The sequence below is a fragment of the Mercenaria mercenaria genome, chromosome 3 (genome assembly GCF_021730395.1).
Source record: "Mercenaria mercenaria strain notata chromosome 3, MADL_Memer_1, whole genome shotgun sequence".
Lineage (NCBI taxonomy): Eukaryota > Metazoa > Mollusca > Bivalvia > Venerida > Veneridae > Mercenaria > Mercenaria mercenaria.
Genome location: NC_069363.1, coordinates 92559448 through 92847805, shown reverse-complemented (window position 1 = coordinate 92847805; position 288358 = coordinate 92559448). Strand labels below are relative to the sequence as shown.

General features: G+C 34.8%; 11 protein-coding genes across 35 annotated transcripts in view; 6 read left to right on the top strand and 5 right to left on the bottom strand.

The window, feature by feature from the left end:
* Positions 1 to 59530: 59530 nt before the first annotated feature.
* LOC123523349 (uncharacterized) lies at positions 59531 to 64421 on the top strand. Its single transcript, XM_045301035.2, has 2 exons — positions 59531 to 59790; positions 62959 to 64421. Exon 2 carries the CDS (start codon positions 63001 to 63003, stop codon positions 63976 to 63978), a length of 978 nt encoding a protein of 325 aa, XP_045156970.2. The 5' UTR covers positions 59531 to 59790; positions 62959 to 63000; the 3' UTR covers positions 63979 to 64421.
* A 2475-nt stretch (positions 64422 to 66896) lies between these two features.
* LOC123525595 (uncharacterized) lies at positions 66897 to 79500 on the bottom strand. Its single transcript, XM_045304744.2, has 3 exons — positions 78750 to 79500; positions 77423 to 77646; positions 66897 to 71165 (listed from the first exon to the last, which is right to left on the bottom strand). Exons 1-3 carry the CDS (start codon positions 79498 to 79500, stop codon positions 70422 to 70424), a joined length of 1719 nt encoding a protein of 572 aa, XP_045160679.2. The 3' UTR covers positions 66897 to 70421.
* Positions 72825 to 74841, top strand: LOC123523528 (gastrula zinc finger protein XlCGF66.1-like). 2 transcript variants are annotated; one of them, XM_045301193.2, is made up of 3 exons: positions 72825 to 72933; positions 73495 to 73656; positions 74186 to 74841. In XM_045301193.2, exons 2-3 carry the CDS (start codon positions 73499 to 73501, stop codon positions 74448 to 74450), a joined length of 423 nt encoding a protein of 140 aa, XP_045157128.2. In that variant the 5' UTR covers positions 72825 to 72933; positions 73495 to 73498; the 3' UTR covers positions 74451 to 74841. The 2 variants fall into 2 exon arrangements, with proteins under 2 accessions (XP_045157128.2, XP_045157127.2); XM_045301192.2 differs by lacking the exon at positions 72825 to 72933 and adding an exon at positions 73008 to 73152.
* Positions 79501 to 101691: 22191 nt separating the features above from the next.
* Positions 101692 to 102885, top strand: LOC128556069 (uncharacterized). The gene has a single exon (XM_053539982.1). The coding sequence runs from the start codon at positions 101830 to 101832 to the stop codon at positions 102640 to 102642; it is 813 nt and encodes a 270-aa protein (XP_053395957.1). The 5' UTR covers positions 101692 to 101829; the 3' UTR covers positions 102643 to 102885.
* A 20652-nt stretch (positions 102886 to 123537) lies between these two features.
* Positions 123538 to 137672, bottom strand: LOC123524027 (DNA excision repair protein ERCC-8-like). The gene is made up of 5 exons (XM_045301896.2): positions 137368 to 137672; positions 129519 to 129744; positions 126121 to 126338; positions 125321 to 125427; positions 123538 to 124613 (listed from the first exon to the last, which is right to left on the bottom strand). The coding sequence occupies exons 1-5, from the start codon at positions 137538 to 137540 to the stop codon at positions 124099 to 124101; spliced, it is 1239 nt and encodes a 412-aa protein (XP_045157831.2). The 5' UTR covers positions 137541 to 137672; the 3' UTR covers positions 123538 to 124098.
* On the bottom strand, positions 131922 to 134680 carry LOC128555784 (uncharacterized). The gene is made up of 3 exons (XM_053539325.1): positions 133797 to 134680; positions 133160 to 133334; positions 131922 to 132171 (listed from the first exon to the last, which is right to left on the bottom strand). The coding sequence occupies exons 1-3, from the start codon at positions 133830 to 133832 to the stop codon at positions 132077 to 132079; spliced, it is 306 nt and encodes a 101-aa protein (XP_053395300.1). The 5' UTR covers positions 133833 to 134680; the 3' UTR covers positions 131922 to 132076.
* Positions 137673 to 137846: 174 nt separating the features above from the next.
* LOC123524028 (RNA 3'-terminal phosphate cyclase-like protein) lies at positions 137847 to 150718 on the top strand. Its single transcript, XM_053539324.1, has 9 exons — positions 137847 to 138055; positions 143025 to 143096; positions 143898 to 144073; positions 144823 to 144897; positions 145651 to 145775; positions 146173 to 146298; positions 146993 to 147152; positions 148654 to 148757; positions 149898 to 150718. The coding sequence occupies exons 1-9, from the start codon at positions 137926 to 137928 to the stop codon at positions 150058 to 150060; spliced, it is 1131 nt and encodes a 376-aa protein (XP_053395299.1). The 5' UTR covers positions 137847 to 137925; the 3' UTR covers positions 150061 to 150718.
* Positions 150719 to 153107: 2389 nt separating this feature from the next.
* LOC123523351 (GATA zinc finger domain-containing protein 14-like) lies at positions 153108 to 155492 on the bottom strand. Its single transcript, XM_045301036.2, has one exon. It carries the CDS (start codon positions 155490 to 155492, stop codon positions 153108 to 153110), a length of 2385 nt encoding a protein of 794 aa, XP_045156971.2.
* Positions 155493 to 167936: 12444 nt separating this feature from the next.
* On the bottom strand, positions 167937 to 247720 carry LOC123524031 (5'-AMP-activated protein kinase catalytic subunit alpha-2-like). 18 transcript variants are annotated; one of them, XM_053539302.1, is made up of 23 exons: positions 247572 to 247720; positions 239128 to 239269; positions 236350 to 236443; positions 235787 to 235931; positions 233894 to 233981; positions 232465 to 232534; positions 230060 to 230108; positions 229734 to 229839; positions 228856 to 228961; positions 227220 to 227334; positions 226133 to 226147; positions 219464 to 219531; positions 218209 to 218250; positions 208444 to 208500; positions 204567 to 204632; positions 195486 to 195525; positions 193737 to 193826; positions 193197 to 193267; positions 192583 to 192648; positions 191619 to 191754; positions 190655 to 190675; positions 180306 to 180341; positions 167937 to 168782 (listed from the first exon to the last, which is right to left on the bottom strand). In XM_053539302.1, the coding sequence occupies exons 1-23, from the start codon at positions 247657 to 247659 to the stop codon at positions 168688 to 168690; spliced, it is 1806 nt and encodes a 601-aa protein (XP_053395277.1). In that variant the 5' UTR covers positions 247660 to 247720; the 3' UTR covers positions 167937 to 168687. The 18 variants fall into 18 exon arrangements, with proteins under 18 accessions (XP_053395277.1, XP_053395278.1, XP_053395281.1 ...); XM_053539303.1 differs by lacking the exon at positions 190655 to 190675 and adding an exon at positions 184710 to 184721; XM_053539306.1 differs by lacking the exon at positions 180306 to 180341.
* Positions 247721 to 247773: 53 nt separating this feature from the next.
* On the top strand, positions 247774 to 269961 carry LOC123524032 (metalloendopeptidase OMA1, mitochondrial-like). 5 transcript variants are annotated; one of them, XM_053539321.1, is made up of 9 exons: positions 247774 to 247893; positions 253874 to 254277; positions 255511 to 255730; positions 256450 to 256623; positions 257022 to 257129; positions 258952 to 259080; positions 262079 to 262153; positions 264963 to 265112; positions 267522 to 269961. In XM_053539321.1, the coding sequence occupies exons 2-9, from the start codon at positions 253901 to 253903 to the stop codon at positions 267741 to 267743; spliced, it is 1455 nt and encodes a 484-aa protein (XP_053395296.1). In that variant the 5' UTR covers positions 247774 to 247893; positions 253874 to 253900; the 3' UTR covers positions 267744 to 269961. The 5 variants fall into 5 exon arrangements, with proteins under 5 accessions (XP_053395296.1, XP_053395295.1, XP_053395297.1 ...); XM_053539320.1 differs by having other exon boundaries at positions 247797 to 247929; XM_053539322.1 differs by having other exon boundaries at positions 247802 to 247889.
* Positions 269962 to 279906: 9945 nt separating this feature from the next.
* Positions 279907 to 288358, top strand: part of LOC123524033 (uncharacterized) — a 13411-nt gene continuing 4959 nt past the window's right edge. The window contains exon 1 of one of the 3 annotated variants that reach the window (XM_045301904.2): positions 279907 to 280045. The gene's annotated coding sequence lies outside the window, so the exon portion shown is untranslated. Of the gene's footprint in view, positions 280046 to 282494; positions 282665 to 285564; positions 285772 to 288358 lie in introns of those variants that run through there. The other 2 variants (XM_045301903.2, XM_045301902.2) reach the window with 2 other exon arrangements.

Here is a 288358-nt window from a genome sequence, read left to right as displayed (position 1 = left end):
ACTTGAAAATACAATGAACAATTAAATCATACAATTTGCTGTGACAGTACATATTTTTTATTCGACAATAATTTGCAAGATACAACTTTGATAGCAAAGATAAATGAAGTAAAAACGTCACTTGCCTAAATTACACAAGAAGGAAAAATTGTTGATTGATTTATCGGTTGCCGTAAAATAGACATTTCTTCGCGATTGCTTCGGAATTATGTTATCTATGCGACAGAGTATATGTATAACCAGAATATATTTTGGCTCTGTTACAAATTACTCGTCTCATACATACACAAATCACGTTTGTTGAAAAAATCAGTGACACCCTTTTAGTGCTTTTCTATTTAATGTTACAACACTGTATAACAATATTATTGTATGATCAATAAGCAAAAAAACTTTTATCATCAGCAAGCGAGTGTCGAGTGTCTGTATCGGATCTTCGTTTTCTCCTTTATAAACAAACTGGCAATCATTCTTTGACAACAGAGTGCGTAAGCACTACTGATTATTGAGATCTGTCGCCGGATTAGATAACAGATTTAGCTTAGATGAAAACTGTGAAATGCCGTGGCAAGAGATAAGCTAAATTATGAACTAAAATAGGGGCTTAAGACGACGAAAAGATAACAGCAAAGCTGATACAAAGTATTTTACGTCCCAAAACATCTTACCCGGGATCATATTTTAGCTCAAGTAACTGTTCTTCAGAAAATGATACTTTTATTTTTTCTTTCAGGCTGAGCACATCGATGCATTTAACTACACATATATCTAAAATAGGTAGTAGCTACTTGAAGCTTCTATTTTCACTTCCACTGCCTAATTAATGGTATAAAAGCAATGAACAGTAACTGATGTTGTTGTCCAGTGTGTAATATATCAATTTAAAAACTGAATGGGTCTTAATGTACTTGTTGGATATTTGGAGCAACCCGTCTACAATATTTTCCGTTACAGCGTCTTTTTGTTGTGGGCCTACTTTGCGATGCATGCCTCTATGGCTGTGTTTGGGGTGCTCTGTGCTTCCGGGAAATCTACCATAACCTTTTATCCTTTATAAAAAATGATACATTTGTATTTGCTTCTTAAGAAGGAGAAACATTCTCTTTTATAACAGAAACATAATTTATGTTAATAATAATCATGTTAGAGAAATATCAAAACAAGAAAAGTGAGAATAATTCTATTGTTATATGTTCAGGCCACCTACCGCCAACTATACTGACAAATCTGCATTGGTTTATTTGAAATTGTTTACGGCTGACTCGGAGCCTTAAGAAATACATGCACCACTACGTCATCTCCTAGAGTATTAATATCTGATTTTATATCATTTTAAGAATGTTTTCATATGTATTTGGTATAGCTATTACAACAGCAGTCCAGTTAATTGGCAATATTTCTTATATGGCGTACGATTCAGTGTGCTTTAAGGGAAATGAATTTAACAAAACCTACCAGTCGTAGCTACATATAATATATTTATCTGATGCCGTCAAGGGAGGTTAATAGCCGTTAATATCCATTATTCTATCTCAGCTTTAGAGATACTTTATATACCTCTGTTGATCATTTGCATCAAAACCGAGATTGCTTACAGAAATGATTCCTTCAAATATCTAATAAAGAAAGGTTTTATATACAACCTCATTTCAAAAACGTACTTGCATATACTTCCTTCCATGTCTGTATTAGTTAAAGTTAAACTGACCGCAATAAGTTAAATGATCAGTTACTGGAATGCTCAATACTGGTACTTATTAAATGATTCATTCGTAGACGTTTACTTACGAAGAAAAGGGTTATCACCTCGTCGCTGTACATTACTTCAGCATATATTGTGAGATACGCAGAGTTTTGATAAAAAAGTCCATTACAGTCTAAGACAGAAAACAGAAAATGTCGGAATTAGAAATTAGTTGTTGGTTGTTATCAACAAAGTGTTCCGCAGGTACAGGTGACAAAGGCCACCCTTCAAGTAGCGAAAAAAAAAGAAACCATTTTATTTCATCGCAATTAGTAAGAATTTTAAATCGCTTTGTATATGTTAAAAAAATAAAAAAGAATTCTAAATCGAAAACGTAGCTTTAAACTCTCAGGGGTGAAGGAGAAGTGGGTAATCGAGTGTTACCGCTTGGCATTCTATCTTACAATTAAGAGGGAAGGCATATCAAAATTAATGCTTTATATTACAGCTTGCATCTTTTTGGAGATTTATTGTATTACAGTACTACAGACAAATCGGCGTTTGATCGATTAATAATCCAATAAATAGTCTAAATGTCACACAAAGAGAATTGTGACATACCATTGGGATCATTATTAAGGAGAAATGTATAATGTTAAATTAGGTTTGGAATCTCTCCGGAAAATTGTCGAGAAAACAAAATTGACTTTTGTTAGCATGGCCAGGATTTTTAACCTCTTCCAAATTAGATATGATATTGGCTGTTTGTTATAGGATGAGATTTGAGCATACTCTCTAATTTTATATTTGATAATATTAGATAAAATTGAGCAATTAATGTAAATTAATTAAATTATTTTTAGCTATTAACTACTTAAAATGTAAGGAATAAAATCTGGAAAGTAGATCCCTCGGAAGCACCGAAAACAAAGCAAACAGTGAAAATTGCAGACTCGGTTTGATTGAGTCTGTTCATGAGCAGTAATGGAAAATGCAACACTGCCCACGCCCCCTAGCACCGGCTTAAGCAGTATTCAATCTTCAAATCTAAATGAGTTGAAATCAATGATCCCGAAGGACCAGAAAATATAACAACACTGAGATGAAGTCGGGACGACTTTTTACGGCCGCCACACTGCACTTAACACCCGCTGTTGTGAAGTAAATAAAATCTGGAAAGTTGATCCCTCGGAAGCACCGAAAACAAAGCAAACAGTGAAAATTGCAGACTCGGTTTGATTGAGTCTGTTCATGAGCAGTAATGGAAAATGCAACACTGCCCACGCCCCCTAGCACCGGCTTGAGCAGTATTCAATCTTCAAATCTAAATGAGTTGAAATCAATGATCCCGAAGGACCAGAAAATATAACAAAAACCTGTAAACAAGATAAAGACGTTTGAAATTAATTGTAAAATATTTTTTATTACAACCTTTATAAAATATTGTACTTTTGTCTTTTCATATACAAATACGTACCTAAATATTTCAAGTAGTCATTTTTTTATATAATTTTTCACACTCAAGTTAAATGCTCGTATTGATTTCTGTTTATATTTTAGTGGTTGATTTTATAAGCACATGTCCTGTTGTAAAATATATTTGCTCAAACTGACATACGTTTTTTTATTTTATCAATTTCCGTGGAACAATATACATTTATGAAAAAGAAACAATTTTTCAATTGTGCTTTTGAAACATTATTTCATAAAGAAAAATTAAAAATTCATATGCGTAAATATGTCAAGGTGCGATTTTGTATTTTTCACAACTAGAAGCCTTCGATAAGGTTCGTCTGTTTTCTATTTATATTTTGGATTTTAACTGCTTTATTATCATTTTATGCCCTATTATTGTGGTATTCATAATTACTTTACGCTCTTCTGTTTAGGGTGAGCTATTAATACAGACGCAAAGTCCGGCGACCATCGACCATAAGCCAACATCAACAGTTGATTATAAACATATTCTTCTCTGCAAATGGTTGGAATTACACTTGTTCTGTAGCATCCTGGCATACCTCAGTAAAATGTGTTCAAATAGTTCCGTTGCTAAAACTACATCAACAAACTGACTATCATACTGTGACAGTAGCATACATAATCATGATTGATTAAAATTAAATAGTACTTCAGGCTTTTATGAAAACTAATTATTATTATTATTATTATTATTATTATTATCATTATTATTATATTATACCAGATTTATATAGCGCATTTTTCATGATAAACACTTTCAAAGGCGCTTTACATATAACATAAAGTAATATGACTGGCTATTGATTATTTCTGAAGAAAACGAATCATCATTTTGTCTTATCTTGCAGAGATAATATTTTAATCTTAAAGTAAAATTATTGTCAATATTGCTGGTAATTTGACAGTGAAAACCATTTCATATTAATAGATTCGTGTCAGTCTCTCGAAAAATCATTAACACAGAAGTTCTACTTCTTTAATAACTTTTATTATTTATTACAAATTTATTTACATATTAAACTGCCTGGATTTATAAATATTTACTTTAAAACAGCATGCACTATGCCAATGGCTAATAACAGAAAAAATAATAAGAAGAATGACAATGATAATAACATTTAATAAAAGGCTGAATTTTGAAAGTAATGATCAGAGGAACGCAGAATAGTTCTAATTTTAAATAAAAAGAACATTTTACAATGTAAAAGACACCATTAAATAAAGTAACCCCTGCTTTATACGGTGAAGATTCTAAAACATATACAGTAAAGTTTATACAAAGTACAAGCAAAAGAGTTGCATAACAAAATATATTGTACTTTTTATGAATAATAGAGAAAAAAATGGTTATTACTAATAGGCTCATATATAAAATACATAGAACTAATTTCTTAGACTAAACAACAGCTGGAAATTTTCCACTATTGAATATGCATTCTGTCAAAAAGATTTAATGAACTGCATGAGAGAAACAACCAAAAGAGATAAAACAAAAACAGAATTGGTTATTACATGGTCTACGATCCAATGTGTATCAAGGGAATTCTATTTATCATGAAGACAGTTCATGCTAGCCATTGTTGCAAGTTTATTTATCAGGAAAGGAGCATAACCATTATTTTATCATGGTTCTAGACGTATGTTTCATGCCTCTGTTGACCATTTAAACCAAAAATAGAAGGGTCTATCCAAAACTCTAATGAAAAAGGTTTACCTATCTGCTTCGTAAAATATATGTTTTGCAGGGTTTAATAAAAGTCTTTGAATTAAAACACATTTTTATACGATTGCGTAACGTCATGTCATTTATATCAGAAAAAACTGGAACAATACCTCGTAGCTGATATTGGCAGCATAAATGTATCTCTAGTATTATGTGGTAAACAGCCAGTTTTACTTTCTTTCTTAGGTTCATTTTGAGAATTGATAAGTTTTTATGTAATAAATCAAAATAATAACATAAAATAAGCTGCAATGTAAGGACTTTAACTTGTATTTGGTGAATTGTAAAAACTTAAGCATTCTAGTCTATACATTTATTTGGTCGTATAATTGAAAATACATAAATCTATAACAATGAAAAGTTTCATTAAAATCTGCGTTGTGGGACCTTTTCTGTACGCGATAATTCACCAATTGTGAGATTTTCTTAAAGAAAATTGACCGGATGAACTTTTTATTTTCAAACTGGTCTAACAGAAAAATCAAGCACACGACCCTGTCTATTTCTTGACTGAATTTCGTTCGGATAAAAAAGTGTTTTGAAAAAAAAAATGTTTTAGTACAATTTTACATAACAGAACAATATTTGTTTCAAACGTGCATAACTACTTTAAACATCTATTCAAAGGGAAAGACCATTACATTTACTAAAGTCTATGTCCATTATTTGTTTGTTTTGTCCTCGTAGTCTACGTATGTTTTTCTTTATCTTTGTGTGCGTGTATATTTTCACTATGTACACATACATGCATTCATTCCTATAGGATTTCAACATGAGGAGGCTGCGTACTTTTAGCGAGGCTTTTTCTATTTCATCTTAGCCCATGTTTCAAGTTCTTTATTGAACGTTTTAGAATGTTTCCTACTGATTAAAACATTCTTTTGCAGAAAAACATACATGTACAAAATGTATGTTTGCGAATTTTTGGCATATTCCGAGCAATGCAGTTTTGATTTGTACTACAAAATATTTGATTATTTTCGAAAATAACCTTAATTATTTGAACGTAATTTCCTTCTTGGTAACGTGAAATATGGCGACAAGCAATCGTCAACAGTGGAGAAAGACCTCAGGTTCTGCTTAGTACATTATTCCAGGCAGTTGCGTGTACCTATATAGAGACCTTGGCAATCACAAGCCAGCTGGTGGCTTGTTTTGAATAAATTCTAAATTCCATTCGTTTCGAACTCACAGTGTTACAGAATTCGAAGTCGAGGTCGGTGTAAGTGATTATTTGTCAACAGTCTGGTTTACCAATGAAAGTGTCGATGTCACAAATTGATAATAAAGATTTGAGTTTTTTTATAAGACCCAGATTGTTTTAACTGTAAAACGAGATACTGCTCCTATCGTGACAAGATATTATAAATAATCATTAATATCATGCTCAGACATTCAGGCTTCCAACACACGGGTCGGTGGTTCATTTGATAGATGAATTTAAAAATACTTTGTTTTAAAAAAGAAATAAAAAATGTTACTTGGACTTCCATTTTCTCGGAACAATTTATAAACCTTTTGGAAGAGAGGCAACGAAATAAAGATTACTATCATTAATACTACCGATCTTCTGTCGAATTAGGAAAGTCAGGGGACTTTAATTATGTCTTCTAGACATAACAACCCTAGGAACATCAACCTGTTATTACATAAAAGAAAATAATTTATTTCTTGGATATTGATCCAGTATTGGCTGGCGGCGGAAGACAAGCATTTGTTAAATGTCAGTGTCAATTTAAAGTAACAGGAGGTAAACATTTGAAGCAAAATGGACAACTCCTACATTGACAATTTTCCATTGAGTTGTCACTTCACCAATTATAGTCTATAGATAAGTCTCCATAGGTAAATAAATTCAACAGAATACAGTGTAAGTTTAGTCAACCTTCAACACTTTGAAAGAGGCTTTAATGAAATTCCTTTTTGTCTTTTTTTAAATGGAAGTCCAGCCAAGAGATAAAACTTATCAATCAATTCTGAGTGAAAGAGAATTATATGCTTTATTATTATAAGCTTACCAAAATTATACCAAAATTATCCTGAAAACAGTTATTAAAGATTTTAAAATGGAAACAAACCCGTACAGCATTTTACCATCAATATGTTCATTCATGAATGCACTCAAATCAGACGATAATTGTTAAACTGTAGGTTGTATATTGCTGTATATTTCAGAAGTCACTCGAGTATATATTGCCACCATACCGGGATCTTACGATTTGTTTAACTTATTAAAATTACAATTGATACAGCGATTCTTTGTGTAAACCTATTTAGTAAATATCATTTCACAATTAAAACTAAAAAATAGAAGAGTCAAATTAAAAATTTTAAACAACATTACATGAGTTACTTAATATTGCCTACCGGTTTCGTTTATTACTCATCAGGGCAAATAATTCGACTTTTCAGTTTTTTAGTGAAATGATATTTACTATATATGTACATATCAAAAAACAAATATTGTATTATTTGCCCTGATTAGTAATAAACGAAACCGGTAGGCAAATATTAAGTAACTCATGTAATGTTGTTTATTTTATATATATATTAGCTTATGGAAATACAATCATTGATTCTTTAATCAAGTAAACAATACAAAACTGAAATTTGCTTATAGATGTTGACACAAATTATAAGCGTTTCTCTGTTTCAGTATCTCTTAAAGACAAATCATTAGTAACGCAATTTGTGTCGAAAGAGTTATGCAATATCTATGTCTCATTTGCATTGTGCCATTTGTCAAACAGAGACATGGTATTTCACAAATTAAAACTTGAAAAGGCAGCATCAGAAACACATATCTGGTTTATACAAAAACATATTTTTCTGCAGAATTCTAATTTATAATATACACATTTTGTTCCAACTATTCAGATATTAGTATAATTATTTTACGCTAGTTTTTGTGTCTTTGCTGGATTTTAAGTTGAACCGTAACAATAAGACCCTAAAGTGCCCTACTGCGCATAGTGTCAAGCACAAGCGGGTACCTAGGTACATGTAGATTCAACGATGTTTCATCAGACAGCTTGATATCCTTTGTATATGAAGTCAGTCATTCTAATCATCGACTCCGGCAGCCCCTTTATATTTCATTAAAAGGAAAATAATAAAAAAAAATAAAAAAGAATTCAGAATTTCAATTTTTTGAAATCAATGCGTCATACCACCTATTCGGCAATCATGACAAATTTGATTTCCCCTTTTGGCACAGGACTGCTTTTATTGGAGCTATCGCGTCCAATTGAATTTTGGCATGCAGAAATAAGTCTATAAATGGAGTACTTTTCTCTAATTGTAAATCTCTTTTATCATCAATCAACAAAAAGTCTGTTTTACATTAAGTGAATTTACATGCTTTTTCATTTCGTTTTCCAGTATTCCTTGATTCTGTTTCAACTGCTATCGCCTATCAGTAGAGACTCTGGCGACGTGGGGAGTGTGAATGCTTTCTGCATCATGTGTGAGAATCAGATGGTATTATTCAATTACACTGACATCATAAATAATTAATTACAATTTGAGTGTTGCTTGATAGGTTGATAAAACTAACTTCCAAACTATTGCCTTTTTATTATGACTTCGGCACATTGCTCAGTCAAGTTTTCAATACTTCATTTCCACATCACATCTTTTACGATTTCCTATATATGGATAATTTTCCTTAATTGAAATTGCTTTAAATACTGTTTTGAGGTAAGTTTTTTTTTATACCGTTACATTTTCCTTATTGCTAAATTTTCAAAAAAAGTTTTCGACTCACAACTGTCAACTTATTACAATCTGTGGAGAATTGTAAAATCTAATGGTATTAAGACATTGTTTTCTTTCTGAATGAACAATTAAGTTCTTAACAAAACAGTTTGTTTTGTTTTGCATATCCGTTAATAAATGACATTCCTTACGTATATACACTTGCTACAGTTGTATACCTACAGTTTAATTTCTGTTCTTTTGACTTCTTGTCTAACTGCAATTAAAGTATTGCTCTAAAGTATATGAGAACTCGGGGGTTAATTTGTTTCGGTCCATTAAGAATTCTGGAGATGTTATCAAAAAGCTGTTAAACAAACACTACAAATATTCGACTATAAGTACTTATGATTTTTCTGTTCTTCATACTAACTTACCACAATTTACCATATAATCTTATTCCGCCCGCTTAGCCAAATAGGGAGAAAGCAGGTCTACGGATTGCAGGTCGTGAGTTCGATCCCCGAGCGAGACGTGTGTTCTCCGTGACGATTTGATGACATACATAGTGTCTGAAATCATTAGTCCTCCGCCTCTAATACATGTGGAATGTTTGCAGTTACTTGCGGAGAACAGGTACAGAATCAATCCAGAAACACTGGTTAGGCTAACTTACTGCCGTTATATAACTGAAATACTGTTGAAAAATGACGTTAAACCCAAAACAAACAAACAGACATAATATTATTAAAGAAAAACTGGTTGTTTTAATTGAGAAAACATTTGCAAAGAGAAAACGTTAATTATTTGATATGTAATGAAACTAACATTGAATTTAACAAATACATCATAGGTGTTGTGAACAGGTTTGTGAAAAGTAAAGAATTTAATATTCAGAGTCAATAAAACCTGCATTCGACAATAAAAAAAAATCTAAATTTCCTTTAAAATTCTTCTGGTAAATTAATAAAATCCTATTATTTGAAAGATTTGGGTTTTTTGCACCTGCAACAAAACAGGCAATACGATATTCTACTATACTCTAAAATATGTGAAATTGACATATGAAATTTATTACTGTAATCTTAATGGAATGAATAAACAGGAGTGCGTACGCATGTTTCTATTTGTGCAAATTAAGAAATAGAATCTGTAAAAAGATCCATTGGAAGCCGCATTACGCTCTTTTAGAGAAATTCAAAATTGCTGATAATACGATTTCCTTATTATTTTAATAGTGCTTCGCAACTTAAACTATAAGTAAAATCATAATAAATTATTGAAAACCCTTCACTTGATCTATATCTCATTAAGGAAATTCACAAAAGGGATTCACAAACCATTAGACATTTGATAAAACTGCTCCAAGATGCTCCAAGATGTAGATAGACAGTTTTCTTTGCAATTTTTAAGCAAATTCATATGAGTTTACAACCTTTTCTTTTTTTCATCTGAACAAGATACTTTAAGTGTTACCCTATGATCCTGGACATGAAGAAAACGACACAATATCACAGATCTTTTAAGTCATGTTTTATGGTCAATTTCATCTACGTGTGTACATGCATAAGAAAGTATATAAAAATGATGAAAATAGCTTCTTTTCGCATTACTTTTTACAGATCAACCATATAAGTGGAATTGCCATTGTGTTGCCACTGTGTAATTGCTCAAATTCTACGGCAAGGAGGATTATGTTTCACGCCTTACAATATCACAACCTACCTCAAAGCAAACTCTACGTCAGGAACCGAAATTTACAACGAGGAAGATAAACATGCTCTCCTATACATTGTTTGCACTCTTATTTTTTACTCACTGGGGATAATGATTGAAATAGTGTCGTATATAAAAAGAGAAAAACAAGACATTGAACAGAAAAAAATGTTTGATGACATTTTAACATCATTTAGAGGTAAAACAGAAGCAGTGCATTATAGGCAATTAAAAGTATAAGAAACTACAGAACGGTTAGCCGAAATAGAAAGGGCTAGTGTAAAAAGTTTCAATCACTTTGATGCAGGAAAAGTGATTTGTGGCAAGAAAAAGCAATTATACAAATTTGCAAATCTAAGCTTTTACAGGCACCTGTAGTTGTAGTAAACAGCATGACAAGTGTAACGATCAATAATGAACCAGAGCATGATACAGACAACTTGGATCCTTTCCTTGATAGACGATTGTCTGAAGTTGTGGCAGAAATGATGGCTAATGATTGCATTGAAAACCGTAGTGAAATTGTGGCAAACAGTTTACAGAAGATAAAGACAACAAAAACGAATTCTTTGACTGCAACAGAGAATTTGAAAATAAAGTCCTATGCCAAGAATCTTTTCTAAGCAAGGCATTATCTAATCTTTATGATAAAAAATCCGGGTAACTGAGAAAAATATGGCTGCCGGCAGTACCGATGCTACTCTACCAAATGATAAACTCCAACCAGAATATCCCCAAGACGATTCCGTCTATCATTGCATCAAATGTAACACAGGTAGTAAAATAGAGACAAGCTTTGGAGTCACTGTGTCCAAGGAAAATCTTAACATAACAACTGGAGAACAGTAAAACAAAGAAACGGATTTTGGTCAGGGAAATAAACAAAGAGATATGAAATTCAAATGGTCTGTAACTACTGTTTGAAACAAGTGAAAGAAAAGTCTTTCAGACGACAATTGTTTATGCAACAAAGAACTATATCGTCTGAAAGTCACGTGAAAATAGTTTAAGTAGGTATAATATCAGCTTATTCACTGTTATATCTGTTTTCTAATTAGTTAAGAGACTATATATAAAAAATACTACATATTCAAGATACATTACGTTGTCACCGAGATCGAAATTACTTTGGAATAAAAGAGAGTTTAACTGCCAGGGGGAATCTAAATGAAGGGGATTAAAAGTCTCTAAATATCAGTGTCAAAATACCAACACGGTTGACTTTGTCTTTTCTAATTGTTTGTTGTTTTATAACTTTGAGTAAAGTTTGACTGCATTTTTTATGGTACAAATCACATGTTGTCTTTTGTCTTTCTTAAAGCTAACAAATATCAGTCAACAAGCACCGTACTTGTGCAAGGCGTCTATCTTTCCCACGAAAATCGATAAAAGATTTATTCACTTTGTCTTTAAAAGGGTTTTAACAATTGTTTAAACTGAAATGTTCCTTCCTTTGCCCTCGAATACTTTTTATTTCAATAAAATATGTGAAAAGATCCGTTTGAAGCATAGAACCGCAACCAAATAGCAGACTCGGTTTGATTGAGTCTGTTCATGAGAGGTACTGACATGTGCAGAATCTCTCACGCCCCATAACACCCGGGCTTAAGTGGAATTCTATCAAGTCTAAAAAGAGTGCAAATCTGTGTTGATATTTTACTCTTTATTTCGAATTTTCGGACACTTGTCCTTTTTCAAGAATATGGAAATATTTTTCTGACTAAGTAATATCCATGTAACATTTATATCACAGGAAATGAATAATGTTGACGTCCTGTCACTAAGACAACGTCACGTCATATCCTGTGTAAGACGTGACGTCGTTTCCCGCAAAAAGGGCAATGTGTCAACATCATACATAACCAGAGAGCAAAACACAATACTAAGTGCAGCAAGATATACAAAATAATAATAATAATAAATAAATAAATAATAAATAATAATAATAATAATAAAAAATATATATATATAATAAATAAAATCAGCAAGATAACTGTCCAATTCATTTTAAACCCCTAAAATTTAAAATATACAGGATGTCTATACGCAGTCAGTATGGAAACACTAGAAATGCATGCATTGTCATTTAAGTGAAAGGACCCTCCGTAGTTTTTAGAATTACACAAGTTAAGTTAAAGAATCCAAGGGTCACTACTGATGACTATAAACGACTTTACTGAATGCATTTTAAATATTAAGTTTTACGTTACATCCCTGGGGTGTCTTCGTGCCTAGCCTCTTTATCCATTCCTCTTCTACCATCTGTCTGTAAATGCGTCCTTCGTTAAACACCTTTTGAAGTACTGCAACCTTTACATCTTCTGCTGTATGACCCTCGAAATGCCTCATAATTGGTTTATCTGCTTGCTGACGAACATCTCTAAGATGTTCTTCTGTGCGTTCTTTCAGGGATCTTTCTGTCTCTCCTACATAAACTGTCATGTCACACCGTGAGCAGACCAGAGCATATATACTGACGAGATAAAGAAACGCCTCATTGAAATTTGGCGTTATTTTTTTCCTAACGCTTTTAATTGTTGTGAAATGTAGTAAATCTACATGTACTCTGACCGACAAACACAGTGAACAAAAACTCGCGCGATTTCATTCAGCCATTTGTTCACTTCATGTACCTGGTCATGATTTCCTCGTGCAGTCCGTGCATGTAAACCATGTGGTTTGATTGAACGATTTTTGCACATGTACATGTGTAATACGACACATAACCATATTTTCAGCTATTCTCTGAAAAAAAAACATTAGTTTTCGTAATGCCGAGGCTGAATTCTGAAGAGAAGGCTCAGGTTTTGGCTATGCTTGAATGTGGGCGAACGCAGGAACAAGTTGCTAGACGTTTTAACGTCTCTCGTTCGACAATTGTGCGTCTTATTCGACGTGTTAGAGACACGGGAACGTCTATCGATAGACCACGTTCAGGTAGACCGCGTGTAACGTCAATACGACAGGATAATTATATACGTCAACGTCATTTACGCGACAGATTTGTGACGGCGCAATCTACGTCACGTATAGTTGTAGGTAACCGTGGACGTCCAATTAGTCGACATACAGTGAGAAATCGACTCAGAGAACGCGGAATTACCTGTCGTAGGCCCTACCGCGGTCTAATTCTAACGCTACGCCACCGTCACCAACGTCTTATTTGGGCCCACAACCATCGCGGCCAGTGTTGGCAGAACGTAGTGTTCAGTGACGAGTCGCGTTTCAACTTGTGGAACGCCGACGGACGTATCCGTGTCTATAGACGACGCCATGAACGCTACGCAAACAATTGCGTTTTGGAGCACAATCGTTACGGTGGAGGTGGAGTAATGGTGTGGGCAGCAATCAACCATAGGTTTAAGTCCCAACTGGTCGTTTTCCAAGGTAATCTCACAGCCAGACGTTACATCGACCAGATATTACATCATGTAGTTGTCCCTTTATTCCGTCAACGTCAAGGATTAGTCTATCAGCACGACAACGCGCGACCTCACATTGCACGCGTCACCAGGGACTTTCTACAGGCTAGAAACATTAATGTTTTACCTTGGCCGGCGTGTTCACCGGACTGCAATCCGATTGAACACGCGTGGGATTATCTCGGACGGCGGTTACGCCAACGTCAACCCCAGCCAGCAAACTGGTTGCAGCGCTGCACCAGGAGTGGGCCAGAATCCCACGGTATCTGTTACGCAACTGGTGCGGCTCTATGAGGCGTCGCCTTGCTGCTGTGGTTGCTAGCAGAGGTGGCCACACGCGCTACTGATTTTTCTAATGCAATTTCTCCGACCGGGCTATTAAAATTCAAGATTTAAGCTTAATGCGACATTGAAATGATTTCTTATTGACCATAAATTCTTGTAAAGCATCTAATTTGCGAATGGAATTGTTCTTTTCTATTTTGAATCACGGTTAACGAAAAATTGTATACCGAGTTTGAATGAGGCGTTTCTTTATCTCGTCAGTATATTAAGTTTCTGTCAGTACATTTTGGAACTGAGGCTGTATTGTAGCTGCTGTTTTTGTCAGTGGACCAGACTTCTCCCATGTGGAGAGACAAACATATTCTACATTTACATAGGTTAACTGACTGCTTTAAAGCCTTGTTTGTTTTCCCGTGAACTAGGATGTCACATATCCTCTAGATCAAACCAATCATAATGTTCTGTTTGTTTTTCTGATCTTTCAGACGTCTGTTCAAATACACCAATCTGCTTATCTTTCTGTACTACCTGCAGTAAGAGCAAGATTACCAGAAACACAGAACTGAACTTAAACAACAACTTCGCAGAAGAGGATATAGTGGTAAAGAAGTAGAACGGCAACTGACAAAAGTAGATACTTTAGACAGAGAAGACCTATTACAAAAGCAGACTAAAAAAGGAAAAGACAAACGTGTACCACTAGTATTAACATATACCAAGCAGCTCCCTAATATCCACTCAATTGTTAGGAAACATATGAACATTTTATATAGATCTGAGAAGATGATGGAAGTGTTCCAATCTCCACCCATTATTGCCTACAGAAGAGACAAAAATATATGTGACATCCTAGTGCACGGGAAAACAAACAAGGCTTTAAAGCAGTCAGTTAACCTATGTAAATGTAGAATATGTTTGTCTCTCCACATGGGAGAAGTCTGGTCCACTGACAAAAACGGCAGCTACAATACAGCCTCAGTTCCAAAATGTACTGACAGAAACTTAATATATGCTCTGGTCTGCTCACGGTGTGACATGACAGTTTATGTAGGAGAGACAGAAAGATCCCTGAAAGAACGCACAGAAGAACATCTTAGAGATGTTCGTCAACAAGCAGATAAACCAATTATGAGGCATTTCGAGGGTCATACAGCAGAAGATGTAAAGGTTGCAGTACTTCAAAAGGTGTTTAACGAAGGACGCATTTACAGACAGATGGTAGAAGAGAAATGGATAAAGAGGCTAGGCACGAAGACACCCCAGGGATGTAACGTAAAACTTAATATTTAAAATGCACTCAGTAAAGTCGTTTATAGTCATCAGTAGTGACCCTTGGATTCTTTAACTTAACTTGTGTAATTCTAAAAACTACGGAGGGTCCTTTCACTTAAATGACAATGCATGCATTTCTAGTGTTTCCATACTGACTGCGTATAGACATCCTGTATATTTTAAATTTTAGGGGTTTAAAATGAATTGGACAGTTATCTTGCTGATTTTATTTATTATATATATATATATTTTTTTTTATTATTATTATTATTTATTTATTTATTATTATTATTATTATTATGTATATCTTGCTGCACTTAGTATTGTGTTTTGCTCTCTGGTTATGTATGATGTTGACACCTTGCCCTTTTTGCGGGAAACGACGTCACGTCTTACACAGGATATGACGTGACGTTGTCTTAGTGATAGGACGTCAACATTATTCATTTCCTGTGATATAAATGTTACATGGATATTACTTAGTCAGAAAAATATTTCCATATTCTTGAAAAAGGACAAGTGTCCGAAAATTCGAAATAAAGAGTAAAATATCAACACAGATATGTACTATACTTCCCTTCGGAAGATTTACAGACATATTGTAAAAAAGAGTGTACTCTATGATCACAAATGACCAGAAAATATAACAACACACATACGGGGAAACTTTTTACAGCCGCTACACGGCACATAACGATTGTTTTTGTGATAGTTAATAAAATCTGTAAAAAGATCCTTCGGAAATCATATTCTTTTGAAAGTTTTACAATCTACATTTTAAGCAAACATAATACATGCGTATATAACGATAAGAATTGGTGACTAAGTGTACTTTAAAACAGAAAACGATGTTACCTTAAAAAAATAGCTAGAATGCTTGGTACCTCCTGGAAGTCAAGGGTTAATGTTCTTTTTATATAGTTTTTTTGTAATCTGGTTCCCTGTCCTATCATGATTCCCGTTCAAAATTGTGGAGGAGTATATCTGATTTGAAAGACTCGTTTTTATTGGTCGCTTTTCAATAAGCTTTTCACCTTCTATGTTTTGTTGTCACATGAATGTGTTTCATCGCCGGCTTTATATTGATGATGAAAGGAAAATTTGAAAGCCATGTACTTCCTGCTTTTTGGAAATAGTTAGGATTCTAACTAGTTTTCAAAGAAAAATCCTGTTATAAAACAGTCTCGCCGAGACTAGCCGGCAAAATGAGAGCCAATAACTTCGGATTTGAAATCTTAAGACAAACTAAGTAGGATTTTTTAAAGACTGTATCATTTTGATCAGTACACGTATTTTTTCTGATATCCCCTCATAAAACTCTGCTTAACTAGTTGGGCTTATCAGAGCTGTAATTGTGTATTTCAAAGACTGCTAGGCGAATTGAATCACGTAAAAATGTATAAATGCAGATCATCTCAGGCCATTAGTGTAACAATATTTCTGTTCTAGACAGAGAAACGGAAATGTTTAAGGCAACATCGGTACAAAGTGTGAATCTCTCGCACACATGAAATGTTAATAACGAAATTAAGGTTTAAACAGGGTTCTACTGAGTTTTCGGATAATCTCAAAACTATTTTCAATTTCCGTATTACAGGTTAATATAAGACTGGTACAATTTAGTATTTTCAATCTCGACCATTATATGATATTTTTACCGCAGCATTCGATCCAGACTGACTGTGTCGTCACATAAGAAAGACGTCATAAACAATTCCTAATATTCTGTCTCATTAGTGGAACGTAGACTTTAACATAAGCATGGTTAAAAACATAACAGTGCGTGTATTGAGTCATGTTTTATTAATATAGTGAATATATTGTAGTTATACACTGACATTTTAACGTATCTAGAGAAGTAACAGACCATAAAATGCAACTTCAAAATGCATTCCATTGGGAATTTTATACACAATAAATGTAAGAATGTTTATAAGATTAGACGGATTAATCGTGATAAATTATTGCCAGGGATATATGGAAACCTATTATCTTTTAGAATTCAGATCTGAAAGCACGAATACGTAAATAACACTAGGGATGTAGAATCATTTTACGAAAACATGCTGGTTCCACCATATTGATTGCATAAAATAATATCGGAGCAGAATCGGGGTGTTTTTCTAGCTAGTTAAACTAAAAATTCGGCATATGTTCAAGAAATCTTATGACTACATCTGGCTAAAATATTTATACACTTTCGATTACATTAGATTCCGTATCTAAATCAGAAATATTATACGTCATTAAATTATAATATAACAAAAAAACTCACGTGGTGGTCGTTGCTAGTATTTTGTATCACAGAGATACAGAGTTTATTCAATTTATAAAACCGCCTCGGCAGCTTAGTGGAAGAGCGGCCGCCTTTAGTGTGAAAAGCCTTGAGTTCGTTCCCTGGCCACGTCATTTCACGGATATTGTCCGAGAAAATGATATAATTTATATAATTTCCACGAATGAGACTGCTTCTGTGCATAAGTGGACGTGACACTTACATTATATCCCCCCCCCCCCCCCCCCCCCCCCCCCCCCCCCCCCCCCCCCCCCCCCCAGCACACCCCCGATGAATGCGAATGGATTTTAAGTAACGTTGTGCGTCCTGCTGTTCATCTGTCCGTCCGTTCGAAATTGAAAAAGCTCCAAAATTCAAATAATTATTAACTAACAAATGACGTTTGCTCACTTTTAATATTATCCCCCCTGTAAAAGCAGAGTTTGTCCCCTAGATTTGGTAGCTAATAAGGATTTATGGCTGTATCCACATAGATATATCTAGCAAAGTAATCACTACAGGGTGGTGGTGCATGTCTTTCATCAGGATTTCTTTATATATTGCAGAGTTTTTGCCCTTTAATTGTATTAGAATTCATAAATTCCCAGAAAACAAAACAATCCATTGAATTTGCTTGTTTTTTTTTTATTATTTCTATGCTCAAACAACCTAAATAAAATCCTACATTTTTCTTTCAGAAATACACCTTTGACAAAATTTTTTGTTCATTTTGTTTCGTACTTCACAAGATTATTTTACTTCTAAATTGTACGGATCAAGTTTTAAAAATTACTAAATCGATTCATTACTTTGACTTCATTCTTTCCAATGCATAAGACAAAAACAGAACTGATTGGATAGAAATTCTATTTAAGACTTTGACAACGATATTCGTCAAGCACTTTAAATAAGTCCCTTTTGCTAAACAAAATAATGGCTTTTACCCAGAAATAAGACAAATAAAGACGGAAATAATCTACTGATGAATCGACAAGTTGCTACGCAAAAAGAAACTGCTAGAGAAATCATAGAATGTTAGATATTTAGAGAACCTGTATTTTATATAAAGAATTATTACAAACATATACTTATTATTAAACTCCGTTACAATGGAAACTATTTTCTGTATTTTCGTCGGTGCGTGAAATCATTTGTTAGGTCTTGTATCGTCCAGCTTTGATACGATATTTTCAAGTTTATTTCGATTAAATGACGTTGTTTGTATTAAAGTTAAAAATAAAAGCGCGCAAATAATTATTAAATTTACATTCAAAATATGCACTTGTTCTATCGCAGAGCAGTATTGCGCTGAAGATACGTTTTCTTTGATACTATCAGAATTACCTTTAAGTAGTGGCCAATCTAATCATAACTTACTCTGTGGTATGACTGACTTTAAGAATTCATTATACATATTAGATAAGCATTATTCATCCAGTTTTTCGGTCAGTGATAAGTCACACATAAAAGAATTTCGGAATGTCCCTTTAAAATAATTTCAGCGTTTAGTCACAAGAAAAACTGACAGGTCATGATATCTCGCCCAGGTTAACTACCCTCTGGCCACATAATGATTGTTGTTTTGTCCAGTTACTAATTGTTTGACAAGCTGACTAAATAGGAATCATGACATGTTTATTGAAATAACAGAGTTTATGTTAGAGACTATATTAATGAATTATAAAGATAGACATTGATGTTTTAGCAAATAGAAAATATTAAATAGTAGTTATTATAGAGAACAGTTGATGTTGTTGCTGTAGTTTAGTACCGTGAACCTGAGGCCCTGTTACACCACAACTCAATAGCTCAATAACTAATTTCAATTGTTGCATTTATACATGCCCACTCATTCAGGCAATTCTATATCGAATTAGCAAGTTTGTTTGTGTTTTCTTTCTTTTTCTTTCTGTTCTGTTTCCTCATTTTTTTTTTTTCTTTTTTTTTTTTTTTTTTTTTGCTGTTGTTGTTGTTTTACTTGTACTAGTAATGATACACATTTGTATCTGAAAACGTTAAAAAATCCAAATGATTTATGTTTATCTTTTGCTTAAGAAAATATTGTTGCTAGTCTAAAAGTTATGTACGCAACTGTGTTTAATTGGATCCGTTCTCTCGGAACAACTAGTTTTTAAAGCAGGAACAATGTCAGAATTAATCTATCAATAAACAATATAGCTGTTCTGTCATAACAGGATAGAAATGAACTGTAATTTGTACATTCCAGCGAAACATATTACCATTAGGAAAGGCAACCAAATATTACAGGAAGGAAGGCCCGAACATTTCTCGATAATGATCCAGATTTGGCTAATGGAAATATAAATATGTATCATATATCTTTCTTGGTCTTTTTTGTAGCAAAGTGCCAGTCTGAAAGAAGTTGTCTTACAATATTTGCTTTTTGCAATGAAATTTCACTAAAGGACTTACTCCTACACCGGCCATAAGCATATAATTTAATCACGTCACAAATATGCAGCTATAAAAGACATTTGGTAACTTGTTGCAAATTGACATGTAATATAGATGTAACATACGAGATAGAACTCACTGCGTTGTTATCCACTGATGGTTTCCAGAAAGGAATAAAATTTGATATACTGATATTATGGCCATTTATGTGATAAATGTAGTATATATTTGACCGTTGGCGCTCAAAATGAAATAGCAAAAATAAGAAGAAATAAAACCGAACAAACTATGACATACGTTAGCTTTTCTTCACTATTCCGAAATAATAAAACATTAAACTTTGCTATTTACATCGATATTCATATGCAATTTTAATTTGTGTTGTATGTTTATTTTATCACGAAGTGTAGCATTTTCTACAAGAACATGTCATTTTACAGTTGATATCCAACCGGGAAAAGTGTATTAAGCTTAGTGATTTTATCAGTTTGCGACCATGGCACTGCTTAGATAATTTTCTGGCAGATTAATATCTAGGACATTAAACAGATTGACAATAACTATAAGTGTATTCTTATGAACATTTGTTCGCAACAGAGCTCAGTGTGTGCACATTCCATAAATCTGAGAATACAGCACCTTCGCCTAAACCAGCCATGCCGGTAACCTACACAATACGATTAATAAAAAATGTTTCAACCCGCATATATAGGAGACCTGAACATGGCTAACATTTCAACGGGTTCGAAATCCACATACACTATACTATTAAGTGGCTATCAATGTTGAGAACCTTTGTCTCAATTACTTGTTTCATTTACTTCCTGTAATAGCCACAGATGACCGCCAAACAGAAGGTACATGTATTTTGCAACCTTTTTCTAAATAATCCCTTAAAGGGAGGTAATTCATCTGAAGTACAGAAGATGGCCGTAACAGTATATATGCACTTATTTTATGAAGGATGAATACAGTTTGACAATTCTATTCAAACACAGAAAATGCTGTTTGTAAAAATGTGTAATTAATGCATGCGGTCGGGGATTAATTGTATTTGCACTGGCAGCATAAAGTCACCTGCAAATTATATTGGGAAAACATTTTTTTCCAAAACATTGACGTTGGTCACATCTAGGATCGAGACGGAGTACTACTCGCTGTTCTAGTGACATCACAGTTTGACATATTCCATACATCATTACACATTAATAAGTATAACATAGGTCCAAGCAGAGGTCAATTTACTCCGGTCGCGAATTCATGTTGCATAATAATAATAAATAAAAAAATGCCTTATCAACTTGTAAAATATATTGCAAATGGTTTTGTTTTTCAAAACTATATGACAATTAGAATGTTTTGGGTTGGTTTATCATTTATATCATTATTTCAAAAATTGTCTTATGTTGCTTTACCTTATCATACATAGTTTGCATTTGCATTTTTCTTTCGGTATTTATTTTAATTGTATACAGTATGTGGAGTCTGGAGGATTCTACAATTATTGATCTAATACAACATTATAATACAGTATTAATAACACGAAGGCTGGGGAACTTTCTTGAAAAAAATAATTAGTCCCCTGTAATTAATAACGAAAACAACCATGAATCTATTGTTCAAGAGATTTTATGTGAACTTGGGAGAGAAGGGTTGATATTTGCTTTCATTTTGGTGAGAAAATTTGCCTTTAAAATGTACAAATCTGACTCCTTATATTTTTAAGAATGTATTATTCAATGAATGACCTGAGAGACACCTATTTTCATCAACAGTTTTATAGACATACTTACGCTTACATTCGATATCCTCTGTAAAATCAATGTTTTCAGAGCACAAAATGTCCTTTTCCTGACAGAAAACTCAAACACGAACACGTTCTAGAAATACGTCACTGACAAAATGAATGGAAGAATGATTATGTTTCTCAGCAGATAAATGTTTGTATTAGAGACACAATAAAATCATGATGCAGGCTCAAGAGACGACATGTCAATAATAAATCTAGATCATTTTGCCAAAAGAATTGAAAAGGTTTTCAATGCTTTTTAATGTTGAAATTTAATGCCTTTTCCTTTCGTCTAAAAGTTTTGAAAGTTCAACCTTCAGGGAGCATCTACTCTTGATAAAATTAAATGATCACGTCAAATACATTAGTCTGTCACTGTTCTGTATCAGACAGTAAAGCATTTAGCTGGAACAGCTGTGACAAGTGATAATGTATTTCAACAAATTTACAGAGACAAATATCAAACAGAAAAAGTCAAGTTTGAAGACAGTATTCCCCACTCCATTTTAAAAAGCAAATCATAAAACACAGTGGGCAGATCTATATATATATACATAGAGATAGATAGATAGATAGATAGATAGATAAGAATACAAAGACAACGTAATGACGACAAAAAAGGTACGTTAGATCACAGTGAGGTATCACCTCCGATCTGTCATAACAAAAACACCACTGTATTACTTACATGATTGCCGATGTGGGGTTTTGGCGTTTTACTTAGTTTAGTGAGAAAACCCCAACAGCGCATTGCATTTTATTTATCGAATTTAATAAATTCGATATGAAAAGAAACTCATGCCAGACCCCCTATATCATTACTAAAAGGGATTAGTGAGATGTACACAATAATATACCAATTACGATTTTTGCAAGTAGAGTAGCTAAAAACATTGAAGAACATCAAACAAACAATAAGAAGGACAACATATAGATTTTTAACGACCAAGTTTATAATATGAATTACAAAAAATCGAAATACAATAGCTACAACTTTATTATATAATTTAGCAACATTTTACTCGAATCTTCTTTTTCTGTTTTGAAAGGCAAGATTGAAAATGCCCTATGTGTTTAGTGTAACCAATATAACGTAATGTAGCACTCATGTTTTCTCAGAACAGCTCTTGTAAAAGATCCTAGCTCAATTACTCTTAAACGTTTATCTACAATATGAAATATTTGGTGTCACATTATTTTTTCGAATGGCCATTTAATCATGTCTGTTTCAGTGATACTTTTACCGTTTTAGATACAACATAAAGATTTTTGTTTTATTCTGAAGCATTTGATATTTTTTATACATATGTTTTGGCACATGCACTTAAACTTTTCCAGTAAAACTAATTAATATATAAAAAGTGGCTCCGTATTTCTGTCAAAGAACGTATTGAAATAATTTATATTACCTCATCTTTTGAGAGGTTTATCAAAATGATATCGATGATGTGTCTAAAGCTGATTATTAAATAAACAGTCTGTATTTTGTATTTGCCAATAGACGGACCATAACTAAATTATTTCCTTGATGTTTACGTAGATGCTGCATTTCTTTCCTTTTTAAATTCAAGAAGCCAATTGATTTTGGTTACTATGACGATATGTTTTTAATTGTAGATTGCTGCATATACTGATCAAATACTTTAAAGCTACTCGCCCACAGTTTGGGTGAAATATTTCAACATGTTCATTTCCGCCGCGTTTGAAATGGAATGTGTATATAACGCTGAAAATGATGAACAAGTGTTAGATTTTGGTAAAATGGCATGTAGAATATTGATTGGTTATATATTAGGAAACCTTGCAGAAATATTCTGTCAATAACTTTGTACCACTGGTCATTTCCACAGAAACTCTACCCACATTTTATGATTGTTTTTGAGAGAAAATAATTATGTTTCCTCAAAATGTGTGAACGAGTTGTGTTTTACCAAAATCGGCGTATGATTACGACAAGCAAAAACTTCAGTAACACCAAATGATGAAATCATATTATTTTATTAATTTAAGGTTCTCGGGTACATTTAAAAATAGACAAACATGCTCCTGAATAGTTCGTATTTATTACAAGAAGGAACGCCATTCAATATAAGGTGAATGGAAGTTCGTTGGTATATTTATCAGTGAAAACAAGTAATCGGGGGGAAGACAAAACGAGACAACAAAATAATAAAAGACTGGGTTTTGTTGGTTCGCCTAAATGATAAATCCGTATTAATAGTAACTGTTGCATCATACTTTCGTTGTGTCATTCTATTGATTTGACGGGGTAAAGAACGACACGGCATTTATTTGCAAAAGGCATCAGTAATATTTAGAATATTATGAGAAACATTTATGTTTTAAATCATACTCAGAAAATGAGTCGGTGTTGTAACATCTTAGCAAACGAATCTCCTGCTACCCTGACAGGACTGTATCCTGTCCCGCGTTCCGTATAATATCTAATATAAAAAGGTTTGTATCTTCTGCGCGATTCAAAACACGCTGGTTAGTCAACAAATTGGAAAAGTAAGTACTGTTAAAATCGCCACGAAACTAACAATAAACACAATACTCTTCAACTGTGATACCGGTACTCGAGTGATACCCTAGTCAACATAAAGTATTACCAATGTCCTTGTTGCCCTAGCCCATAAATTCTGTGTTTTCAGATTGTAAAATGAAATTCTCTTAGCGGACCGATGTAAACCTGAACAACAAAATTCCGCTCCGCTTCGAAAAACTTTATATAGTAGCCATACCATCAATGCGTTAGGTTTGTTTCTCAGACGTAAAAATATTTAAGAAATAATATATCTCATTTAGTGATTTGTCGCTGAATAACTCATTGTTTGGAGTTCAGATGCGAAGGAATTACATCACGAGGGCGCAGCGTAATAATACGCTTCTGAACGACAAACAATGATTTTATTCAAGAGCAAAATTTCGATTCTAACACGTTACCAAGGACATTTAAGTACAGCATTGACGGCATTCATTAAATATTTGCCCGTTTTCAATCGGTTTCTTTTGCAGCGCGCTGCTATGCCGTTTGACGCTATGACGTAATAATTGTGACGTCAGAACAGTGAACTGTTGAATAATAATTCACTGCTTTCAGCCTTCTTTGTTTAATAATGACCTTCTTGATGCGGAGTTGCTTTTAAATGGTAACTTTAATGCACGTACTGGTAATTTGAGTGATTACATGCAAAGTATTGAAAATATACCAGAGCTTGATGAATATAAAGACATTATTGATGGTGATATTGGTAAGGAGAGATTTTCTCGCGACTTTAAAACAAATAAATTTGGTCATGATCTTATACAATTTTGTAAAGTGTTTACATGTTTTATCGTAAACGGACGATTTGGTAATTCCAATGGCGGAGACGGCTTTACTTTTATAAACCAGATTGGTAGTAGCACTATAGATTATTTCATTGTATCTAGAAATTTGATAGACTTTATAGAGCACTTTAAAATCTGTTCTAACTCTGACAGTAGCCATTTACCTTTATCAATTGTTGTTAAGACTTTTAGTTGTGTGACAAGAAATGACACAAATCATGTTGATCAGGTATTTTATGATTTGAAACATGATAATTGTGATGAGTATTTAATGTGTCTGACTGAAAATATACTTTCTGGGCATTTTAGTACACTTGATAGGCTGATAGATGATAATGATACAGATATCAATTTAGTGGTAAAGGAATTCGAAAATGCTATATGTAGTAGCTGTGTTAGTTTTCAAAAAACTAGAAAAAGGTGTACTTCTAAATTTCAAAATGTGTGGTTCGATAAAAAATGTAGACAAGCTAAACATATTGCAAAGAGGCTCTTAAATGAGTTCAGGCGAAACAGATGTGATGTTAACTTGAACAATTATATGCAGAGTAAAAGTAACTATAAAAATTATGTAGAAAGAAACGTTTGCTGTATGAGAAAAATATTTTTCTAGGTTGGAATCGTCTGTAAATAACTCACGTAATTTTTGGCATGAAATGAAGTCTATTTTGAATAAGCCAAAAGCAGAACCAACCATTCCATTAGATAAGTGGTATGATCATTTTAGTGCCTTATTTTCAAGTGATGATGCCAAAAATTGTACTGATGAAACATTTTGTGAAAATTTATATGATAATATTGACGATATCGAGAATATGATATTCAACTCTGAAATTACAGAGGATGAAGTACTGCGTAGTATTAAAGAGTTGAAACTGAATAAAGCAACTAGTGGTACAGTTAGTCCGCATCAAATAGTATATGGTGTCAATGCACTGCTACCTTATATCTTAAAGCTTTTTAATAGACTTTTTTCAACAAAAGGTGAGTTTCCGGCCAACTGGGCAAAATTCGTTATAATTCCTGTTCATAAGAAGGGTAGTCTAAGTAACCCTAATAATATTAGGGGAATAGCGCTTTTAGATACACTTAGCAAATTGTACATATCTATATTACTAAAAGATTAACATTTTATGTTGAAGCATACACTAAGCTTTCTGGATCGCAGGCAGGTCTCAGAGCTGGGTACTCTACTGTCGACAATGCTTTTGTTTTATATTCCATAGTAAACAAATACTTAAATTTTAAAGGACGGCCTATGTATGTAGCTTTTGTGGATTTCCAGAAAGCTTTTGATTCTGTGGATAGATGTATATTATATGATGTTTTAAAACGTAAAGGTATCAAGGGAAACCTGTATAAGTCTATACAAGAAATTTACACTATAGTCAAAGCGTGTGTAAGGTCCATTGATGGTTTGTCAAATATATTTGACTGTCCGACTGGATTACGCCAAGGTTGTAGCCTTAGCCCTTTTTATTTGCAATGTTTACTGATGAATTGCATAATATGCTCCGTGAAAATGATGTAAGAGGAATCCAGTTATTTCCTGATATTGTTGAAGTGTTCTTGTTAATGTTTGCTGATGACATCGCTTTAATGGCCGATACAATTGTTGGTCTGCAACATCAGTTAAATTATTTACATCAATTTTGTAATAAAAGTAAACTTGTTGTAAATATCACTAAGACATAAGTTCTAGTATTCAAGCGTGGCGGTCAGTTAGCTCGGAAAGAAAAATGGATGTATAATGGAAGCCAGCTAGAAATTGTTAATGGTTTTACTTATGTTGGTATTTACTTCATTAATAGATTGTCATTGTTCAGTATGGCCGAGGCAATGTCTGTCAAAGCAAAGAAGGTGCTTTTATACATATTAAATTCATTCCAACATACATTTTGTTTACCATATAATGCATTTTTAAAGTATTTGATTCAAAGATTTCAGCAATTATGTTGTATGGATCTGAAATTTGGGGTCTTAAAATGCCAAAATGTATTGAAACAGTTCAGTTATTCGCTTGTAAACGTTTTTTAAATGTGCATACCAATGCTTGTAATGATGTAATTCTTGGTGATTTGGGTAGATACCCTATGAGAATTTATTCATCAAAACGGTGTATCAAATATTGGATTAGGCTGTTAAGTCTTCCAAGAGAAAGATTTACGAGGTTGTGTTATGAAATGTTAGTTTATTATGATAGGCTTGGGTATAAGAATTGGTTGACTTATGTAAGAAATAATTTGTATTCAAATGGTTTTGGATATGTATGCGAATCACAGCAAGTTGATTATCCAAAGTTATTTTTGGTACAATATGTCCAGTGCTTGAAAGATCAGTATATTCAAACATGGTGCGCTAGGTGCTCTGACAGTAGTAATTTGCATCATTATTCACAGTTTAAGACTCATTACACTGTTGAGAAATATGTAACTTTAATAGATATAAATAAATGCCCATTCTGTGAAACTGTTTTAGAAGATGAATATCATTTCATTATGGTATGTCCTTTATATTCTGGTGTCCGTTCAAAATATATCCCAGTGTATTATTTTCAATATCCCTCTATTGATAAATATTATAATTTAATGTCAACCGAAAACGATATTAATACGTAACTTAGCTATGTACATTTATTATTCCTTTAAGGAAAGAAATGCTTACCTTGAAATATTTGCTTAAATTATAACAAGTAATTCAAATATACCATGAAGTAGAGTTTGAGAAAGTCATATGTACATGTACTGTTTACTATAACCACATGCACATCGAATGAATTATATGTTGTATATGTTTGTGTATGGGCCGATGGCCTTATTATGCAATAAATATTGAATTGAATTGAGTTAAATAGGAAAATGAATCGGATGGTGTTAGAATATACCTTTGTACAGCTGCGGCCCTGATGCTGTCCTACATTAATTATTCATTTTGGAACTACGATCTTTGATATATCTGACAAATCAATTTGTGAAAGCTCTTGAATACGTCTATAAAATGAGAAATAAGTAAAGATATGTCAGTGGTATTGCGCGTCTGTAAAACACGTCCATTTCTATTGGAGTTAAACCTCCATGCCGCCTTTATCAGTATTTAAGATGGACCAATATCTAGCCGAAGTAGTCCAACTCATTTTGGTTATATTAAGCTTCAACGTTCTAACACTTCATCGTTCATACTAAACATTCTGGTAGCTTAATATAAAATACATCATTTGAGCATAATCATAACATGAGACTAAGGTAATTATCTCCTAAAAAGATAGACTTTATAAATGAGGTGACGGCCGATAAATGTCTCACCGTACTTAAAACACAGTGTTGCATAACTAGAAGTTCCGCTAAAGCTGGTAAAAGATGTGTTGCGCGTTTCATTATGAACATACTCAATAAAAGCGAGACTGTAATTTTGCTTCGTTTCATTCTTTGCTTCAAAAGGATCTTCCTACAGAATTTATTATTTCATTATGTAGAAATGTTAATTAATTTAATTACTGCCTCCAAAAACCCGTCTTTTTCGCTCCTGGAAACACGTCAAAGTATGAAGAAGTGTCCTTAGTCTTGTCTTATACTACTTCATCAATTATCAATCATTAATTACGGTCAAGATGTTCATGTTCAATAAAATCTGTAAAACGATCCTTTGGAAGCATAGAATGCAACCAAGCAGAATAATAGCCCACTGTTGTCATTATCTTTAGAGACGGAAATGACAACTCTAATTACAACTGGTTGATGCATTTCATGACGTAAATATCCCTGTATCAGACAAAACATCTACAGTTTATATTTCCCTAAAACATCAGACAGTTCGTTTTATAGTTATTTTACACAAGTGATTTTGTTGCTTTAACAACTATGGAAAAAGACAGTCGTAATTAAAATTATAATTGTATTACATCGGACAGTTGTGAGAAAATATGCATGAATTTTATTGCTATAGTAACCATAATTTCAAATGTAGAAAAAGAAAATGCATTTTCTCCATAATGCCCTTTAATTACAAATAGGTTTAGTGCAAACAAATTACTTTCAATGTGATTGCAGGATCTGTTTTTTTCATTTGTTAAAATTTGTTTTTATAGGAACTATTTTCATGTTGTAACTAAATATAAAGGACCAGCATATTTCCAGACTGACGGACAAATAAAATTAATATACATGTGAACAATGTAAAATGATACACATATTTCAAGTTGTTTTTTATCATTGTAAAAGTTTTCATTTAAACCTTTGTTACATTTTTAAGTTATAGCAAGATCTATCTAGATGTTCGTCAAATGGCGACGATGAATAACTTGCACATGTCCGTAATGTTATCTATCGATGCATTTAGTATTTCAAGAGCTTTTAATTTGTAAACACCTTTAGTCATAGTATTTCAATACTGCAAGACGACATATTCACCGTGTCGTTTTTTATCCAGTTTTCACATGATCCAGTTTATCTTAGAACTGGCGAACAGGCTGTGACAAGGCACCGACATTGGACCAACAATAACAGCATTAATTTTGCTTTTTAGAATAGTTAGAAAAAAAATGATATTATTTCTATTTCAATCAATGCCATCATCGTTTTCAAATATTTTCCTGTTTGTCTGAATCCAAATAAATCTCTAAATCCCATTAAATCACTAAATCAGATTAAATTGTTTACAATAATACTTTTTAAACGAAATTTTTTGTGAACATCACGGCATTGTTTATGTACAGCTCCAGTTCCATAAAGGGCAATCTACTGTAGATGCAATACCGTATTTGTTTTAACTGTTTGAATTAAAGTACAATATGAGCAAAAGTCAAAGATTGTGTATTTCTTATTTAGATAAGATGAAATCCTTTGACAACATGTATCTTAACGTCTTTCGGTTAAAGTTTTTAAAACTGGAATTCAAGGCAAAATCGTATTATTGGAGATCTGTACAAAAAGTAGTATTGTAGTTATTTTATTTTTATCCTGTATGCTGTTGCTGGTTACGCCAGTGGGTGGGGGATACATTTTAAATATTATTTTCTCTGTTCGTGGAAAACCTAGAATTGTACTTACAAGACAGTGTTGACTCAAAGATATGGTTTGATCATATAGTTTTAATTGCTATCGTTTGAAAATGATATGGCCATCGTAGCCAAATCTCTCAATAAACTGCAGGAAAATTTAAATATTCTGTATTCATATTGCGATTCCTGGATACAAGTAAAACAAAAATAACGTGGATGACTTTTACCCGACGAACATTCAATTTGAAACTGTGATGGCAATTCCACTGAAACTTAAACTTTAATTATCACGGTTGTGTATTCAACTACACAGGAAGCTTAATGCTTAGTCAAGAACATCTAACTGGCAAGGCTTTGAAAGGCAATGAACAAACAATGTTACAACTATAAACAGTACAGTGGAACTTCCGAAAACCGGACCTTCTGAAAACCGGAAACCTTTGAAAACCGCACGAAACTCAAGCTCCCGTTTTTTCTGTTCTTATTTCTATATATTTTTAACCTCTGAAAACCGGAACTGCCGAATTCTGAAAACCGGACGATTTTTGAAAGACCGTTTATATTTTAACACTAAAATTGACTTCCGAAAACCGAACAGCAAAATATTTGCCAGATTAAAAGTGTCACCTGTTAATCCAAAATACGCCCGTGGCAAGTTGTCAACATGTTTATCTTTTAGCAGCAGTCGTTTATTTGACATGCTTTATAATCACAATGATCATTTGATGCAAAAGTAAGAAAGTAACCGACGATTACTTTCATTTGTATTCAATTTATGAAAACGTGATGAATTAAATATCTTACGTCTGAAAAACTTTCTGATGTTTGAATGAAAGAAAGACTGGTGTTTTAATTGATTTAGTTACATCATTTAAACTATTATATGCATTTATATGCATTATCAACATTAATTAGATACTGACTAACCCGGGACTCAAGAGATGGTAAAAGTAAGTGGAAAATGTTTGCCTAAATGTTATTATTATAGATATGTTTTTTTTTTATTTGTTATGTATTTATTATCCTTAATGTTTGTAATTAATTAATTAATCAATCAATTAATTACTTTATATAAACTTGTAAAATTATAAAGGATAATAATCTCCGTCATCCTACATAAGAAAACATAACTCTTGTGTACCACGTCCACTTTGCCTACAAATTTCCAAACTTCTGATTTCCGGAAACTTCCAAATACCGTTTTCGGAAGTTACACTGTATTATTCAAAACCTAACAGATTGTTCATACCCTTTTTGATATGCATCAGAATTTTTGGGTACCAAATCCAAACAAATAAACAGAATAAAGAAACTTGCTCTAAAACACTTTGTCACACGTACGGACACAAAGACACACGAGCGCAAGCAATCACACGCGCAGAAACTTAAACGAAACAACAGCTCAGAAACAGTAAAGGATGAAAAGGCAATTAACAACAGCGTCACAAAAGCTATCGTTTGCTGAAAATTTGGAACTTACCACAGCATGTTAGTATGTGCTTTTTTCATTCTTATTATGTCAAATTATTCCATATTTTGACTAAAAAGCTAAAACCAGTAGTAGATAAAGAGACGATTGTGACACTGAATAAGGAAAAAAGTAGGAAACACCATGACATGTGCGTATATCTGAACATTGTCTTTTTAATTTGAGCTGCTTAGACTACGAGGTGCGGTCGGAAAATATCCGGACCTTTCATGCTCCTGTCTTTCCACATGCAGCTACCTACACATATTATACATGAGCAAAAACTAGATTTTATCACCCATAAATTTGTCAGTCTATTTTGAATGAGAATTGTGTACACACGGTGTTTTGAGCATTTACACAAGGTAGGTGTTAGGGCTACCATGGAATCTAAGCTGGAGGAACCGATATCTGTTATTAAATTCCTGCTTTTAGAGGGTGAAAACCTTGTTTTTCTTAAGCCAGTATATCCCGTTCAACCTTTTATAGCTGGGTTTCACAGTTTATGGAGGGCAGTATAAGCATGAGGGACAAGCCTAGACCAGGGAGGCCCGCTAAGTTGTGACCCCTACAGATGTGGCGAATTGTGAACACATATCGCGGATTGACATTGCAGGAGGTAGCTTATCAGATTAAAATCGGTAAAGCATCTAAATGCCGAATTAGGTATGAGCAAGGTAAGTGCTAGGTTAGTGTCAAAACAGCTAACAGAAGACCAAAAGAAATCCAGGTAAACATAGCAAAAGAACATACATTTTGGGCATTTTAACCGTTATGAAAATAAGTTTTTTAACTGTATATTCACTTAGAATGAGAATCTGAACCTGAAACAAAAGAGCCCAGTCAAAGCAGTGGAAATAAATGTAACCCATCTCCCTATGCCGGCAAGATTATGCTGGTTGGGATTCACGTGGAATGATGCTGGCTCATTTCGTGCCAAATGATCAAACTGTGGCTGCAAGATACTTTTCAGAAGTAATTTTAAAATTTTGAAAAAACTGAAAAAGTTGCGTCCTAGGCAAGCCAAGAAAAATGTCCTTCTTTTGCTTAAAGTTATAATACTGGCCAGCTAAGATTACGTAGCGAAAGTTATAGGAAGGTCATTTTTCTACAGCAACGCATAAAACAACCGTTCACGAAGAAATTGGCTGGATAAATTTACTTATGAAATTGATAGATTCCACCGATGGAGACGGATATAAAAAATGTTACTTTCGGTTTCAGTGACACAACCGCCATCATTCGGATACGTCCGTGACTACACTAAAGGAAGTGGCTAGTCGTACGGTCCCGTATGAATAGTGAAATAAACCGCAGGTGGTTATTCGTACGGCAGTTTTGTATTACATTGTACTGAAGATATTCAACTGATATGTTTTCAACTGATTTCTTTACTTTTTTTTTAATTTTCAGTCGCACATAAACAGGAAATAATTTCGAAAATAGAAAAAGGCTAATTTTATGTCTGCATGTAATATTGTTGTCATCGTATGACACATATGCAATAAGTGTGAAAAATAAAAATGTCATCTATAGAAGTTCACATCATCGTTTGATTATCATGTAATATGCTTACTTTTTCTTTCATATTTCGGTTGATAAGACTGGAACTTATTGACAATAATAAGTCCTCTCTCTCTCTCTCTCTTTCTCTCTCTCTCTCTCTCTCTCTCTCTCTCTCTCTCTCTCTCCCACTGAAAACTAGAGACGCTGCTAAATACCTGAGCGTCACACTAAGTAAATACATGTACACAATGTATCTCATTTGGTCAGAATATGTTGATAACATCACATCAAAAGCAAAGAATTCACTTAGATTCATCAGAAGGGGAATAAACAAAAAGCAAAAACAAAAAAAAAAACAGCTTACAACACAATGTCCGCCCACACCTTAAACACTGCTCCTCTATAAAAATGAGACTAACATTTACCTGTCTTCACTTGGTACCAGCAGTGTCCACAAGATTGGAGGACGGCTATCGTTGTCCCTGTATACAGGGCCCACGAAGCAAAGCCAGCAATCACAAACCTATTCTCTTACTTGCAATTGCTTAATTCCAACTGATGGGGCATGTTTTAGTATCAAATATTATTAATCATCTAGATAATAAGATTTGCTTAATTCCTTCCAACATGGCTTCCGCTCAAAGCACAGTTGTGAATCTCAATTTTTATTAAATTTTAGTCAAGAATTTTTGATTACCTTGAAGCTAGTAAATAGACAGACCTAATAGTAATGGACTTTATCAAATCGTTTGACAAAGTCGATCACAATCGTCCGGTCTACAAGCTATTTCAATCAGGTATATATAAAAAACATCCATGTGGGTTAAATATTTCCTTTAAATACAATACGAACAGCCTTCAATCAGATATGCCACATTTGGTATCAAGGGTACCGCAAGGGTATGTCCTTAGGCCTTGCCTTTTCTTAACATGTGCGTCACCTGCCAGGCTCACTTAAAAGCAGCGTAAGACTCGTTGTTGATGATACAGTAGTTTATCTCGCTATAAATATCATGCATGATTGTGAGACTCACTCTCTAGCAGTACCTCCATAAATTAGAGCTTTGGAAAAAGACCCGGTCAAAGGAGTTGAATTTCGATAATGCGAAGTGATTAGGGTATATAAAATGAAATTAAAAAAATATTGCTTTTCGCTATAAGCTACATATCCATGAATTAAAAACTATAAAAATGCTTAATATTTAAGCGAACCAGCAGTGTTAGATCACAAAAAAGACAAACAAGACCCTAAAGTACATGAAAAGAAATGATCAAACAAATGATAAATGTACAAACTTAAGAAACTCCGTATAAAACATGTTCAACCAAAATTGGAATATTGCTCAACTGTTTGGCATTCAACAGCCTCTAACATATGGAATTGAAAGATTACGAAAGGCTGTCGTCAGATATATTCAAATCAAGTATGTCTGTAGATGAGGCATCACAGAAATGTTAACTGTACTGGCAAACGTTAGAAACACGGAGAAATTTCACATCATTACATCCCTGATTCATTTATATAAAATCCGTCATTCCATTATTTTTTTTGTAGATCACCAGTACCGGCTAGACTCTCAGGACCTTCACTTTTATATTCCCTTCTCTCGCACCCATTATCACAAGAACTCATTTTTTCCGCAAGAACTATTAGACTCTGAAACAACCTACCACATCATGTTAAATTTTGTGCTACTCTTAATGAGTTCAGGAGTGGACTAGATTGTTCAAACCTGAAATATCTGTTTTATCATCTTTTAACCTGTAACATGTAATATAATAGTGCTGATTTTAATATTGCACACTAATTTGTGTTTTCAATGAAGGCTTAATCATCGGTGTCGACCAGACAATCGCCTCCCAGTCACAGTCAGTCATTGACAATGGGGACTATCTAGTTCTGGCTAACGTAACTTAACTGACACTGTTTTTATTTTCTGATGGTCGCATTCATTTAGTTATGGCGAAACCCCATTTTTTTTAACTAACCAGTATCAAACCGCAACATCTCGCACAGTCTCTCGTGAGAAACTCATGATGTCATGCAACAGTTCAGAGCACTTGGTTATTCTTGAAAATCAGTATCACAATTTTACCTATTTATGAATTTAATATAATCACATAAAATCTATAAAACAACATACAATTTCTCAGAAAATGTCAATAAATAACGATTCTCTACAGCCTATTGGTTTTTCAATATGAAGAGTACCCTGATCAGGTGACAACTGCTATGACGGACAAAATATTGCAGACAGGGGTACCAATTTGAAACTTGTGTTCGAATTATGTTGCATGGATTATTTATGCCAGATCAAAAGGAAAATTGATTAGAAATATTGTATAGTAAAAGGTGAGTCCATTGCATAAAATTATAGCATGACAGACTTCTGGAACGAAGGTGTTAGGTGTCAGTACGGGATTCATTTTAGCTCAGAGATCCGTAACAGCATATTATATAAACATCTTTGAGCTGAACTTTTAGCTAGGGACTACTGTGCAGATGTAGACAAATTGATTGTGAGCTACGCTAAATGATTTTAAGAAACAAAACAACAACATGACTAGCACATTCGTATCGCATTTTCTGGTAAACTGCCTTTCCTTTTATTTAACAACTGGCTTAATTTTATAACATTAATTCATTGTTTGTAGAAATGGCATCGAAAAGCAAAATATTTGTAATTTCTGCATTTATCCGCCGTCTTTACACAAAATCCTATCACGGCCCATCAGCCATTGTTGTTTTCGACGTATTTAAATTTTTGTCACGTGACACTGTCTTCGTTGGTTTACGGAATTCGGCGAAACCTGGCGAGTGAATTAGTGACCAGCTGGTCATTAAATATTTCATGGTTTTATATCCATTCGTATCTCAACAATATTTGGCCATCCAAGTCTAACTAACGGGCGAATGTGTTCATTAGACTGTCTTCTACAAATCTACAAAGTTATTTGCTTTATTTTAACGGTGATTTTTAACAGTATTATAACTTTAACATTGCTCCCTCTAATACTGTCTCACCTGCAGTAGAACTTATCAACTCCTTCAAATGGAACTTGTTGTCAGACCCTCCGTATATTCCAGAACTTTCACCCCCTGCGACTTTGTTTCCAGAACTGAAAAAGGCTGATAGGAAACAAATATGAGATCAGTGCTGCTTTAAGCTGTAAATCGGTGCCTCAGCAGTAGGTTTACGTCATGGTTTGCAGAGCTCCCACGAAGATGCGAAAAGTGTATAGGCGTAGGTTGGGGAATACTTTGAGAAAGAATAAATGCAATTTTTGAAAAATATTGAACGGTTTTTAAGAAAGAACAAAAAGTCCAAACATTTTCCGACCCCCCCCCCCCCCCCCCGCCACCCACCCCTTGTACCCACAATACTTTTCATGTATCTGAAACCAGCGTTATCTCTGCTTTCCAATTTCAAATTCAAACGCTTCAAGGATTTTGTATGATAATAACAAAATGACAGTTATGTTAAATATTCGATTAAAATAACAGATATTTCGACCTAATCCATCTCTTCTCTATTTTAAACAAACTGACAATCAACCTACGACAGTGGCGCACATGATTTTGATTGATCGTAGCGCTCTTCGTAAAATTAGAAGGTATTGTCATAATTATTATGTTTGGCATGAAATACACATAGTCCACTTCTCGTTTTAAGCTTAAAATGTTAAACAATATCTCATATAAAATACCACTGATTTACCTATAATTTCGAAAATGAGATATGATTTAAAGATAATACAAAAGGAATTACCTTTTCCATACACGCAGGCACCTGACGAAAACCATAAAATCTGCTACATCTGGTACAGTCATGATGGTTAGTACATAATTGATATGTACAGAAAAAATAAAGAAATAAAATAAGAGGTAAAGAAGGATTCACGGTGGCTTTGTCAGATAATGTTACAGGCATTCTCGTTAAGGTTTAGGTATATATTAAAAAAAAACACAAAAATATTTGATTAACGAACAACATCTTTACCAACAATCTACCAAAAAAATGCCCCTCTTTAAAAATGAATATAATTTGTAAAAAAATAAAAACGATTGCTGAAATCAATGTTTAACGTAGTTATGTGAAATTTTAGCACTGGGACATTTGTAACACAACAGCAGTGCCTCGTTAATATATCCACATGTTATTCATGGTCACTTCAGACAATTACCACTAATTACAGTCTAGATCTACAATGGGTTGATTGAAAAGAGTGGTCAATAGTTTATCTTCTCATTATATCCACAGTACCTTATTGTTCTGATAAGTATTGTCCACTTCTGTTAGTTGAAAACTCACTCCCTTCGGTTTGCACAATATTAACAATATTATTTTTCCAATTATTTTGTAGGACCTTTAAGGTTCGATTGTTAATTGACCAGCACAGAGGTTTCGAACTACTTACTTCAAGGGGATGACTATGTCTTAGGGCCATCATATGACAATTTATAATTAAGTTAATTGTTTCATTGTTTCATAACTGAATATTAAGGTGTATCCAAATTAAGAAGGCCACTCAACAGATCCCTCAATGCTGACCATAAAGAAAGTAGAAAAATGGTCATCTGATATGTCAAAGCATTACGACTGAACAGGCTATCTAAGTACCTGTCAATCTTGCCAAGTGGCATTTAGCACTGGGACATTTGTAACACAACAGCAGTGCCTCGTGAATATATCCACTTGTTATTTATGGTCACTTCAGACCATTACCACTAATTACAGTCTACATCTACAATGGGTTGATTGAAAAGAGTGGTCAATAGTTTATCTTCTCATTATATCCACAGTACCTTATTGTTCTGATAAGTATTGTCCACTTCTGTTAGTTGAAAACTCATTCCCTTCGGTTTGCCAACAATATTATCTTTCCAATTATTTTGTAGGACCTTTAAGGTTCGATTGTTAATTGACCAGCACAGAGGTCTCGAACTACTTACTTCAAGGGGATGACTATGTCTTAGGGCCATCATGTGACAATTTATAATTAGGTTAATTGTTTCATTGTTTCATAACTGAATATTACGGTGTATCCAGATTTGGAAGGCCACTCAAGAGATCCCTCAATGCTGACCATAGAGAAAGTAGAAAAATGGTCATCTGATATGTCAAAGCATTACGATCGAACAGGCTATCTAAGTACCTGTCAATCTTGCCAAGTGGCATTGGACACTAATAAAAGAGGAGAGCACGAGGGGAGAAGGCACTTCCACTTCAATTCTATTCGAGCTATCTACCTAACCAACTAACTAATTTACTTTAAAGACTTGGGATTTTATATCGCGCACTAATTTTAGTTTGGCGAAGATTTTTTCAGTTCAGTGTTAATTGAATTATTGTTGAACTTATAATTGTGGACACTTATTCATTCTAATTTCAATAAACAATTTATCAAATACTGGTATTGTTAAGGACGGAAAAAATAAACTTGTAGACTGTAAAAAGTTGTTGCTTAATCAATCGAAGTGTTACACATTATAGCAAATGCATTGAAACGAAGATATTTAACAGTTCTTTGAAAATGGTGAGTTTTTAAAGGCGCTGAACTGTCGGGAAGTGTTGCCCCTTTATGCAGGCCTTTTCCGGAATTCAGTGCATATATCAATAAACTGACAGATGCTGTGTAGATTAATATACATGTTTAAATTTTATATGCTGTTCAATTTTCATGTGAAACACCATTTTCTTTCTATGATCTGGTGTTGATTGAATATTTTTCTCAAAATGTAAGGCTAAGCCTGAAAGGGAGATATAATAGTTACAGAAGCAACCGAGTTTGTTGGCATTGTATAAATATAAGCGGTTACATTAAACATTGTACGAGTAACTTTTAATTTAATCATACCATTTGCTTTGACATTACTTACATTTTATTTGACAGTTTTTTGGCAATATACAATATGGATAGAAAAGACAAATAAAATAAGAAGTCACTTGCCTAAATTTCATAAGAAGAGAAAGTTGTTGATTTATCAGTTGCTGTCAAATGGACAGGTTTTCGCGATTGCCTCGGAATTATGGTATCTATGTAATACAGTATAATTACCAGACTATGCTTTACTCTGTTACAAATTACTCGTCTCATACACAAATCACGATTGTTGATAAAATCTTTGACACCATTTTTGGTGCTTTTCCATTTAATGTTACAAGATTATATTACAGTATTATTACATGATCAATAAGCAAAAAAGATTTCATCATCAGAAAGCGAATGTCGAGAGTCTGTATCGGATCTTCGCTTCTTCCGTTTTAATAAACTGGCAATCATTCTGTGACATTAATGCGCGTAATGTGCAATATGTCACAGAATTAGATAATAGATTTAGCTCAGATGAAAACTGTGAAATGCAAAGGCAAGAAATAAGCTGAATTTTGAACTCATGTAGGAGCTTAAGGTGACGAAGATATTCAAGCATTAACAGCAAAGATGATATAAGGTATTTAACATTCTAAATATCCTTCACAGGATCATTGTTTCAGCTCAAATAACTCTTCTTCAGAAAATGATACATTCATTATTCTTTCAGGCTGTGCACGTTGATGCATTCAACAACACATATATCTAAAATAGGAAGTGGCTACTTGCAGTTTGTATTTTTACTTCCACTGCCTAATTAATAGTATTAAAGCAAATAACAGTACCTAATGTTGTTGTCCAGTGTGTAATATTCCAATTTACAAACTGAATGGGACTGATGAAAAATGAAATATTTGTATTTACTTCTGAAGGAGAAACGTTTGTTTTGTTTTTTACCAGACAAATATATTTATGTAATAATGAATCATGTTAGAGAAATATCAAAAACAAGAAAAGTGAGAATAATTCGACTGTTATATGTTCGGGTTAGGAGACTACATAAGCTGTCTAACGCCGACGTTACTTTCAAATCTGCAAGCTAGGGCGTGGGGAGACTGAAAAAAGCTACCTACCGCCGACTTTACTGTCAAATATGCATTTGTTTTCTTGAACATTGTTCAAGGTTGATTCGGAGCCTTCAAAAATTGTGAAGAAATAAACGAACCACTGCATCCTGTGCTAGAGTATTTACATATGTTTTATATCATTTTAAGGGTGTTATATGTATTGGTATATATATATTAGCATTTTTGTTTTTACTTTGCTTTACAACATCAGTCCAATAAATCTCGGGAACTATCAATAAATCGGCATTGTTTTTTATATAGCCTACGATTCAGTGTGCATCAAGGGAAATGAATTTAACAAAACCTGCAAGTCATTGCTAATTTATTTATCTGATACCGTCAAGGGAGATTACTAGCCGTTAATCACCATTATTCTATCTCGGTTATAGACATACTTTATATACCTCTGTTGGTCATTTAAACTAAGATTGCTTACAGAGAGGATTCCTTCAACTATCTAATAAAATGTTTTATATATTACCTCATCCCAAAACAAGTACTTGCATATGTCTGTATTGGTTGAATTGAACGCGAAAATTCAAATGATCAGTTAACTGGTATTCGTAGATGTTTACTTACAAAGAAAAGGTTTATGACCTCGGCACTTTATATTACTTGTTATATACGCCTAGTTTTACATGAAAGAAATGTCGTTGACGGTATGAGAAAGACAAAAAATTTCAGAAAAGTCGGAATTAGAAATTAGTTATTGGTGAGTCAGTATCAACAACGTGTTCCACAGGTATAGGTGACTAAGGTCACCCTTCATGTAGCAAAATAAGAAACCATTTTATGACATCGAATGCTAAAAATAATTCCAAATAGACATTACAGTACAAGCATGCTAGTTGCAAAAAAAAAATATATACAGGTATGAGGAATTTGAACTCGTTTTAGTATATAGCTAATGGCTATGGGCATAATTAATATGTTACAATGTTTTTCAGTCAAATTGTTTTAGAAAATCAGGTCATCATCTCCAGTCAGTAAACTTAATTTGAATTCATAAAAAAAGAAAAGAATGATCGCGAGTGTAACCATTTGGCATTCTATCTTACAATTTAGAAGCTAAAAGCAATCATTTAGAGAAGTTATATCAAATGTTTTATATTACCTTTTGCATCTTTCGGAAGATTTGTTGTATTAGTACAGACAAACCGGCATCTAATCGATTGATAATCCAATGAAAAGTCTAAATGTCAAACAAAGAGACATGAGACATACCACAAAGACCATTATTAAGGAGAAATGTATAATGTTAAATTAGGTTTGGAATCTCTCCGGGAAATTGTTGTGAAAATTAAATTGACTTTTGTCAGCATAACCCGAATTCTTAACCTCTACCAAATTGGATATCATATTGGCTGTTTCCTATAGGATTAGATATGAACATACTCTATAATAAATGAAGTTCTGTTCTGTTCTGTTCTGTTCTGTTCTATAATAATTATCTTATAATTTATTTGATTAGATACAAATAAGCAATTAATCTAAATCAATTAAATTATTTTTAGCTTTTTACTGTCATTAACTAGTTAAAATGTACGGAAAACATGTAAGCAAGATAAAGATGTTTGAAATTAATTGTAAACTACTTTTTATTACAACCTTAAAATATTGTACTTTTACCTGTCCATATACTAAGACGTACCTAAATATTTTGAGTAATCATTTTTTATATAATTTTAGACAAGTTAAATGCTCGTGTTGGTTTTTGTTTATATATTTTAGTGGTTGATTTCAGTGCATGTCTTCTTGTTGTACGAAAAAAAAGCTCAAACTGACATACGTTTTTAGTTTTCCATTTCCGTGGAACAATATACATTTAAGGAAAAGAAACAATCGCCAGAAAAATATCGGTAACACAACCGACCGTTTGCCGAAGCAGGAAAGACAGTGAACATTTATTACATATTTCGATTGTGCTTTTGAAATACTATTTCATAAAGAAAAAGTCAAATTGCATCCGCGCAAATATGTCAAGATGCAATTTTGTATTTCACAACAAAAAGCCGTCTTTAAAGAAGCTCGTCTGTTTTCCATCTATGTTTTGGATTTTAACTGCTATATTATCATTACATGAACTAATATAGTTGTATTTATATAATTACTTTAAGCTCTGTTTAGAGTGAGCTATTAGTACAGACGGAAAGTCCGGCGACCGTCGACCATCAGCCAGCATCAACAGTTGTTTTAAACATATTCTTCTCTGAAAATGGTTTGAATTGCCCTTGTTTTGTAGCATCCTGGCATATACTTCTGTTAAGTGTGTTCAAATGGTTTCGCTCGACCCTATTGTGGCGGCTGTAAAACGTCTCTCAGTACTTGGATTTAGTGTTGTTATATTTTCTGGTCCTTTGGGATCATGGATTACATTCAATAGATGTGTAATAGAGTTCAGCTTAAGCTGGTGCAAGGGGGACGTGAGGGGTGTTGCACTTTCCATTACCTCTCATGACCAGACTTAATCAAACCGAACCTACTATTATTTTGCTCGGTTCAATTTTATGCTTCATGCTTCTAAAGGATCTTCTTACAGATTTTATTAATTATCACAACATTAATATGTGCCATGTGGCGGCTGTAAAACGTCTCCCCGTACTTGGATTCAGTGTTGTTATATTTTCTGGTCCTTTGGGATCATGGAGTTCATTCAACAGATGTGGGGTAGAGTTCCGCTTAAGCTGGTGTTACGGGGCATGAGGGGTGTTGCACTTCCCATTACTTCACATGAAGTCACGAGTATGTTATTATTTTGCTTGGTTGCATTCTATGCTTCCAAAGGATCTTCTTACAGATTATATTGAAAACATACGTTTAAGTAAAATTCTACATAACAGAACATTATTGGTTTCAAACATACATAACTACTTTAAACATCTATTCAAAAGGAAAGACTGTTACATACATTAAATTTTTATGTCTCTTTCAGTCCATTACTTGTTTGTTTCGTCCTCGTAATCTACATATGTTATACTTTGTCTATGTGGGTGTGTATATTTGTATGAAGTACACATGCATGCATTCATTACTACCTGGTTTCAGCGTTGATCTTTGTCCCTGTCCCTACATCTTTATTAAACGTTTAAGAATGTTTCTTACTGATACAATTATATTGTACTCTTTTCCTGAAAAATATAACTTTACGTTTTCAAATTTATTACCTATTGCGACGAATGCAGTTTAGGTGTGTAATTCAAAATATTTGATTATTTTCAAAAATAGCCTTACATACATGAATATGATTTGCTTTCTTGGTAACGTGAAATATGACGGCAAACAATTGTCAACAGTGGGAAAGATCTCAGGTATTGCTTGGTACATTATTTCAGGTAATTGCGGGCACCAAGACAGAGACCTTGACGATCGGGTTCTTGATAGCTTCCTATTATGAATGAAGTCTATATCCCATGTGTTTTCATGTTCTATTATTCTTCTTGGTTGCATTCTTTGCTTCCAAAGGATCTTTTTACAGATTTGTTTTAACTGACAGTATCATAGAAAAAAAAAATAATAATCATTCTGCTATATAGGCGCTTGATATTGATTCGTCATCTATTAGGAAGCTGAACTTCGTTAGAAATGGTATGTCATGGTTATTTTTATTGCTCCCGTCTGGTGGGACATAAATTAGATTAGTATAGATAACCGATTCTTAAATAAAGACTTGCTTGAAGAATTTATGTTCATCAGTCCGGTTATCAAAGAAAGGCTCGATATCATAACATGATAATAAAGATTGGATTGCTTCCATTGCAAAACAAGCTACTACCCCTATTGCGACAAGATATGACATACACTTATTAATGACATACAGGCTTCCAACACACGGTTCAAAGGTTCATTTAAAGGTTGGCTGAATATACCGCATTGAAGCTGAATGGGATTTTGGCAATGCCTCCTGCACGATGAAAAGCTCCTAATGACAAGTTCAAAATCAAGGTCACAATGACAATGCTTAAGTTCTTCATATTCAACTTCAGTGAATGTAAAAGTATAAACTCAAAATACATATTAATTAAAGCATTTTCAAGAACGCATAGCTGCTAAACAAATTGTCATACCTGAACAAAGTTTAACTTGACATAAAACATCATATTATATGCATACACAGTCTAAAAGGATTACTGTTATCTTTTAGATAACAAACCGATCCTAATAAAATCGAGGAATATCAAATATGTCTGTGAGACATTTCTTCATAAAGAATAGTAATTATACATTGGAAAAAAACATATTTATTTCTGAGGTATTGAGCCATTACTGGCTGATAAAATTACAAATGTAATTTATCATTCTTTTTTTGTAAATGTCCGTCTGTGGCATGCTTATGTTGCTGCAGCTATAGAAACGAACCCAACTTACCTTTACAAGACCTAAAATTAACATCTGTTTTCAATTTTTTTTTTTTTTTTTTTTTTTGATTTCAACTACCATTGTAAGCATTATAATTTAGGCAGTGGAACTTAAAATACAAAGTTCAAGTAGGTACTACATCTTTTAGATATATGTGTAGTTAACTACGTCAAAGTACATAGACTGAAAACAATATCGAAATATCATTTTCAGCAAAAAAGTTACTGGAGCTAAAAAAAAATGATCCGGGGTAAAATATTTGAAAAAAAAACTCTTGTAAGACCTAACAGTAGGCCTAGGTGACTATTGAACTATCTATTACCAAACCATGCACTTTTTACCTCTAGGCAGGAAAAAAGCATGCAAATTTACTACAAGGATAAGCAATCTGAATAGAAAACTATTTAACGATCAAATCAGTTTATGCTCTAGGGAAAATGTGACATTTTCTGTGGTGAAATTTGTCAACAAACAGACGGTTGTTTTGAAAAAGTCAAAAAACCCAGAATTTCACAAGGTAAAATATGTTGAAAATGCTACTGCTTGAAAGAGAACAATCTCTACTACCCAAAGTATGCGTCAAAGTATGGGAAAAATATCTAGAAATACGAGAAAATAAAAGAAATCAATTTCAGAACTGTTAGATGTATGACTGTGTTATCCTGCATAGCATTTAACATAGATATGTTACTTTTCCATTGCATTTATATAACATGGACAGGATTAAGATTGTCAAACGGTGTTCACTCAATAATTTCACTATATAAACAAATTGTTTCCCTTGTGTAAAAAGGGCATAGGGCAAGTCTCTATATAATTACTGTCTAAATACCAACTGTTCAGCGGAGTTGTGAAACACTGCATAAATTCATTGTTTTCAATCTAAATTTTTACACCTTCTGGTGTATCTTAAAAACACGTTGCGGAAAATGTTCCAATAGTCAGAATTGAAATTTTACTTTGACGTACTTCCATTTTCTCGGAACAATATTAAAGCTTTTTTGGAAATGAGGCGACGAAATAAAGATTGCCTATCAATAACAATATCGGTCTCCTGTCCAGTTAGGAAAGTAAGGAGACTGTAATTATGTCTTTGAGACATTACAGCACTAGTAACATCAACCTATTATTACGTAAAGCTTCTTGGATATTGATCTAGTACTGGCTGGCGGCGGAAAATATACATTTGTTAAATGTCATTGTCAATGCAAAAGCTTTTTGCTACAAATGCTAGGTAATTACATATTGATGCATAATTATACCCCCACCAAACATGTTTGAGGGGGATATATATGAGTCATTTTTGTCGCGTCCCGTCGCGTCCCGAAATCTATTATCTCGGTTATTACCAAATGGATTTGATTCAAACTTAAAATACATGTTCCACCTTATCACCCACATCATTTGATACAAGGTGCATAACTCTTGACACCAAGTTTTCATGAATTATGTCCCCTTTTACTTAGAATTTAAGGTTAATTTTGTTGTATTTTCACTATATCTCAGTTATTACTAAATAGATTTGATTCAAACTTAAAATAGTTCTTCCACCTCATCACCCAGATGATGTGACATAAGGTGCTTAACTCTGACATAAATTTTTTATGAATTATATCCCCTTTTACTTTAAATTTAAGGTTGATTTTGATGTATTTTCACTATATCTCAATTATTACAAAATGAATTTGATTCAAACTTAAAATAGATGCTCCACCTCATCACCCACATCATGTGACACAAGGTGCATAACTCTGACACCAATTTTTTATGAATTATGCCCCTTTTTACTTAAAATTTACAGTTAATTTTGATGTATTTTCACTATATCTCAGTTACCACAGAATGGATTTGATTCAAACTTAAAATAGATTTTCCACCTCATCACCCACATCATGTGCCCACATCATGTGACACAAGGTGCATAACTCTGACACCAAGTTTTCATGAATTATGTCCCATTTTACTTTAAATTTAAGGTTGATTTTGATGTATTTTCACTATATCTCAATTATTACAAAATGAATTTGATTCAAACTTAAAATAGATGCTCCACCTCATCACCCACATCATGTGACACAAGGTGCATAACTCTGACACCAATTTTTCATGAATTATGCCCCTTTTTACTTAGAATCTAAGGTTGATTTTGATGTATTTTTTTCACTGTATCTCAGTTACTACTGAATGGATTTGATTCAAACTTAAAATAGATTTTCCATCTCATCACCCACATCATGTGCCCACATCATGTGACACAAGGTGCATAACTCTGACACCAAGTTTTCATGAATTATGTCCCCTTTTACTTTAAATTTAAGGTTGATTTTGATGTATTTTCACTATATCTCAATTATTACAAAATGAATTTGATTCAAACTTAAAATAGATGCTCCACCTCATCACCCACATCATGTGACACAAGGTGCTTAACTCTGACACCAATTCTTCATGAAATATGCCCCTTTTTACTTAGAATTTAAGGTTAATTTTGATGTATTTTTACTATATCTCAGTTACTACAGAATGGATTTGATTCAGACTTAAAATAGATGCTCCACCTCATCACTCACATCATGTGACACAAGGTGCATAACTCTGACACCATTTTTTTATGAATTATGCCCCTTTTTACTTAGAATTTAAGGTTGATTTTGATGTATTTTTTTCACTGTATCTCAGTTACTACTGAATGGATTTGATTCAAACTTAAAATAGATTTTCCACCTCATCACCCACATCATGTGCCCACATCATGTGACACAAGGTGCATAACTCTGACACCAAGTTTTCATGAATTATGTCCCCTTTTACTTAGAATTTAAGGTTAATTTTGTTGTATATCACTATATCTCAGTTATTACTAAATAGATTTGATTCAAACTTAAAATAGTTCTTCCACCTCATCACCCAGATGATGTGACATAAGGTGCTCAACTCTGACATAAATTTTTTATGAATTATGTCCCCTTTTACTTTAAATTTAAGGTTGATTTTGATGTATTTTCACTATATCTCAATTATTACAAAATGAATTTGATTCAAACTTAAAATAGATGCTCCACCTCATCACCCACATCATGTGACACAAGGTGTATAACTCTGACACCAATTTTTCATGAATTATGCCCCTTTTTACTTAGAATTTAAGGTTAATTTTGATGTATTTTCACTATATCTCAGTTACAACAGAATGGATTTGATTCAGACTTAAAATAGATGTTCCACCTCATCACTCACATCATGTGACACAAGGTGCATAACTCTGACACTAATTTTTCTTGAACTGTGTCCCCTTTTATCTAGAATTTAAGGTTAATTTTGATGTATTTTCACTATATCTCATTCTGATTGGCTTAGAGCCAAAGGGAAGTAACCTCTTTTTAACTTTTGTACTGAGTTTCTTCCCCTTAAATTCCAGCAATTTGTCTATTTTTAGAAATCCTATTTTTAGATTTTCAATATTTTAGGTATTTTTCTAACTTTTTTTATTATAAGTCCTATGTAAAAAGTAAATACATTTTTCTGTGGTAACATTGGTCGGTAAGACACTTTTTTGTATTCACTTTTAGTGTATCTCTAATATTAGATATTTAATATATTTACTAGTTTGTATTATACTAGTATTACTTATATGTGGAAGCCCAGGATGAAGTACTCCAAAGTATTTTTAAGATTTCTTATGGTTGCCATTCTTCTGTGACAAGACCGTATGGTGGGGGTATGAGTCACTCCTGTGACAGTTCTAGTTTTTTTGCACAGTATATAAAATAACAGGTAAACACTAAAAGAATTTATGTTGACTAACCATATCTCACGCACATACTCGGCAAAGCCGAAACTGCTAGCATTTTACTTGGTTGGGCAGTATTATTCTACAGGACCTTTTTGTAAGTTTCATAAAAACATGTCAAAACATTGGTAGGAAAGAATGTAAAGAAACTTGTTATATACAGTCCTTTTTCTCAGAGCACTTTTTATGCTTTTGAATCTACCAAAATGTATTCAACTGATCATTACAGTCTCTAAAGAGCTCGCCATTTCTTGTAATGTTTTTGTTATGCTTTCTACTCTGATTTGGTTTGCTGTGGATAATTAATAGCTTTTGATGTACAAAAATGTATCATAGTATAGTATTAATTATGTCACTATGCAATGAATGTTTTGTTTTTGTTGAGCATTTACATCGCACCGACACAGTTATAATTCATGAGACGACTGTCTAGCTTTTCGTGGTGGAGGATTACCCCATGTTCCTTTCGGGAATCATATCAGAAACGAACAGCTGGACTGGTTCCTCAAACGAGAGGATTCTACACAACCTAGCTGGACTGGTTCCTCAAACGAAAGTATTCTACACTTAACTGGACTGGTTCCTCAATCGAGAGGATTCTACACCTAGCTGGACTGGTTCCTCAAACGAGAGGATTCTACACCTAGCTGGACTGGTTCCTCAAACGAGAGGATTCTACACCCAGCTGGACTGGTTCCTCAAACGAGAGGATTCTACACATAGCTTGACTGGTTCCTCAAACGAGAGGATTCCAAAACCTAGCTGGACTGGTTCCTCAAACGAGAGGACTCCACACTTAACTGGACTGGTTCCTCAAACGAGATGATTCTACACTTAGCTGGACTGGTTCCTCAAAAGAGAGGATTCTATACCTCAGGCGAGGTTTTCATCCGATAGTGGGGAGAGGCTAGTGATTCAGGGAGAGGCTAGAGATTCAAGTTTTAATAAAATACGTATAATAATTATAGATATGGTACCTACTCAAAACTGAATTGACGAATAAACTGGAGCCAATATTAAAGCCAATATTAAAGCAGTGAAAGAAATACAATATAGGCCATTTTCCCAAAATTGATCAGGCAGACAAAATATGACCACATTTGTTTAACATTGTTCGTTATGACGAATACTTAACAATTATTGTATAAATCGTCCCGAGGCCGTGCCTAAAGGTTGAGTTGCGTCAAATCTAAAAATTAATCAATTTCAACCAATAAAGTTTACGACTGAAACGAATCGTTACTGCAAATATCTAAGTTTGGGCTTTTAAGCTAAAGGTACTTCCTGTCAATGAGGATAACTTTGTTTAAACAAAAGTTGATATAATATGTGTATCTGATAAAACATAAAGAAGTTATAAAAATGATAATAACATATTTTTGACAGTCTATGCAGAATAATGTCATATTCATTTTTTCATTTAATTATTTCAAAAGTGTTTCGGAGGTTTTAACTCATTTTGAAGAATTTCTCTGACTCCTAATGAGTGCTTCGCTGTAAATAGATAACACAAGCAGACGCTGTCATCAAATGTAAATTTAATAAATTAAACAAATCGTAAGATCCTGCTATTGTTGCAGTTAATATACGCGAGTAACTTTATAAACAACAATATACAAACAACAAACAACGATTTCATAACTGTTGACAGACATGACTTTAAAATGTGATTTTCTATTGGGATTATATCCACACAATAAACTATGAGTGAAAAAGTATTGATGGTAAAATGCTGTACGGGTTTGTTTACATTTTTAAATCTTTAATTATTATGCTATGGTTATTCTTTAGATATCATTTTTTCTGGGTTTTTTAATTTGAGATGAAGAAAACTATATATATGTTAAGCAAATATCTTTTAACACTGAACAAAACGTTGACTTTGATTTTTTAGGTATCATATCAATATGATAGTTCTAGGAAATGCAAGCATTGATTCTTTAACCAAGAAAAATGCATAACGGAAATTTGCTGATAGATGATGACACAAATTGTAAGCTTTTCTCTGTTTCAGAATCTGTTAAAGACAAATCGTTAGTTATGCAATTTGTGTTGAAACAGTTATGCAATATTTATGTTTCATTTGCATAGTGACATTTGTCGAACGGCGGCATGGTATTTCATAAATTTGCAACTTTAAAGGCAGCATCATAGAAACACAGAACAACTTTATGCAACAACATATTTTTGTGCTGAATTCTAAGTTAGAATATACACATCCTTCTTCCATAAGATATAGGCCACTGTTTTCATCCAAGGGGATTTCACAAAGTGACTTAGGCATTAAATAGACTGTAAGCAAACACTAGCTGATGTTTATATAGAACTTACAAACTATTTACACTATCATTACAATATGTTAGGACTTACAGGTCTTTCAAATAAAGCCCCACTGCAGTTGTTGTCATCAGTTTCTGTTCAGGTATGATATTTTGAGGATAATAATTTTACGCTAGTTTGTTTGTTTTTGTTAGGTTTTAAGTCGAACCATAAACATAAGGACATTTGGTGACTTTCTATCTATTATAGATGAGGAAGACTCTCAGGTACCCTTCTGCACATAATGTCAAGCGCAAACGTTACCTGGATAGATTCACCGATGTTTCACCAGACAGTTTGATATCCTATGTATGTGAGAGGTTTATTTAACACAAGCTGTGTTCAACATTACAATGCTGAGAGGAACATGATTCGAAGTCAGCCACTTTAACCATTCGGGGGCTCCTTTACATCTCATTAAAAGGATAAAAACACACATGAAAAATTAATAAATCCAGAATTTCAATCCAATCTAACTAGACCCACTTAACAGATAAGTGCGTCATACATGACACAAAAACTGAATGTATGATATATCATTATAAGAAATGGCCCTGTCACATGCCCCAAAATTGAGAAATGACCATGAAAATGTGATTCTTTCAGTAATTCAGCATTTCAGACACATAAAAATAGCAATTTTATATAGGCGTAACCAATCCGTTTTCTTACAATTTTTCATCAGAAAAACCTACCCCCTTTCTTCATGGCATTTAGAGGCAAAATGCCCACTGACACCTAATATACTAAATACAGAATTGTAAGGTCAACCATTCAGCCAGGCACTAGTAAAATATTCAAAATTTCACAGACAACATTATATTGCTTGATTCTGACACAAATTTTATGATTGTAAACATAACATTTTTATCCAGTTAGCTTACGTCTCATTAAATCTTACGGGTTTCCCTACACTTTTTTCAACCAATCCAAAGCTGGCTTGTAATAACAATCTCTGACCTAAAGAGAATATAAAATTTCAATACACATGCCTTTTAGTTATTATAATTTTAAAGTAAACACTAAAGTAACAAATGTGTTCTTTTCCCTCTCATCCAAAATGCAAGCCTCCTGTATCATTCTATGTATAGTAAGTCACAGTGTCTCATGTCAACTGTACTGAAAATATGAAATAAAATTGCATTTTCGTATTCAAATGAACAACAGGAAGTCAATGTTGATGCAACATGTATAAAAATCCCACCTGTATTGAGTGCATGTAGTCCCCTTTAAAAAAACACTACTTACATCTAATATTTAGCATAAATGCTGCGGCAGGGTACTGTTTTCATACCCCACCCATCACTAAAAACAGTGATTTTTTCATTGTCAACACATTTTTTCATCCTAGGGGATTACTGAAAGTGACTCAGGCATTTTATAGACTGTAAGCAAGCACTAGCTGATGTTTATATAGAGCTTACAAACTATTTACACTATCATTACAATATTTTAGGACTTACAGGTCTATTAAATAAAACCCCACTGCAGTAGTTATCATCAGTTTCTGGCCATAGGGCCATAGATGAAAGCTGCTATTACTAATAAAGACACCATTACATGTAAAACGACTACAACTTTCAATAAGGGGAAGCATAATCTTGCAAAGAAAATCAAATTTAACCTTAAGAAGTACTTTACTCTCAAATAAATAGCTGTTAAGCATCCGTAGTGTGTCATTTTTAGCTTAAATTCAGACAATTTCAGATCATGGATAGCCTAAATACATCTTTTAGAACACATTTTTACAATTAAGACTGTCTGTCAAACTACTTGTACATGAAAATAACCTTTCCAAGCCCAAAATACCTTAATGAAACAGTTTAAAGTTGAAATATTAGAATTATAAACAATTAAAGGCAGAAAATTCACTTCTAATATGTACCAATATTTCAATTCTGATAACTCCTAGATCAATTTAGGCATTGTTCTGAAAAAGTCACTATTACCAGCACTTAAAGTAAATTATAAAACATGAACATAATGCTGTAAAGCTATTTAGATATGTCTGAATCTATCCAGACATCATTTTGTAAGAATGAGAAATAATTTTCCAGCTCTATCCAACAAAACAGCACACCATAGACTATCATTTGATCCTCAGAATGCCTACATAGTGTGACTGTAGCATGAACACTTAAAAGCTATATTTTGCAATATGGATTCCAACTGAACCACACAAACAACACCTTTTACAGGATAAGTGATTCTGGGGTAGTGTTTTTTCTCTTGAGACTGTATCACAAACTTTTTATGCTTCTTCAAGTACTTTTTTGACATACATTTTTGAGCAGGGAGCTTAAAGGTATCTAAATATTCAAATTTTAATGTAATTCTTGCTTCCAATTCAACTTCTGAGTACTAACCGAATCAGTGAAAAACGTCTGCAATGAATTAAACATTATCAGTAGTCACATTAAAGGACAAATAAAACAGACAAAAATTGCATCCCGCAGACTGTCATTGCTTCAAGGAAAAGAGAAAAAGTTTCCATATATGATGCAGAAGGTTGTAGGAGCAAATTTTAAGTTATACCTGTCTAAAAGAATCTATTTCTGTGTCCTACCTTTACTGTTCTTTAACAATAACCACTCTGGCACTGTCAGTAAATAGGTTTCCTCCATTCTTGTCATAAAATCTTCATGGAACAATAACCGGTCAAGTCTGTATGGAGACCTAAATAAAAGAATTATGGAAAAACCTGATATATTCATCTTACACTCCACCCCTCCTAATGTCCTACACACAAAGAAAATTCTGCCTCAAAGCAGACACCAAATACTGCAAGTATCACCTTAGTCACATGCAATCACCTGTTTAAAATAATACCTTTGCCATCATAAGGCACCCCTGGTGCTGATTCTGAAATTATCTACTTACTGGACTAAATTCCTGTAATTTTATTGCTGAACAACCTAATAGGCTTTCATTATCCTAAAACAATCAAACAGAATGTACAATAACAAAATCTTCCTCCAGAACCAGTTCTTTCAGTTAAGTCACAAGTGTAGAAAATTGTCTTTAGGTCAGACACTGCTATTACTTTTTCCATAGACTTCCGTTATAAGAAATGGCCCTGTCACATGCCCCAAAATTGAGAAATGACCATAAAAATGTGATTCTTTCAGTAATTCAGCATTTCAGACACATAAAAATAGCAATTTTATAAAGGCGTAACCAATTCGTTTTCTTACAATTTTTCATCAGAAAAACCTACCCCCTTTCTTCGTGGCATTTAGAGGCAAAATGCCCACTGACACCTAATATTCTAAATACAGAATTGTAAAGTCAACCATTCAGCCAGGCACTAGTAAAATATTCAAAATTTCACAGACAACATTATATTGCTTGATTCTGACACAAATTTTATGATTGTAAACATAACATTTTTATCCAATCAGCTTACGTCTCATTGTATCTTACGGGTTTCCCTACACATTTTTCAACCAATCCAATGCTGGCTTGTAATAACAATCTCTGATCTTCTGTGCTTTTAATTTTTCTAAAGTAGCATTATTTTACAAATTTCTATTGATGGATAGTTTTCCTTAGTTGAAATTTTAAAAATACTCCTTTAAGGTAAGTTTTTATACCGTTATATATTCCTTAAAGCTAAATTTTTAAAAGAAGGTTTTCGACTCGCATACCGTCACCTCAGTGCAAAACGTGGATAACTCCATTGACTTAAAGAAGGACTTATTCACGTTTTGTGCTACGATGCCGATACATTATCTCAATATAAACTGTCATATACTAGCCAAAAGGGTATTAAGACAGTCCATAATGGTTTACCTGCAATGTCGTTATAACTGTTAAATTCTATCTCTAATATTCTTCAACTGAGGAAGAGGCGTGGCTATAAGCCGTATTCTAACTAAGTTAGAGAACATGTCTTAGGTCCCGCCTAAATATAGAATACTGTAGGGAACTGTTGAACTTTCAGAAACCGTTTTCTATTTCAGTTAGAGTACGCTTGTCACGTAATAGTACCAACGCTTAAAATGGAATGTTAACTTGTTAGTCAAAATTAGTAGCCGAATGCGTTGTTCATATTGGCGGACCATGATACAAAACAGAAAGCTTAGGGGCCACTCGAATAATGAGGTTATTCTCGTAAACCGCTACTCTTTCTATTACTTATTATTATAGTACTTTAATAAAATATTTTTATTTCGTTTAGCATAATCCTTAACATATTCACTTACTAAAGCAACTTTTCAAAAAAAGCATCTAACACACATTCACCGCAGCAATAATTTAAATCTAAACATTCATTTATTTGCATTGTTTCTTTGTGAATGTATGCATATATATTTCTGTTTCAGTCCTGGCAAAAATATTTTGAATTATCTAATGATAATGACTGAATTAAAGACACGATAAGTTTTCTATTCAAAACGTCCACGTGAATGTCTCTATATAGAATTTCATTGACATGGAGCTTTAGAAAAAGTTTTCTTTGCACTAAAATGAAAGAAATTATATATAAAAAATTTCATTGGCCGAAATTAACACGAGAATTTTTTATCAAAATTACATTTTACAGAAAGAAACATACGCACTCTAACTCATACAAGCACCGAGAGAGTACACACGATGTAAGGAAATATATAATAAAGAGATGCAGGGCAAATAAATTGTGTGAATTCCACACATTAATATCAGCAAAGATAACGTGCTTTGATGTATATTTATATATATTATATGATATTATACTAGATTTACAAAATTTAGTAGTTTACGTATCTAATCAGCAACCAGAGGTTTTCAAATTTATGTCAGAACAAAGAAGTATAAAATACATTTATTTTTATAGCTCTTTGGTCAGAATTATGTGTATATGATGCCAGGTTACACATCACCCCTAAAACGTGATTCTAATTAATAGTTGATTTAGCTTGCAAATATGGCGTTTGTATATGGCAGTCTACAGTTTTAACTATAAGCAGGTCACTAAGAGATCATTTATTTGCATTCTAATGAACTGAGTTATTGAGTCGCTTTGTTAACTGCGAAACATAAAAGGTTTATTGTCCGTTAGTATTGACCTGGCACTCATTAATCTTCGCCAATATTTTCGGGAGTTTTCTTTATTCTACGCTATATTTGTGTCCTTGAAATAATTATCTACATTAAACAAAATAACCAAATTAGTTAACCAATGGCACAGTGGTGTAGTGGTAAGCTCTCTGACTTGGAATTCAGTTCTAACTTTTTTATATAATTCCGTGTGTTTGTATTGGTATCTATATTACATTATTTTATGAAACATTCATTTTGTCGTTAAAGACAGTTCTTTGAATTGTCCGTTGAATAAATGAATACTTGTCCGGTCCTGAAGATTTTAGACGACACTTTGTAGAACGGTTTACTGACATGTACGAAGAAGAATGTTAATGGATACTAGAGTATTTCGTTGATAAATCATGATAAGTGTGACAATTGTGTGAATTTTACAGATAATATTTTTTTTAAAATTAGTCACACGGAGGACTCGAACACAAAGTCCTGAGATTAGTGGCATTACGCTTTGTCTGTACAGCTATATATGCACATGATACATGGTGGTATATAATTGGTTTTTCAATAGTTATATCGTTGTTTAGGTTCGGACACCGAAAATTACTTTACGGAAACATACGGAATATTCATGAGTGCCAGGTCAATTCTTACGGGCAATACAACGCACAAAATTCATTTTCGAAAATATACAAAATTACTACATACAGTTTATGATTTAAAAGATTCACTGACAAACAGCCAATAAAAATAGTTAAAAACATAATTTATAAAACCACATCAAGCAAATGATAATAATTTTAAATGGAATTGAATAAATTCATACACATGATACATACTAGTATCTTCTTTTCGAAAGACATACATGTGCGGTGTCGATTTATTCAATTTAAAAAAAAACTGCATCCGTCCTTTTCGGAATAAGCACGATTACGAAGTTGCATTTGAAATCAATAAATTAAGTTTGGAATTTAATATTCATAGCGTCCATAAAACATGATAGTTTTCGACAATCTAATAATCTGAATTTTCTTTAAAAAATACATTCTTCTGTAAATTAATAGAATCCTATAACTTGAAAAACAATTTCTGGTTCTTCAGTGAAACATTTTAATTCGATACAATAAAGGTATGTAAAATTGACGTATGAAATTTATTGATGTAATTTTAAGCGAATGAATAAACGAGAGTACTTACGCATGTTTCTCTTTGTGCGTCGGCGATATATGACCATTTTGTGCCGATTCGCCGTAAAACCCAACTCACTCACTCACTCACTCTCTTTGTGCAAATTAAGAAGGCGCATTACGCTCTTGCAGAGAAAATTCAAAATTGCTGAAAACACGAGTTTCTATATTTTTAAATGCTCTTCACATTTCAAACCATAAGTGAAAGCATAGGTTATTATTGCAATATATTCACTTGCTTTTTATGTCATTATAGAAATTCTTTTCTCAAAATGGATTCACAAGAAATTAGAAATTTGATCAAAACTGCTCCAATGTGTAGTTATACAGTTTGCTCTGATATTGTCTTTGAAAATTCATATGAGTTTACCACATTTCTTATTTTTCATCCGAGATAGATGTTTAAAGCAATACCCTATGATCCATAACACAGGTCTTTCAAGTCATGTTTTATCGTCAATTTCATTTAGGTGTGTACATAACAAACGTGTATTGCTTGTTTTGATAGTACAACATATATATGGAATGGCCATTGTGTTGCCGGAGTTACGGCTCCAGTTCTTCGTCAACAAAGATTAAGTTTCGTATCCTACAATATTTTTACAGACCGAAAAACAAACTCTATGACAAGAACCGATAATTACAACAAGGAAGATAAGCACGCCCTCCTGTACATTGCGTGTACTCTCCTCTATTATTCTCTAGGGATAATGATTGGCATAGTGCCGTACATTAAAAGAGAATAATAAGACATCGAACAGCAAATATTGTTTGATGACTTTCTAACATCATTTAAAGGTATAACAGAAGCAAGCGGTTATAGAACGGTTAGCCGAAATAGAAAGGGCTAGTGAAAATGGTTTCGATGACTTTGATGCAGGAAAAGTTATTTGTGGCAAGAAAAAGCATTTATACTAATTTGCAAATTTAAAGTTTATACAGGCACCTGTAGTTGAAGTAAAGAGCATGACAAGTGTAGCGACAAGTAATAAACTTATGCGTCATAAAGTCAATTTGAATCCGTTCCTTGATAGAAGATTGTCTGAAGTATCAGAATTAACAGCTGATGATTGCATTGAAAACCGTACTGAAACTGTGGCAGATAATTTGAACGTTAAAGGAAATAACAATGTTAAAAGTGCATTCCTTGACTACAACAGAGAGCTTGAAAATAAAGACCTTTGCAAAGATTCCTCACTAAGCAAAATAGAATCCATTCTTTATAGTGACAAACGTGTGAATGAAAAAGATACAACTACCGGCTGTAACGATGCTACACTGCCACATGATAAACTCCAACCAGAATATTCCCATGGCTATTCCGTCTATCATTGCATCAAAACTAACACAGGTAGTATTATAGAGACAAGCTTTGGAGTCACTGTATCCCAGGAATATCTTAACATAACAACTGGAGAACTGTTAAGACAAAGAAACGAAGTTTGGCAAGGGAAATAAACAAAGAGATATGCAATTTTACAGAAGTTCAGCTCAAATGTATAAGGAACAATTATTGCAATTATACATACATGTAGGAAATCATTTATTTCGGTGGTATTGAGCCAGTATTTGCTGAAGACAATTACGAATACAATTGTTTTATCACTGTCAGTGCAATTGTCCTGTGTTTTATGTTGTCCTTCAGCCTGGGAAACAATCCCAAATTATCTTTACAAAATCTAAAAGTCACGTCTGTTTTCAATTTTTGCTTTAGATTCAACTACCATTACCATCTTCAACATAATTGTTATTTGATGAAATATACATAGGCAACTTGCAAAACATAACATACATCAACTGATTCCATCAACATTTTAAGCGTAATGCTGTGTTATAAACCGTCGTGAAAAATGTTCAAAAACAATTTTGAAATTTTACTTAGACTTCCACTTTTTCGGAACAATTTTAAAACCTCTTGGAAAAGGTGCGACGAAATAAAGATTTCCTATCAATAAAGCTACCGATCTTCTGTCGAATTAGGAAAGTCAGGGGACTTTAATTATGTCTAGGAGACATTACAGCACCAGGAACATCAACCTGTTATTACATAAAGGACAGTAATTTATTTCTTGAACATTGATTCAATACTGGCTGGCGGCGGAAAATATGCATTGTGAATTATAAAGCTTTTTGGTAAATAGATAAAACTAAAAAGTTGTATATTGAAGCGTTAGGGTTTTATTCAGCACAACGTATAAATAATATATTAAGACGTAAAGATATTTGTGTCGACTTTGACATAAATTTGACATTGTTATTGAAATTATTCTACCGAAGGATATAATACTTAAAATGAGACTGAGGATTATGCACATTTTATTTAATCTCATAAATAGATTCAGTCAAGCAAAAACTGCTTGTACTGTGCTTGGTGTAGTTCACATATCCGTACACATAACTCTGATTTTGTTTTGAAAAAAATATATTTCCCTTTTTTCACCTTGAAAATGGCTAAAAATTGACAGCCACTTTTACCACTTGATCTCCGCGGCCCGTTTATATTTAACCTGACGTATAAAAATCAATCTCAAAGGGAAAGAATCTAGAATTTCAAACCAATCCACCGACCCTTATTTCAAAAATGATTGCGTCATATACTACCTATCTAGCTGATTTCCCCTTTAGGTACAGGACTATTTTTGATAGAGCCAAAGCGTCCGTCCAGTTTTATTTTAGGATGGAGAAATAAGTCTATAAATGGAGTACTTTTCTCTTATTGTAAATCTCTTTTATCATCAATCAACAAAAAACTGCTTATTAAGTTAAGTGAATAAGTTTTTTCATTTAATTTCCCTTTTTCAGCTGCTATCGCCTATCAAGAGAGTCTCTGGCAACGTGGGGAGTGTGAATGCTTTCTGCATCATGTGTGAGTACTAGATGGTATTATTCCATTACCCTGCCATCATAAATAATTAATTGCAATTTGAGTGCTGCTTGATAGTTTTATAAAACAAACATTCCAACTATCGCCTTTTTATTGGGACTTCGGAACTTTGCTCAGTAAAGTTTTCAGTATTACATTTCCATATTTTTGATTTTTCTAAAATGATATTCTTTTTACAAATTCCTATTGATGGATAATTTTCCTTAGTTGATATTGCTTAAAATACTCTTTTGAGGTAAGTTTTTTTCTATTGTTATATATTCCTTATTGCTAAACTTTAAAAGAGTTTTCGACTCACAAATGTCAAGTTATTATTATCTGTCTTGAAATTGTTTTTATTTTTCTTTCTAAATGAACAATTAAGTTTTAAACAAAACAGTGTTTTGTTTGTTTAGCATTTTCGTTAACAAATGGCATTCCTTAAATATATACACTTACTACAGTAACATATCAAAAGGCACTGAACACTTTCTCCGCAGTAACAAATTCAATTTAAACATGATATTGCAATGTTTCTTCATGAATGTATGTACTTACACTTTTGTTTCAAGCCTGGCAAAAATGTACTAAATTTTCTGTGGTTGCCGCGTAATGATAATGAATGATTTAATTCACGACATGTCTGTGTGAATGTTTCTATGTATAAAACTATGTTCACACGAAGATTACCAAAAAAGCTTGATTTGCACGAACACAAAATAAATACATAAACATTTCATATAATTCTGACAACTTTTTTTTTTAATCTTCACTTGATAAAATGTTAACTGGATTTTTCAGATCGAAATAACATTTTTTTTTCATTTAAATGTGCAAATATAATCTCTTAAGGCACGTAAATGTAGTTATGAAAGTAGTAATAAATAAAACAGTTCTATATAAGTTCTATAGAAAAAAGATTGTTATCAAAGTGCACTTGAACTATCAAAATCACCAAGTAAATAATTTGTTAAACGCACCAAGAGCATACACACGTAGAATGGAGATATCAACATTAAACATATACATTATTACAAAAAGATGTGAATTCCACAAATTAGTAGCATCAGCAGAAATATTATTTATAGGTTAACAATGTTATGTTATGTTATGTTATGTTATGTTATGTCATGTCATTCATAGATTTGTTTTGAAAATTGTTGAGAAGATTAAAACCTATTTTTGATTCAGTGTGATATTAGGATAGACTGGTTCAAGAGCAAATTGCATGGTTAAAATATGAAATGAAAAACAGATTGAAAAAAAATGATTAATAATTTTGAACTGACTACTTATCCTTACATGATAAATCAATGTGTATGCATCTGCTTGTTAAGTTATTTGTGGAATGTAGAAAATAAATTTTAAAAACTGAACTATTGAGTGATATTATATTCATTCTAACTTTTCGACATTATTCATCCTCTGTCCGCCGCGCGCAACCTTTTCTTTAAAAAATTTAAGTGGCGGAAAAAAAATGTGCCCAGTGGAAACCCTGAATTGTCATGTCATATCATATCATATCATATCATATTATCACATCATATCATATGATATCATTTTATATTTTATTTACCAGAACAACTTATCTTAATATCCTATTAGCAGCCAGAAATTTTCAAATTCATTTCTCATTTATTTGTATATTATAAAAGTTACAGTACCTTCAAATGAATCTATTCACTAGATCATTTAGTTGGCAATGACGGTAGTTATAAATGGTTACCTACAGTTTATTTGTTATATTAAAGGTAAATTATATGTCACGTATTATACATTTAATGAAATGAGTTATTGCTTTTACTTCGTCTGGTTTTGTTGCAAACCTTATAGGTATACGTCCCCCGAATTTCATATTTGAAAAAAAAAAATGAACATGTACTACACATAATAGTTGATATGAACATAAAATTAAGAGATTTTATTTGCAATATACAGTAGATTAAAGACAGTATACACACAATTCATGTGCTATAAAATAAATGTGTTTCAACAAAAACATCGGAGCATCTTTAACAAACGGCTGATACCCTTTACATTTCGTTTTGAAATTTTAAAACACAATAAATTTATATAGGTAATAATGTTACATAAATTTATTGAAAATTGTCAACATTTGATGCAAATATCTAGACATAAAATAGTGAAAGATGGACAGTAGCTATCTGAAATTTCAAGATGTTAATCAAAAATTAAATAAAAAAGAAAATTCAGAGAATATTTGCCTGCCTTTCGCAGAGTGAAAACAAGGTACATTATTTTCACAAGTGGCGAATGCAGGACCTGGCGTGCACGAATGATTGTTAGGTATATCTTACATGAAAAACAAAAACAAACATGTCTATTACTTGTTTAACTAAATCTCTCTCCTTTTGTACTTTCTATACCGTATTTTACACTGAAAATACCAGATATATTTCACGTTAATATTCTAGTAATTCACTGAAGAACATATAATTAATAACAGAATTAACAATGATGCAATCAAATGATAATAATAACACATGGAATTGAATATATTCAGTTATTTTATTTATTTTGTTGGATTTAACGTCACACAAACACAATTATAGGTCATATGGCGACTTTCCAGCTTTGGTGGTGTAGGAAGACCCCAGGTGGACATCTTCACATGAATAATTTAACGTTCCGAGTGAAGCTCGAACCAACATCGGTGATGGACAAGTGATATTTGAAGTCGACGACCTTAACCACCCGACCACGGAGGACTCACTAGATATTCGGACTCTTGATATATGCTACTGTCAACTTTTGGAAATACATGTGCGGTGTCGAATTATTTCATTTCATAAAAGAAAATAAACACGATAATTAAGTTTTATTTTCTTTAATTTACATAGTTTATTTAAAATTGGTTTAATAGTCAGCGTCCATAAAACCTGATAGCATTCGACAATCTAATCATCTAAATTTTATAATTAAATTATTTTCATATATTTGAAAGAAGTTATTTTCTTACATCTGTAAGAAAACAGTCAATATCATATTTTACTTCAATATGTTTAATCTCTAAGGTATGTGAAATTGATGCATAAACTTTATGGCAAATATTTTAATGGAACCTTCAAATGATCTAGATCTGTTAAAGGACATTATCAAAAGGGACTTCATAAAACATTAGAAATTTGATCATAAATACTCCAAAATAGAGACAGAAATAGTTTTCATTGCTTTGACACTGTGAAAGCAAATTGATATAAGTTTACAATATTTTCTTATTTTTCATCTGAACTAGATGTTTCGAGCAATACTCTATGACCCTAAACATGAACAAAACGCCACAATAACAGATGCTTTTCTAGTCATGTTTAATGGTATATTCCATCAATGTGTGTACATGCATAACAAACGTATAATTAATGATGAAAATAGTTTCTATTTATTGCTTCGCTTGTTATTACAGCACAGCCATATAAATGGAATTCCATTTTGTGTTGCCTGAGTAATGGCTCCAATTCTACGGCAAGGAGAATTATGTTTCACGTCCTACAATATCTCTACAGACCGAAACACAAACTCTAAAGCAGGAACTGATAATTACAGCGAAGAAGATAAACATGCTCTCCTATACATTGTTTGCACTCTTCTCTTTTACTCACTTGGGATAATGATTGGCATAGTGTCGTACATAAAAAGAGAAAAACAAGACATAGAACAGGAAAAAATGTTTGATGACTTTTTAACATCATTTAGAGGTGAAACAGAAGCAGTGCATTACAGGCAATTTAAAGTACAAGAAACTATAGAACGGTTAGCCGAAATAGAAAGGGCTGATGAAAAAAGTTTCGATGACTTTAATGCAGGAAAAGTGATTTGTGGTAGGAAAAAGCATTTATACAAATTTGCAAATGTAAGCTTTATACAGGCACCTGTAGTTAAAGTAAACAGCATGACAAGTGTAGCGACCGGTAATGAACAAGAGCGTGATGCAGAAAATTTTGACCCGTTTTTTGATAGAAGACTGTCTGAAGTTGTGGCAGAAATGATAGCTGATAAATACATTGAAAACCGCAGTAAAACTATGACAAATAATTTGAACGTTAAAGAAAATAAAGACAATAAAAATAAATCCATTGACTGCGACAGAGCAATTGAAAATAAAGACTTATGCAAAGAATCACTAAGAAAAGCAGAATCTGATCTTTATTATGACAAAATGGTGCTTGAGAAAGATACATCTTCCTGCTGTAACGAAGCTACACTGCCACATGACAAACTCCAACCAGAATATCCCCAAGACGATTCCGTTTATCACAGCATCAAAACTAACACAGGCAGAATTATAGAGACAACATTCGGAGTCAATGTATATCAGGAAAATCTTAACATAACACCTGGAGAACAGTTAAACAAAGAAGCGAATTTTGGTAAGGGAAATAAACAAAGAGATTTGACATTCAAATGGTCTGTAACTAGTGTTTAAGACAAATAAAAGAAAAATATGTCAGACCACAGAAAGTTATAAAACAATGGTTTGCACCGTCCGAATGTCACATGAAAATGTTTAAGTGGGTATATATAAGCTTATTTACTGTCACATATGTTGGCAATATATGCAACAGAAAATGTGTTCAAGTTAAGTTTTCACCGAGAACGAAATTACGTGACAAAAAAGAGTTTAGTTGTCAGGGAAAATCTAACTGAACGTTAAGGAGAGTTAAGAGTCTGTAAATAGCAATGCGAAAATAACAGCATGGTTGTTGTTTTTCTATATCGGTTGTTTTATAAATCTGACTGCGCAGATACATTTTATGGTACAAATCATACAATGTTTTGTGTTTCTTTTTCAAAATTAACAGCTATCAATAAGCAAGCACCGTGCAAGAGCAAGGTGTCACCTTGATATATATCTATAGTATTGTCTTTCAAAGGGTCTTAGCAAAGCAATGGGTAACCTAAAAAATGTCCCTTGTACATTGACCTCGAATACTTTAAGTTTTAAATTATTTTCTTCTGAATCTTCCACCACAAAGATGTCAATCTGCATTTCAAGCGCGCAAAGTACATACATGTTTAAAGATGAATACTGGTGACTTAGTATACTTTACAACATAGACTATGTAAGCTTTTAAAAAGACTATAATGCGGCTCTTCCTGAAACACAAGGTTTATGTTAGCCAACGTTTAACAGCAAAGTCGTGCAACTGAGATCCTTTTTTTTTTGGTTATTACCATGCCATTGAGATCTTTGAAAGATTCATTCCTACTGGTCAATTTTCAATAAGACAGTCGCCTTTTATGTTTTATGTCACACGATTGCCTTTCGCGGCCTGTGATTTTCCACTACTTTTTCTATTCTTTTCTATTCTATTTCATATTGATAACGAAAGGAAAAGTTGGAAGCCATGCTCTTCCTGGTTTTGGAAATTTTCGAAGTTTAAGCTAGTTTTCGTAATAAAAGCCTATCGTAATACCGTCTAGCAAATGAGAGCTGGTAACTTTCAATTTGAAATCTATAGACAAATTAAGACGGATTTGCCAGACGATCTAGCTTTTTCTTTGTTCACTATCTTGTTCGGGTATCTTCTTCTTAAACACTGTGTAACTAGCCGGGCTTATCAAAGGCGGATTAATGTATTTCAAAGACTTCCGGGCGGATTAATACCAATGCAGATCATTTCAAGCCATTAGTGTAAGTACTTTTATATCTAGACAAAAAAGTGATCAGTATCTGACAAACAGCCCAGATTGAGATGTAAAGGGCGCCATCGGTACAAAGTGAATCTCTCACCAATCAATTTTCAATAATGCAATTAAGGTTTAGTCCGAATTCGGGGTTCTAATGAGTTTTCGGATATCTTAAAACTAGAGTACAGCTTCACACGTTAATAGGACTGGTACAATTTAGTATATTCATTCTTGACCAATTTTATACTAATTTGAACCACATATAACATATGACGCCATAAATTGTACAGACAAACAGTAAATTTAGCGCTAAAAAGACGCGAAACAATCATTTCATAAATTACATCAAGTATTCTGCTAGTCTTTTCCTGCTTAAAATGGTTAGAATATCTAACATGGCATTTTACTTTTTCTAAATATTCTGTCGGTGAAAAAAACACGATTGTAGATTGTAATATTAGCATGGTCGAAAACATACTAGTGTGTGCAGTGTGTTATGTTTCATTAATATAATGAATACACTGACATTTTAACGTATCTAGAGAAATAACGGTCTATAAAATGCAATACCAAGCGAAACCTTCAAATCTCATTCCATTGGGAATTGTATCCACACAATTAATCGTGTAAAACTATCGTCGGGAATATAGTGAAACATACTTTTTGCATATACTATTATGTGCATACAACAAGAATTATTTTAACTGAAATTTGCAATAATTCAAATGTGAATTGAATATGTAAATAACCATGGGGGTGTAGAATTGTTTTACGCAAGCATACTGGTTTCACTCAAGTTTGCATAAAATGATTTAGGAGAACCGGTTTTCTCTAACTTCTGAAGCTAGAAATACGTTAAAGAAATCTTTTAACTACATGTTGCTGAATGATGTATTACTATACTTTGGGTTACGTTAAAAATTCTGTATCTAAATTAGGAAAACAAACGTCCCTCAAATATAATATCTTACCAAAAAACTCACATGGCGGTCTTTTCTATTTCTTTTTTTTTTTTTTTGTATTATGGAATCCATTCAATTTTTAAAACCGCCTCGGCATCCATATGGTAGAGCGCTCGTTACGAGTGCGAGAGGCCGTGAATTCGCACACTGTCTGTATCGTTAGAGGTTAGAAACGCTTCATCGATATATCACTTTGCTTCGGAAATTTTCCTAGAAAATGATATTATGTTTCCACTACTGAGATGGCTTCTTTGGATCTGTGGAAAAGCAAGATATATTTCATGTTGTATGACTGAAATAAACCCTTTAATTGTTGTATTTTATTCCCAAGCTCAAACGACATAAACGAACTAAAATTCCAATGTATTTCTCTCAGAAATATACCTTTGACAACAAACATGTTGTTCATTTTGTTTCATATTCAACACAGTAATTTCTGATTATTTTTAGTTTTGATGGATTGATATACTTCTAAATCGTACATATTAAGGGTTAAAACTGAATAAAACGATTCATCGTTTTCAATCCTTTCTATCAGATAATTTAGTTTTCGCTGATTGCAGAAAAGGAAAAAAAGAATTGATCGAACATAAATTCTATTTTAGACTTTATTCATCACGTTTTTTAATTAAGTCCTTTTTGTGGAACAATCTTACAGTTTTAAACAGAAATAAAGACAAATAAAGACAAAAAATATGCATCTTTGCAATGACAAATTGCTATGCAAAAAGAAATCGCAAGGGAAATCAAAGAATGTCAGATATTTAGAGAACCAGTACTTCATATAAAGAATTATAACGTAACAATGCAGAGAAAAACCTTATTTAAAGTCAGCCGTTTTGACCAATCCACCCCGTAGGCCCATTTACATTTTATTAAACGGATAAAAGTCCAAAGAAAGAAAAAGAATTCAGAATTTCAAATCAATTTAACTAGCCTCATTTAACAAATGAATGCCTCATACTACCTATTCATCAATCATGCCAAGTTTGGTTACCCCTTTAGGCACAGGACTATTTTAGTGGAGCTATCGTCCAATTGAACTTTCGCATGTTTCGCAGGCAAAATATAAATGTATACAGTGTGTTTATTTTAAACCTAATGCATAGTACTGTAAATACACATAAACGTCTCAACGTCTCAAACTTTTATGTTTAAATAAACTATATGAAGTAAGTTAGTGAAATTTGGGGGTTTAAGTATACATACACTTGCTACAGTAACATTTAGCACAACATTTATCTTCCTGAATGTATGAGTGTGCATATAGATTTCTGTTTCAATCCTACCAAAAAGGTCAGAATTATCTGCGATGGCCACATTAGGATAATGAATGTTTTAAAGCGCGTATGTTTTCAGTCAAAACGTCCGTATGAATGTCGTTATATACAAAACTAAACTCGTATGAAACTTCCGTGAAGGCTTGATTTGCACTTAAACGAAAGAAATTACATAAACATTTCATATAATTCTAACATTTTCTTTTCTAAATCTTCACTGGCCAAAATAAACAGTATGGAAATATATACATTATTCAAAGAAGAGATGCTAGCCAAATGAATTTTGATGAATTCCACACATTAGTATTATCATCAATCTGTGTTGAAGTATGATTTATAGTTTAACTATATATGCTTTACTATATTATACTAGATATACCAGATACCAGATTGATAGGTTTAAATATCAAGTCAGCAACAAGAGATCTCACTTACATGTGTGTGTATATCTAAATCCATTAAGTAGATCGTGTAGTTGGCAAATATGGGGTTTGATGGTTATCTGTGTCGTCTGCAGTTTATTGGACGGTTGCTTATTACAATTTCTGTTTCAGTTATAATCTCACGATTAGTATCAAAATATTTGAGCCGCGCCATGAGAAAACCAACATAGTGGCTTTGCGACCAGCATGGATCCAGACCAGCCTGCGCATCCGTGCAGTCTGGTCAGGATCCATGCTGTTCGCTTTCAAAGCCTATTGCAATTAGAGAAACTGTAAGCGAACATCATGGGTCCTATCCAGACTGCGCGGATGCGCAGCTGGTCTGGATCCATGTTGGCCGCAAAGCCACTATGTTGGTTTTCTCATGGCGCGGCTCATTTAACCTTTAACCTGCTGCCGGCATGTCATTCTGCCTTTGCGGCCAGTGCAGACAAAGATCAGCCTGAACATGGTCTACACTGTTCGCTTTACAGTCAGCAATTTTTCAGTACAAACCTCTTCGAATAATAAATAGTACTGCCCAAATTGAACAATGGACAATCATTTTTAGAAATTTAGCAGGTTGAATGTTAAAAGGAAATTTGCGTTCAGAATGGACACATTATATAGAACGGTCTATAAAGTGTCGTATATATCTTAGTTTCGTGTCAAAAGTAGAGCTGACCAGTTATTTCACGTAAGTTATTTTGATTCAATAGTGGATATGATAAAATAAACACGGATTATATCTATATTATAACTGACAAAATACAACGGACTAGGAGCGCAGATACGATAGCTGAAAGTGCATGTGCATACAAATATAGAACAAGGCAGTCTGAAAGACCGCTAAATCCACCGCCAGTGTTACGGATAGTGAAACGGTAAACCTTTAACCTTTAGTTGTGACCTTGACCTTGAACTGACATGGCTGACTCATGAATTTTGCACAATGTCTTGATAAGATGATCATTTGACCAAAGTTTCATGAAAATCCTTCAAGGGGTTTAGGAGATACAGAGCTCAATTCTTTGACCTTGAGTTGTGACCTTGACCTTGAGGTGACATGACTGACTCATGAGTTCTTGATGAGGTGATTATTTGACCCAAGTTTGATGAAAATCCTTCAAGGAGTTTAGGAGATACAGAATGGACACAAAATGGAAGGCTCAAACATTTGACCCTAAGTTGTGACCTTGACCTTGAGCCAGCATGGCTGACTTCTAAGTTCTGCACATTGTTTTGATGAGGTGATCATTTGACCCAAGTTTGACGAAAATCCTTCAAGGGGTTTAAGAGATATAGAGCGGACACGGAATGGATGGCTAATACCTTTGACCTTGAGCCGGCATGGCAGACTCAGGAGTTCTGCATATCGCAATAATGAGGTGATCATTTGACCCAAGTTTCATATGAATCCTTCAAGTGGATTAGGAGATACAGAGCAGACAAAAATGGAAGGCTCAAACATTTGACCCTCAGCTGTGACCTTGACCTTGGGCCGGCATGACTGACTCATAAGTTCTGCACATCGCCTTGATGAGATGATCATTTGACCCAAATTTGATGAAAATCCTTCAAGAAGTGTAGGAGATATAGAGCGGACACAATATGGAAGGCTAAAGCCTTTGACTCTATGCTGTGACCTTGACCTTGTGCCGGCATGGCTGTTTCATGGGTTCTGCACATCGTCTTGATAAGGTGATCATTTGACCAAAGTTTTATAAAATTCCTTCAAGGGGTTTAGGAGATAAAGAGCAGACACAAAATGGATGGCTCAAACCTTTGACCTTGAGTTGTGACCTTGACCTTGAGCCGACAAGGCTGATTTATGGGTTCTGCACATTGTCTTGATGAGGCGATCATTTGAGCCAAGTTTGATAAAATTCCTTCAAGGGGTTAAGGAGAAATAGAGCGGACACAAAATTGAAGGCTCAAACTTTTGACCTTGAGTTGTGACCTTGACCTTGAGCTGACAAGGCTGACTTATGAGTTCTGCACATTGTCTTGATGAGGTGATCATTTGACCCAAGTTTCATGAAAATCCTTCAAGGGGTGTAGGAGATATGGAGCGGACACGAAATTGTTACGGACGGAAAGACGGACGGAGACCATTTCTATACCCCCCCCCCCCCCTCACCCCCACTTGTGGCGGGGGATTAACGACTACTTAACATATCATGTTTAAAAATGCAACATTTCTTGGCTTGAAGTGATTCAACTTTGTTCATAGTTGATTTTTATTACGTATTGTCGCACTGGTAACTGCATTTGATTATAATATTGAGTTAAATACTGTTCAAAATAAGACACGGGTGGACACAAGATCATTTTGTGTACTGCCATACTGTATAGAATGTTCGTCTTCAGTTAATTCCAGGAATATTCAACACGCAGAATTGTGACAATGTATTTTGAATTGTCTGTTCCTTGAGCACAGGATATCAGCTGGATATTTCAGTCCTTGCTATTTTTACCATAGGTCAGTGTTGTAATTGGCGTATTTCGGGTAGGCCGATGCGCATGTTACTTGTTTCCACAAAAGTGTGCTCCGAAAAGGCGCCATGAAGACAATTACTTCAAAACAATAAAAATCAGAAACAGCGGCATAAGCACGAAGCTGGGGCTGCATCTAGTTTCAGCACCGTATGATTTTATGTCGCCAACATATCTTTTGTATTCATCCAGGCAGACGTCGAAACCATCATATTCATTCCGAACTGCTTTAAGTTGTTGGGTTGACGTCAGATTTCCAATTTTAACAAATTCGTCCAGTGACAGAGTTATTTTTGGACAATTAGCAAATCTGCTAGGGTCAAGGACTATTCTTAGGCACCGATTTTTATGATATACAGTAATAAGCGATTTGGTTATATTCGTGTATTTGTCTCGTGACCAGATATATCTAGCCGTTAATGTAATATTCTGTGCCAAGGGAACCGGAAGTTGACCATTTTCCAACCATTCTGCGCGCGACAGTAAATATTTCCGTTCACAATACGGTGTTGCTGTAAATACAAACTGGAGATAGAACTTCACGTGTGAATATGTTTTATATTGCATTGTGGGGTTCAGGTTGTATCTGACATTGACACTGCACCGCCGACATTTTCGAAATCCCAGTTTTGATTGAAACGTGGATAAAGCATCCAACACTTCTCTTATGTCTACACGGTTCCACTGCTGGTGGTTCAACGGATGCTTTGGGACAAGTTCAAAGTTGAAAGCATAGTTCATTTCACCTTTCTGTACAATGGAAACGCATTTACCCTCTGAAGCGACATCGAACATTTGGCAACGTATTTCTCTGCAAGTATCCTGTAATGTGTAATAGAAAACTAATCCAAATATATTTAGGTTACCAAATACATATGCGTAATTGTTCAACGAATTTGTTTTTCAAAAAGGCTATGTTTTCTTGTGTGTAACAGAACATGTCAATATTTGTTTTACTTTGATAAGAAAAGGGGCCAGTTACGCATTTGGCTCGGGTAGGTCTTTTAAATAAAATAGATGGATGTACTTTAAAGGCATATGTATTCAACTGGTTATTTGTGATGTTTATATAACTAAGGATTCCTGCGTACGAGTAATTATTGTGTAAAATAAATATGTGCTTGAATCGATTTTCCTAGCTCCGTGTAGACGGCCGGGTCTAAAATCTTGCCTGAGGCAACGGAAGTCAGGCGAAATGGAAACGGTCATCCATCCATCCAGATTCAACTCAAATTTGCGGGAAAAGTGAACGGTTAAGAGATACTTTTCTTCCTAACATTATTGTCGTCTGGTAACATTCTTTTAAAAAAATACATGCGTTTTAGGTCAGTCATTTGCAGATAATACGGTACAGGTCGCGTAAGGTGTGCATTTATGGCCATTTTTGCCTCAAAATTTAGTGTCCTGAAACCGGCATTTTACTCATTTTTATCACAGAAGCAATTGAATCGGCAGATTGAAAATTGGACACAATGAAGTGCTAAGTATATGCAATACATCCGTCTAACACTTGCCTTGAAATTATCAAAATTGGATTTTTATGATTGTTTTCGCACTGGTATTAGCGTAGATATGTGGAATTTTCAAATCTACTGTCCCTTGCCCCCTTGTATACCAAACGACGTTATATGTTTTTATGCTCCCCGAAGGGGAGTCATATAGTCGCCGCTTCGTCCGTCCGTCTGTCCCGCATTCTTGTCCGGAGAATTTCTCAGCAACCCCTGGTTGGAATTCAACGAACCTTCATAGATAGCGTCACTATTGAGAGGAGATGCGCATATTACCTTCATGTTCCGGTCGGATGATTTTTCATTGAGTTATTACCCTTTGCTCATTCAACAGTAGTATACTATATTACAATTCTTGTCTAAAGTATTTCTCAGCAACCACTGGTTTGAACAATCTGACTAAAGTACATCTCCTATTACGCTACGCTTAGGATCTGAAGACGAGCTATTGATAGCCTCGTTCTGACGACCCTTCCGCTAGCCAATCAAAAGGTAACTTACAACATTCTGCAAGCTTAAAAAAGCCTTGTTTTTTTTATATCTACAATTCTTATGTCGCAAGATGTCAGATAGCCGGTTAGCTCAGTCGGTAGGGCACTTGCGCTGTAAGCGAAGGTCCCGGGCTCGAGCCTTGGACTGACTGCAATTTTTTCTTACTCTTTGACATTCGAACAAGTCGTCTGATTGGTTCAAATAAAAATAGATTTACGAAAATAAAATTAGCAATATTAGAAATCCAAAATATACAGAAGACGAATGTGAATGTATCATTTTCAGATCTTCCTTTAGAAGATCAAGTACTTTAGTCAGATTGTGGTTTGAATACCTGATAGGAAGCTTTATTATCAAAAGGAAATGTGCATATTATCTTTATGCCCCGGTCAGATGATTTTTTTCACCCAGTTATTGCCCTTTTATTATTCGATAATTGTGTACTGTAGTACAATTAATGTCCGGAGTATTTCTCAGCAACCACTAGTTGGAATTTCAGTGCGGGGAATCACGTGATTCTATTTGATGTTAAGCACGAGAAAATGGCGTCGAATCCTTCTCGATTCAGCGGAAATTAGCCGTTAAATCAGGTATTATTATTTTATTATTGCATATTTCAACTTGCGACCTAGCCCACAACCTGGCCATTCGGACGCGGTTTCCGATGCTGTATGGAACAACTATCAAAAGCTCCTGGATTATTAGAACACTTCGACCAAAATTTTGATCGGCCAGAAGTGGGCGATGGTGTTTTACATGAACGTAACACTTTTTTACCGAAATCTCCTCTGTATGACTGCCAAGTGGAGGTAAAAGACCTTAGAAATTGTTTATGTTGTTTGATATTAGCCCACGGGACCGTTACACTTTGCAATTTTAACAATTTCCTCTTTTTCGGACGGTTTTTGTCTAGTGGTGTTATTCACGAACGATAATTGGAGGTGATGTTATTCACGAACAGAATAATTAAATGACTATTTCATGTATTACTTAATACTTTGACCTACTATTACCTATTTTTATGTATTCTTTACACAAGCTAAAAGTAACGTTATGCAATGAGCTTAAACACTGTATACCGAGTGTTAGTGGTAATATGAAAAAGTATCAAGTACGTATAGTATATTGCGAACATTATTTTTTTTTCTCAGAAAAATGGAGAAGTCCGAAGACGGATTGATGTGCCGTTACTGTGGCCGCCAATTTAAAAGTAAATCGGGCCTTTCAAACCATGAAAACAGACACAATGACCAAGCTCCTTACAGATGCTGTGGCCACAAAATCTACAGCAGAGCAAATTTAATGAGACACAGGTATGCTTTAAATCTTATCCATCAGGTTTTATCAATTTTGCACAGCTGATTATGTAATGCCAAAACTGTAAACAAACAGTACCGGTTTAAAGAGCAATGGTCATGAAAAGTACCACACTTTCGTTGTACGCTCATGTGGTTCGATCCCTGCTATGGACAAAGTGTCTCAATGTGACAAAGTGGCAGTTTGTTAAAGACGATTGGAATCTAGTACTGGTACTTCCCGGGATCGATGGTCAGGTAAACTTTCCGACTCATATAACTGAAATAGTTGGAAACGGCCGTAAAACTCGAAAACAAAATGTAAACATTATACACAGATTGTCTAATTCATAAGAAAAAAACATTTTTGTCATTTATTATGATAGATATGAAAGAACCCGAGTATATTTTACAACATTACTAAAGATCCAAGGGAGTCTATAGTATATAGATCAACTTTATTGGTTTAGCAGCATTCTTTAAATTCACTGTCTTTTAAAGATTAAATGAAGTAGAAACGTCCTGATACATGTACTTGTTTTTTCAGATGCGCTGTGCATAATGAAGTAAAACAGTTCGCATGTAAGAAATGCGATAAAACATTTGCCATGGAGTCTGACATGAAAAGGCACGAACGGTCCCATGAGCAGCCTGCATTCAAACGCAAAATTTGTGGAGTAGAGACAAAGTACCTGCATAGATTTCAAGACCACGTGGCTGCACATGACAGTGTAAGAAAGTATAGCTGTAAATGTGGGAAAACGTACAAGTACAGGTCTAATTTACAAAGACATAAGGCATCATGCAAGTGAACTAGTATTTCGGGACGTCCTGTGAAATGACATGTTCTACATAAAACATTGTATTTTAAGTTCAATTTTTCCGATTTGCTAGATGTAGTGATTTTAATTTACATTGTCATAATACACTGAATTTATAACAGACATAGGTACTGTCTTCTTTAATAACAAAATGCTCAAGGTAAGCTATTATTACCTCTGTTTGTCCGGTGTCGCCATATTCGTCCTCAATCAACTTTGCCAGGTTAATACTCTATAGGCAAAAGTTTTAACCTTTGATTATTTGTCTTAATTATCTATAGATCAAATCTGAAACTAGGTCATGTGGGGTCTGAAACCAGATCACAAGAGCACATTTAAGAAAACTGTAGTCGCATTTTGTGTTTGAAACTCGGGAAATTGTTAGTCTATGTCAAGTTTGAATTTAGTAAAAGTTTAAAAACTCATGTTCCAATCGGATAACCCTTTCATTAACTTATTGCCCTTTGCTTATTCTACAGTAGTATACTATAGTACAATTCTTGCCTGGTGTATTTCTCAGCAATCACTAATTTGAATTTAGTGAAACTTAATACGGAGCTTTACTGACGAGAGGAGATGCGCATGTTATCTTCCTGTTCCGGCCGGATGAATTTCCACCGAGTTACTGTCCTTTGATTATTCAACAGTAGTATACTGTAGTACAGGTATTGTCCGGTATCCGGAGTATTTCTCTACCACCACTTGTCGGAATTAAGCGAATCTTGATAGGAAGCTACTTTAATATTAAAAGGAGAAGAGAACAGATTTGTGATGTTATGAAAGTAATATCATGATGGTAAAAGTCAAAATTCTAGCAAATTTGATTGGTTGAGAAATTTAAACCCCGTAAAATGTTGCATTAGAAACGTCTAAAGCAAGTTGGTATCAAAATCAATTTCTTCTCATATGTACTTTTATTCGTATAGTTGCATTATAATTGAAGGGGAGATCTAACAATAGGCCGTTATTGTTCAAGAATTCCAAAAAAAAGTATAAACGCATGTTTGCTATATTTTTACTGTTTTAGGAATATCTGGTATTTGGTGATTTATGATGAGTCAAAGAAGACGGTCTTCGGCCGGCATACTAGAAATCCAAAACCCGACAAGTGCTACATAAGCGCCCAGCATGGAACTAAGTTATTTCGCGCTATGAAAAAAAATTGTCTCCATTTCATTCAATAAGGTGCATCCGAAGCTCATTCTTTTATCACCTCCTCTATAATACTTATATTATATTATATTAAATACTTCAAGGATAAATACTTATGCATACAGGGAATACCTTAATTAAAATTTATGCAACTACCAGTGCGAAAATGTAACTTTGAGAAAAGTCGGCGTATAGTACAGCAAATGCATTGTATATAAAACACTTAAGGTGGCAGGGGAGTGCAGATTTGCGAATTCCACACTGACGTGTGGGTACCAGTGTTGAAATATCCATCGAAATCTCGTTTTTGCTTATTTTTCTTTGAAACTACTATGGATCATTGCAGATACTATAGACTACATAAAGACGACTCTCCGGTCCTATGCACCTGTCGCTTTCCATGCCAGATGTAGTGAAAATTGGCCAAATCACCCAAATTTTATAGACCAAAATTAGCCTAACTGGGCCTCACGTTGAACTCTGCCATTCATCCATTTTAAATTTTTAAATCCAATTTCGTAGCATATATGTATAGTGCGAACATAGATGCATACCCAGGTTGTGTGGAATGTGTCTCCCAACCACCACTTTATTTCCCTAATTTTCACTTGAAAAAAAAGTGGATGGATGACAGCCGAGCGTCTGGCCGACGTTTTGTTCTGATGTTTATGTTTTAGCCTCAACCGGAAGTACGGAGCTAGGAATTTTAAAACACCCGCCATGTAGAATCATTAACCGTTCCTCATTCCCCAGATATATTAAAGAATTAATAATGATAAATAACCAGTAAGATAGATATGCCTTTATATCTACCCTGTCCTGTTTATACAGAAAATCGACCGGGGCCAAACTTCGAAACTGCTCCCCTGCCACCTTTATCGTGTTTAAACAAAGAAATCGAGTATAATATCGTTTTCAGCAGACTACTTTGGGGCAAAACTGACCCAACAGGTAAGACGTGTTCAGTATTATTTTCAAAAAACTGGTGTAAATAAGACTGACGTAAACATTGGTAATGAGAATAATGTCTCATAGCCGTTAACCTTTTCACAAATGAGCCCTCATGGACTGACGACCGTTCCCATTTTAGCTGACTTTCGACACCTGGTTAGGATTTAGAGCCGACAGTCTGATCCGTAGGAAATGCGATTCAAACATTTTTTTTTCACAAAAGTACCCATTTTTAGTTCTATAGTCCTGAATAGCAATTGAAGGTAAATGCCTATATAATACTTTACAATTCAGAAACGGGTGACTCTATAGTGCGACACTTATATTAAACAATTCTGTGTTCCATATATGAAATGTTCTATTGAATGACAGTATGAAATCAAAGACTATTAAAAAACATCCCTGGCCATGCAGAAAGGCTAAATCATGGTATATAATTTAATGTGGAAACTAGCATTTTAGTCGCACCATGAGAAAACCAGTATGGATCCAGACAACCTGCACATCCACGCAGTCTGGTCAGGATACATGCTATTCGCTTTCATAGCCTATTGCAATCAGAGAAACCGTTAGCAAACAGCATGGATCCTGACCAGATTGCGCGAATGTTCAGGCTGGTCTGTATCCGTGCTGGTCGCAAATGCACTATGTTGGTTTTCTCATGGTGCGGCTTATTTCAACAACAGCTTACATGCAGGATTCTGAGGTCCAACATAACAACGAAAAATAAATTTCACATGACCTCTTTATTAAGATCAGTATCAACTAAATAAAGCTGTTTTTGACATTTTCATTGACTTGGTGTCACAATTCAAGCTACTTTAGGTTTTGGACCATGCACACACGTACAAAATACTTACAAACAGTTCGTCATAGAAAGTATGACCGGTACACTGATGTTCTTTTTCTTCCTCTTCCGGTGATATCTTGCCCATGCGCAGGAGCGACAAGTCTAGTAATAGGATAATACTTTGTATGACCTTATCAGGATTTTCTGTGTCACATACGGCAGCTTTTTGTCTATTGCATAAGTAACAATAAACATTGGCATATTGCCACTTACCGTGGAAAACGGACAGTGCGCCTAAAAAATAAACTTTAGTATTATTATTATAGCTAAAATAACATAATAATGAATAACTATACGTAAAATATGCCCAGACAAACCTCCCATAGTTATCCAAAATAAAAATTCTTTAATTTGTAAGTCTGTTATATACTCAGTCTATTGAAATATATAAAAATAGGTAATCTATGAGACATTAAGCTGTAGATGAGAATGGGAAGAAAGTTTGAAATTGTCAAACTGGATTTCCATGGACTTTGATCGCATACTCATCAAATATCAATTGATCGATGATATTTTATACTTTTAAAGACCTAGATCTACTACCTTTTACAATTTTTACAATAAAGCTATGTTGCCTAAAGCATCGTCATGCTTCTGACTAAAACGTTTAAGCTGTGCAAAACGAACTTTTATATACATTATTATCTGAAATGTATGTCTTAGCTGGAAGTAAATACGGTTCTTTCTTTTATATTCATTTATAAACTTCATAAAATTCAAGTGGGAACTGAAATGTATTTCCATATTGACAATCAAATTTCATATGTGTGTGTGACGTCATTTATGATGTCAGTTTCATGCATTCCATTACGTTAAATGTTCTAGAGTGTACATGAGTCTAGTAATAAAAGATAATTAGAGCTCTAGATTTGCTTCGAGAAATATGCACACGTTCTTGCGCAGAATAATATTGCGCTCAGGACTAAAGTCCCGCAGTATCGCCTTGACTTTTCCCGTTTACTTTATAAGTTGCCGAGTTTAATGAAAAATGAGTGCATCTCTGAAAATTGGAAAACTTCCTCCATAGACCTAGAATCTACTGACGCATTATCAAACTGATAACACTGGATATATTTCACAGCTATAAAGTCGCCATGCATGTTCTATTCTAGACTGTTAACCTACTGAATGGTAGTTCTAATAGACAGGTTTTACTGCAATTTACTCACAAAGTGAAAAATTGAGCACTCTACGTCTGTCTAAATTAGGCATAAGGGAGGCCCTCCCTAATTATGTGCTGTCCAAACAATACTGAAAGTGGAGTAAGAAGCATCCTGAACATAAAGCCGCATGTGACTCAATATTATATGTAAATCATTCATAATAAACATACTTACTGTTGTCCTTCAAACATAGTTCATTTAGTTCCTTGTCTATACCATCAGACGAGAGTTTCTGTGACGTCAAATCCGGGCAACTTGAAATCAGTAATCCTTCATAAGCACATACCACGTGTTTCCAGCTCGTTATACTTGGTCTGTCAAACGTAATTGTGCATGATGTCATCAGTTTTTCGTTCATGTATGACGCATTTAGCGAATGGTGAGTGTCAGATCTAGACAAAAATACGTCCCTGACACATTTTTCATCTACACCTACTGCCCACATAATTGGGTCTTCTTCACCGTGGCAAAGAGCACAGTGTCTGTTTTTGTAAACAATTTTGCCATTTTTAGAAGAAACGAATACGCCATCTTCAATACTTTCTGGAGTGCTCGTTTCACATTTATCTCTGGTACTATGGTTGGTGAAACTTTTGGGACAGTGTGCTCGTACAAAGTATGGACTAAGCTGTGTGTTTCTTCTGTCAATGGACGATCTTTCCAATCCAGCCAGTAAACAGACTTGAGCTGTTACATTTTCGATTCGGTTTGAACTATTGCCGTCACAGCACGTTCCTTTTTCCTGACAAAAATCCTCGCATTCACAGGGACGGCAACACGAATTTGCCAGAAGGGTGATATTGTCTTCGCTACATGACTGTTCGCCTCTACATATTTTTTTCACTAAATGATTGATGTTATTTGAAACGAAACAATTCACAGTTGCAATACATAAATAAATTGTGACACACGTAGCCGTCTTCATCCTTATTTCAGTCGAAGTATTTTACCAAAGTTGGTAGTTTTATTTGCACCGCTCCGAGATTAAAATCTGTATACGCTGCAATGTAAAGAAATCTTTGTCTGCTAAATTAGTCACTCAGTCATACTGTAAAAACGATGCATAATTATACTAAATTAAAATACTGTAATGACGCATTTCTTTGTACTCGCAGTACTATGTTTTTCACAATGGACTGCTTTCAATGGGACTCAGTACTTTATTTTCCACGTGGAGTGCAATATTTTTTATAATACTGGACAGTTTATTTGATACTGGACTGCACAAGGGAAACGAATAGTATACACAATCAATTTACTCGTATATTCCAGTATTTAGCAATAGTTGGATTCCATAAAAATACATTACTGTAACCCACTGAAAGCAATCCAATATTATAACACAGTACTGATAAAAATCAAAGGACTGAAAGTAGCGGAAGATTGATTTCTCTTAACAACACAGACTGTACAAAAATTTGACGATAAGCATTTAACATTTATCCGTTTTGGCGGCAAAATGGTTTGTATAGTTTGAAATTCTGGACCATGCAGAGCACAACAGATTTATGTGAACTTCATGGTATTAGCTACAGTAGTGCTTTTATTGTTATGATTAACAAGGCATGTCAAAAATGATTTTTGTTCAATTTATTGATTCAGTAATTCTAAACAGATGCAGACTTATTTTTGTATCGTTTTCATACTTTGATTCATGTACATGTAAAATATAGAGTGTCCAGCTAATACATGCTTTTCAATCATGGCCTATGCACTAAGTGCCGGACTGAGCTATTTGATTGTTCATTTCTGTCCACCTTTCATTATCAACTATATATTTTCTTAAAATGAAGTCTCTTCTGAAACTACAAATGAAAACTTTCTGCAGACATGCACTCGAAGTTCAGTTCGCCGCAGACAGTTCACAGTTCATTCACCGTAGACTGTTCACAGCTCATTCACCGCAGACAGTTCGCGAATCGTTCATCGCAGAATATTCGCAGCTCATTCACCGCAGACCGTTAGCAGCTCATTCACCGCAGTCATATACGCAGCTCATCAGCATTTCATTGAAAATTAATAAAGTTAATGGCCAACTTATTCACTTTTTTAACAATATTCACCAACATTCAGATCATTCACCCCAGACATTTTTTCCGTAAGTTAAATCCGATTCAAATTCAGCACTACAAGTGCGTTCATTTGTGGACAAAGCCAGGCTTGAATCTGACAAATTGTTCTCCCAATAATCTCTGGCATGTCCGAAAGAATTCTTTAGTTTCTTTTAACTACCTCATTTCAGAAATCGTTTTGCAATAGTACTATTGTAAGGCATCTTTAAACAACTTGAAATATTTAATCTGAAATCTCTCCTAAAGTCGCGCAATATTTCTGCTGCATAACTGGCGCTTATAACTCGATACAAATCTAATAACCTTAAATTATTGCTCAATTATGTTGCTTATATTGCTTCCTGTGCTTCATGATCTATTTACAGACAGTATTAAGTAAAATTGATGCAAGGCATCAAATCGCCGGAGAAAGTTCTATATTTACAATAAGGTTAAAAAAAGATTTATTAGCAAGTGATTAGGAAATTGATTACTGTGGTTATTAATCTGAAAATGTTGTAAACCATTTAATAGGCATTCTCTCTTGAGTTGTAGTGGATGGATTACCTGTTTCAAATCACGTGATTAGACATTATACGAGTATAGGGATAAGTTCGTTATACATTTCCATTTCTTAAAACATTTATTTTTAGAAAAAATAAAAATCTTATGCAATGTTCAGCTCTATCTTTTGAAGCCTTCATAACTGCCTTATTTTCTTTATTTACAATATCATTTTCATGTCACGTATTTATAAACTTTCTTACAGTTGCAGATCCCAAGGTATCAATATAGTCCGGTTTCTAACGTGACTAATGTTAAGATTTTGCGCACGCAAAGTGCACCGTACATGTGCTGTCATTTGCAATATGCTTGGAAACCGTTTAATGGGAACGAGATAAAATAAATGTTACATAGAAGAAAATCTAAATTTCATCATATTTGACTTGCTGGTGTGTTTAACTCAAATATAAGTATTGTAAAACGTGTAATATAATTATCTTTGTTCTGGAAAATAGCAAAATATTTATATTTACTCAAAACAGACGAATCTTCTGAAAATCTATATGTTTTAATCAATTTGTGCGATTACGTTAAGAATCTAAATACATGTTCATGCAAAGACGCAAGTAAATGTAATTAAAGTAAACATCATATATGAAAATTGTATCAGCCGTTTTATACAGAGCGATAGCAAAACCAGCCATCGTTGAGGTATTGTCACATGATATCGTTGAGACATGACTTACGTTGAAACGTACTTCTCCCGGAGACTTTTTTTGTACATGTAACTTTAAACTAAATAGAATCTTAAGGAAGATCCTTTGGAAGCATAGAATACAACCAAACAAAAATAATAATATTTGAGTATGTTTCTAAGTGGTAATGAAAAGTGAAACGTACCTCCGCATCTCACCTCTGCCCCCAGCAATGGCTTAATTAATTATCATCCATAATCATAAAATGGGCTGCAAAAATCTATCCATCCAGGATGTTTTGTTGTTGTTTTTTTTTGTTGTTGTTGTTTTTTTTTTTTTTTTTTTTTTTTTTTTTTTTTTTTTTTTTTTTTTTTGTAAAATTCTTACCAGTGGTTTCAAAAACAGGTGTCGAGTTCAGACTAAGTACGATGGACGGCAGACTATCCACCTAAACTTGCGGCTCACACTGAGCCCTTGGTTCAGATGAGCACAAATATGATAAATTGTAAAGCCAAAATGAAAATCATACTCACGTGCAAGTGATGGCCTCACCGCGGAAATATAAATAGTTCTCGTTTCCCTATTACTATACTTGACGGTGGCTTTTGGTTACAGCAGCTGTGGAATGCAGCCTAAGAATCAGTGTCTACTCTTATATATCTTAAGTCGTCATATTCCACAGAGGTTTGTAAAAATGTATCGTGTAATTATACTGTCTTTTAAACGTTACCTGAGAACATAGTTATCAGATTCGTACTATGTAATCGGTCTGTAACATCGTCTGGGCACATGACTCGTCTTAGTAGTATTCAAGCTTCCAAAGACGTTTGAAAGAACTGCAGCAAGTGGTTGTTGAGAAAAAGCACACTCAAAATATCTCTTGGAAATGCAGCTTCCTATGTAGTTTTGCTGAATATCAGACAAGGGTTGCTGAAGAAAACATACTGACAAGGATGCCTATAGTTCACTTATGTTGAATATTCAAATGGTAATAATTCAATGAGTAAAAATCGGAATGGAACGTAATTATGATATGACACTTGCTCTTAAGAGTGAATCTACCTATCAACTTTCGCTGAATTCGAGACAGAGGTTGCTGAGAAACAATCCGGACAAAGATGGCACTAAGCTTTACTAATGTTCTAATATTGAATAATCAAAGGGCAATGACTTAGTTAAAATTCACCGGACCAGAACATGAAGATGATTATATGTGCCTCTCCTGTGGGGGGGAGTGAAGCTTTCTATGATTTTTTGCTGATTTCCAGCCTGTAGTTGCTGAGAAATGCTCCCGACAAGAAATGGTGCTGTTTAAAACAGTTTATTAATGTTAAATAATCATAGGACAAAAGCTCAGTGAAAAAACATTAAACAGGAACAAGACGAAAAAATGCGCATCTCTTGAAGTTTCTGAAGTTTCGCTTAATTTCAGCGAGCGGTTGCAGGCGAATAATCGAAAAAGAAAAGGTACTACCGAATACAAACGATGAATAATCAAAGAACAATATCTCAATGAAAAAAAATATTATCCGACCGAAACATGAAGATTATGTGCGCATCATTGGAGTGAGGCCGCTGAGTTCTAGTGAGAGGTTACTGAGAAATACTCCGAACAAGAACGGAGAGACAATGGGGCATATGGATGGACGGACAGACGAAGCGGCGATTATATGCTTCCCCCTTCGTAAGCATAAAAATGATTGGTTGATCATTTTATCTTTTGTTTTAACTTTGAAAGCGCCGTACATTCCATGTTTTAGTCTAGACAGATCCGTTACGATGCTACGGGTCCTTGTGATATGTTTACAAGTTATTTTCCCCTGGTGAAGAACGGGTCTCCGGGGCAGCTCAATATGCGAAAATGACTGAAAATTTCCTGAACATTTTATCAGATAATTGTGTGACTTTACAGCCTAATAAGTCTTATTTTACCGTTAATTAGCAGATAAAACGGGAATTGACGCAAAATATGCCATTTCTATTTGTAATCTTATACAATTTACACGTTTCTATCTGAACTGTCAGTATATAAATAAGAAATAAGCTGTCCATATACATAGCAGAAGATATTAAGTAAAAGGGTTGTATTATAAGAAACGAAAATATATGAACAAGTCTTTTTTCCTCGAACATTGCCACCTGTTCCTACCAGTTTGTTACTCAAGAGAGCATTAAATTTACACTTGGTTTCTTTAAACTGTATGTTTTTACAGATCACTCTTGGAAAAAGAGTATACGAGAAAATTGAATATATATGATTTTCTGCTAATTAAAAACATATTTGATACCAAGTGTCAGTCTTAATATTCAATGCAGTTCTGTACTGTAAAAACAGAAGTGTTGTCCTAACGTCATTTTAACTCATTTATCCGCTAAGTGCCATAAAGCATGGACTCGGTATACTAAATGAAAATCGTTTTATGAATTAATGACAACCCGTTAGTACATTAATTTTATATTATTGTATACGTTACTATAAATAGTAACAAAAAGCCGTTTAAAACGATCATTACGTATACGGCCTCTGTTGACGAATTCATAATGGCGCAGTGCGTCTCACGAGCCATAATCATAATGGCTCCGGGTAAATGGAACGTCAGCACGTTCTGACGTCGACGTCATGCAGCTACGTCATTATGGCGGACAAAAGAGTGCTGAATCATTTTCAGATCGATTGTTAAATAATCATTATTAATGATAACACTGTTGATGAAAAAATCGAAATAATGATGCTTGGGTCCTATAAGTTTGTAGAAAACAATATGTAAAATGAAATTACCAAGATAAATATGAAGCAAAGGTAAGTATGTAATAAAAAGGTCTATAAACGGCTGGTTGTGCCTTCTAGCCATTATGACAGACTGAGCCTAGGTGTGCCATTATGGCAAGAAGGCACAACCAGGTCGTATATTAACCTCTTATTAAAACGACAACGTTGCATTTTTTCTAAAGATAAAACGTAATATTAAAACGGTAAATACGTAAATAATTTTAGATAATGTCTTAAAATCTGCGTGTAAAGAGCGAACCTATCTAAAATAATGGGCAAATATCGCAAAACTAACACACGAAATATACGTTTGTGAAAAGTCTCACTACAATCTACATTGTAGAAAAAAGTATATTCGCGCCAATAGACACCTTTTATGAAAACTTATGTGAGGTCGAAAAAAATTTAAAAGTTAAAGTTAAGCAAAAAATATCAAGCAAACGATTTTTGCCGAGTTTTCTAAGTATATTCTGAAGTTTTGAAGCAAAAAAAAAACAGGGTTTAATCAAATTCTACATTGTAGAAAAAATTGATACGACCGTGCAGAACTACCTTAACTAGAAAGCTCGCAGAGTTAAATTAAGAAATAATTTATCGCAAAAGAGTGTTTTAACACTATTTATGCACGATGGGTGGTTATACGTCGGGCGTAATAATTTCACGAGGGCTGTGTCATATAACGGAAGCAGAGTAGAAAAATCTCACAGTCATATTACAATCGTAGGGTGGCCATTTACTTTATATTTTATGTGCAGTATTTTATATGTTTATGTAAATTGATTCATGTAAATGAATGAGACTGAAATAAATAGAGGATATTTGTTTGTTTTGAGTGAATATGGAATATATCTCACTTCGAAGTGAGAAAATTTCAAATATTTTCACGAGCGCGTAGCGCGAGTGAAAATGTGAAAATTTTCTCACTTCGAGGTGAGATATATTCCATATTCACGAAAAACAAACAAATTTTCTTTTTATTTTATGCTCAATTACGTTGAGATGTGCATTTTGCAACTTTTTTAATCTCAGCGCGGGAAACAGACGCGCGTAAACAGACATGACGTCAGACGTGCTGTGACGTTATAAAGACGCATGCAACATAAAGTTCCATTTTGTTTTATTTTTTGCTGCATAACGGTATGAAATTCTCTTTAAGAAAAATAATTTGAATCGAGAAATAGACTATAAAGAACAAAGTGCGACTACAATTTTCATCCAGTTTTAAGCAAATAATTTAAAATTCATACACAGTGTAATGAGGGGGCGGAGCTATATCTCTCACAGTGTGAAAATATAGATTTCATATTTTCACAGTGTGGGTGATGAGATATGGAAATATTTAACTGATAGAATACAGTATTTCATTAGTTAGCATAAAATAAAATGAAATATATATAATATATAAATATATATGGCAAGTTATATCCCCTTTAGGCATATGACTGTTTTTACTGGAGCTATCGCGTCCAGTTTAATTTTGGCATGAAGAAATAAGTACAATGTAATATAAGTAGCGTGCTTTTCTTTAACTGTAAATATCTTTTATCATTAATCAACAAAAACGTACCTTTTTCACTAAGTGAATATGTATGCTTTTTCGTTTACTTTTCCAGTATTTCTTGACTCTGTTTCAGCTGCTTTTGTCTTTCAATAGAGTCTCTGGAGACGTGGGGAGGCTAACTGCTTTCTGCATCACGCCTGAGTTACAGATGGTATCATTCCATTACACTGACATCATAACTAATTAATTACAATTTGAGTGCTGCTTGATAGGTTGATAAAACAAACTTTCCTACTTTTGCCTTTTTATTATGAATTCGGTTCTTTGCTAAAGTAAAGTTTTAAATATTACATTTCTATGTTTTTAATTTTTCTAAAGTAACATTATTTTACAAATTTCTATTGATGGATAATTTTCCTTAGTTGAAATTAAATACTCTTTTAAGGTAAGTTTTTATACCGTTATATATTCCTTAAAGCTAAGTTTTTAAAAGAAGGTTTTCGACCGTCACCTCAGTGCAAAAAGTGGATAACTCCACTGACTTAAAGAAGGATTATTCACTTTTTGCGCTAAGGTGAAGATACGTTATCTCAATTTAATCTGTCATATACTAGTCCAAAGGGTATTAAGACATTGTATAATGGTTTACCTGCAGTGTCATTATAACTGTTAAATTCTATCTGTAATATTTTCAACTGAGGAAGAGGCGTGGCTATAAGCCGTATTCTTACTAAGTAAGAGAACATGTCTTAGGTCCCGCCTAAATGTAGAATACTGTAGGGAACTGTTGAACTTTCTGAAACCGTTCTCTAGTTCAGTTAGAGTACGCTTGTCACGTGATAGTACCAACGCTTAAAATGGAATGTTAACTTGTCAGTCAAAACTATTAGCCGAATGCGTTGTTCATATTGGCAGACCATGATAAAAAACAGAAAGCTTAGGGGCCACTCGAATAATGAGGTTTTTCTCGTGAACCGCTACTCTTTCTATTACTTATTATTATAGTACATGAAAGGAAAATTATATAGGCTTTTCCTAACAACTAATCAGACAGATAAAATATGACCTACATTTGTTCAGCATCTTTTGTCAACAAAATAGAGCATCACACTTTTATGGCTTAGAATTACTTTTTAAGTTTCAGACTCTTGGATCGTCTTAGACTTTGGAATTCGCTATAATGACAAAAGAAAATTCATTAAAGCCTATTTCAACATGTTGAAAGTGGCATCTGTCGTCTGTCCTACGTCCACAACTTGTTTGTTATATCTAAGCGTCTAATTTATGAAGCAATTTGATCGAATTCAGACTCAGTATTTCCACGAATCCACTGTAAAGACATAATTTTCCCGCCCCCCGGTATTGTATATACAGTCGAAACTCGGTATCTGAATTTCAAGGGACCATGCTTTTTTATTTCGAGATAACCGAACTTCGAGTTATGAGGAGGGATTTGTAAAGACGAAATGATGAAAAAAAGTTGTAGCCGTGTATACGCTGTCAGTACTTTACGCGTACACGATTCCTTACAGTTTGTGTTTATCAAAGTTCTCAGTTTTTCAAAGAATAAAAATGATACTAACCTCAAATGTTTTTGAGTCAAGTTTCCTTTTTGTACCACGTTGCTCTCCCGGAGGATTGATAGCATTTTGATTTGACATTTTGAACAAATGATGCTTTCTCCAAAGAAGTTTTTTTTATACAGTTTCATCGCGATTACCTCTTATTAATCCTTATTAAAGATCCCAACTGTTTAAACTAAGTGATTCATTAGTTTAAATTAAAAGCAATTTTCATAACTTTCAAAAACAAATGACCACTGATTAAAGAAATCTAATGTTTACATCAAACAATTATCATTATGGCACGTGCAAACAAGTATGACATCATCTCACTTTGATATTCGCCGCACCTTTGATATGTCGGCATCACGGCTTTCTGGTTAGGCAATAAACATGTACATGTGTTAAAAACCAAACACATTCACAATGACATGTGTGAAATTTTATCGCATACTTTTCTCACTTCGACATACCGAGTTTACAATACACTTGAATTTTATTGACGGGACTTAAAAATCCATTTCGACACATCCGGAGTCTCAGTAAGTCAAATTTTGACGTAACCGAAGTTGAATTACATATATAAAGAAGGAAATTTGACGGGACTTGGAAATTTCTTCGACTTAAGCGGAATTTCGAGGTAAGCGAGTTTGAGATACCGATTTTCGACTGTACTTTAATAAAATATTTTATTTCGCTTAGCATAATCCTTAACATATACACTTACTAAAGCAACTTTTCAAAAAAAAGCATCTAACATACCTTCACCGCAGCAATAATTTAAATCAGAACATTCATTTATTTGCATTGTTTCTTTGTGAATGTATGCATATATATTTCTGTTTCAGTCCTGGCAAAAATGTTTTGAATTATCTAATGATGATGATTGAATTAAAGACACGATAAGTTTTCTATTCAAAACGTCCATGTGAATGTCTCTATATAGAATTTTATTGACAAAAAAGTTTTCTTTGCACTAAAACGAAAGAAATTATCTAAAAAAAAAGTTCGAAATTTTCATTGGCCGAAATTAACATGAGAATTTTTTATCAAAATTACATCTTACAGATAGAAACATACGCACTCTAACTAATACAAGCACCGACAGAGTACACACGCTGTACGGAAATATATGATAAAGAGGTGCAGGGCAAATAAATTGTGTGAATTCCACACATTAATATTATCAGCAAAGATAACGTGCTTTGATGTATATTTATATATATTATATGATATTATACTAGATTTACAAAATTTAGTAGTTTACGTATCTAATCAGCAACCAGAGGTTTTCAAATTTATGTCAGAATTATGTGTATATGATGCCAGGTTACACATCACCCCTAAAACGTGCTTCTAATTAATAGATCATTTAGCTTACAAATATGGCGTTTGTATATGGCAGTCTACAGTTTTAACTATAAGAAGGTCACTAAGAGATCATTTATTTGCATTCTAATGAACTGAGTTATTGAGTCGCTTTGTTAACTGCGAAACATAAAAGGTTTATTGTCCGTTAGTATTGACCTGGCACTCATTAATCTTCGCCAATATTTTCGGGAGTTTTCTTTATTCTACGCTATATTTGTGTCCTGGAAATAATTATCTACATTAATCAAAATAACCAAATTAGTTAACCAATGGCACAGTAGTGTAGTGATAAGCTCTCTGACTTGGAATTCAGTTCTAACTTTTTTTATATAATTCCGTGTGTTTGTATTGGTATCTATATTACATTATTTTATGAAACATTCATTTTGTCGTTAACAACAGTTCTTTGAATTGTCCGTTGAATGAATGAATACTTGTCTGGTCCTGAAATTTTAGACGACACTTTGTAGAACGGTTTACTGACATGTACGAAGAAGAATGTTAATGGATACTAGAGTATTTCGTTGATAAATCATGATAAGTGTGACAATTGCGTGAATTTTACAGATAATTTTTTTTTAAAAATTGGTCAGACGGAGGACTCGAACACAAAATCCTGAGATTAGTGACATAACGCTTTGTCTGTACAGCTATATATGCACATCATACATGGTGGTATATAATTGGTTTTTCAATAGTTATATCGTTGTTTAGGTTCGGACACCGAAAATTACTTTACGGAAACATACGGAATATTCATGAGTGCCAGGTCAATTCTTACGGGCAATACAACGCACAAAATTCATTTTCGAAAATATACAAAATTACTACATACAGTTTATGATTTAAAAGATTCACTGACAAACAGCCAATAAAAATAGTTAAAAACATAATTTATAATACCACATCAAGCAAATGATAATAATTTTACATGGAATTGAATAAATTCATACACATGATACATACTAGTATCTTCTTTTCGAAAGACATACATGTGCGGTGTCGATTTATTCAATTTTAAAAACTAATGCATCCGTCCTTTTCGGAATATGCACGATTACGAAATTCCATTTCCTTTAATTCAGATAGTGTTGCAGATAATTGCATTTGAAATCAATAAATTAAGTTTGGAATTAAATATTCATAGCGTCCATAAAACATGATAGTTTTCGACAATCTAATAATCTAAATTTTCTTTAAAAAATACATTCTTCTGTAAATTAATAGAATCCTATAACTTGAAAAACAATTTCTGGTTCTTCAGTGAAACATTTTAATTCGATACAATAAAGGTATGTAAAATTGACGTATGAAATTTATTGATGTAATTTTAAGCGAATGAATAAACGGGAGTACTTACGCATGTTTCTCTTTGTGCGTCGGCGATATATGACCATTTTGTGCCGATTCGCCGTAAAACCCAACTCACTCACTCACTCTCTTTGTGCAAATTAAGAAGGCGCATTACGCTCTTGTAGAGAAAATTCAAAATTGCTGAAAACACGAGTTTCTATATCATCCCCAACTTTGAGCGTGAAATATACGAGAACCGCAACTCCTGTCGGTATTGATTTTTTGCCTTGTGCGCCGTTGTAGTTGTTTCCCTTTACACCAAATTATCGATAAACCTGCTGTTTGGCATATATAGGTAAACTCGGCTCTGAGCAACGCGTCTTGGTTAGATATGATAAGTATTGAAGTATGAAAATTAAAGCAGAATATAACACATCTTTAAGCTACTGTAATTAATTGTATTTCATTGACTTTGTTAGATACCGACATTGTTCCATGAGTTATAAATAATTATATATCAAACAATAAGTAAAATGTATGATTTTACGGTAAAAATACTTGTTCATCATGCGTACGTAATGTGTATTTTCTGCCATGTATATGCTGGGTGAAGTTTTAAGTTTCGTTGAATGCATGGGCCGAAAATATAAAAATAAAAAATGCCACTTTTTAGTGGTAACGGATAAAGCATCACACAAAACAATTCCTTTTCTTTCAATTCCCTTTTGAAAGCTTTCCCCTTTTTGCTGTCAAGCGTGTTGTAAAATTATGTTCTCGTGTTATTTTATTTTATTTTTATTTTTTTTTTCAAATTTATCGCCCTGAAAATTTCGATTTTGACAATTACTGCATATTGACTGTAAATGTTTTACGCGTGATGTTTTATGGACCTTTGCGAATACACCGGATGGAGACAAGCTAAACACCCCAGGCTACGTTAATTACCCCCAAAATATGTCTGTAATAAAAACCATCAACTGAGACATAAAGTAGAGATGTTCTGTCATATATATCTTCTTATAGCTTAAACGATAAAACAAGATATTTATTTATTAAATTATCTAACGGCAAATTGATCACAGATGTACTTTTTTTACTTATTATACTTTTTTTGCATACAATTTTAGATGGATGTAGAAAATTATAAAAGAAATTTAGGTGACAGTTAAACAGTTTGTTTCAGAATAGTTTCGAACAGCTGGACAACACAACCTAAACTGAATTAAACGCATATATAAATTTTGGCAATTTCTAGTGTTATGTGTGTTTTTAAATGCCTAGATCCACTACTATATAAGTTCAACATTTCATTTCAGTCATCTTTGTGCACATTTATATTATATATACATTTGTTAAAAACACATTTTATTATTGTCTAAAACATATACTATCTTACATTTTATAATTAACCTAAAATAACTATTTGCTATTAAAAATTATTGTATTACAATAAAACTTCACTGTTTCACAATATTCGCACTAAGACCATAAAACATTTGCAAAGAGGTGTCCGCCACGATAATCTAATCTAAAACCCCCGTCTTATCTACTGCTTATCAGCGATTATGTAATAGCCGCTAATTGATGGGCAATTTTGCACAACAGGGGTCCCCATCGGACCATGAAGATTTGTGGAGTAGGAATTAATTTTCCTTTATGGAATGTAGAAAAATAATATAGTTATAAAAATGTCTTTGTTTTCATAAAAAATATCTGCCAATATCATGATAATGAAACAGGTCATATACCGGTGAAAGTGATTATTGTATTTGATAAATATATACTTGTTTTTCTTTTCAACTTGAATAATAAGTTTCGTAAAGTGCACCTTTTTTTTCATCTTCTACTGAAATGCATGCACGGGTAAATAATTCAACTTATCACCACAGTTAACATGACCATCATTCTTTAACTTGTAATTTATACTTTACGTTCACGCAGTGATCAGTGAATGCAAAGAAGCCATGGTTGTATGTAATATTTTAGGCACATATATATCAAAATTTTCGCGAAATGTTTCAATTATAGAACAGTTTATAGTAATATACGGCACACAGTTTGTAAAGCAGTTACATAGAATTAATTCTAATTGCCTTTTTAAATTAATTTAATGCGGACTTTTTAAGAAAAAAATTCCAATTAAAGATATGACTTAAAGTTTGCCAATTCAAAAAATTTTACCTTTAATCATAATATACCAATTAATGTCATTTTATAATGTCATTTTATGCCAAATAAAGTACATGTTATTTATATATGTTATAATAAATAAATGAATTAATAAATAAATCGCTCAAACAGATATGCAACACATTGATAAGCATTGCCTTGTGTCGTCGTACCGTCAAGTAAATATTTGTGAAAAGCGTGCTCAAGATTGCGATTACTTCATTTTCAAATTAAAATGGAAGCAATTTGTCATTACTCAATTTTAAAATAAAAAATACCCAGACAATGTTCAGACAATGGAGAATACTTCACGAGGTTATAAAATAATGTCATTTTGATAGAAAATGTTTTTATAGCCTTTTAAAACCCGACATAACCGATCTTTTCAAAAATTTTATATAGAAATACATAGAAACCATAGTCATCAACTTCAAACAAAAATGGAAGCAATAAGTTTTTGTATCACATCGATAAAAAATATATTGAAATAAAGGGCAACAAATGAAGATTACTTCACGAGGTTATAAAATTTTGTTAAATCACGATAAAAATACGTTTTTAATGTTTGAAATATATTTTCCTATACAAACCTATAGTAAAACTGTTTATCGATAAACGTTATCGGGTCCGCGATCCGTGTATATTCAAGGGAGACTACTTTTGCCGAAACTACTGGCAATGTATTGGAATGTTGGCCATGTTTTAAATGCTCTTCACATTTCAAACCATAAGTGAAAGCATAAGTTATTATTGCAATATATTCACTTGCTCTATATGTCATTATAGAAATTCTTTTCTCAAAATGGATTCACAAGAAATTAGAAATTTGATCAAAACTGCTCCAATGTGTAGTTATACAGTTTGCTCTGATATTGTCTTTGAAAATTCATATGAGTTTACCACATTTCTTATTTTTCATCCGAGATAGATGTTTAAAGCAATACCCTATGATCCATAACACAGGTCTTTCAAGTCATGTTTTATCGTCAATTTCATTTAGGTGTGTACATAACAAACGTGTATTGCTTGTTTTGATAGTACAACATATAAGTGGAATGGCTATTGTGTTGCCGGAGTTACGGCTCCAGTTCTTCGTCAACAAAGATTAAGTTTCGTATCCTACAATATTTTTACAGACCGAAAAACAAACTCTATGACAGGAACCGATAATTACAACAAGGAAGATAAGCACGCCCTCCTGTACATTGCGTGTACTCTCCTCTATTATTCTCTATGGATAATGATTGGCATAGTGCCGTACATTAAAAGAGAATAATAAGACATTGAACAGCAAATATTGTTTGATGACTTTCTAACATCATTTAAAGGTATAACAGAAGCGGTTATAGAACGGTTAGCCGAAATAGAAAGGGCTAGTGAAAATGGTTTCGATGACTTTGATGCAGGAAAAGTTATTTGTGGCAAGAAAAAAGCATTTATACTAATTTGCAAATTTAAATTTTATACAGGCACCTGTAGTTGTAGTAAAGAGCATGACAAGTGTAGCGACAAATAATAAACTTATGCGTCATAAAGTCAATTTGAATCCGTTCCTTGATGGAAGATTGTCTGAAGTATCAGAATTAACAGCTGATGATTGCATTGAAAACCGTACTGAAACTGTGGCAGACAATTTGAACGTTAAAGGAAATAACAATGTTAAAAGTGCATTCCTTGACTACAACAGAAAGATTGAAAATAAAGACCTTTGCAAAGATTCCTCACTAAGCAAAATAGAATCCAATCTTTAAAGTGACAAACGTGTAAACGAAAAAGATACAACTACCGGCTGTAACGATGCTACACTGTCACATGATAAACTCCAACCAGAATATTCCCATGGCGATTCCGTCTATCATTGCATCACAGGTAGTATTATAGAGACAAGCTTTGGAGTCACTGTATCCCAGGAATATCTTAACATAACAACTGGAGAACTGTTAAGACAAAGAAACGAAGTTTGGCAAGGGAAATAAACAAAGAGATGCAATTTTACAGAAGTACAGCTCAAATGTATAAGGAACAATTATTGCAATTATACATAGGAAATCATTTATTTCTGTGGTATTGAGCCAGTATTTGCTGAAGACAATTACGAACACAATTGTTTTATCACTGTCAGTGCAATTGTCCTGTGTTTTATGTTGTCTTTCAGCCTGGGAAACAATCCGAAATTATCTTTACAAAATCTAAAAGTCACGTCTGTTTGCAATTTTTGCTTTAGATTCAACTACCATTGCCATCTTCAACATAATTGTTATTTGATGAAATATACATAGGCAACTTGCAAACCATAACATACTTCAACTGATTTCATCAACATTTTAAGCGAACTGCTGTGCTATAAACCGTCGTGAAAAATGTTCAAAAACAATTTTGAAATTTTACTTAGACTTCCACTTTTTTGGAACAATTTTAAAACCTCTTGGAAAAAGTGCGACGAAATAAAGATTTCCTATCAATAAAGCTACCGATCTTCTGTCGAATTAGGAAAGTCAGGGGGCTTTAATTATGTCTAGGAGACATTAAAGCACCAGGAACATCAACCTGTTATTACATAAAGGACAGTAATTTATTTCTTGAACATTGATTCAATACTGGCTGGCGGCGGAAAAAATGCTTTGTCAATTACAAAGCTTTTTGGTAAATAGATAAAACTAAAGAGTTGTATATTTAAGCATTAGGGTTTTATTCAGCACAACGTATAAATAATATATTAAGACTTAAAGATATTTGTGTCGACTTTTGACATAAATTTGACATTGAAATTATTCTACCGAAGGATATAATACTTAAAATGAGATTGAGGATCATGCACATTTCATTTAATCTCATAAATAGATTCAGTCAAGCAAAAACTGCTTGTACTATGCTTGGTGAAGTTCACATATCCGTACACATAACTCTGATTTTGTTTTGAAAAAAAATATATTTCCCTTTTTTCACCTTGAAAATGGCTAAAAATTTACAGCCACTTTTACCACTTGATCTCCGCGGCCCGTTTATATTTAACCTGACGTATAAAATATCAATCTCAAAGGGAAAGAATCTAGAATTTCAAACCAATCCACCGACCCTTATTTCAAAAATGAGTGCGTCGTATACTACCTATCTAGCTTATTTCCCCTATAGGTACAGGACTATTTTTGTGGGCAGCGAAGCGTGACCACAGATTTACCATACCAAAAATTTACGGTCAAAATGCTTATCCGAAACCGAAGAACAAGTAGTTCTATTCCTCCATAAATTTTACGTAATTCAAGTCTGTTTAACTTTCAGAAAGCTTCTGAGATTCAACTTTATCAAAAAATGCACTGCACTGCTTAAGTACAAATTTGTCGTAATCTATATTTTATAACAAAAACAACGCGTATGAAAATGAGCATGCTTGCTTTGATCACATGACCAAAACAATTTTTCATCACGTGACCAAAATAAACTATAAATAACCTACAAAAATATTATAGAACTTCAGCACCATCCGCGTAGATCTATAATCGGTATTAAAACCAAATTGCGTCTTTTGTAAACGTTTTAAATTAAAACTCAGTTCCTGCTAGAAAAGTTAATCGAAATTTTATTATTATAACAGCAGCAAAGAGCTTGTTGTTGTCAGATGATCAGAAAACATTTAACTAGCACGGTTTGCGTTCTATTTTCGGATAAAATTGCACCCGTATATCCGTTGGTTTAAACATATTTTATTGCATATCATTATACATAATATCTACATCTCAAATACAAAACTTAACAATACTATATGCAAAAGGGTTGGGTAACAAGTTCTCTCAACATTATTACATACCCTCCCCGTGTATCCGTTGAACTATGTAGCATAGAAATGGGTTTTTATGGAAGGATATATTGCATGAAATCAACAGAAGAGGTGTTATCCTATTTATTTTTCATAGAGAACGATACAATCCTTTCATAATATTTACGCAAATAATTTTTATTTGCACGACTTAGGAAAATAATTGCATCCGTAACGGAGGGGGCGCAAAATTCGTACCTGTTTCCCGAAAATACGAACGTATGTACTTCAATTTGATTTAATATTACATTCCAGCTGGTGTTTCTGATTGACATATCATTAAAGGATATAATTAATTCGAAAGAAACATTATTTTTAACAAATTCGCCTTTTAATTGCCGGAAGATTTGCGATGTTTTCGTCCCCAAATATTCACGTTCTGGCGTACGATTGCTTCTCGGATAATTATACAATAGCGGGATTCGGAAGACTGCAATGAAATCATCTGAGATCATTCAAACTAAGTTAAAAAAATTTCAATTTTCAATATTTGAATTTGAACAATAAATTTATTATAAAATTCGTAAAAAGATCCTTTGGAAGCACAGAATGCAACCACGAAGAAAAATAGCAGACTCGGTTTGATTGAGTCTGTTCATGAGAGGTAATGAAATGTGCAACATCTCTTACGCCCCCTAGCACCGGCTTAAGCAGAACTCTATTACACATATGTTGAAAGGACACCATGATCCCAAAGGACCGAAAAATATAACAATACTAAAACATGCATATTGTCATGATTATGAGGCATATTGTATTAATCTACAGCTGAAAAATGACTGAATGCAACCCGAAAATCAAGATGTGTGCTGATATTGGAGATAGTAGTAGTTGTTTTGGTTGTTTTAAAATTGAATGAAACATTTAATTTCATTGTAGATATTCTTTTATGGTTGCTTTTAGTTTAAGAACTATTCTGAAGTGTCTTTGGTCTATGTAATTTATGTATAATATATTCATAGCCTGCTTTTACCAAGATGAGATCTCATTTGAAAAAAAAAGTAAATAAAAAAAATCACCTGTCAATGTCACATGTGCCTGAACATGAAAACCCGTTTCTGATCAATAACTTGAGGATCACTTGACCCAGAATGTTGAAACTTCATAGGATGATTGGACATGCAGAGTAGATGACTCCTATTGATTTTTGAGTCACTTGATCAAAAGTTAAGGTTACAGGAACCATAACTTTGAAAACAGTTTCCAACCAATAACTTTAGAATCATTTGACCCAGAACCTTCAATCACAATGATAGGAATGACAAAGTTGATGACCTAATGTTCTGGGGTCACTTGACTTAAGGGAAAGGTCACAGAGGCATGAAGATGGGAAAACTCTTTTTGGATCAATAACTTGAGAATCACTTGATCCAGAATGCTGAAACTTCATAGGATGACTGGACATGCAGAGTAGATGACCCCTGTTCTTTTTGGACTCACTCGATCAAAGATCAAGGTCACCGGGGCCTGAATAAGGAAAACGGTTTACTTGAGAACCATTTGACCCAGAATTTTGTAACTTCATGGGGTGACTGGACATGCCAAGTAAATGATCTCTATTGCAGTCAAACATTAGTGTCTCTTTGTTTTTCGCTCCTATCCTCTATTAAATGCTTGCCTATTACGACTATGCATTGGGGGACTAGGGAGACATGGACATCTTCTAATTTGAAATTTAATTTCCCTCATTCGGAGGAGGAGGGATATATTGTAAATATTAATGTTTGATGATGGATGTTGGTCGGTCTGTAGACAAATCAGTTTCCGGATGATAACCGGAGAACGCTTGTGCCTAGGGTCATGAGATCGGGAGATTTGTCATGACCAGCAAATGACCCCTATTGATTTTGAGTTCAGTAGGTCACAGGTCAATATCACATTGACAACAGAACTTTTTCGCCAGAAACTAGATTATGCTTTGGTCTAAGATCACATTTGATACGAAGGTCATTTAAGACTGGTAAATGACCCATGATTATTGATTTAAGATCAATACGTTGAATGTCCAGTAGGCAGTGACCAAATAATTTCTGTTTCTTGTCAGTTAATTCATGCAAGTGTTCTACAAGCTGTTGTTATAACTAGAATCTCCAAACATCACATAATTATCAATTAGTCCATGACCTTTGCTCACATTTACTGTTATACCCCTTGTTCCATTAAAAGCAGGGTGTTTCCAATTGATATGTTAAAAAATGTTTATAATTCAAAAAACATTTTGAGCGAAATGAACCAAACCTCACAAAATTTTCAATAAGCACATGAGCTTTGCTCATATATTATTCTATCCCCTTTGGCAGAGTAAAAGCAGAGTTTTACCCTTTGATTTGGTAAAAGAAAGGTTGTAAATGCTTATTAATCAAAAGTAGTTTAACTAGAATCTGTTTATGCCCATTACCAGAAGCTGTCAACCGCTGCCCATATCAGTCCTCTCAGTGCTTTGATTTGTTAGAGCCAAAGCGTCCGTCCAGTTTTATTTTAGGATGGAGAAATAAGTCTATAAATGGAGTACTTTTCTCCTATTGTAAATCTCTTTTACCATCGATCAACAAAAAACTTCTTATTAAGTTAAGTGAATAAGTTTTTTCACTTAATTTCCCTTTTTCAGCTGCTATCGCCTATCAAGAAAGTCTCTGGCAACGTGGGGAATGTGAATGCTTTCTGCATCATGTGTGAGTACTAGATGGTATTATTCCATTACACTGACATCATAAATAATTAATTGCAATTTGAGTGCTGCTTGATAGTTTTATAAAACAAACAGTCCAACTATCGCCTTTTTATTGGGACTTCGGAACTTTGCTCAGTAAAGTTTTCAATATTTCATTTCTATATTTTTGATTTTTCTAAAATGATATTCTTTTTACAAATTATTATTGACGGATAATTTTCCTTAGTTGATATTGCTGAAAATACTCTTTTGAGGTAAGTTTTTTCTACTGTTATATATTCCTTATTGCTAAATTTTAAAAAGGTTTTCGACTCACAACTGTCAAATTATTATAATCTGTCGTGAAATTGTTTTTATTTTTCTATCTAAATGAGCAGTTAAGTTTTTAACAAAACAGTGTTTTGTTTGTTTTGCATTTTCGTTAACAGATGGCATTCCTTAAATAATATACACTTGCTACAGTAACATATCAAAAGCCACTTAACACACTTTCTCCGCAGCAACAAATTCAATTTAAACATGATATTGCAATGTTTCGACATGGATGTATGTACATATACTTTTGTTTCAAGCCTGCCAAAAATGTACTAAATTTTCTGTGGTTGCCGCGTAATTTTTTTTCATTTAAATGTGCAAATATAATCTCTTTAGTCACGTAAATGTAGTTGTGAAAGAAGTAGTAAAAGAAACAGTTCTACGTGAAAAAAGGTTGTTATCAAAGTGCGCTTGAACTATCAAAATCACCAAGTAATTAATTTGTTAAAAGCACCAAGAGCATACACACGTGGAATGGAGATATCAACATTAAATATATACAGTATTACAAATTTCAAAATGTTGATCAAAAATTAAATAAAAAAGAAAATTCAGAGAATATTTGCCTGCTTTTCGCCGAGTGAAAACAAGGTGCATTATTTTCATAAGTGGCGAATGCAGGACCTGGCGTGCACGAATGAGGTATATCTTACATGAAAAACTAAAACAAACATGTCTATTACTTGTTTAACTAAATCTCTCTTCTTTCGTACTTTCTGTACCATATTTGTACACTGAAAATACCAGATATATTTCACGTTAATATTCTAGTAATTCACTGAGGAACATAATTATAATTAATAACAGAATTAAAAATGATGCAATCAAAAGATAATTATAGCACATGAAATTGAATATATTCAGTTATTTTATTTATTTTGTTGGATTTAACGTCGCACCAACACAATTATAGGTCATATAGCGACTTTCCAGCTTTTATGGTGTAGGAAGACCCCAGGTGGCCATCAGTGTATTATTTCATCACGGGCAGGTACCTGGGTAGAACCTCCCGTAAGCCAGCTTGCTGGCTTCGTTACATGAATAATTTAACGTTGCGAGTGAAGCTCGAACCAACATCGGTGATGGACAAGAGATTTGAAGTCGACGACCTTAACCACCCGACCACGGAGAACTCGCTAGATATTCAGACTCTTGATATATGCTACTGTCAACTTAATGGTACTGTTTAGTTTCTCAGCATGACCATTTCGGCCAGGGTGGTTCCAATACTCCCGCTTTCGTAGCCTTGGGTGTTGTATGATCACCCCTTGGATATGGTGCCTGCTTTTTAATTTTGTCTTTTGACAGTTCCTGTGATATGCAGGCTCCATAACCTCAGATCCCCTTTCTAACTTCCAGTTTGTTTAGTTCTGCCCATTGTTTTCTCGTTTGGGGCAAACCTATTATTTTATCTGGGGACCAAACGCCGCTTTTCATGGAATTACACGCCACAACCCGTGTATCATTGAAGGGTCCATGTTCACCGCCGTTTGAATACATCTGCGGATGTCTCTAAATTGCTTTTTGTACTTTTAGCATGTGTAAATGTTGAGTTCTGCTCAACCCGGGGCTAGAGGGCGTGGACGGTAGCATGCATTTCCACTACCGTCCATGAACAGGCTCAATCAAACCGAGCCTGCAACATTTTCGTTTTTGTCTTGTTGAGCGACCTGTGAAGTTTCCACATTTTCTATTTTGGAAATACATGTGCGGTGTCGAATTATTTCATTTCATAAAAGAAAATAAACACGATAATGAAGTTTTATTTTCTTTAATTTACCTAGTTTATTAGAAATTGATTTAATATTCAGCGTCAATAAAACCTTTCTTATCATCTAAATTTTCTTTATAATTAAATTATTTCCTTATATTTGAAAGAAGTTATTTTCTTACATCTTTAAGAAAACAGTCAGTATCATATTTTACTTCAATATGTTTAGTCTCTAAGGTATGTGAAATTGATGCATAAACGTTATGGAAAATAGTTTAATGGAACCTTCGAATGATCTAGATCTGTGAAAGGACATTATCAAAAGGGACTTCATAAAACATTAGAAACTTGATCATAAATACTCCAAAATAGAGACAGAAATAGTTTTCATTGCTTTGACACTGTGAAAGCAAATTGGTATAAGTTTACAACATTTTCTTATTTTTCATCTGAACTAGATGTTTCGATCAATACCCAATGACCTTAAACATGAACAAAACGCCAGAATAACACATGTTTTTCTAGTCATGTTTAATGGTCTATTTCATCAATGTGTGTACATGCATAATAAACGTATAATTAATGATGAAAATAGCTTCTATTTGCTTCGCTTGTTATTACAGTACAGCCATATAAGTGGAATTCCATTTTGTGTTGCCTGAGTAATGGCTCCAATTCTACGGCAAGGAGGATTATGTTTTACGCCCTACAATATCTCTACAGACCGCAACACAAACACTACAACAGGAACTGATAATTACAGCGAGGAATATAAACATGCTCTCCTATACATTGTGTGCACTCTTCTTTTTTACTCACTTGGGATAATGATTGGCATAGTGTCGTACATAAAAAGAGAAAAACAAGACATAGAACAGGAAAAAATGTTTGATGACTTTTTAACATCATTTAGAGGTGAAACAGAAGCAGTGCATTATAGGCAATTTAAAGTACAAGAAACTATAGAACGGTTAGCCGAAATGGAAAGGGCTGGTGAAAAAAGTTTCGATGACTTTAATGCAGAAAAGGTGATTTGTGATAGGAAAAAGCATTTATACAAATTTGCAAATTTAAGCTTTATACAGGCACCTGTAGTTAAAGTAAACAGCATGACAAATGTAACGACCGGTAATGAACAAGAGCGTGATGCAGAACATTTTGACCCGTTTTTTGATAGAAGACTGTCTGAAGTTGTGGCAGAAATGATAGCTGATGAATACATTGAAAACCGCAGTAAAACTATGACAAATAATTTGAACGTTAAAGAAAATAAAGACAATAAAAAAAAATTCCTTGACTGCGACAGAGAAAATGAAAATAAAGACTTATGCAAAGAATCTTCATTAAGCAAAGCAGAATCCGATCTTTATTATGACAAAATGGTGCTTGAGAAAGATACAGCTGCCTGCTGTAACGAAGCTACACTTCCACATGACAAACTCCAACCAGAATATCCCCAATACGATTCTCACAGCATCAAAACTAACACAGGCAGGATTATAGAGACAACATTCGGAGTCAATGTATATCAGGAAAATCTTAATATAACACCTGGAGAACAGTTAAACAAAGAATCGAATTTTGGTAAGGGAAATAAGCAAAGAGATATGAAATTCAAATGGTCTGTAACTAGTGTGTGAGACAAACAAAAGAAAAATATGTCAGACCACAGAAAGTTATAAAACAATGGTTTGCACCGTCCGAATGTCACGTGAAAATGTTTAAGTAGGTATTATATAAGCTAATTTACCGTCACATATGTTGATAATATATGCAACAGAATGTGTGTTCAAGTTAAGTTTTCACCGAGAACGAAATTACGTGACAAAAAGAGTTTAGTTGTCAGGGGAAATCTAACAGAACGTTAAGGGGAGTTAAGAGTCTGTAAATAGCAATGCGAAAATAACAGCATGGTTGTTGTTTTTTAAATCGGTTGTTTTATAAATCTGACTGCACAGATACATTTTTATGGTGCACATCATACAATGTTTTGTGTTTCTTTTTCAAAATTAACAGCTATCAGTAAGCAAGCACCGTGCTTGAACAAGGTGTCACCTTGAAAATCTGTAGTAGATTTATTATTCGCATTGTCTTTCAAAGGATTTTAGCAACGGGTAACCTAAAAAATGTCCCTTGTACATTGACCTCGAATACTTTTAGTTTCAAATTATTTTCTTCTGAATCTTCTACCACAAAGGTGTCAATCTGCTTTTCAAATACGCATAATACATACATGTATAAAGATGAGTACTGATGACTTAGTATACTTACATAGACTAGGTAAGCTTTTAAAAAGACTATAATGCGGCTCTTCCTGGAAGACAAATTTTATGTTAGCCAACTTTGAACAGCAAAGTCGTGCAACTGAGATCCTTTTTGGTTATTACTATGCCTTTGAGATCTTTGAATGATTCCAATCGCCTTTTATGTTTCGTAGTCACACGATTGCCTTTCGCGAACTGTGGTTTTCCACTTTTTCTATTTTATTTTATTCTATTCTATTCTATTCTATTTCATATTGATAACGAAAGGAAAAGCTGGAAGCCATGCACTTCCTGGTTTTGGAAATGTTCGGAGTTTAAGCTAGTTTTCGTAATAAAAGTTTATCGTAATGCCGTCTCGCAAATGAGAGCTGGTTACTTTCTATTTGAAATCTTTAGACAAGTTAAGACGGATTTGCCAGACGATCTAGCTTTTTCTTTGATCACTATATTGTTCGGGTATCTTCTTATTAAACACTGTGTAACTAGCTGGGCTTATCAAAGGCGGAATAATGTATTTCAAAGACTTTCGGGCGGATTAAATCATATATAAATTTACCAATGCAGATCATTTCAAGCCATTAGAGTAAGTACTTTTATATTTAGACAAAAACGTGATAAGTATCTGACAAACAGACTGAGATGTATAGGGCGCCGTCGGTACAAAGTGAATTTCTCACCCATGAATTTTCAATAATGCAATGAAGTTTTAGTCTGAATACGGGGATCTAATGAGTTTTCAGATATCTTAAAACTAGAGTACAACTTCCACACGTATTACCACACATTAATAGTACTGTTACAATTTTGTCTATTCATTCTTGACCATTTTTATATTAATTGGAACCGCATATAACATATGACGCTATAAACTGTACAGTCAAACAGTAAATTTAGCAATAATAAGACGTAAACCAATCATTTCATAAATTTCATCAAGTATTCTGCCGGTGTTTTCCTGCTTAAAATGGTTAAAATATCTAACATGGCATTATGTGTTTTTTCTGATTATTCTGTCGGTGAAAAATAAACGATTGTAAATTGTAATATTAGCATGGTCGAAAACATACTAGTGTGTGCATTGTATCATGTTTTATTAATATAATGAATACATTGTAGTTCCACACTGACATTTTAACGTATCTAGAGAAATAACGGTCTCTAAAATGCAATACCAAGCGCATTCCGTTGGGAATTGTATATACACAATGAATATACGTTTAAAAGAAAATGTATTAGATTTCTACAATTAATAATGTAAAACTATCGTCAGGAATATAGTGAAACATACTCTTTTGCATATAATATTATGTGCATAAAACAAGAATTATTTTAACTGAAATTTGCAATAATTCAGATGTGAAGGCATTGAATACGTAAATAACCACAGGGGTGCAGAATTATTTTACGCAAACATAATGGTTTTACTCAGGTATTCGTAAAATAATTTAAGAGAACCGTTTTTTTTCTAACTTCTGAAGCTAGAAATACGTTAAAAATTCCGTATCTAAATCAGGAAGATAAACGTCCCTCAAATATAATAACATAGCAAAAAAAGTCCATTCAATTTTTTAAAACCTCCTCGGCACTTATATGGTAGAATGCTGTTTACGAGTGCGAGAGGCCGTAAAGTCGCATACTGTCTGCCTCATTCCAAGGAGGTTAGAAACGCTTCATCGATATATCACTTTGCTTCGGAAATTTTCCTAGAAAATGATATTATGTTCCACGAATGAGATTGCTTCTTTGGATCTGTGGAAAAGCAAGATATATTTCATTTTGTATGATTTAAATAAACCCTTTAATTGTTGTATTTTATTCCCAAGCACAAACAACCTAAACGAACTAAAATTCCAATGTATTTCCCTCAGAAATGTACCTTTGACAACAAACATGTTGTTCATTTTGTTGCATATTTAGCATGGTTATTTCTGATCATTTTTAGTTTTGATGGATTGTTTTACTTCTAAATCGTACATATTAAGGGTTAAAACTTCATAAAATGATTCATCATTTCCAATCCTTTCTATGAGATAATTTTGTTTTTGCTGATTGCAGAAGAGAATAAAAAGAACTGATCGAACAGAAGTTCTATTTTAGAAATTATTCATCACGTATTTTAATTAAGTCCTTTTTGTGGAACAATCTTACAGCTTTTAAACAGAAATAAAGACAAATAAAGACAAAAATATGCATCTTCGCAATGACAAATTGCTATGCGAAAAGAAATCGCAAGGGAAATCAAAGAATGCCAGATATTTAGAGAACCAGTACTTCATATAAAGAAATATTATACAGATGTACTAATTTTAAACACCGTAACGTTAAAACGGAAACTGTATTTACGTTCAAATTTTATAGTCGATATTGAGTAATATAACTTTTAATGTCATTTTCATGTGTACATGTATATCGTCTCGATTAAAGGCGATATTTTAATTTTATTCAGACTTAAGATTTTATTGTATAAAAGTTAAAAATATAAACGCGCAAATGAAAGATTATTAGATTTACATTTAGTGTATGCGCTCGTTCTATCGAGGAATAAAATTGCGCTGAATGATTCATATTCTTTGATACAGTTCAAATAAACTGTAAGTATAAACCCATCTATCATAACTCAATGGTGTTTTTAAACTTAAATCTGTTCATTTATATAATGTGTCTATTCTTTTAGACGATTCAATATCAAATAAGCAAGTTTGTTTGTAGCTGTTGTTATACTGTTTTACTGTTGTAATTACAATTACTCGTGTTGTTGTTGTTGTTGTTGTTGTATTCCTACTAAGATGTAGTAGTATGTATATTTGAAAAGGTTCTTTCGAACAGTAGTTATACAGCAGAGCTCAAATTCAGATGTGAGCCGCGCCATGAGAAAACCAACATAGTGGCTTTGCGGCCAGCATGGATCAAGACCAGCCTGCGCATCCGCGCAGTCTGGTCAGGATCCATGCTGTTCACTTTCAAAGCCTATTGCAATTAGAGAAACCGTTAGCGAACAGCATGGATCCTGACCAGACTGCGCGGATGCATCATTCAGCGCAATTTTATTCCTCGATAGAACGAGCGCATACACTAAATGTAAATCTAATAATCTTTCATTTGCGCGTTTATATTTTTAACTTTTATACAATAAAATCTTAAGTCTGAATAAAATTAAAATATCGCCATTAATCGAGACGATATACATGTACACATGAAAATGACATTAAAAGTTATATTACTCAATATCGACTATAAAATTTGAACGTAAATACAGTTTCCGTTTTAACGTTACGGTGTTTAAAATTAGTACATCTGTATAATATTTCTTTATATGAAGTACTGGTTCTCTAAATATCTGGCATTCTTTGATTTCCCTTGCGATTTCTTTTCGCATAGCAATTTGTCATTGCGAAGATGCATATTTTTGTCTTTATTTGTCTTTATTTCTGTTTAAAAGCTGTAAGATTGTTCCACAAAAAGGACTTAATTAAAATACGTGATGAATAATTTCTAAAATAGAACTTCTGTTCGATCAGTTCTTTTTATTCTCTTCTGCAATCAGCAAAAACAAAATTATCTCATAGAAAGGATTGGAAATGATGAATCATTTTATGAAGTTTTAACCCTTAATATGTACGATTTAGAAGTAAAACAATCCATCAAAACTAAAAATGATCAGAAATAACCATGTTAAATATGCAACAAAATGAACAACATGTTTGTTGTCAAAGGTACATTTCTGAGGGAAATACATTGGAATTTTAGTTCGTTTAGGTTGTTTGTGCTTGGGAATAAAATACAACAATTAAAGGGTTTATTTAAATCATACAAAATGAAATATATCTTGCTTTTCCACAGATCCAAAGAAGCAATCTCATTCGTGGAACATAATATCATAGTGGCTTTGCGACCAGCATGGATCCAGACCAGCCTGCGCATCCGCGCAGTCTGGTCAGGATCCATGCTGTTCGCTAACAGTTTCTCCAATTCCAATAGGCTTTAAAAGCGACCAGCATGGAGCCTGACCAGACTGCGCGGATGCGCAGGCTGGTCTGGATCCATGCTGGTCGCAAACCCACTATGTTGATTTTCTCATGGCACGGCTCATTTAGTTTTTCAAATGAAATTGCTACTGCTTACACGGTTCTTGCTTAGCTGTCTGGATAGTTCGTACACATGTACACGTAAACAAGTAATGCAAGTCTACATATAGTCATGTGGTGGATTACATTGTAATATAGCAAGATCCTTTTTTCATCATTAACACTTCAATTAATCGCTGCCTTTATTTATTTATTTATTTATTCAATCTCATCCATATACATTATAAACAAATATACATGTATACAGCCATTCTATAAGAATTATTTATGACTTATCTATACAGCATATAAAACCACATTATACTACGTTTGAACAAATGTTAAAATACAGAAGCATTTGTACAAATGTTAAAAAGTAGCATTCCAGGAAACACTTCCAGTGTACAAGATATATCAAGTCACAATATACACACTCTTGTATAAAATGGATAGTTAAAAGGGGTATTTTTATTTATTTATTTATTATATTTTATTTATTTATTAATATTTTTTGATACATGAATGATGTCTAATCATGAACTGCGCCGAGTATGCCTGACTAAACATAATATAAATAAAATTACTAATTACAACCAATTAAACATCAAATAGAATACATATAACAACAAATTTAAGTATTAGATGTACACTGAGAATGTTTCACTGCTCATTTTAAAATATGTACCATTTCAATTAAAAACTATTTCTATTTCTAAAAATAATAACTGCTTAAGCCCTCAACAGACGGTAGGTTTTTGTTCTACAACACCAATTAAATTCAAGATGTACAGCCAAATATTATCGTGTGTATGATGCTATTCCTTGATTTCGTAAATCTTAAGTCTTGACTTACAGATTAGGACATGTTCTATTTCGTAAGTTTTGCCTTACGTACCAACCACGTTGACAAGCAACAAATTGGTAAATAATTAGTTGATAAGAGGCAAGTAAATGAAATTCCAGAAACAATTGCCACAAAAATAAACACAAATCTGAATATAAAATGGCTTCTAATGCATAATGGAAAAAGGATGACACTGGAAAGTTAAATGATTTGAGCCGCGCCATGAGAAAACCAACATAGTGCGTTTCCGACCAGCATCCGCGCAGTCTGGTCCATGCTGTTCGCTAAAGCTTAACGGTTTCTCTAATTGCAGCAGACTTTGAAATCAAACATCATTGATCCTGACCAGACTGCGCGGATGCACAGGCTGGTCTGCATCCATGCTGGTCGCAAAGCCACTATGTTGGTTTTCTCATGGCGTGTCTTATTTGTGTCATGCGTAATCAAATTCATGGGACTTAAAAAGGTGAAACTCATTTATATTATCAATGGTTACATTCTTTTCAGTACCTGATGCACTATATGTTTGCTAGGTAAATCCCTGTGACTTATATTAGAATGGAATACTGTCTGTATGTGAAAAATGTACAATTTCAAAATTGTACATCTTTGAGATAATTAGTGTTGTACAACAAAAACCTACCGTCTGTAGAGGGCTTTACACTGTTTCAATTTTACTATATATACCATTTCAATTAAAAATTATTTCCATTTCTAAATATAACAAGAGCTGTCCATAAGACAGCACGCTCGACCTTTCTCAGTGCTTGACTCTCAATTAGAGCTTTGCCAGTAAAGTGGCATAAATCTGACAAAATTCTAATCAGTTATGGGGATTGTTTCTTATGGTGCAGCCTTTGGTAGTAAATAATTATTTTAAGTTTCAAGTCAATAGCTTTGATAGTAACAGAGATATTGGAAGTTATATAAAACTTTAACCAAAAACTTCTAAGTTAAAAAAGGGACATAACTGTTAAAATTAAAATCACAGCTATGGGGATTGTTTCTCCTGGTGTAGACTGTGATAGTGAATAACTATTTTAAGTTTCAAGTCAAAAGCTTTGATAGTGACAGAGATATTTGACTTTATCAAACACTTTAACCAAAAAATCTAAGTTAAAAAGGGGCATAAATCTGTCAAAATTCAAATATACCTTTGTTGTAGTTTTACTGTTTACTCCCGGGCGGGCCATTTATCATAATTAAATTTTATGTAACTATTTTACTTTAATTATATGCCAAATACAAAATGGGTAAGAGGTAGATAAAGGGTGGGGTGTTTGGGGAAGTGGATAAAACCAAGGATGAATAAACAACAGTGACAACCACGCACCAAAATCGCAGTCTCCCTCCACCACAAACGACAGCAGCGCAAACACGGACGTGCAAGGTCTAAACACACACGCACGCGCGCACACACACTCAAATACACACGCACACAAAACACGCTGGTGGCCAAAAACACGGTGGGCACCTAATCTCATGCAAAGCAAAAGAAGATGGGACATAAATGCAAGGGGGCCACGGGGAAAGGAAAGAAACACCAACAACAAAGAAGACAATACACGCATCATTAAACCGACAAAAGCAAGTCACAGTGAAAGGAACGGTCTGTCAGTAACCTATATAAAGAAAACGGTGGTTTGGTTAAAGGCATGACAACAACGCACTTACCCTAATTCAGATTAGACAAAACAGTGTAAGTAAATAACTTTCCATTGAGAAAGGCTCTAACGATAGTCATAAAATACAGATCATTTGAAAAGGGTCAATCTAGGGTATATTACATCAATCAATGTACTCAACAATGACGTCAGAGCACCAAGAGCCAAACTGTTAAGGGCATGACTTTGCAAGCTGCAAAAACATTCCACTCCCTCTGTCCATTTTTGTAGGATTTAGGACAAGAGCATCACGAAGTCTTACACTTAATTAGTGATCACATCATCAAGAAGCGTACTGACTAACTGTAGTGGGGTAAATTATCAAAAATGCACTGTGCTTTACGATTTTTGCGTTGTATCCTCTTTTGGTGAATTACTTACACAATTAACAAATATTTGATTAAAATCAGCCTTTTCCAAAGTTTATAAACTACATTTCAGTCGGATGCAGGGTATGTAAGACTAAAGTTTGTGTCATACATGTATTTCTTTTAAAGTTCGGACGATCTGTGGTAAAATTTAGTAAAAGCCTTCCATAATTTATGATATCGGTAATCCCGTTGTAATAACTTTTTGGTAATATGCAGATATCTATGATTAAAATCCTCTAACTTTTAGCAAGCTTTTGCAAAACGAATAAGTTGTGAAATATAGATACCGCATGATGTCGCTGTAGGGAAATATCCTCGTCCAGATGGAGAAGTTGACAATTTCAAAATTGAAATCGTCTCTTTTATCATGTATTTTTGTTTCTAAATTTCTATTCACAATTATTAAATTCATTTATTTAATTTGTTGCGTTTAACATCGCACCGACAATGGTGACTCTCCAGCTTTGGTGGTGGAGGAAGACACCAGATACTCCTCCGTGCATTATTTCATCACGAGAGGGCACCTGGGTAGAACCACCGTCCTTCCGTAAGCCAGCTGGATGGCTTCCTCACATGAAGAATTCAACCGCCCCGAGTGAGGCTCGAGCCCACATCGATGAGGCAAGTGATTTAATATCAGCGACCTTAACCACTCGGCCACGGATGCCCCTTTGTTAAATGTAAGTCCAAAATGACGCTTCTAAATCCGAGATATTAGCTTTGTTAAGTTGTAATTTTTTGGATAAATGTGTTTCACCATTTCTGAAAAATATGGGTTAGCCATATTCAAAATGTCATTAAGGTACTTCGAGGTTCTATCAAAAGCTTCAATAATGTCAAACTGTGTCTCAGTGGACAAACTGAGCATGAAGTCTCGTCCATAACCGTTGAGTATAGGAATAAATCAGCAATGAGTGTGGTGCAGTTTGTCTCTATAGGGATACCAATTACTTGTCTATATGTTTTCTTGCCAGATTTAATAATTTTGTTATCTAACAGAAATCATAGCGCTTCACAAACACAAGGTGTATTTGTTAAATATACTGTTAGAAAAAATGCTCTAGTTTCATTACATGCCAAACAATTAACGTATTCCCTTGCAAACGTTTTCTCGGTTAAAGCTACCAGTTTTTCTTTTATGAGATTATGTGGTATATTAGTATAAAGAGTAGAAAAATCATAAGTACAGTCGAACATTTGTAGTATTGTAAAAGCTTTTTAATAACATCCCCAGAATTCTCATATATCTCTGAGCAATACTTCTGCACGTGGTCTTTTAATGACAAGAAGTCAAAAGAAGAGAAATGTTTGTTTGTTTATAGTGCATAAGTTTTAATTAGCAATGAATCGAGTTTGATATTGTGTTTAGGGATCCAGTAAGAGTAGGGAGCCTCAACTGATTGCTAATAAATCTTGCAGCAAAATTTATACATTGGTCTTCATGATTTGCGGAGAACAGGTTTGTACTGGTACATAATCCAGGAACATTGGTTAGGTTAACTGCCCGCCGTTACATGACTTAAATACTGTTGAAAAACGGCGTTAAACTCAAAACAAACAAACAAAATCATGATTTATTTACAATATTGTTTTCTTCTTGTGGCGATTACTGAAAAGTTTTCGTATGTTTCAAATCATTTTGTAATGTTTCTGTGAAGTAAATGCGTCATATAATGATAATATTCTTTGAAGTTTTGTCTGCAGGAGTTTAAAAAAATAATAGAATGAAATTTAGATAGCTTTCTTTATATTTTGAAGTGAGAAATTAGATTTCGGTTAAGGTGGTAATAATGAAGACTGTGAGTCATGAAATGTTATATGCGAGTTTTTGTAACATTTCTGTTTCCTTTCAGGAAGAGCAGTTGGGTGTCTTTCCGAGATCATTTTAGCATAATCATCAACAGAGAGAGTTATTTCAGAGGGACATGTTTCAAAGTTAAAACACGAAGGAATTCTATATTTTGGACATTTAGAGAAAATGTTCCTGAATCTTTTACTGGCAATAATCTTAAAGTTACCCGATATGATATGACCGATCAGGTGATAACAGTAGAAGTATAGTAAGATGCTTTACTGGAACATTAAGCTCTAACTATGAACATTATTAAAGCTCTATGTCTAAATCCGAGACAATTTTATTATAATTCGAGATTACATTTCTAACTGATTTATTATGTTTGTAACAAATCATATGTGCTTCAGATTTCCTAAAAAATAGAAATAGAACTACGCTTGGCCTCTAAATATACTAGATAAATCAATAAACGAAATTTCTTTATTTAGGGAAGATAATTTGAAAGTTGTGTTCATGATCAGATTCAGAATCAGTATGTGGCCTGAAAATAATGTTGCGTGTAACTTGGAATCAGAGACGCAGCTTCATAGAACGGGTGTGTTCGTATAACAAAATATCGTCAGCTTCATGATCTATGTTCTTTAACGAAGAAACAGGTATCGATGTCTAACATGATATGTCTGCCAGAATTTTAGTACATATTGCACTCAGCGACAGTCATTCTTTTGCGAAGTTTACATTTAAAATTTCCATTATGTCGAACACCATGAGAACGACCTTTGCGTCTTCTTGGGGAATAGAGAGAGAATATATCAATGCCGGAATCTTTTGAAATATTTCCGTTTTGACAGATATTTTATCAGTTAAGCCTAAGGGAAAGGATGTTTCAGAAATTTAATCCATTTAATTTCAGAAAAAACATGTCTAAGCTTAGCCTTGACACCAGAAGTCATGTTAACTTCATATTTGAATTGTTCGACAGGTTGAACAGAGACATCTTTAACAGAATTTCCGGTTTTACAAAACTGATGGTATAAGAAATTTCGAAATTTATTTTTATCACTTTCTTGAATAAGTTATTAGTCCACTGTAATTGATAATGCAAAAGCCATGAATCTATATTGTACAAGAGATTTTATGGAAACTAGGCGGAGAATGGTTAAATGTGTTCTGTCATTTTGGTAGTTAACTTTGCCTCTAAAATAAGCAAGTCTGACTCCTGATACTTTTGACCGTGTATTTTTCTCTGAATAGTCTAAAGGACACTTACATCTATTAACAGTATTATAGACATACTTTTCTTTGGGTCATGTTAGAACAACAAGATATATACATGCGATAACCTCTGTAAAAATCAATGTTTTCCGAGCACAAAAAATGTCATTTTTCTAACAGAAAATCCACACACGAAACACAGTGTTCCAGAATTTCATCATTGACGAAATAAAAATTGAGGTATGTTTATGTTTCACAGCGGATAAATGTTTATATTAGAGACATAAGATCATGATGCAGACTCAAGAGACGACATTTTGACAATAAATCAAGAATATTTTGGCATATGGATTTAAAAGGCTTTCAATAATGTTGAAAGTTAATACCTCTTTCTTTTGTCTAAAAGGTTTGAAAGTTGAACCTTCAGGGAGAATGTACTTATGATAAAGTTAAATGTTCACATGAAATACATTAGTCTGTCACTATGTTGTATAAGAGTTAAAAGCATTTAGCTGGAACAACTATGGCAAGTGATAATGGATTCAACAAAATTACAGATACAAAGATCGAACAGAAATAGTCAGATTCAAAAACGTATCCCCTACCACACTCCTCTTTAAAACTTTAAAATTGAAACCATTAAACATATTTTTGGTGTTTCACTTGGGGACTAGTGCAAAAACACTTAAGTCTGGTGTAAAAACACTTTGACACTGGAGTCGTTTTAAGTGTAGAAAACGTTTGTCGAATTCACTTTGTCTATATATGTAATAGATAAAGAAAGCTAAAATTCTATATTTATGTATTTTCTCAATGAATTTATTAAACTAGTTAAATAAAATGGCAAACGCCCGAGCTTGGCATGTTTATTCAACAAGTTTAATAAACTTCTTTACTTAATACATCTACTTAATATACTTAAACTTAAGACACCAAATGTGAGATCTCCTATATCATTACTGCAAGAGACCAGTGTGATGTAGATGTACAAATACGTATAGCGTTTTTTACCATATTATCGAAGAAGTCAAACAAACTATAGAGTAACAATAACCAAGTACAAAACGTTGGATGAGATTACAACAACAATTTCTTGGATATATAATTTAGCAACGTTTTACTCGAACTTCTTTTGAAAAGAAATACTGATAATACTCAATGTATTTATGATAACCAATACAACATAATGAAACACTCGGATTTTCCCAAAGCAATTCTTGTTAAATTTTCGGAACAATAAAATTTAGCTCCATTATTCTTAAACGGTTATCAAAGATATGAAATATTTGGTGCGACATTATTTCTAATGTTTTGTTAATCTTTTACGTAGCTATACCCACATCAGGTCACACACTTTACCGCTCTTTCAAATGGCTCTTTAATTGTAACTTTTACCGTTTCAGTTACAACATAAAAAGTATAAAGTAAATAGCAGTAGTTGTAGTGATAAATATTAAACAAATATGTATTTTGGTCTAAATGAACAAATGATATAATGAAAGAAAATATTAATTTCCTGTACGCAGATCAGGGCCCGTATTCATAAAGAATCTTAGAATCACCTCTAAGATATTTCTTATCTTAATTTTTTAGACTTAGTTAAGAGATATTCTTAAGTTCTTATTCATAAAACGACTTAGAAAAATCTTAGCGAAAAAAGTATAAGAATAATTTTTTCTTAGTTTCATTGTATGTCTATATTTAATAAGAAATTAGGAAAGCCTGTAACAAGTTAAATTAAGCTCAATATTCTAATAAGTCTATACAGTAAATATGCAATTTATGAAAAACTGTTAATTGCGGTCATTGGCGTCCATTCTATTTTTACTTTTCTAAGATAATTCTTAAAAGTTAAGATAAATGGGCACCTATCTTAAATTTTAAGAGAAAAATCACCTACTTAAGATAATTTCTAAGCCAAATTTTGTTCTTAGTACAATTCTTAGGCAAAAGTGTTTCTAAGACACATTTCAAGCCAAAAATGAGAAAAACTTTAAAATGTTGATTTCTAAGAGATATTTCTATCTAAGATTCTTTATGAATACGGGCCCAGATGTAATAAGACCATCTGTCAATAGTATCAATATAGTAATGGCATGTAGTGATAATATATGTACTTCTATTTTTGGTGTCTCCAATATATTATACTTCTCTTGCATACAGAAAAAAATATTTGTATTAGATATCCATTCATATAGATTGATTATCAATGTTTTAAATGTTTTTGTGCCCCACTCCCCCATGAGTGGTGGGGGCATATAGATTTGGTCTTGTCCGTCCGTCCGTCCGAAGTTCGTGAAGTGCCTAGCTCGAAAAGTAATTGATATAAATTGACGAAAGCTTGCATGAGTCTTTATCATGATATGAACTTGCGCACTTCCTATTTTTTTGTCTGGCTCCGCCCCCTATTTTCAGAGTTATGGCCCCTGAAATAGTCAAAAATGCACATGTTCACCTTGTGACACGCCTAGCTCAAAAAGTATTTGATATCGATTCATGAAACCTTGCACGAGTCTTAATCATGATATGAACTTGCGCACCTCCTATTTTTCATTTGGGTCCGCCCCCTATTTTCAGAGTTTTGGCCCCTGAAATAGTCAAAAATGCACATTTTCACCTTGTGACGCGCCTAGCTCAAAAAGTATTCCATATGAATTTATTAAACCTTACATGTGTCTTTATCATGATATGAACTTGCGCACCTCCTATTTTTCGTCTGGCTCCGCCCCCTATTTTCAGAGTTGTGGCCTCTGAAATAGTCAAAAATGCACATTTTCACATTGTGACATGTCTAGCTCAAAAAGTATTTGATATAGATTCATGAAACCTTGCATGAGTCTTAATCATGATATGAAATTGCGCACCTCCTATTTTTCACTTAGGGCCACCCCCTATTTTTAGAGTTGTGGCCCCTGAAATAGTCAAAAATGCACATTTTCACCTTGTGACGCACCTATCTCAAAAAGTATTTAATAAAGTAAAAAAAAAAAGTATGGAAAACTTGCATAATCTTTATCATGATATAAACTTGCACACCTCTAATTTTTTGGCTGGCTCCACCCCCTATTTTTAAAGTTATGGCCCCTGAAATAGTAAAAATATGCACATTTTCACCTAATTATGTGCCTAGCTCAAAAAGTATTTGATGTAAATTCATGAAACCTTGCTCGAGTCTTTGTCATGATGTGACCTTGCACACTTGGCATTCTTCTTGAGAGTCTTAGCGCTTATTACACAGTTATGGCCCTTGAAATAGCCAAAATAGTGGATTCTTTGTTTGTGATGCTCATAGCTCAAAAAGTATATATGGCCTAGAATAATGAATCCTTTTCATAAAAAGACTGCAAACATTTGAATTATTTCCCCTTATTTGTGACAAATGTAGCAGTGGGGGCACACCCTGTGTCCTACAGACACATTCTAGTTTCATACTGAAGCTTTTGGTATTTTTATACAAATGTGAATTTTGATACAGATGTGGTATCTCAATAAAGTAGACTATTTCACAGATTTTAAATCAGATTTACAAGAAGGTTCCTTTGGAAGCAGAGGAGACAATCAAGAAAAATAATAGCAGACTCGGTTTCACTGAGTCTGTTCATGAGAGGTAATAAAATGTCAAATACCCCTCACGTTCCAAGCCCCGGCTGAAGTACAAATATAGTGAAAGGACTCTTTGATCCCAAAGGAGCTGAAAATACAACGAAATTGACTGCAAGTACGAGAAAGTTTTCTACGACCACCACATGGCAATAATAATTCCTTGCGATAGCTAATTACATATAGAAGAAGCTTCTTTGGAAGCAGAGAACGAAACCATGTAAAAAATGGCAACCCCGTTCATGCCCATAGCTTTACTTTAAAATTGTAAATTTTCGTTTTAATTTGGCTTTGTCAAAAATAAAAAGTCGATCCGCGATGGTCCGTCGTGTGAACACTGCGATCCCTCGCGGCCGGCCATCGCGAACCACCGTGTTCATGACCGCGAGGTTCAGTCGGGTGGCCACCGCGACTGACCGTCCGCTTTGTACCACGAGGATCGAAGTGTTTTTGAAGGTTCCGCGCTGGCTGTACTGTATACACTTTATTGGCACACGTACTGTAGACTTTCTGGTGAAACTGATTCATATATCAGTACTCAAATGATTTATATTACCACATCTTTTGGGACGGTTGCTGAAAAAGTATCGATTCGATAACCGATTATTAAATAAAGGCATATTCCCCTAGTACATAGATGTGTCTCAAGCTGTAAATAAACAGTCTATATTCGTATTTGCCAAAAGACGTAACATAATTACATTATTTGCTTGATGTTTACTTAGATGCTGCATTTTTCTATTTTAAGATTCACTTAAACCAATTGATTTTGGTTACCATGACGATGATACAAAATTTCAGTTAACACCAAATGACCAAATCAAACAATTTCGTTCATATAACGGTCCTCTGTTCATTTAGAAACAGACAAAAATGCTTTTGACTGGTTTATATTAATTTTATAGAAGAAAGAATGCAATTTATTATAAGGTGAAGGAGGGTAGGAAATGATTCTTCATATACAAAATAGTCACATTCTAGACAGCAATTAAAGTATAAATGATAAAAGTTGTTAGTCTTTGTGTTTAGCTCCGTTGTTCAGTTATGTTACGGCGTGTCCAGTTAACCAGTGTTCCTTGATTCTGTACTAGTGCTCGCCTGTTCTCCCCAAGTAACTGCAAAATTTTCCAGATGAGACGAAATGACTTCCGACACTACGCCTTTTATCAAATCGTCACGGAAAACATACGCTTGCCCGAAAATGGAACTCACGACCCCGCAATCCGTAGATCTGCGCACTCTCTACTGAGGGCATAAATATACATTATGGCTTTTGATATCGCAATCTTTTACTTTCAAGAAGGAAGGTGTTACCAGGCCATATCAACCTGAAAATGGTGATTAATTTTTATCCAAAAATATAAATATTTCAGATTTTGCCAAGTTTAATTCACTGACTTCTGCGACAGCATTAACATATTCTACAAAGATTTTATATAGTATTATACGCCTGTCAAATTATAATATTTCTTAAAAAGTATGCTTAATTGGTTATTTTCTTTGCTCTGTGTGGTGTGTATACTGAATTGTATATACATGCAGAATGTTGTCTTTCTTCTTCAACCATATCATTTCAATTCAGTTGTTTCTTTAAAATATTAATCATGCACCTGCTTATCTTTCTTTTCATCCCATCCATCTTTGTTGATTTCTGCTTAAATAGCCCATGGGCTAATTTTATTTTGCCACTGTATCCAACATTGAAGTTTTTTGTATCTTGTAACCTTACTCTGGGATATCTACTCCCGAAACCCTACTATTCGTTTTTGTAAAACCCCTAGAAATTAACTTGTTTTGTTATTTCTATAAAAAAAGCATTTGATACTTAATTTTGAGTAATGAAATATCATGGAAATTTTCGCTACAGATGTTTGAGTAACTTAAATAGAATCTTCGAAAATCTTCCCCTTTAATACTTAAAATATCTAAATTCCTCACTTTAATTAGTTTTGATTAGAAATATATATAGCATTTAGTTTCTTTTCTTTGGGAAAGGTGTATGATAGCTGCTAAGCTGGTGCTAGGGTCTAAGGGAGCTTGTGGGGTTCTACTGGCTTCATTACCTCTCATAAACCAAGACTTTGGCCTGCGTTTACACCAGGAAATTCAATTCTCTTGTAATATTTGAAATGTATCAAGTCAATTTAACCATAAATATGCATATCAATTTGGTACAAATGAAGACCAGATACACCTTACAGAAAAATATCAAGGCATTTTGTAGATGTATCTATTTTGAAGCTGTAAATGTAGACTGGCTCCCTTCACTGTGTTTGTTCCTTCATATTTCTCATAATCATTCTGTTATTATTGTATTTTTACATTAAATGCCCTGATCGTTGCAGTAGTCCAAGGAATTTCTGTCTTTGTTAGCCCAGCATAGTTCAAATAAACAGGGGGGTCATTGTTTATTTGAAAGTCAGCCTACTTTATAACTACATAAATAAATAAGAGGAAACAGTATATTTTATTATTAAACTTTTATTTAATAATTTAATGTGATAACTTAAAAAATTATATCTATTCTGGCACTTTTTTAAAAACTTTTTTTGTTCAAACATAATATTAACAAAGAACAAGAGGGCCATGAAGGCCCTGTATCGCTCACCTGACCTATTGACCTAAAGATCATCAAGATAGTTTCATTAAGATATGGTCATAAATGTGGCCTCTAAAGTGTTAACTAACTTTTCCTTTGATTTGAGCTGGTGACCTAGTTTTTGACCCCATATGACTCAGATTCGAACTTGACCTAAAGATCATCAAGATAGTTTCATTAAGATATGGTCATAAATGTGGCCTCTAAAGTGTTAACTAACTTTTCCTTTGATTTGACCTGGTGACCTAGTTTTTGACCCCATATGACTCAGATTCGAACTTGACCTAAGGATCATCAAGATTAAGGTTTAGGAGTATATCACCAAAACACAGAAATATTTTATAAACGAACAACATCGTTACCAATATTTTACCTGACCATTACATGTTCTGCCGTACTGTCCCGTACTGAAAATGTTCTGAAAAAGTTGTCCCCCTTTGAAAATGAATGCCATTTGTAAAAAATAAAAATAAACAATCGCTGAAAACTGTGTTCCACCTAGTTATGTGAAATTTCAACACTCGCACGCTATTACAAATGCATCAAAACAAACATGTGTAAAAGTTCCTTGAAAATGGTGAGTTTTTAAAAGCGCTTGACTGTCTGAAAGTGGGGCCTGTTTAAACAGTTCTTTTTTCGGAATTCAATGATTATATCAGTATACTGACACTTGTTTTGTAGAGTAATATAAGTAATATACACGCTATCATTACAAAAACAACAAAACAAGTGTCAGTATACTAAAATAAACATTGAATACCGAAAAAAAGACTTCCTAAATGGGACCCACTTCCGGGCAGTCAAACGCCTTCAAAAACTCACCATTTTCAAAGAACTGTTACACATGTTAGTTTTGATTCATTTGCAATCGCATGCGAGTGTTGAAATTTTACATAATTAAGTGGAACACAGTTTTCAGCAATTGTTTATTTTTATTTCTTTACAAATGGCATTCATTTTCAAAGGGGGACAACTTTTCCAGAATATTTTCAGTACGGGACAGTACGGCAGAACATGTAATGGTTAAGTAAAATATTGGTAACGATGTTATTCGTTTGTAAAATATTTCTGTGTTTTGGTGATATACTCCTAAACCTTAACATTCTGACTAAGTTTCATGAAGATACAGTCATAAATGTGCCCTCTAGAGTGTTAACAAGCTTTTCCTTTGATTTGACCTGGTGACCTAGTTTTTGACCCCACATGACCCAGATTCGAACTTGACCTAAAGATCATCAAGATAAACATTCTAAGTTTCATGAAGATACAGTCATAAATGTGGCCTCTAGAGTGTTAACAAGCTTTTCCTTTGATTTGACCCTGTGACCTAGTTTTTGACCCCACCTGACCCAGATTTAAATATGACCTATAGATCATCAAGATTAACATTCTGACCAAGTTTCATTAAGATATGGTCATAAAATATGGCCTCTAGAGTGTTAACTAGCTTTTCCTTTGATTTGACTTGGTGACCTAGTTTTTGACCCTACATGATCCAGATTCAAACTCGACTTAGAGATCATCATAAATAACATTCTGACCAAGTTTCATGAAGATACAGTCATAAATGTGGCCTCTACGGTGTTAACAAGCTTTTCCTTTGATTTGACCTGGTAACCTAGTTTTTGACCCCAGATGACCCAATATCGAACTCGTCCAAGATTTTTATGAGGGTAACATTCTGACCAAGTTTCATTAAGATTAGGCCAAAATTGTGACCTCTAGAGTGTTAACAGTCAAATTGTTGACGATGGACGACGGACACAGGGCGATCACAAAAGCTCACCTTGAGCACTTCGTGCTCGGGTGAGCTAAAAATAAGAAACTTATTTAGGAATATAGTACTTTCAGGAAGGAAAGCACGATTTTAATTTTTAAACTTCTATCTGATTTATGTTAACAACTTTAACTTGTAGGCATGAAAATAGAAATGAATTTCACTCTGTCGATTTCATTTATATTGAACTTAAATCATAATCTAGTGAATATTTGTTTGGCATATTAGACTTTTAAGAACAATATGACATTCGCATATGTAAATGAGGGGAGGGGCACCTTTATAGTAGTAGATCTAGTCCTTTAACAGAGGAAGTAACTCCAGCAGGTTGTTTCTGTATTTACATTTTTTATTGTCCCTGTCTCCAAGCAGAAGTTTAGCCATGATAAAACAAGAGCTGTCCGTAAGACAGCCAAGCTCGACTATTCGAAATATTGTCACAGAAGCAGGAAATTATTACCCAAAATGTTAAATATCAAAAGAGTTTTAAGTTCGAAACGGGACATAATTTGACCAAAATGCATATCAGAGTTATGGGACTTGATGCTATCAACTAGTTTAATAACCCCAAAGAAACATGTTAAGTTTCAATTCCATATCTGCATTAGTTTTGGAGATAGTAACTTGCATGTAAAACTTTAACCAGAATTTTCTAAGTCCAAAAGGGGGCATAATTTGCTCAAAATACATGTTAAGAGTTATGGAACTTGACCCAGTGAGGTTGGTAACTGACCTAGAAAAAGAATAAATAAGTTTCAAAGCTATATGCCTTTTGGTAATAGCTGTATGTACTTGCACGCAAAACTTTAACCAGGATTTTCTAAGTCCAAAAAGGGGCATAATTTGCCCAAAATACATGTCAGAGTTATGGGACTTGATTCTATCAACTAGTTTTATAACCCCGAAGACACATGTGAAGTTTCAATTTAATATCTGCATTAGTTTTGGAGATAGTAACTTGCATGTAAAACTTTAACCTGGATTTTCTAAGTCCAAAAGGGGGCATTATTTGCTCAAAATACATGTCAGAGTTATGGGACTTGACCCAGTGAGGTAAGTAATTGATCTAAAAAAAGAAAAAATAAGTTTCAAATCAATATGCCTTTTAGTAATAGCTGTATGTACTTGCACGCAAAACTTTAACCAGGATTTTCTAGGTCCAAAAGGGGGCATAATTTGCTCAAAATACATGTCAAAGTTATGGGACTTGACCCAGTGAGGTAAGTAATTGATCTAGAAAAAGAAAAAATAAGTTTCAAATCAATATGCCTTTTAGTAATAGCTGTATGTACTTGCATGCAAAACTTTAACCAGAATTTTCTAAGTCCAAAAGGGGGCATAATTTGGCCAAAATACATGTCAGAGTTATGGGACTTGACCCAGTGAGGTAGGTAATTGATCTAGAAAAAGAAAAATAAGTTTCAAATCTATATGCCTTTTAGTAAATAGCTGTATGTACTTGCACGCAAAACTTTAACCAAAATTTTCTAAGTACAAAAGGGGGCATTATTTTGCCAAAATGAAGGTCAGAGTTATGGACTTGGTGCTATCAACTAGTTTTATAACCCCGAAGACACATGTGAAGTTTCAATTCAATACCTGCATTAGTTTTGGAGATAGTAACTTCCATGTAAAACTTTAACCAGAATTTTCTAAGTCCAAAAGGGGGCATAATTTGCTCAAAATACATGTTAGAGTTATGGAACTTGACCCAGTGAGATTGGTAATTGACCTAGAAAAAGAATAAATAAGTTTCAAAGCTATATGCCTTTAAATGATAGCTGTATGTACTTGCATGCAAAAACTTAACCAAGGTGTGACGCCGACGCCGACGCCAGGGTGAGTAGAATAGCTAGACTATTCTTCGAATAGTCGAGCTAAAAATGCACAATTTCAGAAGCTTGAAATTTACTTGTAAAATATCTAAGTAATTATATAAACAAGACCTGATCCAATGCTCAACTGTTCGAATTGTTGTCATTACCCTAAATGTTAAAATATCTATAGAGTTTCAATTCAATAGTTGCATTAGCTTTTGAGATAGTAACTTGCATGCAAAACTTTAACCAGGATTTTCTAAGTCCAAAAGGGGGCATAGTTTGGCCAAACTGCATGTCAGATTTGTGGGACTTGATGCTATCACCTAGTTTTATAACCCCAAAGACACACGTGAAGTTTCAATACAATATCTGCATTAGTTTTGGAGATAGTAACTTGCATGCAAAACTTTAACCAGGATTTTCTAAGTCCAAAAGGGGGCATAATTTAGCCAGTAAGGTTGGTAACTGACCGAGAAAATGAAAAAGTAAGTTTCAAATCTATATAAATGATAGCTATACGTACTTGCATGCAAAACTTGAACCAAGGTGTGACGCAGACACCAGGGTGAGTAGAATAGCTCAGACTATTCCTCAAATAGTCCAGCTAACAAGAAACTCCTTTTTCCATCATATAATAAAAAACTTTGTTCTCTTTTCTACTTTTGTTTCATAGGTGTAAAATTAGAAACACTCTGCAACCATCATCAAACAACACTGAACTTCAACTTTATTTATATTCTGTTAAGTTATATGCTGCAAAATAATATTTGCACATAAATTGTCTTTTCCAAGTCTTTTGAAGTCATTATCTAACTTGTATCAAAATACAACTACACAGAATCCTTAATACATGTTCAGGGTATCCTGATACCATTTCTTCACATAATTTGCACTTTCTACATGTTAAAAAGTATGCACCACCAGTTCTGACTTGTGAACTTGTCTGTAAGCAACACTTACAAAACAATCCCCCTCTGACTCATTGCACAGACTCTCGCCAGTCAAGAACTATCATAACCACCTGGTGATATTGCCCTTAAAAATACCGCCATTAAATACTGGTCTCTGTGATGCTTGTTTTGCTCACGTCTCTTCATCACTACTCCAGCTGTCTGCTGTTGCTGCTAATGCTGTATTTTGTTCCACATTCACAATCAAATCATTTCCTGGTTCCTGTTTCACACTGTTTGCCTCCTTTTTGCATATGTAATTTACACTGGTTCCTGTCCTTGGTCCCCAGACAAGAATATTCCTGTCACCACCACCAGAGTATAGTTCATGAAAATCCGGATGATAATAACAACAATTAACTTGTCTAAAATGGCCGTGTAATGTGTATTGTCTTTCACCTGTGCATATATCATATGCATCTATACTTTTACCATTTGGCATAAATATTAAGTCTGGAGTACTGCCCTGAGAGATTGCAAATTGTGCAGTTCTGGTTCCTGAATTTGGCACTGAGATCTTTAAATTCATATTTCTTCCAGTTCTTGTACACCATACTTGTACTTTATTGTCTAAACCACATGAAACAAGGTGTAACCCATCCGCTGAAAACTGAAGGCCTGTCACAGGTCGACTGTGAGCAGTTACCCCTGAAATGGTATGCAAAACGTATGTGTTAAGAAAATTTACAAAGGATGTTTTTCTGTTTCAGTGTAACATTGAAATATTATTAATCAAGTGAACATCAGATGTAGTGTTTTCACTAGTGGCGTAGTATTAAATGTTGCTAGAACATGTTGCCCAACCCATCTGTCTTTTTTGTTGTATCTATTTGCATGTACATACAGGCAATAAAATATAGTTAAATCTATAAGATAACAAGAGCATCGCAATGTGGAGAAATATACACCTGAAGATATGACCTTTGACACCTAAAAGTGACCTTGACCTTGAAACAAGCCATCCGATACATGCGCTCTGCACGTCGTCTCGATGTGGTGAACATTTGTGCCAAGTTTCTTTAAAATACTTCAAGCAGTTCAAGAGTTACAGAGCGGACACGAAACAAAGTTATATGACCTTTGACCCCTAAGTGTGACCTTGACCTTGAAGCGAGCCATCCAAAACATGCGCTCTGAACTTTGTCTTGATGTGGTGAACATTTGTGTCAGGTTTCTTCAAAATCCTTCAAGGGGTTAAAGAGTTACAGAGCGGACACGAAATTGCTAATGGACGGACAGACGGACACCGGCGTCATAACATAATAACGTCCCTTCGGGCGTATAATAACAAATTAATAAATTAAGCAGTGTCTGAAACGTCCGAAATAATGAACTTTTTTCTTTCAACAGCTTACCATTGTCTATAATGGTGTTTTTTGGAGGTTTTCCATTATACTGGTCAAAGTCCAGAAGGCTGCCCTTTGCATTTCTGATGTCCCAAAGAAATATCTTGTTGTCAGCTCTGAAATGAAAACATATAAATGAGGAATCTTTGGTATAATTGTAGTAAAAGCTTATTTTTTCCTTGTATCAACTTCTGTAAATTTTGTTACCAGCCTTGTTATAACAACTTTCAGAAGGTGCAATGGTCTATTGGTAAAATAAGCCCTACCCTGAAGGGTGCAGGTTAAAATCCTATTCAGTGTAATTTCTATTGCACAGGGTCTTATACTGACAAAAGTACTTGTCAGAAGTATGTTAAAGGAAGCAGTCATTGGGCAAAGTTACCATACACTGTAAGAATACAATGTCCGATCAATGAATTTAACAAGTTTAAAGATTAGGAATTTATGCAAAATTTCTTAAAAAAACATCTGATATTTATGTTTAAAATCCCACTGCTCTCTTACATAACAGTAACAGTTTCTTTAACCTTTAGCCTGCTGGCAGCAAGTGATTTTGCCTGTGACCAGTGCAGACCAAGATCCCCCTGCACGATCATGGTATACACTGTTCACTGTTCAGTCAGTAAATTTTCAGTGAACACCCCTTCAAATAATAAATGGTACTGCCCAAATTGAATGATGAACAAATCCATTTTAGAAATTTAGCAGGGTAAAGGTTAAGAAGAAGCATTATATTAACTGGTAAATTTCAGGTAGAACAACAGTGGATCCCTCACAGTGAATACTTATTACATTCTAATCAATCTTACCCAGCAGATGCCAAAATGAATTCATGATACGGAGACCACTTTACATTGAATACACCTTTGTTATGTCCCTTTAAACTGTGTGTAGAAGATCCAGACTTCAGGTCTACAAGCTTCACAGATGAACTCTGGGTGGCAACAGCAATAAGACAATGCTTAGTTGCTATAGGAGACATATGATGGTTGCACACTACACCACTGAATTCATACTGATCTGCTGGCTGCAAAACAAAATTAAAAATTCATGAATTTATATTTCTTATTTAAAACAACGAAAATTTGTGTTTGATACCTATACCATCAAGCATAGTAGTGAATTACAAGCCAAAAGAAGTACAATAACAAGAGGGCCTTGAAGGCCTTGTACCGCTCACCTGACCTATGGACCTAAATATCAGATCATCAAGATAAACATTCTGACCAAGTTTCATTAAGATATGGTCATAGATGCGGCCTCTAAAGTGTTAACTAGCTTTTCCTTTGATTTGACCTAGTTACCTAAACATTCTGACCAAGTTTCATGAAGATACAATCATAAATGTGGCTTCTAGATTGTTAACAAGCTTTACCTTTGATCTGACCTGGTGACCTAGTTTATGACCACACTTGACCCAGATTGGAACTTGACCTTTAGATCATTAAGATAAACATTCTGACCAAGTTTCATTAAGATACGGTCATAAATGTGGCCTCTAGAGAGTTAACTAGCTTTTCCTTTGATTTGACCTAGTGACCTAGTTTTGACCCCACATGACCCAGATTCGAACTTGACCTAAAGGTCATCATGGTTAACATTCTGATCAAGATTCAGGAAGATAAAATCATAAATGTGACCTCTAGAGTGTTAACAAGATTTTAATTTGATTTTTTGACCTGGTGACCTAGTTTTTGATCCCACATGATCCAGATATGAAATTGACCTAGAGGTCATCAAGACAAACATTCTGATTAAGTTTCATAGAGATATAGCCATGAATGTGGCCTCTAGAGTGTTAACAAGCTTTTCCTCTGATTTGACCTGGTGACCTAGTTTTTTACCTCATATGATCCAATATCGAATTCCTCCAAGATTTTATTGATGGTAACATTCTGACCAAGTTTCATTAAGACTGGGCCAAAATTGTGACCTCTAGAGTGTTAACAAGCTTTTCCTTTGATTTGACCCAGTGACCTAGTTTTTGACCCCACCTGACCCAGATTGGAACTTGACCTAAAGATTAACATTCTGACTAAGTTTCATTAAGATATGGTCATAAAGGTGGCCTCTTAGAGTGTTAACTAGCTTTTTCTTTGATTTGACCTGGTGACCTAGCTTTTGACCCCACATAAGCCAGGTTCGAACTTGACCTAAAGATCATCAAGATTAACTTTCTGACCAAGATTCATGAAGGTACAGTCATAAATGTAGCCTCTGGAGTGTTAACAAGTTTTCCCTTTGATTTTTTGGCCTGGTGACCTAGTTTTTGACCCAACTTGACCCAGATTTTATTATCCTAAAGATCATCAAGATTAACATTCTGACCAAGTTTCATAGAGATATTGCCATAAATGTGGCCTCTTAAGAGTGTTTACAAGCTTTCCTCTGTTTTGACCTGGTGACCTAGTTTTGACCCCACCTGATCCAGATTTGAACTTCACCTATAGATCATCAAGATTAACATTCTGACCAAATTTCATTAAGATATGGTCATAAATGTGGCCTCTAGAGTGTTAACTAGCTTTTCCTTCGATTTAACCTGGTGACCTAGTTTTTGACCAGACCTGACCCAGATTTGAACTCAATCTAAAGAACATCAAGATTAACATTCTGACTAAGTTTCATTAAGATATAGTCTTAAATGTGGCCTCTAGAATGTTAACTAACTTTTCCTTTGATTTGACCTGGTGACCTAGTGTTTGACCCCAGATGACCCAGATTCGAATTTCCCCTAAAGATCATCAAGATTAACATTCTTACCTAGTTTTATGAAGATACAGTCTTAAATGTGGCCTCTACAGTGTTAACAAGCTTTTCCTTTGATTTGACCTGGTGACCTAGTTTCTGATCCCCCATGACCCAGATTCGAACCTGACCTAAAGATCATAAAGATTAACATTCTGACCAAGTTTCATTAAGATTGGGCCAAAATTATGACCTCTAGAGTGTTAACAAGCTTTTCCTTTGATTTGACCTGGTGACCTAGTTTTAGACCCTAGATGACCCAATATCAAACTCGTCCAAGATTTTATTGAGGGTAACATTCTGACCATATTTCATTAAGATTGGGCCAAAATTGTGACCTCTAGTGTTAAGCTTTTCCTTTGATTTGACCTGGTGACCTAGTTTTTGACCCCAGATGACCAATATCGAATTCGTCCAATTTTATTGAGGGTAACATTCTGACAAAGTTTCATTAAGATTGGGCTAAAATTGTGACCTCTAGAGTGTTAAAAGTCAAATTGTTGACGACTGACAATGACGGACAACGGACACAGGGCGATCACAAAAGCTCACCTTGAGCACTTCGTGCTCAGGTGAGTTAAAAAAAGATAAAAAGAGGTTAAACAAGAGTTGTCCGTAAGACAGCATGCTTGACTTTTCTCAGTGTTTGACTCTGAATTAGAGCTTTGCCAGTAAAAACTTTATAAAACTTTAACCAAATTCTAAGTTAAAAAGGGGCATAACTCTGTCAAAATTCAATCAGAGTTAAGGGGATTGTTTCTCCTGGTGCAGACTTTGATAGTAAATAACTCTTTTAAGTTTCAAGTCAAAAGCTTTGATAGTAACAGAGATAACTATTTGACTTTATCAAAAACTTTAACCAAAAACTTCTAAGTTAAAAAGGGGCATAACTCTGTCAAATTCAAATCAGAGTTATGGGGATTTTTTCTCCTGGTGTAGACTCTGATAGTAAATAACTATTTTAGGTTTTAAGTCAAAAGCTTTGATAGTAACAGAGATATTTGACTTTATCAAAAACTTTAACCAACAGCGATGGCGACGCTGATGGATGCTGGGGCGAGTGCAATAGCTCTACCTTTTCTTCGAAAAGTCGAGCTAAAAAGGTAGCATCTTTTTAACATAACAATACATGTATAAGAAAATACTACAGAAGTATCAGACCAAGAAAAATCAGTTTTAACTTGACTGATAAAATAAGAAATTTTCAAAAAATAGATGATTATACAAATATTTGTATTATCCTTTTCATTCAGCATTGTAATCATTAAAGAGGCAGAAAAGACATTTATCAGGTTAAGTCAAAAATATCCTGAGGACTGCCAGTGAACAGAAACAGTTGATTTCAATTGTGAATGAAAATCATCTATAAATGAAAAATCTCATTTCTGACTTTCTCAAACATGGTCTTGATAATAAACAACCTGTATTTGTATATTGACGATGCATAAAGTGTCATTACCTTAAGTCTGTTGGTGTCCCATATTTTCAATAGCTTATCTGTACCACTTGAAGTGAACATTCCAGTGTCTAAAGGGTACCATAATACAGTCTCCACACTGAACTTGTGTCGGTGTCGATTGTTGAGAGCTATTGAACCAACTGATGGACATGTATACTTGACTTCTCCAGTAGTATTGCAGATGTCGTAAATAATGATGAACCCATCAGCCCCACCAGCCAGCAAACTGTAAATGCAGGAAATATTTGCTTTTTCTCTTGGTTTCTGTGCAAGATTGAAATATCTTTCACTGAGTGAACACAAGATGCAATATTTCTATGAGTGGCTATAATGTATGTTCTAGTGTTTATGTTTGAAAAGTATTTTGATCTTACATTTTGTAATTTACTTTTTTTTCAATGGTTTTAATGTTATCGATTCTTAAGTTCCATACCAATAGTTAATATATCATTAATTTTCACTCACTGCAAAAATAAAATGCATTATTAAACATGAAAGTACCAGATATATTTTGTTGCTTAAAAATTATTTTTAGTAATTCACTGAAAATATGTAAGAAAATATCATACATAAAAAAAGGTTCATATTCATTACAGTTATAATATAATGATATGATAATGACTTGGGAGTTTCAATCAGAAAATACTGTATTATCTTTCCGGTCTTGTTTTATAATACAAAAGAGTATAATATCTGAAAGTGTTTGACATAACTGGAATCCCAGCAGGCACACAATGTTGAACCAATGTTGAATCAACGTAGAAACTTGGTTGTGACGTTGAACATTTTTTTACCTTATTTCAACCATCAACAGCCATAGATACTTTGCTGCAATTATACCGCAATACCTCACATTGTTTAAATTCACCCAATTTGCCAATTAATGTTCACCATAATTATTCAGTTTTTCAATTTAAGTAAAATGTTATATTTTTTCAATATCCTTTTTGTCTTCGTCACCAGATGTAATATCTTTGGAAGCCAGCAATGTTTAATGGTCACTTTAATATATAAATCAGGGTTTCAGAAATCTGCAAATTTATTGGTAGCCCATTGGGCTACCAAAATTTTAATCTGGTAGCCCGGACATTTAAGTTTATTTGGCAATGGCCATTTCGGTTTATTTACTATGTGCTTCTATACTACAGTGGATGGACTGATTAAATCATTAGAGGTTTCATAATTTTAGCCATATGCACATTGTTATAAATTTTGTTCTCTTAAATAGCAATTATCATTACTCCTTTTTCTCCTTTTAAAAGATAAAACCGGTACATGTATTTAAACTGAGAAATATTATCAGGAGTACTCATGGCAATATAAACGGAACGCAAATCAATTTTTATAAATTTGCAAATTCCTTAGAGCTGTATGAATTGTAATTTATCTCAAATTTCTTTAAAGTTGACATAATAATTCTGTCTGATTCTAAACATCTATCTGGTTTAATAAACGGACTAGAACCGCGTATATAACGTTACTCAGATTCTTGGCACTGTGTATTCACTTATACGAATTTATGTTTGTCCAAAATTCTGTATACTTTCTGATATTTTGCTAAATCATGGTCGATTTTTTTTGCATGTTAAGCAAGTATTTAAATCGAAAAGCATAAGCAATCAGTGTACCCGTCTGTAGAATGTCCAGGGATTTCCATGGAAAAGAACATGGAATTATTCCATGGAGTATTGGAACAGGATTCCATGGAAAAAATCCAGTGTTCCATGGAAAATTTGAATAGTAGTACCCCTGGAAATATTCCCTGATACACCTGGAAATATTCCCTGGTTCACCTGGAAATATTCCCTAGTATCCCTCGAAATATTCCCTGGTTCACCTGGAAATACTCCCTGGAAATATTCCCTGGTTCACCTGGAAATACTCCCTGGAAATATTCCCTGGTTCACCTGGAAATAATCCATGGTGTCCCTGGAATTTTCCCCTGGATTCCTGGTATATTGTCCAGTCTATCCAGGGCATATTTCCATGGATTTTCCCTAGTTTCCATGGATTTTTTCCATTGTATTGCTGCTTGAAATTTGAAAAGGTAGGCATATGGGGTCAGTCACAGACCTTCAAAGCAGAAATTACTCGCCCGAGTTTCTTACTGAAAAATTATGTAGTCAAACCTGATTTTGATCCCTAGTAGCTCATTCAGGAATAAAAGATTCCTAATGATTAATTTCTTTGTTCAAACTCTGGCTTCTGCCAAACTTTCCATTATCCGACAGAATGAAGACAGTAAAATTCTGTGTGATGTTTAAAGAGATGAAGTACTTTCACATCTCAGATATGTTCTGGTGCAAAACATTTACTGAAAATTGTTGGAAAAAGAAACATGTTAATCTCTGAACAAGGGACATACATCTGCATGTATTTCATGCAAGTAAAACAAAGCATTAATCTAATTTAAAACCACAATTTATTTTAAAATATATAACGAACAAAGCATTAATGTATAATGAATAAAAGCATTTAAATTTTGTTCAAAACCACAATCCATTTTGATATTTATCAAGCATTAATGTCATTTATAACACAGTGACGCTGCATCCATTTTAGTGCCGCTTTGTCCTGGATGGTTTTACCAAGTCCCTTAACCGTTCCCGCACCATCACCGGGGTTATATGCGGGAACTTCTGAGCTATTACATCTGAAATGAGAAAAATCATTTTTTTATAGCTACATGTAATTTGTCCATTTTTCAGGATAACATCGTTATGTTGAAATAAGTGAAATTCTATACTATGTTTAGTGAATATTGTGGAGTACTCTCACGTCAGATCAATATCAACTAGAAAATGCTTTTGTAAAAAAGCGCACGTTTCTCCAAACTCCCCTAAACTGAAGTAGTACTAGGCAAGAAGTCTACAGGAAAACAAAGGTTGCCGAAAAACTTTAACCAAACTAGAAATGTGTCCATGGGACACAGATGCCCCCACTACATGACAAAAGACACAAATTTTTTCCTAGGTCAGGGGCCATAACTCCTACAATACTGAATGAATCCGGACGCGAAACCCCAGGTGCACAACCACAAATGCTGACCAATATCCCTTTAAACTTCGGTGAGTCTAGGTCAAATACTTTTTGAGCTACGCGCGACACAACATTAAAATGACCAATTTTTAACTAAGTCAGGTGCCATAACTCCTACATGACTGAATGAATCCGGACGCGAAACCACAGGTGCACAACTGCACATGCTGACCAACATTCCTGTAAACTTTGATGACTCTAGGTCAAATAATTTTGGAGCTACGCGCGACACATTAAAATGACAAATTTTTAACTAAGTCAGGGGCCATAACTCCTACACAACTGAATGAATCCGGACGCGAAAACCCAGGAGCACAACTACACATGCTGACCAACATTCCTGTAAAGTTTTGTGACTCTACGTAAAATATTTTTGGAGCTATGCGCGACACAACATTCTTGGACAGAGGACGGACGGAAGGACGGACAAGGGCAAATCTGTATGCACCCCCCACAAAAGTGGGGGCATAAAAAGGACATGCCGACTTTGGGGTAAGTAAATAGCACACCTATTCTCAGATAAGCGGCAACTTCGGGGCAAGTAGAATAGCACACCTATTCTCCGATAAGTGGAGCTAAAAACTCATGGTAATAAATCTTACTGTAAATCCTGCCAAGTCGATCTTGGTCTACTGCAGGCTTTGCCTCCCCAGATCTTGATTTCGAACCAGTAAGTGACCTCCCAATGTACTCTTCCTCCTTGAAAAGTAGACGGAACAATGAAAGTGCTGCCTTACTGTATGATTCCATTCCATTTATCCGGCTCAAAAGCTGCTGCTGTAATTCAGTGATAAAGATATGGATATCAGAGTTATTGTTCTTGGCTAAAGTACTCACCTAATGATGATAAACAGGTTTGCAAAGTTTCAGACTATTGCTCTCATTTAATTTAACAACTGACTGTGATAAACAAGTCTGCAAAGTTTAAAAGCTTAGATCAAAGCTATGTTTCATGCTGAACCTATAATGATAAAACTGTTGCTCTTATAATATTAAAGTTAAATGGACCTTTCTAATGCAAAATAATTAAGAAAATACAATGTTCTAGTTATAAATTGGGTCACAATTTTGACAAAATGCAAGTGAAAGTCACATACTAAACTAGTGGTGATAAACAAGTCTGCAAAATTTCAAAAGCTACAGCTGTATCAGTTTTTGATAGCAAGTGTAAACAATAATTCGAGCCTACAAAGTCAAATTTAAGCAGTTTTATTTTCATTATTTGATAATTAAGCTTACATCTGAATAACCGCCAACACATTTACCTGCTGACATTTCGGGAGCACCTTCCAACGATGCACTAAACTGCCTCAAAATCAAACATATCTGTTCTTTCTGATCGCTCGATAAATATTGAGGTCAGCGAAACCGAAAGTACTCTTTGGCAGGTGGCGCTAAAATGACGTAATTTTAAGACTGGTTTGCATATTGTTTTAAACAATACCGATCTGTGACTTTGGTGTTACTGGATCAGTCTAAAATCACTCGTGCACATGTTTTTGTAAACATCTGTCTCATGTTGCCTGCGGGTACGATTTAACGGTTAATTGTTTGCCGATTATGACAGCAGGTGATAATAATTAAAGCCTTGGGCGTGTATCTCTTGATAAACAGGGGATTATAGATAACTATCAAAATTATATTTGAAGACTAAATTATTGATTTCCGGGCTACTCGATACAAAGTTTCAAGGTAGCCCGGCAGGCACGCTCTGAAAAAATTTAGTAGCCCGGCAGAATTTTCTGGTAGCTCCCGGGCTCCGGACATGGGATTTCTGAAACCTTGATAAATGTACAATGCATAATTATACTCTAAGCTCTAAATGCAGGGGTGTAAAAAATTTTTTCACACCACTCGCCCTGCAGGACTAGTAGCCAGTAATATCTACTCGCCCTTAGTGAACAGCCACTCGCCCTAATAATTGACACTTTTAATACTGTCACTTTTATGAAAGGAGTATTATGTACAGTAGTATTATTTCCCGAAAAATACTTATTTTGAAAAGTGTCTAAAAAATTTGGACACAATAATCATCGTCCATCCACCCGTGTTGAAAGGGATGAAAAAAAACGTTAAAGATTATCGGTAATTATTCAGTTGATAAACTAAGTAATTGATCTTGTTTTCATGATCAATTTACACCCCCTCAAAGAGCTAAAAGAAGTGTGTCAGTATCTTGACATCTGAAGTGGAGATCAAAGTGGTATTTTTGCTCGAGATTGTCATGGCATTACGTCATGTTTTCGCGCCATGTGACACATCACTGTCTGATCGTACCGCATCGGTTCTTAAAATTGCTGAGAAATAGAAATCAATAAAAAGTTTCTTCTTTAATTTGTTATCAAAAGCGAATGTGCTATATCCCGTATAAAAGGTAAATGTCTCAAACGATAGTTACTATAGTGGATATCCTACCTCTGTGACCTATTTGCACTCAAGGAATTTACATTATTGTTTGACAAAAAAAAAAAAAAACTTTTAAATTGTTGGTAAAAAAAATACATGTACAAAGATTCATTTAAAACTTATTAAAAACCGCAATGACATCACATTGCTTTATTTTAAAATCGCATTTCTATTTACGGTCACGAGGTCACGTAACCTATTCTGCCAGACTAACAGAAATCTGTTTGCCAAAAATCATTTTACTCCATGTATTGTAATTGCTGCCGCTTTTTCATTATTTAAGATTTTTTTATTCTGTTTTTTGTTCTTTCTGGTCAAAAGTCTGAATTTTATGCCCAGAGCATTCATCATTTATTTACTTTTAGAAAGAAATAAGTAACTAAGATCGCGCTGTTTGAATTTTTACAAATGATTATATGAAAATTCGACCGTTTTTATAGAATTTTGCCTACATTTCTGTCGATATCTTATTAAAATCATTATAGAATTCAAATAGTATTATTTCTCAAGAGGTGTTGAAAACTTGAAGCGAAAATGTTAAAAAATGAATGCACTACACACGGTTTTTGTGTATGTGTCGATGTAAATTAGATATTTAATACGATAGGTCGCTTGTGCTTGTGGAATGGAAAATTATCGGCATGACGTTTTGATATCTTTACGATTCGCGGGTAAATTCCAGTCAATCCAGGCAGCGACTGAACCATCTCAAAGTTTGTTGACGTTTTGGAGTTGTAATTTCTGAATTTAGGTAAAGTAAGGACTTAAAAAACCACTCGCCCGATCGGTCGAGTATACAGCGAGGTCCACTCGTCCTACTCGGACTTTAACTCGCCAATGCGAGCGGGCGAGTGGAATTTTACACCCCTGAAATGTTAACTATCAGAGAGACTGCTTGGGCTTTAATCACAGCACAACCAATTTCCTGTAACTATGTGTATTTATAAATAAATATAATTTTTTTATATATATATACCATACATGCCATAATTTTTCAGAACATTTCCGGGATTCTGAGTTAAAATTTCCGAGATTTTTACCTTTTGTCCGGGACATACATCGTGACATTGGTATTTGTCTGTTTCATGCAAAAATATTGTCATATTACATATAGTTTTGCGAGATAAACATTGTTCACTCGCTTACAATGTTTTAATTTGCTGCAAATGTCGTCTAGCTTTCCAAGGGAGGTAAATACATGTACGGGTAATACACATCTATAGTTCGGCACGTGAATTTATTGCGTTCCCGAGGTGAACAGAATTAGGAGACTTACTATATACGAAGAATCAACCTGGTCATCGTGATTTAGATTCTAGCTAATTTGGTATCATTCTAAAGCTTAAACATTTATCTAATAATTAAATTGAATCCTTAAAGGAATAAAATATATCTTGTAAATAAAATCGCCAATATAAAATATTTGGAGTCGGGTCAATTTCCATGGGTCGGTCGGCAAAGGCATTCAATATTTTGATTTAGAATATGTGTGACAATCGATCTTGATCTTAAATTATTACAACCTTTTAAAATAATTATCGTTTAATTGACCGTTTTCAGTAATCTCTTCCATAAAGGCTACATGTAGCTTTACCGCCAACGTGCTAAAAACAAAGAGATTTACGACTATTGTTCCTAATTTAAGTACCATAAAACAGTTATTGATTGCATAATCCTGTCAGTTCTTAATCTGGGTCATCATAATAACTGACCGTAACTTAATCAGTGTCATCAAAAGATCGTCGCGTGATAAAAGTGGACTTAATCAACACGTGTCCCGCTCGAGGGCATGAAACTAATTAGGAATAAACAATGTGACACCGGGGACTGTTTATTGTGTAAAATTTAACAACTCATAGACAAAAAAACAAATTTTTTGGGGGATTATTTTTATTTGTTCCTGTATTTTTATTTTTCCGGGACATTTCAAGACTGTCCGGGACACCAGGACGAGTATGTAATTTCCGGGACAATCCCGGGCAATCCGGGACGTATCACATGTATGATATATACATTTATGTACATCTTTGATATACTGATACAATTCCCAGCATACATAAATTAATTCACACAACTCTAAATCTGACCCCCTTTAAAAACTTCAGATAAAAAATATATAATATCGATCACTTTTGATTTTTATTACATTTGAAAGTGCGAAAGAAAAACTTCATACTACTGAAAATAAAAAAACAACAAGTGAACATTAACTAAAAACAGATTTTGAAATCCGTACTTTTCAGCCATTCTCCGTATACAACCGATGGTTCCAAAATATGAATGTAAGGTACAGGGATTAGGAACAACCAGACTATACTTGACAGATGGTAGGGGTATGGTACGGGGAACAGATGGACTGTACTTGTTTATAAGTTAAAAATCGTATTAATTTAAATTTTCTTACTATCTTCTTTCAATAAGATCGACATCTAATGTGTTAATATTGCCTGCAAACAATCTTTCGAAGTCCTTGTTTTCGCTGAGACCCAGATTGAAAACTCGTCTTGTTGTTTCAGCTCTGTAAAACTGGAGGGGATCGCTGACACCTGATTCCCTGGAGTTCAAAAAACGGAGCATCTTACAATTTATTGTTCCATATCATTTAAGTTCTTTTTTGTATCTAAATAATAACTAGAAACATATAAAAGTAAATATTTAAGATTTGCTGACTTCTGAAACGATTTTTACCGGAAGTTGAAATTCTTTCAAAGCTACCTTCAGCACGTTTTCGAATGTTAATGATGGTAATAAATTTTGGAGATTTTCCTGCAAGAATATTTTATGATAAAATAAGTTTTGTATTTTCGTTTCATAATATTTTAACATTTTATGTTTATTCGGTGATAATTTCCTATAAAAGGAAAAATCATGTATTCGAAACTATTTAAGTGGAGCCAGTCTACAGAACTGTCAAAAACCACGTGCGTTTTGTAAACAAACAAATGACTTTGTAAATATAACAATGTCTCAGAAACCATTAACATATGATGGCTGTAACTTTCTACGACAACGCCTTGTTTTATCAACCCTAAGTGGAAAGACAGTGAAGATAAAAGGAATAAGAAATAAAGATGACAACCCGGGATTGAAAGGTAAAACATCTCATCTACATGATACTTCCAACAATCATTAACGATTATGACTGGAAGGCGCTTGTCTGGGCAGTGTTAAAAATGAGAAAACTCATTAGGTGCAAAGAATAAAAATTACTACAGGTGCTAAGTTAAAAAACATAGTGAAGGAAGTTACTGCAGATGTACAGTGGCCAGCCGCTCAGCAAATATGTTGAGGCTGGGGCTGGACTGTACATATTGGGGAAGGCCATTCCATAGTCTGATTGTACGGGGGAAGAAGGAATTCATGTGGTATTGAGTACGGGACTGTGGAATTAGGTAGTTCAGGTTTCTGGTCGGAGTTAGATGGTTATGGTCGACGCATACATGATTTGTTCGGATTTTGTAAAAATAGATGAGGGAAGATTGTATGCGCCGTTGTTCTAAAGTTTGCCAGTTTAGGGTGTTAATCATCTGGGTTACACTGCTTGTATAGTTATAGTCGTTAAAGATAAACCGTGCAGCTGATCTTTGCACTTTTTCGACTTTGTATGAGAGGGACTTTTGCCAGGGGTGCCAGATGGATGAGCAATACTCGAGTTGTGGACGGACATAGGTGTTATAGGCTTTCTCTTTGACCTTTTTGTTTGTTGTCTGAACATTTCTTTTGATGAATTTAAGAGAGTTGTTTGCTTTAGAGGAAATAGTATTAATATGTTCAGACCAGTTTAAGTCTTTAGTTAGTGTAACACCTAAGTATTTAGCGGTATCGGTAGATTTCAGTTCCTTGTCATGCAGGGTGTAAGGAAACATGACAGGGTTTCGTTTGCGAGTAATTCTCAGCACCTCACACTTGTCTGGATTGAATTCCATTGACCAGTCCTGTTCCCACTTTTCAAGGGCGTACAAATCTTTTTGTAGTGTTTGGGCATCAGATGAGGACTTGACTGTAAGGTATACTATGGTATCATCTGCAAACAGTCTTGCCTTACTTCTAATAGAATCTGGTAGGTCATTAATGTAAGCCAGAAAGAGACAGGGCCCTAGGACGGATCCCTGAGGGACACCGGACAGGACAGGCAGGGTGTCAGAAGTGCAGCCGTCTACAACTACTCTTTGGGTTCGACCCTTCAGAAATGACTTTATCCACTGTGATACCAGAGGGTGGACACCCAGCTCATTAAGTTTAAATATCAATTTATTGTGATCAACCTTGTCGAATGCTTTACTAAAATCCATTACTATTACATCTGTTTGTTGACCTTGCTCAAGGTTGTCGTAAACTTCTTGTGTAAAGCTGATCAGTTGTGATTCACAGCTATGCTTAGATCTGAAGCCATGCTGGTACTGGCTTAAGAAGTCATTATTGTCAAAATGTGTCATGATGTTGGAGACTAGAATGTGTTCCAATAATTTGGAAGCTATGCAGGTGAGAGATATTGGCCTGTAGTTACTGGCCTTGGATTTCGGGCCTTTCTTATAAACAGGGGCGACAACTGCACTTCTCCAATCTGGCGGGACACAGCCAGTTTCCAGGGATGACCTAAATATAATTGTAAGGATGGGCGCTATCTCGTGGTGTAGCTCTTTTAGAACTCTTGGTGAGAGTTCATCTGGGCCAGAGGCTTTGTTTGGAGAGAGCCCCTGCAGGAGTTTATCAACACCCTCTTCTGTAACGGAGATCATGGGCATGTTGGGTGCTGAAGTGTTTGTAGTAACTTTTTTGCAGAGTTGCTTCAAACTGAGTGGTTGTGGTTTTGAGAAGACCGACTCAAATTGCCTATTTAGTATATTGGCCTTGGTGGCAGGGTCAGTATATGTTAGACCCTCATGCTTAAGAGGTGCTACACCACAATTTTCTGTTTTCTTATGTTTTATGAAGGAATAGAATTTCTTATTTTCACCTGGTTGTGAATCGTCCATGAATATGACTGATTCTAGGTAAGACCAGTATGAGTTCCTTAGCTGTTTTTGGATGCTATATTTAAGGGCTTTGAAGGTGTTACTTTTACATGGGGATTGGTTGGATTTCCTCAATTTAGTGTACATTTTATCACGCTTGCGGATTTGCCTAAGGATCTTGGGAGTTAACCATGGGAGGTCGCAGCGTGTCTTAGTAGTTTTAGTTGGAATGTGTAGAGAACTAAGTCGATTTAGTTCATCTTTGAACAGATTCCAATCTGAGGCGGGGTCAGAGTGGTCAGAATCAGCGAATTTCTTTCCAAACTCTGATAGGTCCCTTTTGAAATCATCCCAATTTGCTTTGTTAAAGCATTTTATTGACCTTTTGGGCTGGAGGGGACGGCCTATCTTTATGTTGATTTCATGGAAAACAATGTCGTGGTCAGATTTACCTAGACAAGGGATTGTTTTAGTACATTGAACTGGGGAAGGGAAGTTAGTGAGGAACAGGTCCAGAATATTCTCATTTCTGGTTGGGATCTTGACCATTTGCTGTAGATTAAAGGAATTTATCCTATCAATGAAGTCCTCATACATTTCCTTGAATCTGCATTTGGACTTGAAAAAGTGAAGAAGATAATATTATTTTATTAGAAGAAAAGCCAACAAGGTATCCACAACTTTATATATGGCTACCTTATCTATAGTCCAAATAGTAGTATGTTTTGGGACAGCATGATAACTTATGACTGTTGCTGTCCCCCTTATGCCCCAGTCATATATATATAACGGCCGCGCCATGCATTGTGCCTCGATTCTGACAACCATGAATTTGGAAATTTCAGACAAGTGCCACGCGCCAGCCACATGATAGCCCTGCTGTTGCCTAGTTGTAGCCCATTGTGACCCGACTGTCAGGTGATGACAAACATCAAAGTCTGGATTTATTTTGCTGTCGCCATGTTGTTGTGCTTAGTTATGCCTCTCTGCCGCCATGCTACAACCACGTTCAGCTAAAACTTATTACGCATTGGCTGGCTTACTGACCTAAATTACCAATGTAGCTATACGTGGTGGCCAAAACGTGACACTATGACCACTGCAATATCAACCGGCCAGATGTGCTATGGTCACCACATTGTTGCAACGTTGTAGTACATTGTTGGAAAATGGCAGCAAATTTTGAACAATAAAAATTTCCAGTTCACTCTTTGTCTTGTTTGATCACGTGTCAGCCACGTTGTTCTACGTTGACTCATGTATCCACTTTTCCCAGCATAGCTATACAAGGCGACTTAAACGTGACACTATGACTGGGGCATTAGAGGGATGGCAACAATAAAATATATCATAACATATAAGCCATCCCAATAATTAAGCTGTTCAAACAAATACTGGTAAGGCTACCTTAACTGATGCTTCTTAAATTTTGTAATGGCTTCCTCCATTAAGTAATGGTTTATAAATCCTATTGAGCTGTTTACCTTACCAGTAATGAGACACAACCCGCAGCACTGACTGACACAGCACTATGGTGAAAGTTTATGATTTTTTTTTTTAACTGTGGTAAGGTTACCCCAGATTCTTTGTAACCTCATAACTATCTTGTGTCTTAAGCAATTTGAAAACACAAATTGTAGGACTGGTGTGTTTTTCATGTTTTATGCTGGTATGTGTCTTCTCGTTTTGAGTCGGCAGTTTTGTTTATATACATTTCTTATATAGTCAGTTAAAAAAGCTCCTCTGAGCTTCTGATATTTTGTATGTATCTTACCAACTCAAAATAAATTTTGTCTTATCTAATAGCTCAGTATGTCTAAGAAAGTGGTATATTTACAAACAATCTGTAAAATTATTGATACATCATAGATTTACAGATTTTTTTATCAATAAATTTACAGATTTAATGTATGAATACTTAACTTATTTGTCCTCAAAATCGCTGGTTAAGATAAATTGTTATGTACCTGAAATATGCATAAAGAAAGGGCAAAAATTTGTGAGTTTCAGCAATTTTTGTCAACTTAAATTTTTTGGCTTTCTCAGTAAACTTACAAATAACCTTTATTTATGCACATCGTACGTTGAATGATTATATTCAACCAGCCATTTTAAAGAAAAAGTCATAATATCAGCAGTTTTCATGTACTCGGTCTTTATAAAGTGAAAAATCAGTAAATCTATAGATTATCTATAAATTTATAGATTGTATATATAACACATTTTAGACCTGCTCAAATCCAGAAAAAAAATTGACTGAGTATTGAAGTGGCAATACAGAAGTCCCCTACCGGTATAAAAAACAATTTTACTTGACCTTCAATAGTGACCTTGACCTTTGACCGACAAGCATGGGTCATGTGTGCGACACAAAGACTAATCATGGGTAGTAATAAAAAAAATCCTTCAATGCAATTAAGTCATGGGACGGAAACACATTTTTACTTGACCTTAAACAGTGACCTTGACCTTTAACTGACAAGCCCAGATCATGTGTTGACACATTGTCCCATCATGGGGAATGTTTATGTAAACCATTAAGATAATCCATCAAAGCATATAAAAGTTCAATAGTGACCTTGACCTTTGACTTACAAGAATAAATCATGTACTTGCATAATCTAAATATTGTCCTCTATTCACATACCAAGTTTTATGAACCTAGCTTGAATACTTTTTGAGTAAGTGCAGGATCAAGATTTGTGGACAGACAGACGGAGGGCATTCCTGTAGTTCCACTGGTAGGGGACTAATGATGATTCATCCAATCTGGTTGGTTTACAAAGTTGAAAATGAAGGCAGAACAATTAATATCTGGACTACAGATCACATTCTAACTTCCATGGCCGGCAAATACTGCTGAAAATGATACTCAGCTGAAATTTCTTTGTTTAACTTTTCTCAACATTATGTTGTGTTGTCAGTTAGAATAATATAAGAATAAAATTGTCTGGCAAGATTTTTGGTTAAGTTTTGATACATGGTTTATTTTATTTCAGAGATCCTGGAACAGTGTGTCTCTGGATACATTTTAGTAGCTTATGTAAAATATTGGAAAGATCTGTCATTTGTATATATTTCATATCATACTTTTCCTTATTTGTAGATTTTGAAGCCTCTGTTATCCGACTGCTGGACAAGTTGACAAATGGATCCAATATTGTTGTAAACGAAACTGGTAAGCCATACTGATCTCTTTTTTCTGTATGTATACAAATGTATCATTTAGATCTAGTTATTTTTACTTTAAAATATTTGCAGTGCTTCTATCAGTATCATTTGCATATTTTTGGTATTCCTTCAACAATAAGCAAATGTTGCATCCTAGTATCGGTAAGTGGTTTTCACATTATTTTACTGATTTTTACAGATATGATATACCCCTAGATTTTGAGTACTGGTCTGTAAATCTGTTTGTGCTATCATCTTTAGTTCTTCTAAGTGTCACACTTTTTCATACTATCACATTAATTGTGCAGACAGGCACAAGTCCTGCTATTGATACCCATCAGTGGATTATGGAGCTATAAATAGATTAAAAGTTAGAGAGTTATTAAAACAAAAATTCAAGAACTTATGTAAGGAAAAAAAATTGAGAAATGAAGAAAATTTAGCTGGATTTTTTTTTGTCCAATGAAAATGACTAATCTAATTGATTGACATATTTTAATATGAATACTTTAGACACAATGCAATGAAGAAAAGGAGAAGAGGCAGCTTCTATACTATATTTAATTTACTTTGTATTTTGACACATTTTTATTTTTGTTGATACTATTTGGAAGTCACTGTCATTTTATTACATGTATAGTATTATACAAGTATTTAGTTCAGTCATTTTTGTTGTTATCAGTAATATACCCATGAGATTAGAATAAATTTCTTTGGTCATTGGTCTTTCACCACAACTTTTTTATGAACAAATGAGGATATTATCTTACAGAATACTGTAGGTTTATGTATGTTATTTTTTTTTCAGGTACCAGTCTGTTGTATCACCCGGGTCTTCTGATTGGTGGAAAAATTGAACATGAATGTAATTTGCAGCGTTCGATTGGCTACTTCCTGGAAGTACTGCTATGTTTGGCTCCTTTCACAAAGAAACCACTGCATGCAGTTCTGACCGGCATCACAAATGATCAAGTTGATCCTTCTGTATGTCTGCATTGCTCAGTTTCTTACAATCTTTTGTAGTGTTAAAGCAGTGTTTACAGAAATTACCCTCTTAATTTTGCATTGATGTAAACATTATAGCTTATGACCTTGTACTAAGTGTACAACGTTAACAGGAAAGAGAACTTTTTTGTTAAATTTACATTTTATTGGAAAGAATAATCCTTTGCATGAAATTTTGTTGGTTTTTTTTACGAGAATGCTTATTTCATGGTACCGGTATTATAAATTTGTTGATTTCATCTTCTGGGTATAAAATGAATAGGCACTTTATTTGTTCGTTGTGATTTAATTCTGTCACTTGACACAGCCGAAATACATGAAAATTAGTCCCCGCACAAATATAACTGCTATCACAGTACGGTACTACCCCAACTGTAATTGTTGTGATCAGTAGTATGACTATGAAATATATCTGGTATATGTGTAAATTCTTCATTAACATGTGTGGGCAGAATGAGATTAATTTGGTTAAACTGTTGAAAACAAAACATCATAAATAGAAAATTTGTATGCTTTACATGTGTTATCGAAATTCAAGCTTGGAAATATTACATCTTGTGTTTTGTTCTGTGTACTGTATTGCAGTCTTACACAGAAACAAACAGATATCACCTTTGTCTTACATTCTCTGTTAGCATTTTGTATAAAGGTACACAAAATAAATAGTCTTATATTCATGAATATTCTTTGTTATTTAAATGAGTTTGATTTTGTGTTTCTATTTATAGGTCGATATGATAAAGTTGTCAACAATACCAGTTTTAAAGAGATTTTTGGGAACAGATGATGGCTTGGAACTCAAGGTTTACATATGAAAATACCTGCTAACTTTACATTTATATTACTTTACTTTATTCATGTAGTTTTAATTTACATGCAACATATATAAAGTGCAATGTTTGAACAAAGATTATGGCATTCATTCTTTGTAAAAAAAGTGGTTATACATTTCTTCAATTTTACATAGAGAAGAACTTAATATTATTATATTTACTGAATGTATCAATTTTGTTAACATGCTGTGTTTTAGATAAGAGGAGTGGTTGTCATGTGGTTAAAGTCTTGAATGCTCAAGCAGAAAGACAAACTTCATTTGGGTTATGAATGAATATCTTCTCATGTATGGTTTTATGCATCAATGCCATTGCTTATCACAAAATATATAACATTTTGTTCCTTTTCTTGTTGAATTGACAAAAGAATAGAGCTAGAATGTATCATTACATGGCTTCTTATGTAAGTTGCCGGTTTGTACTTTATGCTGTTGGCCGTATTTAGTTTAACTCTAAAGTCCGCTGGGTTAAAGTCTAACCTTGAAGAAAAAAGTGTGAAAATTTATTTTGATGTGATGTAATAAAACAAATTGGAATAGCTTTCCAGTGTGCAGCAGTAGACACTTATTGAATGGCTTGCCAGTCAATAGTCAAAACTATTGCCTGAGGTCCTAAAAGCTGGGGCCGATAGTTTTGACAATTAACTGGCAAGCCATTCAAAGATAATTGTATACTGTTACCGTCCCAGTCTAAAGTGTTTATAATATCTTTTATTTCTGACAGATCACCAAAAGAGGTGCTGCTCCGGACGGTGGAGGGGAAGTGTTATTTCGATGTCCATGTCGGCAGAAATTGAGACCATTACATTTCACCGAGCCTGGAAAAGTTAAGAGAATAAGAGGAGTTGCGTATCCTTTTGTACATTATGTTCTACATGTGTTTAATTTACCAGTGAAGTTATCTGTCGTTTTGACAATTTACTAATGAAGTAATCTGCCATTTCAACAATTTACTTGTGAAGTAATCTGCCATTTCAACAATTTACTTGTGAAGTAATCTGCCATTTTGACAATTTACTAATGAAGTAATCTGTTACTAATGAAGTAATCTGGCAATTTGCTAAAGAAGTAATCTGCAATTTTAGGGACATAAAAGCTCTTTAGGGTTGTCGTTAACAGAGGCTAGCCTGAAATTTGAAGTATCTTTACAGTTGGAGTATTCTTACAGTTATTTTTGCTAATAAGTAGTAATTCTGAATTAAACTTCTGTAAACAGGAACATACAAATCCTTAACAGTATATTTAGCTGGGTTACACGAATGTCTCCTGCCACAGCCAACCGTATTGTAGATGCAACAAGGAGCGTCTTAAATTCTTTCCTTCCAGATATTTATATATACACAGATCATATGAAAGGTGCACAGTCCGGGAAGTAAGTACATGTGTACCAGATTTATTGTGGTTTAACACCTAAGAAATAGTAAGCTGGCTTTGCCTAAAAAAACAGAGCTGTTAACAGTTAAACCATACTGCTTCTGACATGTTGCCTGGCCAAAGATTTAGTGGTGTTAGACAAGGTTTATGTTTTTCAACCTACTGAATTTTGCAGCTTTTTACCCTTTAGAAAGGAAGTCTAGTAACTGACAGCCATTTTGTAGAACTGAATGTGTTTAATGCTTTTTTCAACAGTATTTCAGCTATCAGTATTTCCTGGATTCTGTACCAGTACTAACCTGTTCTGCAAGTGACTGCTAACTTCTCGACACAATCAAGAGATGGAGGATAAATGATTTCAAACTTATTGTCTTTTATCAAATTTTTACAGAGAACAAGATTTGCACCCTCTCTTCTGAGCTGAGCAAGCAGGCTTTAAAGTGAAATGGGTAGTAAAAAGCTTTAAATGCATAAAAACAACAACAAACAAAAATGCTCTTCATATGTTGTTACAATCAGAGACTGTGTGAATACCTGGAACATAATACTGTAGTTGATGGTTGTTATTTGCATATTGGTCTAGAATATAGAATAGAATCTAATAAGTTACCATCTGTTGGTACTTCGATAATAACTTTAAAAAAATGGCAGACCTGTACAGAGCCAATCATTTTGTTGCTTTTTACCTGTAGATCTCCAGGGTTTGGCCTGACTTTGGTAGCTGAGACAACAGAAGGGGCTTTTTATGCAGCTGAGATGGTTTCTAACCCAAAAGGTTCAAGCGAGGGACCAACAGTACCAGAAGACCTTGGAAAAGAGGCAGCAAAATATCTACTGCAAGAAATATACAGAGTAAATAGTTGCTATTTTTTTTTTTGTCGCCATGTTAAACTGCAGCATGTGACAGCATTTGTCTGAAATTATGGTTTTTTGAAGATATTTTGAAATCTATAAGGGCTGAATACCTTCATGTCATGAAGCTGTCCAATTAGTTTTTAGAAACTATATAGTTGTCTTATGACTAAATGAATGAAAAAAGATAGGCTTTCATTTGAGTAATGCTTAATAAGAGTGTCCAGTATAAAAAGTTTGATTTAAAAATACTTTTGTTCTCAGAAAAAAATACTACCAAGCAAGCATTCGATATATGAGATAATTATACACTCCCGAGACTTTTGTCGAGCCCGCTTCCGGAAGCGAAGACATAGTTGTCCAAATGGCTGTTCGGTGTATGTGCGTGCGTGCGTCAGTCTGGATTTGTTTGTCCGGACCATAATTTTTGACATGCATGGAGCAATCTTGTTTATATCTGGCATGAATGTTAACCTCAGTGAGACGGAGTGTCATGCGCAAACCCCGGGTTCCTACCTCAAAGGTCAAGGTCACATTTAAAGGTCAAAGGTTAAATTCAATAACGACTGTCCGGAGCATTGCTTCTTCATGCATGGAGGGATTTTGATGTAACTTGGCACAATTGTTCACCATCATGAGACGGAGTGTCATGCACAAGAATCAGGTCCCTAGGTCTAAGGTCAAGGTCACACTTAGAGGTCAAAGGATACAAGAATGACGACTGTCCGGAGCATTTCTTCTTCATGCATGGAGGGATTTTGATGTAACTTGGCACAAATGTTCACCACCATGAGATGGAGTGTCATGCGCAAGAACCAGGTCCTTAGGTCTAAGGTCAAGGTCACACTTAGAGGTCAAAGGTCAGATACAAGAATGACTTTGTCCGTAGCATTTCATTTTCATGCATAGAGGGATTTTGATGTAACTTGCCACAATTGTTCACCATCATGAGACGGAGTGTCATGCGCAAGAACCTAGAATTACTTCCCTTTGTTGTTACTATAAACAGCTTATATTGTAACTTTTTTATTACTGGTCGTAGGGAAAAATCAGGACCACTTTTCTGTAGTACAACATGCATGTTACATCCAATTTTGAGGTGTATTTTGACCTGTCTCTACTGGTAAGGAATTTTTGTGGACTTGTAATTTTTTTTTTTTTTTTTTTTTTTAACTTATGTTATAACTTTTTGCAATCTTTTTTTTATTTGGCATAAATGTTTGCCTCAATGCGACAGAGTGTCGTGTGCAACTCCCAGTCCTTTGACAGCTGACGGGCTCGACATGTTGCCCATGGGCATCTAGTTTAAATAGTCATGTAAATAAATTCCTTAAGAATGCAGTAAGGGTAAGGGAAGCAACATCCATCAACATCATTTCTCATTTTTGTCTATATGTAATATTTGTGTCTGGTCCATCTTAACTTTCAGCATAATACTATACAAGTATGGTTAGGGAATATTTTAAAGGCATACCTACATCGTGTATTCTGTTACTTGTAGGGTGGATGTGTGGATTCAGTCAGTCAAAGTATAGCAGCACTTATGATGGTACTGGGTCAACAAGATGTTTCTAAATTACAAACTGGTCAACTTACAGATTATTCGTAAGTAGCAACTAAAAGATTATTCATAAGTAGCTAGAGTTATAACAGGCAGTTGTGTGGATATAAAGTATTTGTATATGGTAAATAATTAAACTGTTCTGGCATTTGCCCCTATTAAGCAGCTGCTTTTCACAAGCAACCAAATGTGACAAAAATGGCAGATATTACTAGCCTAAAACTAAATACTACTTTCTGTCTATTCTTTAGATGGCTGCTAAGAGTTTCAGTTGTATTAGGATTTTATTTAAATTCATAAGATGTGAAAGATGCAAAGACCAAAAATCTGGTGAAATAGAACATATATGATGAACTGACAAAATATACATTTTGGTCTTCTGCTGCTCTTGTGAGGAAATGTCTAGAATGAGCATGGCATGGTAATTGTCCATAGATAAATACCTATACTTGAGCTAAACATCTATAAAGAAATACTGTACAGATATGGTTTAAGTTTCTGTTGAGAGGAATTGGTATAATATACAAGAACACAATCATAGCTGAGCTCTATATACTAGTCAAGTTATATATTATCTACTGCAGTAAGTCTTAAATTTTGATGAAATTAGTTTATTAATTGAAAAATAACATAAGAAATATATAATCCTTGTATCAATGTTTAAATGTTCATATCAAAATTAGCTTTAGTTTTTAAATCCCACTTGAAAACAACACAAAGGTGAAGGAGAGAAAAAAAGCAACTAATCAAAATGAAAAATATCATGAGCTTTATCAGTTGTGTATTGATACACTTACCAAAAGTTGTGATACACTTCCATATAATGTTACTTTGCAAGTTAACCTTTAGTGTGTAAACTATTTCCAATTTTGGTTTGGATGTGTTAAATACAGCACAGAGATCCTTTCTAAATTTAGTTAATATTTACACGTATTCAATAAAATAAAATGCTTCAACAGGTTTCTTTTACTACATTTTTATTTCCTTAAACTATGAAGTGTTACTTAAATTCCCTTATTGAATTGTTTCAGAAATAAAATAGCACTTTGCTTTCAAATTTGAACCCTAATTTGATGATATAAAACTTTATCAAAAGGATATTGCAGGCTATCCCATTGTCACACCTCAAGGTTGTCTAACACATTAACATTTTAATAAAATGTTCTTATTTTCCTGCATTTCAGCATACAGTATCTACGACATATCCGAGACTTCTTCCAGGTCATGTTTAAAGTGGAACCTAAACCTGTAAGTGAGGATGAAGAAGACTTGAAACTTGGTGGAGAAAAACTCCTGTTGACTTGTGTAGGAGTGGGATATTCAAATCTTAGCAAAAGAATTACATGATCTAAAAAAATATGTATTCAAATCATGGCATGTTTAAAGTGAAGAAGAATCTGTGTAGAAAGTGGGATGAATATTTACAGACTTGGAACCAAAAGGATACTGTAAAAGTTCAGACTGGGTTAGGTAGTGCTGGTTCCCTACAAGACCAAGAGCTGATTTAGGATACCAGTCTTGAAACTCCAGCATTTGACTGGTTGATTCTTAACTCCATTTTTGATAGGCTAAATGACAGGGTGACAATCCAAGACTAGTTTCCAAACTCACTTCAAATCCATAGAGATAGGGGACTCCGTCCACAACTAGGAAATATGTTTTGCATGATAACATGAATAAAGACATTAAAATCCATTTGACCTCCACTTAAGATTAATGTAAAGAAGTTGTTCCTTAATGCAGAGATCTAGTTTCTGCTGATCAGATTAAGTGACATATGTCTTGCTGTTTTGTGCAGTGATGAGATTTTGATAAGCTGAGTAACTGAAATGTTGTTAAGAAATGAGTTAACTTGTCATTAAATATCAGCTTATTTTCAAAACTTGTATCCGTGGAAAATATGTATCTTGTCTGGGACTTCAGAAGAGCTGATGCCACAAAGTGTTCATGTGTTATTTTCTTGTACTAGCTTGTGGAGTAAATAAATGATTTGATTTACTCATAATATCTTGTGCGTTTTGCTTTGCTGTTATAGGTTACTGAAAGACATAATGTTTCATTGTAAACAAAACAAATTTTGATTAAACTTATTTCAAATGCAGTGTGTAAGTAGCTAGCTCTTAAATATGTTTGCCATCCACTGGTTGGTAAACAATTTAATTTCTGGTCAATAATTAGAGAATGTTTTGGCCGGTAATAATCAAATGTCATAGGATAAGTATGTGAGAAGTAGATGACGCCAATTGTTTCAGGATTCAGTTTGTGAAAGTTCAAGGTCACAATGACCTTGAGACTGAAAACTATTTCTGATCAATAAGAAAAGTCATGGGCCTACAGTAGCCAAACTTTATGGGATTTTTTCCTATTGTCTGTAGATGTCCCGTACAAAATTGTGTCAAAGGTCAAGGACACGGTGGCTTCCAGGCTGAAAAAGAATTCCAGTCAATAACAGTAGCACACTTTGGCCTTGAAGTCACAAATTTCATAGGGTGATTGCCTGTGGTCAGTGGGTGACAACTCTTGTTTGTTTAAAGTTCTATAAGACAAAGATCAAGGTCACAGTAATCTTCAGACCTCAAATGGCCTCTTCTGATTGAGCCTCTTAAAACTTACTTCGTAGCATAACTTCTATAGCCAGTTGATGCTTCCTATTGATTAACCTTTAAGTGATTTTGCCTTTGCGACCAGTGCAGATCAAGATCAGCCTGGCTGATCATGGTGTGCACTGTTCGATATTCAGTCAGTAAATTTTCAGTGAACAGCCTTTTGATTGATTGATGGACCAAGCCATTTTAGAAATTTACCAGGGTAAAGGTAAAGATCAAAACTGATTAAGGTCAAAATCACGGCATACTTGATACTAAAACTTACACACCATTTACTGTGGACAGGCCATCATTAGAATCATATTGTGTTCTACAAGTGTAGGTGAGGCCTAATAGCCGTACTCTATCTAATTCTGTCTGCTGTGGAAGTCATGATTCAAACAGCTAGTGTTGTCCTAAATTTAAGTACATTAACTGTAAACGAAATGAAAGGTCATTTGAACGTTATTATGAAACATTAGTCAAATTGGAAGAAACAAGATAGGCTCGAAGCGATACCTCGACCTGTAAGCTAGATGGACAGAATAGCGATATGTTGTAGGCTGATTTACAAATATGGAACCCGCTTGTTGCCTTCGTTAAGATTTTAACGCTTTTTTATTCTTTGCCGTTTTTAATGTGCTATAAGCCAAGGTCTGTCCATAGTAATTAAAGATACATTCCTTTTGAAAATCGATATATGAAAATCAATACCATCAAGGCGTTGTAGAACTAGTATGGTTTTATTATAAATTGGTCGAAAGCAATGCTTTAAATTTACCCGAATATAAACTGGAATAGCAGACGTTCTAACGTCGTAAAAGAGAACTAGAGTACTCTACTTTAAAATGTACGTTTTTCATGGAAAAAGAGCATTGTGAATGAATTCTAGTATAAAACTGCTGGGTTTTTTGTAACTTTTCCGGGTGTTTTAACAGGAGGGTAAACGTATTACCGCCCCACAACGGATGAACGGATAATTTAAAAGAAAATGACATCAGTGTGATAAAACAACATTCCCGCGCATTTTATGGAAATTAAAAGACGTTTAGGAACAGTATTGTATTCATTTATTAGTTTTTTACGCGTTTTATGCTAGAATAGCGTTAGCGCATGTTCATTTCGTGTTATAACATCTTCGGAATACGTTGTTACCGACGCCATACGGTGCTCGGGCACCAATCAATCCCTCGGGATTCTGCAGATGTTATAGTACGAAAAAAAACATGCGTTATCCCTACAGTAACAAACAACACTGAAAATAAAATAAATCGCGCAAAGAAAGCAAAAGAATTTTTCGTAATTGTAACGGACCTAAGTATATATATGAATGAACAATTAAATATTAATTAAATAAAAATGACAATTTTCCATTTATAATGAAGCATTTGTCATATGTTATTTTGAATACATTATTAGAAATAAAGCCCCAGGAAACATAACATGAAGAATAATGACTTCCATTAGTTTTCTGTGGTAGCTATCAGACACAGTGGTAACTTAATTGTTTTACGGTATTTATATTCTCAATGCACATTTACCATACGTGATATTCAAAAGAATAACAACTGAATTAAGATTTTATTAACTAGTATCAAGATGACAAGTACACAATGTGCCACTTTACATCCATCATTCATATGCTTCACATAGCATAATATTGTGTCTACAATATCTAAACTATTAGTCATGAGAACCTTCAAATCTTAACATGTTTTTTATCGCAAAAGCTCTTCACAACTAAGAAGAATATACACAGTCAAGTTTTGGTTCGACTCTTTAACTGCAGTTAAATTCAGCCCGCTCAGTTCATTCGCTTGTATTTTCCGAAGCATAACTAGTATATTCAAAGCTGAGCTCGCCACTAGAATCGGCACTGTTCATGCTATCAGTGCCACCGCTACTTGCGAAACTATCTTCAACTGATCGTTCACCTGTATTTTTCTCCGCTGAATATTCCCCAGAACTTAAACTAGAAATACTTTTCCCCCCAGATGAAGCAGCAGGTGCACTTGCCGGAATTTCTACGGAAGTGACGTAAGAGAAGTTAGAACTCTCGCCGTTTTGATCTTCGTCTGAATCTGCAAATTCTTCTTTAGGTAGTTCTCCAAACTCATCTTCGACCGAGCTCTCGGAGCTATCTTCATCTCTGACGCTTCCTGTTTTGCCACCACCAGATAGGCGTCCCGTATGACTATCAGCTAGCGCACAAATGCTACTGCATGCCTCTCTAATGATGTCAATGACATCAAGTATTCCGCTTGATCTTTCAAACGACGCTGACAAGTTTTCTACAGTTTCGAAGGACATGGAGCTTGGCTTACTGCTGGAGTGAGAGGCCTCATCGGATACAATACTGTCAAAAGAGTTTGGATATAAATCCTCGATTGAGTCGCTCGAGGCACTTGTGTCCGATAAAGAAACCATTTTAGCATTAGAATTTGGACTGACTTTATCAATGCTTTGCTGGTGTTCTCTAGAATCTGAAACACATTCCTGTTTAAATTGTTCACTACATATAGAATACAATGCGCGCAGAAAAGGGCAAAATTTGCCATCGTCTTCTGTCGATGAAAAACATCCAGCTAGATTATGGTTTTGTTCAGGTGAATGTGCGTTTTTCAGACCATTTTTGTCTGCACCAGTATTTGCTGACTTTTCTTTTTCACTTGATATTTGATGTGAGTTATTTATATCGTTATCGTTGTCGTTATCAAAATCATAATCAGGGTCTGTCGATGACTTTTCTATTATTTCTTCAGAAGGAGCCGCGAGCTTGTTCTCCGAAGATATGAACGAACTGGACTCGTCCGAGGATAACCGCATTTCGTTCTCGTCTGATGTTGACTGTGACAAATTTTCATCGGAAGATGACTTTGTTTCGTCTGAGGATGATTGTAACCCATTCTCGTCTGAAGGTTGCGAACCATTTTCATCCGAGGATGACAGTGGCCCATTTTCATTTGAGGACCATGATCCAGTTGTTTCTGCATAATTCTGGGAGGCAGAGTTCATGAAGTACTCTTCTTCATTTGAGGAAAGCCTCGAATCCGTTCTTTCCGAAGACCCAAAGGAGTCAATCGTGCCGGGATTTATGTTATTTCCTTCCTGCGATGAAGTGCCTTCCAAACTGGATCTGCCATCGTTGTCATTTTCGCCTGATACAAATTCTTTACTAGATGTACTTCCCGCCTCATTATTTTCGTTCGATCTGGAGTTTGAGGAAACCTCTCCCGAGTTTGAATCATACACAGAATAGCTATCAAACTTTTCACCGGACATACTTGTAAATTCTGATTCGGGAGATCCTCTGGATATATCCCCATAAGAATCCGATGTTTCTCCCAACTTAACAATATTTCCTTCTCTAGTAGCTGCGTCTTTCGTGTTACCACCTGAATTGACTGCACTATTTTCTGTGAATTGTTTAGATTTTGAACCGGAACTTGTTAGTGTATCTATACCTGATGCCGAATTGTCTCCCTCTCTGCCTCCATATAACTGATTTGTTTGTTTTTCATAGTTTACATTATCACTTTTATCGTTCTCATTCGAATTTGGCGGAATTGCACTGTTGTTTTTACTTGTCATAGATGCTTTATTTGGTGTCAACCTGGTTTGATTTCCATTTCCAGTGGAAGAATCTTCCCCGTTTTGAGGTTGTTTATCATTGTTCATGTTATTGTTTCTTTGATATGTTTTGTACCTTACATTGTTTCCTGGTTGATTGTTCTTCACGACTTGCTCGTGGTTTCTGTCTTGATTAGCACCTTCATCAGATGGACCGCCCTCACGTTGAGAGCCTACGTTTTCTTGTATCTCATCCGATATCCCTCCGCTGTTTGCAGGGGTCTTTGAAACACTCGGTGTGACAGTATACATATATGCGGAGTCGAACAAGGATTGCCCTGTGTCGAAACCAGGATGATTTGCAAAACCTTGGTCATTATCGTCTGCGAAATTCATCGGATCCGGCGAACCCGCAACATCATAAATCCCTGGGTCATTTCCAAATTCGTCGAAGTCGGCTAGATCATAATCAATTGTTGTTGTAGGTCCAGAACGTCTTGTCGTCTGCTCAAAATTAAAACCAAAGTTTAACTCTCTGAAAGTTGCTGTGGACGTCGGCAGTGCGTGACTGGAACCATACAGCGATATGAGGTAGATGACGGTTGATATGGCTGTGAATAACATCTGTGAAAAAAAAAGACATTGTTTGAGTTAAATTGTGGTAATTACAGATGAAATATAGTATCTCGAACTATCTTTTGTTGTTTGAAAGGATTCGAAATGATTTGCTTAGCTTACACTTTGACTCAAAGTTGACTACTAAAAGCAAGATTTATTTAACAGAATTTAAATTCTTGAAAATAAAAAAAACACTTCCAACACGAACATATAAAACAATCCCAACCAATCTGCTCAAAAAAAAAATATAATAAAAAACAACAACATGTTGGCAAAATGTATATGCCCATCACCATGAACAATTTTTATTTCGGAAATAATTGTTGCGTTAAATATAAACAATGTATAAAACTGAATTATGTAGGTATGCAAAAGTGAACGTGGCATACTTTTTTTTATTTAATTATAATAAAAATATATAATCCGTTTCAAAATGAATTTAGCTACCATTCCCGAAAGCTGTTAGGAAAATACATCTTCAGTATATTCATTTCATGATATATTCCAATAAAAGTTTTAAATAAAGGTAATGGAAGGTGATGCAAAAACAAATTTGCAAATTTCAAATCAAAACGTTTGAGCTATGATACCTTATGTGGACAAATAAGGAAAAAAATCTCACCTCAATATATCTGTGATGTGTCGGGCGTCTAAAATGAAAATAATATAAAGAAAATAGTCCATGTCTTGTTCTTTATCATTATAATTGGCATTTGATATCGTGTTCCAAATAGACAGGGATGGATTCGCGATTTCTGGGAAGAGGGGTGTCACCCTTCAAAATTTCTGGCAAAATTGAGCATTTAACAAGTATTGAAGCGCCGGATTTATTTCTGAGAAGGCAAGTCATGGTGAGCATTATTTAAAACCGTATGATGTTAGCCATTTTGTCAGTTATGCTATTCTTAGTTGTTTTAGGAGGTAGGAGCTGGATATACCCTCCCAAGTCCGCTGGAGCTATATCACTTAAGCCTATATCTTAGTAAATCAATCATGCTTGACAGATGCACGTGTAAAATCGTCTGAAACATGCGGGGCTTAAAGATATCCGTCAATCAAAGGGTATAGCTGAACATATTAAGCCTGGTTTAATCAGATTTTACTGAAATGTGAGACGAAAAGTAAAATTGTTAAGCTGACAGCTATATGGGGTCATTCTGTATTTCTTGTACATTTTACAAAACGAAGCACACGTCTAAACATTGCGAAATTTATAACTACAGTCACTGTGAACTGAATTTGATTCTGCACCTGAAGGCACGTTAATTTATAAGAATTACGCCCATAGAAACAAGCTGAATATTACTTGAATATTTTTCATGCGATAGGTCACAGATAAATGAAAGGAAGAAATAAAAAAGCCCGATATGAAATAAATTTATTAAATAATAATCATTAGTATTCAACTACGTATTGGCCCACTTGTTGCCACTATACTTAGAAGGCTAAAATCCTGTACTGGCCGTGCATTCTCTGCTCTTATTGACCCAGTTGAGTTTAGTATTGTTACATATAATAGGCGCTATGTATTTCAAAATAATCCATGTTTGATGTTGTTAACTAGCATAATGGTGATTTTTACAATGTCAAACATACAAATCATGAAAAATAACGCCATATAGAATTATACTGTTAAAATAATATTTATGAATAAGACGAGAAAATCGTGACACTACTATGGGCGGCGGTTACCGCCAAAATTAGTAAATATACAATCCATTCATAAATAAGTCAGTCACTGCAGTGCATTTCAACGCCGTCTAGTGTAAAACTCCATCCCGTCCAATATATTTACATTCAACACATTGTATTTTGAAACCATTTAATACAGAACTTCATTCCATCCATTTAAACATGGAACGATGCATTGAAAACATTGTTGCGATGCACCGTAATATGAAATCATCCAACAAAACATGAAACCATGCAGCTCAATGTGAAGCCGTTTAACACAACGTGAGTACGTGCAGTGTAAGATGAAATGATTCATTACAACTTGATGCTGTCTAATGCATATTGATACCGCTTTGTGTAATTGAGAGCGGTGTATTAAAACTTGATGCCATGCAGTCCCATGTGAAGACGTTTAACGCAACATGAGTTCCTGCAGTGTAAAGTGAGTTTGGCGCCGTCTAATGCATACTGAAATCATGTTGTGTGATTTGGAGCGGCGTATCAAAATTTGATGTCATGCAGCAAAATGTGAAACCGTTTAACGAAACACGAGTTTGACCTGTTATAAATATAAATTATGGATCAGTTTTACATAAAAAAAAACATCTTGAAATTTGTCCTAAAACCAACTTTGTGGTACTATTCTAACATTTAATTTTAAACAGTTTCTGCGATTTATCTGAATATTAAAAGGGACCTTACTTTCGTGAAACATCTTTCTTCTTATGTTAAGCATTTGTTGTTGTTGTTGTTGTTGTTTTGGTTGGACAGGGTCTTCTTCCGTTTTTAAACAATATTTCATTTAAGTTGGAAAGTCAGTTTCCTGGATTTAATACGACCTGTTAGGGGATCCGAGCGAGAGAACGTAGCAGATACTTGTGGGTATAAAGTTAATACTAGTATGAAATCAAGGAAACTGACTGTCCAACTTAAACGAAGGACTGTTAAAAAACGGCTTAAGATTTTCCGCCGCCACTCCCCTCCCTCTCTCCACCTCTAACCTGCTCGCTTAGCTCAATTAGGGTATCGCAGATGTACGGATCTTGGGGTTGCGAATCCGATGCCCGGGCTTGGCTATGTTCTCCGTGACAATTTGATACAAGACATTGTGTCTCACATCATTCGTTCTCAGATTCATCAAAGACCTATGATATACATTATAGGTCTTTGGATACATGTAGGGAAGTTGGCAGTTACCTGCTGAGAACAGGTGTGTACTGGTACAGAATCCAAGAACACCGGTTAGGTTAACTGCCTGTCGTTACATAACTGAAATACTGCTGAAAAACGGCGTCAAACCAAAAACAATCAAACAACTCACCTCCCCCCCCCCCCCCCCCCCCCCGACCCCGAAAAAAACAACAAACAAACAAAAATTGTGAAGTACATGTAAGTTTTATATACTGTCTAAAAGCATAAACATGTAAACATAAATTCCATAGGATTAAAAATTAACTCAATTTTGTCATTATGTTTTCTTTTACTGATTCTGTTTCCCGAATCATACTTCTGACAAAGCTTTAACTAAGAAGAAAGATGTTTCACGAAATAAGGTCCCTTTAAATATTCAGATAAATCGCAGGAAATGTTTAGATATTTACCACAAGGTCGGTTTTATGATAAATTTCAATATATATTTGTGAAAACAAGGAAGAATATCCAACAGGGAAAGCCACGTTCCAAATAAACAGCCTTCCCAAAGGCACACACGAACAACACTCACACACCACACATACAAACAAAATAAACACACAAGGACAAAACAAACAATACAGGAACACAGTGGGGCACCGTTTTGGAACGGTCAGTGGCAAAACCACCACTGGGGAGTTTAAACCGGTTTATGGTGCACCTAACCTCACCCTTAGCCCCATGTTTCAAGGTCACAAGACAGTGTAAATAAAAGTTATACATAGCTGCCAGGTGAAACCCTAACATACGTTAAGGCAACAGAAGGCACGTAATGTTGAACTGATCCAGAATCAATATTTATGAAAGGTCAAACCTATGAACTGATAGTCTTATTAACCTTTCACAATGCACGTACTGGTGTTTCGTTAAACGGTTTCACACTTGGCTGCATGGCATCAAATTTTGATACGCCGCTCCAAATCACACAACATGATTTCAGTATGCATTTGACGGCGCCAAACTTTAATGAATCGTTTCACTTTACACTGCACGAACTCATGTTGCGTTAAACGTCTTCACATTGGACTGCATGGCATCAAGGTTTTATACACCGCTCTTAATTACACAAAGCGGTGTCAATATGCATTAGACAGCGTCAAGTTGTAAAGAATCATTTCATCTTACACTGCACGTACTTCACATTGAGCTGCATGGTTTCATGTTTTATTGGATGATTTCATATTACGGTGCATCGCAACAAGTTTTTCAATGCATCGTTCCATGTTTGAATGGATGGAATGAAGTTTTGTATTAAATGGTTTCAAAATACAATGCATTGAGTGTAAATATATTGGACGGGATGGAGTTTTGAACTAGACGACATTGAAATGTATTGCACTGACTGACTTGTTTATGAATGGATTGTATATTTACTAATTTTGGCGGTAACCGCCACCCATACACTACAATGGATTGGGTATGTAGCATAAGAAAATTTGACATGCCATATGTAATTACTAATGGATCGCGATAATTTTATTTTATCGGTACTTGGTAAAATCCAAAAACAGGTAAAGTAGGTGTATTATCCGATAAGTGGTGTTAAATTTGTATATTGTAGTATTTTTAACTCTAAATACCACGCGTTTTGTAGTCTAGTGGACCGTGTGTTGGATTTATATTCTTTTTATGTATGGTGTAGGTTCGCGCCCTTCTTTTTTTTTTTATTATTATTATTATTATTATTTTTACTTATTCGTAATGTTTTTAACGATCGCGACATTGGTTTCATTCTCCTTGTAAGAGTTTTCTTTATTCATTTTACAATGTTAATAGATTCAACGTCTATTCTAATATGAGGTTCTGTGAAAAATGACAATAGGTACTCAGAATAAGTGCACCAGAAAATCATGATACAAATAGTTTTACCTGTATTCCTTCTCCAGGTAAAACATGCTGGAAAAATAAACAAGAGGGCCACGAAGGCCCTGTATCACTCACCTGACCTATTGACCTAAAGATCATCAAGATTAACATTCTAACCAAGTTTTATTAAGATATGGTCATAAATGTGGTCTCTAAAGTGTTAAATAGCTTTTTCTTTGATTTCACCCGGTGACCTAGTTTTTGACCCTACATGACCCAGATTTGAACTTGATCTAAAGGTCATCAAGATTAACATTTTGACTAAGTTTCATGTAGATACAGTCATAAATGTGGCCTCTAGAGTGTTAACAAGCTTTTCCTTTGATTTGACCTAGTTTTTGACCCCACCTGACCCAGATTTGAATTTGACCTATAGATAATCAAGATTAACATACAGACCAAGTTTCATTAAGATATGGTCATAAATGTGGCCTCTACAGTGTAAACTAGCTTTTCCTTTGAATTGACCTGGTGACCTAGTTTTTGACCTACATGACCCAAACTGGATTCGAATTTGACCTAAAGATCATCAAGATTAACATTCTGACCAAGTTTCATGAAGATACAGTCATAAATGTGGCCTCTAGAGTGTTAACAAGCTTTTCATTTGATTTGACCTAGTGACCTAGTTTTTGACCCCACCTGACCCAGATTTGAACTTGACCTATAGATCATCAAGATTAACATTCTGACTAAGTTTCATGAAGATATAATCATTAATCTGGCCTCTACAGTGTTAACAAGCTTTTCCTTTGACTGACCTGGTAACCTAGTTTTTGACCCCAGTTGACCCAATATCAAACTCATCCAAAATTTTATTGAGGGTAAAATTCTGACCAAGTTTCATTAAGATTGAGCCCAAATTGTGACCTCTAGAGTGTTAACAAGCTTTTCCTTTGATTTGACCTAGTGACCTAGTTTTTAACCCCAGATGACCCAATATCGAACTCGTCCAAGATTTTATTGAGGGTAACATTCTGACCAAGTTTCATTAAGTTTGGGCCCAAATTGTGACCTCTAGAGTGTTAACAAGCTTTTCCTTTGATTTGACCTGGTGACCTAGTTTTTGATCCCAGATGACCCAATATCGAATTTATCCAAGATTTTATTGAGGGTAACATTCTGATCAAGTTTCATTAAGTTTGGGCCAAAATTGTGACCTCTAGAGGGTAAACAGTCAAATTGTTGACGACGGACGACTAAAGACTGACTGACGACGACGGACACAGGGCGATCACAAAAGCTCACCTTTGAGCACTTCATGCTCAGGTGAGCTAAAAAAAGTAGCTCGTCCTGTATTCGAACCAGCACCGTAAGCTTACAAATCATACATGTTAACCACTAGACCACGCCGCTACTTGTATAGGTTTTGCAAATTTATGATATTTGTCATAGAATGTGTACACCTGGTTCCCTATTTAACTGTTACGGGTTGATCCAGTATTAGTAAATAAAGGCCACAGTTATCGCGTTTTGTTAATAAATGTGCTGCTTGTGAATACATTTATGTTGTCAAATATTGCCTGATCGCCCTTGCGCTTGCGGAAACATGTCTGAACGATGTCCTGGAATCTACTACATCTCTACAGAAATTCACCAAGGCTAATGGCGCTTGCACCAGCATGTCGCACGGACTTTGCCAGCTTCAAGTTGGCTACCTACGGCCTTTTCACAAAACCTAGCTAGCATAAAGTTAGAACGTCACTAAGGTGTTTCACGAGTAACGTTCTAAGTAGGTTGGTTTTAACTATCTATACCTAGCCTCTCAGTCTGCACTACATTGGTTTTAACTATCTATGCCGAAATAAAAATATATGATAATACCATAAAAAGATAAAATCAAGGACAAACTTTTAAAAGATACAGATGAAGATATACTTACGTACATCCGTGCGTGGGCGACAAAGCTGAATAACGCATTTCTCATTCTGCACTCTGAGCTGTTGCCGTAAGCACCAAGACATAACCTTGAAACTATTCTAAATTTTGTTTCCCAATGAAAAATATTCATTGGCAAACCGTCCTTAAAGCTGTACCGTATGTTTGATGCTAATTAATAATTTACAATCTAATTTTCCAGTTGTTTTTTTTTTTTTCATTTTTTTTTTAAATGCTAGCTTATGTACAAGTCTTGTACCAATATAAACGTAACATGTACCGAAATATACGACACTTGCACAGATATACAATTCTTGTACCAATATATACCATACATGTACCGATATGCGTTGTTTATTTATTTGGGTTTTACGGTGCTCCAACACAGTATAGGTTATATGGCGCCAAACAGGACTACAAATTTTGGTTTCACATCTCATTTACATCGAAATAAAAACATGAGGTATGGAATCAAAATTTGCATACCTGCTGGAATCAGAGTTACAGCAAAACCAAGTGTTAAGACCCTATTAGTCGCCTCTTACGATCATGCAAGGATAAGGCAGTGTGTTTGTACCAATTTATACAAGTCTTGAGGTGGGCTCCGTGGCCCGACTGATTAAGGTCGACAACTTCAAAGCACTTGCCCCTCACCGATGTGGGTTCGAGCCTCATTCGGGGCGTTGAATTCTTCAAGTGAGGAAGCCATCCAGCTGGTTTATGGAAAGTCGATGGTTCTGCCCAGATGCCAACCCGTGATGAAATAATGCATAGAGGAGCACCTGGGGGTCTTCTGCCACCATAATAAAAGCTGGAAAGTCGCCATATGACCTAATCTGTGTCGTTGCAACGTTAAACAAAACAAAACAAAACAAACAAGGGTGCCATAGTCACAAAATACGCCCGTCGTGACCTTGTTGACCTCTTAAGTGTGACCTTGACCTTAGACCTAGGGTCCTGGTTCTCGCACATGACACTCCGTCTCATGGTGGTGAACATTTGTGCCAAGTTACATCAAAATCCCTCCATGCATGAAGAAGAATGCTGCGAACAAAGTCATTCTTGTATCTGTCCTTTGGCCTCTGTGAATTTGACCATTGACCTCTATGTGTGACCTTGACCTTAGACCTGGTTCTTGCTCATGACACTCCATCTCATGATGGTGAACATATGCGCCAAGTTACATCAAAATCCCTACATGCATGAAGAAGAAATGCTCTGGACAAAGTTTGTTGACGCCACCCGCCCACCCGCCAAGGGCGTTCCCAGAATACGTCCAGTCTTTCAGATGGGCATATAAAAAACATTCTTGTACAGATATAAACAATACATGTACTAATATATATGATGCTTACACTGATATACAATTCTTGTACTATCACACTGGATAAATGATACTACAAAATGTCTGGTATGAAATGTACAACGTCTATGAATATCATAAACTATGTTTTCAATTATGTGACAGGATTAATGTCCCTTACATACAGACTTTCAGCAGAAAGCCTGGCAAATTAATTTGACATTTTACCATAAATTGTCATAGAGAAAAGCAAACTAGAATACCTATTGTTAACTTTTTATTTATGTGTTCTATTACACAGTCAACACACACATAACAATACTTCAATATCACTTTTAAAACAGTTTAATATTTTATTTACAGTATTTACACACCAATTTGTTTTTAATTTACACAATCCAATTTCACCAACACAATGATTCTAGTATACATACAAATGTAATTAGAAACACTTAGAATGGTTTCTAATTTTTGTTATGATGTTGTTTCTTGACAAAATTGGCAACCACACTGGTTTCAAAACGCAATAAAAAGAAATTGTACAAAATTGTACAAAGTTAGAAAAACAAGAGCACTGCCTTGCGGGTGCTGACGCTCATCTGATTTTTTTTGTGTAATAGAAATATTGTCCTACCCATGATTTTCTAAGTCTAAAAAGGGCCATCATTCTTGCAAAAAGCAGGATAGAGTTATGTTTCTTGATGTACAGTGTCCACTTATGATGGTGAAAAACTGTTGCAAGTTTTAAAGCAATAGCTTTAATAGTTTATGAGAAAAGTTGACTTAAACATAATACTCAACCAAGAAAATGATTTTCTAAGTCCAAAAGGGGCAATAATTATTGCAAAAAGCAGGATGGAGTTATGTTCTTGCTGTACAGGGTCAGCTTATGATGGTGAACAAGTGTTGCAAGTTTCAAAGCAATAGCTTTGATAGTTTAAGAGAAAAAGTTGACCTAAACATAAAACTTAACCAAGAAATCTGTTATTTTCTAAGTCAAAAAGGGGCCATAAATCTTGCAAAAAGCAGGACGGAGTTATGTTTCTTGCTATACAGGGTCAACTTATGATGGTAAACAAGTGTTGCAAGTTTTAAAGCAATAGCTTTGATAGTTTAGGATAAAAGCTGACCTAAACATAAAACTTAACCAAGAAAACTGATTTTCTAAGTCCAAAAGGGGCAATAATCTTGCAAAAAGCAAGATGGAGTTATGATTCTTGACGTACAGGGTCTGCTTATGATGGTGAACAAGTATTCCAAGTTTCAAAGCAATAGCTTTGATAGTTTAGGAGAAAAGTTGACCTAAACATAAAACTTAACCAAGAAATCTGATATTTTCTAAGTACAAAAGGGGCCATAAATCTTGCAAAAAGCAAGATGGAGTTATGTTTCTTGCTATACAGGGTCAGCTTATGATGGTGAACAAGTATTCCAAGTTTCAAAGCAATAGCTTTGATAGTTTAGGAGAAAAGCTGACCTAAACATAAAACTTAACCAGGCAACGCCGACGCAGACGCCGACGCCGACACCGACGCTGACGCCGACGCCGACAACCGCTCAAGTGATGACAATAACTCATCATTTTTTTTCAAAAAATCAGATGAGCTAAAAACTGTAAAACCATAAAGAAAACCTTTCTACTCATCTATACATGTGATTATTACATATTTAACAATTAAAATTAGCATCATATTTAGGTTAACTTATTTTCTTAGCAACATGTAAGACAGTTTGTATTCATACAAAAGTAGCCCCAAAACGGTTCTTGTGTCTCAAAGTAAACAACTGAAATGTATCAGCTTATAAACAGAAATCTTCACTGGTTTAAATCTATTCTTTTCTGAAGAGGGACATATAAATGGAATAAATTCATTTTATTTCCGCATAAAGGGTAATTTTCTATAAAATATTTGATCAACATATGCAAGTACTCTGTTCCCTCAAAATTCTTGCAGAGACTCTGGAATCGCAAAAACGGGTTAATAATATTTAAAGATCTACTTTTTTGTGCATTTGTAGATATTTAAGGATTAAAGCGTTATTTTTTCTGGGTTTAACCCACAATGGGACTTATTTAATTCAACAATTTGCGCTAAAAATTATTTGACAATTTGCGAAAAGTTCCAGTTGGTTTATATCTTTCTGAAAGCGAAAAAAAAGTAACATTTCATCCGTACATTTAAACTTTATGGTAGCTTTCTATAAAGATAAGCTTACCCCCCTCCCCCCACAAGAGTATCAGAAAATCAGTTCATTAATGTAAGGGTATATCGCTCTTCATAACATATAAATAGAAAAAACGTGCATGCATTAAATCATCTTGCCTTCACATTAAAAAATATAGTTCCTTGTTTTAATTTATAACAGAATTAAATCGAACTAGAAAATGCTTTTGTAAAAAAGCGCATGTCTCCCCCAATGCAAAGTCCTATAGGCAAGAAGTAAATAGGGGTCAGGAGCGAAAGTCAAAGAGACACTGATGGTTGGCTGCAATAGGGATCATGTACTTGGCATGTCCAGTCATCCCGCTAAATTTCAACACTCTTGGCCTAGTGGTTCTCAAGTCACTGTTCAGGCTCCTGTGACCTTGACCTTTGATCAAGTGACCTCAAAATAAATAGGGGTCATCTACTCTGCATGTCCAATCATCCTATTAAGTTTCAACATTGTAGGTCAAGTGGTTCTCAAGTTATTTCCAAAAAATAATTTTACATGAACAGGCCACTGTGACCTTGACCTTTAATAGACTGACCCCAAAATCAATAGGGGTCATCTACTCTGCATGTTCAATCATCCTATGAAGTTTCAACATTCTGGGTCAAGTGGTTCTCAAGTTATTGATCGGAACTGGTTATCAATGTTCAGTCCTCTGTGACCTTGACCTTTAACGGAGTGACCCCAAAAACAATTGGGGTCATTTACTCTGCATGAACAATCATCCTATGAAGTTTCAACATTCTGGGTCGAGAGGTTCTGAAGTTATTGATTGGAAATGGTTTTCCATCTTCAGGACCCTGTGGCCTTGACCTTTAACAGAGTGACCCTAAAATCGTTAGGGGTCATCTACTCTGCATGACCAATCATCCTAGTAAGTTTCAACATTCTGGGTCAAGTGGTTCTCAAGTTACTGATCGGAAATGGTTTTCAATGTTCAGGACCCTGTGACCTTGACCTTTAATGGAGTGACCCCAAAATCGATAGGGGTCATCTACTCTTCATGACCAATCATCCTATGAAGTTTCAACATTCTGGGTCAAGTGGTTCTCTAGTTAGTGATCGAAAATGGTTTTCAATGTTCAGGCCCCTGTGACCTTGACCTTTGACGGAGTGACCCCAAAATCAATTGGGGTCATCTACTCTTCATGGCCAATCATCCTACGAAGTTTCAACATTCTGGGTCAAGTGGTTCTCTAGTTATTGATCAGAAATGGTTTTCAATGTTCAGGCCCCTGTGACCTTGACGTTTGGCGGAGTGACCCCAAAATCAATAGGGGTCATCTACTCTTCATGGCCAATCATCCTATGAAGTTTCAACATTCTGGGTCAAGTGGTTCTCTAGTTATTGATCGAATGGTTTTCAATGTTCAGGCCCCTGTGACCTTGACCTTTGACGGAGTGACCCAAAAACAATAGGGTCGTCTACTCTTCATGGCCAATCATCCTATGAAGTTTCAACATCTGGGTCAAGTGGTTCTCTAGTTATTGATCGGAAATGGTTTTCAATGTTCAGGCCCCTGTGACCTTGACCTTTGACGGAGTGACCCCAAAAACAATAGGGGTCGTCTACTCCAGCAGCCCTACAACCCTATGAAGTTTGAAGGTTCTAGGTCAAATGGTTCTCCAGTTATTGCTCGGAAATGAAGTGTGACGTACGGACGGACGGACGGAAGGACAGACGGACAGACGGACGGACAGGGCAAAAACAATATGTCTCCTGGGGGAGACATAATAAAAATTCACAGTATACTATTACTTCAATTTTGATCAGAAAAAAAAAATTTTCACTACAACTGAATGTTCTTTTGAAATCACACTGCTGATTTTGTGATAAAATCTGGAAAAAACAACAACACCATGTTGTGTATGTTTTTGTGAATGATGTCAGGTCATTAATGCAATCTCGAGAAAAAGGTTGCCTTAATATTACTGCATCAATGTTGTTTATATGAATTTTTTCTGACAGTTAATGTAAACATTACTTCAAGTTTAAAGATAGAAAAGATATTAGGCCATTTGATTAAGGAATAAATAATAGTTACTTTGTCCAAGATTAGGTGTTAAAAATGAGTTAATAGCACTACTCTCTGTTGAATCTTACAGTTACATTCTGTAGATGGCTGTCATATACATACAATTCACATCTGTATGAAGAGACACCTTTGAAATCTAACAGAAGAGCATCTTCTTCAGGACATTTTTTTCTAATTATTTGTACAAAATGCAAAAACATTGTATATTTCAAACTTTTGTATTATCTTTCATTGGATGATCTATAAACAAACCATAATTTCCTGGCCTTAATTTTTTTTATGTAATACTATGTGCCATTCAGAAAGCAAAGCATAAATGAAATAAGAGCTGTTTGTAAAATACATATGCCATCTATCATGACAGCCTGATCCATTTTCAGTCCTGACATCACTTTGACCTTAACCTTTGACCTACTGACCCCCAAAACAACAGGGGTCATCTACTGACCACAGGCAATCATCTCATGAAGTTTTAGCATTATGAGACAAAGCACTGTCTAATTATTGATTGGAAACCAAATTGTCTACAGACCAGCCTTCAATGAGCAAAACAATTTGATATATCCTCTTTCCTTGAAGGATGGAATAAAAATATGATACTTCCAGTAAACATTGGAAGTGTTCAATCAGAAGAAAGTCTTTTTTAGGATTATTTTTAAAAATTTGTCACATGACTAACATAAAATGCTAAATAATCCAAAATATAAATGATTTACAAGTTTGATCTGAAATTTGATTCTTGACTAAACTTAGTGATTATCAAATTCCTATATAATGTATGTATAAAATTCAAACGATTTTTAAAGGCAGACCTGCAAGTAGACACAGCACTCTGGCTGTTTTCAGTTACAATAAGAACTACTATTGTCTCTCAGCTAGTGATTCACATATTGTGGTTTTTAGTCTATTAACAAAATCTCTGAAATGCTCAAAAAGTCCTGGGGTATATTTAAAGCATCTATCCCACAGAAGTCTTCAAAATTCAGTTTTAAAAAAACTGTCATAAGCTTGCGACTGCATGGATGTTTCTCCTTGTCTTTTATCGTGCCAGCGTAGTAATTAGCTGTGCGCACATCTCAAAGAACTCAAGCGTGTGGTGACTCTTTGGGTTCTCATCTACATCCATTTTCTCATCTGAAATCAAAACATAAAGACAATTTACTATCTTGACAATAAGTTCATACTCAATACTCCTACCAAAGTACTCTTGAATTACCTAAATCATAAACTGTTAAAATAAAATTGAATCTACAACAAAAATGGTGATTACATGAAGCCATTGTATAAAATGTCAATATAATGGTAAATAAAAGACTAGAACTCTCACAGGAGTGACGAATAATACCCCACAATATGGCCTTGTCACAGACGTATAGCAACTGTAAGAAAGAAATGGCCACAAGAAGGTGGAATTTAAGTAAAACAAGAGCTGTCACTAATGGTCACAAATGCCCATGCAGCACCTTGACCTTTGACCTGGTGACCTTGACCTTTGACCTGGTGACCCCAAAGGCAGTAGGGGTCGTGTACTCAATAAGTACTATCAGCATGTGAAGTTTGAAGGTCCTGGGTGCAGTGGTTCGCAAGTAAAGTGCCTTCATGCAAAAAGTTAACGTTGTGACGAACGAACTAACGGACGGACAGTTGAAAACTAATATGCATCCCTTCGGGGGGCATAAAAACTGATGGTTTGTAGCCCAAGTTGAACTTGACTTGTATTTTACGATGTTACGGTACACCTGTGTACCAAAAATTATTTAAATCTGTCAAGCCTTTCATGAGTTATTTTCCAGAAACCATGAAAACAAACGGACTGGGAGACCAATAGACCAACAGACAAGCTCACTCCTGTATAGCCCCCATAATTCATTTGTGGGGGTATAATGATACTCTTAAATTTTTGACATAAAATCATCTCTTGATACAACATCTCTAACCTGGACCTGTATTCTTTTGTATTTGGACACAGACTACAAAATGTGTTCACTTTAGTTTACTCTAAATCAGTTGTGTTGAAACTTTGAAAAAGTGCTAAAATTTGTAAGCAGACTGGTATTTTAAACAAGCATGTTGAATTCTGAATTGAATTATGTAAATTATTCAACACAGTCCAGGTTGCACTTCTTTACACATTCCTAAAAATAGCAAACATATTTACATACATGCAGTAAAATACAGACAGGAATAATCAAGAAAATGCTTTCAAAAATTTTAAGAATTAAGTAAGAAATAAAAAGTATCTGACTGAAAAGAATTAATAATTATTTTAAACATGCTAACAATTAAAGTCATGTTCAAACAAAAATAAAAATGTCAAAACAAACAAGATATATACATGTTGTATGCCATCTTTAGTCATAGAAATAAGTGGGTAATTAGCACTACAGTTAATATCTAGTGAAAAATGCAACAGGTATGTGAATTTTCATATGAAATTGACTACATGTATCTCAGAGAACAATGTTGTTGTTGTTGTTTTCTCATTTTCATCTTTACTTGAACACCAAACATCCACAAATATATCATATATTCTAAAAAATAAACATTAAGAAAAATAATTAACTTCATGCTTTTGTGTGAAAATTTACTGGAATACATGTATATCAGTGAAGTGAAATAAAATTGATATTTTCATAGAACTACACTCGAATGTGAAAGAATATGGCAGAATTATGAATAATCAGAAATCCTTTGCAAAATTCACTTCAATAAACAAACAGAATGTACTTAAAATACCTACAAAAAAATAAAAATATTCACTCCACTGTGATAAAATGTAAAAGAAATCTGAAAACTTCATAGAACTATTTGGCAATATTTCAACATACATATTGTGACACAATGTATGCAAGGTTGTGTACGTAAAATGAGTATGATTTGGTTAAAATTCTTGAATATCATCAAATAAAAGAAAATTTGTTTGTTTTACATGTACCACTGAATATATTTCACCCGTGAACACCATACCGTAATTTACATTTTCACTCCTTAAAATAATATATTTCGATCTTACACTGTAACAAACAAAATTTATATCCTCTTTATATTCTAGTGTGGGAAATAAACTTCTGCAAAAATTAACCAGAAAGTCCTTTCTAACCTTAAGACTCAAAATTACAAACATTACTTTTGAATGTATTTGTAAAAGGAAACACTGTAGTGTGACATCACAGTTGACAATGGCAATAATGACAGGAAAAGAGTTAAGACTGTTGTATGGAACCACAGTAACTGTTGATATGTCCTGGATTCAATGAGCATTACAAGATGAAAGGTGACATTTAACATGAAAAGCAACATTTGCAATGGGACACTACAGTTGACAATGGCAATATAGACTGTTGTATAGTACCAGATTGGACAAGATGCATGATGACACCACAGTAAATATGATCAGTTGACAGGCAAAGGTTGTTGTGTGACACCACAATAATTATTGACAACTTGACATAACAAAATGAAAGAGAACATTTGCAGTGTGACATCACAGTTGACAATGGCAACACAACAGACAAAAACTAATGTGCTGTCACATCACAAGTGACATGATTAGATGACAGGCAAACATTGTTGTGTGACACCACTATTAACATGACCAAATGGAAGGGTGTATTTGCAGTGTGACACTACAGTTGACATAGCAAGATGAAGGAACATTAATTTTGCAGTGTGACACAACAGTTGACATGGCAAGGTGAAAGGGTACATTTGCAGTGTGACATCACAGTTGAAATGGCAAGATGAAAAGGATCATTTGCAATGTGACATCATGGCTGAAATGGAAAGATGAAAGGGAACATTTGCAACGAGACATCACAGTTGAAATGGCAAGATGAAAAGGATCATTTGCAATGTGACACCATGGCTGAAATGGCAAGATGAAAGGGTACATTTGCAACGAGACATCACAGTTGAAATGGCAAGATGAAAAGGATCATTTGCAATGTGACATCATGGCTGAAATGGAAAGATGAAAGGGAACATTTGCAATGAGACATCACAGTTGAAATGGCAAGATGAAAAGGATCATTTGCAATGTGACATCATGGCTGAAATGGAAAGATGAAAGGGAACATTTGCAACGAGACATCACAGTTGAAATGGCAAGATAAAAAGGATCATTTGCAATGTGACACCATGGCTGAAATGGCAAGATGAAAGGGTACATTTGCAACGAGACATCACAGTTGAAATGGCAAGATGAAAAGGATCATTTGCAATGTGACATCATGGCTGAAATGGAAAGATGAAAGGGAACATTTGCAACGAGACATCACAGTTGAAATGGCAAGATGAAAAGGATCATTTGCAATGTGACACCATGGCTGAAATGGCAAGATGAAAGGGTACATTTGCAACGAGACATCACAGTTGAAATGGCAAGATGAAAAGGATCATTTGCAATGTGACACCATGGCTGAAATGGCAAGATGAAAGGCTACTTTTGCAACGAGGCATCACAGTTGAAATTGCAAGATGAAAGGGATCATTTGCAGTGTAACACAACAGTTGACATGACAAGAGGAAAGGGATCATTTGCAGTGTAACTCTACAACTGACATGGCAACAGCTCCACCAAGAGGGGCAAAATATGCCCAAAGAGTTATATCAGAGGAGAACAGAAGCAAAATTTAAAGACAAGAGGGCTAAGATGGCCCTAGGTCGCTCTCCTGAGAAACAAACCATAACAGTGCAAAAAAGTTTGACCTAGCGATTTCATGGAAACAAACATTCTGGCCAATTTTCATTAGGATTGGTCCAAAAATGTGGTCTCTTTAAACTCAAACAAGTATTTTCTTTGATATGACCTAGAGAACTAGTTTTTGAACCCAGATGACCCATATTCAAAACTGACCTAGATTTCATCAAGGCAATCATTCTGACCAAATTTCATGAAGATCAATTGAAAAATGCAGCCTCTATCGCATACACAAGGTTTTACATAGATTTGACTTAGTGACCTTCTTTTTTAACCCCCGATGACCCATATTCGAACTCAACCTAGATTTCATCAAGGCAATCATTCTGACCAAACTTCATGAAGATCAATTGAAAAATACAGCTTCTATCGCATACACAATGTTTTTCTTTGGTTTGACCTAGTGACCTAGTTTTTGACCCCAGATGACCCATATTCAAACTTGACCTAGATTTCATCAAGGCAATCCTTCTGACCAAATTTCATGAAGATCAATTGACAAATACAGCCTCTATTGTATACAAAAGGTTTTTCTTTGATTTGACCTAGTGACCTACTTTTTGACCCCAGATGACCCATATTCAAACTCGGCCTAGATTTCATCAAGGCAATCATTCTGACTGAATTTCATGAAGATCAATTGAAAAATACAGCCTCTATCGCACACACAAGGTTTTTCTTTGATTTGACCTAGTGACCTACTTTTTGACCCCATATGACCCATATTCGAACTCGGCCTAGATTTCATCAAGTCAATCATTCTGACTCAATTTCATGAAGATCAACTAAAAAATACAGCCTCTATCACATACACAAGCTAAATGTTGACAGACCCATTGCTCAGGTGAGCTAAAAAAAAAGCAAATTTTAAAGACTTTTTTATGGTGGGAGGTGTGTGCTGGGGTGGAGGTAAAGCAAGGTGTGAGTATGTGTGTGTGTGTGTGTCTTTGTGTGGGTGTGTGCATTGGTAGTGACAGGATACTGTGTGTTAATATATATGAATGGCATGGGAAAGGGAGTGTTTGCTGTGTGTTAATATGTATGAATGACATGTGGACTGGGTGTGTTTGCTGTGTGTTAATATGTATGAATTACATAGGGACTGGGCATGTTTGCTGTGTGTTAATATGTATGAATGACATGGGGACTGGGTGTGTTTGATCTGTGTTAATATGTATGAATGACATGTGGACTGGGTGTGTTTGCTCTGTGTTAATATACTCAGCGTCACTAAAAAGTTACCACCCTAATGGCCCTTATATTTTAACAAGAGGACCATGATGGTCCTGACTCGCTCACCTGTCCCCACGTGACCCAGTTTTGAACTGAGTATGATGTCGTTTTTTCTATTATTTGACATAGTGACCTAGTTTTTGAGCTCATGTGACCCAGTTTTGAACCTGACCTAGATATCATCAAGATAAAAATTCTGACCAATTTTCATGAAGATCCGTTGAAAAATAAGGCCTCTACAGAGGTCACAAGGGTTTTCTATTATTTGACCTAATGACCTAGTTTTTGAAGGCACGTGACCCAGTTCTGAATTTGACCTAGATATCATCAAGGTGAACATTCTCACCAATTTTCATGAAGATCTCATGAAAAATATGGCCTCTAAAGAGGTCACAAAGTTTTTCTATTTTTATACCTACTGACCTAGTTTTTGATCGCACATGACCCAGTTTCAAAATTTAACTAGATATCATCAAGGTGAACATTCAGACGAATTTTCATGAAGATCTTGTGAAAAATATGGACTCTAGAAAGGTCAAAAGATTTTTCTATTTTTAGACCTACTGACCTAGTTTTTGATCGCAGTTGACCCAGTTTCGAACTTGACCTGGATATCATCGAGATGAACATTCAGACCAATATTCATACAGATCCCATGAAAAATATGGCCTCTAGAGAGGTCACAATGTTTTTTTATTATTTGACCTACTGACCTAGTTTTTGACGGCACGTGACCCAGCTTCGATCTTGATCTAGATATCATCAAGGTGAATAGTCTGACCAATTTTCATGAAGATCCATTCAAAAGTATGGCCTCTAGAGAGGTCACAAGGTTTTTCTATTTTTAGACCTACTGACCTAGTTTTTGAATGCAGTTGACCCAGTTTCGTATTTGACCTAGATATCATCAAGATAAACATTTAGACCAACTTTCATACAGATCCCATGAAAAATATGGCCTCTAGAGAGGTCACAAGTTTTTTTTATTATTTGACCTACTGACCTAGTTTTTGACAGCACGTGACCCAGTTTCAAACCTGACCTAGATATCATCAAGGTGAACATTCTGACTTACTTTCATGAAGATTCATTGAAAAGTATGGCCTCTAGAGTGGTCACAAGCAAAAGTTTATGGACGGACGGACGACGGACGCTGTGCAATCACAAAAGCTCACCTTGTCACTTTGTGACATGTGTTGAACTGTGTTAAATGCATAACATGACTACATCTTTATCACAGCTGTGACGTCACTGATGTAAAGATTTGTCAAATTCGATTAACTCCATTTGAGGCACGGGCTGCACGTGCAAAATGACTTTTTCCAGCAATGTCGACATGTATGAATTTTCTATCGCAAATCATTCATTGCACTTGAAAGTTAGTCGACAGACTAAAAGGAATACGTTAAAAAACCTAGAATATCCTTGCTAAGATTGCCACGTTTAAGGCACGATCAACCCCATCAGGCTATTGGCATGGTTGACGCCGAACTTTCATGTCGCGAAATTGCACGTCGTATGTGCTGTTCTCACCTGACAGTCATGAAATGGGTTAGAAGACATGATCGGACAGGGTCTATGGGTAATAGAGCGTGCACAGGCCATGAAAAAATGACGTCGATATTGTATAAAATAGTAAAGAGGTATATATTAGGTGGTAACTTTTCAGTGACGCTGAGTATGTGTATGAATAACATGTGGACTAGGTGTGTTTCCTGTGTTAATATGTATGAATGACATGGGACCTGGGTGTGTTTGCTCTGTGTTAATATATATGAATGAAATGAGGTCTGGTTGTGTTTTCCCTGTGTTAATATGTACGAATGACATGTGGGCAAGGTGTGTTTGCTGTGTGTTAATATGTATGAATGACATGGGGACTGGGTGTGTTTGCTGTGTGTTAATATGTATAAATGAAATGGGGACTGGGTGTGTTTCCTGTGTGTTAAGATGTACGAATGACATGGGGACAGGGTGTGTTAGCAGTGTGTTAATATCATGTATGAATGACATGGGGACTGGGTGTGTTTCCCGTGAGCCAATATGTATGAATGACATGGGGACTGGGTGTGTTTGCTGTGTGTTAATATGTATGCATGACATGGGGACTGGGTGTGTTGCTGTGTGTTAATATGTATGAATGACATGGGGACTGGGTGTGTTTGCTGTGTGTTAATATGTATAAAATGAAATGGGGACTGGGTGGTTTCCTGGTTTAATATGTATGAAGACATGGGACAGAGGTCTGTTAGCATGTGTTAACTATGATGAGTATGGACGAGTGCAGTGTTTGCTTGTGGTATCATGTAATGAACTAGACATGGTGAAAATAGTCTAGAGGGTAATGTTGTGTTTTAAATATTATGACATGACTCACTGTGACACTGCGTCTTGATCTTTCATAATGTGTACAATTTTATGAATGATCAGAGAGGACTGGTGTGTTTTTGCTATGACTGTTATAATGTACGATTGACCATGGGTCAGGTTTTGACTGTGTTGTAAACTTATAATGACCAATTGGACTCGTGGTGTCCAGTGTTTTTAATATTATGATGAATGAGGTCTGGTTGTGTTTATCCCATGTTTAATATGTACCAAGACATGTGGCAAGGGTGTTTGCTTGTGTAATATTATGAATGACATCGGGACAGTATGTGCTTGAGTGTATAAGCTAAAATGAAATGGGACGGGGTTTCCGGTGTTAACACAAGTACGAATGACATGGAACAGGTGTGTTAGCATGTGTTAATATCATAATGACTGCACACGGGACTGGTGTTGTTTCGTGAGCCAATATGTATGAATGACATGGGGACGTGGTGTGTTTGCTGTGTGTTAATATGATGAATATCATGGGGCCTGGTTAGTTGCAGTGGTTATAGTAATAGAATAGAATGGACCTTTGGGTGTTTGCTGTTTTAATATGATAAATGAAATGTGGACTGGTTGGTTCCTGTGTTAATATGTATGGAATTGACTGGGTACAGTGTGTGTTAGCATGTGTCAAAGGGTTAGAATGACATGTGGACGGGTTGTTGCTGTGTTAATAATGGATGAAGGACATGGGACTAGTGTGATGTTGTTAATATAGTATGATATACATGGGGACTTGGGTGATTTGCTATGTGTAATATGAATGAATGACATGGGACTAGGTGTGTTTGCTGTTGTTAATATGTATGAATGACATGGGGACTGGGTGTGTTTGCTGTGTGTTAATATTATGAATGAACATGGGACTGGTGTGCTGCTGTTGTTAATATGTAGAATGACATGTGGGATGGGTGTGTTGCTGTGTGTTAATATGTATGAATGACATGGGGACTGGGTGTGTTTGCTGTGTTAATATGTATGAATGACATGGGGACTGAGTGTGTTTGCTGTGTGTTAATATGTATGAAATGTGTTAATATGTATGAATGACAGGGGGACTAGGTGTGTTGATGTGTGTTAATATGTATGAATGACATGGGGACTGGGTGTGTTTGCTATGTGTTAATATGTATGAATGACATGGGGACTGGGTGTGTTTGCTGTGTGTTAATATGTATGAATGACATGGGGACTAGGTGTGTTTGCTGTGTGTTAATATGTATGAATGACATGGGGACTGGGTGTGCTGCTGTGTGTTAATATGTATGAATGACATGTGGACTGGGTGTGTTGCTGTGTGTTAATATGTATGAATGACATGGGGACTGGGTGTGTTTGCTGTGTTAATATGTATGAATGACATGGGGACTGAGTGTGTTTGCTGTGTGTTAATATGTATGAAATGTGTTAATATGTATGAATGACATGGCGACTGGGTGTGTTTGCTGTGTGTTAATATGTATGAATGGCATGGGGACTGGGTGTGTTTGCTGTGTGTTAGTATGTATGAATGGCATGGGGACTGGGAGTGTTTGCTACTTGTTAATATGTATGCATGACATGGGGACTGGGGGTGTTTGTATTGCTGGAGTTCACCTACAAGTTGACATAGCTGGATTATGTAACAATATTCCTGAAACTTGCATGGTTGAAACAGTATGGTAGTGTATATTTCTAATGGGAAGGTTTATCTGGGGTTCACAACAATAGGAGTATAAGTGACAAATGCCTGAATAGGAAATATTGTGGAAGTCATGGAAGAACAACAACATATATTCAAGATATCCCAATTTGATTTGAAGACATATGCCCAAAGTTAAAGGGTCTTTATATATGTGGAGAACAGTATTTTGTCTGAAAATGTCAAAACAGATTCTGAAATCACTTCTAGAAAACCACACAATTCTAGCTCTAATCATGGGAACACACTGACTCTACAAAACACTATTTTCGCAAAAGCAGGGGCAGAATGCAAAATACTGGTTTTTATATAAACCACAGGGGCTTGAACATCAGGTTTACAAATTACATCAAATATAGTGTCTTTAAGCCCAAAATATTAAACAGAGATACCAGATAAAGTAAAAAGATGAATTAGGTCCAACTGTTGTGAGACTTTTGTTGTGTCTGGCAATTCAAATTCATGACCCCTGGCTCTAGGTACTTACTATATCCATGTCAGCAACAGACAAAGTTTTCTACTCAAACTAAATAAGATTATAATGGAAATCTTGCTTTAAAAGCAAATGTGATAAAAATTCCACAACATCTTGAAGTGATGGTAACACTTATGTACTGTTGCGTAACTTTAAACAGTATCATTCGATAATAAAAACAAACCTTGAAACCTTGATGTACAATATAATATGCATCATAACTTTTCTTATATTTAACTCTTCTTCTTTTGTTCGTGATCTGCCTACACAATCATTCAAAACCTTTTGTTTCCTCTTTTATAGCTTGGGAAATTACTGTAAGCTTCTATTTACTGTTAGCAAACCTTACGGAGCTTGCCTTAAGAAGTTAAGATTGTATAATCACAATGATACTGTGCTTAAATTCATCCACACAATTTAATTCAAACTATAAGTAACTGTCATATCTATCGGCATGTCATACACTTCTTTGCATTCTTTAAAGGTAGAGAGAATTTACATAACCAAATTACCACATTACACCAGACCAATTACAACAAAACACCTAGCAGTACAAAAGTCAGTTTGCTTTTTCCACAACAAATCCACTAACACAATAAAATTAGTTTAGATGCTGCTTTATATACACACCCAAATTGTACTTCACATTGGTACGGATTCAAAATGTGCATATGTACTCTAATTCTATACCTGTAATAATTTACAATGCAAACTTGTATCTTCGTGGGAAAATCAACTGTTTTGAATTTAATTATATCCCTTACCGCATTCTTTAAATAAATAAATGTACAGCTTTAATACATCAAAAGCACCCCTGAGGCTGGTTCTCATGCAAAATACAACTGTTTACAGCACACCAGCATGTACTCCGGGAGCATGCATTCCAATACAAAATATCATGCTATATATGTCAATCATGACCTACTGTACAACACCAATATATAGGTATAGATAGTGTGACAATATATCAGCTTGTTAGAGACACAGTGAAGTAGTATGTTTGTTGGAGTTCAGAGCAGATGTATGATATTTTAAAGACATCCAACCATAAAGCATTCCTTTTCCCCTTGACACCCTACCCTATTCTTCCAAGAAAACCTTTAAATCTTACTAAACACAATCTTATACTTATGACAATATTTTTATATATTTTGACATGTGATAATTTTGTGAAGCATTTTCTTGTATGAGGGTTGACCCAAAAGTAATGTCACTCTGTCCGTGTTGAATTATTCATTGCTGCATTATTCTGAAAATTATATCAAGATATATGCATATTCAATCCTGAATACACATGTAAATATTATTGTCTATGGGTGTTTGGTTTAAAATACATAGAAATCCAAATTACAACACCTATGGCATTATGCCACTCATGAAAATAATGTTTGTTTTATAAACAAGGAAACAAAGACAATCATAAGAAGCTAAACTATAAATAATGCACACAATCATATATGATATTATAACGATGTTAAGTAACGTGTCTCTTCTGTTTGTCAATATAACTTAAGCAAAGTCATCGCTTATTTAAGTTTGCAAAATCATGCTAACCTTAGTTATAGCTTCGTGAAAAAAAGCAGATTTCTGATGTCAATAACGTTAGTGACGTGGGACATCTGTTATTACCATACTTTCAACAGAAATTGATATCTGTGAAAGTAAGCAAAATATTTTTATGCTTATTTTGGAAAATATTGCAAACAGATCAAGATACTTGGGGTATGAATTCTTGTTGCTTTTTTTTCATCATACGCATCTGAATGGCCCCAGTGACATTACTTTTTGGATCAACCCTCGTTTTCTATAGAGATAATATTGAGTGGGATGTCTTTAGAATTAAATATCCTGTCTTTGGTTAAGCAATTTTTATTTACATGTGATATAACAATGTCCATTCCATTTCAAATGTGTAAATTTTGTATGACTGTAAAACACTTGTTTGAAGATACACCTTCAGGAATAACAGTCAAACAAGCGTAAGCATGTCCTATCTACAGAAGACAATTAAAAAATTCTGGCTCTAACCCTCTACACACAATTTTTAGAAAGTGATACATTCAGAGGAAATCAGATTCTAATCTATGAAAAAGTACAGAATTTAAAATGGCAGACATATTATTCAGTGCATCAGCTGACAACAGGGCACCCTGGGAAAAAAAGCGGTCATGTGATATCTATATATAGACTTACCAGGCATGAGAAGGATATTTTGTCCAGTATTGGTATCTGAAATGGGTATATGAAGTTTTACAATGTGTTAACATGCAGGTTATCACATGAAAAGCGACTACCCACTACCACAGTGGACATGATAATGTACCATTCTACATGTAAAGCAATGAATATGTTGCACATGGGATAAATGCTAATACACACAACTACTAAAATTTGTATCATTTAATTTGTGAAAATGAACTAACTTTCAACTATTTACTATAATAGTAATATATAATGGGAAGAACAACTTCTACAGACTTAGTTTTTCTTTGGTTTCTTTAACTATACATGCCAGAAATGCTTCTTTAATAAATAAAAACAAGCTAGGACAGCCATTTTTTTTTTCATGCAACATCTAGCAAGCATAAATCAAAATCTGCTTCAAATAATCATTTTAAAAATAAAAATCACAACCTATTTATACCCTACCCATATTTCTGTATAATTAAGTATAAATATATAGCAGAAGTCTGTTTTAATTTGATGTAGTTGTAATATTGTTATGTCAAAATAACTCAGGAAGAAAATAGTTGGACATGGAAGTTCAAATAAAAAGTGCATGTTCACCTCATGCTGATGATGTATACCAAGTTTCATTTGAATTGTATGACAACTGTAAAGTTCATATAAGATAGTGTGTTATACAGACAGAATGAAGATGATCCTCAGAATGGACAGTTCCCACTATATGCCTCGCAGGTCTTCAACATTGGGGGAATTAAAATAAACATGATAAATTTTGTCATAGTAGAATGTCATTTGGTGAGCCATTTAAGTTTATAACAGTACTTTTTTTCATTTGATAGAAGTCCCTAAATCAGTCAAATGTTCTATAAATAATGAAAGTAACATATTAAATGATACAAACTTTATGAAAATTAATTTTACATCAAAGCTAACATGATATTTTTACATAGAATAATGATTCATAGGATTATATGATTAAACAATAGGAGCATGTGATGCTAAGCTAAAATGATGAACCCCTGGATTGTGGTTAATTATGAACAAGAAGCCACAATGAACATGTTTACAAACATGAACAGGCCAGGGAGGAATATGAAAGAAAATTATCAAAATTTTTTTGTGTACATGTGTATCACAAGCAGATCCAGAATATGAGTAATCTAGGACATCTCTCTCCCTAAAAAAAATGGCAATTTTTAAAGCAGACTGCTGGAATTTGTTTCTAGGTTATAGAATGTTGATACATCCATTTGTTCGTCCAAATAATGATTTGCGTACCTCCTCCAGATCTGCTCATATACTTATTATGTGAAACACACACACGTCCAAAATGAACTGAACAAAATTTTCTTTTTCTTAAAACTATGATATGTATAAACTGGCGCTATTAAACCCAGTTTAATGGACTTGAATAAAAACACAAAGCATAATAGCCCGATAAGCCTATCCAAATATATACACCTCTAATGCTACCGTTTCTGAAACACTGATTTCTGTAAGAAATGTACTTGTATGTTCTATATTAATCCAAAAATTTAAAAAAGGTTTTGATTGTCACAGGTCTTAAAATGAAGGATTTAAAAATAGCAAATAATATATAAAATTATTCAGTACATCTATATTAATTATCCAGCCAATGGCTTATAAAATGCATTATTTTTATTTAGGGTTAAATCTTAAATGTTGCTATATATAAAACACTTACAATTTTGTTTGGGACATTTTCTAACAAATTTCTGAGAACAAATATTCATTTCATTACATGTTGTTAAACAGCAACTAACGGTACAGCACTTGCAATAATGTGAAAGGTTCTGCCAAACAGAACCAAACTGGAAAAGTAAAAGCATAGCAGGTCCCTTTGAGGTGCTGGGCTACCCTGGACAAAAAGAACTCTGAATAATCTAGCCAGCTAACACTGTCAACAATTTACCAAAGAACCATCCTGTGTTATCATACCAAATCTGCTTAAGTCTTACAAGTACCTTCTCTTGCATACAAATTTTCAAGGTCTTAAATGAAAACAAAATACTCCCTGTTCAGTTAACATAAGGTGGACAAAAACCACCCTTTCCAACTTTAAAAATAACAAGGTGAATTGGTGGTGAGTGGATTTTGTCCATATTCCACTGGTTATGACAGTGTAATTTAAAGAGCACATCGCAAGAATTACAAAATGCTCAAATGATCTCTTACAAATTTAAAATAGATTTTTTTTTCAACTTGGAAACATGCATAACTGTACTGAAAATGCAAGCAAAACAAAGTTTCATTTCTTTATAAACAGACCCGATTAAGCAGCTTAAGTAAGATTTTTGTGGACTTTCAAAATATTTGTTACAAAAATTTTAATTCATTTAACTCAAAATATGTTATGGCAAAAGTAATTTAACTTCAAGTTTTCATTCATACATGTGTAGGAGTTAAATTTCATGTCATTTTCAATACTGACATCCAAACCTCACTTAAGCTCTTCTAACAAAACATTCTCTCTTCCTAATATTAAACAATTGAGCCGTGTCATGAGAAAACCAACATAGTGGGTATGCGACCAGCATGGATCCAGACCAGCCTGCGCATCCACGCAGTCTGGTCAGGCTCCATGCTGTTCGCTAACAGTTTCTCCAATTCCAATAGGCTTTAAAAGCGAACAGCATGGAGCCTGACCAGACTGCACAGATGCGCAGGCTGGTCTGGATCCATGCTGGTCGCACACCCACTATGTTGGTTTTCTCGTGGCGCGGCTCAATTAAAGACACTGACCTCCAGATTCCCTTCTTGGGCATGTCTTTTTTTCTTTTTGATTTGGTATTTTTAAGATAGTTTAAAAACAAAATCTCATGTTCTAATGTCCCTTCAATTTTAAAGAAAGATCATTTTTAGCCAAAATCTGGAGGTCAGTGCCTTTAAAAACAAGAGCACCGCCTTGCGGGTGCTGACGCTCATCTGATTTTTTTTGTATAATAGAAATATTGTTCTACCCATGATTTTCTAAGTCTAAAAAGGGCCATCATTCTTGCAAAAAGCAGGATAGAGTTATGTTTCTTGATGTACAGTGTCCACTTATGATTGTGAAAAACTGTTGCAAGTTTTAAAGCAATAGCTTTGATAGTTTATGAGAAAAGTTGCCTTAAACATAATACTCAACCAAGAAAATGATTTTCTAAGTCCAAAAGGGGCAATAATTATTGCAAAAAGCAGGATGGAGTTATGTTGCTTGCTGTACAGGGTCAGCTTATGATGGTGAACAAGTGTTGCAAGTTTCAAAGCAATAGCTTTGATAGTTTAAGAGAAAAAGTTGACCTAAACATAAAACTTAACCAAAAAATCTGATATTTTCTAAGTCCAAAAGGGGCCATAAATCTTGCAAAAAGCAGGATGGAGTTATGTTTCTTGCTGTACAGGGTCAGCTTATGATGGTGGACAAGTGTTGCAAGTTTTAAAGCAATAGCTTTGATAGTTTAGGATAAAAGCTGACCTAAACATAAAACTTAACCAAGAAAACTGATTTTCTAAGTCCAAAAGGGGCAATAATTCTTGCAAAAAGCAAGATGGAGTTATGTTTCTTGATGTACAGGGTCTGCTTATGATGGTGAACAAGTATTCCAAGTTTCAAAGCAATAGCTTTGATAGTTTAGGAGAAAAGTTGACCTAAACATAAAACTTAACCAAGAAATCTGATATTTTCTAAGTACAAAAGGGGCCATAAATCTTGCAAAAAGCAAGATGGAGTTATGTTTCTTGCTATACAGGGTCAGCTTATGATGGTGAACAAGTCTTCCAAGTTTCAAAGCAATAGCTTTGATAGTTTAGGAGAAAAGCTGACCTAAACATAAAACTTAACCAGGCAACGCCGACGCAGACGCCGACGCCGACGCCGACGCCGACGCCGACGCCGACAAGTGATGACAATAACTCATCATTTTTTTTCAAAAAATCAGATGAGCTAAAAAAAGAATTACAGAACAAGATGTTAGGTCAATTAAATGATTCCTATGATAGATGTGATGCAACCTTGTAATGAAAATAACAAAAATATTATGGAGTTCCAACATATTGTAAAGACAGGAAAAATTCACAGAAGCATTCCAAAAAATAAAAAGCCTCAATTATAGCCCAACTAGCTCCAGTATGCATAATATGTGTAAAGAAGTTTAATGAAATATGACTCAATAACCTCTGGATTAAGAGTCAAGACATTTGTTCCAAGATAATTTTTCCAAAATCTGTTTCAAAGAATAATTAAACATAAATTTTGTTGTTTGCAATATTTAACCATTGTTCTTCAGTCAAAATTCCTGCCCTTACAGCATTCTAAAAATAGAATAAGTTTGGTGAGTATATGCTATAAATAGCCTAAAAGCTGTGTATGTAAGAATGCGCCACGATCCCAGTACAAGTGAAACATACCTCTTTCAAATACTGCAAATAAATCAAATGATGTCAAATGATTACTGATATAATGAATAGAAGCCTGATGATTACAGAAATGATGATTCATTCTTTAACCAACCATTATGGTGCTAAATTTAAAAAGCCCAGTGTACATTCAGATCAGCCGGTACCCAACCAAGCCGGATGATCTGGGTTTACACCGATTCGCTGCTTGGACACTAAAACCTTACCTTCTGACTCGGCAGTGAGCAGCGTAGAGCCAGATCACTCAGCAAGGATGCATGCTGTCTACACTAACTGCTAAGGCTAGATATATATATATATCCAGTCATTTTTATTTCAAGACCTTTACATACCTCTGTTTTAAATATAGGAAGATATGTCCTATAATAATTATTATTTGCCATATACATAATTTTGGGTTTTTTCAAGGTTGTGTCTGCCCACAAACTCAAATCCCAGTATACAAATATAACTATCTTCAAATAAGTAATTTCATATCCCAACTAGAGATGCTTTTGGAAAAGCGCATGTCTCCCACAACTGCCCCTATGAAAAATGTTAGTTTCTCTAGATGTTTTAGACGAGTCGATCCAATTAGATGGTCTGGATGAGTGGATCCAATAAGTAATTCAAGGGCCATAAATCAAAAGTGCCTAGGCGGATTTGGCTAGTTATTGAACTTGGCTAAGGTCTTATGGCCAAACACATTTTGTTCACGTTTGCTGAAGATCGGATGAGAAATGTTCGACTTAGAGGGGGGACAAGAGTAAACAGACGGATTTTTTTGGTAATTCAAGGGCCATAACTCCAAGACGCCTGGACTGATTTGGCTAGTTATTGAACTTGGCCGAGGTCTCATGGTCAAACACATTTTGTATGAATTTGGTGAAAATCGGATGAGAAATGTTCGACTTAGAGTGCGGACAAGCTTTGTGACAGACACACACACACACACACACAGACTGGAGTAAATCAATATGTCTCCCACACCACTATGTGGTGGGAGACATAATTAAATATCCATTATGGCTAAAATAACAAAAAACTTTGGCAACAAAAAACAAGACCTTAAAGAAAAAGCAAGGTTAAGCCTAGGTAAAATTGATCTTACCTTGATTTTGAATAAAAGCAAGATGTGTAATACCCCAGTCACACATACGGCGTGGATAGCTATGCCTAGCCACGGATAGGAACATACTAGTAATCCGTATTGATCCGTACCTGAGCCGTACCTTAACGTAGTAATCTGTACCAATCCGTACGGCTCAGGTGGATTCCACGCCGTATGTGTGACTGGGGTATAAAATCAAGTAAATTGCCTGAAATCTTTTTTGATGTCTATTTTATCATCGAAGGTATCGGTTGAGCACTGTTATCTTTAATAAGAAGGATTACGACTATGGTTCAACCCTCGGTATGTCACTACCAGGGCTTCGGAAATTTTGATAACTCAATCGGTCCGAAATGAAAATCCTTACATCGGCGCTACCCCACCCACCGCATTCCCAATATTACATATTTTGTAAAACCTGATAGGGTAAAGAAATAAGCATGTCATGCATTAAAACTGAGTTACCAGTCACCGCGCATTACAATACAATGAAGACAGTTATTCAGTGTTATGTGTGATCGTTACTTTGTTTAAATTTCGATGTTTTTCCGAGATGATACGAGGCATTGACACCGTGTGTGTAACTGATCTAAAAGCCAACGCACGTGACTTCGATACCGTATACACGGCAGATACTTTGTGATGTTTCCTCATTCTTTGACGGAATTCTATAAAATACAATGCGTCTGCTAAACAGCCTCAGTATTTAAAGAATACTCTGCCGCGGACCGAATATGTACGTTATTTGAACGCTGAGATCGAATTTCCCCCATGTAAAGTACCAAAACGTCACGTGGGTTGGCCACGGATATTTCATTTCACTTACGTTGTACTTCAATAAGCAACTACATTTTATAAAGTTATATGTTCTCTTCTGATGTAAACAAAATTTCATTTTGAAACGTTTTTTAAAAGACCGATTTGATAAACAGTGCCACTCCGGTTTTCTTTATCATTCATGGTTGCCCGTCCATTTTTTTCTTTTCTGTACAGTCGGGTTGCAAAGACAATTTTCTGCATTTGTTTCAACTGGAGCCCCAACAAATGAATATGTAATTTTTTCAAATCAAGTAATTATAAAAAAATTTTTTATCAGTTTTCCGTGTGATGTCTCATTAAATCAAAGACCTATAATGAACAATTATAGCTCTTTGATTAAATGCAGCGACCATTTGTTTGTTACCGTGATCAAACATAGCCTTTTGAAATAAACCTTTCGTCGGATTCTAAATAAAAGAAGTGGATCCCCGTCGAAATGATTTGGATCCAGTCAGAAACGTTAGGAAACCAGTCAAAAATGTTTAATACACCGCAGTCGGCTGTCTGCAAACATTAAAGAATGTGCCGCGCGAGCACTGATTGCGTCACGCGCTTATTACGGACCTATTATCAAAGTGACAATCAGACCGATTGACACGTTTATTGATTATCTGAAGGTGCGACCAACAATTTCCTACTTGGCAAGTGATCGTGTATTGAGATATCAGACCGAAATTTATACTTTTCTCCATTTTTACGGGACCGATTTTTTTCGTTTTTTCACTTCACGAATCGGTCTGAAAAGTCAAAAATCGGTCCAAAACCGACAAACTGGCAAATTTCCGAAGCCCTGGTCACTACAATGTGCTTTAATTGTTTGCATACAATATTTCAACCAACCATATTTTAAAAATTAGCGAGACAGATGTCTTATAAGCATATATTAGTGTCTGGTTAGAGAAGAAGATTAAATTATCATAGAATATTGGCTATTCAATTACAATTTAATAGGAAGTGAATATAACAGTTTCACAAAAGATTCTTCGCTTATGTAAGATGCTATTATAATTAATATGTGCAGAAATATTTAGAAACAGGATCACACAGTATTCATACTTGAACAGAAGTACACATTTTGAACATATGTTACACGATTGCAACCTACACAAAATATATTACACATCACCATGACTTAGGACACAAACTAACATCACAAAACAATATCAACCACTTGTGTGCATTATATAAAACATGCTGATGTATACATTAATCATTTTCAACAATTGGTATACATAGATTAACTAAAATTTCAAACTGACAATCCTCAAAAGATACTCATACAAGACGATGCTTTGATGAACTAGAATGTGTCTGTAGGACACAGGGTGTGCCCCCCACTGGTACATTTGTCACAAATAAGGAGAAATCATTCAAATGTTTGCAGTCTTAATGGGGTATAGCCTCCAAAAAAAATTATGAAATGGATTCATTATTCTATACCATATACTTTTTGAGCTATGAGCATCACAAACAGAAAATCCACTATTTTGGCTATTTCAAGAGCCATAACTCTGTAATAAACCCTAAAATTCTCAAGAAGAATGCCAAGTGTGCAAGGTCACATTATGATAAAGACTCGAGCAAGGTTTCATGAATTTACATTAAATACTTCTTGAGTGAGGCACACAATTAGGTGAAAATGTGCATTTTCTGACTATTTCAGGGGCCATAACTCTGGAAATAGGGGGCGGACCCAGATGAAAAACAGGAGGTGCGCAAGTTCATATCATGATAAAGACTCAAGCAAGGTTTCATCAATTTATATCAAATACTTTTAGAGCTAGGCGTGTCACAAGGTGAATATGTGCATTTTTTGACTATTTCAGGGACCATAACTCTATAAATAGGGGGCGGACCCAGATGAATTAGAATGTGTCTGTAGGACACAGGGTGTGCCCCCAACTGGTACATTTGTCACAAATAAGGGGCAATAATTCAAATGTTTGCAGTCTTAATGGGGTATAGCCTCAACAAACATTTTATAAAAAGGATTCATTATTCTAGGCCCTATACTTTTTGAGCTATGAGCATCACAAACAAAAAATCCACTATTTTGGCTATTTCAAGGGCTATAACTCTGTAATAAGAGCTAAGATTCTCAAGAAGAATGCCAAGTTAGCAAGGTCACATCACGTTAAAGACTCCAGCAAGGTTTCCTGAATTTACATCTAATACTTTTTGAGCTATGCACATAATTAGGTGAAAAGTTCATTTTTTACTATTTCAGAGACCATAACTTTAAAAATAGGGGGTGGAGCCAGCCAAAAAATTAGAGGTGTGCAAGTTTATATCATGATAAAGACTTATGCAAGTTTTCAACCATTTATATTAAATACTTATTGAGCTAGGTGCGTCACAAGGTGAAAATGTACACTTTTGACTATTTCAGGGGCCATAACTCTAAAAATAGGGGGCGGACCCAAATGAAAAATAGGAGATGCGCAAGTTCATATCATGATTAAGTCTCATGCAAGGATTCATGAATCTATATCAAATACTTTTTGAGCTAGGCATCTCACAAGGTGAAAATGTGCATTTTTGACTATTTCAGGGGCCATAACTCTGAAAATAGGGGGCGGACCCGAATGAAAAATAGGAGGTGCACAGGCTCATATCATGATTAAGACACATGCAAGGTTTCATGAAACTGTATCAAATACTTTTTGAGCTAGGCGTGTCACAAGGTGAACATGTGCAATTTTGACTATTTCAGGGGCCATAACTCTGAAAATAGGGGGTGGAGCCAGATAAAAATAGGAGGTGCGCAAGTTCATATTATGATTAAGACTGTTGCAAGGTTTCATGAATCTCTATCAAATACTTTTTGAGCTAGGCATGTCACAAGGTGAAAATGTGCATTTTTGACTATTTCAGGGGCCATAACTCTAAAAATAGTGGGCGGAGCCAGATGAAAAATAGGAGGTGCGCAAGTTCATATCATGATTAAGACTCAGGCAAGGTTTCATGAATCTATATCAAATACTTTTTGAGCTAGGCGTGTCACAAGGTAAAAATGTGCATTTTTGACTATTTCAGGGGCCATAACTCTGAAAATAGGGGGCAGAGCCAGACGAAAAATAGGAGGTGCGCAAGTTCATATCATGATAAAGACTCATGCAATGTTTCATCAAAGCTAGGCGTGTCACGAATTTCGGACGGGCGGATGCATGCACGGACAGATGCACGGACAAGACCAAATCTATATGCCCCCACCACTCATGGGGGTGGGGGGGGGCACAAAAAGTCTGCTATTAGAACTGAAAACACACAATCATGATGCCTTTAAGATGGGATATGTGATCAAAACACAAGTGCAGACTGAACTAAGGTAACAAAACCAGAAATACTGCAGTCCTACAATTAGTCGCCTTTAATGCTTCTACAACTTTTCATATTTGGAAATTGTTTTCTTTTACAAAAACTGTTGATGACTAACCAAACGCTAACCTTAGCAAGTAATATATTACAAAGTTTGATGAAAACAATTGAAAAGATATGCATTTCTTTTTTAATTTTGATGACAATTTTGTTTTTAAAAAATCTGGTCAAATGCTTGCACTACAATACTGCAAACAAAAGCAAAGAAACTCTACTTCTATTTTAAGCTCTGATTGCCCTTTGTGGAGTAAAGCATGCCAAATTTTGTGAAAGCCTCCTTAGCAATTTTACAATCAAAGATTACGATATTTTCAATTTTTTTAACAAAAAAGAAAACTGAAAAAGAGCAGAAAAATCACTTGAAAACTTAAAAGAATGAAATACAAGAAGCTTAAAGGTCACTGTACTAGAAGCCTTGTGTAACACTATAATGAAATAATCCATTCAAAATTTACTCACCTAAACCTTCAAATTCAAGCAAAGCAGTCAGGTTAAAATAGACATTTCCTTGTTATAATCAGAAACCATAAAACCAGTGCTTTGTTAATTTGGAAAACACTTCATTAAAATCAAATGATAAAAAAATGTTATTTTGGGGGGTAAATATTACTGTGTTAAATTTAGGTAAGATAAATGCAGGGTTATATACCATGTGACTCTGTTTTGTGATCTGTAAAGGGGCATTACTATTCAATTAAACCAAAGCCATTTAACATAAAATGTAATTTTCATTAGGAAAACAACATTGAAAATCTAAACCGGTTTCACATCTCAGAAGAATCTCAGAAGACAGTTCACATGTTTCTTTGAAAAAAAACAAAAACAATTAAGTAACCTAATTCGATACACAACAAAAGCAAATTTAAATAAAATTGAAACAAAATTCGAAAGTTATCCAATTAAAGAAACTTAAATTTCAAAAATAAAATAAGTGAATCATAAACTTGAACTAAATAAACATTTCCTCGGGCAATAAAATTACAGAGGTTTTCATCTGAGATTCTGAACATCTCTGCTTCTTTTAATATGACAGAAACTGTACAAATTTCAAGCAAAGGTTGTACTTCATGGTTAAATTATTATAACAGAATCTGTTGTTGGATTAGAGGGACTGGTCTGCAAATACTTGCTCTGACATACACAAAATTCAGTCCATTTTATGCCTGAATGTAAAATATGACTTTTGTCTGCTAATATAAAACAATTCAATAAAATACTCCACAGAAAATACACATTTTAGAAAAAAATGTTTTTTGAACAAGTTTTAGTAAGTATAATTAGCCTGGCAATTCTACTAAAACTGATGGTTTATTCCAAATCAGGTGTCTCTGCCACTCAGCCAGGAGGTCTTGAATTCGAGGTCCATTCAAGTCGAAAGTATGGCCTCTTATAAGTCATCACATTAAAAAAACCTACTTTCATAACCTACTAAATATTCTGAAAAAGAAGTTTACACAGAAGTCCCTTGAAAATATGCATAGATTTTTCCTTTTTTCCTTTTTTCAATTTTCTATAAAAGATAATCATTTCTTGAAAAGGCCAGATGAAAAAATCTGTAATTTTAATGCTCCTTGTTGGACACATGTTTTTAAGTATTGTCTATATTTGCCTACCATTGTCACTGCTCCCCTGGGAGACGAGACTGGCAGTGGGATGCAGAGTATCCTGGCCCTCATTCTCCACCAGACTCTTGAAGTCCAGCAAGAAACTCTTCTGATCTACTTGATATAACTGTAAGCTCATCTTGGTCTGTGAAATAGACGAATATCTACTGTCTGATCCACCAAATCCATAACAGGGTATTTTGTGTGAATCGTATGTATAAACAATAAAACATTCTTCAATTACGCCAATTTTATGGCCAATAATGTATTCTTCCAAATTGTAAAAATCAGGCAAATTCACCATTTTGAAAAAGAAATATTATAGATTATATGCCATGTTAAATAAAGAATACTTTCACCTTTTCATAATAAGATAAATTGCATATCATATAACCATGATATTAAGAATAAAAGTGGCTCGAGGACAGCAACAACTGACTGTACATAAGCCTTAAAACAAAAAATAATGAAAGCATAGATGTTATCATAACACCTCATATGATCTTTACAAACAGATCACATCAAAATAACCAATATCAAATAAGGGGCATCACCTTGGGAAATATTACAACAGAGTTATGGGACCTGTGTATTGAATGTCATGATATCACAACGAGAAAGTGAATTAAGGTTCAATCCATTCAAAGAAATGGATTTTGAATTAATAGCTTACATACATAAGCTTAACCCTTACCCTGCTAAATTTCTATTATGAACTTGTCCATCTTTCAATTTGGACAGTACCATTAACTGTTAAAAGAGATGCATACTAAAAAGACAGTGACTGAATAGCGAACTCTGCAGACCATTATCAGACTGCACAGACGTGCAGGCTGATCTTGGTCTGCACTGATCGCAAAGGCAGAATCACTTGCAGCCAGCAAGGCTAAGGGTTATACATTTGAGATTGCCCAGTCTTGATGAAAACAACAGAGATAACTAGCAAGTAGAGTTCAGTAAGAAAACAACGTACATATTTGCTGGTGACTGGATTCTGTTTTCTCACTCTTACATGATACGGGTTGATCACCTTCCATTCCTGTAAACAAACAATCACTTAAATATATGACCTGCACTTTCCTTCTCCACAGATATTGTCTGGATAAACAACATCTACAGAACAATTACACGACATTGTAAACTGACACTGTGTGCTGTGTCATGTATATAATACAACAATCATCTAATGGTGTATTGATCATTCTAAAGAAACACATATTTTAGGTAAAGTGCAAATGTAAAATACATGTATATCTTAAAAGAATCAATACCTTAACCCTTACCCTGCTAAATTTCTATAATGTACTTGCCCATCTTTCAATTTGGACAATACCATTCACTGTCAAAGGGGGTATTTACCAAAAAGATACTGACTGAATAGCAAACAGTGCAGATCATGATCTACACTGGTCGCAAAGGCAGAATCAATCATGTACAGCATGATAAGGGTTAATCAATTGTTCTGATGGTATGTATCTCTTACCACTCAACCAATATCTTTTACACAAGAAACTCAAAATAACACAAAGACACACATATCCTCTAAAATTTCCTGTATCTGAACAAGTTCTATGACAGACTACTTACAAAGTTGAGGGCTTTCATAGCACGGAAGACCTCGTGCATGATGTCCTGTGGCTTACTCTGAGATCTGATACCTGTAAAATTAAAAAGAGTTTGTCAACATTTGCTAAACAGCTGAAAGTAATATAAGAATTTGAAAAAAAGTAAATAAGAGCAAGCTTTCATCTTGTGTCATTATAAAGAACATTAATCTCAGTAGAGAAGCTAACTCGGCGCTTATACCCTGTAATGGCAAAATCATTTTTTCAATCTATTTAAACAGAACAAAATGAAAAGAAATGCATCTCTGCACTACAGAGGTAAAACCTGCTAACTACACTCACAGCTGATGTTCCATACCAGGTGTACGGTTTACTTGTCTTTAGCTAGACTTATTCAGCTATAGTTATTTAATACTAACTGTTCTATATTTAATGCTCTTGAAACTTCCTGAGTGTAAGATGCCACAATGTAATCACATTCATCCAATTCTCTGTAATATCAAGTTATAACTTACAGGAAAAATATTTTTTAGAAATTTTAAACAGAGAAAACCAGTCTTACCTAGATGCCATTTGGCTTTTTTAGCTGGTGTGTGTGTCTTGTTGACAGTTGTTAACAATGGATCTAATGTCTGTGTCACATCTTTCATCTCTGTAAATAAAATCGTAAAAAAACATAAAATTGGCAATAACGGTTAACTCAGTTTCCATTCATTTGATAGCAACTTATCTAGATTTCTTAATCTCTTAGTATTATTTTTATGCCTCGTGTGTAACAGAATGAGATTTGACACAAGTTGGAAGACCTCTTTCAGCAAAATCTCAGATTAAATAATTCCACAGAATATGTGTTTGCCTGGTAAACATGTCATATGACTAACAATTCATCAAATCTTATTGTAAAAATTGCAAAATAGCTCACTTTAAGCTATTACTTCTACAACCTGGGGGATCATTTTAACAATAACTTGGCCTAATCTCTTGGGCCTGTCTCAAGCTGCACTACCTATTGGGCTTGTCTTCTACTGAACTATCTCTTTGTGCTGGTCTCCTAATGAACTACCTCTTGGGCTGGTCTCCTACTAAACTACCTCTTGAGCTTGTCTCTTACTGAACTACCTCTTGTGCTGGTCTCCTACTGAACTTCCTCTTGCGCTGGTCTCCTACTGAAATATCATTTGGGACTGTCTCCTACTACACTACCTCTTGGGCTTGTCTGCTACTGAACTTCCTCTCGGGCTGGTCTCCTACTAAACTACCTCTTGGGCTTGTCTACTATTGAACTACCTATTGGGCTTGTCTAAACTGAACTACCTCTTGGGTTTGTCTCCTACTGAACTATCTCTTGGGCTTATCTCCTACTGAACTACCTCCTGTGCTTGTCTCCTACAGAACTATTTCTCTGATTTATCTCCTACTTACTGGACTATCTCTTGGGCCTGTCTCCTACTGAACTATCTCTTTTTTTGTCTCCTACAGAACTATCTCTGACTTGACTCCTACTGAACTACTTCTTGACTTGCCTCCTACTGAACTATCTCTGATTTATCTCCTACTGAACTACCTCTTGAGCTTGTCTCTTACTGAACTATCTCTGATTTATCTCCTACTACCTCTTGAGCTTGTCTCTTACTGAACTACCTCTTGGGCTTGTCTCTTACTGAACTACCTCTTGGGCTTGTCTCCTACTGAACTACCTCTTGGGCCTGTCTCCTACTGCACTACCTCTTGGGCTTGTCTGCTACTGAACTTCCTCTCGGGCTGGTCTCCAACTAAACTACCTCTTGGGCTCATCTACTACTGAACTACCTGTTGGGCTTGTCTAAACTGAACTATCTCTTTGGTCTGTCTCCTACTAAACTATCTCTTGGGCTTATCTCCTACTGAACTACCTCTTGTGCTTGTCTCCTACAGAACGATTTCTCTGATTTATCTCTTACTTACTGGACTATCTCTTGGGCCTGTCTCCTACTGAACTATCTCTTGTGCTTGTCTCCTACAGAACTATCTCTGACTTATCTCCTACTGAACTAACTCTTGGCTTGCCTCCTACTGAACTATCTCTGATTTATCTCCTACTGAATTACCTCTTGGGCTTATCTACTACTGAACTATCTCTTTGGCTTGCCTCCTACTGAACTATCTCTTTGGCTTGCCTCCTACTGAACTATCTCTTCGATGCTGCTGAACTACCTTATTGGCTTATTTCATACTGACATATCGCTGGGAAACTACTGCTATGTGCTTAGGTGATATTATACTGTATGGTGGTACCATTATTGTTCCATTATCTTAATCGAGGTTGGCTTACCTGGCATCCTTTCAGGGTGTGGTTTCAAAGGACTAGCATTCTGAAATGAAAAAAGCATATGCTTTCAGATAGCCATGAAACAGTTATCGCAAACACTTTTTAAACAAAACAGTTCTCTTTGTTTCTTTTGAGTGCCAGATAAAATAGAATATATTATTCAAACACTATATAAAAGTGGAAAAATCTGAAGAAAAAAAATTAAACTCTCCTGAAAATCAATGGTACTAAAACTAACCGGAATGAACTAAAAAACTTTAAATTCTGTATCTTTAGTGAGGGAGGGAACATCAGCTAACAGTTTATTATACCTCACCAAACAATAAAATGGTTTATGTTTCAACATTCAAAATCATAAATAAGAGTGTTTCAAATTTATACTTCAGATTCAAATGCATCAAAATATGACAGATGAATCAATTACGTCATTCATGTCACATTTTCAATATGAGAGTGAGTTCGATCCCCAGGCAGGCCGTATGTTCTCTGTGACGATTTGATAAAAGACATAGTATCTTAAATCATTCGTCCTCCACCTCTGATTCATGTGGAGAAGTTGGCAGTTACTTGCGGCGAACATGTTTGTACTGGTACAGAATCCAGGCACACTGGTTGATATTTTATCTAAAACATTTTGTACACAATCTATTTTATGTGACTCCATGAAATGTCAGAGGTATGTAGGTATATGAAATTTATACTGAAAACGGTCTAACAAAATTGTGAGTTGTACAAGCTCAGAGCAAAATTAAATGGCTAATGTCATATGTGAGTAAAGGCGTAATGATTATAAACAAAGGACATGGAATAAATTGATACAAAATTAAGGTATGTTTTACACTGGAGTAATGGTGAGTTTTAATACAAATGAATCAAATTAAGATAGCTAGCTGTATGCAAATTAGGTTTCAAATATTAAATAAAGTACACAACATAAATACTACTATAGCAGCTGCTTTATGATATTCAAGTAATAAATAAACAAACAGTACAAGACAGAAAATAAAAGATAAGCATGAAGCTGACTTTTTTCCAAGTAGTGCCATAGTGCGGCAGAACAGAACATGGCATGTACAATGTATTCATACTTAAGTTTTTCATGAAAGGCAACAATAAGATATGACCATAACAAGACAAGAGTAAGCTGAATGGCAAGCACAGTTTACAACAGCTTATAAATATTCTACATTGACAATATTACATTACAGTGTCAGCAAAGTATGTTGCTTATACTTTAATCATACAATGGCAAACCTAGGCATAAAAAAGCAAAAATAGTTATGGTACCTGTGTACTGCATGTCAAATCACCACTGCAGCGGATATAAGTGTGTGAAGGTACAATCAATTTCTGCTGGTCTCAGATACCAGCTTATACACAATATGTCAAGTATTACAGGCTCTGCTAGACATAACTCTTTAAATTGAAGACAAGCATGCTGCTGACAGAGTAAGACAGAATGGTGCTGCTGACAGCATGCAGAGTTAATTGAAGAATGTGGGTGTGTTATACATATATAAAACATTCTGAGAGAAACATGCTTAGTGCTATTATAATATACATTATCATGTATGCTAGAAAATAACTTTAGTAAAAGTAAAAATTCAGAAATACGAAAATTTCCAACTATAGTGAACAAAACACGGAATGACAAGTGCAAACAAGAGGGCCAAGATGGCCCTAGGTCGCTCACCTAAGAACCACACCATAACAGTGTAAACATGTTTGACATAGTGATTTTACGGAAACAAGTATTCTGGCCAATTTTCATTAGGATTGGACCAAAAATGTTGTCTCTTGACTTTAATCAAGTATTTTCCTTGATATGACCTAGTGACCTACTTTTTGATCCAAGATGACCCATATTCAAACTTGACCTTAATTTCATCAAGCGATCATTCTGATCAAATTTCATGAAGATCAATTGAACAAGAGCTGTCCGTAAGACAGCCAAGCTCGACTATTCGAAATATTGTCATAGAAGCAGGAAATTATTACCCAAAATGTTAAATATCAAAAGAGTTTTAAGTTCGAAAGGGGACATAATTTGACCAAAATGCATATCAGAGTTATGGGACTTGATGCTATCAACTGGTTTTATAACCCCGAAGAAACATGTTAAGTTTCAATTCAATATCTGCATTAGTTTTGGAGATAGTAACTTGCATGTAAAACTTTAACCAGAATTTTCTAAGTCCAAAAGGGGGCATAATTTGCCCAAAATACATATCAGAGTTATGGGACTTGATTCTGTCAACTAGTTTTATAACCCCGAAGACACATGTGAAGTTTCAATTCAATATCTGCATTAGTTTTGGAGAAAGTAACTTGCATGTAAAACTTTAACCAGAATTTTCTAAGTCCAAAAGGGGGCATAATTTGCCCAAAATACATGTCAGAGTTATGGGACTTGATTCTGTCAACTAGTTTTATAACCCCGAAGACACATGTGAAGTTTCAATTCAATATCTGCATTAGTTTCGGAGATAGTAACTTGCATGTTAAACTTTAACCAGAATTTTCTAAGTCCAAAAGGGGGCATAATTTGCTCAAAATACATGTCAGAGTTATTGGACTTGACCTAGTGATGTAAGTAATTGATCTAAAAAAAGAAAAAATAAGTTTTAAATCCATATGCCTTTTAGTAATAGCTGTATGTACTTGCACGCAAAACTTTAACCAGAATTTTCTAAGTCCAAAAGGGGGCATAATTTGGCCAAAATACATGCCAGAGTTATTGGACTTGACCTAGTGATGTAGGTAATTGATCTAGAAAAAGAAAAAATAAGTTTCAAATCTATATGCCTTTTGGTAATAGCTGTATGTACTTGCACGCAAAACTTTAACCAGAATTTTCTAAGTCCAAAAGGGGGCATAATTTGGCCAAAATGAAGGTCAGAGTTATGGGACTTGCTGCTATCAACTAGTTTTATAACCCCGAAGACACATGTGAAGTTTCAATTCAATATCTACATTAGTTTTAGAGTCACTTGCATGTAAAACTTTAACCAGAATCCAAAAGGGGGCATAATTTGCTCAAAATACATGTTAGAGTTATGGAACTTGACCCAGTGAGGTTGGTAATTGACCTAGAAAAAGAATAAATAAGTTTCAAAGCTATATGCCTTTAAATGATGGCTGAATGTACTTGCATGCAAAAACTTAACCAAGGTGTGACGCCGACGCCGACGCCAACGCCAGGGTGAGTAGAATAGCTAGACTATTCTTCGAATAGTCGAGCTAAAAATACAGCCTCTATTGCATACACAAGGTTTTTCTTTGATTTGACCTAGTGACCTACCTTTTAATCCCAGATGACCCATATTCAAATTCAACCTAGATTTCATCAAAGCAATCATTCTGACTAAATTTCATGAAAATCAATTGAAAAATACAGCTTCTAACGCATACACAAGGTTTTTCTTTGATTTGACCTAGTGACCTACTTTTTGACCCCAGATGACTCATTTTCAAATTTATCCTAGATTTCATCAAGGCTATCATTCTGACCAAATTTCATGAAGATCAATTGAAAAATACAGCCTCTATCGCACACACAAGGTTTTTCTTTGATTTGACCTAGTGACCTAGTTTTTGACCCCAGATGACCCATTTTCGAACTTGGCCTAGATTTTATCAAGGCAATCATTCTAACAAAATTTCATTAAGGTCAGTTGAAAAATACAGCCTCTATTGCAAGCTAAATGTTGACAGACGACAGACAGACGATAGACAGATGGACATAGACAGACGGACGCCGGACATTGAGCGATCACAATAACTCACCTGAGCGTTGCTCAGGTGAGCTAAAAACATACAAAATACATAAACATTTTGCTATTCTTAAATAAAAACAATTTTAATATGACACGAGGGCCCAGAAACGACGGCAACTTATCAAGTGAGATTTTATAACTTAATGCTTCACTTATTTAACAAACTTTTATACAAAGAAAAAAATAAAAAAACAAATCTCATAGATGAACAGGTTTTACTAAATAATATTGAAAATTTAGCAAAAAGTTCATGAGTGAAACAACTGACAGTTTTATTTCAGTCCATAAGTCTGAACTGCCATAGCTTGAATATCATTTAAAGATGGCGTAAAAGGGCTTCCTGTATGCCGTCTATTATTCCCCGACTTTTTTCAGCTTCATAGTTTTGAGTAGATAAATGTATACTTCCAGAGCTATTTATTTACCAAAGTATACATGTACAGTAAATCTCTTGACAAAGGAAGCTTGCACAGAAAATATTGTATATGGAGCTATCTTTTTTCCCTTCCTTGTCTGACCCTTTATGTTGTTGCTGTTGGGCTGAATGTCACAACAACACAAAGATCATACAGTTATATGTCATAAAATGACTTTCATTTTTTTATATTAGAAGATGCCATGTGCCTCTTTTGGCATTATTTCATAACAGGCAGGCACCTGGGCAGAACCATCAACTTTCTGTAAAACAGATGGAAGCCATTCTCATGTAAAAGAATTCTACACGCCAAGCAAGGTTTCAAACCAACAGCAGTAAGAGACCCTTTTTTGTTGGTACTCTCTGAACGCACACAGAACTATGTTCATAAAGAACATAATTACTGAATCAAGCATGTTGCATTTCCATGTTTACAGTTTTACGCCAGTCAATGAATTTGTTTCTGCATCTAGCACCTTACCATGAACTAAAACAAGCACAACATATGAATTACAGAAAGAATTTGCTCACTAAAATTTGACTACTTCCTTAGATGCAAACAATACTCACTTTTTTCTGCTGGTATTGCCTCAAGGCACAAAGCTTCAGTCTTAAAAGATACTGATTTTTCAAACAGTACAGTATGGTATGGGTAATGGACAGGACAGTATGGTATGGGTACTGAAAGGAAGTTTTTCACTGATTCTTCAGACTCTGAACATCTGACTGAGTCTAAAATTCCAAGACATTCCAGGAAGTTTTGCTTAATATCCCTCCATCTAACATACTGATAATCCAACTGTATTTGACTTATCAATCAGACAAGATAAAAGAGGCTGCTTGACCTAAGCACATGTGATGTCAAAATGTATTGTAGTGATTGTTAGTTCAAGAAACCATCATGAAAATGACACATAGATATATGAACTGCAGGTGCTTAGTGGCAAAGTTATTTTTGTTACCTCCAGAGCAAAATAATCATTGACAAAGACATAGTTAAATGCATTGGCTAAACCAGAATATATGTTCAGACCCATCCTGCTTATGGCACACTGGGGTATCATGACTGGGAATGTGTAGAAAGTGTGTAGGCACATTTTCAGGCACATCTAGGACAAAAATACATTTAACAGACATCATTTCTGAAAATTAAGAGCAGGCCATGCCTACATGCAGTTATAACAGTGACTTGACTTTTATCATCAGATTGATCTAAAAACAATTCTTAAATTATCTAAAATTAATAATACATTAAAATTTAAAACCACAAGGTACATTCTAACTTATTTCAACTTGATACAGCAGAACTGACTGTTCCACTTTTCTAACAAATGCATAAAATTGCAAAGCAAATTTTTAAAGCTTCCAAATTTGAGACAGTAGTGAACAAGAAACTAAGCAAGACCCAGTTTCTTGCCTGCCTAGCAGGGAAAGACAAGGTTATCTGAGTTGGAGATCATATCATTTACCCTTAGGGAAAAGATAAACTACATGTGCGTTTTATGATGTCCTAATTTGACACCATATTATTATGACATCACAATGTATGAATGATTTTTGATTTACAATATCTTTGAAAATGTTGAAAAGATATTACCAGTAATGTTAGGCAAGAGAAACTAGAAAATGCTTTTGTAAAAAAGCGCATGTCTCCCCCAATGCAAAGTCCTATAGGCAAGAAGTCAATAGGGGTCAGGAGCGAAAGTCAAAGAGACACTGATGGTTGGCTGCAATAGGGATCATCTACTTGGCATGTCCAGTCATCCCGCTAAATTTCAACACTCGTGGCCTAGTGGTTCTCAAGTCACTGTTCAGGCTTCTGTGACCTTGACCTTTGATCAAGTGACCTCAAAATAAATAGGGGTCATCTACTCTGCATGTCCAATCATCCTATTAAGTTTTAACATTGTAGGTCAAGTGGTTCTCAAGTTATTGCCAAAAAATGATTTTACATGAACAGGCCACTGTGACCTTGACCTTTAATAGACTGACCCCAAAACCAATAGGGGGTCATCTACTCTGCATGTTCAATCATCCTATGAAGTTTCAACATTCTGGGTCAAGTGGTTCTCAAGGTATTGATCGGAACTGGTTATCAATGTTCAGGCCCCTGAGACCTTGACCTTTAACAGAGTGACCCCAAAAACAATAAGGGTCATTTACTCTGCATGAACAATCATCCTATGAAGTTTCAACATTCTGGGTCGAGAGGTTCTCAAGTTATTGATTGGAAATGGTTTTCCATGTTCAGGCCCCTGTGGCCTTGACCTTTAACAGAGTGACCCTAAAATCGTTAGGGTTCATCTACTCTGCATGACCAATCATCCTACGAAGTTTCATCATTCTGGGTCAAGTGGTTCTCAAGTTACTGACCGGAAATGGTTTTCAATGTTTGGGCCCCTGTGACCTTGACCTTTCACAGAGTGACCCCAAAATCATTAGGGGTCATCTACTCTTTATGACCAATCATCCTATTAAGTTTCAACATTCTGGGTCAAGTGGTTCTCAAGTTACTGACCGGAAATGGTTTTCAATGTTCAGGTCCCTGTGACCTTGACCTTTAACAGAGTGACCCCAAAATCGATACGGGTCATCTACTTTGCATGTACAATCATCCTATGAAGTTTCAACATTCTGGGTCAAGTGGTTCTCTAGTTATTGATCAGAAATGGTTTTCAATGTTCAGGCCCCTGTGACCTTGACCTTTGACAGAGTGATCCCATAATCAATAAGGGTCATCTACTCTTTATGACCAATCATCCTATCAAGTTTCAACATTCTGGGTCAGGTGGTTCTCTAGTTATTGATTGGAAATGATTTTCAATGTTCAGGCCCCTGTGACCTTGACCTTTGACGGAGTGACCCCAAAATCAATAGGGGTCATCTACTCTTCATGACCAATCATCCTATGAAGTTTCAACATTCTGGGTCAAGTGGTTCTCTAGTTATTGATCAGAAATGGTTTTCAATGTTCAGGCCCCTGTGACCTTGACCTTTGACAGAGTGACCCCAAGATCAATAGGGGTATTTACTCTTCATGACCAATCATCCTATGAAGTTTCAACATTCTGGGTCAAGTGGTTCTCTAGTTATTGATCAGAAATGGTTTTCAATGTTCAGACCCCTGTGACCATGACCTTTGATGGAGTGACCCCATAAACAATAGGGGTTGTCTACTTCAGCAGCCCTACAACCCTATGAAGTTTGAAGGTTCTAGGTCAAATGGTTCTCCAGTTATTGCTCGGAAATGAAGTGTGACGTACGGACAGACGGAAGGACGGACGGACAGGGCAAAAACAATATGTCTCCTGGGGGAGACATAATTATCTGACATGTCTGCTTGAGTAAGGCAGGTGTTTTCCTAACCCTTTGACAGCTTGGAAAGTTCCATTCTGCCCCTTCAGTTTTGTGTTGTCTCAAGGACTGATAAAACATCAGTCTGTCTTGCACAGGCAAAAATGTTAGACAAGTTCTGCCATCTACAGTAACTGTTAATACCATTGCAACATTTTCAAATATATTACAATTCTTGTATGTGAATTCCATATCTATACATGTGTAGCTCATCTTTTCTCCTGGAATTAAAGTTATATGATCTACTACATGGGCAACTTTGTCTTTCCCTTCTAGGTAGGCAAGAAAAAGCTCTGAGCAACTAAGATTGTTACTGAATTAAAGATTATTATTTGTATATGTTCTGCCCTGTCAAGTTGAAACATGTGAGCCCACGGATAGCATGCTATATTTTCACTACATCTAGGGAGCAATCAATTCTTGTGAGCAAATCATTTCAATCTGAATAATTCTGTGACAACAGGGCTTCTAAATGTCATTCCATTGCATCTTGTAAGAAATATGATAATCCAGCCAAAACTGACAATATCCAAAAAGTAAAACTAATGATTTTCAAAATTTAACAAAATTAATAGACTATTTTTTATATCCAACCTGATGTTTTATTTATTTAATCAGCAAAGGAAATGGCTAACAGCAAAATGAGAACTTTTCATACTAAAATATAGTTCCAAAACTCTTCAACAGAAGTGTAACTTTTGCCTTACAGATCACATGTGAAGTTACACATTTAAAAGCTTTTTGTACTGGTATTAAAAGTTGTGGCTTACTATCGGCAGCACTATGGTTGACCATTATTGCAATATATAAGTATCGCACAGTAATAAGGTGTTCTGAAATGTATACAAACAAATGAATTACATAAGATCAAGTTCACATACAACTTTTCTGATACAATCAGTAATTTTATGGTGGAAGAGTGGTAGTATGCTCTGTTTTGGACCTGAATTATTTTTTTATGTGTTCGATTCCACAGACAGTATACTGTTTTATTTTCAAAACTGTTTTTACTATCTTGTTTTTCAACCGCTACAAACATGATAGTTTATTTAGAGATCCAACTTCTTCATTAAAATGTAATATATCAGACTATTATCAAAGATGTAATAATTACTGAACCTGGAATGACCATGCATTAGCCTCCAGACCGTTTGCAGTGTTTAAATATTGTGTATAACATTATATCTAACCCTTAAAACACTGTAACCATCTAGCATCCTTTACTGTGGATCTGTGGATCTTCTCTAAGACGCAAGATTCAGACTGTCTCAAAGATTCTCTACAAAATAATCATATTTCCTTAACCTCATCCCTTGCACCAAGAAGCCAACTATTGATTTAACTTTGTATATATTTTGTTTTAAACTAGAGTGCTAATGATTGTTTATTTACCATGTTTACCTACTGTCAGAAACAAAAACACCATAATACTGTGTGGTACTTATACCCTTAGTCCACATAACAATACAATGACCTGGAAGCCCTGTGTTATATATATATCTGTCTATACACCATAGCTCTATACGTGTTATTTCTCACCGCTTGTGACCTTGCAAGAGAGCTGGCTGCTGTACCTTGTCCAACCGACATTCGGTTTACCTGTTCCTTAAAGAATTATAATTGTTCTAGTAATATTACAAACCCTGTTTCTTAGCATAATGCTAACAAAGACAAAAGTATAAGCGTAAAAAATACTAATTTTGCCCGAGTCAGAAAAACAATAGATTATGGTACAGTTTTTGATAATAATAATTTTTATTTTTGCATCTTGTACACTACCTTAACTTGACTTAGGTATAGTTTCTATTAAAACACTAGCCCTATAATTTGATACAATGTATTCTAAATTGCATCTTTAAAACATATGTATTCTAAAATGTATTTTTAAAGCATACCCAAGCTAAGTACTGAAGGATTCCTAAATACCAGATTTCTTAAGCTAAATTTCTTGAATATAAACCTGAACCTCCAACAAAAAAATCTATATACTCCTGTCTAATGTGACATAAAATTAATATAATTATGCCCTCTTATAATTCAGGAAATGGACTTTAAACAGACTTGGGACAAGTGCATTCCTGGAAATGTTGTTATGCAATGTTTTTAATATAAACATTATAACAATATATTATATACATGTATCAAAGACATCTTACACTTTTTCTATCACAGCCAAACATTGCAAATTCACAAAGGATTCACCTGATTGCAGTGCATCAAGTTTCAGTTTCAAACAAGATAACATAATTTCAAATAATTAATGCACAGATAACACAACTGTGAAGTTTAGTTTTCAGTTTCACATAAAATAACATGATAGTAAAACATCAAGTTTCAGTTTCAGAAAGGATGAAATGAATGTAAAACATCAAGTTTCAGTTTCACAAAGCATGAAATGAACGTAAAACATCAAGTTTCGAATGTAAAATACCCATTTTTAGTTACACAAAGGATAATATGATTGTAAAGCACAAATTTTCTATTCAAGTGCCATATACAATGCCAGTAGCATGGATTATAATGTAACCATGTATTATGCTAGTGCCATAGACCATGCCAATACCATAGAATATAATGTTACCATGGACTATGCTACTGCATGTTACCATGGACTATGCTAGTGCCATTGACAATGCCAATACCATTGACTACAATGGTACAATGGACTATGCTAGTGCCATGGACCATGCCAGTACCAATGACTACAATGGTACCATGGGCTATTTTAGTGCCAAGGATATTGCGAGTAAAATGGGCTTTTCCAGTACCATGGACCATACCAGTACAATAAACTATTCTAGTGTCATGGCCATGATGCCAGAATAATGAACTATGCCAGTTCCATGGGCTGAAATGGCATCATAACCTATGTTGGTATGTCAATGATTGTTTGTAGGGATGTCTTTCTGTTACACCAAAACCAAACAATGTTTAATTTATCAAATTCCATAGCAGCTTTTATTCTTAGTCACCTGAAAGCACTGTCTTGACCATGCACATGCTACAAACACTGTAATTTAGAGGGCACTGATATCTATAGTATATGTATTTGTTGCAGCAACATACAGACATATGAACAGCTGACAGTCAAATATTTTACTTACCATATACATGTATATTACAGTTACAAAACATTTTTTAAACAAGAGCTGTCTCCATAGGATGACACATGCCCCCGATGGCACTTTGAATGAATAGTTATGGCCGATGTTAGAGTTTAGGACCTTTGACCTACGGACCTGGGTCTTGCACGTGACAAGTCGTCTTACTGTGCCACACATTCATGCGTAGTTATTTTAAAATCCATGCATGAATGACAAAGATATGGATCGGACACGCCCATCAATGCACTATCATGAAATATGACCTTTAACGTCTAAGTGTGACCTTGACCTTTGAGCTACGGACCTGGGTCTTGCACGCGACACGCCGTCTTACTGTGGTACACATTCATGCCAAGTTATTTGAAAATCCATCCACGGATGACAAAGATATGGACCGGACACGCCCATCAATGCACTATCATGAAAAATGACCTTTAATGTCTAAGTGTGACCTTGACCTTTGAGCTACGGACCTGGGTCTTGCGCGCAACACGTCGTCTTACTGTGGTACACATTCATGCCAAGTTATTTGAAAATCCATCCATGGATGACAAAGATATGGACCGGACACGAAAATTGCGGACAGACCGACAGACGGTTCAAAAACTATATGCCTCCCTTCGGGGGCATAAAAATTGATCACATTCAGGGAAACAGACCACTAATTCAATGATATTTAATTTCATGACTGGGTTTCCAGTCAGTCAAACTTACACATAGCCCTCTGTTAATCAAATAATTTTCTCGCAAGTGGTTTTAGTTAGGTCATTTTTGGAAGCAACCACTTAATAAACTTTCACCTAAGAAAAACATGTTCTACTTCTAAAGGAAGTTTAATACTCAAAATACAAAGAATAAATCAAACACATCTGTTAGTCCCTTAAAAGCTAAAGCAATATCTTAAGATAAATAATGGTGATTTCAAACAACCAAAGGCAACAACGAGGAAACAGCATGCTACAGACCATAGCAAAGCTGTGCAGGCATGATGCAAACATCATATGCTACAGACCATAGTAAAGCTGCACAGGCATGATGGAAACAGCATATGCTACAGACCACAGCAAAGCTGTGCAGACAACCTGGAAACAGCATGCTACAGACCATAGCAAAGCTGTACAGACAATATGGAAACAGCATGCTACAGACCATAGCAAAGCTGTGCAGACAACGTGGAAACAGCATGCTACAGACAATAGCAAAGCTGTACAGACAATGTGAAAACAGCATGCTACAGACCATAGCAAAGCTGTACAGACAATATGGAAACAGCATGCTACTGACCATAGCAAAGCTGCACAGTCAATATGGAAACAGCATGCTACAGACCATAGCAAAGCTGTGCAGACAACGTGGAAACAGCATGCTACAGACAATAGCAAAGCTGTACAGACAATGTGAAAACAGCATGCTACAGACCATAGCAAAGCTGTACAGACAATGTAGAAACAGCATGCTACAGACCATAGCAAAGCTGTGCAGACAATATGGAAACAGCATGCTACAGACCATAGCAAAGCTGTGTGGGATCCATCTACCTTTACTGTAACTGGATTATGTGTACAGAACAGAAACCTAAACTGGCAGAATTTACAAGCACATCATGTGAGACATATTGACAATTCAAAATAGGCTTCTGACAAAGGTCATTCACATTTTTAAAAGGTGTTTATAGGGGTGTCTAAACAAATACATGGGTGACAATAGCTATTAATCTTATTATCATATGTTGGGTGGTCTACACTACCTGCTCAACTTATTTTAGTATGTTCCATCTATATGAATTTTGTACAACCTATGCCGGAAACATCATTTTGAATATGACTATATGTTTTTTCCAATGTATATTTTGCCTAAGAAGCATATTTCACTTTTTTTTTTTCAGAGTACAAATGCCATTTTGAAATTAGTCAATCAGATTTTACCACAACATCATTTCGCAATACCAAACAAATCTGTTGGAACTCTCAGTTACATAAGTACTGGTACAATCAAAATATGAATTTGTTTCATATACAGTTAGATCTATTTGAACCAAATTTGATTTGAATCTTCAACTAATATCAAATTGAGTCATCTACAAACAAATCTGCCCAAATCGTTACACAACTAGAACAAACAGAAAATAAGAATCATAAAATTTAGCAGTCGCCGGAGTTCCAACTGTAATGCAATCCATCACAAAATAACATCAGAATATTTCACTGAAACAGAATTATTTCCAGTACTACCAGATAGGTGTACTGTTCTGTACATAAAGGTAAGTAAACTGGGATGCAGCAAAAAGAAGCGGTATGTCGTTTGATACTAACAGATGGAAGGCTCTCTGGTCCAGGCGGCGAACCAAGGAGATGCGAGTGTCGACCAGACTGTTAATAAAAAGGAAGACATCCATTAATCCCTTGATGCACATGTTCATACATTGCTGACTCAAATAAAAAAAAAAAATCAACAAACGTGGCTTTTTATAAACATGATTTAGACTAGAAATCTGTTTAAAGGACACAGATGACCCCGCAATGAGATGTTGGGACAAAGAAGTGTTTTTCCTTTGAACAGGCACTTTGATGATAGAATTGACAGAATCATTGGCAATACCTTGATCTTTCAGCTTCATGTCTAGATTTTGCAGGTGACCTGTAGCCTTGTTACAGTGAATTAAGACCAAATAATAAAAGTAACCTTAAATAACCTTCAAATATGACCTTAACCTTTAAAGCAGGGATATGGGTCTTTATGTGAGACATTGTTTTATTATGCTGAATCTGTGTAGCAAGTTATCTGAATATCTAGACTGGACAAGAAAAATACTATAAAATCTTTGACCTGTTTTGTGTGAACATTTTCGTTGGGCTAAGGGTCTGGGTCTTGCAGACAACACAGTGCCTTGTTACGGTGACTGTTTGAAACAAGTTATTTGAATATTCAACCTGGTGTAGAAAAAATAGAGACCAAGTAAAACCTTTGACCTCTAGGACTGGTGTGGCCTTGATTATTGAGCTAAGGTCTGGTCTTGCACATGAGATATCAATTTGTTACGGCAGTCATTTGTGCAGTTATTTCAAGAAAGAAGTTGACCCAAAATGATTTCCCAAAAACACACACACAAACATACACCCAACTGAAATATTACTGTATGCCCCTACATTTTTAATAGCATGTTTAAAATGGTTTATCCTGAATAGAAAGTATATAAAGCTTTCCTTCTTTTCCCCAAACAAACAAACCAACTAATCACTTCGAGCAATCTTCTTAAGACAATGAGTGAACTGAACAGGAGATAAATCAGCAGATATTTTCTTGTGTACCAATAATTATACTAAAAACCCATGTTGATAACATCAGTTTACAAGCAATTGTCATTATCAACAATATTATAACCTGACAAATTCAAACATATATTTACACACTAAATAATCACTGTGGAGAAACGGACACCGGATATAGCTCAGAAAGTGATAAGTAAACAGACAAATGTGCAGTTGTTTTTCTTTACCAGAGGTAAGTTCTTGCTGTATTAACCCTTATCTACCGTATCCACAAATGAAACCAGTGTTTGAACTAATAACTGAATGCTAAATTTAAACTATGGTGTATTGTATAATGCTTACGATCTAGCAGAGCATGAAAAATATTACTTCTGAGATGATCACCTCAAAATTCACAGAATTTCGACAAATATTATTTTTAAGAAATATTTCAAATAAACAAGAGGGCCCTGAAGGCCCTGTATTGCTCACCTGACCTACTGACCTAAAGATCAAATCATCAAGATTAACATTCTGACCAAGATTCATTAAGATATGGTCATAAATGTGGCCTCTAGAGTGTTAACTAGCTTTTCCTTTGATTTGACCGGGTGACCTAGTTTTTGACCCTACATGACCCAGATTCAACTTGACCTAAAGATCATCAAGATTTACATTCTGACCAAGTTTAATGAAGATACAGTCATAAATGTGGCCTCTACAGTGTTAACAAGCTTTTACTTTGATTTGACCTGGTGACCTAGTTTTTGACCCCAGATGACCCAATATTGAACTCGTCCAAGATTTTATTGAGGGTAACATTCTGACCAAGTTTCATTAAGATTGGGAAAAAATTGTGACCTATAGAGTGTTAACAAGCTTTTCCTTTGATTTGACCTAGTGACCTAGTTTTTGACCCCAGGTAACCCATTATCAAATTCATCCAAGATTTTATTGAGGGTAACAATCTGAACAAGTATTATTAAGATTGGGCCAAAATTGTGACCTCTAGAGTGTTAACAAGCTAAACCTTTGATAGACTGTTTGAGAAAAGGTGGATAAAACAGTAGTTTTTTATTGCTTCATAGGTGATTAAGCAAACATTTCGTAACAAATACAGAGTATCTCCCACAGAACGGGTTTAAGGTGCATTTTTATTGTACAAAATGATTTCACTATTGTCTTTTGCATCTGTGAATGCAATATCTGCTAAATTTGACCAACCATTGCAGGTATTGCTCTGGAAGACCGAACAGTTAGACAAGTGGACGAAAAGACAGACGAGCATACCGAGAGGTCAGAGTGAAACTGTTTTAAGTACATACAGATAAAAAAAGCACTTTTGCTCTCATCCCTCGATATGGACAATGATGAAACCATATCTCCACGACTTTGCGTAGAGGTAAAAAGCCGTAATCATTATCACAGTCTCATTTTTCAAAATACATCGTTACTCAGTTCACTTAATAGCTATATCCCGTGCAGTTATTTATTTGCTTCGTCTATCCCCAGTCACTTTCAGGTCATTAAAAAGTATGAATATCTCTGCAAGAACAAAACATATCGTATTGATATCTTACACAATACTGAACTATGTAATGATAATAAAATCGTTCGATTCTCGTTTTATTCTTATTTTCTATTTGTTGTTTTATGTTTGTAATCCTACCACCTTACTGAACATTTCTGAGCGATCACGCAATTTTCAGTGAGAATTATGCCACTATACAAGAGAGGAGATACATTTCCATCATAGTTGTATATTGCATATGATCAAGCTTTTCGAAACTCTTCAATTTTGATAAATACATCACCATAAAATACAAAAAATAGTAAACAACTTACCGTTGTCAAAATCAAACGCTTACTGATTTAACACTTTCTGAGCTATATCCGGTGTCTGTTTCCCCACAGTGATAATGCTATTCATATTATGTCATTCACTCAATCCTCCCTTTTCTAAACAAGAGGACCATGATGGTCCTGAATCGCTCACCTATCCCCACATGACCCAGTGTTGAACTGAGTATGACGTCATTATTTCTATTATTTGACACAGTGACCTAGTTTTTGAGCACATGTGACCTAGATATCATCAAGATAAAAAAATCTGACCAATTTTCATGAAGATCCATTGAAAAATATGGCCTCTAGACAGGTCACAAGGTTTTTCTATTATTTGACTAATGACCTAGTTTTTGAACACACGTGACCCACTTTTAAACTTGAACTAGATATCATCAAGGTGAACATTCTCACCAATTTTCATGAAGATCTCGTGAAAAATATGGCCTCTAGAGAGGTCACAAGGTTTTTCTATTTTTCGACCTACTGACCTAGTTTTTGACCACACATGACCCAGTTATAAACCTGACCTAGATATCATCAAGCTGAACATTCTCACCAATTTTCATGAAGATCCATTGAGAAATATGGCCTCTAGAGAGGTCACAAGGTTTTTCTATTTTTAGACCTACTGACCTAGTTTTTGACCCCACGTAACCCATTTCGAACTTGACCTAGATATCATCAAGGTGAACATTCTGACCAATATTCATGAAAATCTCATGAAAAATATGGCCTCTAGAGAGGTCACAAGGTTTTTCTATTTTTAGATCTACTGACCTAGTTTTTAACCCCACGTGACCCAGTTTCGAATTTGACCTAGATATCATCAAGGTAAACATTCTGACCAATTTTCATGAAGATCCATTGAAAAATATGGCCTCTAGACAGGTCACAAGGTTTTTCTATTTTTAGACCTACTGACCTAATTTTTGACCGCACGTGACCCAGTTTCGAACTTGACCTAAATATCATCAAGGTGAACATTCTGACCAATTTTCATGAAGATCCATTGAGAAATATGGCCTTTAGAGAGGTCACAAGGTTTTTCTATTTTTAGACCTACTGACCTAGTTTTTGATCCCACATGATCCAGTTTCGAACTTGACCTAGATATCATCAAGATGAACATTCTGACCAATATTCATGAAGATCTCATGAAAAATATGGCCTCTAGAGAGGTCACAAGGTTTTTCTATTTTTAGATCTACTGACCTAGTTTTTAACCCCACGTGACCCAGTTTCGAACTTGACCTAGATATCATCAAGGCGAACATTCTGACCAATTTTCATGAAGATCCATTGAGAAATATGGCCTCTATAGAGGTCACAAGGTTTTTCTATTTTAAGACCTAATGACCTAGTTTTTGACCCCACGTAACCCATTTCGAACTTGACCTAGATATCATCAAGGTGAACATTCTGACCAATATTCATGAAGATCTCATGAAAAATATGGCCTCTAGAGAGGTCACAAGGTTTTTCTATATTTAGACCTACTGACCTAGTTTTTGACCCCACGTGACCCAGTTTCGAACTTGACCTAGATATCATCAAGGTGAACATTCTGACCAATTTTCATGAAGATCTTTTGAAATATATGGCCTCTAGAGAGGTCACAAGGTTTTTCTATTTTTAGACCTAATGACCTAGTTTTTGACCGCATGTGACCCAGTTTCGAACTTGACCTAGATATCATCAAGGTGAACATTCCGATCAATTTTCATAAAGATCCCATGAAAAATGTGACCTCTAGAGTGGTCACAAGCAAAAGTTTATGCACTAACGGACGCACGGACGGACGACAGACGCTGCGCGATCACAAAAGCTCACCTTGTCACTTTGTGACAGGTGAGCTAAAAACTCAATTCTATTTATCTACTGTAGTTCATTATCATGAATTTAAGGTAGTGACATAACACAGTCAGAAAAAATTGAAAGTTCTACCAATTAATTTATTTATATAATGATCTTAAAAAGTTCTTTGAAAAAAAAAATCTTTTTTTGAGACCCCTGCTAATTAAAGTGACAACTAATCTTGATGATTTATCTTTGCTGATAAAATTGGTATCTATTTCTTTTAACACTTGATTTTATGAAAAGAAATTTACAACAAACAAAGTGAAACAAGTGCGAACATTGTATGACACATACCTAATAAAAATGCTTGATGGAATAAATATTATAAGGAGCATAACTGACAAAAAACAAGATTGGGATTCAACCAAATATTCTGTGTAAAAATGTCCATAATTTGAACTAATTTCGAACCAAAGTTTTCTCTGTTGAGAAGGATGCCTTGTATGAAGTTTCAGTCTTATATATTACATAGCTGTTACTGAGATATAGCTGGACTGTAAGTTACCTGCAAACATTTTACCAAATTTTTCAAGTAAAAAGGTCAATAATTCCTAGCAAAATCAATCGTGGGTTATCTCACTTGGTTATGCAAGAAGGTTTCATGTGTTATGTTTAAATATGTGTTGCTTGGGTCATGCTAGTGAAATGCACAAAAAAAACTAGAGATGCTTTTGAGAAAAGCGCATGTCTCCCACAACTGCCCCTATCAAAAATGTCTAGTTTCTCTTGATGGTTTAGACGAGTAGATCCAATTAGATGGTCTGGACGAGTGGATCCAATCAGTAATTCAAGGGCCATAAATCAAAAAGTGCCTGGGCGGATTTGGCTAGTTATCGAACTTGGCTAAGGTCTTATGGCCAAATACATTTTATTCAAGTTTGGTGAAGACTGGATGAGAAATGTTCGACTGAAAGAGCAGGCAAGAGTAAAAAGGCCGATTTTTTGATAATTCAAGGGCCGTAACTCCAAAATGCCTAGACCGATTTAGCTAGTTATCGAACTTGGCCGAGGTCTCATGGTCAAACACATTTTGTTCAAGTTTGGTGAAGATCGGATGAGAAATGTTCGACTTAGAGTGCGGACAAGAGTAAAAAGGCCGATTTTCCGGTAATTCATGGGCTATAACTCCAAAATGCCTGGACCGATTTGGCTAGTTATCGAACTTGGCCAAGGTCTTATGGTCAAACACATTTTGTTTAAGTTTGGTGAAAATCAGATGAGAAATGTTCAACTTAGAGTGCAGACAAGCTTTGTGACAGACAGACACACAGACACACACACACAGACTGAAGTAAATCAATATGTCTCCTCTCCCACACCACTATGTGGTTGGAGACATAATAACACTGAATTTAACTAAGAGTTACCTAACTTGGTTACTTCAGTAGGTTTGATATCTGCGAAGCTATGTGTGGAGTTTAAATGCAATGCATGCCATGGCTATTCGTACATTACCTTGCACTTTTAACCAAAGGGTGGTGTTGACGACTACCAGTATGTTTGTATGAGCAGAATATCTCTTGCTACTTGAACATGAATCTCTTTGCAATACAAGCATGTTTGCTTGAAGTTGTATACCAAGTTTCATTTGCACTGGATAGAAACTGGAACTGTATGTGCAGTTTAGTTCATATTAGGGTGTGTGACATGGCCTGACAATTCAAATACAACAAGAGGGCCATGAAGGCCCTGTATCGTTCACCTGACCTATTGACCTAAAGATCATCAAGATTAACATTCTGACCAAGTTTCATTAAGATATGGTCATCAATGTGGCCTCTAAAGTGTAAACTAGCTTTTCCTTTGATTTGACCTGGTGACCTGGTTTTTGACCCGACATGACCCAGATTCAGTGTGGACCTTGAGATCATCAAGATTACCATTCTGACCAAGTTTCATGAAGATACAGTCATAAATGTGGCCTCTACAGTGTTAACAAGCTTTTCCTTTGACCCGGTGACCCAGTTTTTGACCCGACATGACCCAGGTTCGAACTTAACCTACAGATCATCAAGATTAACATTCTGACTAAGTTTCATGAAGATACAGTCATAAATGTGGCCTCTAGAGTGTTAACAAGCTTATACTTTGATTTGACCTAGTGACCTAGTTTTTGACCCCACCTGATCCTGATTTGAACTTAACCTATAGAGCCTCAAGATTAATATTCTGACCAAGTTTCATTAAGATATGGTCATAAATGAGGCCTCTACAGTGTAAACAAGCTTTTCCTTTGATTTGACCTGGTGACCTAGTTTTCGATCCTACATGACCCACATTCAAACTGTACCTTGAGATCATCAAGATTAACATTATGACCAAGTTTCATGAAGATACAGTCATAAATGTGGCCTCTACAGTGTTAACAAGCTTTTCCTTTAATTTGACCTGGTGACCTAGTTTTTGACCCAAGATGACCCAATATCAAAATCATCCAAGACTTTATTGAGGGTAACATTCTGACCAAGTTTCATTAAGATTGGGCCAAAATTGTGACCTCTAGATTGTTAACAATCTTTTCCTTTGATTTGACCTGGTGACCTAGTTTTTGACCCCAGATGACCCAATGTCGAACTCGTCCAAGATTTTATTAAAGGTTACATTCTGACCAAGTTTCATTAATATTGGCTCTAAATTGTGACCTCTAGAGTGTTAACAGTCAAATTGTTGACGCCGAGGACGGCGGACACAGGGCAATCACAAAAGCTCACCTTTAGGTGAGCTAAAAAAAACAAGAAAATAATCATCAATGATTGAACATGGACTTAGGCTATTTTTTTAAATAAAGAAAGGGTGTTTTATTCCTTATAAACAAATTAAATGTTAATTTCATGCCATTAGGAAATAGTTACAATAAGGAAGATATATATAATGGGTGTCACTACCTTAAAATGCACAAAATGCAGTTTAAATAATATATGAGCCGTGCCATGAGAAAACCAACATAGTGGGTTTGCGACCAGCATGGATCCAGACCAGCCTGCGCATCCGCACAGTCTGGTCAGGATCCATGCTGTTCACTTTCAAAGCCTATTGGAATTAGAGAAACTGTTAGCAAACAGCATGGATCCTGACCAGACTGCGCGGCTGGTCTGGATCCATGCTGGTCGCAAACCCACTATGTTGGTTTTCTTATGGCATGGCTCAATTATATTAACCCATACTCGATTCAAAACTGTGCTCTGTAGTCAGTTAGGAAAGGAAGGGCAACTTTTCATGTCCTGTTATTTTTCACATTTGTAATACAATCATTTAACAACGTTTTTGCCATTTTATGTTTAAATAACATAATTTTGCTGATGTTACAATTCTTTGGTCTGCTTAAATAGTACAGCATACATGTACATCAGGGCTGTGTACAGCAAATTTCCTAATCAGCTGAAAATTTCAACAGGGTGTCCAGAGAGCAACTATAGATATCTACTGGCTCTAGAGCCATACCCTTGTGTGGGTCTTAGCAGTCAAAGTTCCCTTAATTCAGCAGTATTTTTACTTGAAATGATATACCAACTTTTGTTCTGACAGCTTTATTTTTGATAGCAAATTCTGTCACTGACACTTATTGTGTATTGTTACATAAAAATACCCATGGAAATCCATGGATCCGTGGAAATTTCACAGCCCTGGTACATGTATCATTTTCATTACCATCTATTTTCGCTTATATGACGCATTTTTAGGAGTCACATTTCCAGCAAAAAGAGTGTGACTTGTGTTATAAGAGCGTACTACAAGGAAATTAAAAGAAATTTTTAAAAATCTTCAATTTACAGCTCAGTACATCTTTATTTCTCTCACTGCAAACCATTACTTTCATTTTTGGCACCCATTTGCATAGCGGTGATAAATCTGTACCGGCACATACCGTATTTTGGCCACTGTAAAAATCGATATTACTTTATTTTATGATTTAAAAGTATATTTTTTTTATAAATGTATTTTTCCTTTTAAAACACCAGAATATAATATTGGCTTCAGATTATTTTGTAAATTGTGGACATTTACTTAACATAGAAATATTTTCACAGCCCACAAACCGAAAATAATTAAATGTAAATTGGCACCAATTGCAGAGAATTGTTTCATAGTGTTAATTGTTAAAATGCACTCATTATGAATTGTTTGATGCTTCAAATTGGCAAATAAACACTTGCATAGAAATAGATTTAAGATAGACACTGACTGATGTCGAACTTCGGCGACATCAAAAAATGGCCGATGGCAATTATTTTGGACTTGTCTTCTTGCCAAATGACGGGAAACTCAAACGTGATTGGGTAATATTTTAAAGTGGGCATACCTTTATTTGACTGGCATGTGTAATAGCTATATTTGATTGACATGTGTCATATCATTTGACAGCCATAAAATCGGCGATATTACGGCCAATTTGTAGAGGTACTTCAGCCGATTTGTAGACGTAATCTTGCCCTTTTCTAGTAGCTAAAATGCATTTTATTACACACAAAGAAGGATTTTAAAATATTCTGTTTAGTTTTACGTTTTATAAAACAAGTCTGCAAAGTCTTGAATAATCTTAGTGAATATCGCCAATCTTTTCTAGACATATTTTCGCCATATCCTGGTTATTCAAATGCATTTTTATACATAAAAATATATTTAAAATACTTTATTTTATTTTATTGAGTAACAACGGCAAATATCGTTAAAATTTCGGCTGTTTTGCAGACGCAAATTCTCCATTTCTAGTTCATTTAAATGCGTGTATCACAGAAAAATAACTATATATAAGCCGATTATATATTTTAACATTTAATGAATGAAGTCTGCATTTTTTTTTTACAAAAAAGATTGGTGATTGTCTAACATTTTATTTTTCACAAAAACAGAATGTTCGAGTAAATAATGCATTTCTACAAATTTTTGACATTATGGATATAAAAAAACGACCGCGCCTCATACGAGGGTCAGTGCAAAATACTCCCGATTGCATGTCGGATGTTGGGGTGCGTCTTAGTGAGTGCACCTTATAAGCGAAAATAGACGGTATATAAAGGGATTTAACTGGCGTGACTGGTTGGGATATTCTTTATATTGAAGGAAGAGGTGGTCCCCTGCAGGGTTATAAAGCAGGTGAAAGGCAATGACTGAAAATATACAGACATGAAAAAATGTCCTCCCTCTCTCACCCTGACGCAGTGAACACTGTTAGGAAAAAAGGTTTATTTGGATATATTTGGTACAGAGAAAGTTGGTTTTATCGAATTCCACATATCAAATTCCACACAAAATCTTCATTACAATGGGTCAATTTTTGCACAAGGAAAATTCAGAAGCACACCAGTTTTTATATTTAATGTTTATCATCTTGATTCCTAAAAGTCCATGTAAAACTGGCAATATTTTAAGACATCTATTACAACAAAATAATGGAAACATTTTGGTAGTTTTTTATTTTTTATTATGAGTACGAACTTATAAACGTGTGCATAAAATTGGCCCAATATAATTTCACATGTACACAACACTCATTTTTATTTAAGATATATGTTAAACCTCTACCTTACTGTTAAATAAATTATTCTAATTTGAAGTTGATAAAATTATTTCCCTCTTAACCAAAGGACAAAATTATAACTTTCTATTTCAGATTCAAACTAATTTAGCATACTGTGAAATCATTAATTTTTGTGGGCAAGGTATTTTGTGGTTCTGGTCGGAGACTATTTCCTTGGGATATAAATTTTGTGGATTTTTGACATCTGAAAACAAAATTAATGGGAATTTATTTTGTTCATTGGGATTTAACCCTTATCATGTTGGACACGATTGATTTTGCCTTTGCTACCAGTGTAGATCATGATCAGCCTGCACATCTGTGCAGTCTGATCAAGATCTGCACTGTTCGCCATACAGTCAGTATCTTTTTGGTAAACACCCCTTTTAACAGTTAATGGTACTGCCCAAATTGAAAGATTGACAAGTTCATTTTATAGAAATTTAGCAGGTTAAGGGTTAACTTCGTAGATTCACTCAACCAGGAAAAGTAGTCTCCCATGAATATAATTGATTTCACAGTATTCTGAATTCAATGCAATTTCTTATGTTACTAATTAATTGCCTAGTGAATAATGTAGTAACATTTTAGAATTTATATTTTTCTTACAAGACATCCAGAGGAGATATTCATGATAAATGTAACTTAACAAAAGCTTGAAATTAACATTTTACAATTAAGATTTCCTATAACGAACGAAGTAGCCCTAATTAACATGCAAATTTCATATTTTATACATTTGTGAGACACTAGGGTTATCAGCAAATTGATTTAGTCCATTTATATAAGAATGAACAATGTTAAACATGTATCACAAAAAATACATTTGGTTTTACATAATGAAGAATGGAAGATACATACCAGGGTGAACGACTCACTAGGCGGGCTAGACGCAAGATAAAACTCCTGAATATTCACTGACGATGATGCTGTAATAGAATTGTTTCTGAATTGTTAAATCACTGCAAATTATTACAGAAACAGGACTTTTTAAAACCACTGCTACATTAAAGTCAGTTTTCTAAAGCAATGTTATAGCAAAACTTTTAACTTTTATCAAATTTGGTGTCTGGGGAATAAAGAAAGAAAAAAATCAAACATAAAACTGCTGAATGGTATCTAGTATCATTGCTCAATGAAATTAGTCTAAATATTAAATTCCTTGCTTTTATATCTGGCAAAAAAGCAAACAAGAACACCACTTTAGTTTTATTCAGCTGGGTTAGTGAATATTTTTCAACAAAACCACAAATGTTAACTTTTGACCCCTAAAAATATCACATTTGCACAGGAAATCCAGTTAAAGTTTTATGACACACCATTTTAAATAAACAAGCAATCCCGGCATCAAAACTGCCACATCAATTTCATGAACAACATTATAGCATCAAACTTTTATTTCTCTCCTGTTTATCAGTGCATCATTAAAATAATGCTAACAAAAGGCTTTACTCAGTAAACTAGAACTGTCACAGGAGTGACCAATAATACCACCACAATACAGCCTTGTCGCAAAAGTATGGCAAGTTTTAAGTCGGAAAGGTGCCATAACTACGTCAAAAAATTGGTGCTTTGTAACCAAAGTCGAACTTGACCTTTATTTTATGATGCTACACCTGTGTATCAAAAATTATTTAAATCTGTCATGCCTTTCATGAGTTATTGTCCAGAAACCATGAAAACCAATGGACCAACCAACCGACAAGCTCACTCCTATACACTACTGGATGCACATACCATTAAACATGACTTAAAACCCTGTAAAATACCCATTAAAATAGGAAAAACCTTAATTAACCCCATTAATTCTTGCATCAGTTTATTTAACAGGTTTCACAATATTAATGGGTTACATGTTAAAATACCATTAAAACACCCATTTTTGACCACGAATCATGCCATAAAAAATTTAGTTTGGTAGCTAAAAAAGTTAATGGCTTTGAAAAAATAGTGAAATTCTGTATATTTTGAATTTAACAGGATTATTCATGGCCCTTAAATTTGATTTAATGCCCATTAAATGTTCAGGTTCTGTACGATTTCATTTAAGAGTAAACTTAATGGCCCTTAACAGCAATTTGGTGCCCATTAAATCCACCATTCTGTAAAATGTGATTCGTATATTTTCATTTTTTTGGGTTTTTGGCTTGCACTCCCATTGAATGTTTATAATTGCAGTCCCATATTGTTCTAAAATGGACTTTAATCACAATAAATACATACCACACACACAACGTCTATAATATATCATGAGGTTATATTTAGTTGCATTAAAGTTATTTCCCCTTGATGCAGATACGCCATTTTTTTCAAATGTTTGCCAAATTGTGTTCCTACAAAAATCGGATTTATTTCAATGAATGTTTGATGAAAACATATTACTTTATTTGATAACATCAATCTACATTATTTTGGTAAGAGTAAATACGTATTGATGCATGCCACTTTATCTGTTTTTTGTTTTTCCTGTCCAAATAATCAGCATTTGTATAAGAAAATGGGTGGGGTAAGGAATTTACATTATAAAATGTGTTCAGACCAATTTAGATTTTCAATATTTTCAATCCTTGAGTAGAAACTAAGGTTTATAGAGAAGTGAACAGTACACATGATTGTGAAGATTTACAGTCTGAGTTAAATTCATTTGGGGCATGGGCAGATCAATCGCTTCTTCATTTCAATGAATTAAAGAGTGTGGTACGCTTGATTGGGGAGGGGGGAAGCTACTTGTGATGCAATCCCTCAAACATTTTCTCTTAGCTGTTTAAGTGCATGCACCTGAGCACAAAGTACTGAAGTAGAGCTAAATTGTGATTGCCCATTGTGTGCTGACATTGTCATCAACAGTGGCTTTTTGGTTACATCTGATGCCTAATCTCTGTACCAATAAAAACTTGGTCAGAATGTTTGTCAATATTATATTGTTGAATAGTTAAACACACCCATGGTCACTTGATCTATTAAACCGTTACCTGTAAACCCTTCTCAGTACAACACAATACAATACAATATCCATTTATTTTCTCATTTCATATGATCATATGACAGAATAAGGATACAATATGACAAACGTTTGTACGAGGCTGTTACATGTGTCTACATTACAAAACTATGAGAGAAAAAAGAAGAAACAAATATTCTTCTAGCATTTTACAAAACAGTACATATGTATAGATATTATTACATGTGTAGTAATACGTAGTTTAAATCAATAAGGCAAATATCAATATGAAGTTGATTAAGATGTCTAATTCTGATGGCAAATTTTCATGGCCCTTAATTTGATATACCATTTAAATATTATGAACTCATTAAAATTGAATCTGACATATTTAATGAGACCATTAATCATTTTTTTAATAATTAACAGCCATTAACAGAGTATTAAAAACATTAATGGCCCCATTAGTTCTTACTAATTAATGTGGAATTAAGGGGTAATTTTTTAATGGCACATTAATTTCATGCCAATTAAATTTTTTATGGAGTTTTAAGGAGCCTGTTAACTTATTTTAATGGTTTATTTTAAGCAGCTTTTCATGGCCATCAAAGTCATTTTAACAAGGTATATTTTACCAGGGTTTTAATATACTCATTTCATGGCTTTTTAATGTATGGCATTTAAACTATGGTCATGAAAATCCCATTAAATAGTAAGCAGTAATGGGTGGATTTTAATGGTGACCTGTTAAAACTCTGTTAAAACCGTTTGAAAAAATTAAGGCCAATTTCATTACCCTTTTAATGGCATGTGCATCCAGTAGTGATATACCCCTCCCAAACTTCATTTTGTGGGGGTGTAATTATATATGCCATGATTGACAGGACAAATTTTCCTACACAGCTAATAGATGGACTAGCGGATATGGAAAAAAATTACAGTACCCATAACCAAACCTTATCTGAAGAGGAGGGGGTAGGGGCACAAAAGCACAAACTTTGTAAATTAAAGCTGTTTCATGCATAATATGGACTGTTATGTCTAATGGCACATACTCTACAAAAACTTTACAGAAAAGTTTAAGTTGAAAAAGTGAATCATTTTTTTAATTTAGTTGGAGTTACAGAACCTGGCTGAGTGGTCATTTCATGACAGAATACTTTGAAAGTATTCATTACAATAGTTCCTGAAAAATATACTTACATACTAAACTGTCTGAACAATTTGTACCTTGAAAAAGGGGCATAATTTTGCCAAAATGTAAGCCACAGTTATGAAACCTGCCCTGTGAGCTCACTCATGATGCCGAAGATATGTGTAAGGTTTGTAAACAATTGGTCAAGTAGTTTCTCAGAAACAGGCAAACATGCAAACTTTTACAAAATGTCAATGTTTAAAAGGGGCATAATTTTAACAAAATGTAAGTCAGAGTTATGGAACCTGTTGTGTAAAATCATCTGAGGATGCCAAATAATTGTGGTAAGACTAAAAGCATTCAGTCACGTAGTTTCTGAGTAACATGCTTCATGCAAACTTATGAAGAGTTTGAACATTTATTTTATTTATTTTGTCAAGTTTAACGTCACACCGACACAATTATAGGTCATATGGCGACTTTCCAGCTTTGATGGTCGAAGAAGACCCCAGGTGCCCTTCCGTGCATTATTTCATCACGAGCGGGTACCTGGGTAGAACCACCGTTGTTCCATAAGCCAGCTAGATGGCTTCCTCACATGAAGAATTCAATGCCCACAAGTGAGATTCGAACCCACATCGATGAGGTGCAAATGATTTGAAGCCAGCGACCTTAATCACTCGGCCATGGAGGCCCCTTGAACTCATACAGTAAAACAGTTCCTCAGAAGACTGCTTTCATGCAAAACTTTAACCAAAATTTCTAAGTTTATAGGCAGCATTGTATTTTACAAATACAAACTAGAGTTATTCAACTTGTCATGTGAGATGATGACCTGACATGTGTGAAGTTTGAAAGGATTTGGCCTGGTAGTTTTTACAGAAACCTGATTACATGCAAAACTTATGTGATGCAGCTATTTCAAAAAGCTCAAATGAGCCGTGCCATGAGAAAACCAACATAGTGGCTTTAGACCAGCATGGATCCAGACCAGCCTGCGCATCCGCGCAGTCTGGTCAGGATCCATGCTGTTCGCTAACGGTTTCTCTAATTGCAGTAGGCTTTAAAAGCGAACAGCATGGATCCTGGCCAGACTGCGCGGATGTGCAGGCTGGTCTGGATCCATGCTGGTCGCAAACCCACTATGTTGGTTTTCTCATGGCACGGCTCAAATAATTAAGCTAAAATGGAAACATAACTTGATATATGTAGGATATATACCTTGCTAATCAAATATGAAATCAATCCGGTTTTTCATGAAAAGGCTTAAAATGATGACAGTGGAATTTTTGACAACAACTAAATCTTCTGTTTTCAAAAAATTTACACATATTTAAAAGATGTGCCTTAGAGGCGAATAAGAAGACAAATAAAATACACTTAAGGACTAGAAACAAGAAAATAATACATATTTAACAGAAGCGCTAGTTCCCAAAAAGGAATATTCAGGTTTAACATTTCATCCACTTGTCACCATGTGCTCAAATTAAACGATCATGCAGGCATGTCTAACAAAATTCTATTTGAGCATGCCAGAAGTATGAAAATTATAACAATGTAATACTACATAGGGAACAGATTAAATTTCAAACTTTTTAACATTCTGAAACTGAGAAAATGAGAAGTACTGAGTCTCTTTTTTTTTGTTTACATGCACATACAGAAATCTGGTGACCAAAACCCATAACTGATAAAACAGTCAAAAGAAAACAGAAGTGCAGGCTATCTATTATGTCTTTTTATTCGAAATTTTATAGAAAAAGGTAATAAGAATACTGTTTTTTATATTATAGGTGCATAAAAATTCGATTCTACTTGTCAGTTACTGAAAACCTTCTAGAATAATTCACAATCACCTTCACCAAGTAACAGCAAATATAGTTATCCACAAGAAAGTAAAGCAAGCCACTATTTTATTTAAATCTTTTGTGACTGTCCTTCCACCCCTCAAAGAAAAAGTAAGCCATTTCTTTTTAGTGCTCTTTCATTAAATGTGTACTTTTAAAGCATTTCCTTATGAAACACTAGAAACAAGAACCAAGTGATCAGTTTTGAATATCTCAACTTCAAACAACATGACAAAACACAGTGTTTTACATGACAGTACTGAACAAGAGCACCGCAATGCAGAGCAATATACGCGCGAAGGTATGACCTATGACCCCTAAGTGTGACGTTGACCTTGAAGCGAGCCACCCAAAACATGCGCTCTGCATGTCATCTCAATGTGATGAACATTTGTGCCAAGTTTCTTTAAAATCCTTCAAGCAGTTCAAGAGTTACAGAGCGGACACAAAACAAAGTCATGTGACCATTGACCCCTAAGTGTGACCTTGACCTTGAAGCGAGCCATCCAAAACAAGGCTTTGCAAGTCATCTCGATGTGGTGAACATTTGTGTCAAGTAACTTCAAAATCCTTCAAGGGGTTCAAGAGTTACAGAGCGGACACGATATTGCTAACGGACGGACACCGGCGTCATAACATAATACCTCCCTTCAGGTGTATAAAAATGGCAAATCACACTTTACTGTTGTTTTGCAAGTTTATTAGAATGTAACTTTACCACTTATTAGTAGTTTATAGAATGCACAAGCCAACTTTTAGCTTGTTGCATCACTTATTTATCCTTATCTATTTCAATATTAAAAGAATTTTGCCGATAAAACCATTCTAAAATATATTCCAAAATCTACATGAGTATCAGTCAAGCATTTCTTTGTAGTTTTGAATGACTTGATATAATCACACCTATTAAAGGCAGGTTACCAGAAAGGAGAGGTAAGAAATATTCAAATCAATTCTGAAAGTTTGAGCAAATAATTACACAAGATAACAGATATTAAGAAGTTAATGAATATGGAATATTAAACTAGGGTAGACCTGGGCATTTGTATCATATCCAATTGGCTGTGTTTGATCTTGTATCGCCAGAGTCTGAACGACCAAGGCAATACAAAAAGTATCACAACTAATGAGATGCTATACAAAACATCCAGTTCAACACACTGGTGTAATATTCCTTTTATTACCTACCTATACATCTTGTTTCATCAGTAACCCTGTGTTTTCTGCATCTGTATCACCCTAGTCTGTCAGTTTTATGGACTATTTTTTCTTGCTACTCATCTTCCATCAAAACAACCTTCTAGCATGATACGAATTCAGAAAACACAGAGTCTATGATGATATAAGACGTCCCATCAACTTGTTTGATAAAGTCTGTATTTGGAACGAAAAAATGTATATGTAGGTAACAAAAGTTTGTCATCAAACCATCATATGCATAACATATCTTATATAAAGGCAATGTGGGCCTTTAACTAGAATGACAGCTCATATATATGCAGCAAGTTTAGAACAGTCAGTATGTTGTTACATATTAGTATACCCGATACAAGAAATGTAAAAAAAATGCTCAGAAATGCAAAAAGTTCTCTCTTCCTTTTTCTTACCAGGTAATCCAGTAGCTTGAAAATTTCAATGATTATTTCCATATTTTTAACATGATTAATACAACATCTATTATTTCCTAAATCGTTCTTCACCCATTTTATAAACAAATCAGGAAAGAATTCTCCCAATATGAAGATACCAACTGGCACTCTAATATAATGGACCCATCTAACTGTCAAGAAAATATGTTTATCATATAAAATGTAATGCAACATATTGTATTAGAATTTATTCATTTAAAAGGTTTAAATAAAAAGAAATCTATAAAGGTATTCTTCACTGTTCCAATTAATGACAAATTAACTATGATAAAAATGGAGGGTATTTGTTTGTTTCAGTGTTACTGTTTAAGATTATAGTAACTTTATAAAGTAAATGCGAAATGCCATATTTTTTGTGAGACTCTACAATCTGGCATTCATGACTGAAAGAACTTTATTGAACCAGTCAAACTTGACCTGCAGTTTAAAGGAATACACTTCTGTGTAAGTATCAAAGACAAAAATACTATATTTATTGAGCAAAGCCGATTAATTTTTCACTATTTAAAGGGTAGTGACTCTGGAAGTACTGGTCTAAACTGGATGGTTGTCAACTTTAACTCAAGATTTTGTAATGAAACATATAAAGTTAAGACCAAGAACACATACTCTAGTTACTGAAGTTCAACTGTCATTTTTTCTAAATCTTGATCTTATTCAAAAACCGTAACTCTTGTGATACTTATCCAAACTGTCTGGTTATCAAGCTTGACCTAGATTTTATTGAGAAACATATTTTGTGGCATAGATGAAAGTAAAAACAGGTGTACAAAAAATATTGTTTATATTCTTACATAAAATTCACATAATCACATATAGAATCAATAGTTATATACCAATACCCCTCTAAAAAGTATAAAAGAAGTTCTTCTCTTACACTGAGTGAGAGAGTTATTTGTAAACTTGGTACTTCTGTTAAGAAAAACTACTACCATACTCAAAAAATAAAGCCTTTAAAATTTATGAAAAATGTGACCAAACTCAAAAATTAAAGTTAACATTTAAATTTCAAATCGAAATTCATTTGTAAGTGTGAAATACTCACTGTTTTCTAGATTACGCTTATTATCCATTATTAAACTATAAGCTATTACAAGCTGATCCATGGGGTCACCATTCAATATAGCCGACTCCACCTCATACTCTGATACTCCAAATTTCTGTGAATAAATAACAACATATTAAACTGTTCACCTGTAGAATTTAAAAAGACATAATTATTATATACAACCTTAATTAACCCTTATCATACTGTACACAATTGATTCTGCCTTTGCTACCAGTGTAGATCATGATCTGCACTGTTCGCCATTCAGTCGATATCTTTTGGGTAAGCACCCCTTTCAACAGCTAATGGTACTGTCCAAATTGAAAGACGGACAAGTTTATTATAGAAATTTAGCGGGTAAGGGTTAAGGTGGTGGACTGGAAATGATAATCAGCAAATTACATTTTCTCTATATTTGAGCCATGCCATGAGAAAACCAACATAGTGGGTATGCGACCAGCATGGATCCAGACCAGCCTGCGCATCCGCGCAGTCTGGTCAGGATCCATGCTGTTCGCTTTTAAAGCCTATTGGAATTGGAGAAACTGTTAGCGAACAGCATGGATCCTGACCAGACTGCACAGATGCGCAGGCTGGTCTGGATCCATGCTGGTCGCAAAGCCACTATGTTGGTTTTCTCATGGCACGGCTCAATTATGATTTCAGCATTTTCCTTTTTTTTTTTGATTGGAAGCTTTGTACGTATTGCATTACCTAATTTTGAATGTTTATATAATCATATGTGAATTGCTAAGTTTCATTAAATGTCCAGTACCTTTAAACGAAATATATGTTATTACTAGTACGTGTATACTGAAAAAGGAAAAGAAAGTCAATTCATTTTCATGTAAAATAATAAAATAACCAATATGCTCCGGTTCAAAGTCTGTAAGTTTTTTTTCTTTTCAGTTACATAACCTCTCATTCAAACTTGAAGATTTGTGCTGTTTTGTACCCATATTACAATTTATAATAACAGCAAAACAAAAAGTTGGTATGTAACCAGCAAAGTAACCAGTGCAAAATTTCAATGAATCTGTGGATTTTAGAGATACTATTTTTTTAAAAATAAGCTTCTGATAAACAAGAACTGCAAACAAAAGTCTGAAAAGACAGGATCCACATAATGAATTCACAAACCAGATTTTTTTCACTTTTGTGATAAAACAAAGATAAAAATTTGAAAAAAATCACACTGCTGATTAGATGTTTCTGTTCAATTATTCAGATTCGTCAAAACATGGCCGCTAGAGGGCATGGTCACTTTTAAATTCCTGAGAGGTTTAACAAACTATTTCAAGAACACTGGTTATCTGTCAGCCATTACAAAACTGAAATACTGATGTCTTGTCTGAATATAACTGTTACTACATTTGAGCCGTGCCATGGGAAAACCAACATAGTGTGTATGCGACCAGCATGGATCCAGACCAGCCTGTGCATCTGTGCAGTCTGGTCAGGATCCATGCTGTTCGCTAATAGTTTCTCCAATTCCAATAGGCTTTAAAAGCGAACAGCATGGAGCCTGACCAGACTGCGCGGATGCGCAGGCTGGTCTGGATCCATGCTGGTCGCAAAGCCACTATGTTGGTTTTCTCATGGCACGGCTCATTTATCTGTGAGAAAGACTTACATCACAAACTTCTCTGAGAACATCAAAATCTACAATAGACGCATCATGGTCCTGGGGCTGGGGGAACAAATAAGTTGGTAAGTCCTTCTTAAACCACTCATGCTCTCTGAAAATTGGAGGAAACAGATTGTTTTTATAATCACTTCTTGCCTAAAACAGAAAAAGACTTCTCTAAATTTCAAGATAATTCTACACAGCAAACATTACAAGAGTGCTAAACTGTCATAATATATGCCCATCACAGCAAAATACTTTTGACTTTTACAATACCTTTCCTATTGAGCAGATTAGTTATGGATTTTCTCAATTTCTATTAATTCAAGGGCCATACCTTATGACAATAAAGGCTATCTGGCTGGTTACTGTACTTGGTCAAGAAAGTATGTCCACAAACTTTGAGAGCAGTCCGGTGAACACCGGATACAAACAGCTTATTAAATGACTGTCATTTTTTGGCATTTTTAAATAATTCAACAGCAATAACTATGTAACTGATACCTCTTACATACACTTACCTCAAAATTAAGTTCTCAATCATTTACTGCCTTTACATGAAATATTAAGATTTTTTTTGAAAGTTAAACTTAAAGCTTAAGAAAAAATTTTATGTCCATAAAATATTCCTCCTTGAAAATACAAACTCAGAGAAGTAAAATGAGCCGCGCCATGAGAAAACCAACATAGTGGGTGTGCGACCAACATGGATCCAGACGAGCCTGCGCATCCGCGCAGTCTGGTCAAGCTCCATGCTGTTCGCTTTTAAAGCCTATTGGAATTGGAGAAACTGTTAGCGAACAGCATGGAGCAGGCTGGTCTGGATCCATGCTGGTCGCAAACCCACTATGTTGGTTTTCCCATGGCGCGGCTCATTTCATTACCTGACATCTTTCATTGTGGCCCGCTTGAGAGGATCAACTTGGAGCATGTGACAGAGCAACGACACTACTTCTTTGTTCAGGTACTCTGGGATGTTGAATATTCCAGCTAAAAACATGATGAACAGTCTATTATTGTTTGCCATGAACACTTTTACCACTATATCAAGAGCATTATAAAATTCAAAAGATTTACTCAAAAAGTCTGAAAGCATGTAGGATACTTTAAAGTTTTACAACCAAATTTTAACTTATGTTAAAAGTGCCACAAAACAATACATTTAACAGTTTTAAGCTACTAGTAATAACATGCTTGAAAGTAAACTTACATTTGATTTTCCTAAACAGTGTTGGCACATGCTCATCATCAAAGGGAAGCTGAAAAAGAATAATTTGATTATACATTGTATTACATCTAAGTTTCCACTTATAATGCAAAAAATGAGATAAATCGAAATATTGTCATGTTAATTTATTCCAGAATATATTGGCAAATCATGTATTTTAAGATAATAACAAGAGCTGTCCGTAAGACAGCGCGCTCGACTTTTCTCAGTGCTTGACTCTGAATTTGAGCTTTGCCAGTAAAAAAAAAATCCAAGTTAAAAAGGGGCATAACTCTGTTAAAATTCAAATTATAGTTATGAGAATTGTGTCTCCTGGTGTAGACTTTGATAGTAAATAACTATTTCGAGTTTCAAGTCAAAAGCTTTAATAGTAACAGAGATACTTGACTTTATCAAAAAATTTAACAAAAAAATCTAAGTTAAAAGGGGCATAATTCTGTCAAAATTCAAATCAGAGTTATGGGGATTGTTTCTCCTGGTGTAGACTATGATGGTAAATAAGTATTTTAAGTTTCAAGTCAAAAGCTTTGATAGTAACAGAGATATTTGACTTTATCAAAAACTTTAACTAAAAATTCTAAGTTAAAAAGGGGCATAATTCTGTCAAAATTCAAACCAGAGTTATAGGAATTGTGTCTCCTGGTGTAGATTTTGATAGTAAATAATTATTTTGAGTTTCAAGTCAAAAGCTTTAATAGTAACAGATATTTGACTTTATCAAAAATTTTAACAAAATTTCTAAGTTAAAAAGGGGCATAATTCTGTCAAAATTCAATTCAGTGTTGTGGGGATTGTTTCTCCTGGTGTAGACTTTGATAGTAAATAAGTATTTTAAGTTTCAAGTCAATAGCTTTGATAGTAACAGAGATATTTAACTTTATCAAAAACTTTAACTAAAAATTCTAAGTTAAAAAGGGGCATAATTCTGTCAAAATTTAATTCAGTGTTATGGGGATTGTTTCTCCTGGTGTAGACTTTGATAGTAAATAAGTATTTTAAGTTTCAAGTCAATAGCTTTGATAGTAACAGAGATATTTGACTTTATCAAAAACTTTAACCAAAAATTCTAAGTTAAAAAGGGGCATAATTCTGTCAAAATTCAAATCAGAGTTATGGGGATTGTTTCTCCTGGTGTAGACTTTGATAGTAAATAACTATTTTAAGTTTCAAGTCTATAGCTTTGATAGTAACAGAGATATTTGACTTTATCAAAAACTTTAACCAACGGCGATGCCGACGCCAACGCCGACACTGACGCCGACGCCAGGGCGAGTGCAATACTCTACATTTTCTTCGAAAAGTCAAGCTAAAAACGTCATAATTAATGAATATGTTTTGAATAAAGTGGATAATAAGTGGGCCATAAAGGCCCCTAGTTAAAAACACCATCAAGCAGTCCACAGGAGAGAGTCATTCTATTTTTAGCTCATGTGATCCAAAGAAGTCAACTACTTGCAATAATTGAGAAGGTTCCATGCAAGAATGCATCTGACCAAGTTTGTTGAACTTTCATCAAGTGGTTCACAACAAGAAATTCTTTAAAAAAAATTTCAATCTTAAGCTTGTGTCCCCCTGCCAGAAGTAATGTTATGTAATTACAATGTTAGCACAATCTGGTGCTGTTCCAGATAGAAGTAATGTTATGTAATTAGAATGTAAGCACAATCTGGTGCTGTTCCAGATAGAAGTGATGTTATGTAATTAGAATGTAAGCACAATCTGGTGCTGTTCCAGATAGAAGTGATGTTATGTAATAAGAATGTCAGCACAGAAGTAATGTTATGTAATTAGAATGTCAGCACAATCTGATGCTGTTCCAGACAGAAGTAATGTTATGTAATTAGAATGTAAGCACAATCTGATGCTGTTCCAGATAGAAGTAATGTTATTTAATTATGCAGAACCATTTAAACAAACATTGAGAGCAGGCTACAGAAGTTTGGTGTAAGTCCTACAAGCAGTTTTGGAGGAGAGGATGCTTTTGTTTGTTTGTTTGTTTTGGGTTTAACGCCGTTTTTCAACAGTATTTCAGTCATGTAACGGCGGGCAGTTAACCTAACCAGTGTTCCTGGATTCTGTACCAGTACAAACCTGTTCCCCGCAAGTAACTGCCAACTTCCCCACATGAATTATCAGAGGTGGAGGACTAATGATTTCAGACACAATGTCGTTTATCAAATAGTCACGGAGAACATACGCCTCGCCCGAGGATCGAACTCGCAACCCAGAGGTCCGTAGACAAACGCTCTTACCTACTGAGCTAAGCGGGCGGGATAGGAGGAGAGGATGCAGACATAAAACTGATGACACAGAATAACAGACAATGCATGATGGACCATCCATCTATACCAACATCCCAGCCTGAACAAAGTGAACTAAAAACTTACTGTTCCACACAGTAAAGCATACAGTATGACACCACAGCTCCACACATCTACCTCAGGACCAGCATACAACCTATTGTATGAATATACACAATTAGACAGCAAACACATGTAATGTATCCCTGAATGTAAGATTTTACCATTATTTTGTAAATCCATCATTTTCGGTGTGAATTACGGTAAATCTGAGCCAAATGCTTGATGTGAGTTTTAAAAATTTATCAGCGCTATTCAAACTAAATCAGGGCCTCCGCTGTCGATCGCCAATGTCACCATTTGCGATAATTTTAAGAATTTGGCGCTTAATTTTGAGAACTGGCGAAAATAAGTGGCGCATAGTTTTTCTCTCTCGTCATTTGTTTTTTTCCGTAGTGATATAGGTCACAACCAGTTAAATAGTTTTCCCTATATATTCTATATAAAACTGACATTTTTTAAAGAGCTACCAAACATAGCTAGACCCATTTCAGAGAACAAATCCTTACCTCATTTTAAAGAGTTATGATAAAACTGATATAAAATGAAGAGAAAAGTAGGGGTCATATATCTTCTAAGAGAGATTTCTCTGGTCACATTTGCTTACTGTAAACTGACATCAAAATCACACTGCTCTAACCTGGAAGTACTACTCATACTACAATTGAGATTCACTTCACCAAATATAACCTGCTCTCCCATTTTTCCTACCAAAATGTCACAAATACATCCACAATGAAATTTAAACAGAGTCTAGTTTTAATTTAGACCTCTGTTGCCATGCCAAGTGAAAAATTAGTGTTCAAATACCTGGCAGCCATTACGCGACTAGACCCTCCCATGCTGGTTCCTTTAGTGGGGCTGTCATAGTGGGGCCCCTTTAGGCAGTCATTTTCCGGAATTCAATGTTTAAATCAGGATACTGACACTTGTTTTGTAGAGTAATATATACGCTATCATTACAAAAACTACAAAACATGTGTCAGTATACTGATATAAACATTGAATTCCGGAAAAGGACTGCCTAAAGGGGTCCATCTTCCGGACAGTCGAACGCCTTTAAAAACTCACCATTTTCAAAGAACTATTACACAAGTTTGTTTTGATGCATTTGCAATAGCGTGCGAGTGTTGAAATTTCTCATAACTAGGTGGAACACAGTTTTCAGCAATTGTTTATTTTTATTTCTTTACAAATGGTATTCATTTTCAAAGGGGGACAACTTTTTTAGAATACTTTAAGTATGGGACAGTACGGCAGAACATGTAATGGTCAGTTAAAATATTGGTAACGATGTTGTTCGTTTATCAAAAATTTCTGTGTTTTGGTGGTATACTCCTAAACCTTAATAAGTCAAAGCAGTCATTCACTTTTCTTTTCAATTTTTGACTGGGAAAAGCTGTTCTAAGATAGTAAAATAGTAAGTCACAATCATTTATGAAAGAAATCAACGTACTTTCCCGAGATAACTTCTGGTGCAGCATAGTTTGGTGAACCACAGCTTGTTCGCAAAAACTCTCCATCATGCATCATATTTGACAAACCTATAACAAGAAAACATCTTTGTTTGTGGTTACATTTTACATTTATAATACAACTTATATTTTCTTGCCTACCAATGCAGGGAAAAACAAGGTTATCCGGGATGCAGATTACCTTATCTTTTACCTAGGAAATAGATACACTACCAATGCGCATACTGACATCATAGTTTGACTCGCTATATATCGGTTTTCCATTTCACTTTGTCCCTTGGGTATTGGAAAACCCTGTCTTACACAAGCAGGTATGTAAGATTCTTATAATCAATATTAACAGCCTCTCTGTGATGTCAAATCATATATTATTATCTAATGTAAACACTTTACAATTTTAAACAAGACGGCCATGAAGGCCCTGTATTGCTCACATGACCTATTGACCTAAAGATCATCAATATTAACATTCTGACCAAGTTTCATTAAGATATGGTCATAAATGTGGCCTCTAGAGTGTTAACTAGTTTTTCCTTTAATTTGACCAAGTGATTTAGTTTTTGACCCCACATGACCCAGATTCGAACTTGACCTAAAGGTCATCAAGATTAACATTCTGACCAAGTTTCATGAAGATACAGATCATCAAGATTAACATTCTGACTAAGTTTCATTAAGATACACTCATAAATGTGGCTTCTAGATTGTTAACAAGCTTTACATTTGATTTGACCTGGTGACCTAGTTTTTGACCCCACCTGACCCAAATTGGAACTTAACCTTAAAATCATTATGATTAACATTCTGACTAAGTTTCATAAAGATATGGTCATAAATGTGGTCTCTAGAGTGTTCACTAGCTTTTACTTTGATTTGACCTGGTGACCTAGTTTTTGAACCCACCTGACCCAAAATTTATCTTGACCTAAAGAACATCAAGATTAACATTCTGACCAAGTTTCATGAAGATATGGTCATAAATGTGGCTTACAGAGAGTTAACTAGCTTTTCCTTTGATTTGACCTGGTGATACCTAGTTTTTGAGCCCACCTGATCAAGATTTAAACCTGACCTTAAGATCAACGGTTAACATTCTGACCAAGTTTCATGAAGATACAGTCATAAATGAGGCCTGTAGAGTGTTAACAAGCTTTACCTTTGATTAAACCTGGTGACCTAGATTCTGCCTCCACTTGACCTAGATTTAAACTTGGCCTAAAGATCATCAAGATTAACATTCTGATCAAGTTTCATAGAGATATTATCATAAATGTGGCTTCTAGAGTGTTAACAAGCTTTACTTGTGATTTCACCTGGTGACCTAGTTTTTGACCCCACCATACCCAAATTTAATCTTGACCTAAAGATCATCAAGATTAACATTCTGACCAAGTTTCATTAAGATATGTTCATGAATGTGGCCTCTAGTGTTAACTAGCTTTTCCTTTGACTTGACCTGGTGACCTAGCTTTTGACCCCACCTGACCCAGATTTAAAGCTGACCTAAAGATCATCAAGATTAACATTCTGACTAAGTTCCATGAAGGTACAGTCATAAATGTGGCCTCTAGAGTGTTAACAAGCTTTTCCTTTGATTTGACCTGGTGACCTAGTTTTTGACCCCAGATGACCCGATATCGAACTCATCCAAGATTTTATTGAGATAACATTCTGACCAAGTTTCAGTAAAATTGGGCCAAAATTGTGACCTCTAGAGTGTTAACAGTCAAATTGTTAACCACGATTGGTGATCACAAAAGCTCACCTTGAGCATTTTGTGCTCAGGTGAGCTAAAAATAAGTCAGACTGCAGCATGTTTCAAAAACACAGTTTGAATTATATATCAAAACATCAGCAAAAAAATTAAAACATACCAAAATCTGCCAGTTTGACATTCAAATTGTGGTCTAGAAGGAGATTCTCTGGTTTCAAGTCCCTGTGTACCACCATATGTCTGTGACAGTAGTCCACACCAGACACAATCTGCTGGAAAAATCTTCTTGCCTCATGCTCTTTCAGCTGCGATAAAAATACATATAATACAAGTACCTAAGTAAATTTTGTTTATACTTCTTTTAGCTTGACCGCAGGCCTCGCATAAGGTGAAGACTAATCAAGTTGCTCTCCAATCCCTTTTTCAAAAACAATCCCTTTCCTCTTTATATAAACAATCCCTTTCTTACAAAAATCCCTTTTTTCACAAAAAACAATCCATTCTTCAAACAAGAGCTTTCTAACTGTTTAGTTTACAGATGGTTGTTGCACTAGTTTATGAAGCAAAAGGTTAAGCCAACAAAGGCCTAAAAATAACACAGGCTGAGAGACTACAAATTTAAAGCTTTCTTTTGCACTTGTACTTTTATTATATGTACTACTCAATCTGTGAAAAAAGAGCATGAATTAAACATTCAATGTTAGGCTAATGTGTAAATATTACCTTGCCATTTTTGACAATGTAGTCAAAGAGCTCCCCTCCAGATACATATTCCATCACCATGAAGATATCTGTGGGGGTGCTGATCACCTGGTACCTACATATACACAAATATATCAGTGTTGTAATACTACTACACTTCATGTAGTTCCATCTAAAGATTAATTACCACAAAGGTTTTAAGGACTTTTTTTAAAACAAAGACGCTTGTCACTACTTTCCGATTTTTTAACAACAGATTTTACCCTAAATCATAATTCAAGTTATGCAAGTACCTACATTTTGTAAACTGAAAAAAAGCTTATAACATTAAACAATGCTTTCGATATAATACAACTAGTTTCCTCACAAAAGTTATGTGAAAGACACACCATTTTAACCTTTAGCCTGCTGGCGGCGAATATTTTTACCTTTGCGACCAGTGCAGACCAAGATCAGCCTGCACATCCGTGCAGTCTGATCATGGTCTGCACTGTTCGCTATTCATCAGTAAATTTTTAGTAAACACCCCTTTGAATAACAAATGGTATTGCCCAACTTGAATGATGGACCAGTCCATTTCAGAAATTTAGCAGGGTAAGGTTCAGGTTTAGCATCTCTTTTTAACATATCTTTAATATATAAACAATGGTGTCTACTTGTACCAGCGAATATGATGCCCAACTTTATAGTGCTGCCTCATTGGAATATCACACTCACTTGATATGGTACCTTACCAAGTCACATACTGACATCTGGCTATCATTCCTAGAGCTATCATATTAATACCGAGTGCCCAGTGAGGAAGTTACTTGCACCATTTTTGGTATGATGTCACAAGGGAGCAAAGCCATGACTTACACTCACCGGAATCTCTAATTGCGCCTCCAAATTGGTGCTACACATGGGGGTGACACCGTTCTTAATTAGAAACCCAACAAAGAAGGCCCATGACATTAAACATTAAAACAGCTTACATCAATTTATGATATCAATGCAGCTGTATAGACAATATCTTAAACAAATGCTGATTAAGTTTCACTTATAAAACCAGAAAATGCTTTTGTAAAAAAGCGCATGTCTCCCCCAATGCAAAGTCCTATAGGCAAGAAGTCAATAGGGGTCAGGAGCAAAATTTCAAAGAGACACTGATGGTTGGCTGCAATAGGGATCATCTACTTGGCATGTCCAGTCATCCCGCTAAATTTCAACACTCTTGGCCTAGTGGTTCTCAAGTCACTGTTCAGGCTCCTGTGACCTTGACCTTTGATCAAGTGACCTCAAAATAAATAGGGGTCATCTACTCTGCATGTCCAATCATCCTATTAAGTTTCAACATTGTAAGTCAAGTGGTTCTCTAGTTATTTCCAAAAAATGATTTTACATGAACAGGCCACTGTGACCTTGACCTTTAACAGACTAACCCCAAAATCAATAGGGATTATCTACTCTGCATGTTCAATCATCCTATAAAGTTTCAACATTCTGGGTCAAGTGGTTCTCAAGTTATTGATCAGAACTGGTTATCAATGTTCAGGCCCCTGTGACCTTGACCTTTAACGGAGTGGCCCCAAAAACAATAGGGGTCATCTACTCTGCATGAACAATCATCCTATGAAGTTTCAACATTCTGGGTCGAGAGGTTCTCAAGTTATTGATTGGAAATGGTTTTCCATGTTCAGGCCCCTGTGGCCTTGACCTTTAACAGAGTGACCCTAAAATCGTTAGAGATCATCTACTCTGCATGTCCAATCATCCTATGAAGTTTCATCATTCTGGGTCAAGTGGTTCTCAAGTTACTGACCGGAAATGGTTTTCAATGTTCGGGCCCCTGTGACCTTGACCTTTCACAGAGTGACCCCAAAATTGTTAGGGGTCATCTACTCTGCATGACCAATCATCCCATTAAGTTTCAACATTCTGGGTAAAGTAGTTCTCTAGTTATTGATCGGAAATGGTTTTCCATGTTCAGGCCCCTGTGACCTTGACCTTTGATGGAGTGACCCCAAAATCAATAGGGGTCAATTACTCTTTATGACCAATCATCCTATGAAGTTTCAACATTCTGGGTCAAGTGGTTCTCTAGTTATTGATTGGAAATGGATTTCAATGTTCAGGCCCCTGTGACCTTGACCTTTGACGAAGTGACCCCAAAATCACTAGGGGTCATCTACTCTTCATGAACAATCATCCTATGAAGTTTCAACATTCGGGGTCAAGTGGTTCTCTAGTTATTGATCGGAAATGGTTTTCAATGTTCAGGCCCCTGTGACCTTGACCTTTGATGGAGTGACCCCAAAATCAATAGGGGTCATCTACTCTTCATGATCAATCATCCTATGAAGTTTCAACATTCTGGGTCAAGTGGTTCTCTAGTTATTGATCGGAAATGGTTTTCAATGTTCAGGCCCCTGTGACCTTGACCTTTGACGGAGTGACCCCAAAATCAATGGGGGTCATCTACTCTTCATGACCAATCATCCTATGAAGTTTCAACATTCTGGGTCAAGTGGTTCTCTAGTTATTGATCGGAAATGGTTTTCAATGTTCAGGCCCCTGTGACCTTGACCTTTGACAGAGTGACCCCAAAAACAATAGGGGTCGTCTACTCCAGCAGCCCTACAACTCTATGAAGTTTGAAGGTTCTAGGTCAAATGGTTCTCCAGTTATTGCTCGGAAATGAAGTGTGACGTACGGACGGACGGACGGACGGACGTTCAGGGCAAAAACAATATGTCTCCTGGGGGAGACATAAATATATCAAACATAGTTTTACATATTTAAAAAAAGGACCTTACTTACAGTTTGATAATATGTGGGTGTCTGAACAGCTTGAGATTCTGAATCTCCTTCCGAATCTTGCCGACAACATCGAGAGCTTTGATTTTCTGTCGATTTAATATCTTGACAGCTACCTTGTGACAGGTGATCTGATGTGTTGCAACTATAACAAAGAAAATAGTAAATAGTCAAAAAGTGGAAAGAGCCAAATATCAGACTTAAATATCTTATAAAATCTTTATGACATTTGCAAGAAGGTGAGAAAAATCTGCCATTCATAAGAAAGTATCTTTCAGTAGCCTAGGATGTCTGTAAAAAAGCACGGCTTAAAAAGCACTGATTCAGGTCTGTCCTCTGGAGGTGTATTCACAACAAATCATTCCAGCCCTTGAGGCTTTATTGTTAATGCTTATTTATTTTTACACTAATTAACAGAATGCATGCTGAGGGGAATATTGACCAGTCAAAAAAATTAACGATATTCATCTCTCGAGTACAATTATTTAGACCAGGGGTCTGACTTGTCCGACAAGGGCTTCTTTGCCTACGGATGAGTAGATTTTTTTATCCCATTTGTCTGTGGACAAGTGAAAATATGTGTCAAAATCAAAAATAATTTCCAGTATCAAAATATTATTCTAAAAACAAAGTTTTTATGTCAATTATTCAAAAGCGAAATGACAAAACTCCCGACCGAATTTAGTAGGTAAACGCCGTTATATTTAATAAACGAAACCCGTATGGAGCCCGTCACTAAATGTCTACCTGGAAATGTCCGCGTGCTGATTGGCTGTTGCCACGTAAAACGATGATGGTGTAATAATAAACATTATCAGGGCAGACAATCCATTTCCCTTTGGAATAAAAGTAATGGACAAGTTTGTCATTCGAAAGGGTGGTTCGGGCGCGACTCGGTCAGAAAAAGAGTCCGAAAAATGCAATCTAAGCAAGAAATAGACCAAACGACAGCAAACGTATTTGTGTTTTTCAGGATAGCTGGCTCGATGAATTCAGTTGGCTGCAGAAAGATGAACACAACATTCTCACGTGTCAAGTATGCACATGTCAAGGATGTTTCCACACATCGCAGACAAATCTTCCATCCTGTACACTGGAAAATCAGTTGAAAGTTTGTCCAGAAAAGATAAATTAAATGCACATCAATGGTCCTTGAAGCACATTTCATGCATGTCCAAATACGAGTACAAAAGGCCTGTTTTATTTGTTTTTTCCACGGACAAGTAGATTTAGTCTTCGGCCAATTAGATTTTTCAGCCAAAGTTGTCCGTGGACAAGTGAAAAAAATTAGAAGTTCCACAACTGTAGACAACATGAAATATCAGAATGTAAAGTTGGTCTACTTGAGGTCTCATTATTTACTAAGACTAATGAAAATTGGAATAGATAATTAGCTAGCAAAGGAGGTTGCAAGAGAAATGATAGGAAAGCAAGTGGATGAAAACACTAGGAAAGTAGATAAGAAAGAATTAGCAAAAGATTTAAGCTTAAATGCAAAGCAAAAATGACACAGAAGATGCGAAAACACTGAAGGAAATGAAAGATTCATGGAGATTTTTCGGACAGTACAGCCCTGAAAACCTTATAGAACAGAAAGAAGACTAGAATGTTTCAAAAATTAAGTAGAAAATATTAAGTAATGATTCTTGCATTGATTTCTTATTGATGTATTTATTTTATTTAAGCTACCTTAGATGTGCACCAGTTGTAGATGTAGAGGGGACTCCTGAGGGAGTTTGGGGAAGAAATTCAGAAGCTATTTCAACAATTTATTAAAGACACTAGAAGATTTAAGTAAATTTAAAGCTGCCAACTCCACAAAGTGACTAATAAAGTGTTAAGTTTTACTTAGAGAATTAATTCCAAAAAGAGAAGAATGTTTACGCAGAGACTATTTTCAGCTGAAAATTGACATCAACAACAAATAGATAAATTGTTGAATCATTAAAACAGGGTTGGCGACTACCCGCCCAGGGTGGGTAAACCTGCCCGGGAAAACCCGGGTTAGGCAATACTCCTAAAAATAAATGAAGTGGGCAATAAGAAGTTTTTCTATTTCTTTTTTAACAAGAAGCTGCGTTCAATAAACGCTTGATGCCCCCGGTGGCATCCTTGTCGATACAAAGCAACCTAAGTCCAAAGCGAGGTCCAGTTCAAGGTCAAACTGAGGTCAGGTGATGTCTGAAGATGAGGAATGGTCACAGGTTACATCTGCATTAGTATTAAGTCATTCTAGTAAGGGGTATTGATGCTAGACGAAATGGTCCCATTTGGTTAACCAAGAGATGGCCCATACAAAGCAACCCAAGTCCAAAATGAGGTCAAGGTCAAGGTGAAACTGAGGTCAGGTGATGTTTGAAGATGAGGAATGGTCACAGGTTACATCTGCATTAGTACCAAGTCATTCTAGTAAGGGGTATTGATGCCAGACGAAACGGTCCCATTTGGTTAAGCTCATACGGACGGACAAACGGACAGGACAATAACTATATGCCTCCCGCATTAGTAGATGCCGGGGACATAACAAAACAATTGAGTTTCTATGTTATAAAATGTGAGCTAATTCTTACATTACGTTTTACTTACTTTGAAACCATTGGTGACGTGATAGGTAGCTGACAGAACAGTTTCAATAACAAAATTATGGCTTTTGACACAACAAAATATTTTTATGTTAAAGTTTAAAAGTAAACACCTTTCAACATTTCTAGTTAGATCTCGCTAGGTCACATCTAGATTTTGCTTAACATATATGATAGTCTACCAGTCTAGTTTTTTATCACGAAGCATTCTGTAACTGAACACATGTCTTGCATTTTTTTCGATTCCGAGTTTTGTCGGAATAAAACCAAAATTTGAAAACTCCCTTTCTATTGACTAACGCAGCTAGTATAACATTTCAGTCTATGACCTTTCAGACTCTCAATTTTGGCACTAACCACAGAGCCAAAGTCTTTACATTTTGCAATCTTTTTTTAATCATCTACAGTAACATTAGAACTATTCCACACAGGGTCCTTAGGTTTTATGGTTATATGATTGAAATGACAATGTGGTCTAAACTGATTTTCATGAGTAAAATGACTAGATTTAAGTTGTTCACATTTCTAACTTTAATCCCCTAATCTTGCTCAATACTTGCTCAATCATCATCATAATAATGTTTATTCAATAGATTTTTACAGATATTATAGGACTAGACATGCAGGTGTCACTGCTATCACTATATGGGCTGTTAGTCAACTAATGTTGAAATATATTTTGAAGTTTGAACTTAAAATTTACTTATTTATTTGGGTTTTACGGCGCACCAACACAGTAAAGGTTATATGGCGCCAAACAGGACTACAAATTTTGGTTCCACATCTCATTTACATCAAAATTGAACTTAAAATTACGTAAATCACTTAAGTGATTTTCGTGAATCTTTGATCAATGATCACCTCATCAAGACAATGTGCAGACCTCATGAGTCAGCTATGTCTGCTCAAGGTCAAGGTCAAAGTCACATGTCATTATACAGTGGCTATACGTGTCCTGTAATATATTTCGATCAAAGTCATGTCATTTTACTGTTGCTATCCTTGGCCTGTAATATACTTCTATATTGATGATATAAAACAAAGTCATAAGGCATTTCACTGCGGCTATCCTTGGCCTGTAATATACTTCTATATTGTTGATATCGAACAAAGTCATATGCCATTTCACTGCGGCTATCCGTGCCCTGTAATATACTTCTATATTGATGATATAAAACAAAGTCATAAGGCATTTCACTGTGGCTATCCTTGGCCTGTAATATACTTCTATTTTGATGATATCCAACAAAGGCATATGTCATTTCACTGTGGCTATCCGTGCCCTGTAATATACTTCTATTTTGATGATACCGAACAAAGTCATATGGCTTTTCACTGTGGCTATCTGTGCCCTGTAATATACTTCTGTATTGATGATATCAGACAAAATCATATGGCATTTCACTGTGGCAATCCGTGGCCTGTAATATACTTCTATTTTGATGATATCGAACAAAGTCATACGACCTTTCACTGTGGCTATCCGTGGCCTGTAATATACTTCTATGTTGACATTATCGAACAAAGTCATATGCCATTTCACTGCAGCTATCCGTGCCCTGTAATATACCTCTATACTGATGATATAAAACAAAGTCATACGGCATTTCACTGTGGCTATCCTTGACCTGTAATATACTTCTATTTTGATGATATCCAACAAAGTCATACGGCATTTCACTGTTAGTATCCGTGGCTTGTAATATACTTCTATGTTGATGATATCAAACAAAGTCATATGTCATTTCACTGTGGCTATCAATGCCCTCTAATATACTTCTATTTTGATGATATCCAACAAAGTCATACGGCATTTTACTGTGGCTATCCTTGACCTGTAATATACTTCTATGTTGAAAGCCCGATCGAGCAATGTTACCAGCCTGTTAACTAGGCCCCAAAATTATCATATTATGAACAAATCAATTTGAGAATTTGGTGGTACGACACCGTCCCAGCAAGGATAGCCAAAAATGTATACGGTAGCGGATAGCCAAAAGGAATGTCCGATTTGACACATTACATGCGGTTCGCCTCTTAAGGCGGAAAAGACGAAGAAGATTGACCACTATTGCCCACGGTGGGGAAACCACGTGACTAAATCGGATAACGTGCACGCAAAAGTGCTAAAAATAGGCCCGCTTCAGGTATGTTTTTTCACTATAACTTTTTTGATCCGCCATTGTTTTAAACGAGATAACGTGCATAAACCCCGCAATAAAAAGCTCTTTCATCGGATATATGTAACTTGATGAAACTCCCTCCCGTTTTTACGTAATCCTTGCCCAACCGATTCGAAAGATGCAAAATATTTTGGTAACGAACACGTCTGTTCACAAGTAACGCACCTAGCACAGATTCTGCAGAGAATTTCCGCTGGAATGTAGGTTTAAAATAAAGCTTGTCATTGTCCAAAGTCCTATACCAAATATTTAACATGACTATTCAGGAATATTAAAGATATCGTAAGACAAAGGGTGCGGTAACGTACACGTTGCGGTTTTCAGGAGGTGACGTACACGTCATTTTTCCCAAGAGGGTAACGTACACGTCAAAAAACTATTTATCATGCATGTAGAACATCTTTGTCTTTAAATGACTGAACTGTAAACATTTTGATATTGTTAAAAAAAGATGCAGATGCTGGGAACAGGCTGTTTTTCTTTCGGTAGGTTTGTATATACAGAAATGCTACAGTGAAAATGAATAGCATTTGGAATTTTATGGTCTAATCGTGTATGTTATTTTGACAAGTAGACATTGTTAGCAGTTGCCATTTTAAATGTCAACTTTTTTTTCTCCAACTATCAAAAGTTGATTAGGTTTCTGGGAATAAACCATGTCCGTCTGTCAGCAGGGTTTAATCAAATCCATATGTTCAAATCTTTTTGATGACCCGTTGAACTGTAAACATTTTTTATATTGTTAAAAAGATGCTGAAATTAGTATAAATTCTGGACGATAACTGGAACGATAGCATGCTTGATAACCATGATTTTTCTTTATTAAAACGTTACAATACAGAAAATCTTTTTGTTTAATATGACAGCATGCACCTTATTTGAATCATTGACAAACTGTTTGAGTTCTATCATGCATGGGACCATAACAATCAGCCAATAATATAAACACGTTGTCGTTTAAATTATCGTGCGGGAGTAATGTTATCTGTTTCTGTGGGTTAGTGACAGATTGTTGGTCAGCTAGTTATTCATTTAGACCTCCTTACTGAAACAACATATCAGTATTGACCTAAATTTTGCATATCTAAGGACATAGTCATTCCATGGTTGATTAAATTATAAATGCTGATATATTCTGATAATATAGATCTATAAATGCGTCAGTTACATTCAAAGCCTCGGTTATGTTTAGGCTGTTCATTTACAAAATCAAATACCTTATATAAGCATTAACGAGATAACAATTAACTATTTTACTAAACTAAGCTATATTGGATCGCAAAAAAGTTAGAAAATGTCGCAAAAAAGTTGATTTTTTTTAACCAAATACAGTTGACTTAGACTGATTTTGTGTCGCCTACTACAAAGTAGCTGTGACATATAGGGATCACTTTTCCGTCGTCCGTCTTTTTGTCCGTTGGCGACCGGGTGGCGTCCGTCACGCTTCTTTTCCGGAGCATAACTCAAGAAATAATAAAGGTGCTAATTTGTTACTTCATACAATGATCGAACACAGTGAGAGGATGTGCAGTATCAAAGAACCATAACTCTAGGTGGTCCCATTTTTCAATTATCTCCCCTTATCCTTATAAAAAAGACTTGTCCAGAGCCCAAGTCAAAAACTATTTGAAGAATTTGAAGATACTTTACACATTGACAGAGGAAGCGCAGTGTAATGGTCACATTTTTAAATTACCTCCCCTTATCGTTATATAGAAAGCTTGTCTGAAGCCCAAGCCGAAATTATATAAAGGATTGACTTGAAACTTTGCACATAAATAGAGGTCCAATGAAAGGAAGTACAGTGTCAAAGAACCATAACTCTAACTGATCTTATTTTTGAATAACCTCCCTTTATCTATGGAAAAAACTTGTCTGGGGCCAATGTCAAAACCATATAAAGGATTGTCTTGATACTTGATACATTGATAGAGGTCAGTGAAGCAAAGTGCAGTGTCAAAGAACCATTACTTTAGCTGACCCCATTTTTGAATCACCTCCCTTTATGCATGAAAAGGAAAAGCAAGAAGCTTTACTGAAGCCCAAGCCAAAAACTATGAAGGATTGATTTGCTACTTTGTACATTAATACAGGTCAGTGAAAGATAGTGCAGTGATAAGGAATCATAACTCTTACTGACTCCATTTTTAATTACCTCCCTGTATGTATAAGAAACTTGTATGGAATCCAAGTAAAATCAATGATATACAAAATATAAACATGTCAAAAAGAAAAGTAACAAGTTTTTTTCTGTTGTTATTTTTAGAAAATGGGTCGTCCGAAAAAAGTTTTTCCCACAACAGTGGTAGGTTTACGCTCCACTATGTCTCTTCTCGTGCGCCTTTAAATTACTTTTTCTCCGAAAACACATTTCGCACTCCTGGCAAATACATTCATTCTCCGTGCTATAAATATATAATAGTTTTACTGCTGTTACTCTCGGTGCAACAATTATACCTATATGCGTATTAATACTTCTTTTTGTTTGTCTCTTTCAAAAGTCAGAATCATAATTATGGTGCGGACAACTAAACTAACTATCGTTACTGGAAAGAACAAGTACTAGGCTTCCATCACCCGTAAGCAACTGTCAACTTTTTCACTCAAAGATACATGGTCAGTTGCGCATATGATGGATTTAGAGCAAAATAATTTCAAAATTTTATCATCTTGCCTATTTATGTATAGATATACAAGAGCTGTAAACGTGTAATTATTTCCAAGCTAGGATGAGGACCGACGCTACACATTTTCACTGTAGCATTTCTGTATATATTAACATACCGAAAGAAAAACAGCCTATTCCCAGCATTTGCATCTTTTTTAACAATGTCAAAATGTTAACAATTCAGTCATTTAAAGACAAAGATGGTCTACATGCATGATAAATAGTCTTTGACATGTACGTTACCCTCTGGGGAAAATGACGTGTACGTCACCTCCTGAAAAACCGCAACGTGTACGTTACCGCACCCTTTGTCTTACGATTTCTTTAATATTCCTGAATAGTCATGTAAATTATTTGGTACAGGACTTTGGACAATGACAAGCTTTATTTTAAACTTAAATTCCAGCGGAAATTCTCTGCAGAATCTGTGCTAGGTGCGTAACTTGTGAACAGACGTGTTCGTTACCAAAATATTTTGCATCTTTCGAATCGGTTGGGCAGGGATTACGTAAAAACGGGAGAGAGTTTCATCAAGTTACATACATCCGATGAAAGAGCTTTTTATTGCGGGGTTTATGCACGTAATCTCGTTTAAAACAATTGCGGATCAAAAAAGTTATAGTGAAAAAACATACCTGAAGCGGGCCTATTTTTAGCACTTTTGCGTGCACGTTACCCAAGTTAGTCACGTGGTTTCCCCACCGTGTTGCCCAGTAAAACCCGGGTTTTCCCAGTATTACCCACTGGGCTAGGCAAATTATATGCTTAAAACCCGGGTTTTTGCCAACCCTGCATTAAAATGGTTTGTGTGTGAGTAGATCGTTTCCGCTTTAAATGTAGCACTGAACTCTTCTGTAATTCGTGATTTTTGTCATTTATCCTTGATAAACTGATAAAATTTGCAAAGTAGTAAACAAAGTTAAATCCATGAAAATTGCACCGAATACATTTTGATACTCAAAACCTATTATATATAAAACGATAAAAGAACAATTATATTGCAACATTACATACTTTTTACTTTGCCAAATGTTCCCACTCCAAGGGTATCTCCGATAATATAATGGCCAATTTTGACCTGCGGTTGAGCTTTCTCCGCCATGTTTACATTTATGATGAAACAAACCCCTCGTTCTCGGACATGTTAGTACAATTAAGGATAAAGTGCGACTATAACCAAATATTTTACGGAAATATCCGGAGGAAAACGGAATTTCCGAAAATTAATACTTTTACCCGAATTTTTCGTTGATTAACCAAAGAGAGTCGGGTACCAGCTATTAGGCAAGATAGGGAATTTCCTGAATTTTGACCTACATATTTCATCATATCGTAGGTATACATAGTTACAAGTTAATTTACTGTAAGTAAGGTAAGCTTTCTAATTTAGGGTTCAGTATTATTTTCGAGATACGGTACTCTTGGAGTGGAACATTAGGCAAAGTTGTCATTCCGTACATGACAGTGAGTCAAATGTTATAACTTATGACAATGCCTCTAAACTTCCTATTATTTGGACTGTAAACATCAAAAAGACTTACCTTACCTTTTGTTACCTTTTGTTGATGGGAATTTTTGACGCCCTGATATGGCGTATAGAGTGGTGGAACCTATGCTCGCGGTATTTTGTACATATATAATCTTTTTAAGAAGCAAGAAAAAATTATTATTTCGATTTGCCTATGCAAAAACATAAAGTTATCCTCCTTTTATCGAAACATATTGTCGATGTGCGTCATCACGTGACTTAGTCGTCTCGTGAGCTATCGACACGGCATACGTGAAAAGGTGAAATTCGCCCTGAAGGGAACCTATGCTGGCGGTATGTAATATCGATTAAACTAAGGACGAAAAAAAAAATCAGCAGGCTAAAAATGAACAAACAAGCATATGCGAATATCATATTTACAACATTACTCACTTATTATGTGAAAAACAAAATAAATGGGGATAAAATTTAGTATGTACCTCTATGTGTATATTTCCCTTTCCGAAATGGAGTCATTATTAGAACAAAGCTTAAAAACGTATAATAATGTTGTTTAAAAACAGAATGTTCAAGTATTAAAGATTCAAACAATGACAGTGATTAACTCGCTAATGTTTTCTACACTTCTTTTGTGTGTAGGAAATTTACTCCTCCCTACAGCTCAAAAAGAACCATCTGGACTTTGTCAAAATACTAAGATCAACATCGATCTTTTCATGGTTCGAAAGGCACTCGTAGTGTAGCCAGGCGTCACATTCATCACAACTTGCTCTTAAATGTATCTTATATCTGAATGTAATGCATGATTTCTAAAAAACTAACTTTAGTTTAGTGATTTTGACATATTTGCGCGAGATTTGTGCGACGGATACAGATTGCGTAAAATGTATCGGCTGCTGTATACGTCACGTGAGCAGCACGCGCGGCTATCGCTACGTTTGTTGTAAAGGCATTTCACCACTGGTCGGTGTTGAACATAGCATGATGAAATATTTTTATCAGTGCTTCTGCAGAGAGCATATTTATCGAAATACCGCGAGCATAGGAATACCGCGAGCATAGGTTCCACCACTCTATTCCCCATTCGATTTCTGTTTTTTCTCGCGTCGAAGGTTCCGGTCTGTGTCGATAAAACGCAGACCACATACAGATAGAGTGACTGCAGACCACATACACAAAGAAGGGTTTTCTCTTATGCAGCCCATATAGGTAAAGAAGGGTATTGGAAAACGCAGACGACATAGAATGTGTTAAGGTGTGAAAAACTGACACTATGTCATTCTTTTATAAAGGACACTTAATTAAAACATTTGAATTAGAAATAATATTCCCAATTATTTTGATTTAAATAATTTTAATATATTATTTTTATGCATTTGAAGTTGTAAAATTATAAATTTTCAATATTAAAAGAAAACAATCTATCCATCACTATAACTTGATAAATTCGCATTTATTTCAATACTGTGCTTTTTAATTCAGATTTATTGTATTCAATTATTTTCATGAATTAAATAAGTAAATATTTTGAAAATGTCAGAATTGACTACCTTTAAAAATATTTTTAACTCCTACGTGGAGGAAATTAAATCACTTGATACTTTTAACTCTGTTTCCTACATTTTTCAGCAATATGCGATATTCAGAGAAAAAAATGATTTTGCACAAAATTTGTTTTAGTTACATCTATTAATTGTCAGATCAGTTTCATGAAGAAGGCATATTGCCGTAAAAAATAGAGTTATAAAACTGCATATAAAAGCGGCGGGATGATATATTTTAAGGCCGTAGTATGTCTATACTGTCATTCAAGTAAAGAAAAGATAACATATTAAATGTTAAATTCTGTTCGAGGTTTTCTGCTGTTTAGATGTCAATTTCTTATTTTTGTTGTTATATGGGTTCTCCTTAACAAATAAAACAGAAATATTTCTGATATTATATCTATTCTTTTTTTTTTCATTTGTTGAATCCCAAGATTTCAGGAAGAAGAAAGTACAAAATTTTATGTTTTCAATATCAAACATAAAAACAAAGGTATGTTTACCAAAACAGCTTTAAAAGAAAGGAACAAACACAGCTTTAATATAATCATTTCATTTGTTTGTCAATAAGTTGCAAGTATATTTCAAAATAACACACAAATATCACTATGAAGAGCGGGGACGGATGTTATAGAACATTGTTTTTCATAAGCAAGTGCATAGGTATAAAGTACATCAGATTTAGCTTATTATAAAGCTTTGATCTACATAAATAAGCATTTATGTGACTAAATCTCATTGCCATTGACAAAAATCACATCTAGCCTTGCCAATATATATGATTTTGTTTTTAAAGAATGATTTTATTTACTTGGCACCACTGAACTTTTAATGTAGAGTAATAATTTTGTTCAGAAATACATGCATTAATATTGAATTCAATTACAAATATTACTAAATTAAGTTGATTTTAAAAAATTTCAATATAATATCTTATTTCGTTTCAGTTTTTCTCTCAGGCTTCTCTTTTTTTTTCTCTTTTAGCTTGTTAGTCAATGTTTGAGAACTTTAACAATACTGTTTTTTCAAACATATGAATTTATAGGCTCTTAGCATTAAATTGGTCATTTTTCTAATTTGCATATTCCGACAGGTGGCTCCTCCCCCTCCTTTTCCAACAGGTAGCTCCTCCCCCTCCTTTGGTGAGATATGACCCATTTGTCTAATCAAAGCTCGTTCACAATTTAATATTGTTTTTACAGGAGCAAGGTCAGGGTCCATTTATTGTTAACCATAATCCAATTAGGTAATAAAAATGGTCCTTTGACCTCAATTTTATGAGAGGGGATTAACTTGTTTATTAGTTCATGCCGCTGAAGTTCCGTGTTGATAAGATGTTATTAACACCTGTTAATCTGCAACTTTTTCTGCCACCGAGAAATTTGAAATTTTTTGCCTTATTTATTGACTAAAATGTTAAAATTCATAGGAAAGACTTGCATGGCTTTAACCTATTTAAGTATAAAAAATTAAATTGAAAAATACTTCGACATAAAAATAATGTAACATCTGTCCCTTTTCATTGTAACACCCGTCCCCTTATTTTATAGGCATATAATGAAGACATTTTATTGTAGTTTAAATTTCTTTTTTGTTTCTTGATTATTTGCATGAACATACTGTTCAAAATCATACCATCTTTTTACACTTTTTTCATCATTTAAGTATAAAAAAAATCCCCCCCCACCTCTAAAAATGCATTTTTTTTTTAAATTTGTTTTTAAATTGCTAAATTTTGTTGGGTTTTTTTGTTTTGTTTTTTAAATGAGACATTATGACCACAAAAAAAGTTATCATTTTGATGCAGTTTTCCTGGTTTTGTAAATATAAGTTAAACAAAGTTCATTTACCCTTTGAAATAAAGTAGATATACAATTTATTAGCTGCCATGCTTAGGGGGGTGGATGTTACGGGGACGGATGTTACAGACAACTTTTAAACATTAGTAATTATTTTCTTTAAAACATAGCATATTACTCATTTTTCACCTTTTTCATAATCAGTATGTAAAACTGAATCAGAATCAGTGTTTAATTAAGTTTTGCTTCTTCTATTTAAATAATTAATGTGGGGGGACGGCTGTTACACATTTCTTTATCACAAACAGATTTTTTTAGGGAAAATAGATTTTTCACCAAAATTTTATTCGAAATGTTTAAAAGGCACTTGTTACTTGGTGTTTACTTATAGTATGCTTGATTGACATAGAAAAATTTTCAGTTCATGTTTAGAGTTCTTAAATGTGATAAAAATTTAGTACTTAATGGTTTTAAAAAAATTTACAGGCATTACGCAGAGCATTTTTTATTTAAAAAGTTATAGTAATAAAAATACTGCACTATATGTCTTGAATTATTATATATATCAATGTAAAGGTAATAACATTTTCTTTTTAACAGTAAAAACAATTAAATGATTTGTTCACTTGGAAAATAGAACTGTCAATTTGAAAAAGGAGTAAAAAAAAACAACAGATGATATCGCATTAAGGTAAGACTGGGTGTTTTTCATGTACTAATTTGGCTGTATTTTTTTTCTACTGATCCAATTGAAAAAAAAAACACTTTCAGATACCTTTACTTTGTAATGAGGTCCAAAAAATAAAACAAAACAAATGGTTCTAGAAACATTTTCTTTTTAAAAAACAGGGCATTACATGCATGCGTTTTTAAAAAATTGGCCAATTTACTGTGCAGCAGGCAATATTCACGCAATCAAAAAGCAATGAAAATATCAATGTAAAGATCATAACAGATTTTGAACTACTTTAGAAATATTAAGAAGATATATACTTGCTCTACTTCATTTTTTTATTTAAAATTTACTGTGAATAACAACAACATGCTAATTATGGAGTTCATTTATTTGTTTTTCACTATTTATTTCATAAACAGATCAAACACATCTTGTCTCATCAGATATACATGTATTAAAATACTCCAATTAGCTCATCAATTAACAGTTGTGTATACATTGTTTTATTATTATTATCAGAAGATCATTTTAATTATTATAAAAAGATCAAACAATTCTTGTCTTCAAACATATTAAGTTCATCTCTAACTAATTGAACCAATTAAATTTATTAATTTCAAAGGAGTTAATTAAATTTAAGGATAAAAGCTATAACTTTTAACATTTTTATTTTATTCATATTCTATGTCGTCTGCGTTTTCCAATATCCTTCTTTACCTATATGGTCTGCATAAGGGAAAACCCTGTACCAATTTATATAGTTGATAACTGGTGTGCTGAAACTTTTCCTTAGTATATATGCTTCTTATATTTATTAGGTATTTTTGCACCTGGTCAGAAACATTAAAGTTCAAAACTTCTCTCAGTATATATCTGACATATCATAAAGTTTATTAATCCAGTGTTTGTCAAGCCTTGTTTTAAAAGTGTCAACAATTTTTGCATTAATTATCTCAGCAGGTAAATTGTTCCAGTCAGTTTGGCGTAACGATGTAGATGAAAACATATATATGAGCAGCATGAGGCTGGCATAGTGATCGCCTGATATCAATATCACGCTTACGGCCATATCAGGCACACTATTAACACTAAAACATCCAGGTTTTATACTTCTAATGACACAATGTCAAGTATATACAAACTAACATTTATTTTACAAAAGAATGCATGGTAAATTAGTCCAAATAATAGAACATTTTGGGACAGTATGACACTTAAAATTGACAATTTTTAAGTAAGAAATAAGGGAGACAGGCTGATTCGGACCATGGCTGATTTGGTCCAGGCAGATTCGGACCACATACTTTGAATTAAGAGTAGATATAATGAGCATATATTTTGGCTGATTTTGACAGTCTTAGAATTTTGAATAAAAATGATGTTGATTATATTAGGATTTAACTCGGAGTAAGGATACCAAGTATACACCATATAAACAGGTAAAAACAAACTTTTGTCAAGCTAAAATGCAAATTTCATTCCTTTAAATACGCACTTTAATTGGGTAAATATACACATTCTTTGCATCAGAAATTATACTTTACACTCATAAATGTTATTTTTACACATGATATTATTGTCAGGAAAACTTAAACAATTTGGGCCGAATAAGCCAAATAAATCTGGGCCGAATCAACCATGGTCTGAGTCAGTCTGTATTCGAAATAAGTTTATCACAGAGGCTTCTTAAGGTGACTCGAAAACTCAAATCACAAAAACAAGATTAGAATATCTATCAAATAATAAAGACGTTTTTAAAATTTGTTTTAATTGCAAGTTAATGTAACTTTGTTATTTTCTATTTATAGGTTTGGAGAGGCTACGGATAACAAGGAATGGAGAAGTGTTTATTTTTATGCTGCCGATCTCAAATCAGGCTGCCTTTGTTTACAAAGACTGTAGGGAGATATCTTAGTAGATACAGACAACAAAATGCAGTCATATTACACCTCAGGACATATAACTCTCACTTAGTTTTACAAAGTACTCAGCAATGCTCAAAAGAAAGAACTTTCGAAGGCCTCAGGAGTGACCTTACACAAAAATCTATAAATAGCTCTCAGTTAGCAGGAGTTTATATCAGACAACATGGCTTCGTATGTACTGCAGGTGCAAGACAGTTTCACACATCTGGCAGAAAAGACGCTTTCCCGCCACTTATTTGGGCAGTTGTTAGTTTTGCTACGAAGGCAGGAGCAGTTTTAACTGGAAGGTAGGTGATTGCAAAACTTCATCAGTAATAGTAGAGCAGAAATACATAAAGCAAAAGGATGTGAGTTTGTTATCCATGTGAGGGGAAGTTTTGTATGATGGTTTGACAGGAAGCAGTATATGTCTGCATTCATTCACCCTACATCTCTGAATTAACCCTTACCCTGCTGAATTTCTATAATGAACTTGTCCATCTTTCAATTTGGACAGTACCATTAACTGTTAAAAATTGGTTGCAAAGGCAGAATCAATCGTGTCCAACATGATAAGGGTTAAATGAAGATTTTGTCATTTACACGTGAAAAACAAATTAGCCCTGAATCTAGGAAACATTTTGTTGCTTTAGCTGACTGCTGTAATATCATATGAATCCTTGTATAAATCACAGGTCCATAATTCATGTTATATGACCAGGTTCAGCTCATGTATCCTATATGAAATTTTACGCACGTCAGTGGCACGGATTAGAGATGGAAAATTCTCAATTTTTCCAGGCAGATTTCAGTTTTTAATTAAGGTATTTAAATAAAACAGAGATTCCGCACGTCATCGGTCAGGAAAAAAGTTCCGTGCGGAGCAGCTTTACGCACATCATTGGGCAGGAAAATCGGCACTGAATATTTAAATTAGCAGGAAAAAAAATCCGTGCGGAGCAGCTTTACGCACGTCATTGGGCAGGAAAATAGGCACGGAATATGTAAATAAGACGGAATTCAGAACAAAATTCCGTGCGGAAGTATTTTACGCACGCCATTTTTCTAGACAATTGGCAATTTACTGGGCTAATAAGTAAAAAAAAAAAATTTAAATAAAATTGTGAAAATTACTTTCTGATTTCATGTAATAAAATGCATTGGATCTCCGGCAATAGATTTGACCTGCATACCATTCAGTAAGGGTACAGTTATGTTAGTTACACTATTAAAAACTGGCACAAAAATCATAACAAACAGACCTTTTTTTATGCTCATGAAATGCACAGAATAAATAAAAATGTTTCCCCAGAATTTCATTAAGCAATAGGCTTGTACTGACAGAAAGCCTTGTCCGTAAATTCTTGTCAGGTTGCTGTTCTTAAACATTGCAGAAGTGTACATTCAATAGAAAATACTACAGAAAAATAATTTTATGCCTGAAATCTGACGTTTTGACTTTTCTGATTTTTGACTTTCATTGGCAAGAGGGCATACTGGTATCCTAATTTTTAACACTGCTTCTCTTGAATTTCTAACAGACGATATAGGAATTGGTTGAAGACACGTCCAGAAGAGGAACAGAAGAAGCACCACAGAAGAATCCTACAATTCTGGGCAGCGCTGGCTGCATTTGGTGCCACCTTAGCAACAATTTACTACACCTCCCATTTACAGGAGTGCCCAATCACAGGACGCAAGAGATTTATAACTCTTACCAAAGATCAGTACTTGAAAGTTGCTGATTACGAAAGCGAAAATGTAAGATACTAGTTTTTAATAAGTCCATTTTAAAAATACAGTATAAATGAGCCGTGCCATGGGAAAACCAACATAGTGGGTATGCGACCAGCATGGATCCAGACCAGCCTGCGCATCCGCGCAGTCTGGTCAGGATCCATGCTGTTCGCTAATAGTTTCTCCAATTCCAATAGGCTTTAAAAGCGAACAGCATGGAGCCTGACCAGACTGCGTGGATGCGCAGGCTGGTCTGGATCCATGCTGTTCAACCCACTATGTTGGTTTTCTCATGGCACGGCTCAAATATTCTTTTTTGCATCATCTTCTGTTATATATATAGTGTCCATCTGTCTGTCATTTCCATTTCCAGATGCGGCTTTCAAGCTACATATATACGCAATGACTTAGTTGCACATTTTCTGTGGGAAGTATGATACATATCTATTCTGTAATCTTGAGTGCAAGTGTCTAGAATTGTGTACAAAATAGTAGTAGTTTTACCATTAAATGGGAGCAGAAGTTGCATTTCTGAATGAAAAAATAACAGCCACTGACCACAAAATAATAGCCGCTGACCACATAATAAAGGTAATGATGTAATGCACTAATTTAAAGGTGGGGAGCAGGATGGATTCAAAGTTACCATTAATAGAAAGGTGACCATTAGCACAAGTTGGATTGTAATGCTTGTTGGGACTTCTGAATGAAGCAAAGTTCTGTTAACAATTTACTGATTTCAGTTTTTAGATTTGTACAATAACAAAACACTCCCACCTACTCATCAGTTTTACAACATGGTCCTGCAAACAGCACAGAGTATTGTTCGTGCAAACCAAGACTTTCCAGGAATGAAGGAACAGAAATGGGTGATTCATGTGGTGGAAGATGAAGAAAGAAATGCTTTTGTTTTACCAGTAAGTCAACATGTTTATCCTGTTTATCAAAATATTTCTGTCCAGTTTATATAGATAATTTTGCAAAAGGGTAGAAGTTGGAGAACCTGCCCATTTGCTCTACTGGGAAAGAATGATTGTAATTACTTCCCTTTAAAAAATGTACGTAATTTTGATAGGGGAAGATAACTTGAATTTCTTCCCTGTTATTCCAGTATTAGCCCAATTCTGAAATTCTGCAGTTTGATTTAAGTCAGAATCTTAAATGCCAACAACTGCTCCTTAGAAATGCATTGTTCTTAAATATCGTCCATAGAATATATATCGTTCCTGAAGTCACTTGGCACTCCACTGACAAACACATTATTTGATGGGTGATACCAGCAGAATTATTTTGATGACTCTTTTTTCAATTTCAGAACGGGCACATTTTTGTGTTCACAGGCATGTTAAAGTTTGTTGAAAATGAAGATCAGTTTGCCTTCATTTTAGGCCATGAAATGTCACATGCATTGCTTCTGCATGGTGTAAGTATGACACGACAAATTATACCCATCAGCTTGTCTTTATGTCGAAAGATTTCACATGTTCACTTAATATATGGAAATTATGGTCTAATAACAAATACTATAACTACATCATAAATAGTTTTAAAAGTGCTTTATTTTTATTTTATTTTGACTGGGCTTCATGAAAAAGTTATTACAGTATTGTGTCAGGCTGTTGAATTTAAGAAAAAGGTGAAGTATGGATGCAGCTCAACCTGCACATCCATGCAGTCTGCAAAGCCCTAACATTTTTCACACAGCAGTGCTCAAAAGAAAATTGTTTATCAAGGACATTAATTAAGCTGCACATCTGTTGTCTTGATTCGCCAACGCTGTAACAGGTTTTCATTACCCTTAACCTGAAATCATTCAGTTTGGGTAATACCATTTATTATTCAAAGGGCTGTTCACTGAAAATTTACTGACTGAATAGTGAACAGAGCAGACTATGATCAGCCTGCACTGTCCGCAAAGGCAAAACCACTTGCCTCTAGCACGCTAAAGGTTAAATCTTTTTAAATACCATCGAAGAAATTTATACCATTGGTATTAAATACCATATAATTTTAAATACATTCGGAATGTAGTAATGGAAACTTTTTAACCCTTACCCTGCTAAATTTTTATAATGAACTCATCCATCTTTCAATTTGGACAGTACCTTTAACTGTTAAAAGGGGTGCCTACCAAAAAGATACTGACTGAATGGCGAACAGTGCAGATCATGATCAGACTATACGGATGTGCAGGCTGATCATGATCTACACTGGTTGCAAAGGCAGTATCAATCATGTCCAGCATGATAGGGTTAGACATCTCCCAATTTGAGCTTTAAAATTCTGGGAAAAAAATGAATTTTGACTTGATTTATATGTTGCTTTAATCATTATTAAAGTTTCAGAATATTTTAACTTGACTAAAAGGAACATACAAATTTTAATATTTTTAGAAAATAGTTTAAAAGTATCAATGGCAAAAAAGAAATTGTATTTTTTATGCCCCCACTTTGGGGGGGGGCATATAGATTTGCCGTTGTCCGTCTGTCCTTCCGTCCGTCCGTCTGTCCTTCCAAGAATGTTGTGTCGCGCCCAGCTCCAAAAGTATTTGACGTAGAGTCACAAAACTTTACAGGAATGTTGGTCAGCATGTGTAGTTGTGCACCTGGGGTTTCGCATCCGAATTCATCCAGTCATGTAGGAGTTATGGCCCCTGACTTAGTAAAAAATTGGTCATTTTAATGTTGTGTCGTGCGTAGCTCCAAAAGTATTTGACCTAGAGTCACCAAAGTTTACAGGATTGTTGGTCAGCATGTGCAGTTGTGCACCTGGGGTTTCGCGTCCGGATTCATTCAGTCTTGTAGGAGTTATAGCCCCTGACTTAGTTAAAAATTGGTCATTTTAATGTCGTGTCGTGCGTAGCTCCAAAAGTATTTGACCTAGAGTCAGCAAAGTTTACAGGAATGTTGGTCAGCATGAGCAGTTGTGCACCTGGGGTTTCGCGTCTGGATTCATTCAGTATTGTAGGAGTTATGGCCCCTGACCTGGGAAAAAATTGTCATTTTAATGTCATGTAGTGGGGGCATCTGTGTCCCATGGACACATTTCTATTTTCCTATAATCATAATTATTAAAAACATCTCCAAAATTCAGAAAGCTCACTGCCAGAACTCTTTGACACCTGCAAAATGGGTAAAACTTTTTCTTGCTTTTGCCATATAAAGAAGAAAACCATAAAAAAGACTGTTACATACTTGGTTGATCAAACAGTAATGTTGTTCTGATAACATGTCCAAATGTTTTAGGCTGAGCAGTTGAGTTACGGGCAGTTTCTAGACTATATTGTGATAGGTGTAATGGCAGGAATATGGACCCTGATGCCAAATGATGGAATTGCAGTGGTTACAAACTGGTTCTACAATAAAGTCATGGATGTTTGTATTTTACTTTTCTTTCTTCATTGTTGTTTTTAGCCTGATTTTTTTTAGAAATAGGTAGAGCTAGTTGTACTCGGCATCTGCAGCTCAATATGGTATTAGTTTTGTGTGTAAGCTGGAATTTTAGTATTCATTAATAGTAATAGATTGCAGTTCTACTTCTTGCTCATTGTGATGACCTGACATGCTGTGTACAGTTTCCATAAATTTGTTTTACATTTTTACAAAGCTGTGCCCCTTTTTGAACTTTTTTTAGCTTGACTATTCAAAGAACAGGTAGAGCTATTGGACTCACCTGTGTGTTGGCGTCGGCATCCCAATTTGGTTAAGTTTTTGCATATAAGCTGGTATCTCAGTAGCCACTTGTGGGAATGGATTGAAACTTCACACACTTACTCACTGTGATAAACTAACCTACATTGCACAGGTTTCATAACTCAGTTTTGCATTTTACAAAATTATGCCCCTTTTTCAACTTAGCAGTTTTTGGTTAAGTTTTTGTATGTAAGCTGGTATTTCAGTAACCACAAGTGGGAATGGATTGAAACTTCACACACTTATTCACTGTTATAAACTAACCTACATTAGTCAGGTTTCATAACTCAGTTATGCTTTTTTACAAAATTATGCCCCTCTTTTGACTTTGCAGTTTTTGGTTAAGTTTTTGTATGTAAGCTGGTATCTCTGTAATCACACGTGGGAATGGATTGAAACTTCACACACTTGTTCACTGTGATGATATGACATGCATTGCTCAGGGTTCATAACTCTACTTTGCATTTTTACAAAATCATGCCCCTTTTTCAACTTAGCAATTTTCCGATAAATCTGTTTTGCATTTTTAGCTCACCTGTCACATAGTGACAAGGTGAGCTTTTGTAATCACCCTTCATCCGTCGTCAGTCCGTGCGTCCGTGCGTGCGTGCGTCAACAATTTGTTGTCTGCACGATAGTGGTTTCATTTATGATTTTATTTTAACCAAACTTGCACACAACTTGTATCACCATAAGATCTGAATTCCTTTCTTGAACTGGCCAGATCCCATTATGGGTTCCAGAGTTATGGCCCCTGAAAGGGCCAAAATTAGCTATTTTGACCTTGTCTGCACAATAGCAGCTTTATTTATAACTTGATTTTTACCAAACTTGCACAAAACTTGTGTCACCATAAGATCTCGATTCCTTTTTTAAACCGGCCAGATCCCTTAATGGGTTCCAGAGTTATTTCCCCTGAAAGGGCCAAAATTAGCTATTTTGACCTTGTCTGCACTATAGCAGCTTCATTTATGATTTGATTTTAACCAAACTTGCACACAACTTGTATTACCACAAGATCTTGGTTCCTTTCTTGAACTGGCCAGATTCCATCATGGGTTCCAGAGATATGGCCCCTTAAAGGTCCAAAATTGGCTATTTTGGCTTTTGCAGCCATATAGATACTTCATTTATGGTTTTATTTGATACAAACTTCCAAAATATCTTCAACAACAATAAATCTTGGATTCCATGACAAATCAGATCCAATCGTAGGTTCCAGAGTTATTTTATATCTGATTACCACCCCTGATTGTAATCAAAATGGATTTATATCAGTAAGTACTTATAGGACTTATTTGAAATTTCATTATTGTCATTAGTTGGACTGAGCCAATCAGGGTAGATAACTATGGACTGATTTTATTTCAAATTACCTCCCTTTATTTCAAATTAAAATGGGTATATCTCCGTAACTAATGAAGATACTGATCTGAAATTTCATTTATGTCAACAGATTTATTTGGCAGATCCTTCTTTTGTTCACTTACAATATTTTTTTTTTTTAATTACTTCCCTTTTACATTACTATAAATAGCTTATTTTAGTAACATTTTTATTATTGGCCGTAAGGAAAAACTGAGACCACTTTTCTGTGGTACAACATGGATGGTACCTCCAATTTTTAGGTGTATTTTGACATATCTGTACCTTGTAAGAATTTTTTTTCTTTTTGGTTAAATTTCTTCTCTTTGTTGTTCCTGTCCTTTGTGGACTTAGATATTTTTTCTGAGGACCTTCTTGTCCTCAAGTGCAATGTTAACAGGTGAGCGATATAGGGCCATCATGGCCCTCTTGTTACAAAATTGTGCTTCTTTTTTCATCATATATTCATCAGTTGACAAGGCTGTTGAATAGTAGAACATTGCTGTCCCCAGACAGCTTTTGTTTGATATATTCTTGTTTGTACCAGTAAGCTGGTATCTCACTAGCCACATATTGGAATGATTTAACTTCAAACACCCGTTGACTCTTTGGTGTAATCTTTTACCTCATTGAGGATCATGAGAGGGGAAAGCTCTCTATGACTCAAAATTGTTGCTCATTTGCACTTTTATGTGTATGTACTGTTTTTGTGACAAGGCTTTTGAAGAGGAAAGTTTTGCTGACAGCTTAGTCTGTGTGCAGACCCTGTGTTTTGTTCACAGGAGATAACTCCTGGGGCTATTTTAATTTTGTATAATTATGTCCCTTGTCTTCTCAAAACACAAAGCCAAGACTGATGAAGTCAGAATATATAACAGAATTATTTTTTCTAAAAAACAGATTATCTAGTCAGTAGCCAGACTACTGACAGCTCAGTGTGGGTGCATGTTAGCAAACTGTTGGCAAAGATCCAATTTTTACATATGTCTCAGTAATATTTTTCAGTTGTGTTTGTGGTTTATGACATTGGTACTTACAAATATTTATATGTTCAGAAGTAATTGCTTGAACCTTGACCTACAGATATTACTTTGAGTGAAATCTAAATCAGATTGTAATAATGATAAGGATAGTTACTGTAGTTGTAGACCTTTTATTTACAAAGGAAGTACAATTTGTCATGAATGAAACTTTCGTGTTATTCTCCTTAAGTATTGAGCAGTATTCAGCAAGTAACCACTTTTGAGTTACTGAGATGCATGTAGCCAGGTATTCGAGAATTTTCTTAAAGATATATCTTTTCCATTTATTACAGTTGACAGTTCACATGCCATATAGCAGGGTATTAGAAAAGGAAGCGGACAAAGTTGGCTTACATCTCATTGCAAAGGTAATGATCATACATCCTTCTGTTGAGAAGAATAGTTAAGGTTTTTCAAATATGCTGCAATAATATCAAGAAAATGTTTTTACGATTCTTTTTGTTTTCACAGGAAAATCAATGTCCAAATAAATAAAGTTCGCAATCGTTAATTATTATCTATATATTTTTAACCTTTACCCTGCTAAATTTCTGAAATGGACTGGTGTGTCATTCAATTTTAGCAGAACCATTAATTATTCAAAGGGCTGTTCGCTGAAAATTTAGTGGCTAAATAGCGAACGGTTCAACCATGATCTTGGTCTGCACTGGTCGCAATGGCAGAATCACATGCCGCCAGCAGGCTAAAGGTTAAAGAAGGCCATAACTTGAAAACTAATTCATGTGTGTTTGACCCTGCTTATGGAACAATAAAGGACATATTCTGTTAATAAATGTACAGCTCCTTTTAGGTACATCTGAGAAATCTCTATTGAAGTATTTGCCACATCCAGTTTTACGAGATTTGCATTTTGTATGCTATTGGTTACAAAAATTATGCAGTGAATAGGTAAATAAATATGCAAAAAGACAAGTGTACATTTTGTCAACCTTCAGCCTGTTGGTGGCATGTGGTTCTGCCTTTGTGACCAGTTCAGACCAAGATGGGTCTGCACATTTGTACATGTTCAGGCTCATCATGGTCTGCACTGGTCGCTTGTGACAGGAAAGGCCGTACCGGCGACAGTAACCATCAGAACAAATCAACACCCTTTACAATATTTACAAATTTATTTACAAAAGATGATTATTAACAATGAATAGATATGAAAAGAAAAAAAAAACTGATTATAAGAAAGAAAAAAAAGAAAGTTCAGTATCTCTAGATACAAAAGTTCTTATAGTCCATTCTAATCTGACGTGACACAGGTCTTTAATGTAATTGTGAACTTTAAGTAGCACAAACAAAACAAATTTCTAAATTCAGTCCCTTTAAACCGTGAATACGTTGATTCCGTGTTGGCTCCCTATGGTGGTAGGTGATTGCATCCCTGAGCTGACTTCAGAGGATAACAAAAATCATCGTCTTTGCGGTTTACGGCACAACCATGGGACGAAAGCTCTGCGCTGGGAATATCACATCCAGGCGAGTGAAGACAAGTGAACCTCGGGCATTGTACTTCCGGGTTATGACATCACCAGGAAAATCGTCTGGCGGAAGAAGCTAAAATATATAACATATGGTAAGCACCATAGCAAAACAAAAAAGTCAGGGCATAAAACTGCTCCTTTGGGTACACCATACCTCCGTAGCTCCCATAAATAATACGTGCTACTTATACAAAACATATGTGCTACTAAGTTCATACGTCACATGATTAAAATACGTCACTTATTACTTCCATTATTACAAAGATTACTTACTTAAAAGACTAAAGTTAAAGTATGAAAAAGATATGAAAAGTATATGATGAAACATTATAGTAATGGAAATGATAAACTGCAGCCATTTTTAACAACTACAAATTAACAAAATTCAATGTAAATCAAACGTTATATGAGAGTTGGCATCCATATAATATCTAATGCCATACACTACAACGGACATTAATTAGATGTGCTATAGACTGGCACACAATTACAAATTACAATAATATATTACAAACATGGCACTAGACTTGCCATATAGATTTATACATAACAATACAATGCAGTAATGGCGTTCCATAATTAACAAAATGTTTGACATAAGTTTTTGAAACAGTGCTTTACAATTATCACGATACAAATTTCAGTACAAATTTAACATCTTATATAAACGAAACATTTTAGATTCCTCTTTCTAAATAATTTACAAAAGTCTGAAAAATTTAATAAATCATCCTGACATACCGAAACTAGCCAAAATCATGTGCCGAAAAGTAAATGTTACAGAATTCTGTAGAATGAACAAAAATTTACCAAATAAAAATCGTAATGCAAAAATCATACAAAAATCTAACAAATAAATTTCTTACCTCGATCGAGCATAAATTTCTAGCAAGAAAATAATTCAGACATAGATTCGTCTATAAAGTCGTAAGGTGGTGTGCGCAAGGCATATCTAGTCCAGTCTATTTAAAGGATAATGTCCCGCCAAATACTAAATTTCATGGGATTCACGGTTAAGCCGTGAGCTCCGACTATTGTCATTTTCACGGGATTCACGATATAGCCGGGAAATCTAACTACTTTGGCGCGAATTTAAATTGACAATTTGAGGCCCATTATAGTGGTTTTGGGGATAAAAACATAAATTACTGAAGTTTATAAAATATCAACTTTCTTATTACTGAACAGAATTTAATGAAATTTACATGGAAATTTAAGTTATGAAATACAGAAAAACATGAGAGGTATTTCATGCGTGAAATCTGACATTTACCTCAATAACTCAAAAATTTACAAAAAGATGATGCAATACCTGCATTTACACTACATATAAAATAAGGCCCGTATGTCAATTTGTGACATCGCTATTCAGTCAATATGTGAATAATAAATAGTACTGCCCAAATTGAATGATAGACCAGTCCATTTTAGAAATTCAGCAAGGTAAAGGTTGAAGAACTTCAACATGATAAATGTAGGACAGTCGGTATTGCCAAATTTGTGAGGTTAAAGCATGGCTAGTAAACTTGGTGAGAAATTCAGATAATGGATTATTTCTAGAAAGTGAATATCACATTTATTCCTTATGTCACAATTCATTGTTGATGAGATTTGAGTGCCATATGTACTCATATGTAAATGTCATTTTCCCATGAGTTACTGGTATGTATGATTGCTTGTTATATAGGCTTGTTACGATGTAAGAGAAGGCAGCGTGTTGTGGTACCGTATGAGTATAGCAGACGACATTACAGGGGAAGGGAGAATTCCAGAATGGCTGTCCACACATCCTACACATGGTAACAGGGTGAAACATATAGATCATCTTATACCAAAGGTAAGGCTGTCCACACATCCTGCACATGGAAACAGGGTGAAACATATAGATCATCTTATACCAAAGGTAAGGCTGTCCACACATCCTGCACATGGTAACAGGGTGAAACATATAGATCATCTTATACCAAAGGTAAGGCTGTCCACACATCCTGCACATGGAAACAGGGTGAAACATATAGATCATCTTATACCAAAGGTAAGGCTGTCCACACATCCTGCACATGGTAACAGGGTGAAACATATAGATCATCTTATACCAAAAGTAAGGCTGTCCAGACATCCTACACATGGTAACAGGGTGAAACAAATAGATCATCTTATACCAGAGGTAAGGCTGTTCACACAACATGCACATATAGTAAAGGTGAACCGTGTAGATCATCATTACCTAAGTTAAGGCTGTTCACATATATTACACAAGGTAATGGGGTGAAACATGGAGGTCATCTTATGCTAAAGGTAAGGTTGTCTTGTACCAAAAGATATAGATCATCTTATACCAAAGGTAAGGCTGTCCACACATCCTACACATGGTAACAGGGTGAAACATATAGATCATCTTATACCAAATATAAGGCTGTCCACACATTCTACACATGGAAACAGGATGAAACATATAGATCATCTTATACCAAATGTAAGGCTGTCCACACATCCTACACATGGAAACAGGGTGAAACATATAGATCATCTTATACCAAAGGTAAGGCTGTCCACACATCCTACACATGGTAACAGGGTGAAACATATAGATCATCTTATACCAAAGGTAAGGCTGTCCACACATCCTGCACATGGAAACAGGGTGAAACATATAGATCATCTTATACCAAAGGTAAGGCTGTCCACACATCCTACACATGGTAACAGGGTGAAACATATAGATCATCTTATACCAAAGGTAAGGCTGTCCACACATCCTACACATGGTAACAGGGTGAAACATATAGATCATCTTATACCAAATGTAAGGCTGTTCACACATCCTGCACATGGTAACAGGGTGAAACATATAGATCATCTTATACCAAAGGTAAGGCTGTCCACACATCCTACACATGGTAACATCTTCTTATACCAAAGGTAAGGCTGTCCACACATCCTACACATGGTAACATCTTCTTATACCAAATGTAAGGCTGTCCACACATCCTACACATGGTAACAGGGTGAAACAAATAGATCATCTTATACCAGAGGTAAGGCTGTTCACACAACATGCACATATAGTAAAGGTGAACCGTGTAGATCATCATTACCTAAGTTAAGGCTGTTCACACATCTTACACAAGGTAATGGGGTGAAACATGGAGGTTATCGTATGCTAAAAGTAAGGTTGTCTTTTACCAAAAGTAAGGCAGTCCACATATCCTACAAGTGAAAACAGGATGAAAGATACGTAAGGCCATACTTCATGCAGATAGCTATAAGGTGAAAAATAGACAGTTGTACAAAACAGTCAGAAAATTGCTGGAGTTTTAAGACTCATTTTCAGACTCAGTTTAGACTCAGTTTTATAAACTTGTGACCAGATGTTAAATTTAGAATAGTCTCGAGAATTTTTTGTAGTACATTTTCAAAGATTTCTTTAAGCCCTTTTAAACAGTCTAGTGTCACTGCAAAAATGGCCTTCCAGAGCTCACAGAAGAAAAATACTTTTAAGGACATTTTCTTGTTATGTAAAGAAAACTGTCCATGACAGTCACACTTTGTAACAAAATTATTGTGAAATGTAATCTACTTTTATGCCCCCGGCATCTACTGATGTGGGAGGCATATACTGATTGTCCTGTCCGTCCGTCCATTCGTCCATCCGTATGAGGTTAACCAAATAGGACCGTTTCATCTAGCATCAATACCCCTTACTAGAATGACTTGATACTAATGCAGATGTAACCTGTGACCATTCCTCATCTTCAGACATCACCTGACCTCAGTTTGACCATGACCTTGACCTCATTTTTGACTTAGGTTGCTTTATATGGGCCATCTCTTGGTTAACCAAATGGGACCGTTTCTTGTAGCATCAATACCCCTTACTAGAATGACTTGATACTAATGCAGATGTAACCTGTGACCATTCCTCATCTTCTGACATCACCTGACCTCAGTTTGACCTTGACCTTGATCTCATTTTGGACTTAGGTTGCTTTATATGGGCCTTCTCTTGGTTAACCAAATGGGACCATTTCGTCTAGCATAATACCCCTTACTAAAATGACTTGATACTTATGCAGATGTAACCTGTGACCATTTCTCATCTTCAGACATTACCTGACCTCAGTTTGATCTTGATCTTGACCTCGTTTTGGACGTAGGTTGCTTTGTATCGACAAGGATGCCACCGGGGGCATCAAGCGTTTATTGAACGCATCTTCTTGTTATCTGTTTGTTTTATTATTGGCAGGCTGTCGAGGAAAGAGAAAGTTGTAAATGTGACCGTTTGTCTGATTTGGACCCACGTAAACGTGCAATACGAATGAGAAAAGCTGCAGACAATATAATGATAGCTCGTGCAAGCAAGGCAAACATTGACCGAGCCCACAAAGATCATCAAAAACCTGTGATACCAACATTCCAATCCCCAATTCCAACATTACGTAAAGGTCTTGATGAATCTGAGTCTTAGAAATAAGTGAAGGTTACGTGTGTGTGAGAATGTTAAAAGGATTCATCTACAGATTTGTGTCAATTTCTTTGACCATATAGCTAAACCGGTCTGACTGGCCACCTGTATTAAGCGCAGCCTTTTGTCTAAGCAGCCAGTCAGCAGACATCCCTAATCAAATTTTGTTCTAATTTTAACCTTCCCTAAGCAGCCACATTGTGTCACTCCCTTGACTGGCAGCTTAATGCAGGTTTTACTGTATATGCAATTTTTTGTTGATCAAAACCTAAAACTATGTGACTTTGAGAGTTTCAGGCAATTTTTATGTTGTAGAAAACATAGTCATTTTAAATTTTAACACCTGGATCTAGTTATTTTTAGGCTGAATTATTAGTTACTGTGAGATCATTTAAATTCGCTGGCATGAAATTTCGCGCAAACGTGAAGAAGGACTGTTTCGCGCGGGCTTAAATTCGCGCATTTTCAATTTTAGAAAGGGAAAATATAATCATAAAATAATAATTGCGCGGTCTTAAATTTGTGCATCGGTCCTAGCGCGAAATACGCGAAAATTCATCCTACGCGAATAAAAATGATTTCACAGTATGTCTCCCACACCAGTGTGTGGTGGGAGACATATTGATTTACTCCTGTCTGTCTGTGTGAGTGTGTGTCGGTCCCTCTGTTACAAATCTTGTCTGCATTCTAATTCGAATATTTGTCTTCCGATCTTCACCAAATTTGAACAAGATGTGTTTGCCAATAAGTCCTCGGCCAAGTTCGCTAACTAGCCAAATCGGCCCAGGCACTTCGGAGTTATGGCCCTTGAATTACCGAAAATTGCTCAGGTCTTGGGGACATAAAGGACCCATATACCATAATGTGAATAGTAATATATGGTTCCTTTATGTCCCCAAGACCTAATCATGTCAGATGATTAGGTAGTTGAAAGCTTGGTGCATGGTTGACTCATATACTACTATTCAGACGATTAGACAGCTGTGGGAGACATGCGCTTTTCTCAAAAGCAGCTCTAGTTACCTTTTAGTTTAAGAATAATGAAACTTAAACAGAAGTCTGGAGGCTAGTCCATGTAAAGAGGACAATCTTACCTAAGTGCATGTTATTTAGAAGCAACAATCAATGGTAATTTATGTTGTTATTTCTTATATGAGGTGTTGCAATTATTAACATTTTCTTAAAGGGGAATAAAGCAACAAATGATAACATTTCTTTTCAGAAAGAATTAAATCAAACATGAAAACTGGTAATAAGATATGAAAATCAGACAACAAACAAAAAAAGATATAAACAGTTTAATGAAGCGGCTGCCATTTTGGCACCTGAGCATCATTGTTTTTCTTATATTGACTTTACAGTATATAGTGAGTTAATGAAAAACATTAAGATAAACTTATTTAGTAGGTCATACTGGTAGTACAGTATGAATAATTCTGCCAAAAGTTTTGAAATGTTGCATATTTCCCTTTAAACAAAAGACCAAAAACTATAGTAAATTCAATTTTATGGTCCTTTATATTGAGGATGCTCTCTTTTATTTTTCTTTCTTGATAATATTTGGTCATAATTGTAAGTTTATAAACTTTATACATCTAATTATGTTATTTTAGTAAAGAAATGTCCCTCAAGTAAACAAAATAAGAACAAACCTCATTTTCCAACTTAAAGATTTTTGTTACTGCCAAAGTCTTTTACTTACCAAAAAGACATTTTACTTGAGTATAAAATAGCTTCATGACTGATTTCCCTATAGAAATGTTTTGAGCATAAAATGAAAGAAGTTTAATGACTACACCATATAACCCAAAGTTGAAAATATAAGTTACTACATACCTTCAGAATGAATATACTTGGGTAAGTAGATTAAGAATTAAGGTCACACCCTTTGGTGATTAAATGTTGTTGTGTGTAAAATTATCAGAAATTAGATTTCTCTAAATGGCATATTGATATCTGCAGGCAGATGTTTTCTGTTCTTTGTTAAAATTTATTATAAAATCAAAAATGGCATTGTACCTATTTCTCCACAAAATGAAGAGTAGCCTTATATCATTCAGTTACAATTGCAAAATTATTATGCCCCTCTTCGAAGAAGCAAGGGTATATTGCTGTGCACCTGTTGGTCACGTCAGTCAGCCTCTCGGTCCATCTGTCTGTCCGTAGAGCCAAGGGCTTTTGCCCAATAACTTGAGAACCAGTCAGCTCAGAACCTTCAAACTTAGTAAGATTGGACTTATGAAATAGATGACACATATATATATATATATATATATATATATATATATATATATTTTTTTTTTTTTTTTTTTTTTTTTTTTGGGGGGGGGGGGGGGAGGGGGGGAGGTTAGTAGGTCAAAGGTCAAGGTCTGAGTGATCACAAGAGTAAAAAATGAGACAAGCCATTATGGGGGGCATACATGCTTTACAAACAGCTCTTGTTATAGTTTTACTCAATTTAAACAATGTCTGTGTAAGGCAGGCCTTTTTACAGTGTTAGAGGGACTGGTCTTCCAGATTTATCTTAAAATTGTTGAAGCTTACGAGGGTCCTTATTAGTAAATGCCAGGAAAAAGTCAAGACCTTGACTCATCTAGGAACATTTTTATTTGTTTTGAAAATTATATTTTTATTTTTATCTGAAAAACTAACAGTTTAATGTCTTTATCATTTTCAGTTATGTCTTTAATTTTCTTAAAACTGAATATTTCTAGAAAGTATTGATATAGAAATAGGAATATTTTTGTATGTATATAGTATTTATAAGTGTATAATTATGTCTATAACAATTGAAGTATTAGATACAAATTTTAAGGGTTGATTATGCCAAAGGACTGCCATGAAAAAAGATAAAGCCATAATCCTATTTATTGTTACAAATTACTTATTTACCATTTTAAAATGTGGATTTTTCTTTGTTTGATGTTTGCAATTAGTTCTTGATCATGTTACATCCAAATGTTATGTTAAAGTTTGTGTTATTCCTTTTGTTTATTTCTTGAAACTTTTTTAATCTGTTCACAACCATTATAATCATGTCTGTTAAAATGTTTGATGGAAATCATTAAAATGATTGCTCTTATTTTGTAAAAAAAAAACAACCGAAAACTTCTTATTAGAAGTGGATCTATAATGACACTCTGGAATTTTAGTATTATAACGCATTTTCGTTATGCAATTCTTTATCCTTTGAACATATATTAAGCTGAATGCTAAACATTACATAAAAAGCCAGAGAATGGTGAAATTGCGTAGGAAGATTACATAATTTGCCGATTATCATTATGGGTCCACTACTTTAAAATTTCCTAAGAATTGGCATTTTGTATAAATATTATTCGTTACCGCCATGCATAAAGTGATAAACTGCTTCTTTACATCTGAACAGTAAACAATGAGGTAAAAATTATATCAGTCTTTCTAAAAATATTTTTAAAAGTTAGTGAAGTCCAAAAAAAATGTTTTAAAGGGAGAGAAGTGTCTTGGACACTTTTTTCAGTGATTAATGTTATCAACATATTATGCAGAATTTTATAACTTTTGATGCCTGTTTTCCCATCTTTCCATTATTTCCCAGTGTAGAATACTGGTATACACTTTACATCAAAATCTGTGTCATGAGAGATGTTCAGAATTTACACAACATCTCTGAGCAAGCAGCTTTAACAAAAAAAGCATATACATATTATAATTATGTTTTTAGTATCTTATGCATACATTTGTATTTCATTTGGACGGCATATTTTAAACACTTGGCATTATTAGGGTTTGATGTTCATGGAGTTGATATGAAAATATTTTTTTTAAATAGGTTATTTGACTGTCACAACTGTGCATAGTGTGATATTTTTTGTGATAGAATATAGTTTTGTGATAAAATAGCTGTATGCCTGTTTCAAAGACAATCTTAACATGGGTCTTGTTTTTATTGTATGTGTAGTTGAGGTATTATGAAAGTTTTTTTTTATTTACTGTAATTTCCTGCAGGTACTGCACCTTAAAAAAACAACATATACCCTATAACTAGAGTCAATATGAAAGTGTGGGAAAAGATTTGTGTAAAAGTTGCACGGGGAAGTAACCTGTAGGTTGTGTGAGAAGTTTAAATCTAAGATAACTTGCAGAGAATGTGCAGGAAATTATGGTAGTATTAGTTGAGTGTTACAAATAAGACTAAAGTCTAGCTTGACTGTTTAAAGTGGTCTGGTAACTGTCTCAAGTATGTGTATTTGGATTTTTGTCAACATTTCCTTTAATTGAAAGTTCTCATTTACTATCAAACTGATTTTATCTGATGTTAAAAATGTTATTTGTTAACAGGTGGTGTGTCATAAATGGCAAAATGGCACTGTATATAGCCAAACAGGAAAGGAAAATAGTGACCTTTCAGACTACAGTTAAACTCGCAGTAGCTGTCACCTCTCTTTAGAAGTCACCTGTCCTAAGCAGCTATGTTGTGTCTATCTGTTGGCTGGCTGCTTAACACAGGTATGACTGTATGTTAAACAGGAATGGTCTTGATATTGAGGTGGTCTTTTTACTACAGGGTTTCACTGTGCATGTATATGCAATCTGCTTTATATTTTCAATATCTTTAAAATAAAAATGCCTCATGGATGAAGGCAACATGTAGGGTCTCTGACCTTTGTCAGGTAATGTGCTGAACAAAAAATACAGCTTTTTGGTGGAACAAAAAATGTACCTGGCAGCTTTTTGGTTAATCTGAAAAGGACAAAAATACAGCTTGTTGGTGGAAAAAATATTGCTTTTTGGTGAATTTGAAAAGAACAGAAATATAGCTTATTGCTGAATTAAAAAAAAATATATTTTGGTGAATCTGATAAAATTACTTTTTAGTTTGTATATTGCTTGACAATTGGCTTAGGCTCAAACAATGTTAATGAGTGAAAGTTGTCTTTACAACGAACAATGTGTTTGAGTACTGCAATATAAATATTTTACTTTGATTGTTTTTTTTTAAAGGGCAAGGAATGCCCGACAGTGAGTTAATTTAATATGAAAGCCATCCACAAGCCTTTCATAACACTGAAAGAATTTTTAAAATTGGACCACTATTGAAAAAGATATGGCAGTTTGAAATTTGAGAAAATGGCTGGTCTTGGAGGCAACAATTTTAGTGTCCATGATGGCATTTACACACTGCTGATTTTGTTATTTAGCAAATAACCTTTTAAATTGATTAATTTTAGATGTTTCTTGAGTGTAAAGATATAAAACATGGTAATTTCTTTCATTATAGCTCGAAAAAGTAGAGAAATTATCTTAAGGAAATAAGTAAATACAGTTCAAATACGTATTTAGAAATTTAATAAATCCGCCATTTTGTTTTTTTGTTGCCATGGAAACAAAATGGCCGCCATTTTGATCAAATATTTAATGCTCATAACTTTCTCATTTTTAAGCCGATTTTAAAAATTCTTTCATTTCTTTAAATGATTTACGAAATCCTAACAGAAGGAAAATAACATAAAAACAACATTGCCTTTCCCTTTAATATGATTTGGGCATTATACTGTGCAGGCAAGAATATTTAATATGAGGCTTGAAAAGTCTTTTAAGTAAATGAATGTATTCATTGATTAGGTGACCTGTTTAAAACTGAAGATTCTGATGCACTTTTAACATGATTTGCAAATCAAATAAATAATGAAGCACATTGTTTTTAAGAATTTTGCACATGCTTTTTATGTTTTTATATGGTAGAGTTATTGATAATTTTTGTGATTTATGTTACTTTCATTATACATTCTGGCTTAAAGCATAATGCGTGGTGAAAGTAACAAGGAAAGGTGATTTTGTTATTAAAAGACAGTCACACCTACATAAAATATGAGAGAAACAGTCGTAAACAGTAGAAAAAATAATTCAAGGAAATAGATGAGTAAAAATAAACAGCATTATTCCACGAAAATGAATGCCATCTCCAGGAATAATAATTATTTCACAGTAAACACTTACTTGATTGTAGTGTAAGGCATATATAGGAGAATTATTTCCCAGACCACTTGACTGCTCGCTCTTATCCAACAAATTGTTTTGTTATGAGAATTTTAATCTTTAATTTTTGATAAACTATTACAGAAATGAGATCTATTCTGTGTTTTGTTTTTATTAGCTCGACTATACGAAGTATGGAGAGCTGTCCTACTCGACCCGGTGTTGGCGTCCTTCCGCGTCCCCACCTTGGTTGAAGTTTTGATGCACTTTTTCTTTATCACTGTAATTACTAGATGGATTTGTTTCAAACTTAAAATAGTTATTCCTCATCATCAGCCACATCATATGGCACAAGGGCCATAACTCTCACACCAATATTTCATGAATTATCCCCCCTTTTTTAGCTCACCTGAGCCAAAGGCTCATGGTGAGCTTTTGTGACCGCTCAATGTCCGTCTTCCGTCCATCAACATTTCCTAAAAAAATCTCTTCTTGAAAACCACTGGGCAGAATTACACCAAACTTCACAGGAATGATCCTTGGGTGCCCCCCTTTCAAAATTGTTCAAAGAATTGAATTCCATGCAGAACTCTGGTTGCCATGGCAACCGAAAGGAATAACTTTAAAAATCTTCTTGTCCAAAACCACAGGACCTAGGACTTTGATATCTGGTGTGTAGCATCATCTAGTGTTCCTCTACCAAAATTATTCAAATTATCCCCCTAGGGTCAAATATGGCCCCGCCCCAGGGGTCACATGGTTTATATAGACTTACATAGGGAAAACTTTGAAAATCTTCTTGTACAAAACCACATGGCCTAGGGCTTTGATATTTGGTATGTAGCATCATCTAGTGGTCCTCTACCAAGATTATTCAAATTATCCCCCTAGGGTCAAATATGGGGTCACATGGTTTATATAGACATATATAGGGAAAACTTTGAAAATTTTCTTGTACAAAACCACATGGCCTAAGGCTTTGATATTTGGTATGTAGCATCATCTAGTGGTCCTCTACCAAGATTATTCAAATTATCCCCCTAGGGTCAAATATGGCCCCGCCCCGGGGGTCACAAGTTTTACATAGACTTATATAGGAAAAAAAGTTTAAAAATCATCTTGTCTGAAACCACAACACTTAGACCTTTGATATATGGTTTGTAGCATTGTCTTATGGTCCTCAATCAAAATTGTTCAAATTGTACCCCTTGTGTAAAAAGAGGCCCTGCCCTGGGGTCCCAAGTTTTATATAGACTTATATAGGAAAAGCCTTTAAAAATCTTCTTGTCAGAAACCATATGACCTAGGCTTTTGATATTTGGTATGATGCATTGTCTAGTAGTCCTCTACCAAAATTGTTCAAATTATGCCCCTGGGGTTAAAAGAGGCCCCGCCCTGGGGTCACTTAGTTATTATGTGAGTTATATAGGAAAAATACTTAAAACATCATCTGATCCTATTTCCAAGACTATTTAATTATAATTACCTGATGACCCCAAGTAATATGATGTCACTTGACTGTGACCTTAACCTACTGACCTACTTGCTTGTTTTTTAAGATACAGCCTGGAAATTTTGATGACATACACAGTTTTGCACACAAATCGTAAAACTGAATTTCATTGACCATGAATGTTACCTACTGACTTTCTTAATATTTTATCATCAGTTTGACATTTCAAACATGTAGCTCATATTACTCAGGTGAGCGATCCAGGGTCATCATGACCCTCTTGTACTTAGAATTTCAGGTTAAAGTTTTGATGCACTTTCACTCTATCTAAGTTATTACTAAATGGATTTGATTCAAACTTAAAATAGTTGTTCCACCTTATCACCCACATCATATGACACAAGGTCCATAACTCTGGTACAATATTTCATGAATTATGCCCCCCCCCCCCCACCCCCACTTTTTAGCTCACCTGAGCCAGAGGCTCATGGTAAGCTTTTGTGACCGCTCAATGTCCGTCATGCGTCGTCTGTCCATCAACAATTTCTAAAAAAAATCTTCTTCTTGAAAACCACTGGGCAGAATTACACCAAACTCCACAGCAATGATCCTTAGGTGGTCCCCTTTCAAAATTGTTCAAAGAATTGAATTCCATGCAGAACTCTGGTTTGCCATGGCAACCGAAAGGAAAAACTTTAAAAATCTTCTTGTCCCAAACTGCAAAGCCTATAGCCTTGATATTTGGCTTGTGACATCATCTAATGGTCCTCTATGAAAATTGTTCAAATTATGCCCCTGGGGTGAAAAGAGGCACCACCCGGGGGGTCCCAAGTTTTGCATAGACTTATATAGGAAGAAACTTTAAAAATCTTCTTGTCTAAAACCACAAGACCTAGGCCTTTGATATTTGGTATGTAGCATTGCCTTGTGGTCCTCTACCAAAATTGTTCAAATCATTCCCCTGGAGTGAAAAGAGGCCCTGCCCGGAGGGGTGGGGGAGGGGGGTAGGTCTTAAGTTTTACATAGACTTATATAGGAATTTTTTTTAAAAGATCTTCTTGTCTGAAATTGCAAGGCCTAGGCTTTTGATAATTGGTATGTTGCATTGCCTTGTGGTCCTCTACCAAAATTGTTAAAATCATTCCCCTGGAGTGAAAAGAGGCCCTGCCCGGTGAGGGGGGGGGGGGGGGGTCTCAAGTTTTACATAGACTTATATAGGAATTTTAAAAAAAAAATCTTCTTGTCTGAAACTGCAAGGCCTAGGCTTTCGATATTTGATATGTTGCATTGCCTTGTGGTCCACTACCAAAATTGTTCAAATTGTTACCCTGGGTCTCAAGATTTTATTTTTAATTAAAAAATCTTCTTGTCCAAAGGCCTAGGCCTTTGATATTTGTTGTGTAGCATTGCCTAGTGGATCTCTTACAAGATTGTTCAAATTATACCCATTTGATGAAAAGAGGCCCCGCCCTGGGGGGTCACTTGTTATATGAGTTATATAGGAAAAAGTACTTAAAAAATTATCAGATCATAGTTCCTAGACTGTTTAATCACAATTACCTGATGACCCCAAGTGATTAGGGGTCACCTGACTTTGACATTGTCCTACTGGCCTACTTTCTTGTTTTTTAAGATACAACCTTGAAATTTGGACGACATGTACAGTTAAGCACACAGATCTTAAAACTGACCTTCAGTGACCATGAATGTGACGTACTGACCTACTTTCTTTATATTTTAGGATCAGTTTGTCATTTGAATCATGTGGCTCATATTACTTAGGTGAGCGATTCAGGGTCATCATGACCCTCTTGTACTTAGAATTTCAGGTTAAAGTTTTGATGCACTTTCACTCTATCTCAGTTATTACTATATGGATTTGATTCAAACTTAAAATAGTTACTCAATATCATTACTTGCATCATATTGCACAAGGGCCATAACTCTTGCACTAATATTACATGAATTATCCCCCCTTTTTACTTAGAATTTCAGGTTAATTTTGATGCATTTTCACTATTTCTCAGTTATTACTAAATGGATTTAATTTCAAACTTGAAGTTGTTATTCCACATCATCACGCAGGTCATATCACACAAGGTGCTAAAATCACTCTTGCACCAATATTTCATGAATTATCCCCCTTTTTGCTTTACTTAATACTTTTGACACAGACTCGAGCTATTGTCCAATATCTTCATTCTCATTAAACACTCCAGTGACAGCTCAGCTCCAGCTTCCTCAGATGTGCCCAGTTTCACTATCCAGCATCGAAATAGTTGAGCGCGCTGTCTCCTGTGACAGCTCTTGTTTATGAATTGATCCATGCCTCTAAAAAATGGTCTGAGATTTATATATTTGAAGAAATTTAATGATATGAGACAGTAAAATGTTTTCCCACATTTTCTCAATCTTTTCTTCATTTTTGGAAGCCCAGTTTAATAATTAAAGCTGTCCAATCCCTCTTACTTGTTGAAATACATTTCATTTGTCAGCTGGGTCCAAATTGTTGACGGTATGCAAGCTTCGTAGATTCATGCATGTGGCATGTCAACGACCAACATGTAAAGGTAAAAATAGCTGTGTGATGGAGTTATTTTTGTTTAACAGATTTTTCTTTAAATCACATCTATGTACATGGAACCTTAGACTTTTTAAACATTAAAAGTATATAGGAGTGAACTTAAAACATTTTTTTCATATGAATATTTCCTGTGGCATGGCCTACGTAGGTTATGCTTGTTGATCAAACCATTGTTCGCTTGTTCACAGTGTTAAAATATGCGATAGTAGAGCAAGAACTAGTAATTTACCGCCTCGATAGCCTAGTGGTAGACGTCCGCTTCGAGTGTGAGAGGTCGTGGGTTCGATACCTGGCCGCGTCATACCAAAGACGTGAAAAATGGTACCAGTAGCTCCCTTGCTTAGCGCTCAGCATTAAAAGGGAAACTGGCCTTTCTCTCATACCCTCGTGGCGATGGTTTCCATCAGGAATGAGGTGTCGAGAGTGATTAATATAAGTTGTAGAACTTCCTTCACAATCGACCTAAAATAAATTATTTTAGTAATTTGCCTGGATGGACTGCATTTGCTGACATTTTATACGTGACATAGACTGGCATCAGTCGTTAGTACATTTCTGCCATAAAAGCCTCTTAAATAGCACTTTCTGAAAGAAAAAAAAACAACAATATCTCTTATCTCTGAGCTTAGAGACTCGGAAAAGGGTTATCTGAGAAAATATCAGTGTCAGTATGAAGAAAGAATAAACTTTATTACAGATTATTTGATCTCAGACTTTGTAAGTCTATACGTGACAGTCAATTCCTCAAAAGCATTCACCTCGGACAATACAAGTTGGTCCATAATGACCATGGCTTTCTGCGAAATCATGTGTTCACATGTCATCGTATTATCCAGTAGTGTCTGATGTACGGGTAAATTCCACCTCCCCCGAATTGTTTGATATTAAATTTAGTATCCTAAAAACTAAAACAGAAAAACATTACCCCATACAAACAGAAAAAGGACTATCCCTTATAAATGTGACAGATGTTCTTAGCAGTTGGACATCTGTCTAAAAGAACAGTATGCTGGTTTAAAGTATTTGTATTACGGACATATGACGCTATTCCTGCAATTTTATACAGATGTTTTAAGCACTCTGAAGTTATTTTACAAAAATTGCCTGTCAAAAATTGTCACTTAAGTCCTGACAAGTCAACATGCGTGTTTACACGTGCTGTAAGTTTAGCCGCGCTCCCTTTTAAATGTTTGTAAACATATTTATGGTTATTTAGTTTAAGAAATATTTACGACAAAATATTGTGAATATCTATATTTATTTCGAGGTCATAGAATCAATTTATTATACCTGTTTGATCACCAATACCAACAGTATTAATCATCAATACTCTATGGCCTAATTACGCTATTGACTTAACCACAATAATTTAGACATGTTTAACTATAGTAGTTACTATGAAGATACTATTCCCGCACTAGAAAAACTTTTTTCGGAAAATGTTGATGCCACGAAGATTCACAATGGTATGTTACATGTTTCTGTTTTAACTGAATAAGCTTCACGTTGGACGTAAATTGGACGTACTGTTAAATTAAACGTCATGGACGTCGCAAATTTGAGCTTCCGGCGCGCAAAAGTAGTCGGTACCGACTCTGTTTAAAGGGTGAATATAAAGAAATCACAATAAAATACATGTTTTTTTTTTGTATTTCTTAAGAAAGATGTTTTAATTCGTGTATTTCAATATCGATGATTTATTATTAATTTGCGGCTCGAATAAATCTGTTAACTTTGAAATATTTAGATTTTTTTCCGTATACGTGTACTCTGAATGAATTTAAAATGCCCTTATCATTTCAAGTTTTAGTTAATAAATTTATTTAAACAACATAGCAAACATTTTATTTATAGGTCGTAAGAGTGTATTTCTGTAAAGGTTCTCACATGGACAGAAATAAACAGTTATCTTTATAAGAGGACAGTCTCTCACGCCGTCTGATGGTATTCTTCAGATTTTCACAAATTATAGCCCAATTAAACACTAATCGTTAATACAAGATCAAAGTTTCAGGAAACCCCGTCAAGTACTCGCCGAGTAATAGGCGGTTTATGGATCACCCCTAATTGAGGCTTGCGGCCAGAATTTGAGGGTCATGTTTATTGCAGCACTTGTAACTGCGAGTAGTTTCCTATATTTCCATGTCGTAACTTTCATTATGTCAAAAGGGCAACTATTAACGAGGCATGTTTTCAGTCAAAACAAATTTGAGTTTAGTTGCGGACATCTATTCCAGAAAAGTTAGTGTTTTCTGCTAGACGTTTTGTGATTTTGCGCTTGTAATTTTGGTGATTTACACGATAACAGAGGTATTATCTTTACATAAATATCTTTATTTTGTTCAAACTTAAAATGATTTTAAGATAAGTGAGCAGTCATTCTATTTGCGAAGTTAATTTACTGTTGTTGTTGTTTTTTTGTTTTTTTTTGGGGGGGGGGGGGGGGGGGGGGGGGGGGTTGAATATGATATTTTATGTAGTTCGTGAATAAGCAGGAACCTAGTTAGTGTGTATTATAAAGCACTAGAGGAAAGTGATTTATTTCATATCCTAACTAAGAATAATTTCAGTTTTGACATATAAAAGACCTAAAAACACACACGTGTATCAGTTTTCGAATAACATTGTATGAGACTGGAAGTTATGGTATGGAAATAATTGTTTTCACCATAAATGATTCCATTAGATTGATTTAAACAGTTTTTCAAGCTAATGTGTAGGTCTACATTCTGAGTTAGTTAATACAGCAAAAATAACACTTCTAGTGTCTGCTTCAATTCCTCTATTTTCTATTCGGTGGCATAAGGTCGGCATATGGGTGTCAGGGAGAGTTGAGACTTCAGTATATGTGCGCTTTAAACAACTGTCTCATAAGTTAAACTGCCTTGCTTGCTAAATTTTTAACAAGAACACGTTCGTCTGCATTATGTAGTTACGCAAAATCAGTATCCTGGATATGCAGTGAAATGCTATACAACCCCTTTTTAGCTCACCTGTCACGAAGTGACAAGGTGAGCTATTGTGACCGCTTGATGTCCGTCGTCCGTCGTGCGTCAACAATTTGTAAAAAAATCTTCTTCTTGAAAACCACTGGTCAGAATTACACCAAACTTCACAGGAATGATCCTTAGGTGGCCCCCTTTCAAAATTGTTCAAAGAATTGAATTCCATGCAGAACTCTGGTTGCCATGGCAACCGAAAGGAAAAACCAGAAGCCCTAGAGCTTAGATATTTGGTGTGATGCATTGCCTAGTGGACCTCTACCAAATTTGTTCAAATCATGACCCCGGGATCAAAATTGACCCCGCCCCAGGGGTCACTTGATTTTACATAAGAAAATCTTAAAAAATCTTCTTCTCAAAAAGCATAAGCCCTAGAGCTTAGATATTTGACATGTAGCATTGCCTAGTGGACCTCTACTAAAGTTGTTCAAATCATGACCTCCGGGTCAAAATTGACCCCGCCCCAGGGGTCACTTGATTTTACATATAAAAATCTTCAAAAAATTTAAAAAAATAAACCAGAAGGCCTAGAGCTTAGATATTTGACATGTAGCATTGCCTAGTGGACCTCTACAAAATTTGTTTAAATCATGACCCCCAGGTCAAAATTGACCCCGCCCTAGGGGTCACTTGATTTTACATAGGAAAGTCTTAAAAATCTTCTTCTCAAAAACCAGAAGCCCTAGAGCTTAGATATATGGCGTGAAGCATTGCCTAGTGGACCTCTACCAAGTTTTTTTCAAATCATGACCCCGGGGTCAAAATGACCCCGCCCCATGGGTTACTTGATTGTACATAGGAAAATCTTAAAAAAATCTTCTTCTCAAAAAGCATAAGCCTTGGAGCTTAGATATTTGACATGTAGCATTGGCTAGTGGACCTCTACTAAATTTGTTCAAATCATGACCCCGGGGTCAAAATTGACCCCGCCCCAGGGGTCATTTGATTTTACATAATTATGAAAATCTTCAAAAAAATTCTTAAAATAAACCAGAAGGCCTAGAACTTAGATATTTGACATGTAGTATTGCCTAGTAGACTTCTACAAAATTTGTTCAAATCATGACCCCCGGGGTCAAATTGACCCCGCCCCAGGGGTCACTTGATTTTACATATGAAAATCTTCAAAAATTTTCTAAAAATAAATCAGAAAGCCTAGATCTTAGATATTTGACATGTAGCATTGCCTAATAGACTTCTACAAAATTTGTTCAAGTCATGACCCCCGGGGTCAAATTGGCTCCGCCCCATGGGGTTACTTGATTGTACATAGAAAAATCTTCAAAATTTTCTAAAAAAGACCCAGAAGGGTTAGAGCTTAGATATTTGACATGTAGCATTGCCTAGTGGACCTCTACAAAATTTGTTCAAATCTTGACCCACCAGTTCAAACTGACCCAGTCCCAGGGTTACTTGATTGTGCATAGAGAAATCTTCATAAATTTGCTAAAAATAAACCAGAAGGCCTAGATCTTAAAGCTTTAGCTAAGAAATTTGTTCAAGCAAGCAACTCTACTCAGGTGAGCGATATAGGGCCATCATGGCCCTCTTGTCTATAATTGTAAATTAAACGTGCACGTGCAGCAAGTGTCAAAACCTATTGGCAGATAGCTAAACTCCGTCATCCGGACCAGGAAGAAGTAAAATGATATAAATACTTGAAACGTATGCACGCCCGTACTTACAACTCACCAAACAATTCCTGCTCTATCGTTGCGAAGTAACAGCAAGTAGGTCAAGAGGCAGTGAAATATGACCATCTTCCAGTTTCACCACAACCTCACATACATTTTTTTATTTTATAATTTGATGAAGGGTTTTGTTATTGTAATTATGTTAAAGGAGCTTTACTAAAAATATTTTCTACAGCGTAGTTGGCAAAACACAGTGGATCATAACTTTATCTTTAAAAAATGCGAAGGAAAAAGTAAGTAAAAACTTATTCTAGTCTGAATAGTTCCTATGTATAGTTACTATTAAGCATATTACAGTAGTTCATTTAAAATTGCATCTTAACCTTTGAGGGATGTTTTGATTAAAGAATTTCCATTTTTCGTATTTGGTTTCTTTCCGAGCGACAACTGAACTGTTTTCACTACGCCATCATTCTAAGTTAAATAACTGAAATTCGGTCATTTAATATCTTTTTTAAGGACAACACATTTTGATAATATACAGTGTAAACTTTTGAACAAGCGGCACAGGAGCGATAAAACGCTATTCAAGAAATAATATAAAATACCATTTCCAGTCTTCGGGTCATATCAAGATCTGTTGACTTATTTAAAGATGTGCGAAACTGTTGTAACTGTTTATGAAAAAAGAATAAGTTGGCGCTCAGCTCTCCTATTGTATAGAGCGAATCTGAAAACCTTGGACAGCTCACCTGTAATGACTATCCTTCCAGCAATTCATGTACCCATCCCACTATCAAATTTTGTAGATTTTGGGTGGACCCTGTGTAGTTCCTTAGATATCCGCTAAAATACAAAGTTTTCATCAAAATTAAGACAAAAGGTATACAATTTTGACAAAATGTAAGCTCGATTCCCCTGTAGGAGGAGAAAAACTGTTAGGATTTAGAAAGAATTTGGTCAAGTAGTTTATGAGAAACCAGATTATATGGCACAATTTCACAAAAATCTTCAATTTTGAAAAAAAAAATGTAAAGCAAAGTTTATAACATGCCCTGTGACGTTGAATGTTTGTGAGGTGTTCAAAAGCATTTGATGTAGCAGTTTCGGAAAACAAGCTTGCATGCAAAAATCTGTGACGCAGACACCCGGCGCCGACGTAAGAGTGATAACAATTAGATCTCCTGCAGTAGAAGTTGACAGTTTAGGCACTTTGTTTCCACCATATCACGACAACAAAATCATTTTTGGCAAAATCATTTTCTTGTAATGCATTTTGTTTCTTCTTGCACGATCATAGCCTTTAAACCAGACTTTCAAATTAAAAATCAAGGGTTTTGTCTGTACATCAAGGTCACTGCCACTAGAGTCAGAGTAATAGGGCATTTTGATTCGAAAAAAAATATGACTGAAGATGTGTCGTATTTCATCGTGATGGAAGTGCAATGTAATAGTAATGCAACTGTATTTTTTGCTCCAGTTTTTATTCTCTCAACACGTTTTAATGGCCTAATTATGATATAAATCTAGACTTAGAGACGACTAACTCTCGGTACAAGTATAGAGTCTTGTAATTATGTCTGCACTTTAGAACATGCAACTTAATCAGATCTAAATTAGGACAGATGCGTGTCATATACTTTAAAATGTTATTTTGGCCTAGATGCCTTAATTGCTTAATTTTCTTGTATTGACATGCCAAACTCTTTTAAATGCACTAATATTCAAATTTTCATGATTTGATAATGAAGGGTGGAGACTTCGGTCAAACTACACTCAAACTCGAACATTAAACAGTTTGCGGGATGTATACCATACCAAAAAATAATCTGGCAGTTTCTTTAGTTATTTTTTTTTCTGAACACGTTCTTTTTTATAGACAACTCTAGACCTAGAGACGTCTGACTCGCATTATACAAGCTAAAACTGGTTAAATGTTTACCATTGCATGCAACTAAATGAAAATCCACACAAGAACTGATTCATGTCATTTTTTCTTCTTTTTTTAAAAAAAAAGATTTAGAAAGGTGCATTAATTGTTTTAAAGACCACTGCAGGGGATGTAATTATTCTAAACTCGTGCACCACTAAGTACAAATGACACCACATCAAAGAAAGTGGAACCCCACCAGTCAGTGGCATCTGAAATCGTTCACTCCTTCAATCCAGAGATTTTCCTCCAAAATCTCCTAAAATTAAATCTCCTTTGGATTTAAAGCCTGTTTTGATGGTGTCCTGTATTGTTTATTTTATTAATAAGGAACTTTGCAAAATGCGTGGGGTTTCGTTATCATATTGAGCCGCGCCATGAGAAAACCAACATACTGCCTTTCCGACCAGCATGGATCCAGACCAGCCTGCGCATCCGCGCAGTCTGGTCAGGATCCATGCTGTTCGCTTTCAAAGCTTATTGCAATTAGAGAAACCGTTAGCGAACAGCATGGATCCTGAACAGACTGTGCGGATGCGCAGGCTGGTCTGGATCCATGCTGGTCGCAAAGGCACTATGTTGGTTTTCTCATGGTGCGGCTCAATTATGTGTTTCATCCAAATCAGCTTGTTCATCAAGACTTGAGTCTGATTCAGTTCAAGTGATACAAGTTTGCGTTTCCTGTTTATGATTTGTCGGTTAGATCCGAGTTGATTTAGCTTTTGGTATAACCAATATTCCGGACATAGATGCTTACAAATGCAACTGTGATGTATGTATTGCTTAATGTTGTTGAACACCCGCGCTGAGAAATGATTTTTTTTTCCATAATGAGCACACACTGTAAAGGAAAATAGTTATTTAAATACGATCGCGAGGTTGTGCACCAAGCACAGGAAATACCGCGAGTCTCATAGGTAAAGCATTCTGCCGGCATACTACAGGTTCACAATGGACCTCTAGTCGGGAGTTTGACGAACCTCTGATGGATGAGAATGCTTTTAAAGATAATCTGGTATATTTTGCATGTCATATCTGCTCTATCAGAAAACGAATCACTTAGTCACTATAAGAAAAATGATGAATTTCTAAATAAAAGTATTTAAAAATTTTAACATTTTAATAATATTTTTATGTCAAAGAATTTTTCGTTTTACTTTCAATATGCCTCTGATATTTTTGTCCGACTGTATGCATATACCTTAAATAGTTTTACACGTACATGTAATTATCAAGTATCCTTCAGATCACTGAATGGACAAAATACCAATTCATAAGGAAGGGGATTTTAATGATAAACACATTGTTATCACTGTGGATATAAACAGAAAACCAAAAAGTTTCACAACCATATTGTTATTTCATTTAAAACTTTTTGTGCATTTGATCGGGAAACTAAGTGTTAAATATTTTTGAATTCAGGATTATTATTTACCGAATTGTTACAGACGTTAGTGAAGGATAGATCCGGTTGGTACAAACTCTGTTACAGATGATTATTAGCGTGATAGCATTTTTCCGGGTTTTGTAGTTTTGCATCATAAATTATATAATCAGTATTAGAAAATTTATATGCATTACTGACATCAATTTGATCGAATTATGTTCTTGCCTGTCATTCAGTTTGCTTGTATTTTCTACTCACCTTGGCGTCGGCGTCGGCGTCCACACCTTGGTTAAAGTTTTGATGCACCTTCTCGTTATCTCTGTTATTACTTGATGGATTTACTTTAAACTTAAAATAGTTATTGAACATCATCATCCCATCATATGACACAAAAGCCATAACTTTTGCACCAATATTTCAAGAATTACCCCCTTCCCACCCCATCCCACCCCACCCCACCCCCGCCACACATACACACACACATACTTTCACATCTTTCTCTGCTATCACTAAATACATTTTGTAGATTTGATTCAAAATTAAACAAACTAAAGGTGTTGTTTAACTTCATCACATCAAATTACATCGCATCGTATGACACAGGGTCCATAATTCTGGCACCAATTTTCCACCAATTATTCCCCCTTTTTACTTAGAATTTTAGGTTAACGTTCATGCATTTCCACTCTATCTCCGTTTTTAGAGAAAGGACCTGATTCATAACGGATGTTCCACATCATCACCCACATTATATGACACAAGGTTCTACCCAGGTGCTCGCCCGTGATGAAATAATGCAGGGAGGGGCACCTGGGGTCTTCCTCCACTATCAGCTTGAGCTGGAAAGTCGCCATATGACCTATAAGTGTGTCTGTGTAAAGTAAACCTATTACAAAAATGGACAAAAGGGCCATAATTCTTGTGCCAATATTTCATCAATTATCACCCGTTTTACTTAAAGTTTCATGTTAAAGTTTTGATGCATTTTCAGTCTGTCTCTATTATTACTAGATGGACTTGATTCAAACATTATCATCCAGATCGTATCATCTAAGAGCCATAACTCTTGCATCAATATTTCATGAATTATGCCCTCTTTTTACTTGGAATTACAGTTTAATTTTGATGCCTTTTCATCATATCTCTGTTACTACTAAAAGGAATTAATTCAAACTTTTAAAGATTGTTCCACATCATCACCTACATCATATGACACAAGTACCAGAACTCTGGTACTGAAATTTTATAAATTATTCCCCCTTTTTACTTTGAATTTAAAGTGAAAGTTGTAATGCACTTTTCCTCTATCTCAGTTATTACTGCATTGATTTGATTCAAACTTAAAATAGTAGTTCCACAATATTAGCCAAATAATATGATACATGGTGCATTACTATTGCAGAAATAGTCCATGAATCTTCTTTTCATACGTACACTTTCATTCTACCTCTTACATTGCTTAAATACAATTATAGACTCAGACTTAAACTATTGTTTAATATTGTCATCCACACTGGGGTCATTTAACACTCGAGTGATAAGTCCAGCTTCCTCAGATGTGCCCTATTTCACTATTCAGCATCGAAATAGTCGAGTGTGCTGTCTCCAGTGACAGCTCTTGTTATTGCTTCAATTTAATTTTAAAAATCTGCTTAACGTTTCCATTGGACAATAGTTGCAGACATCTGCACATGTAGAAACCCTGGTACTGCCCCTACCTTGATAATGACTATTTTTCGATCAATCTCGGTAAAAGAAAACTCTTTTTGAGAAAAAAAAAATAAAATTACAATCTTATCAATACTTGAATTGCGCTTTACTTGCCTTTACGTTTGAAAATTCTGTCTCGGGTCTACAACCAGATTACGAAAAAAAACAACAACTTCTTAATGGCATCTAGCATTAATCAGATGCCCAGGGAATTTTAGTACGGGTTCTTATTTGTTCCTAGAAAGTGCAAGTTGATGCATGAAATTATTCGAAATCATACTGACCACAACGTCAACAACGTACTTTTATATTTTCTGCCGGGTTTCAAACATTGTTAACAAAATGACATATAGGCAATAAGATTTTAACACTTATCATGCTTGGCACAAATGATTTTGCCTTTGCGAACAGTGCAGATCTTGATCAGCATGCAGTCTGGTTAAGATCTGCCCTTTTCGCCATTAGCCAGTATCGTTTTGGTAAGCACCTCTTTTAGCAGTTAATGGTACTGTTCAAACTGAAAGATGGACAAGTTCATTATCGAAAATTAGCATGGTAAGAGTTGACAATATGTGTGTTTATCTTGCAGCTAAGAATTACTTGTATAGTAGACATGTTTATTGTACATACTCATACAAAGTGTTTACAAATAAAACAATTAAACACAAGTGCATTGCCAATTCTCAATGGACTTATAAAGAGCACATAACAGTGAAATGTTTATTTATTCGTTAAAAAAAAATGGTGAGATTTAATTCTGTACAAACGGTACTTTTCTATTGGCCATGTTTAAACAATATAGACGATAAATCATAACTATAGAACGGAAAAAAGAAAAGAAAAAATATATCATTACGGTATGAATATGAATCAACTGTGATGATAAATTTGCATGATAAAATAACTGAAAGAAACAAACCATGATTTATAGTGTTAAAGTTTGATAACTGCTTCAGTTAC

Bases quoted from the DNA above. Each gene is read 5' to 3' on its own strand.
- LOC123523349 (XM_045301035.2), top strand. From the start codon at position 63,001: ATGGCTCCAATTCTACGGCAAGGAGAATTATGTTTCACGTCCTACAAT.
- LOC123523528 (XM_045301192.2), top strand. From the start codon at position 73,088: ATGGTGTTTTACATGAACGTAACACTTTTTTACCGAAATCTCCTCTGT. The intron at 73,153-73,494 runs GTAAAAGACCTT...TTTTTTTCTCAG, and splicing joins TGTATGACTGCCAAGTGGAG to AAAAATGGAGAAGTCCGAAG. The intron at 73,657-74,185 runs GTATGCTTTAAA...TTGTTTTTTCAG, and splicing joins GCAAATTTAATGAGACACAG to ATGCGCTGTGCATAATGAAG.
- LOC123525595 (XM_045304744.2), bottom strand. From the start codon at position 79,500: ATGAAGACGGCTACGTGTGTCACAATTTATTTATGTATTGCAACTGTG. The intron at 77,647-78,749 runs GTAAGTATGTTT...TTTATTTTTTAG, and splicing joins ACTATGTTTGAAGGACAACA to GCGCACTGTCCGTTTTCCAC. The intron at 71,166-77,422 runs GTAAGTATTTTG...TACACATTACAG, and splicing joins CTTTCTATGACGAACTGTTT to GATACTTGCAGAGAAATACG.
- LOC128556069 (XM_053539982.1), top strand. From the start codon at position 101,830: ATGATTGGCATAGTGTCGTACATAAAAAGAGAAAAACAAGACATAGAA.
- LOC128555784 (XM_053539325.1), bottom strand. From the start codon at position 133,832: ATGTCAGCAGGTAAATGTGTTGGCGGTTATTCAGAT. The intron at 133,335-133,796 runs GTAAGCTTAATT...ACTGAATTACAG, and splicing joins GTGTTGGCGGTTATTCAGAT to CAGCAGCTTTTGAGCCGGAT. The intron at 132,172-133,159 runs GTAAGATTTATT...TTCTCATTTCAG, and splicing joins TCGACTTGGCAGGATTTACA to ATGTAATAGCTCAGAAGTTC.
- LOC123524027 (XM_045301896.2), bottom strand. From the start codon at position 137,540: ATGCTCCGTTTTTTGAACTCCAGGGAATCAGGTGTCAGCGATCCCCTC. The intron at 126,339-129,518 runs GTAATGACACTT...TTTGTTTTGCAG, and splicing joins GGGACACCAACAGACTTAAG to CCAGCAGATCAGTATGAATT. The intron at 124,614-125,320 runs GTAAGCTGTTGA...ATACCATTTCAG, and splicing joins AAACACCATTATAGACAATG to GGGTAACTGCTCACAGTCGA.
- LOC123524028 (XM_053539324.1), top strand. From the start codon at position 137,926: ATGTCTCAGAAACCATTAACATATGATGGCTGTAACTTTCTACGACAA. The intron at 145,776-146,172 runs GTATCCTTTTGT...CAGTATATTTAG, and splicing joins AAGAGAATAAGAGGAGTTGC to CTGGGTTACACGAATGTCTC. The intron at 148,758-149,897 runs GTAAGTAGCAAC...CCTGCATTTCAG, and splicing joins GGTCAACTTACAGATTATTC to CATACAGTATCTACGACATA.
- LOC123523351 (XM_045301036.2), bottom strand. From the start codon at position 155,492: ATGTTATTCACAGCCATATCAACCGTCATCTACCTCATATCGCTGTAT.
- LOC123524031 (XM_053539302.1), bottom strand. From the start codon at position 247,659: ATGGCGGAGAAAGCTCAACCGCAGGTCAAAATTGGCCATTATATTATC. The intron at 232,535-233,893 runs GTACGTTGATTT...TTCATACAATAG, and splicing joins CCAGAAGTTATCTCGGGAAA to GTTGTATGCTGGTCCTGAGG. The intron at 193,268-193,736 runs GTAAGACTGGTT...TTAATTTTACAG, and splicing joins AAAAGCCAAATGGCATCTAG to GTATCAGATCTCAGAGTAAG.
- LOC123524032 (XM_053539321.1), top strand. From the start codon at position 253,901: ATGGAGAAGTGTTTATTTTTATGCTGCCGATCTCAAATCAGGCTGCCT. The intron at 256,624-257,021 runs GTAAGTCAACAT...TTTCAATTTCAG, and splicing joins GAAATGCTTTTGTTTTACCA to AACGGGCACATTTTTGTGTT. The intron at 262,154-264,962 runs GTAATGATCATA...CTTGTTATATAG, and splicing joins GCTTACATCTCATTGCAAAG to GCTTGTTACGATGTAAGAGA.